This window comes from Sebastes umbrosus, chromosome 24 (assembly GCF_015220745.1).
Source record: "Sebastes umbrosus isolate fSebUmb1 chromosome 24, fSebUmb1.pri, whole genome shotgun sequence".
NCBI classification, from domain to species: domain Eukaryota; kingdom Metazoa; phylum Chordata; class Actinopteri; order Perciformes; family Sebastidae; genus Sebastes; species Sebastes umbrosus.
Window position 1 is genome coordinate 12,296,922 of NC_051292.1, and position 288,358 is coordinate 12,585,279.

Below are 288,358 nucleotides of genomic sequence, written 5' to 3' on the forward strand. Positions count from 1 at the left end.
CTAAAACATGTTAACATGCTTTAATGTTCAAAAAAACACTTTACTTTTCTTATACCGGCTGCAATAACGCGTTAACGCAAGTTAATTTAAACGCCACTAATTTCTTTGACGCATTAATGCAACTTGCAATTTTTAGTTTGTAGCGTTAAAGTTAGAGCAGAGATACTGGCATCATACGAAACTATAAAATCTTACGAATCCATTGGTACCAACCATGTTGGGAAGAAAATAAATGTAGCCAATTAATGAATTGATAAAATGTGACATAAATTGATATTTCTGTTTTAATTTGCTTTTTTATAACGCTCCAAACTTACTCAAAACTTTGGCGAGGAAAAACTCTCATGGGCATTTTCAAAGGGGGTCCCTTGACCTCTGACCTCCAGATATGTGAATGAAAATTGGTTCTACGGGTACCCACGAGTCTCCTCTTTACAGACATGCCCACTTTATGATAATCACATGCAGTTTTTGGGCAAGTCATAGTCAAGTCAGCACACTGACAGCTGTTGTTGCCTGTTGGGCTGCAGTTTGCCATGTTATGATTTGTGCATATTTCTGTGAGGGTTTCTGGATAATATTTGTCTTTTTTTTGTGCTGTTAATTGATTTCCAATAATATATAATATAATATATACACACATTTGCATAAAGCAGCATATTTGCCCACTCCCATGTTGATAAGAGTATTAAATACTTGACAAATCTCCCTTTAAGGTACATTTTGAACAGATAAAAAATATGCAATTATTTGGCGATTAATTGCGACTAAATATTTGAATGGATTGACAGCCCTAATATTTACATATTTATCATGTAATATTTTAAAGTAGATGAAACATTGAAATGTGACTGAAACCAACCTAACAGCAGTAAATCCATCATTAAAGTGAGCAGCGAAAAGCTCTCTGTTTCTGCAGTACGACTCTCAGCAGTTTATTTCCACTGTGTACTGTGTGGATCGTAAGATAATATTACACAGAGACAAAGAATTTCAACGCATAATCCAGGCTAAAAGCAACACAGTTTAAACTGACAAATGCAGAAAAGTCACCGACTCTGTGAATGTGTAAATGAACAGACTTCTAATATCGCCGCCCCGTCTAGAGCACGATAGATCTGACCACACTACTACGCGTGTACTCTGCTGAGTCAATGCGATTACCGGTAGATGTATTGTTATTGAAACAGACATAAATTACATTTACACAACCTCAATAACACAAAATCAGTATATGATCTCTTATCATATATTCATATAGTCACTCATCTGAATCAGCTTCTTGAGCCGTATGTTGCCGTGAGCTCCTACAGTCCCTCAGACTGAATGCATTGCCTTGGTTACTTTGTTACCGATACTTTTATGTATTTATTTTTTACTTTCTACCAAGTCTGTTTCACACCGCCGGGGTTGGAGCTGAAAGAATAAGACATTTACACATTCACACAGTCAGCTGTCCTTCCTGCATCTGGCAGTTTAAACTGTGTTAATTTTAGTCTGGATTATGTGTTTAACTTGTCTAATATGTGTAAAGTATGCCGCTCTGCTGATGAAGGGAGTCTCTGTAAACACTGATTGATGACTGTTGTCTTCTTCTTCTCTCATCAGATGGTAGAAGTAATCTGGTGTTCCTCTGGACCCGACAGAGTGTATCTGTCCTTCTGCACAGTCTCTGCAGACACACTGAGACTCCTCCACTCCTTCTGCTCTACACTCAGCCACCTCCTCCACCTGGACCTGGGTTTCACTTTGTCTTCATTCATTCATATATTCTGAACCCAAAGTGTCTCTGCATATTAGTTCTGTTTATGACAACATAACTATAGATTAACACTATTAAATAGAGGTTTCTGCTTTGCTTTCTGTTGCAGCTCCACCTTGTGCAGTTAATTTCCTCATACTACTTTTTCATATTATAACAGATTCTGCACCAAAGTTAGCACCTTAATATTGTCTTTTGTATGTGATGTTTGATGTAAAACAAAAAAAAATCCTGACTATCTGGGTGTTTGCTGCAAAACAAATGAAATTGTTTTTAGTTTATTACAGATGTATGTGTCACCCTGCTAGTTTTCACATTACATGGCTCAACACAGACACATGAAGTCAACCTGTGGAGCTTTTCTGCCCTACCGTCATTTTGCATATATATATATATATATATATATATATATATATATATATATATATATATATACATATACACACACGTGGACAAAATTGTTGGTACCCTTCCGTTAAAGAAAGAAAAACCCACAATGGTCACTGAAATAACTTGAAACTGACAAAAGTAATAATAAATAAATATTTATAAATAATAATATAATAAATAAGTTCCAGACATTTCATGACATACTATACTGATGAAATTTTTAGGCCTTGCAAAACTATATTTTGATGGCATATGACACTATGACCTTGTTATGGCATACAGTATGCCATAACAAGGTCATAGTGTGGCAACATTTTTATGGCATACTATACTGTGACATTTTTATGACACACTAATGACTTTTTTTATGACATACTAAAAATATATTTCCTTTTACGCGTTTAAAGTAAACTTCCTTCTTATTCTTTTCTGATGCGTGAGTCTGTTCCCATTAATTATTCTGTAGTATTTTACATATTCATTCTAACACACTGCTTTTTAAAAGACTGCAAAATAAACAAAACTTGTGGATATTGTCTCGTTGCTCTTATTGTAACAAGCGAGGATTTTGTCTATTGAATTTCTCAATGATCCGATTTTAACGAGAGACGCTCCCACAGACACCACTATGTAAATGTACTCTATATTCAATGTCATGTCCACAAAGAAAGCGTAATGAAGGTCTATATAAAAATCACTCGTAAATAATACAATACTGCATTGTTTGCTGTAGTCATAATTCCACTTCTTTCTACAACAACCCCATTCCTTGAAAACTCATTGATATCCTCGTGCAAAAAAAAAAAAAAAAAGGCTCAGTTCAAACAGCTGCCAGGCCCTGGTTAAGTAATACAGGAACTAGGCTAATAAACCAATGTCTTTCTGTTTGTATTGATTTGAAGCAGTTTTCAAGGAGAGACGAGTGTCGTTAAAAGAGGATTGCGAAGCCTCGGTGGAATCTGTTCAGTTGAATCCAAGGCTTGTACTGCTAAGGTGCCCCTGAGATTAATAAGTAATGCGTATTTGTACAGGCACAAGTTAATTAATATTTCAATGGTACAGAGCTAAAATGTTTGCCAACCATTGAAAACACTTTTTATATAGACAATGCCCCTTTAATTCTGGGCCCCTTGCAGCTCTCCAGACTGGCTTGAGGTCCGATCGCCACTGAACCACCCCAGGTATTCCAGCCGCCTCCTTTATTAAACTGGGTCCAAGCCAAGGAGCTGTAGTCACAGCAGAGTGGAAACGGGCGACAAACAATTTATTTTACCGACTAAACATTTTAACAATAAATGGAAGTGTTCAGTATCAATACTTGTACATGTGTGTTATTCAAAAATACATTTATGATTGTTGATTGACATATGACATACTATACTATAAATATTTTTTTTACGGCATACTATACTATGATTTTAATTTTTTCAACATACTATACTATTTGTTTTATTTTTTCGACATACTATACTTTGACTTTTTTTTTTTTTTCGGTATACTATACAATAACTTATTTGTTTGACATACTATATTCTGACTTTTTCATTTAAATCATACTATAGTATGTCGAAAAATAAATAATAGTATAGTATGTCGAAAACACATTTTAAAAGTCATAATATAATATGTAAAAAAAAGAATAAATGAAATGTCTACTTCATTTGAGCAGTTTACAGTAGATTAGATGTTATTGCTGGAGGGCGGAACCTTAGATTGGAATCGATTGGTTTGGAGGACCGGAAGTGAGAGGTGTTGAACACAACAGCGCCTCAGTATCACCTGTATCTTCTCCTACCTCCACAACACAACACGTCTGCCGGGAGAAACACCCGACGGCTGGACATGTTGACATTAGAGCGGATTAACTTATGGATTAATGAATCTGCTTCATGAAGACCTCTGGAGGACGTTATGAGGTAAAGTTAGAGGCTGGCTGTGACTGTTGCTAGGTAGCTTAACTGTCCGTTGCTAGGTAGCTTAGCGTCCAGCTAACTTATGCTAAGCTACCTAGCAACTTACCTACCTGTCTACATACCTGCCTGTGTACCTGTCTATTTACCTGCCTGTTTACCTGTCTACATACCTGCCTGTCTACCTGTCTACTTACCTGCCTGTCTACCTGTCTATTTACCTGCCTGTCTACCTGTCTACATACCTACCTGTCTACTTACCTGCTTGTCTACCAGTCTACATACCTGCCTGTCTACCTGTCTATTTACCTGCCTGTCTACCTGTCTATTTACCTGCCTGTCTACCTGTCTATTTACTTGCCTGTCTACCTGTCTACATACCTGCCTGTCTACCTGTCTATTTACCTGCCTGTTTACCTGTCTACCTGTCTATTTACCTGCCTGTCTACCTGTCTACTTACCTGCCTGTCTACTTACCTGCCTGTCTACCTGTCTACATACCTACCTGCTTGTCTACCTGTCTACCTGTCTATTTACCTGCCTGTCTACCTGTCTACATACCTGCCTGTCTACCTGTCTATTTACCTGCCTGTCTACCTGTCTACATACCTACCTGTCTACTTACCTGCCTGTCTACCTGTCTACATACCTGCCTGTCTACCTGTCTATTTACCTGCCTGTCTACCTGTCTACCTATCTGTCTACCTTCCTACTTACCTACTTGTAAGAGCCAAAACATGATGCTGACATACTGAGGTTGGGATGTAATTCACTTTTACGAACACTAGGTGGCACTGCATTAATTGACTGACCCAGTCACGGGTATATAGGTAAGGAGGTGTGTTGTTGGCGTCAGGGTTTAGCCTGGAAGGGTAAAGGGTTTTTGAACGCAGAGACGCTGCTACCTGTCTACTTACCTGCCTGTTTACTTACCTATCCGTCTACCTGTCTACTTACCTATCCAACATTAAAGGGATAGTTTGGGTGTTTTGAAGTGGGGTTGTATGAGGTACTTATCTACAGTCAGTGTATTACCTACAGTAGACGATGGTCAGCACGCCTCCAGTTTGGAGAAGCAGACAGGAGTCGGCATGGGAGCAAAGCAATGTACTGCTGTGGACGGGGGCAGCAAAACCTAAAATCAATATGAGTTTAAGTGTACGCTCTATTAAGAATATTTTAACCTTACCGTCAGACAGCCCTTTCTGATGGGGAACTGAAGCCGTTGTATCCATCTATGCTCTAGTCAAAGCCACCAGAGTCCATAGAAAAAACCTGTAATTTCACCTTGCTGAATACGGGAGCTTCTGGTCTACTGCTGCCTCGATCAATTAGTTTGTTTGTGTTTATTTATTTATTTATTTATTTATTTAAAAAGGATCCCAATTAGCTGATACCAATGGCACCAGGGGTCCGAAATCATGTACATTAATTTATCACATTACTAAATTACAATTTATATACAACATCACATTTGTGTTACACCAATAACACTAAAATTTTCAAACATATATAAATTTGAAATTTGAAATTCATACACAAATCTTCCACAATTTTTGTTTAGCCTCAAGGCCCATCATCAGGGAAAAGGAACAACGAAAACAAAGAAAACCATACATGACCAACACTGGACTATCGATCAGCTGTTTAAGTAATGTAACATTCTTAGATGGTATTTGAATGAGGATTTGTTAGAGGATTGACGGATGTGAAGAGGGCAGCTATTCCAGTGAGTGATGGCGCGGTAAATGACCGTCTTTTTTAAGGCATTAGATTTTGGGTGAGGTAACATGATTTGGCCATCACCTGCTGTTCTAGTGAAATGACTGTGAACGTCCCTGCATCTGGTAATTTGACTGTATAAAAACTCGGGTTTAGTAGAATAAATGCTGTTACTAAAGAACGTCGCTGTGCTTAAGGCAAGTCTTTTCTCTACTGGTAACCATGACAGTTTATGATGCAAGCTGTCTGTGTTCGTTCTCACGGGGCAGTGGAACACAAGTCTTGCAGCTCTGTTTTGGGCAATTTGTAGTTTCCGCAGTATGCTTTTCGGTGCAGAAGACCATACAGGTGAGCAATAGTCCAGGTGGCTTAAACTTAAAGATTTAACTACTTGTCCCAGAACGTGTGCCGGAACATACGGAAGGCATTTTTTTGCCACGGAGATACCATTTCCCATTTTCCTGACAATTGTTTCTATGTGCTCGACCCATGACAGTTGATTAGACAATCAACTGTCATGGGACTATAGTTAGTCCCAGTAATGTGACCTTATCCACCTGCTGTATAGGTTCACTGTCCAAGTAGAGATTCATTGTGGGCATAGATGACAGCTTATGACTAGATCCCAAAATAATGGATTTGGTTTTTGAGATATTTAGTACCAACTTATTTTGTTTTATCCAATCGTAGACCAAGTTTAGGTCTAAAGATAGAACTTGGCCGCTTGTATTTGCTGCGTAATACAGTGTGGAATCATCGCCGTACATTTGTATACTAGCTTTAGGCAAGTCATTTGTGAAGATGGAGTACAGGAGAGGTCCAAGACCACAGTTAAGCCCCTTACTGTTAGACATGCTGCCATTGTAATACACCCTTTGTGTTCTACATAAAAGATAATTCTTCATAAATGTGATGGCACTTGATCTAAATCCATAACGTTGTAGTTTATTAATTAAAAGGTCATGATCTATGACATGAAATGCCGCGCTGAAATCCAGTAACACTGCACCTGTTATCCTAGAATTATCTATCTCTTTTAGCCAGTCGTCTGTCATTTGCGTTAGTGCGGAACAAGTGGAGTAGCGATGTCTGTAAGCATGTTGAAATGTAGTGTACAGGCCATTACAGTCAAAGTAATCTTGTATTTGTGAATGGACTATTCTCTCCATCAGTTTGCTTAGTACAGGGAGAATACAGGGAGTAAATGTTAATCTGCCATCTTTAGGTAAGGGAATTATTTTGCCTTCTTTCCAAATAACCTTCCATTAGACATTTATTTAATATGTGACATATGGGACCAGAAATGTAATCGGCTGAGAGACAAAGTACCTTACTGTCCAGTGCCTACGGAGCCATAATCAGGAAGGGCTTTTAACAACTTCCTTACTTCACTCTCATCCACACTGTTAAACTGAAATGAACAACTTTTGTTAATTATTATATTGTTACTTATAAGTTTGAGAGTATTGGAATCCATGCTGCTCATATTCTGCCTTAGTGCATCGACCTTATTCACAAAGTAATCATTAAAATAATTGGCTATGTCAAATGGTTTAGTCAAAAACCTGCCATCCGACTGAACAAAAGAAGGGCTCCCAGTTTTATTTCTCCCCATTATTTCATTCAAGGTTCTCCAGAGTTCTTTACCATGTAGTTTCACTGCATTTATTTTATTTTTATAATATTCCTTTTTCTTTTTTTCTCACGCTGCCCAAACTCCCCAAACTTTTCTGCTATAAAACCTTTGATCAGACCTCGTTTTAGTCAGTCAAACTTGCAATCAAGCAGAGTAATATCTGCCTGCCTCGCCTATTATAATGCCGACGCGACTCCGCAATTCCAAGCCCAAAGAGACAGCTGACAAACAACAAACAATGGATGACGATGAGACCGCCGCCGCAGGCCAGCTGACAGTGGCCTATCTGGAAGCTACTTTGGAAAAGTTCTGTTCAATCAGGCTGAGAAAAACTCCAAAGGAAGATTCGAACGTCTAGAAACTCAACTGGGAACCATACAAGAGACACTATCCAAACATGCTGAGGATATCAAGGCCCAGCGTACAATCACTGCAACGTTGCAGACACGGATCAAGAACGCTGAAGACACCACATCGCAACACAGCCAAATACTGAACCAGCTTGAGAAAAAATTCGTAGCTCTGGAGGACAGAAGCAGACGAGACAACCTGCGCCTCATCTTCCTGAAAGAGGGAGAGGAGAAGGGAAACGCACTGGCTTACCTGATGTCCAACATCCCCAAGTGGTTCCCGCGGCTCACGGACAATTCACCGGAGCTAATGCGGGCTCATCGCATCGGACCGCCGCGTCCCTTATCGGCTGCTCCAAGAGTCATGATAGTGAGGTGTCTGCGCTTCACAGACAGAGATCGCATCCTGAACGAGTCGAGGAGAACACCTGTGGAAGTCGCCGGCCACACTGCCAGGCTTAGACGTCCCTGCTATCCGCTCATGAACCGGGCTCGCGGTCTGGGCTACGAGGCTTTCCTGCTGTACCCCGCCGTCATCAAACTGGTCCACGGCGCTGAGCAACATCTTTTCAACGAACCGGCAGAGGCAGAGACGTTCCTCAATTCCCTCGAACCCACGAAGAATAGTTCGTAACCGGTGAGACTCAAAATCTGAGCGCTCCACATCAACTCTACTCCACCACTGTACCATGCTGGTTTGTCTACCTCCGCGTCAAGTGACGAGTGACGTTGCATGACGGAGATGACGTTGTATGACTCTCGAACTCATACTGCGGGACTTTCCTGCAAACACTTAAAACTCTACCATCTCTGCTATTTGGTTAATTATTTTCTAATGGGGAAAATGATATCAATTTATGTTGGATGTTTGATATTCAGTACTTAGGTTTTTCTTGATTCATGCCAGACTTTATCTGAGTATAAATATTAATAGCAAAATATTTCTGTTTGAAGCTAGGCAATTTTGTCCCTGTTTGTTTTTGTTAAACTATATTCCACTCAGATAAGGGATCAGCTTAAGGGGAGGGGGTAAGGTGGGTTCTTTAGCCCCTATATTTCCAGACTGTCTTTTTCACAGTCACAATTATTTTTGGGGTGGGTGGGTATGGGTTCTGTTTTTTGTAGGGACACTTCTCTTTTCTCAGAGGAGTACAGGGTTGGGAACAAGAGTAGACCGGGGGACACGGTAGACGTGAATATGGGACTGGACCTGATGAAACAACCTTATTTATCTTTATTAAACAGCTGTATTTTCTTTATTGAGCATACTTTGGTAGCACTGCTGTTTTCTTTACATATTCATGACTAACATTACACTACTATCTTGGAATGGGCGAGGCTTAAATATCCCTCAAAAAAGAATAAGCATTATGGATTTATTAAAAAGGAAAAAAGTAGAAGTGGCCTTTTTACAAGAAACACACTTATTGGAAAAAGATGTTGCCAGAATGCAGAATAGATTCTACCATGTTATTGCATCTTCTTCAAACACAAAAAAGAATAGAGGTGTAATAATCCTCGCCAAACGCACCTTTCAGTATACAGATCTGGGATCTGGGAGAGATACTGAAGGGAGAGTTGCTTATATAAAAACATTAATTAATGGGTTCAAAATAGCATTTATTTCTGTATATGCACCGAATGTATTTGATGCTGAGTTCTACAACTACTTAACTAATACAATACTCGAATTATCAGAATTTTCTCTAATAACAGGGGGTGACTTTAATGCAGTTTGGCTACACTCTTTGGACAGAACTGGGATTACTGAGTCAAGAGAACAACGTCTGGCATCTAGTGCATTAAGGAAATGGGCTATAGATTGTTCGGTTGTAGACGCTTGGCGAATGTCACACTCCTCAGTGAAAGAATTTACCTGTTTTTCTTCACGACATCAATCCTTTTCCCGTATTGACTACATTTTTGTCTCTACACAGCTGTATGATAAGATTTCAGATCTTGAATTACTTCCCATGTCTCTCTCAGATCACAGAGCGGTGACAGGTAAAATAACCATTCTCTCTATCCCTAAACGTGCAGCACGTTGGCGTTTTAACTCTACTCTACTGCAGAATGAAATCTTCCAAAATGAAATGAAAGAACATTTAGATGAATTTATTGCAATTAATAAACCGTCAGTGAATGATCCTGGTATTCTGTGGGAGGCATTGAAGGGATGCATCAGGGATAAAACAATTGGGTTTGCTTCCAATCTAAACAAATCTAGACTGCAGCATATTCAGAAATTAGAAAAAGACATCTCTGAAGTAGAAAATATGATGACCTTGAATGTTACACCGGAGTTGGTACTTAAGAGGGAGCTACTCCGTAAAGACCTCAATCATTTACTTACACATAGAGCAGACTTCCTCATGCATAGAACAAGACAAAATTATTATTTAAACGGTGCACAACCAAGTCACTTACTGGCACTAAAACTTAAAACCAGCGAAAGACTAGCAAATATAACTTCTATTAAATCCGCCACTGGTAAATTGTGTACAGACCCAATAGAAATCAATGATAACTTTAAGGCCTTCTACTCATCTCTATATACATCAGAGATAAATTACGACAGTCGATCCTGCTCTAGCTTTTTAAACCCACTGCAGCTTCCGCAGTTTTCTCAGGAGGATCGTGTTGTTGTTGATGCCCCTTTTATCTTTACCTGAACTCCATAAAGCTCTCCTGTCAATGAACAAAGGCAAGTCACCAGGTTTAGACGGGTTACCTCCAGAATTCTATTTAGCCTTCTGGCCCCAAGTAGGACCTCTCTTACGGGATATGATTCTTTCTGCAATTTCTAAGGGTTCATTTTGCAAAAATAATAACATAGCCATTATCTCTTTACTTTTAAAAAAAGGCAAAGATCCACAGGATTGCTCAAATTATCGACCACTATCACTACTGAATACTGATATCACTGATATGCTTTGGTGAGAGCATAGATAACGGCTTCAGTTCCAATACATAGACTGTATAACTGTCTCACCTCAGGGTAAACTGGCAAAAATATTCTATATGTAGCGCATACTTAAATTGATATAGATTTTTTTCGGCGAACCTAAAATACATTTTGCTGCTGCCCCCGTCCACAGCAGTATATTACTTTGGTTCTGTGCTCCTGTCTGCTTCTCCAAACTGGGGGCGTGCTGGCTGTCATCTACTGTTGGTAATACACTGACTGTGTATCTCATACAAGCCCACTTCAAAACACCCAAACTATCCCTTTAAACACTGGCTTTGTACTGCCGTCCACCACAGTATCTTTTCTGATATCACCAGAGTCAGACACGTTCAAATGCAAGACATTAATTGTTGTGATAAAAGAGAGAATAGTGTCCTGAAATGTGTTTTTCCTTTTTCTGTTAGAGATGGACGCCGGCTCCGTTTGTTCCAGTGGCGGGTCAGGCAGAGTGCAGAGGTGGAGAACCTGGTAAGATATTCCTTTTGACTTTATTTACAACTTGTATTTGTAGCTGAAGGATTTATGAAGCACACTATTTAGTAGGGGTGGGGGAAAAATGGGTACAGTATAGTATTGCGATATTTTGCGTGGCAATATTGTATAAAAAAAACACAGACACCAATATATATATACTTTTATTATATAAACTATTAACCTCTTAACAATCTGATGGCTATTGTGTCTTTCAGAGGTTGTAGCTGCTCAGTTTTAAAGCTAGAGTGATACCGGTATCGTATGAAACTAGAAAACCTAAGGAATCCATTGGTGTCCATGTCATGTTAGATTTTGGGAAGAATTGTAAATAACGCTCCATATTAAAATTTTGGCGAGGAAAAATGGGCATTGCCATTTTCAAAGGGGTCCCTTGACCTAGATACAGTGCCTTCAGAAAGTATTCAGACCCACATTTTGTTATGTTGCAGCCTTATGCTAAAATTGATAAAATTACTTTTTTTCCTTATCAATCTACATGCAAAACACCCTAATAACAAAGTGGAAACAGAATTTTAGAAGTTTTTGCAAATTTATTAAAAAAGAAAAACTGAAATATCACTCTGTCAGGTTGGATGGGAACTGTTGGCGGAGACTCATCTTCAGGTCTCTCCAGAGATGTTTGATTGGGTTCAAGTCGGGGCTCTGGCTGGGCCACTCAAGGACATTCACAGAGTTGTCCCTAAGCCACTCCTGCGTTGTCTCGGCTGTGCGCTTAGGGTCATTGTCCTTCGGTCCAGTCTGAGGTCCCGAGCGCTCTGGACCAGGTTTTCATTAAGAATATCTATGTACTTTGCGCCGTACAGCTTTCCCTCACCAGTCCCTGCCGCTGAAAAACACCCCTAAAGCTGCCACCACCGTGCTTCAGCTAGGATGGTATTGGGCAGGTGATGAGCGGTGCCTGGTTTTCTCCAGACATAACGCTTAGAATTGAGGCCAAACAGTTCAATCTTGGTTTCATCAGACCAGAGAATCTTGTTTCTCACAGTCTGAGTGTCCTTTAGGTGCTTTTTTGCAAACTCCAAGTGGGCTTTAATGTCCGTCTGGCCACTCTGCCATAAAACGGTGAAGTTGGGTGACGGTTGTCCTACTGGAAGTTGCTCCCATCTCCACACAGAATCTCTGGAGCTCAGCCAGAGTTTTTTGAAGCCTTCTGCAGATGTGTGCCTCGAGACAATCCTGAGCCTCACGGTTTGGTTTTTGCTCTGATATGCGTTGTCAGCTGTGACACCTTATGTAGACAGGAGTGTGCCTTTCCAAATCAGGTCCAATCAATTGAATTTACTACGGGTGGACTCCAGTCAAGGTGGAGAAACATCTCAAAGATGATCGAGGGAAATGGGAGGCACCTGAGCTAAATTTCAAGTGTAATAGCAAAGAGTCTGAATACTTATGTAAATGTGATATTTCAGTTTTTCCTTTTTAATACATTTCTAAAATTGTGTTTCCACTTTGTCATCATGGTGTATTGAGTGTAGATTGATGAGGGACAAAAATAATTTTATGGATTTTAGCATAAGGCTGCAACATATCAAAATGTGAAAAAAAGTGAATACTGAATACTTTCTGAAGGCACTGTATGTAAAGCAAAACTCTGAGATGAACAAACTGTATCTTATTAAATAAAACAGATGTTGTCAAACTGTCGACATGTCAGGGCTTTGGTCACATTAGTAACCTGTCTCCCCTTCTTGTCTTCAGTTGACGTCAGCGGAGAGAGCGGTGAAGTACACCGAACTGGAGAGCGAAGCACACTGGGAAACCCAGAAGCGTCCTCCTCCCGATTGGCCCAGCAAAGGCCCGGCGACCTTCGACCCTGTCAGCTTCTCCTACGGCGGCGACGGACCGCCGGTGCTGCAGAACCTGAAAGCAATGTTCCGACCCAAAGAGAAGGTCAGCCGTCTTTAGTCTTCAGAGGACTGAATTCATCACGTTCAACCTAAACTAATACATTAAACCAGATTCTTCTCCCCTGTGCGTCAGGTTGGTATTGTGGGGTGAACCGGTGCTGGGAAAAGCTCTCTGGTCTCAGCTCTGTTCCGCCTGGCAGAACCTCAGGGGAAGATCTACATGGACGGGGTTCTGACCTCTGAGATCGGCCTCCACCAGAAGATGTCCATCAGTCCTCAGGTAAACATCAACTCACCTCCTCTTATTGGCTGTTAAAACGCACACACGCAGAGGAAACAATCTTGGGACGTCCCGATCAAGTTGTTTTGGTTCCGATTCTTATATTTACCTAAAGGTTGATTCAATATGAATCAATCGAGTATTAATATTGATAGGTATCTTTAAATTTTAATGGTACTTACTACTCTTGCCAATACTGCTTATTGATCCGGTACTTTAACGGTACTCTGAACGATTTGTTTTTGTTGTTTTTAGAGAAAAAATGAAACAAATTAATAATAGGATTAACATTGCTTTATTTTGTCATAAATAATGTATATATATTAACATTCGAGTAGCAACTGCAACAGTATTGTTTAGAATAATTAAAATGTAAAATTAAAACATATTTCTAGTATAAGAAGCGGTCATGTTTTGAACAAATCACTATAATGTGAGGGTGAATTGGGCAACTAGGGATGAAGGAAAAAGTCTGTTGAAAATGGTACATTTCTCCACCTGTATCTGATACGCTTTGGCTCGATGTTTTTGACAGATATCTATTATATATATATATTGTTTTTCCGCCCTTACAAGCAAAAAACTTGTCGCTCTTTTGGCAACAATCATTGTGTGCATTGACTAAACTGAAGCAGAACCACACTTTGGACCGGTTTGTTCTCTACGCCACTGCCGCTAAGAGCCGGGTCTCTTTGACGACAGGCCGAAAGAGAGAGATCTCTCCTCTGGATTGGAAAATGCATCATTGACGATTGTTTTAATTTTATAACAAATTACAAACAGAGTTTGCGAGTTCAAAGGCGCAAGATAACGTTAATGTGGCTGAAATAAATAGGAAATACATTTTAGTAATTAAGTAGCGTTCAGTAAAGATCAGATGGGATTTGGCTGTTATGGCACGTCTGTTTCTCCTCTCCGCCACACTGCTTTACTGTGGCCAAAACAATTCACCAATTACAAAGGTTAAAATAGCTGGAGACTCAACTACATTAAAGTCCTCCCTCTCCCCTGTTTTCCAGGACCCAGTGTTGTTTACAGACTCCACGAGGAAGAGCTCCAGCAGCCGGCGCGTCTGTCCACAGCAGTCCTCAAGAAGAACCGCATCCCGGTCATCGACGAGGCCACGGCCAACGCGGACCCCAGGTACAGCTGACACAACTCGCCTCACCGGCAGGGGAAAAATGACGCATACTGCACACATTGTGACCTTTTATTTTTTTCACCATCAAAAGTGTAATGTTCTTATCAAAGTCTTTATTCATTTTACTTGTGGATTTATTTAACATCTACGACGCGTCTCTACAGGACAGAAGATCCAGAGAACGCACCGCACTCATCGTCTCAACACCATCATATACAGCGACAGGATGCCGGTGAGTCCTCCTACTCATAGACTCTAGAAAAGAGTACTTGTTTATCACCATACAAGTCATCGTATAGCATGTTATGAAAAAGACAGCGACGTACATTAAATTTGCCTCGGCGGAGGTCATACAGTATATACTTAATACTTGAACAGTATGTTGAAAAAAGTCGCTTAGATGAAATTCAACTTTATTGTCATTGCACATAGTACAACTGAAGAAGCTATGTTGCTTGCGGTGGCTCATAAAACATTGCATGAGTTTTTTTTTTTTAATCTGTGTAACTCTGAAATGGTAACATCCAATCACAACACTAATCGGGTTAAATGGAACATATGGCTTCAGAATCATCTACACACTAATGTTTTTATCTCAGATCACAGTGAGTGAGGAAGAAAAATGTTTATCTGCTGTACTAAACTGAAATATTAGTATATAGTATTCAAGTTGCATTCAAGAGAAGTAACAGATGTTACATCTTTGTTCAAAAGATGTAAGATCAAGCTCAAGATCAGAACAAGCTGTGAACTAGAGGACAGGAAGGTAAGTCACACCTGCTGTGATTAGCGATTGGCTCGTTGTCAAGTTGAGCAGTGTGTTTGGTTTCTGAGCGCTGCGATTGGCCGGTGTGCAATCTGGAACAAGCGCAGTCAGCTGTTGAGCAATCAGTCTGGGGCGAGTTCAGGTGCAGTTGCCAGTACATAAGCTGGGAGTTTGCGGAGCGACAGCTGGGAAGCGGCAGTCGGGTTGCTCAGACAGATCTATGCAAAGAACTGTCTTAGCAAACTTTGGTCTTTGCAAAATGAGCGTCTGAGGAAAAGGGCGAGGGCACGGGGCTATGCCACAAGTGCTGCAGGATTTTATCCAGGTTTGTCTTTTTTTCCTGCATTCTCTTGATACCATGTGCCTGACGTGCTACAAACATTTGCCTGTCTTTCAGAGTCCTTCAATCCTGAACCAAACCTCACAGCTTCCCTTTGTCTGAATCCTTTCACCCTTGGACCAAAAGAACCACAAGTGACTATCTTTTTTGAAATTCCTGCTTGGCGCAATTTAGTTCTCATGTGCAATGACTAAACCCTTTGTCTGTCTCTTAACCTCTGCACAGAAGAACCTGCTAGAGTTCGACCGAGCTAGGACGCAATATTCTACAAGTTTGTCTGCTTGTATTCTCCTTTGTCTGTATTGTTCTCTTGTTGCATGCCTAACTTGTGCTATACCCGTTTCTCTGAATCCTCACCCTTGGACCAAAAGAACCTGCACAAAGAACTTCTAAGGCTTCAGCCTTAGTTACTATCTTTTTTGAAATTCCTGCTTGGTGCAATTTAGTTTTCATGTGCAATGACTAAACCCTTTGTCTGTCCAATTTCCTACAAGTTTGTATTGTTCTCTTGCTGCATGCCACATGGCTGCCTGAATCTTTCTTGAAATTCCTGCAATGACTAAACCCTTTGTCTGTCTCTTAAGCTCTGCTAGACTGAGCAATATTTGACAAGTTTGTATGCCTAACTTGTGCTAGATTGCATGGCTGCCCTTTATCTGAATCCTTTTTTCTCACCCTTGGACCAAAAGAACCAAGTGACTATCTTTTTTGAAATTCCTGCTTGGCGCAATGACTAAACCCTTTGTCTGTCTCTTAAGGTCTGCAGTTCGACTGAGCTAGGACGCAATATTCTACAAGTTTGTATTCTCCTTTGTCTGTATTGTTCTCTTGTTGCATGCCTAACTTGTGCTATACCCGTTTCTCTGAATCCTCTCTTCTCACCCTTGGACCAAAAGAACCTGCACAAACAACTTCTAAGGCTTCAGCCTTAGTTATGCAAGTGACTATCTTTTTAGAAATTCCTGCTTGGCACAATTTAGTTCTCATGTGAAATGACTAAACCTGTCTTTTCTCTTAACCTCTGCACAGAAGAACCTGCAAGAGTTCAACTGAGCTAGGACAGCAGGATGCTGTGCCCAATTTTCTACAAGTTTGTCTTCTCCTTTGTCTGTATTGTTCTCTTGCCACATGGCTGCCTGAAACCTTTCTTCTCACCCTTGGACCAAAGGAAGCTATCTTTTTTGAAATTCCTGCAATGACTAAACCTCTGCGCAGAAGAACCTGCTAGAGTTCAACTGAGCTAGGATGCAATATTCTACAAGTTTGTATTCTCCTTTGTATGCCTAACTTGTGCTAGACTGCCCTTTATCTGAATCTTTTCACCCTTGGACCAAAAGAACTTCTAAGGCTGAAGACACAGGTGACTATATTTTTTGAAATTCAGTTCTCATGTGCTAGGACTAAACCCTTTGTCTGTCTTTTCTCTGCACAGAAGAACCTGCAAGAGTTCAACTGAGCTAGGATGCTGTTCCCAGTTTGTATTCTCCTTTGTCTGAATCTTCTCACCCTTGGACCATAAGAGGCCATGCAAACAACTTCTAAGGCTGAAGATGTAAGTGACTATCTTTTTTGAAATTCCTGCTTGGCACAATTTAGTTCTCATGTGCCAGGACTAAACACAGAAGAACCTGCAAGAGTTCAACTGAGCTAGGACAGCAGGATGCTATGTCCAATTTTCTACAAGTTTGTATTCTCCTGCTGCCAGATGGCTGCAATTTGTCTGAATCCTTATTAAACGAAATGTGCACTTTATAAATGATTGTCTTTTAATGTGATCATTTGTATAGCTGGATGTTGAAAGCATTATTTCCTGTCTATAGTTCTTGTGATATTCTTCTGGCAGCTTGGATGACATCATCTCCAAATTCAATCTCTCTGTGTTCCAGAAGGATTCTCTGCTGTCCTTCTCCAATGATGAAGACCCTGCAGAAGTGCTGTTACTGACAGATGGACTCAAAGAACTTCTTTTGAGGTAAAAGATGCAAGTGACTTACTTTTTAACCTTCCTACTGCTAACAACTGAAGTTGGTGCCAATCTGTGACCTCTGGAGAAACAAAGGATTGACCCCTAATTGCTTTTCTTCTGTGGACTGGGTAAAGTACCACCTTAGTGAGAGACTGTTTAACATTTGTTGATGTACTTTTACTGATTTCATTAAATGCTCTTTATTGCCTTTTGTGTGTGACTATTTGTACTTAGTGGGACTTTTTTTTTTTCAAGTACTTGCAAGTTAGAGATTACTTTAAGTAAAAAATACTAACTTGCAAAGAAAAAAAACAACTTTTTTCTTTATATATATATATATATTCATATATATTCATATATATTCATATATATATATTCATATATATTCATATATATTCATATATATATATTCATATATATATATATTCATATATATATATATATATATATATTCATATATATATATATTCATATATATATATATATGTGTTATGGCTTTCTTACTACTTGCCAAGAGAATGTTTATGAAAAACAATCTTTGGTATTTTAACTTTGTTCCAATTCTCTCTCTCTCTTATTTATATATATATATATATATATATATATATATATATGAGAGAGAATTGGAACAAAGTTAAAATACCAAAGATTGTTTTTCATAAACATTCTCTTGGCAAGTAGTAAGAAAGCCATAACACAAAAGTGAAGACATTCAGTTTATATATTCTTTACATAAATACAAAACCCATTTAAAACAATTACGCAAACAGTGTTTTATTTTATTCATTAATTCTATTTGTGCTTTTTTTTATAACTTCATATCACATAAACAAACTGAAGTAAGTACTGAAACCTGTCCACAAAACACCACTACCGCACCAGCTGCGCTCTCTTTCTCCTGCAGTTTAAACACTGTTGATCAAAACATCAGTGGCACAACTCATTATTCCAACCTCTAGTCTGCTCCAAACACATTCACCTTACGCTTACCGATAACATTTCAACCGTCGGTAATCTCTTCTCTGAGCCTGACTGACACTGACTCGGCCTGCGGCCGACAGCTAAAAGTACCGATCCTACCTACCGCGTGCTACCTTTCCTGTCGAAAATACTAAAGCGCACAGTCTTTAACCAAGTCTCTGAATTCTACCGTCCGGCTTAGAATATGGCACTTTACTCTTAGTAGAAAACAAACAAACTACTGTAGGGAACAGGTTTGGTTATTAGCTAATTAATAAATAACAATTATCAATAAACAATAATGAACGGGGCACCGCCCTGGAATCGGGGACCGATACCTTAATTCAGTCTCATAAGGGGATTGTTCACTCCAAATGCCAGTATTTAAACACTACTTTACACTTAGGAGATGAAAGGTGAATCTGAGCACTAACTCTCACAACCGGCTGTTACCGCAATACAAATGCACAATAAACACAGCCAACTGCTATTTAAAGTAAGACCATTTATTTAAATATAGTAATATTGATATTACTATACAACAACATCAATCTAAATCAATAGTTATTAAACAGTAGTAATTAATGATTAACAACACTTTCAATAAACAAATGGATATTCTACAAGGCAGCTCTAAGCACTAAACTTGAATCAAGCAAAACACAAAAGCAAGACAATGTGTGTTTGTGATCACGTTTGCCAGCCGTGCACTGGTCTTTTACTAATAAGCTACAGATCTTCACGTTTTGGCAGAAGCTAACATAAGGAGAAGCCCACGGCGTGGAGCGCAAAGCATAACAAATGGACTCAGCGGTCGGTACATTTAGTACAAATCAACAATAGTTATTAACTTATTGGAATACACAATTTCACTAGTCTCTGCCCTCTTACTTCAATCGCTTCTCCAAAGCGATAGTGTCGTCGTTAATTGGTCCGGCGGCGTCGCGCGGGCTCGGACACTGACGGGCCGTTGTGATGCTCGTCGGCTGATCCTCCGTGTGGCGGCGGATGGGAAAGCAGCCAGAAATGAAGGAAAAGGCGGTGCGCACTTTTCCTTGGTGAAGAACGGGGTCCTTAGGCCGCTCTTTATCGCCCAGGACCTGGTGAGGCCCCTACGCTACGAACAAACTACGAACAGGGGAAAAACAAAAAAAAAGAAAGATTAGGAAAAAACTACCATCAGCCATTAAACTACGAATGTCTGATGGTAGTTTATTTAAACTACCACCAAAAGACAGCAAAAAAAACTACCATCAGACATTAAATACGGATAGACTACCATAAAACTATGATAGAGCATACTATACTATGAAACTTAGTTTTTCAACATACTATATGACATTTTTAGAGCATACTATACTATGGTGTGGTGTTTTAATGACTTACCTTCTCCGCCGCCACAGCTCTTGTGATGCCAACCGCTGAGAACCAAGCATTGGGGCAACAGAGCATTCTCCGTAGCTGTCCCGTCGCTCCCCAAACACGGATGTGTACTGCGCCGATCTGTTCAAATCGCAAAACAAACCTCGCATTTTTACAACTGCTTTGTGATTATGTGTGATTAATATAATCTGGCAAAACTGTCATCTCACCAATATACATATTGAATTTTTAGATTGTATTATCTTTTCATTAGCACCTATGGGATTGTCGCAATCTCATTTCGTTGTACTGCGCGATGACAATAAAGGGCTTGAATGTTGTGTTTGAATATTTTTACCCTGTTGTTTGCTATGATCATTTTAACCAGAGTAAAGTGTCATCAAGTACCATGAAAAGCTATGCTATGTACTATGACATATTTGTAGAGCATACTGTACTACATCTTTTTCGACATACTATGACATTTATGCATTTTTTTCTACATACTAGAGCATACTATGACTTTTTATTTTTTTAAACATACATTTCATATGACTTCTTTTTTTCAACATACTATACTGTGACGTATTTTTAGATCATACTATATTATGAATTCTTTTTCAACATGCTATACTATGACTTTTTTTTAACATACTATACTATGCCATTTTTGTCGACATACTATACTATGCCATTTATTTCGATATATGACATTTATGCATTTTTCTCTACATACTATGACTATTTCATTTTTCAAACATACATTTCATATGACTTTCATTTTTTCCCAACATACTATACTATGATGTATTTCTACAACATTCTATACTATGATGTATTTTTAGATCATACTGTACTATGACTACTACTTTGAGCATACTATACTATACTATGACACATTGTTTTCTCTACATACTATACTATGACTATATTACATTTTTTTGACAGTATACATACTATACTATGACGCAAGTTGCCCTATGCCTTTTTCTCTACATACTATAATTTCATTATATTTAATTTTTTCCACATACTATAATATGACTATTTTCGACATACTATACTATGACTTTTTATTTTTTTCAACATATTTTTTCAACATACTATACCATGACATTTTTTTCGACATACTATACTGTATACATTTATGCCTTTTTCTCTACATACGTATATATATATATATATATTACTATTTTATTTTTTCGACATACAATGACTTAATTGTTTTAAACATATTTGAGTATGACTTATTTTTTTCAACATAGCCATTTTTTCGGCATATTATACTATGACGTATTTTTTTAGAGCATACTATACTGTGACATATTTTTTTCAACATACTATACTATGACGTATTTTTCGAGCATACTATACTATGACAGTTTTAGAGCATATTATACTATGACATATTTTTAGAGAATACTATACGTATTTTTTTCGACCTACTATACTATGACATTTATGTCATAGTATAGTAGGTCGAAAAAAATGCGTCATAGTATAGTATGTCGAAAAAAAGTCATAGTATAGTATGTCGAAAAAACGTCATAGTATAGTATGTTGAAAAAACATCACAGTATAGTATGTCAAAAAAAAAAAAAAAAAAAAAAAAAGTCATACTATAGTATGTTGAAAAAATAAAAATGTCATAGTATGGTATGTCGGAAAAAAGTTATAGTATAGTATGTTGAAAAAATAAAAAAACTCATAGTAAATTATGTCGAAAACAATAAAAAGTCATATTATAGTATGTATAAAAAAAGTGTCACGGTATAGTATGTCGAAAAATATAAAAACAGTCAAAGTGTATATATATATTTAGTATATTTCTGCTCGGCTGTTCGAGAGTTAAGTCGAAATGGAAGACGTGAGCGCTACAAATATGTCTGGTTTTAAAAACACACATTCTGGTTACGCCTAAAAGCACTGCCGTGGGGAGTGCGAGTTCACACCGAGTCCTGAATAATGAATATCAAAGCAGCAGACTGAGGTTTGGTCATCCAACGGCTTCAATCCAATAAGTGATGTAAGAACCTGCACAATATGAGCTGTGCAGTGTGGGAAGTTTCAACAGTCTCTAGTTTAAACAGGGAACCGCAATCAGAAAACAAGAGGCGTACGGTCTGAGACCAGCTGCTAGATCGACAAACAAAATAAGACTTTCTCGCTTATATCTAGTGGGATATCTGATATTTCAGTCTCCTTCTCAATACAATGGCATATTGTTTGTTGTGCAGCAATAAGTAATTACATTTAAAATATTCAACAGCTACATCTCTTTACATAACATTACATACACAGAACTACTTTCTTCTATAGAAACTGTGCATGTGTTCTGTGAGTTATTCAGAGTGACGCAAACACTGGTTATGGTATGCCATAAAAGAAAATTAAAAAAAAAAATCATAGTATAGTATGCAATAAAACACCAATCATATAAAAGTCATAATATAGTATGCCATTAAAAAAATCATATAAAAGTCATGGTATAGTATGCCATAAAACACAAATCATAAAAAAAGTCATACTATAGTATGCCAAATGTCATATAAATGTCAGTATAGTATGCCGTTAAATGTCAAAATGTCATATTTTGACATAAAAATGTCAAAGAAAGTGATAAACAATTCACGGTATAGTATGCCGTAAACATGTCATTACAAACTCGTACTGGAATGAAAAAAAAAAAAAGGCGTAGTCGTAAAGTACTACTCCGCTCTACCGCAGAGTGGAGTAGCAGTACTCTGCTCTACCGCAGTGTGCCGATTAGATGCTAACCTCCTCCAGAGCTTCCGCAGGTCCTCGTCAGTGTGAAAGGCTCCAAGTTCTTCTTCGTGGACTTCGTGGAGTCTGTAAACATTGAAATGTGATAATAAAGACAATGGCGATTCGCAATCTTCCCTGGTGCTTCTTAAACTCTCTGCTGCTGAATGGTGCATTAATACCAAAATAAAATTAATTGACAGGCAAACATCAAATTCAATCAGATTTCAGAGTCGCGTTTAATTTCTTTCTGTCCGTAAATGTTCGTCGTTGTATTGACTGTATTCCTTCCTTTGTTCGATTATTTTCTGTTAGTAGTACTGTCGTATAGTCAAACATTTCATTTTTATAGAGAACTTGGTTACTTGATTTTGTGTGTATGTGTAAACAACTCGGATCGCTGTTCGCTAAGCCCGAGAACTCCGTGGCGACCCTGAGATTAACAGACTCGATTGATTGATGTCAAATTCTAAAGTTTTCCCTATTTTTTTCCACATTGGGTGGCATCCTAAATTGAAAATAAGGGTGAATTCTAATAGTGCAACTAATATTGTGGGATATCTGAAGCCGAGTGTCAACTCTCTTTCGCGTTTTACAACTATTTTGACATCGATTCATAAATTATCATTAATCTGCTCTATGCAATAACGCTACATTTTTTGACATACTATATTCATTTTTATGACATAATATAATATTTGTTTTGACATACAATATTATTACCGCGACATCATAATATTATTTTACAACATAATGTGCCGAGTTTTTCTTTTTTACATACTATAATTTAATGGCATTGCTATACTGTGATTAATTTTGACATACTATACTATTATTTCATGACCTCCTATGCTATGAGTTATTTTGACATACCATATTATTTTTTTGACATACTATATGATTTTATGATATATTTTATGACTTCCTATACTATGACTTTTTTGACAATATATTGTTTTATAAAATACTATATTATTATTTTATGACATACTATATTATTATTTAATGGCATACAATGACTTTTTGATATACTATATTATTATTTTATGACATACTGTACTATATTATTATTTTATGATGTAGTATATTATTATTTTATGGCATACTACACTGACATTTTTTGACATACTATTTTATTATTTTATGACATACTATTTTATTATTTTATGACGTACTATATTATTATTTAATGGCAAAGTACACTGAGTTTTTTGATATCCTATATTATGATTTCATGTCATACTATACATTTTTTTGACATACTATATTATTATTTAATGGCATAACATACTATGATTTTTTTTTGACATACTTTATTATTTTATGACATACTATACTATGACTTTTTTTGATATCCTATATTATTTAATGTCCTACTATATTATTTTATAATGACATACTATATTATTATTTTATGACAATGACTTCTTTTATATCCTATATTATTATTTAATGTCCTACTATATTATTATTTAATGACATACTATGCTATGACTTTTTTTTTTTTGACATACTATATTATTATTTAATAAAATATATTATTTTATGACATGCTATACTATGACTTTTTTGACATACTATATTATTTTATAACATACCATTTTATTATTTCGTGACATACTATGCTATGCCTTTTATGATAATAAACAAGTACTCTTTTCTAGAATCTACGAGTAGGAGGACTCGCCAGTGTCCGGTTGCTTTCTGTGACGGTGTTGAGACTGTGAGCTGTAGTGAGCGCAGTGCATTCTCTGAACTTGTCCCGTATGGTTTTCTGGATCTGCTCAGCTGTCCTGTAGAGACACGGTATTCATATTAAAGACACGCATATAACAAGTCATAAAAAAGTAAAACTTGACATACTATATTATTATTTTATGGCATACTACGCCGAATTTTTTTTGACCAAGTATATTATTATTTTATGCAGACTATACTATGTCTTTTTATGCAATACCGTATTATTTCATGGCATGCTATGCTATGGCTTTTTAGTACTCTACTCTACTGCAGAGTGCTGATCAGATACTAACCTCCTCCAGAGCTTCCGCAGGTCCTCGTCAGTGTGCTGGCTGAAAGGCCTCGAGTTCTTCTTCGTGGAGTCTGTAAACGTTGAAATGTGATAATAAAAACAATGGCGATTCGCAATCTTCCCTGGTGCTTCTTAAACTCTCTGCTGCTGAATGGTGCATTAATACCAAAATACATTTAATTGACAGGCAAACATCAAATTCAATCAGATTTCAGAGTGGCATTTAATTTGTTTCTGTCCGTAAATGTTCGTAGTTGTATTAACTGTGTTCCGTTAATTATCCTTTGTTCAAATATTTTCTGTTAGCAGAACAGTCGTGTAGATTGTCAAACATGTAATTTTATGGACAACTTGATTTTGTGTGCGTGTGTGAACAGCTCGGACCGGTGTTCGCCGAGCCCGAGAACTCCGTAGCGACCCTGAGATAAAGAGACTCGATTGATTGATGTCAAATTCTGAAGTTTTCCCTATTTTTTTCCACATTGGGTGGCATCCTAAATCGAAAATAAGGGTGAATTCTAGTAGTGCAACTAATTGTGTGGGATATCTGAAGCCGAGTGTCAACTCTCACATTTTACAACTATTTTGACATTGATTCGTAAATTATCGTTAATCTGCTCTATGCGATTACGCTACAGTTTTTGACATGCTATAACATTTGTTTTGACATCCAATATTATTATCGTATGACATAATATTATTTCTTGACATACTACACTGACATTTTTTTCTGATATGCTATACTATGACATTTGTTTTGACATACTATATTATTATTTTATGGCATACTGCACTATGAACTATTTTGACATACTATACTTTGACTTTTTTGATATCCTATATTATTATTTAATGACATACTACACTATGACATTTTTTGACATACTATTTTATTATTTAATGACATAATATATCATTATTTTATGGCATAACATACTATGACTTTTTTGACATCCTATATTATTATTTAATGTCCTACTGTATTATTATTTAATGACATACTATGCAATGCATTTTTTTTGACATACTTTATTATTATTTTATGACACTCTACTATGACTTTTTTTATATCCTATATTATTATTTAATGTCATGCCATGCCTTTTTTTGACATACTATATTTTTATTTCATGACATACTATATTATTTTATTACATGCTATACTATGATTTGTTTGGCATACTATTTTTTTATGACATACTATACTTTGACTTTTTGTGATATCCTATATTATTATTTAATGACCTACCGTATAATTATTAGGGATGTGAATTCCGAGCAAAAATACGATAATAATATTATCAATAATTATGTAATGTCATACTATTCCATGAATTCTTTTGACATACTATATTATTATTTTATGGCATACTATATTACTTTATGATATGCTATATGACTTTTTTGACATGCTATTTTTTCATTTTATGACATACTATATTATTATAATACATACTATGTTATTATTTAATGACATACTATACTATGACTTTTTTGACAGACTATATTATTTTATGACATACTATATTATTTTATGACATACTATACTACGACTTTTTTTTATATCCTATATTATTATTTAATGTCCTGCTATATTATTATTTAATGACATAGTATTCTATGACATTTTTTGACATACTATTTAATTATTTAATGAAATATTATATCATTATTTTATGGCATAACATACTATGACTTTTTTTGGACATACTATATTATTATTTCATGATATACTATATTATTTAATGTCCTACTAAATTATATTATAATGACATACAATGCTATTAATCTTTTTGACATACTATATTATTATTTTTTGACTTACTACATTATTTTATGACATACTAAACTATGACTTTTTTATATCCTATATTATTATTTAATGTTCTTCTATATTATTATTTAATGAAATATTATATTATTTTATAACGTACTATTTTCGTATTTCGTGACATACTGTGCTATGCCTTTTATGATAATAAACAAGTACTCTTTTCTAGAATCTACGAGTAGGAGGACTCACCAGTGTCCGGGTGCCGTCTGTGACGGTGTTGAGACGATGAGCTGTAGTGAGCGCAGTGCATTCTCTGAACTTGTCCCGTAGAGACACGGTATTTATATTAAAGACACGCATATAACTACCTGAGTCGCAAGTCATAAAAAAAGTCAAAGTATAGTATGTCGAAATAAAAACTCACAGTATAGTATGTCGAAAAAAACCTCCGCATACTATATAACTATTTTTTTGACATACTATATTTTAATTTTATGGCATACTATATTGTTATTTTTTGGCATACTACACTATGACATTTTTTTGACAAAGTATATTATTTTATGCAGACTATGCTATTTTTTTTACGACATGCCATATTATTATTTCATGGCGTACTATGCTATGACTTTTATTTGACATTATATATTATTATTTTATGACATACTATATTATTATTATTTTATGACATACTATACCATGACATTTCTTATGGCAAAATATACCATGACATTTCTTATGACATACTATATTATTATTTTAGGACTTACTATACTATGACATTTTTTGACATACTATATGATTTTATGACATACTATATTATTATTTTATGGCATACTACACTATGACATTTTTTGACATACTATATTATTTTTGATGACATGCTATACTATGATTCTTTTTTGACATACTATATTATTTGTTAATGATATTATGATTTATAATAAACTATACTAGGACATTTTTTTACATACAATATTACAATTTTTTGATATCCTATATTATTATTTAATGTCATATTATATTATGTTTTGTAATATACTATACCATGACATTTCTTGACATACTATTTTATTATTTTATGACATACTATATTATTATTTTTTGACATATCTTTCTGTTTTAATTTTCTTCTTTATTTATTTATCTTTGTATTAATTCCATTATTTATTTACACTTCTGTTTAATTTTCTCTTTTATTTATTTATGCATTTCTTTTTTGTTCCTTGAATTATTTTTTTTAATTTTTGTTATTATATTATTTTTTTTACAATTTAAGTTATCTTTCCTATTCAATTGTGCCTTGTATGTTAGAAGTATCGAGTTTAGATTACAAAGCCTTAATGTTTGTAAATGAATTATCTTCAATTAAAAAAAAAAGATAGTCCGCCATTTTGTGCCCTCCAGTTGCTCATCCACAGGTGTCTTGATTAGCGTTAGCCACCTCTGACAATAAAACTCATAAAACACACCAAAAGCGATATAAAACAACATGTTCTTTCTCACTATAATCTGTACTGTTCGCCTCTCATCATTCGGGTGAATTTGACCAACTGGCTCGTTTGTTGATTCTCTAAACAGTTAAAGTACGACAGTTGTTAGCATAGTTAGCTGTAAGCTACCTAGCAACAGCCGTTAGCATAGTTAGCTGTAAGCTACCTAGCAACGGTTTCCTGTTTGAGCCGTTGAGCCTCTGACTCACCTCATAACTCTACTAATCCAGTAGTTTGTGTTGTTTCCCTCTCGTCCTCTCGTCTCGTCGTTCCGCAGTAGTTTCCACAAAGCAGAAGTTTCCTATTTCCTCTTAAAAAGCCAAAATACTTCCACGAGCTTCAGACTGCGGGTGGAAAGCTCCCGCTCGAGCTGCTCGTCTCGTCCGCCGTGTTGTTTCTCCGCCCTCTGACCTCTGACCTCTGACGTCTCCGTGACCTTTTTGTTTTTCAATAAACTTCATCAATACTTCCCTCAAACAGACAACATCTATTAAAACTGATTAAAAACACATTTAATTTTATCTAAATGTATTTATGTATTTAATTTACTTTACTTAATTTCTATTCTTTGGATTGTTTAAGTATGTGTCCTCCCTTTTCTCTGAATTCAATTGAAATTACAGTTTAAGATGTTTTGTTTTTTGTGTTTTCTGTAAAATGAAAATGCAATAAAAACTAAGTTAAAAAAAAAAAAATGATTTAAAGCTCGTCAGAAAAAAATATAACTGAAAGCATCTATAAATAATATTGTTGCTTAAATAATTAAAATGGGGAAAAATAAACATAAGCTATACATTAACCTCCATCAGTTGGTTAAACATTTTTTTTTTGTGATAAAATAAATGTAAACTTAATTTATATATGTTTCACTTGTTCATTTTATTTTTACGTTCTTTTTCTCTCATTTTCCAGTGGTGGAAAAACTACATTTACACAAGTACTTTACGAAATTAAAGTACTTGTACTTTACTTGGGTATTTCTGCTTTATGCTGCTTTATTGTCCATTAAAATGTCAAATAATGAATGACTTTGTAATTTAGTACATTTATTCGTGAATTAATAAACATATTTGTAAACAAATTTATTAATGCGTATTTTTATTGTACAATTCAATTAAATGCTTTATTACTAAAGACTTTTCCCCATAGACTTACATTAGGAAAGAGACGTCTGTAAATCAGCGGATACGTTTTTTTGAGGTGAATCGACTTCCCAGTCCCAATATACCCCTCTGCTGAGTTTCTTAAGAAGTCGTTTTGGTTTTGATCACAATAATTGCTTGTTCTGTGAAGAACACATTGAAACTACAGAACATTTATTTTATGAATGTAATTATTATTATCATATAATTATTGATTCACCTTTGTATTTATTTTGTTACGATTTTGAAATCCATTTTTTAACGCCAGATTCAATATATATTTGCTTCTGCTCTCTGGGATTATTTGCATTATTGGTTGTCCACTAAATTTGTAATTTTTTCTATTTTTTAATTTTTAATTTTTATTAGCTGGAAACGGGGGAATTTATTTATTTATTTTAACAATATGCAATTTTCTGCCACTAGGGGGCCTCTCAACCCAACCATAACAAAAGACTGAATTTGTTTTTTGTGAAGTAGTGTGGGATCATGGGAGTTTATATTTAATAGAGTGGTTTTCAATTATTAGTGATTATTATTATTATTAATTAGGTGAACAAATCACAGAGACATGTGAAGTTCCATCTCTATTTAATGGTGAATCCATCATGGTAATGACAGAGCCTGGTGCAGCCTCCTCTCCTCTCTACTGTGGGACAGATGAGCTTCACAGTGTCTCATCCCCCCTGAAAGAAGAATAGCTTTACACAAACATCTCTTCCAAGCTTCACAACTAAAAACAGAAGCAAGTAGAAATAATGTGATAAATGACCCTGATTCTAAGCAGCAGTGGAACAGAAAGAGGCTCCATCATTTTCAACCCATTTCAATTTGGCATTTTAATGGCAGATTTTTATAACACCTCATCCATTAGAAAGTCACCACCACTAGCCCCCCCCAAAAATTACAAATATAACAGACAATACTGGCCACAGGAAAATAAAACTGTTAATACACATGATGCACGTTTTCATCGATCTCATGAACCGGGTCGCCTGAAGAGATCCAGACTAGTTGTAGACATGAGCAGCGTGCTGCTGGACCATCAGCCTTTTCTTCTACAAATGTTAGGATCCATCTATCTATCCATCTTATTTTGTAGTTAATTAAATGAGCAGAGAGTTTTAATCACACAGTGAACCCGGAGGCGCTGAGCTCAGAAAGGTTAGCCCTGTTTGATCTACCAGGGTTGGCGGAGCTGGAGCCTTCCCATTAACAGAGCTATATGTTGTTAGAAGCCATTGTAATGTAGCTCCAGACAGACAGACAGACATACAGACAGACAGAGTAGCAACGCTGAAGTAACACCACTAGTTAGAAGTCTTTACAGAAACAACTCCTCATAACATGTGAGTAAGGCGAGCTTTGACTTGACGACACGTCCACAGCGGCAGATGAAGCGGTGACATCATCAAGCTCTCACACGCCAGCTGACTGACTGACTGACTGACGTACGGAGCACCTACAGCAAAAACAATCAGCTTTAAAAATCAAAGGAATCCCTCCTCAATCCGTCCCAAACACACACACACACACACACACACACACATACACAGGACTCGTCAGAACAATGCTGCATTCGTGTCACGTGGGAACAACCGACATCCAGATGACTTTCTCTTGTACACACTTTATTTGCGACCCGACCAGCTTTCATCTCACAAACACACAAACTGAAGGTACATTTTCAGAGAATTTGCAAAAGCGTCAGCACAAACCAAAAAGCCAGCAGTGTCCCGCCATAGTACGACAATGGAAACACCAGTATACGGCATGTCAAAACAACATTTTCCTTCAGTTCTCCAACAGTGTTCTCCACTAGGAAGTTCATATCTCCCATCTTTCCCCACGGGACATGAATGCAGCATTCAGCACCAACTTTTCTCTGTCCGTCTTATGAAATGCTCGTCTACAGGAGATGGCAGCACCCTCGGGTGCATTCCTCGAAAGCTCTGAGAGCGTGTTCGGCTCCGGACCGATCACTTCAGGATGAAACGTTAACGGCCTTCGGCCTCGCCGCCCGCTCACTGCTCCACTTCGGGCGCGTAGTCGGGGCGTCGCGTCTGGACGATCTTCGGCCGCAGGGGGCGGGGCTTGTCGTCTTGGTCGCTGTCGTCGGGGGCCGAGCTGTCGCCGCGCTCGTCATCGCAGACGTGGACGACGACGCTGGGGGTGGTGGGGGTGGCGGTGTGGATCTCGTACTTGTCCCCTGGGAATCACACAGAGAAGAAGTACAGTGGTCACTATGCAGGACTACAGAAGGACCCGGATGTAGGAGGACGAGGTCTCAGTACTCAAAGTAGGGATGCTAATTTTGAAAATTTGTCTTAACCGATAACCTACCCTCGTTAACCAATTATTAACTGACAAGACGGGAGCAAACTTCCTGTATCTGTAACGCCGGCTCAGACTCTCTCAAGGTGGACCAGCTTTTCTCCTTAAAGTGACGAGTTTTTCTCAGCTTTTTAATTAATTATTAACATTTCTTTTTAACCGTTTTAACCGACAGCGTTAATCGGTTAAGATGCTTAATGTCGGTTAACGGTTAAACGGTTCATTATTAACATCCCTAACTCAGAGCAAAGTGAAGAGCAAAGGGAAGTTGAACAGAAAGCACAGGTGTCTCAGCCCAGGTAGGCTGACGACACACTCAAAAGAACACCAGTGTGGTTCTATGACACGTCACCTTGGAGGCTCATTATTGGCTGATTCAGAGCTAGAGGGAGGGCGCTGTGGGCGGTCCTCAGTGGAGTCACCGCTCCTGAGTCACACTGGGTTTCTTTACACAAAGCTCCAGTCCAGCGTTTCACTAAGAATGGTTGGAGTCACAGGTTGGTGTTTGGGACCATTGTGAAGACCATGTCCTCCCTCCAACGGCACTTTAGTGATGCTTACAGTATCAGCTACAACCGAACTATGGCTACTCTTGTTCCACTGGGAAAGGTCAAAGACTCTCCACAAATCAATCCTAATAACTAGCCTGCTAGTTAGCATCCACACACACTGGCAAACAGACAAGGTTGTAGTTCGTGGTGAGTGTGACTGCATCACTGTGGGCGGTCTGGACTGGTTGCCTTGGCGACAGAGACGTATGGGGTTGTTTTGATCAACACTCCTATCATTAAAGAAGTGGAGATTAACCCTTTAATCGTGCTGTTGGCTCAATGCTCCGGAATGAGACCTGCACAGAGACGGAGGGGACCCGTCTCTTCACACTCCAGGATGTCGTGTGTGTGTGTGTGTGTGTGTGTGTGTGTGACGTACCTGGTCCTAGCTTGGAGATGGCGCACAGCAGGTCGTAGTTGACGACCGGCGTGGGGTCCAGAGACTGTGTCCAGCCGACCGGAGGGGAGGCGGGGGGCGAGATCAGGAACTGTTTATCCGGCTTGGGGGGCTCCAGCCGAGGACTCCCTATGTGGACGGACTGCAGACAGACGGACACAAGTGAGTGGACTAAACCTACACTTTGACTCTAGACATAAATAGAACCTGGCGACTCTGTAGAAGGCTGAAAATGTGTGAGGTGATGTTAATAAAGACCCTGTGATGGTCTATAGAGGTGTAGAGGAGGAGTTTTAAAGACGCTACCTGGGCAAAGTAGAGTCTCATCTCTTTGCCGTTGAAGTCGGTCTTGTGGAGCCGGAGTCTGGCCTCGGCTGCAGCCAGAGCATCACTGAAACTGATCCTCACCCGCCGGAAAGACTTGAAGTACTGGAACTGCACCTCCGGGTCGAATGAGCGGAACAAGGCCTCGAAACTAGCCTGAAAAAAGAAAGATGGAGGGAGAGTGGTGAGAAACACGGGGAGGAAGAGGAGGCTTGAAATCAGCTTCTACAGCAGTTCCACTCTATTTGAGCTCTTCTATCTCTTGTTATCTAAAAATAGGAAACCCCACAGAGCCAGAGGCAGCCATGAATACAGTTAGGAGACTTGAAGTCACTATGAATAAAACAGATAAAAATAGCCTCTATTAGCAGATATTAGATCTGTCCCTCCTCCGAGAGTCGGAGAGGAAGAGCCTCAGTTTTACAAAGATGACCAGTCAGTGTTACAGAAGCTGAGGAAGAGAGGAACATAAAGTGGACAAGTGATCGTGAGAGGACTGGTCCATTACAATCCACACACTGAGATTGAACATTTTGGATGCTTGTATGTAGGGATGCACCGATACCACTTTTAAAAAAAAGGCAGGGACTCGTCTCTGCAGAAGACATCGTCATTATGGGGGAATCCTGCTGTCCAGCATCGCTGTGGCTGTCTGCTGTCTGCAGCAGCTCAGCATTTTGTCTTGTACATGTCGGTCAAGTCCCAGATATGTCAGAAAACCAAACGTTGTTGTGTCTGGGTTCATAACGCCACCCGGCGGCGAGCTGTGTTCGCATACAGTCCCGTTGCACTGACTGTATATAGAAGCCACACGTCACTACTGCGGTACGAACCCAAAATAAACAGATTTGTGCTGTGATTTAATATCAATAAACAGATCAAAATGATGCTGAAATACCTACATCATGATGCTGATTAGTAAAAAGTCTGAATTCATGCTTTGTCAGGTCTGTCTGCAAGACGACAAGCAAACAACTGTTAAAATGCTTGTTTTCTGAATGGAGTTTTGGATGGATCAGTGCCAGGCTAAGCAGCTGCTCCATCCAACACTCAACATGCCGTCCTCTAGGAATAAACACGGCAGCGTCTGTGGTTTCTACACAGAGTTTGGTCCGGTCTCTGTACAGAGATGATGGACTATCGTAGCTCTGGGTGACCACAGACACATACAAGATTTATTTATGCTCATGTATTCGTGCAATGAGCATAAATAAATCTCATTTCCATATATGTTTCCCAACCAAGACAAATGAAGAAGGGGTTTGAAATGAACTGTTGCAGTCATCAGCCGTGTTCGAGGAGTCATCGCTGCCTCCTGCAGTGAACAGTCATCTGGACTGCAGTGCAGCACGGCAGCAATCGGTGGCCATGGACTGTGCAGTGAGTCATGATGAAGGAGCACTCAGCCTGTGGCCTTAGGAGCGCTTCATCATCATCATCATCATCATCATCATCAGCAGCAGCATCATCACAACACACTTCAACCCAACCCCTTGTGTGAAACTCAGACAATCCTGTCCGAAACCAGTGGTTTCTATTATCCTGCTAACGACCCCACAGAGGTTAAACTCCTAGGTTCCCCTGCCATTCAGCCAGAACTGAAGGAGCTTCTTGGATGTGCTTCAAGAATCTAAACCACGTCCAGGTGCTGCTGATTCAACCCTTACTCGGATACCATGACCTGGATGACTGAGAACCTTCACAAGCAGACAATCCTGCTATCAACATTTCTCTTCCCAGGATCCTTATTGTAAAGGCTCTCCAGGGATATCTACAGTACACTTAAACATAGTAGAAGTAAAACCCTTAACAGGAAGTAGAGGAACGGCTGTGTAACATCAGTGCAGTGTCCGTTTAATAAACACATATTGATAGATTCCACTGAGAAGAACAGAATGTTCTCTTGGAAACAAACTAGTAAAGAACGGTGGCTTCAATCCAAGAATAAATGTACAGAAGTGAGCTGAAGGGAAGCTGGTTGGACCGCTCTCTTACCTGTGCCTCGGGACGGTTGAACACTTCCTGGTTGGTCACCGAGGCGACCAGGCAGAAGCGGTTACACTTGGTGGTCTTGATGTGCATGATGGGCGATCCGGGGAGCCGAAACCTTTTCCACCAGATACCTGAGGTCAGGGCGCGACGGGACGCCGAGGCGGTCTTCAGCGGTGGCGAGGGCGACGGCGGTGGCGGCGATGGCGATGAAGAGGAAGGGGGAAATCGGGGAGATCGGAGGTGCGTTGACTTCCCCAGGGTGACAGAAGGAAGTGAAACCGGTCCGCTTTTACACGTGGTTCTTCTTCTGTGGTGGGAACGGCAGTAGTTTCTCTTCTTTGGCTTTCGCACTGAACCAGTGCACGATATCAGACACACACTACGTTCAAGTGACCTCGGTCAGCACGTAGCCTCCTAACCCACATTCCAAGGTTATGTAGTCTGGATCTCCTGCAGCAACACTGAACTACAGCTTCTTCTTCTTCTTGTGCTCCTCTTCCTCCTCTTCTCGGCTCTGCAGCAGCTCACTGAAGGAATCTTCCAGAGATTTTGGGTGTGGAGAGCCCAAAATGTCTTCTATAAGCTCACTCTCTCCCCTCTCTCTCTCTCTCCTATTCTGCTCCACAGCCGCTTAAATGAGCTCCTGCCAGCCGATGACGCATTACCCACAATGCCCCTCCCTCTCCCCATCCTGGTCTCATTCATTCGTTCATTCACCGCGAGCCAATCGGCTGCGGGAGAGGGAGGGACAGCCTCTTTCAGTTCTTTCTTCCTATCCCTGTACTGACAGATACTAGCCAATGCTGACTAATCAGACAGAAAGAAGGGCAGTGTGTGCGTGTGTGTGCGTGTGTGCGTGTGTGCGTGCGTGTGTGTGCAGAGAGAGATACTGGAAAATAATGACATCACCGCTCAGCAAACGGTGCATTATCGTGCTTTCTGTTGCCTTTAAACTCCTTTGTTGAGTGGAAAACATGAGACAATGAGCCTGTCACCTCTTGATTTCACTCACATACCAAAGACGGATCAGCTGACTGCTGAGTGCACGGCGTGGAAAACACGTGACAGTCTACGTTAACATGGATGAAGCTGAGACAGAGAGACAGAGAGACAGAGAGGACAGCTGACAGACGAAGAGGGGATACAGGAATAGAAAATAAAAAAGAGTGGAACGAGAGACGTGACCGGTAGAAGAATGCAGGATGGAGGGATGAAGGGATGAAAAGCAAGAGGTGGGAGAGAGGTGGTGCTCATGGAAAGTATGCACTTTGATAACATGCTTTTATGAGGTATTAATAGCAGAGAGCTTGAAGTGGAGGGGAAGTGTGTGTTCAGCCAGCAGCAGGAAAAACACGACCAGGCTGTGCAGCCACTCCACCAACGCTTACACCTGTGTGTGTGTGTGTGCACACTTAAACACTTCTTGGTTGGGAGGAACAGGTTGACACAGTTGAGACAAAGCACAGTCCTGGTTTACTGCGTTCAACCGGCAAATCAGATTTTTAGACACAACAGAGGAAGCAGCACATAATTCCACTGGCTGTCAGACAACGTCCACAGTACCAGGACACCCTGGACCACGCCAGTGTTACAGTCAGACAACGTCCACAGTACCAGGACACCCTGGACCACGCCGGCGTTACAGTCAGACAACGTCCACAATACCAGGACACCCTGGACCACGCCAGCGTTACAGTCAGACAACGTCCACAATACCAGGACACCCTGGACCACGCCAGTGTCACAGATGTCACGTTTTTAGAATTTTGGCATCGACTTGGTACCGAAGTATCGGTTCTCCTGACATCCCGACTTTGGAGAACCCATCCACCTGCTGCTCCATGTATTAGATGTGACTGTGCAGACACAGAGGGCCTCAGCACCTGTTGGTGACAGGTGACACACACACAGCACGGCTGGTGGCCATCATAAACTATTAGACTAACATGTCAACATGGTGTACATCATGCCTGTGGCTCAGGTGTTAATGCACGGTGACATGATTAATAGCACTGTCCTCTGTGCGTGTGTGTGTGTGCGCTGGATGGAAAATAAAGTGGTGTAAAGTTGGTGAAGCTGATGCTCTCATGGAAGTGTTGTTTGTTGATGTTAAACATTACCGTGTGAGTATGTGTGCGTAGGTGCTAATCATCTCCAGACCTCACCCCGCTGTGGCCGCTCTCTCTCTCTGTGTGTGTGTGTGTGTGTGTGTGTGTGTGTGTGTGTGAGAGAGAGTGTGCACGCTCAGCCCTGCATTTTTTCCATCCCTATGTTTTTGTTTCATCTTCCCATTTTTTCCATTCTCTCACTAGACAGATAGGCAGGCAACACGCACGTACACACACACAGACAGACAGACAGACAATTGGCAATCATGTACGGCAATTTCTTCCTACAACACAATCATGTGTTAACTTCGGATAAAGCCCCCTCAGCGCCGTCTGTCTGCATGTCTTCAACCACTGAAAGACGCACTAAAACACTCCGTTGTACTTTTAGGTGGATTCCAGTTCCTTCAAGTCAAATTCCAATGACACATCCTTATTTTAACACCCGCAGCCGTCAACAGCTCTGGGTTTCAGTCCTTTCAGCCAGACTCCACTGACTGGTTGTTTCCTGGTGGCTTTAACACCGTTCCACAGGGCCTGGAGCACGATGACACACGTGTCCCTGTTCCAGCTCTCTCCGCCAGAATACCAGCAGTGTATCTGTCACTCTTCCCTGGAGTTACACTAACCCTGAGTCAGTGCACATCCAGCACAACACAACCGGCTCACATTTTCCATTTGGCCTAGAACTTGTTTGTCTGTACTTCTTATCCATCCATCCACGTCTGACTTGCTGATCCTGTTGTGCTATTCACTGCCATCACACATCTATAGTCTACATTATTTGTGTATTTTTGCATCAGAATAATAACGTGACCCCCAATTTGAATCGGATTATGTCTTAAATCTTGTCAATCTCTTCCACAGCTGCCGCTGGGTGTGTCTCGCTGGAAGACTTGCCTGCCCGTTCAGAGGTTTTCCCTGACCTAAAATCTGTTCTTCCATGCTGCTTTATTAGTGCTGATATTAGTAAGCGGGCTCACAACAGTTTAACTTGCAAAACACACATTGGAAAATACACTGCTTCATTCCTGTAAAGTCACACATCTGAAAAAAGTCCTGTTGTTATGGGCCTGGCTCCAAAAATACACACTCTCCGTGCAACAAACACAAAGCACATGGCTAATCATTATGCAGAATGACATCATTGGACTTTCCCGTCTCCTTACCTTGAATGCCTTAGTTGGTTGGGTCGGTTAGGTTTAGATATGAGGAGTGACAGTTAGGTTTAGGGTAGGAATATCAGGTTTAGCCAACCAGAGGCAGAGTAGGGCGGGTCGAGCCTAGAAAGTAAAGTGGTATCTGTGCCGTTTTGCGAGTACAAGTACATGAGCACAGTATCGGACCCGATACTGGTATCGGTATCGGTGCATCCCTAAAATGTATATAATATAACCAGGAAAGTCAGATGACGTCATTTTGCACTATAATTAGCCATGTGCTTCTGTTCGGGATAACGGGCTGTCGGGACGTTTTTCAGACTGTTGTGGTTTTGGAATAATGGGCCGTCAGAACCATGTCACGGCACCGTTCTCATCATATTCTCAGACTTCCACTGCCATATGCTTTCATTATTAATATAGAACATAACGTGGTGAAATATACTGATGGTAACCAACAGAATCACCAACAAGTTTCCATTACCGCCTGAGATCCAACGACTGCTTCTCTGTAATTGTTGAAACTTGAAACCAGAGGATGTTTACCATCTTTTATTTTTAAAAAAAATGACTGAAATGATTATTTGATTTTCAAAACAGTTGCCAATTCACTTTCTGTGGACTAATCAAACACATAAAAACGTTTTTGATAAAGATCACTTGAATTTTGGTTATCAAAGAATTGTGACCCAGATATGGAGTGGGCGGAACATTTTACAGTGTAAAAATAAACGTGGCTCTCTGGTGGAAAAGCTGTAATAGTGATACTGTACTACTCTGTCATTTCTGTGCTGATAGACCACAAACAAGGGGCCCCTTGTTGGCTTTGCTGTTTTATACAGGTAATGTGTGTAAATGATCCCTTCCTTCTTACTTAACATGAGCTCATTCCACTGAAGTACACTCATCCCTTAACGGAAGCAAGACAACTGAGAGTTCGGAAGAATTCGTGAACCATTACACACACCCTTAGTGGAATATTCTGTCATACGATACGGATCAGCTGACCCCTCAGACCCAAGTGGGAAAGTAGCAGGGTCATGGAAGAAAGGGAAGAAGGGAAAAAACAACAACAAAAGTCATTTTTTCACCAGATGCCCTTTGCCCCGCTCCTCTACTGTTTTTCCTTTTCCATCGACGTCAGCAAGGGCATGGTTTAAAACCTGGCCCTACTGGTTGTCGTTGACGGGTTGACAATATCCTCCTTATTGTAGACATCATCCTGCCCCACAGTCAGTATGAAATTCAGACTGTATGTCTCCATCCTGGAGAAGATGCATCACAAACTGTGGCGAAGGGTTGAGGCTAAAATAAGCTGTGTGTTCAACAAAGGCTTCAGATCCCTATTTGTTTTGTTCTGAGGAAATCTTCAGCATTAATATTCACGTTCCTCCTCTAGTCATCAACACCGAGAAATTTTTTCAACTTCAGCAAACATAAATCAACCTAACCCGGGGGTCAGCAACCTTTAACCAAAAGAGCCATTTTAGGCAAAAAAATTAAAAATTAAAAAATCTGTCTGGAGCCGCAAAACATTTGAGCATTGTGATGAAGGTAACACAGCTTATAGTCTAAGTATATAGTATATAAGTCTAATGCAGTGAGGGCCAAAGAGCAAATGTACTACGGAGCCACATTGAGGGAAAAAACATCTGAGATTTACAGAATAAAGTCAGAATATTATGAGAATTAAGTCATAACTTTACCAGAAAAAAAGTCGTAATATTACGAGAATAAAGTCATAACTTAACGAGAAAAAAATAAAAACACGTAAAATTACTACTTTATAATATTATGACTTTATTCTCAAAATATTACGACTCTTTTTCTGGTAAACCTATGACTTTGATCTTGTAATATTCTGACTTTATTCTCTAAATCTCTGATTTAATTTTTCCTCAATGTGGCCCTAATACTCTGTCGTACCATAGACCTACAACAGTGATAAATAAAAATAAAAAATGTAAACAAAAAACAGTTATTTATTTCCATTTTTTGAAAACCCACAGGGAGCCACTGGAGAGGTGCTACAGAGACGCAGGTAGCTGACCCCTACCCTAACCAATGTCAACAGTCACAAAAACCCTCAAATAGATCCATACTATGTGCACTTTGCACGATTTTAAAAAGGTTAATGATAAAATTAACGTTCACAAAACAAACAACCCGAGCCATTCCTTCCTGGAAGTGTAATTATTTGTCTGGGAGCTGAAATCCCAGTACAAGTTGGCCAATTTCAGTCAAATAATCCTGATAAATATCAGCACTGAACGGATTGTTCTGTCTAAAATTAATGCGGGAATCTTAACTGTCAACAACTATCAATGTGATAACAATGTCATATTTACTTCAAGTTCTACCCAACAAGGCAACGGCACTGACCCTGCTTGGCAAAAACATAGCCAATATGAGTTAATGTCTGTACTTATGGCATAGTGGTTGCTAATAGGATAAGAGGTGCTCTAATCAACAAGAGCATCTGCATCCCAGCAGGAACAGTGATTCAGACAACAAAGCACCTCTCCAAAATATGTGTATATAATAAATATATATATACATGGATCCTAGTTCAAAGAGTACTGCTGTGGTTAGGAGTTACTTTATAGCTTATATATATCTATAGATATATATCTATAGATATACACATATATCTATATAGATATATACACATATATATCTATATATATATAGATATATATTTATATATGCATATATATATACATATATATCTATATATATGTATATATATATAGATATATATACATATATATCTATATATATATACACACACATATATATATATATATATATGTTTATGTGTGTGTATATATATGTTTATGTATGTATATATATATATATATATGCATATATATATATATATATATATATGCATATATATATATATATATATATATATATATATATACATATATATATATATATATATACATATATACATATATATGTATATATATATATATATATACATACACACACATATATATATATATATATGTTTATGTGTGTGTATATATATATGTTTATGTATGTATATATATATATATATGTATATATATATAAATAAGCTATAAAGTAACTCCTAACCACAGCAGTACTCTTTGAACTAGTATCTCCATCTAGTGGTCTAAATCCACTCCAGTGTGCATCTCTAACATCACTCAGAGAGACATTACAGGACAATGTGTGTATGGACATGCAGAGAGAGAGTAGCACCAGACTCCATTCAAAAGTCTGGTGATTCAGCGTTTCCTTGCTTCGTTTGCTGAAATCCACATCTCACAGGACATTACTTTAAACATGTTACACATCCAAAAGCGACACTCTTAAAGTCGGCGGACATCTAAACACCCAACAATGCAGGAATATGCTGAATAAAGTGTTTAGTAAATGGTCCACCACCACCTCTCAGAGAGGATCCTTACCTTCAGACTGCCTTCACTGAACAAGCCCTCCGGTACTTTGCAGGCTATCAGGGCGTTCGGTAAATCGGTAAACTTGACGTCCACCGTCGCCTCCTCTGCTCCACCACCAGCTTCCTCTGCCTGCTGCATCTCTCTGTGATGTCTTCCTCCAGACAGACAGCTGCCTCTTCACTCAGTTAGCTCACAAGCTGCACTAAGCTGGCTAAACTAACCAGGATGTTGCGAAGAAACCGAGATATTTCCGTGAATATCTTCTCCCGGTTGGTTGTGGGTGAACGGTGGTCGGTGACCGAGTTGTTACTGTGATAAATATCAGAACAAAGTGCTATAATATGAACTATAAATGGACCGGTAGGACCGGGATAGGTGTGTTAGCCGCGGTGTTAGTTTAGCTTAGCCTGCCGCAGAGGAGACAGGAGGTGACGTCATTAGAACAGCAGCTTCTTCTCTTCTTCTTCTGTTGGGTTTAATGGTAGCAACTTCTTTTTTTATTCTCTATATTTGATATGTACAAATTAATTTGAGATGAGCCCTGTTTCTCATATTTTATGTGATATATATACATAACAACATATATCAAAAATAACATTCAAAGTGAATAACAATAAAGTAAAACTGGTCAAGGAACAAGTAATAAAAAATAATAAATTAATAAAAAAAATATATATACATATATATTTTTTTCTTAATTTTTCCTTTTTTATATACATATATATATATTTATATAATATATTATATATAAATATTTTTTATTACTTGTTCCTTGACCAGTTTTACTTTATTTTTATTCACTTTGAATGTTATTTTTGTTATATATGTTGTTGCCCATGCTCAACCTATAGGGTTGTCTTTCTTACTGTTGTGATAATTGACAGTGTCTTGTTGTATGTATATTTTTGATAACGAAAAAAAAGCTTCTTCTTCTTCTTCTTCTTCTTCTTCTTCTTCTGTTGGGTTTTCAATCTCATCATCGTTGTTCAAAATTTTACATCCACAAATACAAATTTGCCAGAGTTAAACCTCATTTTAATGCTTTTAAGGAAAAAAAAAATGCTTTATATTAAGGCTATATCTTCTTCAAAAAACAAAAAGGCTACTGAAACGATGACTTTGTGCTCCCATTTTAATGTTTTTACTTAAGTTACTATTATTTCATTTACATTAACCTCTGACATATTTTGTGTTTCGTTATTTTATTTATTTATTTGGGGGTTTTTTGATTGTTTTTTTTTAAATTTATCCCTTAATTTCCTTATGTATTGTTTATCAATGTATTGATTGAACTGTTCTTTGTACTGTTTACAAATATAAAATAAGACTATTGAAAACATTTTTTATCTTCTTCTTCTTCTTCTTCTTCTTGTGTTTAATGGCAGCAGTTTACATCCTGGGTGTTACATTACTGCCCTCTTCTGAAGTTCACTAACTCCTACAGCAGAGCCTCCCAAACTGTGGAGGCCTGATGCTCCTAAACATTCACCTCCCCATCTCCTTTTATCACGGAGAGGTAGAGTACATACAGTACATAATAAACACTGACAAAGTGGATGGTGATTTATTCAATGTGGTTCCAGGAGGACATTCAGTGCTAGACTCATTCCACCACAGAGCGCCACAACGAGTCCTTCCTGCCTGTGGCAATCAAACTTTACAACTCTGAGCAGCTAACGTTATTACCCCGTTATTTATTAAGCTATTATCCTCATGTGCACCACGGATTAAACTGTGCAACAATCCAACTGTGTAATACTCTGTCATTAATACTGCATTTATACTGTACATCGCAATAAATATTCTAATTGAAATTCTTATTTATACTCTTCTTGCATTTATATTTAACACACTTAATAGATGCTCAGCTTTTTGTGTTAATTGAATTACACAGTGGTTATATATATCGTGTGATGTGTTCGATTTGTACATAATTCTTATATTTCTAATTTCTTATTCTCATTTTTATTATTTATTTTTATTCCCTAAGTTGAACCATTTTCAACCGTGAAATGCTGATTTTGCTACATTTGGCAAGAAATGTCAACATGACTCTAACAGCAGCATCGACGTGTTCCATCACAGTTCACAGTCATGTTGAGTTTATAGCTTATAAAAACGTGTGCAGTTTCTCTTTAATGCCTTGCAGAATGTTTACCTACCAGGGATCATTGTTCTGTTTAAGTAAATTCAACTCAAGTGGTGCTGGTCCCTGGGTGGCAGAGGGGTTTAAGCTCCAGGTCATGTGGAGATCAGCCTCCATTTAATCCTCTGGAGAGAGAGAGAGAGAGAGAGAGAGAGAGAGAGAGAGAGAGAGATTGTATTTATTGATGTCTAACTGGGCTTAAGGTGCAGTGCTAATTCGAGTACCATAGCCACAAGCAAAGAGTAAAAAGAGTGTGTACTTGCGAACCTTAAACCTGTGGAGGTAAAATATCAAAATCGGGATTTTCTTTCCTTTGCCTGGGAATTTGGAACTTCCTAGGAATCCTACAGGTCTTTTACGACCTTTAGCCATCTCTGAACTACTCTGGAAACCTGGACTCATACAAAAATCATCCTTCGCATTGGAACTTGGAAGCTATCCCGGGATTTGAGTCCTCTTGGCGACCTTGGTAACAGTTTATTCCTACTCCTAGCCTCTCGTCTTGGATCATCAGAAACACTGGGTGAGATCCATTTTAAATATTTTCTGGAACACTGGGTTTACTTTACGATCTTTGGGACCTCGGCATCCTCAGCGACACACTGAGATTCACTCTGGGACCTCATCGGAAACTGGACCTGTTCTGCATTCTGTTTCTGGAATACTGGGCTCAAACCACAAACTGATCCTGGACACTTGGGTACCAGTTCCTCTTCAGTAAGTGTCCCATCATTTCCTCAAACTTTCCCAATGGCTCAGTCAGGCTCCTGCCCAAACCCAGACCTGTCTAATGGCGCCATTGTCCACAGCCCGATAGGTATTTGTTCAGATCTGGATACCCGGAGAGGAAGACAAGATGAGGAGGGAGAAGAGGAAGACGAGGAGGTGGAACTAGCCGAGGAAGTAGGGGAGGAGGTTTTGATGATGGCCGAAGGCGAAGGAGAGAGCAGAGAGCAGAGTGAAAGGGAGGAAGTGAGGATTATCCAAGTGGCCATGTTACCAAATGAAGTAATACGAAAGGGGGATGGGGGAGGTGAAAGACTGGAGGAAGACAGGGAGGCAAGGGCTGAAGTGGGGGATGAAGAGCACAAAATGATAAGTGAACGGACAAGAGAGAAAGAAGGGATTGAAAATCCACATCTCTTTTCACTCTTAGTAGAGGTCGAGAAAGGTCAAGAGCAGATATCAGACGGCAATGAAGGAAAGGAAGAAGAAGAGAAGGATGACAAAAATAAACAAGAAGCAGTGACGGAGGTAAGGGAGGATGACGGAGACACTGGGTTAGAAGGACAGCAGGTGTGGTCCACTACTGATGATGCAGAGCATGTTCAGGACTCAGAGTCAGGAGAGCAGCTGTTGACAGATGACACAGACAAAACAGAAGTTGGTACTCGACCCACTAACGGTGAGCTAACAGAAACAACGATAGATGTGACCCCTGTTACCATGGGGATAAAAGAACAAGTCAACAACCAAGATCCGTGCCAAACGTCAACTGTTAGCGACAGTATCACACCCTTTGATACAACTGGCACAAAGGAAGCGGTGGCCAATCGGACCGACCGATTAACCGGTGAGAAGAAAGACACTGATGAGAAAGACGACTTCGAATCTGAGAGCGTTAATAATAACATGACACGGCAACAAAAGGACTGCATAGAAGCAAAGGTTGAGGATGAGGAGACCAATGAGTTCACTTCTGATGATGTTCTAGACACAAATCAGACGGTAGAGACGCCAGACTTTGTACCCTCTGAGAAGCAGTCACAGACAGAGGGAGGGGTTGAGGAAACAAGGATGGAAGGGATCAACAAGAGGGAGCAGGTCGGGGTTAATACTCAAACAGTGATGGATGGGAAAGGACAGAGCACGGAAGGGGACGGGAGGACGGGCGATAACGCCATTAGAGAGTCAATGGGGGAGGAAGAGCACCGAGGAAGAGTTGATCTAACGCAAGAAGAGAAGATTGAAAACCAGGCGATGGTAGATCTCCCAGAACCACTGCAGGACCAGGTGGAGGATACACCTTTAGACCAGGTAGAGGATGCACCTTTAGACCAGGTGGAGTATGCACCTTTAGACCTGGTGGAGGAAGCACCTTTAGAGCAGGTGGGGGATGCACCTTTAGACCAGGTAGAGGATGCACCTTTAGACCAGGTAGAGGATGCACCTTTAGACCAGGTAGAGGATGCACCTTTAGACCAGGTAGAGGAAGCCCTTGAACTGGAGGAAGCGGGTGAAGTTGAACCTGATAACTCTGGAGGGGGGGTCACATCAGATGAGAACGTGTCCACAACAGAAGAGCAGGGACATCCTTCGCAGCTCCTCAGAGAAGGAGGGACAGATTGGGGAGAAAGACTGAGAGAACAGCTGAGAGAGCAGGCCCTGGTAGAAGACGAGAAGGGAGGAGGAGGAGGAGCAGAAGAAGAAGAAGAAGAAGAAGAAGAAGAAGAAGAAGCAATGGAGGGAGGGCTGGAGATGATGGAAGAGCCTGTGACTGTTTTAGATGATGAGATTGAAGAGATAGAGGACAGTCCGAGGAGTGGACATGAAGAACAAAAGCTGGCCACCATCACAGCCTCTTCGGAAGACACCACGGTCCAGGCGAAGGATGGAGAGACAAAGGATGGAGGGAATCAAGAACTGCAAGGAGAGACGCTTGAACCTGGTAAGGTGAAGGACGGGAGACAGGAAGATGGGAAAGGAGAGGTAGAGTTGGATGAAAAAGGAGAGGTAGAGAAGGACGAGAAACAGAAGGATGAGAAAGGAGAGGTAGAGTTGGATGAGAAACAGAAAGATGGAAAAGGAGAGGTAGAGAATGGTCGAAAAGGAGAGGTAGAGAAGGATGAAAAAGGAGAGGTAGAGAATGATGAAAGAGGAGAGGTAGAGAAGGATGAAAAAAGAGAGGTAGAGAAGGATAAGAAACAGAAGGATGAAAAAGGAGAGGTAGAGAAGGATGAAAGAGGAGAGGTAGAGAAGGATGAAAGAAGAGAAGTAGAGAAGGATGAAAGAGGAGAAGTAGAGAAGGATATAAATGGAAGAGTTAAAGGACTGAAGCAGGCGATGGAGAATGGGATCTTGTTCCCCGAGTCACAGCCTGTCAGGAAAGAGGAATGGGGGACAGCGACCAGAGTTCTGTCTTCCAGGAGAAAAGACAATGACTGGATTAAACCTGTCCAGCCGGAGGAGGAGAGAGCAGCAGAGATGAAACCCTGGAGGAACGAACTGAGGCCTGTGAAGAAAGAGGTGTGGTTGAAGAAGGAAACATCAGCAGAGGAGAAGGAGGACTGGATAAAGGAGCTGAAGTCAGTCATCAAACATGAATCACTTCCTAAGAAGAGGGATGAGCAGGTGAAGAAGAAGAGAGTGGTGCTGATGGAGGATGGACACTCGTACATCCCCCAGCGGGAGGAGGTGATGGAAGAGAAGAGAGAGGAGGTGAAGTTGATCTCCCATCGGAGGATGGGGAACAGCACAACGCCCCAAGACCAGGACTACAAGATCTCACTCTATGCCAAGGTAAGGAAGACATACTGTACACGTATCATATGTCCACCCTGAGTCCATAACTCTTTGCTGACATGGTTCCGTGGTCAAGGTCAATGGTTGTAATGGTTCTAGAACCGTAAAATGACCTTATAGTCATACATGGGAACTCTACTCTGCAATTACTGTAAGAATTATACATTGCATATTAGTGTTTTTGTGACTGCTTTATGTTTTTCCGACAAGCATACATCCACACAAATATAAAAATTGTGCTTTTTAGTATGTTTTGTTTTCATATGATTTGCCAAAGTATTACAGTCAGTAACATATTTTAACATAAATCAACTTTATCCTTTCAAGTTATAGCCATAAACATCCATCCAGCAGACACATACATACCTACAGCATGTTGGTTATAGCGCCATTATTACACGGCTGTGTTGAATACTCGACTCGGATTGGTCAATCACAGCGTTCTGCGGTCTGTAATTTCTGTATAACAGACCGTTACTATGTATAGCAGACCGTTGCTACGTATAACAGGCCGTTGCTATGTATAACAGACCGTTGCTATGTATAACAGAGCGTTGCTATGTATAACAGGCCGTTGCTATGTATAACAGAGTGTTGCTATGTACAACAGACCGTTGCTATGTATAACAAACCGTCACTATGTATAACAGACTGTTGCTATGTATAACAGACTGTTGCTATGTTTAGCAGACCGTTGCTATGTATAGCAGACCGTTGCTACGTATAACAGACCGTTGCTACGTATAACATACCGTTGCTACGTATAACAAACCGTCACTACGTATAACAGACTGTTGCTACGTATAGCAGACCGTTGCTAAGTATAACAGACCAATGCTATGTATAAGGCCATTGCTACGTATAACAGACCGTTGCTATGTATAACAGACCGTTGTTATGTATAGCAGACCGTTGCTACGTATAGCAGACCGTTGTTATGTATAGCAGACCGTTGCTACGTATAGCAGACCGTTGCTATGTATAACAGACCGTTGCTACGTATAACAGACCGTTGCTATGTATAACAGACTGGGGCTATGTATAACAGACCGTTGCTACGTATAAGGCCGTTGCTACGTATAACAGACCGTTGCTATGTATAACAGACCGTTGCTATGTATAGCAGACCGTTGCTATGTATAGCAGACCGTTGCTATGTATAACAGACCGTCGCTATGGGCGCAGCTCTGATGTCGGACTCTGGAGGACCGTCTTTGTGTCAAAATATTGATTTCTTCAGTAAGCAGCAGTGTAATAAGCAGGATAATGTACAGCCAGCGGGTCATTGTTGTGAAAGAATACCCGACTGTGCGTCGGGGTGCGGCACCGCCCTTACTTATTGTTGTGTTCTGGGGTTTTCTGGGTGAGAAAGAAATAAACCAGCACTCATGTTAGCTGGCCGACACGACTGAAAACATTGGAGACGTACCACTGATAAGATGTACATGTACTATGATGTCTATGTACGTATAGGTAAGTACTGGTATGGGCACAAATATACATTTAACTGCTATATATATCCAGGACTTGTCACAGATCTGTACTGTTTCAGAGGTGCTGTTGATGTCAGGTTGGTGGTGCCATTACAGAGATTGTGGATCATTTCTAGACTCATGGGACTTTAAAGGAACTCCTAATTCATGCAGACAATAGCTGTTTAAATCCAACACTTTAATAATTGTTTTAGAGTGAGAGAGAGAGAGAGAAACCCCATCTTGATCTGCTTACCTTATCTCATTAAGACAGTGATATCCTAATCCACCAGGCATGGCAGCCTACGTCGCTCCATGCATGCGATTCTTAAGGGTGTGGACAAAATAATAGAAACACACATATTATATAATACAGCTTGTTAGGAATGTGAGCTTTGTGAAGCTTCTAATGTTAAACTTGAATCAACCCTGATGTGTGTGTGTGTTTGTGTGTGTGTGTGTGTGTGTCATCTCAAGCTGCACACACACACACACACACACGCACACACACACACACACACACACACACAGAGGTGAGATTTGCTCTCTGAGGTTCAGCAGCACATTCCTGACTGAGGTGAAAATAAAAGAGGCCAGCAGAGAGGTTTAACAGAAAAATGCACTAATATCTAAGAGCTGCTTCACACACACACACACACACACACACACACACACACATCCAGCTTGCTCTCCGTGGGAGCTCACATCCAAACAACGGCGTCCTTTGTCACAGACTCTGTTGGCAGCTCAGACGGAGGTAGATGGAAACATCATGGGGAGGTTCTCTGGACTCAGTAGGGACACAGTTTAGAACTGGCTTTAGAGACATGTCTACGGAGGTAGTTCTTTCAAGATGACATGATAACAATACAGCAGACTGACTATGTACATGGTGTCATGTTTAGGAGCTGGTTGTAGGGCAACCAGAGCGTGAATAGCGGCGCTCTGCAGCCTGCGGGGTTAATCTCTACATTCTCACTCTGTAAGCTGATTAGCCTGCTGTTTGGTGCTGAGAGCTTGTTGGAAGCGACACCTACTCACCTCAGACTAAATACTGCAATGTTTAATAGGAGCAATGATACACAGGGCTGACATTCGTACGAATCACTGCTGACCTTTTGACCTGAGCTGTCCCGTCAGCCTCAGATTTATTCATCTGATCTGGAAGGAAACTAGTGATTTCAATCGTCTTTCTTTCTTCCACTTGTTCCATAAATGTTTTTTGGCGAAGCGTATATGATGTAAGTTTATTCAGGAAAGACAACACGAGTGAAAGAGAATGCCGAAACATTTGACTGATGTTGACCCCGTCAGTCAGAGAGAGATGGAGCCCTAGAGCCAAGAGGACACTAACATGGACAATTAGACCAAGGTTAAACATAACACCTATAATATCAATCAATCAATCAAGATTTACTTATATAGCACCTTTCAAACAAGTCAAATGTAATTCAAAGTGCTGTGTTAAAAATGGATATAGAGACTAATGCACCAAAACAACTAAGATAAAAGTTCACTGAATACGGAAGCAATAAGAGATGGGTATTTAAGATAATAAAAGATAACTAAAATAAATAAAAATAATAATAAAGATAAATAAATAAAAATTATGAAACTATTAAAAAAAAAGCAGATTGTATTAAAATAATAAAACTGAATAAAAGAGATAATAAGGATCAGCAATAAAATGCTGAGTAAAATAAACACTATATTGATGATAAATAAAATAAGTATAAAAAATAAAACCATAAAATTATAAAACACTACATAAAAAACAGACTAAATAGATGTTTTTTTTAAAGTTTATGTTTAAAAATATCAATATTTTCAATTCCTCTCAGTTCCTCTGAACTAAAATTTCTGTAAGGTACTGTAGTCTGGTGTACGGCCATGAAGTGCCTTATTATAAACTAATACCAGAATTTTAAAATCAATACGAAATACTTTAAAATAGGAGTAATGTGGTTGGTTCTAGTCAGCACTCAGCAGCAGAATGTTGAATTAATTGTAGCTGATTTATTGTATTCTTTGGTGAGGAGTGGAGGTAAAGAGCTTCATTGGAACATTAGTGTGAAAATGAATCCAACTGAAGATCCACAAGTGTCAGCTTCATGTAAAGAATCCATATTAGATGTATTTATACATCATGTGATTGGATGTACTCATGGTGGAAATAAAAGTGAGAAAACAAAGAGACGTGTGAGCTGCTGTGTGTGACAAACATCCCTCCGTCTGGGCTGCGACACACACACACACACACACACACACTGGAGACATTGTGAGCAGAGATTCCACGGCAACCCACTCTTACACTGCTCGCTGCCTCCCAACTTCACACAGCCGCTGACCTCATGTCAGATTCTTATGTGTATTATGTAAATGAAAGGGACAGAGGGGCGTAAGGCTTGTAAGGCTGACGTCGCTGTAATGACGTTCGGGGGTTTCGTACAAACAGGACTTCCATCGCTGTTTGTTAAACCAAAATAAACGTTGACGAAAACGCTTGTTACGTAACTTTACGTGAGAAAGTCCTGCTAAGGCCAGTTGTTATTATTACTTCCGCCAAGGCAGAAGGCCTAGGAAGGTGGTTATGTTTTCACCAGCGTTGGTTTGTTGGTTTGTCCGTTTGGAGGATTACTCCAAAAGTCCACGATGGATTTGAATGAAATTTGGGAAGCGACGTACATTAAACCTGCCTTAGCGTAGGTCTGCACTCTCCGATTTTCAAGTTTATATATATTTTTGTTTCCTAAACCTAACCAATGATTTCCCAATAGTTTCAGAAAGGTCAACATAACCGTGGTTTGCAGAAACGTAGCGTGCCAACAGTTGAACCGAACCGCAACCACAACCCTTACCATAACCTCAACCGCTTCTTGTACCAACGACTTTTATTCTCCTACTGGGACCGTGTCAACATATTTTACCCCTACAATGTGATTAATACACACACACATACTTAATATTTGTTCTGACAAAGAGGGATTGTGTGGAGGAGACAGTGGCATACCAGAGAAAGTAGAAAAAAACAAGTCCAAGGATCGGCAGACAGACGTGGTGCTGGTTTGTGGAGATAACAGGATGAACTATACATGGATTATACTATCTAGTTTTGTGTTTCTGGGTTAAGGAGACGTCTGCTTTTAGAGGAGTGTGAGCGTTCACACAACCTTTCTATTGTTCACCATGTCCTGGTGTGACACAGCAGTTAAAAAACTGGGCTTCCCTGTCATTGAGCTGTTTGTAAAGGTAAGTGGGATTATATTCACAAAGCACTGTCAGTGCCTTTCAATTGATTGGTCATACAGTACCCATGGCAGCAACAGTATGGTTGGGAAATGGTTAAGGACTTAATGAACTCTCGTGGTTGTGGTTACAGAAAGGTCGTGGTCCTTTTAAAGATGCATTTATCGTTGTCGACTTACATTCATCAGGTGGACAGAAGTCGGCAGATGTCTAACGCGGTGGTTCTCAAACTATGGTACCACTGGTGCTCTCTCTAGTGGTATGCGGAGGAATCTCGGACTATTGATTCCTCTGTATTGATGCTTAACCACAGTTACGCTGCACAATGACGCATACGCTGTATCATGTTTCAGTTTGTTTGGGACCGGAATCTGTGTTGAAATCAGCAGAAGGACAGTTAGTAACGTTAGCTGTTAGCAGCCGGTGGGCAGCACAGTCCTGCTTGGTTAAATACCGGAGATACGAACGTTAACGGAGGTGCCATTGAGTTGTTATTATGAAGCGTTCAAAGTCAGCTCAGGAAAAATGACCATTGGGTGAAGGTAAATTACAACGTTATCATGATGTGTTCAAATGTAATCTCGTAAAATATAGTTTTTGGTGAGAAACTTGAATAAATCCAGTTGTTAGAAGGAGATGTTATTCAATCAATACATCAATACATCAATATAAAATAGATAATAGAGAGAATTATGACCTGTTTAACTCGTAATAATATGACTTTATTCTCTCGTAATATTACAACTTTTTTCTCGTAAAGTTATGACTTTATTGTCGTAATATTACAACTTTTTTTCTCGTAAAGTTATGACTTTATTCTGTAAATCTCAGATGTTTTTTCCCTCAATCTGGCCCTAATACTCCGTAGTACATTTTCACTTTGGCCCTCACTGCATTAGACTTATATACTATATACTTAGACTATAAGCTGTGTTACCTTCATCACTTCATTCATGGCTCTTTGATAGTAAAGGTTGCTGACCCCTGCTTTAGCTGCTAAATAACTCCACTCTTTCGTTTGTGTGCTGTTTGGTGCTGAGCAGGTTATTAGTGCACCGCGGGTTTATCAGAGCTTTAATACAGCTGCCTGCTGCTGTAACTAAATGATGAAAGGCCAACTATGCAGAGTACGGCGGGGTACTTTTGACCACTTATAGACGTGAAACCAGAACTGAAGACAAGTACTCATTAAAGACCTTTTTTTTGACAAAATAACGTTCACGAACACTCCACTTAGGTGTTTGCTCAGTTGTCATGGAGATGATTCAGTTGTCAACACATGACCTAAGTGTTGAGCGCCGATAACAGATATCCGGTATCAGACGTGAATGTCCCTTGTACACTGACCTTCAATGACCTTTGACCTGATCGTGCTGTGAGAGGTTTTGATGTCTGATGTCTCTCTTGTGTTTAGGCGGGAAGTGATGGGGAGAGCATCGGTAACTGTCCGTTCTCTCAGAGACTCTTTATGATCCTGTGGCTTAAAGGAGTCATCTTCAACGTCACCACTGTCGACCTCAAACGGTAAAACACACACACATAAATACACATATCTTCATCCTTATTACAGTCTTTTTGAGTGTCTACACTATATGTTGTGTGTTTTGTGTTGTCAGGAAGCCGGCTGACCTGCAGGACCTCGCTCCAGGAACCAACCCTCCTTTCGTGACCTTCAATGGCGAGGTCAAGGTCGACGTCAACAAGATCGAGGAGTTCCTGGAGGAGAAACTGGTCCCGCCACGGTACAGAAACACACATATTTTACACACATTGACTGAAGAAAGTCAGTTCAGTTGACTTCTCTAACGTGTCTTTGACATCAGCTACCCCAGACTGGCTCCCAGACATCCTGAAGCCAACACGGCGGGCATCGATGTGTTCGCCAAGTTCTCAGCTTACATCAAAAACCCGAGGAAGGACACCAACGACGGTAAGAGAGAGAGATGTGTGAGGGCTGGCTTCAAATCATTTCACTCTGGATCAGTGTTTTCCTTTCAACCAAAGTGGCCGACCGGCGGATCGCTACTGGCAGCGTGACTAAACCCACCGCACACCGTTAGGGCGTCTTCGCACCTAAACCCACCGCACACCGTTAGGGCATCTTCACACCTAAACCCACCGCACACAGTTAGGGCGTCTTCGCACCTAAACCCACCGCACACCGTTAGGGCATCTTCACACCTAAACCCACCGCACACAGTTAGGGCGTCTTCACACCTAAACCCACCGCACACCGTTAGGGCGTCTTCACACCTAAACCCACTGCACCGTTAGGGCGTCTTCACAACTAAACCCACCGCACACCGTTAGGGCGTCTTCACACCTAAACCCACCGCACACAGTTAGGGCGTCTTCGCACCTAAACCCACCGCACACCGTTAGGGCATCTTCACACCTAAACCCACCGCACACAGTTAGGGCGTCTTCACACCTAAACCCACCGCACACCGTTAGGGCGTCTTTACACCTAAACCCACCGCACACCGTTAGGGCGTCTTCACACCTAAACCCACCGCACACCGTTAGGGCGTCTTCACACCTAAACCCACCGCACACAGTTAGGGCATCTTCACACTTAAACCCACCGCACACCGTTAGGGCATCTTCACACCTAAACCCACCGCACACCGTTAGGGCGTCTTCACACCTAAACCCACCGCACCGCGTTAGGGCGTCTTCACACCTAAACCCACCGCACACCATTAGGGCGTCTTCACACCTAAACCCACCGCACACAGTTAGGGCGTCTTCACACCTAAACCCACCGCACACCGTTAGGGCATCTTCACACCTAAACCCACCGCACACCGTTAGGGCATCTTCACACCTAAACCCACCGCACACAGTTAGGGCATCTTCACACCTAAACCCACCGCACACCGTTAGGGCGTCTTCACACCTAAACCCACCGCACACCGTTAGGGCGTCTTTACACCTAAACCCACCGCACACCGTTAGGGCGTCTTCACACCTAAACCCACCGCACAGTTAGGGCGTCTACACACCTAAACCCACCGCACGGTTAGGGTTTGTCCTTCATATCATCTGATCCATTCTGCTGTCTGTATCTCTATCGGCAGTCTTAGAGAAAGCCTTGCTCAAGTCTCTCCGGCGTCTCGATGACTTCCTGAGGACCCCCCTGCCTGAGGAGATCGATGCCGACGCCTCAGAAGACCTGCCCGAGTCCTCCAGGAGCTTTCTAGACGGGTCGGAGCTCACCTTGGCTGACTGCAACCTGCTGCCTAAACTACACATCCTTAAGGTCCACTCAGCCTGCTGCTCACACTGGATAGGGCAGGGGTCAGCAACCTGCGTCTCTTGAGCCCCTCTCCAGTGGCTTGTTTTGCCTCTTTTGATAGTAAAGGTTGCTGACCCCTGGGGTAGGGAGAAGAAGGATGGTTTTACCTACGATAATGCTTAGATCACCACAACCAGTTCTCCCAACACCCGTCAACTCACTCACATTTTTTTCTGTTTTGCAGGTCGTAGCCAAGAAATACAGAGGCTTTGAGATTCCCGCGGAGATGACGGGGGTGTGGAGGTATTTAAACTGCGCCTATCAGAGGGAGGAGTTCACCAGCACATGCCCCGCGGAGAGGGAGATCCACTTCGCCTATCTGGACGTGGTGAAACAAATCAAATAGGAGGAAGAGGAAGGGGGGTGAATAAAGGAGATAATCTGTAGACGTGAACATATAGAATAAGAACTCCAGGTTATAGACTAGGCCTATCCATACTAAACCATCTATTAACTAAACATCTATTACCTGTTTATGTGTGTGTCTACAGAATGTGTGTGTGTGCTCTCACAGGTTGGGTTGCACCGTCATCTACTCTATCTTTATGCTTATCATTTTATAAATAATGACAACCCAGTAATTAGTGGTCACTTTTCAGATGATGGCAGGTCCAAGTTCACTACAAAGATGGCATGCTAGCTCTAGTATCATACCAAAAATGGCGAACGATTCTTTAAAATGCGTCTCTATAGGTCCTGTTTCAGTCACCGGGATACGTTATGATATCTCAAATGCAAATCTACATTATTGTGGTCATTGCATTAGCCCACTGAACACCATTTTTCTACAGCCTTATCTCAGCATTTCATTCACTTTAGAAGTCCCCCAATTGCATGCTATATAGTATATAATACTAACTATATTTTGAATAATTAGTGAACGGATCAGACCCGTCGCTGGTCGTCTTTCACAGTCTGAAACAAGCAGACAGGTTGGAAACAAACCTACAGGTGTTATTTGGAAGAGAAAATGAAAGCAAGACCGGTCAAAATATTAACATTCGTCACGGTTTACCGATCCGAGCTTTAACTTTAACTTTAACTGTAATAAAGTGGAATGATCCCTGAAGTTTGGCCATTACAAAGTGAGAGAAACAGTGCAGGTGGAAGGTGTAAAATTACATCATCTGGTTCCATGTTCTGTCTTAATGATGATGATGAATCAGCGGTCAGATCAAGATGAAGAGTTAATAGTGGGGCAGCTAAACTGAAATATTCGTAACAACTGTGCATTTTGCGATAAAAGCAACAAATTTGGCACAGATGTAGGTTTATATGTTATGAAAAGATATAGATTTGGACCCTTGGCGCCTATTTGGCAGCCATATAGGCTGCCAAATAGGCGCTAAATATTCCAAAATGATCCAGAAAACTGATTTTATGACTCTTGATGATTTCCAAGATGTTTTCAAGCTGATCAGATCAGACGTCAGAAGATCACGGAAATGTGTTTATTACCTCTTTATTTTGAAAGGGTGCTTTTTAAAAGCTTTTAACCTGAGAAAACAAACGAATAAAAGGAGCTTGGTCACTTCAGTGTCAAACTTCACCCCCTTGCCTTCATGATAGAAATACAGCTAATACAGCATTAGAACGGCAAGATCTTCAGCTTTCCATTGGTGTGTTTATCTTTTCATTAGCAGTAAAACTGACAGAGATATCCCTGGATAAATGTCTTGGTCGCCAGTAACCTCTAGTCACAGTTAAAGCGATACTGAACTTCGGTAGAACTTTGGGTTGTATTACTAACTCGCAACTAGCTTGAAAAATGTGGGGCCAAATTGGCGGCACCCCGATATCTATATCTTTTCATAACATATAAACCTACATCTGTGCCAAATTTGTTGCTTTTATTACAAAATGCACAGTTGTTATGCTTAACCGCCCCGCTATAAAGGCCTAAGAGCCTTTTGTGCTTGTACATTGTGCTGAATGTGTTCTCTCTATATACTGATGCAATGAGACTATTTACTCCTATAGTGATTCTCTTTGACTTGTATATCTAATGCTACTGACTGGCTGAGTGTGGGCAGGCATCGGCGCTGGCTGGTTTAACTGGTGACGATGACTTTTTGATTGACACATTATGTAGTTCAGACCACCTCGCTCCTGCTGTCAGCATCAACAGTCCAACAGAGGCCAAACGTTGCATTCACGTCATACAAGAATCACCTTTATCAGTTAAAAACAGTGCCTCCTGCCAATGTAATTTAAACAAAATTATTTGAGTGTGACATAACAATGTTGTTAGGACACATATGCTCACTTTATTTCATTAAAATCACTTGTTTGATTGTTGGACAGAAGTGGTTTAGTACGTCTTGCAGCCATTCAGTGTTTGGCAGAGATGTGTAATGTGTTCCGGCCTTATATCCTCTCTGGGGACAATCTTTATTAAACTGATTTTATCACTACGTGGACCGTCTTCGATGTCTTTTCTGTTTCTCTGATTATCACTTCATTGGTATTCTAGTCAGTGTGTTAATGCTGGGTTAAAGGGACTGTTTGGAACTTCTTACACGTATAAATCATTGCGGGTCGATGTTTCCCATGCGCACTTGCGTGTGGTAAACAGTGTTGTAATATTAAGAGAATAAAGTCGGAATATTAAGAGAATAAAGTCAGAAGTTTACGAGAAAAAAAAGTTGTAATATTATGAGAATAAAGTCATAATTTTACAAGAAAAAAAGAAAATATGTAAAATTACTACTTTATTCTCATAGTATTATGACTTTATTCTCATTGAAATCTCAGATCTATTTTTTTTTCCTCAATGTGGCCCTAATACTAATACTTTATCAATTATCTGTAATCTCACACTATTTCAGTGGCACACTACAGACTCCGTACATTGGAGGCTATTTATTTGACGTCTTAGTGCTCTCTGTCCCAAAAGCTCGGACAAAAATTGGAGAAAGGGCTTTTGCATATTCTGCACCCTCAGCCTGGAATTTGCTCCAAAATGACCTTAAAATCAAGGAGCTGGTATCATTAAACATTTCTAAATCTCAAATGAAGACTTTAGAAGCAGACTCTATGGCATGCCAATGTTTTACATTCCCTTGTTGTACAGCTGACTCCCAGAAAAGTTCCTTTTTGTCCCCCCATTTGTCTTTAGATAGTTCTCTTTTAATGCAAATTTGAGTGCTTTTAGTGTTTGTGAACTGTATTTTTGTCTCTGTCTGCAACTACTTGCTGCTGACCGTCTTGGCCAGGTCTCCCTTGGAAAAGAGGTTCTTAATCTCAATGGGACTAACCTGGTTAAATAAAGGTTAAATAATACTAATTTCAAAAAATGCTAAAGCCATTTGAAGACTCTTCGTTTCAAAGAATTCTAAATACGTGCAGGACTCGGTGTATTTAACACACACGAAAACCCTCGAGCATGTGCAGACGCACACACCCATCACCGGGGCGACCGTGATGGTGACCTCTGTGGAAACCTCTGAATGTAATGACTTTGTTGAGTTTGCACACCCAGACAGCAAACAAGCTCAGTTACCATGGAAACATCCGGAGGAGGAATGTCCTTCTGTTCTGAACTACTGTAATAACAACTGGGTAAAGTCACACTTCAAATAGTATAATTAGAGAGTTTTAGTATATTTAGTTCTATTCCTGGTTCATGTGTAGTCTGAAACTACTACAGCGACTGATGTGATGATGTGACCTGGAGGTCATTGTTCCAACACAACGTGCAGATCTTTATCTATCTTGGGTCAAATTATGTGAAAATAACACAAATTAGACACAATTTTCACACCTTGAAAATGTTTGTTAAACTCACTCCTAGTATGGAGCTGAAGACGTGTTGCCAGAGCTGAAGAATTATCTCTCTACGGTGGCTCAGAAGTGCAAAACACAACATTTGACAAAAGCAATGAACAAAACCTAGAACCATCAGAAAAATGTAAAAACCCATTTTTTCATTTCTATAGTTTTACAAAAAACAAATTAATAGTGAAACTTAAATTTGGTTTTGTCAGAAACAACAAACCACAACCAACATTTTACAAAACAAATGAACGCTTCCGCTCTCATACAACAAACAAGAAATAATGCTCATTTCATGATTCTTTATGACACCAGGCTGAACAGATCTCTTCAGGTGCAATAATAACTAGAGACCATCTTTACGCTTGTGATGGCGAGCTGAAGCTTCATGAAACATTGAAGCTTTCCAGCAAATTGGTTCGGAAAAGGGTTCGTTTCTCGAGGATTCCTGTGCTCACGAAACCACCTGGTGGCCAAAGAGTGTAAAACAGGCAGATATGATCTTAACTATCTGTGATAAACCGTATTTTGCGCCAGTAAAGGCTGTTGGGAATGACTATAAACAATGAAAAAAATCTATTACCATGTAATCCATTCATATCTATAAAATATATATCTATTTTCTAGCAAGTATATTATGAGTATATAACATACATGTATAATAAACTGTAATTGTTTTGTGAGCAATGCATCTTATGTGTGTAAACCAATCCTTTGGTCAATAATTGTAATTGTAGTGTAGTGTAATATAATAATGGCAGGAGGGGTAATATTAGTGTTCACTTATGGAAAGTGGCATTGGTTCAACCAGTGAAGATCTGAACCACTTCCTGAACCGGTCACGCGGTATGGCTGGGCAGCGAGGCTTCGGACGCCATCGATGACGTCATTGGTCTGAAAACAACACCAAGCCTCGATACGCGCATTGGATTACTCAACACACCTTCCGAAGCCTCGGCACTGCACGTAACATCACTACTTTACGCCAAACGGTTGAGACGCTATCGCGGTGACCCGACAGAAATAAGAATGTAAACACCATGTGTGTGTTCCAAGTCGCATTAAGACTCCCCGGCTCACACAAAGCAAATGTAGAATATCATCGTGGACATGATTCAGCAGAGTGTGAGTCTGTCTGCATAATGAACGACTACAGAGAGAGTGAGATAAAAATAAAATAATCTTTATTGTCACTGTGTTTGTTTTTTTTTTTCCATTCTAGAAATGAACTTTATTTTAAAGTCGGCGCACACATACAACAACGAGGTGTGTCTGTCTTCTAAGGACAACGAAGGGTTAACAGGGATGTTTGTTCATGCGCCCGGGCCACGAGCACACATCGTCTTCTGTGATCGGTCAGTCTTGTTAATTAATGAGTGAATGAAAAGGTCCGAGTCCAGGCTGGCGCCGGTGTGGGGGGATTGGGGGTGGTATGGGGCTTCCTGATGTCACGGCAACAGTCTCCTGGCACGCAGAGGTCCGAGAAGAACCGGAGGAGAGGAGGGGAGACTGGATGGAGGGATGGAGCGATAGATAGATAGATGAAGGAATAAGAGCTTCTGAAGGCCTGCACTGATGCTGATGTTTTAGGTTGGACCTGCTAATAACAAATGTTTTGAACTATTAAGATCTTTAAGTTTAACAGGTTAAACGTTCAGGCTACAGCCGACAGCTGGACTTATCATTCACTGTACGGTTTTAGAGATGTTGTTGTCTAATTCATACTGTACGGTCCGATCATCATCATAATATTCTTTGCTTGCTCGGTCTGGCTGTAACTTCATATATTTCCTGGAAAAAAACAACAACATTTGATTGTCACATGGATTAACCTCTACCAGGGGTCAGCAACCTGCAGCTCTTCAGCCCCTTCAGTATTAGGGCCACATTGAGGAAAAAATAAATAAATCTGAGATTATGAGAATAAAGTCATAATATTACGAGAATAAAGTCATAGGTTTATGAGTAAAAAAGTCGTTATATTATGAGAATTACGTCATAATATTATAAAGTAGTAATTTTACGAGTTAATTTCTTTTTTTCTCGTAAAATTTTGACTTTATTCTCGTAATATTACTACTTTTTTCTGTAAAGTTATGACTTTATTCTCGTAATATTATGACTTTTTTTCCTCGTAAATTTATGACTTTTATTCCCGTAATATTACGACTTCTTTTCTCGTAAAGTTATGACTTTATTCTCGTAATATTACGACCTTTTTTCTTGTAAAGTAATGACTTTATTCTCATTGTACAAGATGTGCACAACAGAGCTTGGATCATATCATGATAATGACCAGAATCATTATGGGAGATTGTATATGAGGGGGTTGATGAATGGATGGATGGATGGATGGATGGATGGATGGATGAATGGATGGGAGAAGGTGATGGGTGGGGCGAGGAGGAAGAAAAGGTGGGAGAGTATGGAGGGAAACCAGCTGTGGAAAGGTCAACACTGGCTGAGAGACGATCAGTTCTGGGAGCAGTACTTCCAGAAACACACTGTTGGAGACAAAGAAGAAGAAGAAGAAGAAGATTCCGTTACAAACAAGCGGCGACCTCTGTTGCTGAGCAGCCAAGGGTTATATAACTCACCTGTTTAAGGCTTAAAGTTATGCATAATTAAGGGCGTGGCCACTTTGAGGGACAGGTGAGTGCCGTCAAAGCCTCTAGCTGTCTGCTAGGTGTCCCCTCAGCTAATTCCAGTCTCTGATCTTAGCCTCTCGGCCGTGTTTGTGATGTTGGTGCCTTTTAGAGACAAATAATACGGCTCGCTGTGCGGTTAATTGTACGACGGGCATCCTGCTGGCGTTGGGCGATGGGCTCCCGCTGGAGGACCTCCGTTTCCAACGGGATATCGGGAACTGTTACGTCCATGAAACTTGACTAAATCCTGGAATACGGACATTCAACCGTGACTCTTTTTCTATCTACCGATCTGACAGAACAGAGGACTCGTGTGCTTTATGGTGAATAACGTTCATGCACAAATTGAAGGATGTGACGGGATCACATTTCACTGGAGTTGTACTATTATCTTGTACGATTTCATGTGACAAACTAGAAAATGCATTTCCTGCTGAAAATGCATGGGAAATGCTGACAGCTGAAATTAATTGCAAAGCATTGCTGAAATTGCAGAAATGTGAAATGACTCGCCTTAAAATGGTAAAGCGCAAATGCATTGCACTGCACTGCTGAAAAACCTAGAAGTTGAAGCTGAACTGCATTAGCTAAAGAAGCTAAGAGCTGAAATACTTTGCTAGAAAAGCTGGAAGCTAAACTGTAATACTGTCAAAAGTAGTAAATTTGAATTTTCCTGAATAGTTGGAAAGAAGAAAGGCTTTGTATGTACATCAGACGGATGAACTGCATTGCTAAACACAAAGAGAGAGCGAGAGATGGAGAGAGAGAGAGAGAGAGAGTAGTATTTGGGTGAAATAAACCTTTAAAACTATAAGTACTTTGACAGAAATAGTATTTTGACCGAATTAACCTTTAAAAACTATAAGTCGTTACACAGAAAGTGGTATTATGGTGGAAAGTAGCAGTAGTACTAGTAGTTGTAGTAGTAGTAGTAGTAGTGGTAGATGTAGAGGCAGTAGGAACAGCAGCAGTAGTAGTAGTAGTAGTAGAGGCAGTAGGAACAGCAGCAGGAGCAGTAGTAATAGTAGCAGTAGTGGTAGCAGTAACATCACTAGTGGTAGTAGTAGCAGCAGTAACAGTAGTAGTAGTAGCGGTAGTATTAGTAGCAATAGCAGCAGCAACAGTAGTAGTATTAGTAGCAGCAGCAGCAACAGTAGTAGTAGTAGTATTAGTAACAGCAGCAGCAACAGTAGTAGTATTAGTAGCAACAGCAGCAACAGTAGTAGTATTAGTAGCAACAGCAGTAACAGTAGTAGTATTAGTAGCAACAGCAGCAACAGTGGTAGTATTAGTAGCAGCAGCAGTAACAGTAGTAGTATTAGTAGCAACAGCAGCAACAGTATTAGTAGTAACAGCAGTAACAGTAGTAGTATTAGTAGCAACAGCAGCAACAGTAGTAGTATTAGTAGCAGCAGCAGTAACAGTAGTAGTATTAGTAGCAACAGCAGCAACAGTAGTAGTATTAGTAGCAGCAGCAGTAACAGTAGTAGTATTAGTAGCAGCAGCAGTAACAGTAGTAGTATTAGTAGTAGAGAATCAGCATTCCCACAATAAAGCTCCATTAATTGATTGATTTGAAGAAGACTCGTTTTTTTGGTGAATGAAGTCCTAATGCTAGTATTATTTTATATATATGTTAGCACCGGTACCAACCGGCCACATGAGCTCACCACAGAGCGTTCTGATGAAGGCTCCGTCTATTCTGATGTGAAATTTAAAGAAACTACAGTTAGGCGAAGACCCGGCCGTCGACTTTCACCTCTTTTGTTGGTCTTCTTGGTCTGCGGTGGGAGGGACTTCTTGAAGTTTCGACCGGTCAGACTGGGGACGTTAACGTCTGCACTCGCTCTGGACACGGTGCTGTCGACTGCTGTCGGGGCCGCGGTGGTGGACTTCACCCCTCCGTCAGCAGCAGGAGCCTTTAACCACAGCAGCAGAAGACAGGATGGAGAATGGAGACAGGATGAGGATTGACACCAAGAATGCTGAACTGCCTGCAACCTTCTAAACCCACAAAATATCCTGAGTAAATGTCCATTCTCCGACCCCTTGGACTCGTTTTGTATTTATATGGTTGATTACATATTTTAGTCACCTTTTCCCCTCTCATGTCTTTCTTTGGAGGGGAAATGTGGTTGTTGCAGCAGCACAAGGACAGAAATACGTAGAGATGCAGAGAAAGTAAAAAATAACTAATAAGAGGTACGTCAAATCTAAAATAAGAATAGAAGTAAAAATAAAAAGTATACAAGAATAAAAAGTTGCAGTTGGGCAAACGAGCTACAGTAAAAGTATAAATATTCTACAGGAACTCACCACTTTATTTTTTCTTCCTGAATTTCTGCCGTTTGCTGAAATGAAAAACAAAACAGTGTACTTCAGTGAAAATGTCCCTGATGAAGTGCAGGACAGTCTCGGTTTACGTGGAGACAAAGAGACACTCCATAGTCAAAAAGACAAACGTGATCATTCCTTCATAAACCTGCCCAGTGCATGCTGGGATAGCTATCCCTGCATGATAGGTTGGTAGACCCTGCTGTAGGGGTCTGCAACCTGCGGCTCCGGAGCCACATGCGGATCTTTAGCTCTCTCCAGTGGAGAAAATGTATCATTGTTGTAGGTCTATGGTACGACTGTACGACGGAGTATTAGGGCCATATTGAGGGAAAAAAAAGAAATCTGAGATTTAGAGAATAAAGTCATAATATTATAAAGTAGTAATTTTCCGTCTTATTTTCTTTTTTTCTCGTAAAGTTATGACTTTATTCTCGTAATATTACAACTTTTTTTCTCGTAAAGTTATGACTTTATTCGTGTAATATTAAGACTTTTTTTCTCGTAAAGTTATGACTTTATTCTCGTAATATTACAACTTTTTTTCTCATAAAGTTATGACTTTATTCTCGTAATATTACGACTTCTTTTCTCGTAAAGTTATGACTTTATTCTCGGAATATTACGACTTTTTTTCTCATAAAGTTATGACTTTATTCTCGTAATATTACGACTTTTTTTCTCATAAAGTTATGACTTTATTCTCGTAATATTACGACTTCTTTTCTCGTAAAGTTATGACTTTATTCTCGTAATATTACGACTTTTTTTCTCATAAAGTTATGACTTTATTCTCGTAATATTACGACTTCTTTTCTCGTAAAGTTATGACTTTATTCTCGTAATATTACGACTTTTTTTATCGTAATGTTATGACTTTATTCTCATAATATTACGACTTTTTTTCCTCGTGAACTTATGACTTTATTCTGTAAATCTCAGATGTTTTTTCCCTCAATGTGGCCCCAATACTCCGTAGTACATTTGCTCTTTGGCCCTCACTGCATTAGACTTACAGTATATACTATATGCTCAGACTATAAGCTAAGTTACCTTCATCACAATGCTCACATGTTTTGCGGCTCCAGACAGTTTTTTTTGCCTAAAAGGGCTCTTTTGATAGTAAAGGTTGCTGACCCCTGGGATAGTAGAAATGTGGGAGTGGAGACGTGACATAATGTCTGCATCTACCTCAGTCAGCTGAAGTGCACATAGCAACTGTGGCCCTGTTCAGACCTGGTGTTAACATGAGTGATCGGATCCCAAATGGACAGCTCTAAGTACAAGTGTGAACCCACTCAAGACGCAATGGGATCCGATCGCTCAGACCTAATTCAGAGGTGGTCTGGGCCACATATGGCCACATTCTTTTAGCAGTGTGTACGTCAATGTGTCCTGGGCCACATTAAGGACCGCCTACTCTACTGGCGTCCCGCTGGGATCCGCGGGGTCTCTGCCGTACGCTTCAAAATACAACGGTGCCTCACTGGAGTCACTTTTGGACGTGTCAGGAACTCTTTCCTAGAGCTTCTAAATACCATTAGAAGTCAACTTTACATGTACACAGTATCACTACCTCGTGGCATGATGGTGATCCGTGAGCTCAGTGTGCTGTTAAATGTCCTGTGCAGCTCCTCCAGCACCGAGATCATCTTCAGCATCTGGGCTCGTTTATCCGGACCGGCGGTCTCAGGGTCGGCCCTCAGCCGCCCCGCCCTGATGGCCGCGGTGATTGTCCTCGTGGTGGTTTTGTCAGTGATTCTTGTAGTTCCGTGCGCTCCGGCCGCTCTGGTACTCAGAAGCCAGTGTTTCAGGTACCGGCTTGGGTTTAGAGCTGAAGACTTCTCCGGTACAGCTGATGCATGAGTGAGGCTGGGCAGCGGTTTCACAAAGCCTAGGGACAAGACAATTATAGGGGGGACTTAATGGTGTTTGATGCCAGCACACAAGACTCTTTTCCTTTTATGATAAGTCATCTCAGTTGTCCTGGAAAAGCTAAGCTACAGTATGATGGGCGTGCTGAACGACAGCCTAAACCTTTCTTCACACCCTTATAGTTTTGATCATTTTAGTTGGGTCCTCTGCCTGTCCGAATCTATTTGAACCTTTTATTTTAAAAAGTGTTGCAACTGTCGCAATATGACATCATACTGCCGGTATGAATAGTTTTGATGCGATAAACCAATAAACTGCCCACCCCCCCGCTGTGTCTTAACTCAGATTAAAGTAGGTTTAGTATGAGAAAGCCGAGTTCAGGTCTTTAATTTGCTTTGATTCTCAGTCTCAGTCTTTTCTTTGTGTAGTATACGCACTTGCAAACACACACACACACACACACACACACAGAATTGGTGGGATTCCACTGCTTCGCTGGTTGCTATGAGAGTTGCTACGGGACCTTCGATGTGACATAAGAGTTGTATGAATTGTGTTTATGTGTGTGCATAATGACGTCTGAGGTTAAGCAACAATGCAGCTCACACGCACACACACACACACACACACACACACACACACACACACACACACACTCACATCGTGTGGATGGTGTAGTTTTGTGAGCAGTAAAGGCCTTTATAGAGGACGGGGAGAGAGACGCAATTACGGACCAGGGGAATCTAAAAGTTAATCCCGCAAGCGATTGAAAGGGAGAGGGGAAACAGCAGATGAGAACGGGCCTAAAAGGAAAGCTCCCTACACTAAAAGTAAAACAGCGCTGCCGAGCAGCTGACTAGAACATAAATGAAACAAAGGAAGCAGCGAAGGCCACACAGACCTAACCCACTCTAAGAGACTCCAGAGAAGAGAAGAAGCTAAATGGTGAGAGAATCCCACAGATAGGTTCACGTGGTACTTCTGAGGATTCACACACCCCCTATACAGATAGAGCAAAAACAGGACAGTACTCTCACTACCTCGGACAAAGAGACAATGCATCTGAGCACTGAAACCAGGGGTAGATATAGGCTTCAACCAGCTGATCCTCATCAGGGACAATTAGGCTCCACAGCTGCCTCAGAGTAGAGATCATGAACCCAACCTGCCTGCTGAGTGGCCCTCACGAGCTCTATATGAAAAGTGTCTTTAGATAATTTCTGTTATGATCTGATTCTATATAAAAATAAAATTGAAATTGAATGAAAGGAATGTCAGGTCCAACAACCGGTTGGTGAAATAGTGACAAAATGTAATTTGATTCATGTACACAGACACAGATTTTCCTTTTTTTTACAACGATCAGCACGACTTTCAACAACGTATTTTTTTCCTATGAATGTCCAGCAACACGTGATGTAAACCCGTTTAGAAATAAAACTACTTAGCTTTAGGAAAAGATGGATGTTTGTGGCGTAACTTAGAGGTTATGTGACAAATAAATCAACTTTGATTTGTGGTTTCACACGGGACACAAACAGCGGTCTCCTGGGTGAAAATCTGGTATTTTTAGACCCGCCCATCCACGACCTCCTCCCGACACGGCGTTCGCCACTTGTGGATTACATACAAATTGATTCCGTGCTGACTGTCACAAAAACAAATTGTGTCTTTGTACACGAATCAATACATTTAATTTGGTGACTATTTCACGAGCTGCTGTGTGACTGGGCCGGTGAAGAGATTTCCTACGATACTATACTTGATAAGCTACTTCAAAAAGCTTGAACCAACATGAGCTTTCACACTTCCAAAAACCTTCCACGGGCTTGATAATAATGGGTTATGCTGGTCCGGTTCTGACCTTAAATATTAGTAAGATCAGGGGTCAGCAACCTTTACTATCAAAAGAGCAATTTTAGGCAAAAGAATAAAACATAATCTGTCTGGAGCCGCAAAACATTTTAGCATTGTGATGAAGGTAACACAGCTTATAGTCTAAGTATATAGTATATAAGTCTAATACAGTGAGGGCCAAAGAGACAATGTACTACGGAGTATTAGGGCCACATTGAGGGAAAAAACATCTGAGATTTACAGAATAAAGTCTGAATATTACGAGAAAAAAAGTTGTAATATAACGAGAATAAAGTCATAAAATAACGAGAAAAAAAAGTCGGAATATTACGAGAATAAAGTCACAATTTAGCGAGAAAAAAAGTTGTAATATGAGAATAAAGTCATAACTTTACGAGAAAAATAACACGTACTACTACTTTATAATATTATGACTTTATTCTCATAATATTACGACTTTATTTTCTAAATCTCAGATTGGTGATCATAAAAATGAAAATGTAAACAGAAAAGTTATTCATTTCCATTTTTAAAAATCCACAGAGAGCCACTGGAGAGGGGCTGAAGAGACACAGGTTGCTGACCCCTGGTTTAGGTGATTACCCGATGATGTATTCTCAGGAAATGATCATCCTGTTTGGTCTGCCCAGCTCAGTATCCTAGAGGTCTTTTCATATTGGACGACAACGTTCTTAACTGTAGTGTTTGCCGTAACACGGACTTCCCCTAACTTTAACCATACCATAGCTCCCACGTGCAGCTACTTCCTGTCATCTCAACAGCTTCCTTACCTCTCTCAGCAGGTGCTGCCTCCAGTCCCGTCCCAAGAAGCATCATCATCATGACTACCTTCATCACGCTGATCAACACCGGCGCTGCACTGTTCATCATGGCTGCTGCTGATACCGAGCACTTAAAGAGTAGCGAGTTATTTATGTAGCGCGGATCTATTATCGCAACTTTCTCCGGAAGTTCGGAAGGTTTTCTGACATACGGGTTCTCAAACTTTGTTGCTTCTTCTCGCGCTCAACTCATTCTCCCGAACCGTCCCACTTCCTGTTGTTCCCGTCGATGTGAACGCTGCCGAGGGCGTAGATATTCGCCGACGCGCTCGCTCTAGATATTCTGATGAGCTTTCTAAGCTACGTTTTTCAACCAGGCGATGGTATTCGTCTACTTCTCAACAACTTTACAGTTAAATATCTTTCTTGTTTTTTTTTTATCTGTATAACAAAGTCAGTTCATGTTCCACGGATGCGCCTCTTGAAGAAGGCTTGTCAAGCGTATACGTTCCTTTTTCCACTGCCGCCTTTATAAACCTGAGTTTGCCCCTGAATGACTGACCGACGCCACAGCGTCAACCAATGACTGGCCCGGAAGGCGCTCTAGCCCCCGCCTCTTCCGCCGTGATGGATCGGTGACATTTGGGCAGTTTGGCGGCGAGCTTTGTGTGTTCGGAGTCAAAGCTATCTTTTTTTGTGAATGTGGTGTGTGTGTGTGTGTTTAGGCTTGTGTTTAACGTGTGTGTGTGTGTGTGTGGCCCTGGCTGTATAAGCAGTGATAAGGTAGTTCTTAATATGTTTGCTCAGGGGCCACAGAGAGAAAAAGGCCCTCTGACGCATGAGGGCCTGGAGCCACACTGACTGCACACACACATACACACACACACACACACAGTCCTGGGGTCAGTTTGAACTTGGAAGAAAGGGCGTAAGATTGTAAAAAGAAGCGTGGGATGCACATCAAAGGGCACAGAAAGGCTGAAAAGTCGTGTCCAAATGACAGAAGACAAAGAGAGGGTTTTCTAATCCCTCAGACAGGAAGTGGACAGAGTGACGGAGGGACGCCACCTCGCCAATAACCACCACAAATACCCAAACCCCCCCCCACCCGACACATGATGGAGGATGAAAGAAAGATGAATGAAGTTGGGAGGTAGGTACAGAGTGACAATGATGTGAGGTGTGTGTGTCAGTTGCTGGGCGAAGAGAATTCAGCTTCAGAACATCCACTCATTACCACTCTGTCTGTAATAAAGAAGCATTTTCTTCTTTCTCATCCATCTTCTCCGAGTCCGTCTCTCTGTCCTTTATACGTCCCGTATTCATCATTCCTCCCTCTATTCATCCTCTGCTTCTACGTACGAGGCAGCAGCGACGTATCCCTTCCAGAAAACAAACGATATCATCAGAAACTGCTGTAATCATTCATTTTTTAAACAACATTTTATTGCTGATTATATTATCTCTTTTGTTCTATTGTATTTGATTAAAATTGTATTATTTTAATACAATCTGCTTGTTTTGTGTAGTTTCGCAATTTGTATTTATTTATTTGTATTGTTATTTCTTATTTCCTTGTATTTTATTATCTTAAATACCCATCTCTTATTGCTTTATTATTCAGTAAACTTTAATCTTGGTTGTTTTGGTGTGCATTAGTCTCTAAATCCAATTTTTAACTCTCTATATTTTTTGTCAATCGTCTGTCCAGCACTTTGAATTGCATTTGACTTGTTTGAAAGGTGCTATATAAATTGGATAATTCATCAAAAGTAAATGATTCCAGAAGAACAGGTCTGTCCATGCAGAGATGGTATCTAATTTGTATTTGATAGGGACGATGCAATTTAACATAGTTCCAATACAGGGCATGTAACTGATGTGCTGCACAGAGAGTTTATAGCTAATTTTCTTGTGTCCCTAGTTGGGCTTTTACATGTACAGAACAATTAAAATATACAGCTATCTATATGACAAAACCACAATACACTGCGAATATGAAAATACAATAAAATACACATCATACATAGCCTACTCCAATACACCAATACACCTACACCACACTGTTGAGAAAGCAGGTTTGCCTTTATGTCACTCTAAAATTAACATTATTATACTGTCGCTGAAATTTACAGCTTTGTACTGTTAATGAAAATCACAGTTTGAACTGGTTGTTTTTTATTAATTTCACAGTATTTTACAGTTCATTTACGGTTTAAAGATACATTATATAGCTGTTTTTCCACCTTTCTTTTACATTATCTTACTGATTTGTTTTAATGCACTATTTAGGTTGTATTTTTTTTACATACATTTTAATAAACATTATTTTTTGCCTAGATGAATAGACTTAGCAGGTTACAGACATAGGAATAGTCACACTAAATACAATTAAAAGCACTTGTTAGGAAAAAGGCTATAATTGACTTGTTGACACTTAGTCAATAGTCTTATAGCTGGCTACAAGCACAGAATGCAAACCAGAACAATATGTGGGTTAGGAACATTACAGAGCTAATTCACTGATTTTTACAATCATGTACAATGTACAAGCCTCACATGAGCAGATCAGGTCCCAGGATTAAAAAAAATACAGCATGAAACTGTTACTGATGATACTTTAGACAGCTGATCAGCAGTAAAGTGCCATTTTTTAAGAATGCATTATAGTTCAGTTAAAAAACGGCCTACGAACGTAATTTAACAGGTTTTTTTTTGTATTGACAGTAAAGCACTGTTTTAAGCAATAACAGGTTAATACTGTTGAAATGGCTTGGTAATTTACAGTAAAATGAGCTAAAAATGGATACAGCTCTGGTTTGCTTTTAGCCAGCACTTAACCTTTGCTGTGAAGGACTTTATATCTGGAATTAATTTTATTTTGGTTGGTAATGTGTTCCAGAGTTGACGGACCTTTATGGAGAAAGCTGATCCAAATGTAGTTCTACGATGTGGTATTTTACAGCTGCTCCGAGTTACTCTACTGCTGTCTTGTCGTTGGATATATCTGGACAGAGGCTCTGGGGCTAGACCAGGGGTCAGCAACCGTTACTATGAAAAGAGACATTTTAGGGGGAGAAAAAAAATCTGTCTGGAGCCGCAAAACATTTAGGCATTGTGATGAAGGTAACACAGTTTATAGTCCAAGTATATAGTATATACTGTAAGCCTAATGCAGTGAGGGCCAAAGAGCAAATGTACTACGGCGTATTAGGGTCACATTGAGGGAAAAAACATCTGGGAAATCCAGAATAAGGTCAGAATATTACGAGAATAAAGTCATAACTTTATGAGAAAAAAAGTTGTAATATTACGAGAATAAAGTGATAACCTTTCGAGAAAAAAGGTCGTAAATTTATGAGAATAAAGTCATAACTTAACGAGAAAAAAAGCTGTAATATTACGAGGATAAAGTGATAACTTTACGAGTAAAAAAAGTTGTAATAATACGAGAATAAAGTCATAACTTAGCAAGAATAAAGTCATAATATGACGAGAATAAAGTCATAACTTAGCAAGAATAAAGTCGTAATATGACGAGAATAGTCATAACTTAACGAGAAAAAAAGTTGTAATATTATGACAATAAAGTCATAACTTTACAAGAAATGTTCATAATATTACAACTTTTTTCTCGTAAACCTATGACTTTATTCTTTAAATCTCAGATTTATTTTTTTCCCTCAATGTGGCCCTAATACTCCGTCGTACCATAGATCTACAACAATGATAAATAAAAATGAAAATGTAAACAAAAAACAGTTATTCATTTCCATTTTTAAAAATACACAGGGAGCCACTGGAGAGGGGCTGAAGAGACGCAGGTTACTGACCCGTGCTCTAGACTATTAACACATTTAAAGACTAATTTGAGAAAACAAAAATGAGTAAAGCTCTCAAAGCTCAGTAGATTGTGTCGTTTTAGTATGTGACAGTGATGCCAGCGGACAGGCTTTTTGTCCACTATTTTCCCCATTAGGTCATTACTCTGGGTCAGTGGTTCCAACCTCTTACAAAGCTGTGTCTACCTGCAAACCTTTAGGATGCATACTGTTCGTCTACAGGGTGTGAGCAGAATGTTTTATTTGAATAGAGGGAAATGATCCAGACATTCACAAGAAAAGAGATGAATGAAAATGGGTAAAAGTAGACAGTGTATCAGAAATGTGTCCTCCAAATGAGACATTTTCTGATATAATGCCATTAAATATGACATGATATGATGCTACTTGTTAAGGTTTGGTTAGGTTAGGGTTCGGGAAAGATGAAGCCTGCATGGAGAGATACCACAAGAGGGAAATATGTCTTTTTGTAATGTGGGTGAATCTACCCTTTAAACATAACATCACCAAATGAGCACACCAGTAGCTCTTCATGTTTGAGCCCATTAACTAGAAATCCCATATACTTTACGTTAAGCATTAAATGATGTGGATTCAGCTCTTTGGATCATCTCATCTCTGCACACATTACATTCTTTGAGATGTAATTCTATGTGTGACCTGCTTTCATCTCTCTGCTTCATCCAGAGAGTGAAAGCAAGGAAAGGTCAGCATGAGCAAACACAGAGCTTTCATTAGCCGCCCCGGTATGGTCAACATATCTGTGGTTGTTTCCCTTCCAACCAGCATTAATGTGCTGCTAGAGCAGCCTCCACTTCCAGGTCCAGGTCCAACACTGATGTTGGGTGATAAGGCCCGACCCAGTCTGAGTTCCAGTTCAACCCAAATGTTGGACGGGCGAACTGGGGAAACTATTTCTTTAAGACCTGGCTTAAGTTGAACCAGGAAAGGGTCTAACTGTTGCCACAAGGTTGGGATTACTTTTAGGGACTCTGGTGCGTGGTCAGTAGGACACATTTTCTCTCAGCTGTTCTTTCCACCAGAAGACAGATAGCCCCTTTACACCCGGCAGATCAGATAGTGATCGACCACATGACACTAAATGCCAAAACGAGTTGAGGACAAATCGTGATCCGATCGGCCGAACCTCCGGAGGTGGTCAGGGACACATAGTGACCACGTTGAACACAAGTGTGAATGCAACGGCGTTTTTAATCCACATACAACAACTACGTGGGTGAAAATACATAATCGTCATTAGACAGTAAGCATGCTGAGCTACTAGCAACAAAGAAGCAAGATGGAGAATAGTCCTGGCTACAATATCAACGAATTATGAAACACATGAAACTGGAACAAGCCAAGGACGACAAGAAAAATGACGAGGGGGCAGGGTAACTTTTTCGGAAACGAGGAGGATGTGATGTTGGGTTGTTTGAGTTGGACAGAACGATCACATCTACATCAGATCTAAATGTGGACACTGGAGACGCTTTATACAGTTTTACAGCAGAGATGTGCTCCAGAGTCCAGTCCAGCTCCCCGATACCTTCTACCTCCATTAAGTCCATTGTGGAAACAGTGAGCATTAAGGTGAACCACTAAGCAAAATATAATTTATACAAAATACAGAACATGAACGGTGGTGATAACGGCGACTCAACATTGATTTCTGAGGGGAAAAGCTCCACAGGTTGACTTCATGTGTCTGTGTTGAGCCATGTAATGTGAAACTAGCAGGGTGACACGTACATCTGTAATAAACTAACAAATATGATTTGTTTTGCAGCAAAAAAACAGATAGTCAGGATTTTTTTTGTTTTGTTTTACATCAAACATCACATACAAAAGACAATATTAAGGAGCTGACTTTCCACCAAAATCCAGACATAATCTGTTTGTAGTTAGTTGAGAAACTGAAACCTCAGGTTCAGGTTTTATCTACTTCTTTCTGTTTGTTACAAGCAAATCTGTTATAATATGAAAAAAGGCTGGCATTGGTATATATATTGTATATGGTATATATATATTTAGTAGTATGAGGAAATTAACTGCAAAACTAAATCGTTCCACAGGGTGGAGCTGCAACAGAAAGCAAAGCAGAAACACCTATTTAAATGTGTTAATCTACAGTTCTGTTGTTATAAACAGAACTGATCTGCAGAGGCACTTTGGCTTCAGAATATATGAATGAATGAAGACAAAGTGAAACCCAGGTCCAGGTGGAGGAGGTGGTTGAGTGTGGAGCAGAAGGAGTGGAGGAGTCTCAGTGTGTCTGCAGAGACTGTGCAGAAGGACAGAGTCCAGATACACTGATGATACTCTGTCAGGTCCAGAGGAACACACAGGGATGATGGTGGTTAGAGATCAATACCTCCACTTCCATCTGATGAGAGAAGAAGAAGACAACAGAAGTCATCCATCAGTGTTTACAGAGACTCCCTTCATCAGCTGTCAGTCAGCATCCAGTATAAAGAGCAGAAGGGACTTCAGTCTGTGTAGTGTAGCCAGCTTCCTTTCAGCTCTCATGTTAACGTATAAACACATAATCCAGACTAAAATGAACACAGTTTAAACTGCCAGATGCAGGAAGGACAGCTGACTGTGTGAATGTGTAAATTAACAGACTTTTAATATCCCGATAGATCTGACTAGAACTAATTACACGTGTGTTCCATTAAATCAATGTGTTGATTAGATGTGTTCTTATATAATAGAATAGAAGATACTTTATTCATCTCCTGGAGGAATCACAATACTTTAGTCTTATTCTTTCAGCTCCAACCCCAGCGGTGTGAAACAGACTTAGGAGAAGGTAAATAATAAATCTATAAACATAATTCACAGCGGTAAGCAGGCTTACTTTCACATCTTCTAATCACCCACAGCATACATAAAAGTATTGGTAGCAAACTAACCAAGGCAACACATTCAGTCTGAGGGACTGTAGGAGCACGACTCTGACGTGTCTCACTGCAACATACGGCTCAAGAAGCTGATTCAGATGAGTGACTATATGAATATCATATATGAATATATGATAAGAGATCATGTACTGATTTTGTGTTATTGTGGTTATATAAATGTCATTTATGTCCGTTTCACACCGCTGGGTTTGCAGCTGAGAGAAGAAGGCTACATTATTGTCATACAGGTCATAACAATACATGTGATCACATTAACTCAGCAGAGTACACAAAGTAGTTCTAGTCAGATCTCTGGTGCTCTAGACGGGGCAGTGATATTACAAGTCTGTTCATTTACACATTCACACAGTCGCTGACCTTTCTGCATGTGTCAGTTTAAACTGTGTTGCTTTTAGCCTGGATTATGTGTTCAAATTCTTTGTCTCTGTGTAATATTATCTTATGATCCACACAGTGGAAATAAACTGCTGAGAGTCCTGAGAGCATCATTACTGCAGAAACAGAGAGCTTTTCACTGCTTACTTTAATGATGGATTTACTGCTGTTGGTTTCAGTCACATTTCAATGTTTCATCTACTTTTAAATATTACATGACAAATATGTAAATATTAGGGCTGTCAATCCAATAAATTATTTAGTCGCGATTGATAGCATGATTGTCCATGATTTATCGTGATTAATCTCAAATTAATCACACATTTTATATCTGTTCAAAATGTACCTTAAAGGGAGTTTGTCAAGTATTTAATACTCTTATCAACATGGGAGTGGACAAATATGCTTGCTTTATGCAAATAAATGTATATATTTATTATTGGAAATCAATTAACAACACAAATCAATGACAGATATTGTCCGGAAACCCTCACAGGTACTGCATTTAGCATAAAATGAATATGCTCAAATCAGAACATGGAAGACTACAGCCCAACAGACAACAGCTGTCAGTGTGTCAGTGTGCTGACTTGACTATGACTTGCCCCAAACTGCATGTGATTATCATAAAGTGGGCATGTCTGTAAAGGGGAGACTCGTGGGTACCCATAGAACCCATTCACATTCACATATCTGGAGGTCAGAGGTCAAGGGACCCCTTTGAAGATGCCCATGACAGTTTTTCCTCGCCAAACTTTAGAGTAAGTTTGGAGCGTTATTTAACCTCCTTCACTACAAGCTAGTATGACATGGTTGGTACCGATGGATTCATCAGGTTTTTCTAGTTTCATATGATACCAGTATCTTCACTCTAGCTTTAAAACTGAGAACTTGAACATTAAAGCATGTAAACATGTTCTAGTAGAAACCTAAAATACAAGTATGCACCTGAACATCAGCCTGATAGGTCCTCTTTAAAGGTCCTACATGTTCATACACAGACTGAACAGTAAAACGTCAGCTGTGATTACTGGACTTCAGCAAAGGTTCTGGTCTGTATAAAGACCACATGGTTACTAAATGTAACCATGGTTCTATGATGGTTCCATCTCTCAATGAGAACACACACTTTCTGATCAGATTTGATGGTACGACAGTTTGATGGATGAGGACCACTGTCTCTATACATGATGTGATGCTGTCAGCTGTAATCCAGCTTTATTTCCTGGAGACATGAACACAACAACATCTTCTTCACATCAACTCTAACACATGATCACAACAAGCATCTGGCTTATCTGATTGGTTAACTGTTCTCTCTCTGTGTGTCAGCGTTCTCCTCTCACAGCTTAACTGAGGAAACACATCACAACAATACTGCTGAAACCAGCATGGACCGACTCCGACCCTCTACTGACCTCAGAGTCTCCAGTCTACAGTGTGGACTCTCCTCAAGATCAGACAGCAGCTTCACGTCTGATTCCTGCAGCTCGTTTCGGGTCAGCTCCAGCTCTCTCAGATGGGAGGGGTTGGACTTCAGAGCTGAGGCCAGAGAAGCACAGCTGATCTCTGACAAACTGCAGACACTCAATCTGAATAAAGAATAAATGATGAAGATAAAAATCACTTTATAATCCAATCAGATGTGTTCAGGTTTTAAATGTGTAGCTCAACATCACTATGTCCTAATCAATGATCTTTTCCCTAAAATGAGTAGAGTGACTTTGTCATTGTGTTATTGTGGATCATCATGTCAGCCTTCTACAGACATCATCCAAATGTCACCACAACATTCATACACCTGTTCATGGCAACACACATCAATAACATGCTGCTGATCTCTGTGTTCATCTATGTGTGTGTGCTGAAGGATCAATATCGATGATCAGACATTATTTGTGGAACACGTTGAAACAATCAGAAACCAGAGAAATATTTCTACTTCATGAAGTAAACTTGATCAATTTCAAACCAATATTAGTTGAGAGGATCTTCTGTATCCAGATGTGACCATTTACCAACAATGATAAAAAATAATTTACTTTAACAACTAACAGTGGACATTTTCTACACTTTCTTTAAGAAACAAGTCTTTTGTGACTGCAGACTAAATTTAGTTCAAGAAACATGAAAATATGAAGAAAAGGACATTAACAACTTTATGGATGTAAGTTATGTTTGTACATAAATCAGGTTCAATTGTTCATTAAACATATAAGATCTTTAACAGTAACAGAGAGTCAGTGAACTGACCTCAGAGTCTCCAGTCTACAGTGTGGACTCTCCAGAAAACCACACAGGACCTTCACTCCTGAATCCTGCAGGTTGTTGTTACTCAGATCCAGCTCTCTCTGATGGGAGGGGTTGGACTTCAGAGCTGAGGCCAGAGAAGCACAGCTGATCTCTAACAAACTGCAGCCACTCAATCTGAATAAAGAATAAATGATGAAGATAAAAATCACTTTATAATCCAGTTAGATGTGTTCAGGTTTTAAATGTGTAGCTCAACATCACTATGTCCTAATCAATGATCTTTTCCCTAAAATGAGTAGAGTGACTTTGTCATTGTGTTATTGTGGATCATCATAATGTCAGCCTTCTACAGACATCATCCAGATGTCACCACAACAGTCATACACGTATTCATGTCAACACACATCAATAACATGCTGCTGATCTCGGTGTTCATCTATGTGTGTGTGCTGAAGGATCAATATATCAATGATCAGACATGATTTGTGGAACATGTTGAAACAATCAGAAACCAGAGAAATATTTCTACTTCATGAAGTAAACTTGATCAATTTCAAACCAATATTAGTTGAGAGGATCTTCTGTATCCAGATGTGACCATTTACCAACAATGATAAAAAATAATTTACTTTAACAACTAACAGTGGACATTTTCTACACTTTCTTTAAGAAACAAGTCTTTTGTGACTGCAGACTAAATTTAGTTCAAGAAACATGAAAATATGAAGAAAAAGGACATTAACAACTTTATGGATGTAAGTTATGTTTGTACATAAATCAGGTTCAATTGTTCATTAAACATATAAGATCTCTAACAGTAACAGAGAGTCAGTGAACTGACCTCAGAGTCTCCAGTCTACAGTGTGGATTCTCCAGAAAACCACACAGGACCTTCACTCCTGAATCCTGCAGCTCGTTGTCATCCAGATCCAGCTCTCTCAGATGGGAGGGGTTGGACTTCAGAGCTGAGACCAGAGAAGCACAGCTGATCTCTGACAAACTGCAGTCCCTCAATCTGAATAAAGAATAAATGATGAAGATAAAAATCACTTTATAATCCAGACATTATTTGTGGAACATGTTGAAACAATCAGAAACCAGATAAATATTTCTACTTCATGAAGTAAACTTGATCAATTTAGAACAAATATTCAGGGTTCCTACACATTTTACATTTTATATTCCAGACTTTTCCTGACTCAAATTTCCAGACTTCTCTGTAGATTTTTCAGACCATATTTGACTTTGTGACTTGGGGTTCAGAGGACGCTGTGACAATACTACAGTGCCCCCTGCTCTAGGTGAAAAACAATGATGCCGCCCCTCTATTAGCACCAGGGACAGACTGGGATACAAACCCATCCCAGGACTTTGAGACGGAGAGGTGTCTTATGTGAGCGGCCGGAGGGCACGAGACAAAACATTTTGGGCAGTAATTTTACCACTAATAGAGTTTTAGGGGTATAAAGGGAATGTGATGATGATGATGAAGACCTTCAAGACCCTTCATCGTGGATGACACCTCCTCAGTTTGTATCAGCACGTCATCACTGAATCAAAACCAGACCGGCCAGCTGGAACACTGGTCACAGTTCATCATGTTCATGATGTAAATGACTGAGTCAATCAGATTTCAGACAATGATGGTACGACAGTTTGATGGATGAGAACCACTGTCTCTATACATGATGTGATGCTGTCAGCTGTAATCCAGCTTTATTTCTTGAAGACATGAACACAACAACATCTTCTTCACATCAACTCTAACACATGATCACAACAAGCATCTGGCTTATCTGATTGGTTAACTGTTCTCTCTCTGTGTGTCACCGTTCTCCTCTCACAGCTTAACGGAGGAAACACATCACAACAATACTGCTGAAACCAGCATGGACCGACTCCGACCCTCTACTGACCTCAGAGTCTCCAGTCTACAGTGTGGACTCTCCAGAAAACCACACAGGACCTTCACTCCTGAATCCTGCAGCTCGTTGTCATCCAGATCCAGCTCTCTCAGATGGGAGGGGTTGGATTTCAGAGCTGAGGCCAGAGAAGCACAGCTGATCTCTGACAAACTGCAGCCATACAATCTGAATAAAGAATAAATGATGAAGATAAAAATCACTTTATAATCCAATCAGATGTGTTCAGGTTTTAATTGTGTAGCTCAACATTACTATGTCCTAATCAATGATCTTTTCCCTAAAATGAGTAGAGTGACTTTGTCATTGTGTTATTGTGGATCATCATAATGTCAGCCTTCTACAGACATCATCCAAATGTCACCACAACAGTCATACACCTATTCATGTCAACACACATCAATAACATGCTGCTGATCTCTGTGTTCATCTATGTGTGTGCTGAATGATCAATATATCAATGATCAGACATGATTTGTGAAATACATTGAAACAATCAGAAACCAGAGAAATATTTCTACTTCATGAAGTAAACTTGATCAATTTAGAACAAATATTCAGGGTTCCTACACATCTTACATTTTATATTCCAGACTTTTCCTGACTCAAATTTCCAGACTCCTCTGTAGATTTTTCAGACCATATTTGACTTTGTGACTCGGGGTTCAGAGGATGCTGTGACAAGACTACAGTTTTTGGATATCCCTAATATCTAGGGTTGTCAAAGTTAATCGTTTTAACGCCACTATTTTTTTTAAAGCATCAACGCAATCGATCTTCCGGAGGTTGAAGCAGCCCAGTTTTAAAGCTAGAGTGAAGATACTGGTATCATATGAACCTAGAAAACCTGATGAATCCATCGGTACCAACCATGTCAAACTAGCTCGTCGGGAAGGAGGTTAAATAACGCTCCAATCTTGCGCTTAAGTTTGGCGAGGAAAAACTGGCATGGCCATCTTCAAAGGGGTCCCTTGACCTCTGACCTCCAGATATGTGAATGTAAATGGGTTCTATGGGTACCCACGAGTCTCCCCTTTACAGACATGCCCACTTTATGATAATCACATGCAGTTTGGGTCAAGTCATAGTCAAGTCAGCACACTGACAGCTGTTGTTGTCTGTTGGGCTGCAGTTTGCCATGTTATGATTGGAGCGTATTTTTTATGCAGTACCTATGAGGGTTTTGTGGACAATATCTGTCATTGTTTTGTGTTGTTAATGTTAAGTGCTTGGTTACCTACTGCGCATGTGTTAAGTGTCTTACTTTAGGTTTTGTTGATGTGCTGGCTGTAGCCGCTGTTGTTGATGTCGAGCTCAAGTTGGAGTAAAGCCTGAATATTCAAAGTTGTCGTTGGAGTTATTTAACTAACAGTTAATTGATTTCTAATAATAAATATATACATATATTTAAATCTCCCTTTAAGGTACATTTTGAACAGATAAAAAATGTGTGAATAATTTGCAATTAATCGTGATTAAATATTTTAATGGATTGACAGCCCTAGTAATATTGTGTTGTGTTGTAAGTGTTGTCTCTTCCTGGTTTTAAAGGCTACATTACAGTAAAGTGATGTCATTCTCTGAACTTACCAGACTGTTCTAGCTGTTCTATTATTGGTCATTTACACAAAAAAATATTGTGATATTTTATTTTCTCCATGTCACCCAGCCCTAATACATCTAACTCAGACTGCTGAAGCCTCCGGTTAGTTTAAGATCAACTTTACAGGTCATTTTACACAGAACAAGACTGTGGATTTAGTCCTCATCTCGTAACACTCGGGTTATACGGGGATTGCTTCACAGACAGAAGGAATGATGACATACATCAATAACTCTTTGAATGTTCATATGAACACGTGAGTATTGTATTCAGATAGACTTGAAAAAAATATGAACCTGCAAAGATGTTTCAGATGCAGAATATTTATTTGGTTTTTGCTTCAAATAATTAGACAATGCTGACATGAAAACAGATCACAGTTAGATCTGCTGTCAAAAAGAACGTGGGAATAACTTAGAACCATAGAAACCTCTGATTAGATGGTGTAGTTCATAATCATCACTAATGTACCTTTAAGTTGGTGCAATAGGTGTTTGTTGAAGAGTGCTGCACCTTTAGACATGTTCAAATAGAGTGCTGCAGGAATGAGTCCTAAAACCCAGAAATGAGTTAGCATTTTAGCACTTCCTGTTCCCTCGTCTGGAAGTCAATGGGTTTTTTGAATGGGTTTTTAGTTAGGTGCCTGAAATAAAGTCTGTGGTTAAATGTCCAGTGTGTAGGATCTGGCGGTATCTAGCGGTGAGGAGATTACAACCAACTGAAGCCTCTCCTGTGTGCCAAGCGTGTTGGAGAGCTACGGTGGCCGACGTAAAAACGTGAATGTCCCTCTCTAGAGCCATCTGGAGGAGAGCCAGTGTGTAGAGAGTGTGTGTACAAACTACATAAACTACAGTCAGTGAACTGACCTCAGAGTCTCCAGTCTACAGTTTGGAGTCTTCAGTCCAGCAGAAAGCAGCTTCACTCCTGAATCCTGCAGCTCGTTGAGGCTCAGGTTCAGCTCTCTCAGATGGGAGGGTTTGGACTTCAGAGCTGAGGCCACAACTTCACAGTGAGTATCTGAGAGTCCACTGCCATAAAGTCTGTGATGACACAAAAATTACAAAATATGTTATGAAAGAGGACAGTTTATATTTACTACATGCATTTGATGACTAAACAGTTTGATATATACTTTTTTGATTAACATTTGCTCCTCACATCAGTGGTTCAGCTAATCTTATCTCACTGTTTGACATGAAACAATAATTTTCATCACTCTTTTATTTTGAAATGAAAGCAGGAAGTGTTGATTTAAAACCCAGACTTTATCAATTCATGGAGCTCTCCAAGTCACTGCAAGTTCCACAGCACTGACTGCTCATATTTCAGAATAAAAGCCTTGTGTTAACATATGAAGGAATTCGGTCCATAGAAAAAACGCCTAAGGGCTTTTTATTTTTAAATGAAGGCAGGAAGTGTTGATTTAAAAATAAGTCTTTACTTTTTTTCATCTCCGTAACATATTCTACAGATAGACCTCGAAACTGTAGTAATCTTGCTGGTATGATGTCAATATACAGTCAATAGATCACCTTCACTGTCTGTGACATATTCTACAGATGTCTAGACATGGAAACTGTATTAATGTAGCAGCTGATATGATGTTAATATAGTCAATAGATCACTTTCACTGTCTGTTGTTGCGCGTCAAAAATAGGCGAGACCTCTATTCTATAAAGCAGACGCGCGTCTCATGCGGGCAGTGTGGCTGCTCTAACCTGTTAACATGGACGCCTAAATAAAAAACAACACGCCACGCAGCCGCCACGCGCTCCTGACGTTGGATGTGTGTCCATGCCGTAATAATACAGTTGATAAAGTTGACCTCTCTTTGCTAGCTACCTGCTGCTGTCAGGTTCACGACCATAAATGGGAAAATTCAGTGACTGCTGCCAAACGATAGAGAAATGAAACAAATCGCGTAATAATATTAGACCTGTACATAATTAGATATGTTGATGACTGCATGGCGTTTTGTCATTAACACTCTTTTCTGAGCATCAAACGTATTCAGCTCACAAACACAATTAATGAACCAATGAGGTTGCATTATTTTCAACATAATGTCATCAGAAAGATGATATCAGTGTATCAGCATTTAAAACAGAATATATAAACTTATATTAAATTATATAAACTTCCCCCTTTACAAATACCTGTTTTTTTCACACAAAAAAAAGTTGTTTAAAGTAGCATGAAAGGGGGAAACAAACTAAAGACTAGAGGAAAACCGTAGCAAAATGTAGAGACAAACGATAAATTACCGAGCGAAAGTGAGGACACAGGCAACGGTGCTAGCTGCAAAGCTGAGCACGAGGAAATGGAGGCTATTCAAGCTAACATTATTGCCGAAATACAGGCGGTCCGTTTGGACGTGAAGAGAGAGTTTATTGAAACTATTGGACAACTCAAAAGGGAACTAGCCGATTTCAGAAGGGAAATTAACCAGAAGTTAAACGTCATTGTTACTGATCTAAAAGAAATAACAGACAGAGTCGAGGAGACGGAGCAGAGACTGGCTGATGTGGAAGAATGGAGTGCCGAGACTAAAGAGTTGCTTTCCCACACATTTGAGCTCCATGAGGACTTTCAAGCCAAATTAACGGACCTGGAAGCGCGTTCACGCAGATACAACATATCCCCGGAGGGGCCGAGGGAGAAATCATTCAGGACTTCCTTGAAAACTTTATTAGAACGGAGCCCCCCTCCGTATACAACGCTGCCACAGGTCCCTCGGAGTCAAACCACCACCAGGTTCAAACCAAAGGTCGATTGTCGTCTATTTTTTGGAATATAAAACTAAGGAACTAGTTCTTCGCACCGCCTGGAAGAAAAGAGATCCACCAAGATGGAAAAAGAGTGTTTTTTGAGCAAGACTATCCGACCGAAATAATCACAAAGAGAAAGGCTTACTCCGCCATCAGAAAGGCACTAAAGGAAAAGGGGCTCCGGTTCCAAACTCTACACCCAGCCAAACTCAGAGTGTTTTTCAACACCGGTCCCGTTTGACTCGTCAAATAGAACAAAAAAGATGCAGCCGGAAGCCTTGTATGTAAAAAAAAAAAAGAAAAAAAGAAATGCTCAAAGAAACAGGCATGACATATGGAGGGATTTATACCCACATGATAAGCGCTTTACTTGTTTCTCCTACCCTCACGGTGTGTATTCCAGAATTGATTATTTTTTATGTTTAATTTAGATAGACACAGGATTTTAAAATGTGATATAGGTGTTAGAGACATTTCTGACCATGCAGGGGTGTATTTGTCAGTACACTTAGACAACAAACCAAAAGAAACTCTATGGAGACTGAACACAAGCCTTTTAAATGATTATAATTGCCAAAAATACATGGAGAAAGAATTTAAAGATTACATGACCTATAATGATAATGGAACTGTGTCTCCCTGCACTCTGTGGGGCGCTGCAAAGGCTGTCTTTAGAGTAAATGGTAAAATGGATAAAATGCTTTTATATAGAGCTTTTCTAGTCTTCTGACCACTCAAAGCGCTTTACACTACATGTCAGCATTCACCCATTCACACACTGATGTCAGAGACTGCTAAGGTGCCAACTTTGCCCATCAGGATCTAATCTAAATACTCATTTACACACCGATGGCTATGTCTTCGGGAGCAATTTGGGGTTAAGTGTCTTGCTCAAGGACACATGGACATGTGACCCGGGGTTTAGCCCGGAAGGGCATAGGGTTTTTGACCGCAGCGACGCTGAATTGTTTGCCGTGTTATTGTTGTTTGCTTGTTGCTATGGTAACCGGACATTCTTCTTTACTACAATATTACGAATAAATGAACTGTTATTGTGAAACCAACGAGCGGCCTGAGGATCAGTTTTGTACAGCACAACATGCAACAGAAGGTAACATCTACAGTCTAGTAGACTTAGCTCCTACACTAGCAAAACGTTTAGAAAATATGATCCCAGATCTAATTGACCCTGATCAGACAGGTTTTGTGAAAAATAGGCAAACCCAGGATAACGTGAGGCGTGCTCTCCACCTCATTGATCACATGAGAAACAGTAATAAGGAATCTGCAGTTATTAGTCTCGATGCCGAAAAGGCCTTTGACTACGTTCGATGGGAATATCTGTATTTAGTTCTGAAACGTTTCGACTTTCATAATCAGGTATTTGGATGTCTGAAGTCTCTATATTGCTCTCCTACAACTGGAATTAAAATAAACGGGAATTTATCAAAAACTGTTCTACTTAATAGAGGATGTCGACAGGGATGTCCCTTTAGTCCCACACTCTTTGCACTCTTTATTGAGCCACAGGCAGTCAGAGAAGATAAAGATATAACAGGTGTATTGATTGGAGATACACAATATAAGATATGCGCTTATGCGGATGACATTTTGTTAACCCTTACCAACCCTAACCCTAGTTTAGAGAAATTACTGTCTATGCTTAAAATATTTGGTTCATATTCTGGCTATTAATTGAACCTACATAAAACTCAACTCTTATTACAGAGCAGCACAACTGCGCTTTCTGATTTGCTGGTGTGACCCTAAGTGTGATGCAAAATGGAAGGACTTAGAACAAAATCAAATGAACATACCTCTCCAATCTATACTGGGGGACAAAACTCTCCTTAAGAAATATTTAGATAAGCCCTCTACACATCTGGCATAAAGAATTTATAGATCAGAAATTTGAAAGAAATGTAAGAATATTACGCTGGGTGGCTTACGACACTGATTTTACACCAGCCAGGCTAGATGGCAGATTTAAACACTGGACAAACAGGAGCATCACCTCATATTGTTTAATATCCTCCAGTAAAGGGTTAAACACTTTCCAACAACTCACAGGAACTTATAACTTGGAGAAGCAAGATTTCTTTAGATATCTTCAATTAACGGCTTACTTTGACAAGAATGTTAGAACCACTGAGGAGAGGAATGTGCCTGATTAATATATTTGTTGATGCATTTAAAAAAAAAAAAAAAAAAAAAATCAGCAGAAAATTCATTTCCATGATCTATTCTTCTTTACAAATGGATAAGGGTCTTTCCACAATGTATGTCAAATTAAGATGGGGGAAAGATGCTAACATAAAGATAACTGAGGACGACTGGATAAACATATGTAGGACACAATCCACCACCTCAAGCTCAAATCTATGGAGGGAATTTACCTGGAAAAACATTTTTTTTTATAATTCCAAAATCAAAGAGTCATAGATTAACAAACCTGAGCTTGGTCAGTGTTGGAGATTGTGTGGTAATATGTCTGCTGGTCATTTTCACATCTTTTGGGAATGCCCTAATATTTCTTCTTACTGGGTAGACGTCGTCTCCGCAATCAGATCAATAATTAGCTCAGAGCTTGATTTTAACTTCAGTGTTATATATTTGGGAAATGTACCAAATGGGCTGAAAAAGCAGGACAGATATTTACTACAGATACTTTTAACTGCTAGTAGAAAAGCAATAACCGGGGAATGGTTGAATAAGGAATCTCCAACAGTCCTTGAATAGAAAGAAATAGTTCAGGGAATTTACAGTATGGAACAACTGACTTCTCTCTGAGACATGCCACCAAAAAAGGTGAAAAATACTGGAAGTGAATTGAGATGAGAAGTGACTTTATTGTATATGTATTTTGTTGTGGAAAACTTTGCTTTCTTTTCCCATGAATGATGTTGGACTAAGGGGACCTCTAAGACTTTAAAGGACATTCTGGGTCTCTAAGGAACCACAGACTTGCATACTGCTATGTAACATAGCTTTTTTTCTTTTCTTCTTTTTTCTTCTCTTATAAATGTATACAATGTCATATGATGTTAAGCATTTCACCTCATTCAGGATGACTCTGTCAGTCTTATGTTGTCTGTATTGTTTGTTTGTTTTTTTGTTATAAAACAACAAAAAATAAAGTATATATATATATATGTATATATATATATATAAAAAAAAGACTGAATGCTACCATTCTGCTGTTATATATTCATCAGACCGCTGTTATTGGTGGAAGCTGTGTATTTCCTGCTACTACTCTTCTCTAAAGCGACAAGAGAGAGAAACACCAGAGTTTCCTTCTGTGAGTAACAGAATAAAAGGAAAGACTTAAAAACAAGATGATGGAACACAACTTGAATTCATTAGCAATAAAATGCACCATTGCTCGATTCAACACACTCAGGGGTTTTACAACGACAAGCTTTGTCTCGTATGACCAGTAGTTCACGGTGGCTAATGCTAGATTTGGTTTTGCCGGTGCGGTCCGGTCCGGTGTACAAGCTTGAACTGGTTTGATTTTATGCTAACCAACGGAACCGACATTTGTCATTCTGACACGTTCTGGCAAATTAAAAAGTAGCCGACATCAACAACCTGTGCCGACAGAGTCACAGTGCTAAATCCAGCCTGTATTGCATTACTAATAAGCAATATGACAACGTGATTAACGTAATATTATGATATTGTGTTGGTTTATAAACAAGAAGAGGTTTGTTTACTAGGAAGTTCATGTGTTTTTTGGGGTGACGAGACGAGACATGGCAGAGCTGGTCTCAAAGAAAACTAAAACTGCAGCAAGATGGCAACGGTTTTGATTTGAAGCCAAGGAAAGAGATGAGCCCAAAAACACACAAGGTAAGGTGTAATGTGGTGCAAGGCCTATTGAAAGCAAACCCCAGTACCAGGGCTCTGATCCCAGGACCGCCCCGACTCCCCGCCGGATCAGCAAACGCTCTGTTGCTGCCGTTACACCGGTTAGACCCAGCACTCCACCAGCCAGCTGATCTTTTGTTTTTTTCATTTGTTTTACCAGGTTCACATGTCGTCTCCATCACCCCAAAACATAAATAAGAAAAAACTGTCAAATGTAACAATTATTAGAAATAAATAGAATAAGTGTTCATTAACTTGACAGCTAGAAACACAAACTACTGAAACATTTTTGAACTCAACATTTCAAACAGCTCAAGAACATCTGTGACAAAACACAAATACATATTTATGTAATAAACACGTGGAACATTTATAAGAATATTATATTTTAAGAATAAGAAGAACTAAACTAGTAATCTACACTGATCTATAAAGTTAATCACATCTGGACTTACAGAGCTTTTCTGCAGTTCCTCACAGCTGGAATCAGTCTCAGTCGTCCCTGGTCTGATGTGTTGTACTTGTTCAGGTCCAACTCATCCAGAACCTCCTCTGACATCTGCAGCATGTAGGCCAGAGCTGAGCAGTGGATCTCTGAGAGTTCCTTCTCTGATCTGTTCTCTGACTTCAGGAACTCTTGGATCTCCTGATGTACCGAGTGGTCGTTCATCTCCGTCAGACAGTGGAAGATGTTGATGCTACTGTCAGGAGAGGTTTCGGTATCATCCATGTCCATCCCCCTCAGGAAGTTGATGCCTATGTCAGGAGAGGTTTTGGTATCATCCATGTTCTTCTCCTTCAGGTTTGTGATGGCTCTCTGGATGATTTCTGGACTGTTGTCTGTCCAACCCAGTAGACCTCCTAAGAGTCTCTGGTTGGACTCCAGAGAGAGGCCATGAAGGAAGCGAACAAACAGGTCCAGGTGGCCTTCTTTACTCCTCAGGGATTTCTCCATGGCTCTCTTCAGGAAGACATCCAGGGTTGAATGAACATATTCTTCTCCCAAGAAGTCCTTCAGTACCTCTATGTTGCTGTCTGTGTAACAGTCGAACATATAGACTGCAGCCAGAAACTCCTGAATGCTCAGGTGAACAAAGCAGTAGACTGTTTTCTGGAAGATCACACAATCTCTTTTGAAGATCTCTGTACAAACTCCTGAGTATACCGAGGCCTCTGTGACATCAAGACCACACCGCTCCAGGTCTTTTTGGTAGAACATGATGTTTCCTTTCTCCAGCTGTTCAAACGCCAGCCTCCCCAGCTTCAGAAGAACGTCCCTGTCAGCCTCCGTCAGCTCCTGTGGACTCGTCTCATGTCCCTCAACATACTTCTGCTTCTTCCTCGTTGTCTGAACCACCAGGAAGTGTGAGTACATGTCAGTCAGGGTCTTGGGCAGCTCTCCTCTCTGGTCTGTAGTCAACATTTGGTCCAGAACTGTAGCAGTGATCCAGCAGAAGACTGGGATTAGACACATGATGTGGAGGCTCCTGGATTTCTTGATGTGTGAGATGATTCTGCTGGACAGCTCTTCATCACTGAATCTCCTCCTGAAGTACTCCTCCTTCTGGGCGTCAGTGAAGCCTCGTACTTCTGTTACCCTGTCAACACATGCAGGAGGGATCTGATTGGCTGCTGTAGGTCGGGAAGTTATCCAGACGAGAGCTGAGGGAAGCAGATTCCCCTCGATGAGGTTTGTCAACAGCACGTTGACTGATGACTTCTGGGTGACATCAGACACAAACTCATTGTTGTGGAAACCCAGTGAAAGTCTGCTTTCATCCAGGCCGTCAAAGATGAACAGAACTTTACAGACAGCGAGCTTCTCTGCTGTGACCTTCTGTAATGTTGGATGGAAAACATGGAGCAGCATGAGAAGACTGTACTGCTCATCTCTGATCAAGTTCAGCACCCTGAATGAAAGCGGAACCACCAGACTGATATCTTGGTTTTCCAAGCCCTCTGCCCAGTCCAGAGTGAACTTCTGCACTGAGAAGGTTTTTCCAACGCCAGCGACGCCGTTCGTCAGAACGACTCTGATGTGTCCCTGTTGGTCAGGTAAGGCTTTAAAGATGTCCTGGCACTTGATTGGAGCGTCATGGAGGCTCTTCTTCTTGGAAGCTGTCTCAAGCTGCATCACCTCATGTTGGGTATTAACCTCTTCACTCTGTCCCTCTGTGATGTAGAGCTCAGTGTAGATCCTGTTGAGGAGGGTTCCACTTCCTGTTTCATCAGTTCCTTCAGTCACACGTTCACATCTCCTCCTCAGACTGATCTTATGTTCATCTACAACCTCCTGCAGACCGCTATCTGCTGAAAGAGAGAGACAAGTTTGAGACAAAACAAAGAAACTTATTATTTTCATTGTCAATATGAAAATGATCAACATAACAACCTATAAAGAAGTAAAGGTTATAAAGTCATCATCCCTTCTTGAAGTCAAAAATAACATCAAAGTGATTTATACATTTATTTTTAATAGTTTTTCAACGTGTCGCTCTGCAGGACAAGATGTGTGTTTGTAAGTTAGAGAAGGAGACTGTAGCACGAAAGCTAATGTGGGCTCCTGTTCAGTTCAATTCAATTCATTTTTATATAGCGTCAAATCATAACAGAAGTTATCTTACTATAGAGCAGGTTTAGACTGTACTCTATAATTTAGAGACCCAACAAGAGCATGAGCATGCATTGTTATGCGACAATGGCAAGGAAAAACTCCCCTTTCGCCAGTGTGACTGTCTGTCTGTGATAGAACTGTGATGTTGTTGCTTCATACAGAGTTTAATAGTTCTCCATCCTCATCTATGCAGATGGAAAACAAACAGCATTCTGATTGGTTAAAGCAAAGATGGAGTGCTATCGTAAAAATATAAATTTATTCCTTTTGGGTTCAGATTTCTCTCTCAAAGGAGAACAAAGGAAGTGATGCAGAGCAGATATGTATGATGGAGAAGATCTTAAACGTTGTCACAACAATAGTCAAAACAACAAGTCCTGTTTTCAGACATGAAGACATCAGCAGACAGATCTACAGTCTTACTTTGTACAGTGCTGGTCTGACTGGCTGTCTGAGGTCCAGGTCTTGTTGTGGATCTGGACATCAGCTCGTCCACAGAAGCAGGACTCCTCTTCTTCTCTCTGTGGAGACATTAATTTAGAACTAAAATGATATGTATGATGGAGAAGATCTTAAATGGATTACTCCGTTCCAGTGGACAGCACCTGCATAAACTATAACTACTGGAAAACTAAAGAAGTCGCAAAGGTCTGACACAGTTTCCCTGTCTTAGAAGTGTTTATTGTTAACACATTAAATACATTCAGGAAGTGACAGCATTTTTAATTATATTGCAAATGTTGAAATACTATACTGCATTCATAACACCACTGACAGGCAGTTACTGTTTACAGTGAGGACGCTGCCACCTTGTGGTTTCCTGGCATGCCCTCTCAATATGAGCATACATGAGCAAGTTGCAGTATTTTTTCCATCATGATATTCAGCCTCCAGAATAATATCAATGTTTTAAAAATGTCCTCTTTAATACAAACTCATCAGTTTCTGCAACTACTTCACAGTAAAGATCCGCCATTAAAGAGAGCTGATTGTGTCCTTTACTGATTCACAGTCACTTTGGGCAGCTTAGCTTGAGTTAGTTAGGTTTGAACTGAGGTTAGAAGTGGTCTAAATATTGAGGTAGACCAGCGGTCTAAGACACACATCATGTAACACTGGTGCCCTGGTGTTCCTTTTTTAATGTCAATATGTTTTCTGCCACTTTCTACTGTCAACTATCAAATGAAGGCATGAATTCAAATATTCTAAAAACTAGAAATGGTACATCTACATTTGACCATTTCATGAATTTTGTTTTGTCAGTAGATAGTTTTAAACCAGAGATGTTTGTTCTTGACCTTCAGAAACAAGATGTGATGCAGAGAATCTAAGCTCAAAGGTCCACTGACAAATAGTCCAAAGCTTTCAACTGAAAGCTCTGAATCAATAGTAAGTGGACGTTTGAGCATATTTTTCTTTCAGCATATTTAACATATGTAGTGAAAGAACAAACTCAAACCATCAACACATAGAATCAAGGGGAGCAAATAGTTTCTACAAATGCTTTTTCACCACATGTTGCACAGTTATGATGTGCACTGATTCAAAAAGACACCCAGTAGGTCATAACAGCTGATTTTAAGAGAAGTCAAATAAACAAAACATTTTGAAGTCTGGAGGAGTCAATATGGACCAGTCACTCTTCATAGACAGACAGCTGGGTACTGGAGACTCTGCTCTCTGTCTGCACTGAACTCTGCAAACACCAAGATGATTTTATTCACATCACATGAATCCTTGGTAAACTCTCTGATGACAAAGACATTTCAGTAGCTCTAAATACACAAACTACTGCTACTGTCAATAATTTGGTTTAAAAGTGTGTATTAGTCCTCTTAGATTACAGCTGTTCTGGGTGACTGACAGCTGTCACAGATACGAAGAGGAAGAATGCACTTATTCATTCTCTTTGTGTCACCAACAGTGTGTTAAACTTCAGTTAGTAAATACATTTTAGTAGAAATTCTATATACAAACACACAATCAACAAAATCATGGCATTGGCATGGCATCATTTTGTTTTTATATCATCCTGTATCTTCCCAGTGGTTTTCCTTATGTATTCAAATCTGAACTCTACGTACGTATGTTCTAGCATCAAAATGCTGTTTCCCCTTCAAGCCCTTCTAAACACTTTCTCCCACGTGACCTGACGTAGGTTTCTACATGATGACACTGCTACATGTACAGTATATAGACATCCTTATAGTCAGTGTATTAATACAGTAACTTAGATGATGATGCTACATGTACAGTATACAGACGTAGGCAAAATTGTTGGTACCCTTCCGTTAAAGAAAGAAAAACCAACAATGGTCACTGAAATAACTTGAAACTGACAAAAGTAATAATAAATAAAAATTCACTGAAAATTAACTAATGAAAATCAGATATTGTTTTTGAATTATGGTTCAACAGAATCATTTTAAAAAACAAACTAATGAAACTGGCCTAGACAAAAATGATGGTACCCTTAACTTAATATTTAGTTGCACAACCTTTTGAGGCAATCACTGCAATCAAGTGATTTCTGTAACTCTCAATGAGACTTCTGCACCTGTCGACAGGTATGTTGGCCCACTCCTCGTGAGCAAACTGCTCCAGCTGTCTCAGGTTTGAAGGGTGCCTTCTCCAGACTGCATGTTTCAGCTCCTTCCACAGATGTTCAATAGGATTTAGATCAGGGCTCATAGAAGGCCACTTCAGAATAGTCCAATATTTTGTTCTTAGCCATTCTTGGGTGTTTTTAGCTGTGTTTTGGGTCATTATCCTGTTTGCGGACCCATGACCTGCAACTGAGACCAAGCTTTCTGACACTGGGCAGCACATTTCACTCCAGAATGCCTTGATAGTCTTGAGATTTCATTGCACCCTGCACAGATTCAAGACACCCTGGGACAGATGCAGCAAAGCAGAAGGTCTATAATTGTCCTTCTAATCTCCTGAGACAACTCTCTCCTTAGCTTTCTGTGGTCCATGTTCAGTGTGATATACACCATGATACCAAACAGCACAGTGACTACTTTTCACCCTTTAAATAGGCAGACTGACTGATTACAAGTTTGAAGATACCTGTGATGCTATTTACAGGACACACCTTAGTTTAACATGTCCCTATGGTCACATTATTTTACATCTTTTCTAGGGGTACCATAATTTTTTGTCCAGGTCAGTTTCATTAGTTTGTTTTTTAAAATGATTCTGTTGAACCACAATTCAAAAACAATGTCTGATTTTCATTAGTTCATTTTCAGTACATTTTTATTTATTATTACTTTTGTCAGTTTCAAGTTATTTCGGTGACCATTGTGGGTTTTTCTCTCTTTAACGGAAGGGTACCAACAACTTTGCCTACGTCTGTATATACATCCTTATAGCCAGTGTATTAATACAGTATATAAACATCCTTATAGTCAGTGTATTAATACAGTAACTTAGATGGTGGTCAGCGTGTTCCAAGTCAGGAGAAGCAGACAGGAGTACCGGCAGGAAGCTAAGCGATGTACTGCTGTGGACGCCACGTTAGTTCAGATCAGAAAGTCACACAATAACACAAACTAACCGATGGATGCATCAGTAGACCAGCAACTCCTGTTTTCTGAGAGGGAAAATTACTGGTTTTGTGAATGGAGTCTGGTGGCTTTGAAGACAGTGATATAATGGCTTCAGTTCCCGTCAGAAAGGGCTGTCTGATGGCGAGGTAAAGTGGAGAATATATTCTAAATATAGTGTACACCTAAACGAATATTTCTTTTTTTTTTTAGGTGGCTAAAATACGTTTTTCTGCTGTTCCCGTCCAACGTCGCTTTACCTCGCCATCAGACAGCCCTTTACCTCGCCGTAAGACAGCCCTTTACCTCGCCGTCAGACAGCCCTTTACCTCGCCGTCAGACAGCCCTTTCTGACGGGGAACTGAAGCTGTTATCTCGCTCTCTTCAAAGCCACCAGACTCCATTCACAAAAGCAGTAATTTTACTTCCCAGAACACGGGAGTATACGTACAACCCCACTTCAAAGAAGCTGTCATAACGGCGGATTTTAGGAGAAGTCAAACCAACAAAGTATCTTGAGGACTAATGTGAGAAAATGAATTACACATTTGAAGCACATTCTTTCACATTTTGAATAGTTGTAAATCTTTACAGCGACTTCAACGTTCAGGCAGATATATGAATATTTTCTTGAAGTGTAAATTGTGAAATGGAGGTTCTCAGGTGTTTTGTTACAGAAATACAATCAGTAGTTTGTGGCTCTAAAACCCAGACTAAGATCCATCTTAGTTTGAAACAGTATCTGCACTAATAGTTCTGCATCAGGAATATAAATCTGTTAGCAGAACATTTAGTCTTCATCCTCAATGCATCATCATCCATCAGGTCAGCTTACAGTACAAACAGTCTCTTACTTTGTGTCTGAGGGTCGAGGGTCGTTACTGAAGAATGGAGGAGTCATTATGAGTGACTGGTCACTCTTCATAGACAGACAGCTGGGTACTGGAGACTCTGCTCTCTGTCTGGACTGAACTCTGCAAACACCAAGATGATTTTATTTACATTACATGACTCCTTGATAAATTCTCTGATGACAAAGCCATTTCAGTAGCTCTAAATACACAAACTACTGCTACTGTCAATAATGTGGTTTAAAGTTTGTATTGGTCCTCTTAGATTACAGCTGTTCTGGGTGACTGACAGCTGTCACAGATATGAAGAGGAAGAATGCACAAATTCATTCTCTTTGTGTCACCAAAAGTGTGTTAAACTTCAGTTAGTAAATACATTTTAGTGAAAATTCAATATACAAACACACAATCAACTAAATCATGGCATTGGCATGGCATAACTTTGTTTTTATATCATCCTGTATCTTCCCAGTGGTTTTCCTTATGTATTCAAATCTGAACTCTACGTACGTATGTTTTAGCATCAAAATCCTGTTTCCCCTTCAAGCCCTTCTAAAGACTTTCTCCCATGTGACCTGACATAGGTTTCTGCATGACACTGCTACATGTACAGTATATATACACATCCTTATAGTCAGCGTATTAATACAGTAACTTAGAGGAGGATGATGATGCTGCTACATGTACAGTATATACTGTATATACATCCTTATAGTCAGTGTATTAATACAGTAACTTAGATGGTGGTCGGCGTGCTCTCAGTCAGGAGAAGCAGACAGGAGTACCGGCAGGAAGCTAAGCGATGTACTGCTGTGGACGCCACGTTAGTTCAGATCAGAAAGTCACACAATAACACAAACTAACTAACCGATGGATGCAGCAGCAGACCAGCTACTCCTGTGTTCTGAGAGGGAAAATGACTGGTTTTGTGAATGGAGTCTGGTGGCTTTGAAGACAGTGATATAACGGCTTCAGTTCCCGTCAGAAAGGGCTGTCTGATGGCGAGGTAAAGTGGAGAAAATATTCTAAATATAGTGTACACCTAAACGAATATTTGTTTCTTTTTTTTTTTAGGTGGCTATAATACGTTTTTCTGCTGCTCCCGTCCGCCGTCGCTTTACCTCGCCATCAGACAGCCCTTTCTGACGGGGAAGTGAAGCTGTTATATCGCTCTCTTCAAAGCCACCAGACTCCATTCACAAAAGCAGTAATCTTACGTCAGAGAACACGGGAGTAAATGTACAACCCCACTTCAAAGAAGCTGATTTTAGGAGAAGTCAAACCAACACAGTTTTTGAGGACAAATGTGAGAAAATGAATAACACATTTAAAGCACAATCAGTAGTTTGTGGCTATAATACCCAGACTAAGATCCATCTTAGTTTGAAACAGTATCTGCACTAATAGTTCTGCATCAGGAATATAAATCTGTTAGCAGAACATTTAGTCTTCATCCTCAATGCATCATCATCCATCAGGTCAGCTTACAGTAAAAACAGTCTCTTACTTTGTGTCTGAGGGTCCAGGTTCATTACTGAAGAATGGAGGAGTCATTATGAGTGACTGGTCACTCTTCATAGACAGACAGCTGGGTACTGGAGACTCTGCTCTCTGTCTGGACTGAACTCTGCAAACACCAAGATGATTTTATTTACATTACATGACTCCTTGATAAATTCTCTGATGACAAAGCCATTCCAGTGGCTCTAAATACACAAACTACTGCTACTGTCAATAATGTGGTTTAAAGTTTGTATTGGTCCTCTTAGATTACAGCTTTTCTGGGTGACTGACAGCTGTCACAGATACGAAGAGGAAGAATGCACTAATTCATTCTCTTTGTGTCACCAAAAGTGTGTTAAACTTCACTTAGTAGATACATTTTAGTGAAAATTCAATATACAAACACACAATCAACTAAATCATGGCATTGGCGTGGCATAACTTTATTTTTATATCATCCTGTATGTTCCCAGTGGGAAACGTGGCTGCATGACAACATCCTTGACACAGCCATACAGCTACAAGGGCTAACATCGTTCCGGGCGGACAGAAACCCCATAACCTCCGGTAAAACCCGCGGTGGCGGGCTATGTGTTTATATAAACAATGACTGGTGTGGAAACTCCACGGTAGCTGCAACCCACTGTTTTATCTGCCCAAGAGAATTCACTGCCATTACTGTAGTAGCGGTGTACATCCCCCCCAGCACTAATGGCAACGAGGCGCTGTGCGAGCTCTATGGTGCCATCAGTGAGCAGCAAACGGCTCACCCCGATGGCTTCTTTATTGTCGCCGGGGACTTCAACCATGCTAACCTAAAGACTGTAGCACCCACGTTTTATCAGCATGTGAACTTTGAAACAAGAGGGGATAGTATGCTGGACTTAATGTACACTAACATTCGTGAGGCATATAAGGCCATTCCCCGCCCACACCTGGGCTGCTCAGATCACCTATCTGTCATGCTTCTCCCAGCATACAGACCACTGCTGAAATGCTCCAAGCCAGCTCAAAAGACCATCAGAATCTGGCCGGAAGGAGCCACCTCAGCCCTGCAGGACTGCTTTGAGAGAACAGACTGGAACATGTTCAGGGAGGCAGCTACCTATGGCCAGCACACAAGTGTAGAGGAATACACTGACTGTGTGACTGGATACATAGAGAAATGCATAGAGGATGTCACTGTAGTGAAGCCCATCACCACACGGGCCAACCAGAAGCCGTGGCTGACGGCAGAGGTACGTGCCCTGCTGAGATCACGGAACACTGCTTTCAGATCCGGCGATGGAGCGGCTCTCAGGTCAGCGAGGGTGGAGCTCTCCCGTGCCATCAGGAAAGCAAAACGTCAATATGCACAGAAGATTCAAAACCACTTCTGTGATACCAATGACACCAGGCGTATTGGCAGGGCATCCAGGCCTTAACGGACTATAAGATCACATTACAGGTCAGTGACAATGACATCCACCTCCCTGACACATTAAATGGCTTCTATGCACATATTGAAGCCCAAAACAACATGCCAGCATTTAAGACCCCCCGGCCCCCGAGGAGCAGGCACTGCGTCTTGATGCTGCTGACGTGAGCAGGACCCTATCCAGAGTCAACCCACGGAAAGCTGCAGGCCCAGACAATATACCCGGGCGGGTGCTCAGAGACTGTGCTTACCAGCTGGCAGACGTCCTCACGGACATCTTTAACATCTCTCTGAGCCAGGCTGTTGTCCCGGCTGGCTTCAAAAAGATCACCATCATACCATTGCCAAAGAAGCCCACTGTGATGTGTCTCAATGACCACCGCCCCGTGGCACTGACTCCCATCATAATGAAGTGTTTCGAGAGGCTGGTCATGAGACACATAAAATCTGCCCTCCCCACCTCTCTGGACCCTCTCCAGTTCGTATACCGCTCCAACCACTCCACCGATGATGCTATTTCACACACCCTGCACTCAGCCCTATCTCACCTGGACACTGGGGGCACTTATGTTAGAATGCTGTTCATTGATTTCAGTTCAGCATTCAACACTATCATCCCCCAGAAGCTGATTGGAAAACTTTCCCTGCTGGGGCTTGACACCTCCCTCTGCAATTGGATCCTGGACTTTCTGACACAGAGACCACAGACTGTACGGATCAGCAGCAGAACATCAGGTACCATCACGCTGAGCACGGATTCCCCCTAGGGCTGCGTGCTCAGTCCACTGCTGTTCACACTGCTGACCCATGACTGTGCTGCCAAGTCCATATCCAAGCACATCATTAAGTTTGCTGATGACACGACAGTAGTGGGCCTCATCAGCAACAATGATGAAACACCTTACAGAGAGGAAGTGGAGCAACTGGTGAGCTGGTGAAAGGACAACAACCTATCTCTTAATGTCGAAAAAACTAAAGAGATGACTGTCGACTTCAGGAGGAGGCCCGCTGACCACTCTCCACTGCTCATCAGTGGTTCCACAGTAGAGAGGGTCAAGAGCACCAAGTTTCTTGGTGTGCACATCTCCGACGACCTCACCTGGCACATGAACATCAGCTCCGTAGCCAAGAAGGATTAGCGACGCCTCCACTTCCTGCGGAGAATGAAGAGAGCCAGCCTACCGCCGCCCATCCTTACCACCTTCTACAGAGGCACTGTGGAAAGCGTCCTCACCAGCTGTATCACTGTGTGGTTTGGGAACTGCAAAGCAGCGGAACACAAGTCCCTACAACGCATAGTGAGGACAGCTGAGAAGATTATAGGGGTTTCTCTCCCCTCCATCCAGGACATCTTCCAGAGGCGCTGTGTAAGCAGAGCCTCTTCCATTGTAAAGGACCCCTCAAACCCCTCACACAAACTGTTTATACCTCTACCATAAGGCAGGAGGTTTCGCAGCATCAGAACCACCACTGCTAGGTTCTGCAACAGCTTCTTCCCCCAAGCTGTCAGATCACTGAACACCCTGCTGCTATCCACCACATAAACACTTCATCCCCCCCACACCCCTCTCCTATCCGTGACCCCTCACTCCCCACGTCTCATGCTGGACATGAAACAGACATTTCAGGACTACTATTTGCACTGACACTATTTGCACTGACACTTCTATTTATCTATTTATTAGGTATTTATACAAGGAAAACTACTGGAGAGTCATTGGGTTTTTATATATATATATAAAATATATATATATATATATATATAGCACTTTTAAAGACCGGATTGCTTTTATACTGCTTTACTCTGTTAATATCCTGTCATCCACTTTTTATTGTGCACCATCGCACTTTGTTCACTGTGTTATGTTTTATGGTTATGACTGTTTTTCTTATCTGTTGTCACAGATACGAAGAGGGAGGAATGCACAAATGAATTCTCTTTGTGTCACCAAGTGTGTTAAACTTCAGTTAGTAAATACATTTTAGTAGAAATTTAATATACAAACACACAATCAACAAAATCATGGCATTGGCCGCGGTCAGGAGGCTGAGGCAGGAAAAGCCAACCCTAGTATCAGCATTGATTCATGGAGAGACCTTTGTGTGGTCAGCTAACATTACTGCCAAGCAGGTGAAAACATAGAGTGATATTGTGGTTTTAGCTGACATGTGTCGCCTCACTGTGTTGAGCGATGCTCGTTCATGTCTATGTAGAGCGAGCACAAGCGCAAGCAACAGGACGCTGACTTTCGTTGACTTAACGGCCACAGGTGTCGCTGTTAACAAGACTTTTCTGATTCTTACAACCCTTTAAATTGTAGTTGGCAAATAAATTTGAGTAGAAATTTGAATATACAAACACAAAATCACCAGAAAACATGGTATTGTCAGAGGTAACTAAAAATGAGTCCTATAAATGAGTTAGTAGCAGCTCTCTTACTTTGACTCTGAGGGTCCAGGTTCATTACTGAAGAATGGAGGATCATCTTTAGACTGGTCATTCTTCATAGACAGACAGCCAGAGACTGGAGGCTCTGCTCTGTCCTCCTCACTATGACTCATCTTCTGATCTGAAGTCAGTCTGAGAGGTAAAACAGGAACACTGACTGTGAACATGTAAAGACACAGGCAAGACTGAGAGAACAGGAAGTAACACACAACCTCTCTCTCTCACACACACAAAACACAAACACACGCACACACAGAGTATACAGTATAATAAAACCACCCAGAACTCCACCTGAGGCCAGTACTACGAAGCGAGTTCAACATACCCAGGGTATCTTCTAGTTATCTGGCTTCACTTACCCTAACAAACGAGATCTCGCTAAACTGTACTACGAAGCTGGTTATCAACTCGGTAAGTCAACCCAGGGTTTCTCAGTCTGGTTATGAGCGCGTTCACATGAACAAGGAGGTGTTTGCAGCACATGACCAATCAGAAACATGGACAAGTTTACTGACAGACAGGCAGAGCGGCACATTTAACAAGGGAAGAGCAAACTATATTAGACAAATACGAAGAAGTCAAACACATAATCCAGACTAAAAGTCACACAGTTGAAGCTGCTAAATGCAGGAAGAACAGCTGGCAAAAGAAAGAACTCCCGATGTGTGTGTCTAAATAGAAATAGCTTTTCAGAATGTAATAGATGAATGGATTACTCATCTTTTAACCCTGCGAGTATGTTGTTGCGTCTATGACTATTTAAACATCCTTTCACCTGCTTCCCCCCTCTGTGGCGGTGTGAAACGGACTCAAGAGCAAGTAAAAAAAAAAAAATGAATATGAAAACATAATTCAAAGCGGTAAACACCCCCAGCATAAAGTCCGCTGTCCTTCCTGTATTTGTCAGTTTAAACTGTGTTGTTTTTAGCCTGAGATATGACTTAAACTTCTTCATATGTGTGTAATATTATCATACGATCACCGCACTGAGCTCTGATTGGTCAGTAGGCGGTGCTTTCATACGAGTTGATCTCTTATCTGGAACACAACCTGCTCCGGAGCAGCATAAATTACCATGGAGATCTACCCCGGTAAGAAGTGAACCAGCTTCGTAGTACGGAAAACTCTGAAGTTACCCTGAAGTTACCCTGAAGTTACCTCGCTAACCCTAAATCCTGCTTCGTAGTACAGGCCTCTGGTCACTTTTCTTTAAATCTCTGCTTGTTTTCTTGGGTTACGGCAGGTTTAATGAGCATTATTCAGCCAATCACGACTTTGTGTTCACAGATGAATCCAACTGTTGAGTTCATTCTAACATTTCTCTCCTCTACAGTCCACAGGGTCAAAACTGACTCAGAGACTTTAACAGTAAACTAATAAAATGTTGGATTAACACTCACCCTGCTTCAGTCTTCAGTCGCCACCTCTCTGTGCCGTTAACACAAAATGGAGTCTGGAATAACTAACTGAACTATTTCCTGTTCTCATGAGCCTGGATCACCTGGATCAGTGTGGCTCCTCCCCTCTCCATTTACAGGAAATCTTTGACCTTTGACCATTTCTGTTGCACAATAAAAACATTTGAGTTGCAAGTCTTTTTCATGATCTAAACATAGTAGACAGAAATGACATATCTTCTTTGCTCAATTAGTACAAGAACCTATATTCTGAAATGTATTATATTATTTTCTTATCAGTTATATTTGTATGTTTCTTCCACTATTTCCGCTTTTTTTATTTTTACAAAAAGAGAAAAGACATAAGTAATATCCAGCAACCTGGATTTTGAAATATAATCCCAAATTCTCTACAAGTCAAATGTTTAAGTTTCAAGTTTATTGAATTTCACCTGTCAGTATTTCAGAATTAGCAGAAGCTTATCGTTAATGAGTAACTTTAACAATAATATATTTTTATTTTCGTGTCACACTATCAAGATTCAGATTGACTAAAGAAACAGTCATGCAGTATAAAGTTTAAATGTTTATGTCTCATTCAAAAAGTAACTATGTTAGGGAAAACTGGCTGATAACAATATCCTCGAGTGTTTCCACCTGCAGCTCCTTTTCCTCCACATCTGGGCTGCTGACAAGAAGACACAGTTATACACCTAAAATTAATTCAGTAAAACATTTTAAAAAGAATTGTGCAAATCCTGAAAAAACTGGCCACTAGTGTAAAATATTAATATCATAACCTGTACTGATCACAGTCTCTACATACACTCAGTTGTGTGGACGGAAATGCCTTGTTGATGTCAGAGTTCAGAGGAGAATGGGCAGATTGGTTCGAGATGATAGAAAGGCAACAGTAACTCAAATAACCACTCATTACAACCAAGGTATGCAGAATACCATCTCTGAACGCACAACACGTCGAACCTTGAAGCAGATGGGTTACAGCAGCAGAAGACCACCCGGTACTAGCAAGGTGTACCTAATAAAGTGGCCGGTGAGTGTATATGTAGTCCAATCACAGAGGAAAATGAACAGACACACATTAGATTTAACATTTGTTCAATGTGATTTTCTTGATAAACCAGTTTCTACTGTCTGTATTCACATAATTGTGTGACTGATATGAGGTCAACTATTCACACCATGAAGCAAAGAAACCCACTGCATTAAAAACACCTCACTGATATTCATTATTAGCATTATACAGGACAACCTGACATTTATTGATCAGAGTCAAACTGTTACAACTAAATATACCATTAAAGCTGAACACAGACTGAGCTGTCTTACCTTAAACAAGCTGATTACTTTAAAAACGGAATATCTTTGATTTATGAAGTAAACCATTAATGTAATATCATATGAATGACAGCTAAAATTATCCTTTTTTTAAAAAAAAACGACCTCATGTTACTCACAAACCAAGTTTGTGATTATTAATAAAAACGTATTGTGTTGACAACTGTGCAGTGTTGGAGGAAGTATTCAGATCTTAAATAAATGCACTAATACCACAATGTAAAAATACTCTGTTACAAGTAAAAGTCGTGTATTGAAAATGTTACTTATGTAAAAGTATTTAAGTATAATCAGGAAAATGTACTTTACGTATTAAAAGAAAGAAAATATCCCCTGTGACTATAATACTATGACATATTATATCATTATATATATATATATATATACATATATACATACATATATATATACACATATATACATACATATATATATACACATATATACATATATATATACACATATATACATATATATATATATATATATATATACATATATATATATACACATATATACATATATATATACACACACACACACATATATATATACATATATATATATATACACATACATATACATACACATACATATACATACATATATATATATATATATATGTATGTATATATATATATATATACATACATATATATATATACATACATATATGTATATATATATATACATGTATATATATACATGTATATATATATATATATATATATATATATATAATAAAATAATTAAAAGGGAAATCGTCACATTTATGGAGCTGGAACCATGAAATGATTTTGCTTAAAAAATGACATAATCAAAAATAGTTGACTATTAATTTCAGTCAATCGATTAATAAGTTAATCGACTAATAGTTTCAGCTGTACATTTTCATATGTTTGTAAAGTAACTAGTAACTAAAGCTGTCAGATAAATGTAGAGCTTAAATGCAGATAAATGGAGTAAAAAGTACAACTTGTCCCTCTGAAATGTACTGGAGTAGAAGTATAAAGTGGCATGAAAGTAAATGTACTTTCTAACACTGTAACTGTGTAACGTTAGATCATCAAATCAGACGAAAAACAGGAGATTGATTAATAGAAAATAATCTATTTAAATCACATTAGTAAGAAAAATCACAGCTTGATATATATTGTTTAAATGTTCAGCCCAACTAGCCAGCTAAAGCCAATCAGATGAATATGTCTAGTTAGCTAAATTTATTCTCTTTATGGGTTAATGTCAGCAAGTTCACTGAAAAGCCGTTAGCTAACGGCTAACGGTTAGCAGTATGTCAGCCTGTTAGCCAGCTAGCTCGTCATAAACCCTCCTGAGTTTGTCCACTTTGTCAAACTTTAGTCAACATTACTGAAATAAAACACCACTTACTCTCCTCCTGTCTTCCTCTTCACACGAAGCTTGACGGTGGTTTAGTTGTCGGTTCATCTCCTGGCGCGGGTCTCATCCGTGGAACGTTCTAGAAGCTTCCAGACAAACAGCGCGCGGAGCCGTTGGCTGCGCGCAGTGCGCCTGCGCAGACAGAGCGGCCGGACGGGCTTCATGGAGCCTATAAATGTAATAAATGTGAAACTACAGAGGGTCAATTCAACAACACATCCAAAATACACTTATATCAGCAGGAAACCACTTCTTTCCATTCATTCATCCAACGCCTCATTTATCATCAATGACTTATTATGTTGGCCTGAATCTGACCCTTTCTGCCTACAGTAGACTTTGATTTTCTCACTCCAATAATAAGAAGAATGAACAAGCAGAATCAGAGCTGATCAAATCTGACCCAACTTAATGTTGACTCCCTATTATGTTCTATTATCAGTGGTGGAATGTAGCTAAGTACATTTACTCAAGTACAATTTTGAGATACTTGTATGTACTTGTGGTATTTCCATTTTCTGCTACTTTCTACTACTCCTCCACTACATCTCAGAGGGGAATATTGTACTTTTTACACCACTACAATTATCTGACAGCTTTAGTTACTTTACAGATTTAGTTCATGAAAACAAAATTGAATAATTAACTAATGAATGCTGATGTATTATTGTAGATTAAACAACCAGCAGTATATAATAATGAGTATGAGACAATATGAGGAAAATAAAGTTTTTTTTTAACATTACAGCATGTAAACATGTTTTATTAGAAACACAAAATACAAGTATGAACCTGAAAATGAGCATGATATGGGACCTTAAAGGTTAATAAACCTCATTTTGGTGAATATCTACCTAATTTTTTATTTAAAAAAAAGCAGAAATCATGAATTATTTTGACTATAGTTATCGGAGGAACATAATGTTGATAGATTATCACAGATGGGTAAAAGTTTAGTTAGACTATTGATTTGAAACCATTTAAATGTTTTTTTTAAATGGCACTACATAATGACACCTGTGGTCCTCCAAAAACTGACCCGGGAGGACTACAGATGCTATAAATTAGAATAAAACACCCAGAATTCAACCAAAGAAGTGGTCATTAATTGTTTTTGCAAAGACCATAGTATAGGGAACAACCAATGTTATTTTGGGGCAATGAGATGAAAGAAATCCATATTTGTGATATCGTGAATTTTATAAACGGGTCAAATTTGACCCGAGAACAACAGGAAGTTTAAAGCAACACGAATTACGTTTTTAATGGTTTCAACCATTCAACCCCCCCCTACAGACTAAATGGTACGGTCCGGTTGCTAGGAGGCGGAGAACGCCTGAAGGATCTAGAAATAGAGCGCAGAGAACAGCTCTACCTCACTTTCCTCCTCAATAACAGGTCTACTTTATTCACTTCTGGAGCGGAGGACAGCTCTGTGGATGTGTCGGTACGGCACGGAACGACCGGGAGAGAGTTTAACACGTTGCTTTGCTTCTCTACCGGTTATTAACACGGTAGAAGCTGCGCGCTATGGCCGCAGAGTGCTCCCAGGAGGCCATCCGGGACTTTGGTGATGACGTAGGAGGTGATATGCTACCTGGATCGGGTTGCGGAAGTGACAGCCAGGTGAGAGTTGTGAGCTCTGCTGCCGTTTCACCGGACAGAACCGGGGACAGCACGGTGGTGGCTTGTGACAACACAGGTGAGGAGGACGCGGACCAGGTGCGTCCAGGTGAGATGGGAAACAGAGCGAGCTTTAAAAGAGACAAGAGGGAGTCCAGGAAGGAGCGTGACATACCTGAGATTATTCTGATAGGAGCTTCGCCTCTCCCTGCGGAGGGATCCATGTTCACCCTGCCTGGGCCTGCACCGACTAGTCCTACAGAGGAAGCAGAGCAGGTGGAGATCAGGAAGGTTGTCCTCAGACACCCGGATGAAGTGGACACACACAGCTTGTCTGGGAGCGAAGGCAGTCCCAAAGGCAGCCGGAAGCACTTCATCCAGGTGATGATGAGCACCTCCCCGCAGGTGAGGCGGAGCTTGGTGCTTCGCCGCTCCGTCCACCTGGCCTCGCCCACCGGAAACGACGACGACTCCGTCTCCCTGGACGAGGACAGGACCCCGTTGGCGCTGGACCCGCTGGAGCACGAGTGGATGATGTGCGCCTCGGACGGCGAGTGGGGCGGCCTGTGCCAGCTGCTGGCCGCCGAGCCCGGCCTGGTCCTGAAGAAGGACTTCGTCACCGGGTTCACCTGCCTGCACTGGGCGGCCAAGCAGGGCAAGCCGGAGCTCATCGCGCGGGTCGTCGACTTCGCCAAGCGGCACGACGTCCCCGTCAGCGTGGACGTGCGCTCCAACACGGGCTACACGCCGCTGCACGTCGCCGCCATGCACGGCCACATGGAGGTGGTGAAGCTGCTGGTGGGGGCGTACGGCGCGGACGTGGAGGTCAGAGATCACAGCGGGAGGAAGGCCTGTCAGTACCTCACCAACAACGTCAGCGTGGACATCCAGGACATCATAGGAGCGTACGAGAGCTCTGACACCCACAACGAAGACTGCAGGGATGGAGGTCGCTGGAGGTTCTCCAAGGTCCTCCAGTCTAACCTGAAGCCCCTCAGGCTCCTCGTCCCCAACGACTGGGACTCTGTGGACGGGGAGGTCCAACCCAGATACAAAGTCCTCAGGAGGAAGTCTTCACTCGGCAGGATGAAGCCCAAGCTGCAGAGGCTCCGCTTGAGAACGTCGCAGATTGTCCACAGCACGACGTTCCGCGACACCGAGGAGCCGGAGGGCTCCGGGACAGGGTCCTTCAAGTCCAGGCCCAAGACCCATTTCTTTGGCTGAGAGGACAGGAAGGGTGGACGGGGATGTCTACAGAATGATTGCAAAAATGTGGCACTGAAAGACTGGGCTAGAGAGCGTGGAGCGGGGGGGTTAATATATCTGGGCTGATGTTTTTATTGCAGGTGGAAGTTGATCTCTAAATGTGATCTTATTATGCCATATAATCAGTGAGTTGATAGGCGGGAACAAATCTGACAATCAAATTGTCCCATTTAGACTCAACCGTGGTAAAGGTCTTCTCATCAACTAGTCTAATACACTCATGTTCATCACATCAGATCACCTTGCAAACAGGCGTTGTCCCACAGTGTATTATATACTTGGGTCCACAGCAGAGCTGTCCAGGCAGCCTCAGGGCTCATCTGATATCTGTCTCTGCTAATAGGACTAGTCAACAGGCGTGAACTCTAAGCCATAACAGCCTTCATAATGTAAAGGATACGGCTGTTGCCTGCACCATCTGACACAGATACACATTGTATTAATGTTAATCAGACTGCAGGTCAGCTGACACTAAAAGCCTCTTGACCTGAGTCTGTAATCTGCAGGCCGGTGGCATTAAGAGACACTTAACTACTGGTCTGCATGGGCTACATTTACTTTCATCATCCGTCCAGAGGAAATATATAAAGCATGCCTTGTTTAACCTGAGCTCTTTGGGTAAAGTATGACCTCAGTCCTCCCTCTCTACATTTAACCCCCCCTGGATGTGCTGAAGCCATCTGGAGAGGGCTAAATCCTCTCAGCACTGAAGTTTACAGAACGGGCATGTAGAAGAATGTACTATAGTTTAGGACAGGGGTCAGTAACCTTTACTATGAAAAGAGACGTTTTAGGCAAAAATTATTATTATATTATAATACTATTATATATATTATTATTTATTATTTATTTATTATTATTATATATATATATATTATTAATTATTATAATATTACAAGAAAAAAAGTCATATGAGAATAAAGTCATAACTTTACGAGAAAAAAAGTCGTAATATTACGGGAATAAAGTCATAACTTTACGAGAAAAAAATCCAAATATTACGAGAATAAAGTCATAACTTTACGAGAAAAAAGTCGTAATATTACGAGAATAAAGTCATAACTTTACGAGAAAAAAGTTGTAATATTACGAGAATAAAGTCATAACTTCACGAGAAAAAAGTTGTAATATTACGAGAATAAAATCATAACGCCAAAAAAAGTCGCAATATTACGAGAATAAAGTCATATTACAAGAAAAAAAGAAAGTAACTAATTAAAGTAAAAAATTACTACTTTATAATATTATGACTTTATTCTCGGAATATTACGACTTTATTTCTCGAAATCCCGGATTTTTTTTTTTTTCCCTCAAAGTGGCCCTAATACTCCGTTGTACCGTCGTGCCATAGACCTACAACAATGATAAATGATGAATGAAAATGTAAACAAAAAAACAGTTATTCATTTCCATTTTTAAAAATCCACAGGGAGCATCTGGAGAGGGGCTACAGAGGTTGCTGACCCCTGATTTAGGGGGTGTTTAATACTTAATAATGTATTTAGTATGATGGATGGAACCAGACTGGACGACATCATCAATAAAGGTTTAGTTTAACACACACCAATTTAATCCACAACATGTCACATCTGGACTCCCAACTGTACGAGCTCTGCGTGTCCAGCTGTGAGGTGGAGGCTCTTGACTACAGGCCATGTGTATGTGTGTCATAGTGATGGTTTATAAGGACAGACTCTTTTTTTAACATGGCTCCAGTGTCTCCATCTCTCTGTCATTACGCTAACCAGCCGTCTGCTGTGCGACCACAGTTGAAACCTCTCTCAGTGTTTAGCAGTATTTATAAACCACTGTCTTTTAGTCATACATTGTTTTCACTGAGGATGTGATCTCTGGTAGGATGCTGGCTACTGTTGTCTCCAGCAGAAGCTGATTGAGAAATTGGCGGGGACCATAACAAGCGTGTCCACTAATGAAATGTCCCACTCCGTCCGCATCTTGGTCACAATTCTATCATTCAATATCATATCTAAATGGTATCAATCGGGCTGTGATTTCCATTTTATAACTTTGAGGGTCACAGCGATATTGTTTACCTGTGTTTTAGCTGGCCTCACTCCCAGGTAGTTCTGGTCCCTGAACCAGAACCTGGTCTTTGTCCTCTCAGGCATGGGAGCCCTGACTGACTGCTGCTTACAGGAAATGTCCTCCAGGTTCTGCTCCAACAGAAACAGACCGGCTGCATCTTAATGTAATAAAGTTATAAATGAACAAATACAGCGGGACACTTTTCTACAGTATTTTTATATATCTCTGTAAATCATTTACTGTATATTCTTTTCTTTTTTACTACAATGGCACCTGTAATCTTTTTTATTACACCTTTGCACATTTGAACAAAAGCAGCTCTTGCACATTATAAACTTTTACTATTTCCTTTGGTTACTTGTACTGGGTTATTGGGCCAGTTTAATGATGTTCTTACTCTTTTACTTTAAATAAATAATACATTGAAGATGTTTAAAGGACTGTGTCTGATTTTAAAATATGAATGATTCTTCAGCTGTCTGTTGTAGAAAAGCAAACGTATGACGGAGTATTAGGGCCACATTGAGGGAAAAAACATCCGAGATTTCCAGAATAAAGTCAGAATATTACCAGAAAAAAGTCATATGAGAAAAAAGTCATAACATTACGAGAACAAAGTTGTAACTTTACGAGAAAAAATTTCGTAAATATTACGAGAATGAAGTCATAACTTTAAGAGAAAAAATTTAAATATTACAAGAATAAAGTCATAACTTAATGAGAAAAAAGTCGTAATATTACGAGAATAAAGTCATAACTTTACGAGAAAAAAAGTCGTAATATTACGATTTTATTTTCTAAATCTCAGATTTTTTCTTTTTTTTCTCAATGTGGCCCTAATACTCCGTCGTACTGTCGTACCATAGACCTACAACAATGATAAATAAAAATGAAAATGTAACCAAAAAATCCACATCAAGCCAATGAAGAGCCGCAGGTTGCAGACCCCTGGACTAAAGGAACATGCAGTTGAAAGCTCCAGAAAAGGCCAGTAAGTGAACCTTGAGTCAGTATTGGTGTGCCAAACTATTGTTCCTTGAATCGAGACTGACATCTCACAGCCAACAAAATAAACGGTTTAGGTTTCCACCACTACATGGTCGCCGGTATGTGGTCACAGACTCCTCCAGCCGTGTGTGACGGTCCTTTTAAAATCAGGCTTTCCACCAGAACCAGAACCTGGCTCCCGTTCAGCTACGAGGAGGTCTGGGTCCAGGTCTGGGCTCTGTAACTGGAGGTTGGGAGTTCACCCACTAGATAGCACTATAACAGAGGAGACATCCTGAGCTTTGAGGGGGGACTAGTATGGGACAGCGTGGTGAGAAGGGCCTGATCACCACTAAGTCCCTTTTCAAGTAGAAAGTTGCTCCTCAGACTCAAATGAACAGGTCCCTCCTGTAGTAGGGGTGTTCTAGAGGGGTTCTGACCCACAACGGGCCGCCTCGGGTCTGAGGGCGGCAAGAAGCAGCACAAAGCAAAGACGAAAGAGGACGAAGAAGGAAGGAAAAACAGAAATTTAAACCACATAAATAGATAAATAAATGTATAAAGCAGTGAGATGAAGTGAGAAAAAATCTAAAATAAGTAAAAAAAAAACATATTTGCTAAAATATACAAGATAAAAAAATAAAGTAATGACATATAAATTAAATATAACAAAATAAAAATAAAGTAATACGAGGCAATTTATTTATTAGTGTTTATTAACATATTGTTAATAAGTGGGACATCTTTCTTAATCTGTATATCATAATAATAATAAATGCAACCTATCACATGACTATACATGAATACACGCTGGAAAAAGGCATACCTCACAGTGATCGTGGTAAACATTTGAGTGCAATATGATCAGTTTGATTGAAATACAGTTTCCAAATGTATACAGCACATTTTACAGGTATTAAAGACACTAGTGTCTTATATCGACTCTTATTTTATACTATTAGTATTTTTAATTTTAATCAAACGTTACTCAAACGGGAGGAAATAGTGCATTTGTTGGGGACTATTTTCAGTGGCGGATTAATCCACATTAGCATCAGTAGTACAGCAGCATGGTGGATGTGGATTCATCATCGTTGGTTCTATTCTCTTCATGGAATTAATGAGATGAATGAGTAGTACCTATAATAGTACCTATAGTATGATAGTACTGATAGTACCTATAGTATGATAGTACCTACAGTATGCAACCACAGGCTCCAGCTGTTTTAACATCTGCACTCTTAGCAAACATGTTGGATTATCACCTGAAGCGTGAGGTGGCTCTTTGATTTCTAGCATATTAAATAATATTATATTACTGTAAATGCAGATTCATAATATGAATGTAAAAATGAATTTTCATCAAGGCTAAAAAATGGGAAATCTGCCCTAAAAGTGAATCCACCGAGTTAGCCCAATGAAGTGCTAGTTATTATTTTCCAACAATTAGATCTGGTACAGTCAGTATTGAAATCTTTTTGGCTGAAAAAAAAAGTATATATATTTATAAGGCATTTATGAATCTCATGTGCTCCGACTGTCTGTGATTATTTAACACAGCTCAGCTGCTCTACTGGGGGAGCTTGGTGGGATATTTACATATTAAAGACTTGGTTGTATTTGGCACATTACTCGACTGATGTTCGAGAAAAACTACACATTTAGTGGCAGAAACAGAAGTATTTCTCTGTGTAATAATACACACGTTTATGTCTAATACTACACAGTACAGCGTGCTACACTAGCGGAGGTAGTGGATAAAGTTTGAGCATTAACGCTAGCTATATGGGCACGACGTGTCTTTGTTTATTTGATGTCAGAAGGGTTATTTGTCAGTGGAACAGCTGTGTAGTTATACTTAAAATAAATACGTTTGTTACGTTATTTAAGTTACAGACGTCAAATAAAATGAGCGAATGTTGACGTGGTTTCACACGGGTCACGCTGTAGCTGTTAAGGCACCAGTGTCAGCAGGTGTGGACGGTCTGTGGCTGTAGATGTTTAGCTGTTGGTTCAGTGGTTCAGCTCCAGGTACCGATGGTCAGGCCTCCTGAAGGCCCACGAGCTCACAGCTCTTCTTCCACAGCTGGGCCTGTAGCTCGGAGTCGTAGGAGCTGTCGGAGGACTGCCTCTTGTGGCTGTTGTACAGGTAACAGGCCCCCACGCCCTCCATCTCTGAGGCAGCTGCAGCATAGACGGATATGGACGCTCCCTCTGCTGGAGTCTGAGAGGGACACGAGCAAAGAATGAGTGGCGGTCCTCACTATTCTATACTGGCAGAGTCCACGTTCCTCATGTTCTTATCCTAGACCAGGGGTCAGCAACCTTTACTATCAAAAGAGCCATTTTACGCAAGACAAAAAAAAAATCTGTCTGGAGCCGCAAAACATTTGAGCATTGTGATGAAGGTAACACAGCTTATAGTCTAAGTATATAGTATATAAGTCTAATGCAGTGAGGGCAAAAGTGCAAATGTACTACGGAGTATTAGGGCCACATTGAGGGGAAAAACATCAGAGATTTACAGAATAAAGTCGTAATATTACGAGAATAAAGTCATAACCTAATGAGAAAAAAAGTCGTAATATTATGAGTATAAAGTCATAACTTTACAAGAAAAAAGTCGTAATATTACGAGAATAAAGTCATAACTTTACGAGAAAAAAAGTCTTAATATTAGGACATTAAAGTCAGAACTTAACGAGAGAAAATTAAATAACACGTAAAATTACTGCTTTATAATATTATGACTTTATTCTCATAATATTATCACTTTATTCTCGTAATATTATGACTTTATTCTCATAATATTATGACTTTATTCTCGTAATATTATCACTTTATTCTCGTAATATTATGACTTTATTCTCATAATATTATGACTTTATTCTCGTAATATTATGACTTTATTCTCGTAATATTATCACTTTATTCTCGTAATATTATGACTTTATTCTCATAATATTATCACTTCATTCTCGTAATATTACGACTTTATTCTCGAAATCTCAGATTTATTATTTTCCCCTCAATGTGGCCCTAATACTCCGTCATGCCGTTGTACCATAGACCTACAACAATGAGAAATAAAAATAAAAATGTAAACAAAAAACAGTTATTCATTTCCATTTTTAAAAATCCACAGGGAACCACTGCAGAGGCGCATGTGGCTCCGGAGCCGCAGGTTGCAGATTCCTGTCCTAAACTCACCACCTCTTTATGAGAAGCACCTTTATAGGATAGGACAAAATCTAAAATCCTAAAATGTCCCCATAGTCGACAACAGAAGAAGAAATCAAGCTTGTAGGATAGATATATAAAGATGTAGATGAGACAGTAAAGATGTACCCTGAACAGTATCTTGGCCACAGGCTTCTTCATCGCCTGAGCGAGGCTCCACAGGTTGTCGTACAGCGCCGTGTCCACCATGCCGGGGTCTACGGCGTTGACGATCACAGGGAAGCCGCCGGCCGTCAGCTGCTCCTGCAGGTAGTAGGTGAAGAGGACCAGAGCCAGTTTGCTTTGGGCGTAGGCCCCGTGGGAGCTGTAGCAGATCCTAGAGACGGGGACGGGGAGAGGGGACACTGTCAGCACTAACACTGGGTTACGGTTCAGTTTGTAAACAGGATATAGATGCAGAGATGTTGCCTTTACACGGACTATCAGGGGAAAACACATCGGAATCTTGTGTGTGTGTGTGTGTTGGCAGAGTAAAGCAGAATAATGGTAATAACATATTCACTTTCCTGTTCAGTTCCAAAGCTTAAACACGTAAACCAGCGTTGAGATGTTGAGAGCCGTGTGGAGGCAATCCCTCGATCATACCTACGGTAACGTACGGTTTTAAAAAATCACCAGTGTTACCTCCTGTTCAAGTCATCCATGTGTATCTCTCCGGCGTAGTGCGTAGCAGAGGACATGTTGATGATCCTGGAGCAGCCGCCCCGTCGTCCCGACGTCTTCAGTGTGTCCAGCAGCAGGTTGGTCAGAAGGAAGTGGCCCAGGTAGTTGAGCACAAAGTGGAACTCGAAGCCCTCCTCCGTCTGTCTCTCAGGAACCATCATAGTTCCAGCTACACCACAGAATGACAGGTAGACAGGTATATATATTATAGTGAATGCAGTGTGATAAAATGAGTGATCTTTGACTGTGATGGCTCTGCAGCTTACCGTTGTTCACCAGGACATGGAGGGGGAGGCGGCGCTCTTTGAATGCCTGAACAAACTGTCGCACTGATTTCAGGGAGGTCAGGTCTATGAAGACAAACTCAGCTGTGGACAGAAAAGAGATGAACAGAAATATGATTTAATATCAGCACTGTAGCATCTTCAGTATGTGATATCTATGTGATATTGTCCTGCAGCGTAAAAAACAACGGTAATAAACAGTAGCGGAAAGTATCAGGAACTGGAAAAGATTGTGAAAGAAACTGAGTTTATTCTGAAGAAAGAACCACACGGACCTGATGGGGGAACTGACTCTTTAGAGGAGGAGATGACTTTTATTATCCTAAAGTTATGATTTTATTCTCGTAATATTACAGCTTTTTTTTATCCTAAAGTTATGACTTTATTCTCGAAATATTACAACTTTTTTTCTCGTTAAGTTATGACTTTATTCTCTTATTACGTTTAAAAAAAAAAAAAATGTATTCAATATTTAGTTTCTTCTTCTCTCCGCTCACATTAATCCGGTGACCCTATGGAGGGGCCCGAGCCATAGGTTGGGAACCACTGGACTAAACTAGCTGTATATAAAGTACTTAAAGTAGCTCCACCTGGATCAGCTACAGCAGTAACATGCTGCACTAACATTGATGCATCAGTATTAACAATATAGTAATACGTATATTTTTGTCGGTAATACTTCTGTACGTTTATTAAAGTAGAATTTTGAATGCAGGACTTTTACTTGTAATGGAGTATTTTAAAATGTTTTCTATGAAATGCAGTATTTTAGGATCTATTTTTTTTTTTTTTATATATATATATATATATATTAGTCCTCAGGGGAAGGTTTAGAAGTACAAAAGAGAACAAATGACTTCAACCATACAAAACCTTGAATTTCCTGGCGTTATTTCACATTACACGTTCATTTATAATCAACCACGCAAAAGACATATTTTCATCTAATGTCCCATAAGTTAGAGGTGTTTAATTCACTCTCAAGTGTGCAATTTAAACTAAAAGTTGAACTACAGTTTGTTTTACATTCTTTTTAATACTGTATTTGTTTGTTTCTTTTGTATTTTGGTATTTAAATACTGAGGTATTTAACTTGAGTATTTTCAGTTCCATGTTTTCATTATTGACCTCAGAAATAGTAGTCTGCACCACCGCGTACTAAGGATTTTTGTCAAACTTGACTCAACTCCATGTATTTGACAGCCATACAATATACTTTGCAGACTTACTTTAAATAGAAAACACATGAGTTTCTAAATTATTGCATTGTTCAAATGAGATTAAACTTGACACGCTACATTTAAATTCTGCTGACATGTTAGTGCACCAGTAACCCAATACTATATATATGTAATTATTATAAGAATAATTTATAAATATATATACGTGTACATAATTTACACATATATATAAATATTTATTATAATATTTTATAAATAATAATAATGATCTATAAATATATATAAATAATTTATATATATATAAGTATTATTATAATGTATAAATTATAATTATTATAATTGTTAAATATATACAAATATTATAATTTTTTAATATATATAAAATTATAATACAAATATATATGTATAAATTATAATAATTTATACATATATATACACGTTCAGATATAACTATCTACTTATCATTTTTTTCTATGTGCTGTTTTTTTTCCCTTTTGTACATTTAATGAATGAATGAATGAATGAATTTATTTATTGAAGGTTTCTACCTTACTACCATGAATTATATTATTGTAGTACTTATTACCTTTCATTTTAACTAATTAATTAAATTATTTTTATTCTATTTTTTCTGTAACTTTACCTCTCGAGGTGGGAGGAAGGCTGGACCTGTCTCTGTGTGGGAGTGGGAAGCGACGTGTATGTGTGTATATACCGTATGAATGCGCATATTAAATGTTAAATGTAAGATATAATTTTTTTGCATTATGACTCTGGTGTTATGTTTTGTTATATTTGTTATGCTATGTTTGAAAAAAAAGTAATAAAAAAAGAATTTTCCCCCCTTAAAAAAGTGAAATCTGTCTCAGTCTGAAGAACTGCAGGCTCCACTTTGAGCACCACTTCACATTTTACACCAGACTGTTTTATAAGAGCTGCTGCTTTGGTTAAAATGACAGATGTGACCAAAGATAGACAGACAGATGATGATGATGATGATGATGATTACCTTTCCCCTCGCAGCCTTCTTCCTGAATCCTCCTGACGGCTGCTCTGCCCTCCTCTCTCTCGTTCCCAGCTGGAGGTGATGGAGATCACAGACACTTGGTGGGCTGATGTCCAGCAGTTTATCTACTTCAACTCAACCAGACTGGCTAACAGCTCAGCTTTCATCAGTCATTCTATCTCAAAGTTATTAACCGAGGCGACTGCTGGATCTTTCACACTCGTACAGGTCTTTTTTTAAATAATCCACACAACGTGCACCAACTATCATGTAAACATTATAAATACATAACATAATGGGGTTCCGTGTGATCCAGATCTCACACTCTCTCTCTGCAGTCCAGCTTTCATTTGCAGGTTTCCTCCTCTTCATATTAGACACAACAACGTTTGAACGTACAGTAGGGCTGCACCATTATGGCCAAATCACTATTATTTATCACGATTACTCATTGATTTTAGCGACAACATTTTTATTATTGCAATTTCACATTAAAAATGGCAACATTGCAAATGAGAGGTGGACTGCAGAGATGTATTAACCTGTGTCATGTGATTGGACAGTATAGCCTACCTATGACAACATGCATGCCAAGGCTTGCCAGGTGTCTCGCTGTCTCATAACCCATTCCTCTGGTACCCCCAGTCACAATGGCAACCCTTCCATTCTGCTTGGGTAAGACTGTGTGGGAGGAGAGAGGGACCACATGAGGAATCAGTATCATTAATGACAGGTAAATGTAGTCACATAAACTATGTGGACTAAATGATCAATCAATTAATACAATTAATTCATAATTGTGATTGTATTCATAAAAATGCATCAATACAAATGGGAAGTTTGGACATCAATCAGTCAGGCAAATGTTGAAAACAAAATCTTTACTTTCATACATGCACAGCAAGACATTTTTATCATCCACAGTTAATGACCTTAAACAGGAGGTACTTACAATCCATCCCACGTTATTAAAAAGTTGAATCATAGAGCCCGATTTTTATTTATTTTTTTAAAGAATTTTAAAATTCTGATTACAGATTAGTTTAATCCAGTATGTATATATTATGGCTGGTTCTGCTGTTATGTTTATTGTACAGATTTTGACAGAATAAATGCTGTGTTGAAGGAAAAATGTGATGCCAAACCACAGCAGTTTCATGATTTTGCAGTAGCAAAATAAGAAAATTGATTTGTATAGTTGATTTATAGGCTTTAATACACTCCCTCCATCTTCAAGTTTTTTCTTAGAGTGAGATGAGAAGATTAATTCCAATCTCCACAGACAAGAGATTGATAATCTTCTCATCTCACTCTGAAAGAATGCAAATAAGCATTTCCCCCCAAAATATTAACAAATCTTTTAAAATGACAGGGTGAGACATAGCTAGGTCAAACTTTTCATACAGATTATAGGCTAAAACTCAAAGAAAGGTTATCAGCGGTTATTACCATTTTCCTACTACTGACCGATACACCTCCATAATAGTTTTAAAGGGCCAGTGTGTAACATATCGGGGATCTATTAGCAAAAATGGAATCTAATATTCATAACTATATTTTCATTAGTGTATAATGACCTGAAACTAATAATCATTGTGTTGTCATTAGCATAGAATGAGCCCTTCGTTTCTATATGGATGGCCTCTTGAGTGAAGCCAACGGAGTTACCACAGTTTTGCACTCTGCGCTTCATGTTACCGCAGTCTTGAAAAGGGAGGAGTGAGCGGAGGGGTATTCAGTTCTACACACTGTACATGTAGGCCACACAGCATGCAGTCATCAACATCACACAGTCATTCAAGTGGCTGGCCCAGACTGCAGTTTCCCTTCCAAACACTGTCCAAATCATCTTCACAGGGTTCAGGCTCATAGTAGCTCCGTGAGTTCTCATACAAGAAGACCTGCTGATCTACTAAAGCTGGAGCTATGCGGTTCCTTTTCCCACACAGAACTGTCCCAGAGGAGCTTAACATCCTGTGACAAGGTACACTCGTGGCGGGAACACACCAGTACTTCTGGAGCACCTTGGGGAGGGTGGGGAACAAGGGTGCATGACTCGACCACCACAGTAAAGGGTCTTCATTCAGACCTAGGACTCTTTGTGATTTGTAGTTGCTCAGCTCCTCTACCACCTGTGCATGCAGCTCCTCCTGGCTCTGGTCTGTATCAGACTGACAGAATATGGCAGCCAAAGGGTTGTCTTGGGTTGCACTGCTGGCAGATTCTCTTTGAGGTGTCTGCTTCTTGCAAGGTGGTTCATCAGATACCAAGGTGAAATCATCTAGGCATGGTGGCTCCGCCATCTGCTTCTCAAGGATTGCTTTTGCCTCCTCTATGATGTTACTCTCAACTTTGGAGCGCTCCTGCGTGGACAGGAAAGGCAACTTCTTGTATCGAGGATCCAAAAACGTGGCAATGTTGAGGAATGTTGAAATTTCTTGCGATAGCTGTGTATTCTGTGAATAGGTGCTTGATAGGACCTTTGAGATGATCTCTTTGGTCATGCTGATCTCCTTGAGGTCCCCTTCCTTGATCTTGAGGGTGGTGTTCAACAGCATATGAAGCACGGGCCTAACCATGCTGATGGTTGGGTACTTGCAAGAGGTGATCATGTTTGCCACAACTTTAAAAGGCTGGAGGACTTCAATCAAGCCCTCTAACAAGGCCCAGACAGGGCCATCGAAACTGAAATGATGACTGCTGGGACTCTCTAGAAGTGTTGCAGTTACAGCAACCTGTTGCTCTTTCAGTCTCTGTAACATTGCCAATGTGGCCAACCAAGACCTCCCCCTGTCTGTGATGAGTGCACACTGAGCGAGGCCATGCTGCTTCTGTTTTTCCCTCAGCAGATACACCGCCGGTTCTCTGAAATGATCAACAAGTTTGCGGCAACATCCCAAAAAGCTGTCGACTCGCGGCATCTGGAAGGCTTCATCCATTGCACGATTGACGGTATGTCCAAGGCAAGGCATTTCCACTGACAGGTCCAGGAGTGAGCACGCTTTCACAATGTCCACCGAACCACTTGTGGTGGCACCGCTGACTTTATGAGTTATCCCCCACTCAACAAATGCTTCATACATCGCTCTGGTGATGTTCTCGGACGTGTTGTCCTCTTGTACTTCAAACGTTTTAAGACACTTGTTGGTCATAGAGAAGCCAGTAGTACTGTTGTAATTAACTGAATGCACAGCAAGTGAAATGTATGTCCTATTCTGGGTTTGGCTTTGCCAAAGGTCTGTAGTAACGCCACAGTTCATAACCCCAGCAAGCTCACTAAAGACCATGTCCCGGGCACGGCAGTACATCTGAGGAAGCATTTTAACCACCAGGTCGCTTTTGCTCGGTGGAGAGTACCCAGGATCGATGGTGTTCATTAAGGTCTTGAAAGTAGGCTCTTCAACTAAAGATACAGGGTATAACCCCTCACAGATGAAGTTGATGACAGCTATCGTCAGATCATTGTGTCGTCTGTTTTCATAGTATAAACTCTGCCTTAAGTTTGTGTCCTGGGAGTGTTGCTGAACATGTACACCTGAAGGCTCGGTCTTTATCCTGGAGAACGCCGTGGCAAACGCCTCGCGCATCTGATCCGTGTTGCTCTTCACAAACTCACTGAACTCTACGGGGTGGTTCTTTTCAAGGTGGTACGAAAGATTGGACGTGTTTCCAGAGTAAGCGATTTGACTCATGCATACGCGACAGTATATCCGTTTCCAGTGCAATATGCAGCCATCTGCATCTGTGTCAAAGCCAAAGTACTTCCAGACTTTGCTTTTTGCCCGTGGGTGTGCGACCAGATTGAGACCGGAGCATGAAGGTCCTGAACTTTTACCCTCCATTGGTTCCTTTGGTAAGCTATCCACTTACTGAGCACCTAACAAGAATAGTGAAATACACATTTGAGCATGTTGATCAAAACATTATAGCCATTTGTGAAACTACACTGGGATAGGATTTAGCTGTGCTTACATGGACACAAGAAACTATCACAGTGAAAAGAAGTCAGTTTGCAGTATTCTGATCTACAAAAACACAGTTTATGTACACTCAGTTTCCAGTTTGTTAGGTGTTGTAAGTGGCGTTGGTTTATTTGTATGGTCATTTTGGCAGCTCCTGTTGAATTATACTGTGTTATACTGACAACGTTTCAAATATTTTGCCCATTATATGATCCAAAATGATCATAAAGTTGAATCAACTCCTCTCTAAAATGGTTTGAACAAAAACTGAACAAGATAACTTTCATGAAGGGAGGATTTATTGTTGTATTAGACCGCTCTGGCTTTAGTCAGGTGTACCTAATAAACTGGCAACTAAGCGTAAACAAATGGTCTTTTAATTAGATCTGTCTCTCTGCCACAATTTCTAACCAAGACTGGCATATTTTAAGTGTATTAGTTTATTGTAAGTAAGGCAAACAACATTTCTATTATTCTGTTCTATATTACCTTATTTTCTATATACTACTCTACTTTCTATTACTCAGAATGCAATATCACACCGAGGACGGAAGAAAAACTGAGCCTGAGTAAGTTCGGCGCAGTTTGAACTTTAAGGTTGGGGGGGTTCATAAAAAAAAATCTAGAGGTAATGTGATGTGTACAACACAGAGAGGTGTACTGTATTGGGATGTGTGTAGCCTACATATTACAAGCGTAGGTGACAAAATCAGTTTGATTGCATTGTTTTCTATTCGAATGTCCGACTCCTAACTGGCCGCGAGCGAGGAGGCGCTGCTTTGAGCTGAACTTTTGTTTGAAAGCGCTGCAACGGACGAGGAACGGCTGAGTGGTAAAGGTGAAATGAGGAGTTATATGATACGATACCTCCTCATTTCACTATAAACACCTAAATAAGGTGACAGCTGGGAGATCACCAGGAAATAAAAGCTCACTTTTGCCTTGTTCTTTATTTCATGGGCTATTTTACTATGACATACTTATATATATATATTTTTTAAAAAGCATTCGAATACTGATTTGGATGTCAATTACCATGGCAACTAGGGATGCACCAAAACCGATACCAGTATCGGGTCCGATACTGTGCTCATGTACTCGTACTCACAAAGCGGCTCCGATACAACGGCACCACTTTGCGGCAGCGTGACGTTACCCTCTCGTCAGCATCTTTCGGGTCCTCACGCTCCACCTCCCCGACGGTGCGGGCGAGACGGGCTGAGGTGGGATCCCGACCCCGCGCACCACCGGCCCTCACTTCCATTGCGCCACGGGGTTTTGCTTGCACCCTCTGACTCGCAGCGCACGTTAGACTCCTTGATTCATGTTTCAAAATGGGTCGGGTGGGTCGCCGACAACGCCGCAGACCCCTGGCGCCTTTTACGTGGGCCGCGGCACGACGCGGTTGGGGCGCACTGAGGACAGTCCGCCCTGGTCAACAGTCGCACTGGGAGCAGGGAGCCCCATCACGGTGCGGCGAGGTGCGGCGAGGTCCGGGCGGGGAGCGCTGTAAAGCTGCGGCCGTGAGCCACTTTCGCCCCGCCTCGTATGCGGGACTCCCCAGCCTGCCGTGTGTCGCTCACACCCTCCAGCTGGCTGTTAACGAGGGTCTTTAGGCACAGAGAAGTACTCGTATCGGTACTCGGTATCAGCGAGTACCCAAATCTAAGTACTTGTACTCAGTCTGAAAAAAAGTGGTATCGGTGCATCCCTAATGGCAACAGTAGTAGTCAGCCCTACTAAAACTATAAAAAAGAAAGAAAGAGCCAGAGCCAGGCTGCAAAACTGGAATTTTTGAATCAGAAATCACGAGCCAGTCAGGCGTTATCTTTTAGTCCCGGTGCGGGATATTCCACATGAATAACAAGAATTTGGGAAATCCTCTTATTACAGCCTGCATTCTTTGTGAGATTAAGAGTGTGTAAACCTCAAGTCCAAACCCACATTTCCCACTGACTGAGACACAGTCGTCCTTTTGTCTTAAAGTGGAGCACATTACCGGAGTCTCACTCTACTATCACATGCTTCCACGCACATTTTCATTTCGGGTTTATGGCTTTAAATTGAGATGAATTTAGATGCAATACAATATCACTTCAGTGTGAGTGTGCATTAAGAGCATTACTACAAGATAGCAGCTGTGAATGTGTTCTTTGTTTTACAGTGTTCTGCTGCTTTCAACATCCGTCTGAGCAGTTTATGTTTGCAAGCGCTACTATATCGATATCAGTAGTAGTATTAGTAGTACATTATTAAATGTACTTAAGGTCAACTTTTTTCTTCATTGCAAATTGGATTAGAAACCCTTTTTGAATGCCAAAATGTCATAAGATGTCATAAGATGTCATCAGATCAGGCGAGGCAAAGTTCATTCCTCACTGATATGAACCTTTTTCCTCTCCTGCCACTGTGGCAGGTCACAGAAAAATTCTACCGGCCACTTAATTTGTTTTTGTTTGCCACTTCTGAAATCTAGCTAGAACGCTTTAAAATTGTAAACACTGAGTCAGTGGTACCAGACCGTAGAATTATGCAATATATCATGTAACCCTAATCCATGACTATATTTGGTAACACTTAATTTTACAGGTCAGCAAATTTCATGGTAATTAGGTGATAATTAGCAAGTAACCTATTCGAAATTTCTGTGGAATTACTGGCAAATTACCCCAATATTTACCTCAGAATGTATCGAAAGTTACTTTATTATAAACATTATTTAATAATTATGTGCTAAAATAGCATCTAATGGTTAAAATAGGGCCCTTAGGATTGAGAAGCGGCTGCTCTTCATCGGAGGTGGAAAACCAAAACTAATAGAAGGACTCTTCTGATCACCTTTGTGACTTATTGTCTCCACAAATGTAACCTGGTAGCTGATGTCATGACTCAGGGAGGTTTTTAAAGAAATTTCAAAGAAGTTATTATGCTAATTATTATATATTTACCAGCAGACATGGAAATAAAGCATATCAATTAACTTTGTATTCTTTAGGTTCTAAATTACCAGCTATTGAGAAATAGCGGAATATAATTATTAAATAATGTTTATAATAAAGTAATTTTAGATACATTTTGAGGTAAATATTGGGGTAATTTGGCAGAAATTTTAAAGAAATTTCAAATAGGTTACTTGCTAATTATCACCTAATTACCATGACATTTGTGGACCTGTAAAATGAATTGTTAATCTATATTTGATTTAGACTTTAGAATTTCTTTTTAAAAATAATATTTCTTAATATAAGGAAAACCTTTTCTGCCATGGTGGCAGGTGACCTGAAATTTACCCTATTATCTGGCAGGTGGCAGATGCTAATTTCATTCCCTGCTTCTATCATAATGTTCTAAGCTGTTACAATCCATTTTAAATCATTATTTCATGTTTATTTCTGATCTATGACTAGATCAACTTGACACACAGTGCTGAGCTGCATCTCATATTAACCTCCAGGTTCCCAGCTTTCAGATGATGTACACCACTTCTATGTGTCATCTACTGCTGACCTGCTATCTCCCCTTAAAGGTCCCATATCATGCTCATTTTCAGGTTCATACTTGTATTTTGTGTTTCTACTAGAACATGTTTACATGCTTTAATGTTCAAAAAAAACATTATTTTCCTCATACTGTCTGTCTGAATATACCTGTATTTACCCTCTGCCTGAAACGCTCTGTTTTGGCGCATTTCAACGGAGTGGCAACGGAATTGCGTTGCTAGGAAACAGCTTGGGTCCATGTTTACATCCTGTCAGCTGATGTCATTCACATACACTGCAACAGGAAATAAACTGGGACACATTTAGAATGTTTAAAACTGTGTAATGGTCTAAATATTGTGTATTTGTGACATCACAAATGGACAGAAATCCTGACGGCTTGTTTCAAACGCAGTTTCTGAATACGGGCTGTGTGGGACCTTTAAATTCCCCCTAAAGAAGACTTAGACTAGACTGGCTCTATTGTGGGTCTCAGAGGGTTAATACAAATCTCAAACTTTATCACATTTATGCCGAATTGACCAGAAGACACCACTATTGAACAATCTCAGCTCAGGCTCCATCAACTTTGTTCATTTGTAGGCAAAATAAGAGAATATATCTTTAAACTATCACTTTTCTAACGCAGTCCGGTGCGGAAACAAGAACACAGATTAATTAGTATTAAGCAGAGTAGAGGACAGTTTAGTGAACAGAAGCTGAGCTCACCTGGTAGAGTAAAAGATGTGTTGAACATCTGGTAGATGAGGACTCGGATCCCGCAGTAGTAGAGCCGGAGGAGAGGCAGCAGCACCGACTGCAGCCACATGTCTTTGTTTCCGGAACCGAGCAGCTTCCTTTCCGAGTGCGTCACTTCAATGAGTCCGGCTGGTGCGCCCTGCATGGTGGGGTTTATCTCTCCACGGTTCCGCCCCCGAGCAAATTGTGTCACAGGATGCAAAAAAACAAAACTGATTAACTGTTAAGACAAAGGAGCCTTTTCAGTTCATCCCTACAACATTTATGAATGCATTAGATTGTAACTTACTGTACTCTGAATAATTGATGTGATGGATGGGGAAACTTTTGGGAAAATCCACTTTAAACTAATGTAGTCTATCACAAGCTAAGCAGCCATATCAAAAAAAGATTGTGGGGTATATAAAATGTTACTTTGCCCAAATACAAATTTATATTGCTTTTTTCAATGTTATTGTGAGGTAAATATAAGGATATTTTACCCAAATACAAATTTATATTGCTTTTTTCAATGTCATTGTGAGGTAAATATAAGGATATTTTACCCAAATACAAATTTATATTGCTTTTTTCAACGTCATTGTGAGGTAAATTTAGGGATAGTTTACCCGCAATTTTAAAAAATGAATGGGAATGAATAACTGTTTTTTTGTTTACATTTTCATTTTTATTTACCATTGTTGTAGGTCTATGGTACGACGATACAACGGAGTATTAGGGCCACATTGAGGAAAAAAAATAAAGAGAGAATAAAGTCATAATATTACGAGAAAAAGTTGTAATATTAGGAGAATAAAGTCATACTTTTCAGAGAATAAAGTCATAATATTATAAAATAGTAATTTTACGTGTTATTTTCTTTTTTTCTCGTAAAGTTATGACTTTATTCTCATAATATTACGACTTTTTTTCTTGTAAAGTTATGACTTTGTTCTCGCAATATTACGACTTCTTTGCTCGTAATATTATGACTTTATTCTCGTAATATTATGACTTTATTCTGTAAATCTCAGATGTTTTTTCCCTCAATGTGGCCCTAATACTCCGTAGTACATTTGCACTTTGGCCCTCACTGCATTAGACTTATATACTATATACTTAGACTATAAACTGTGTTACCTTCATCACAATGCTCAAATGTTTTGCGGCTCCAGACAGATTTTTTTTCGTTTGTTGTTGCCTAACATGGCTCTTTTGATAGTAAAGGTTGCCGACCCCTGCTCTAGTCCAATAATAGTCTCTGAGTAACTGAGAGAAGTGTTGCAACCGTCCCCAGTCTCCCTTAATATAGGATCTCCTGGAGAAAATGAAAGAAAATAGGCTAAAGAAAGGCAGAGCATGGGGAGTTGTTGGGAGCAGTTTCATATTACTGGCTCTTAATATTTCTTGAGACTTATTGTGCTGAGTAAAAAGATCTTTCTATTCAGCCCAGTCGCCAGGAAAATTTGTTGTCATTGTATACGTTTCTGCAAACCATGGATACGTTGAATCTACACCGATCAGCCGTAACATTAAGACCACTTGCCTATTATTGAGTAGGTCCCCCTTTTGCCGCCAAAACAGCCCTGACCCGCCGAGGCATGAACTCCACTAAACCTCTGAAGGTCTGCTGTGATATCTGGCACCAAGCCGTCAGTAGCAGATCCTTTAAGTCCTGTATAAGTTGCGAGGTGGGGCCTCCGTGGATCGGACTTGTTCGTCCAGCACATCCCACAGATGCTCCATCGGATTGAGATCTGGAGAAATTTGCAGGCCGAGTCGACACCTCCAACTCATTGGCATCCACATGATGTAAAAGAAAATTCATCAGACCGGGCCACCTTCTTTCATTGCTCCGTGGTCCAGTTCTGATGCACATTGTAGGCACTTTTGACGCTTTTGGCTCCAAGTTTTGGAGTCACATGATATCAAGTGAGCACTGTATGCAGCCTCAAAATCACAGGCTGACATGCTGTTAAATCATTAATGTAAGGGCACTTTTCATTCAAGCTCATTAACAAAACAACAGCATCATTCTAGCAGCTTATCAGACACCCTCGGGTCAAATGATGATTTGGTTATTCTGACATTCTGACTAGTTCACAGCAAATGTTTCACCCCCATGGGCACAGACCGTCTCACCAAACTAGAGTCTGTTTTCCCCTGTTATACACATGGATAACTACATTTTGAGGTCCAAACCAACCCCACCTCACTCCGAAAATTGTTCTACCCTTCTTTTAATTATCAGAATTTTCCATATTTCACTGGTTAATTATGTTTTCTGTAAATTGCAACACAAAGGTCAACCGCGTGCTAAATTCTGAATCAATTCAGTTCCATAGATTCTATCAGACGTCCTGCAGACATGGGAAGTATAACCCGTGCTTTAATAAGTACTGAACTGAATTATACAAATAAAAGAAGTGATTTAAATAAGGTTAGTGGATGGGCATTGATTGAGATGAATATCAATATTTTAAAATGTGGCCCCAACTCTGCTGGGATATTGTGAAGATATTTTTTTCAATGTAGCTCTTTATTCTAATAAAATATGACCATTTTTAAATGAAATAAAATAAATAAATTATGATTGTGAAATATGTGAAATGCATCAGACACCAGAGGATAGTTTCATGATATTCTGATATTAAAGGAAACACGAGATGTAATTTCACAATAACCCAGAGAAGAGTGAGGGCGTCTCCTCTAGGACTCATTCTAACCAACCACTAATTGTTCTGTTTGTTTTTAACTAATCTGTTTCTGTCAGGTTCAATAACAATATTTTTTTTCGCAATACACCTTTTGTAAGAGCCCCGTGAGACGGCCACACCCTGTCAGTCTGCTGTTTAAAGGTAGCTGGAGTCAGGGCTGCAGCTCATCTACTCTACTCTACTCTACTCTACAGTATACTGAGCTGAGCTGCAGTCAAGATGATGTCTGGTCTGAGAGTTGCTTTCCTTCTACTCCTGGTCACTGGAACAACAGTAAAAGGTAAGATATATCTTTACACTACTATCATGTTATGTTGCTTGTTATAGGTCAGGGGTCAGCAACCTTCACTATCTAAAGAGCCAAAATCTGTCTGGAGCCGCAAAACATTTGAGCATTGTGATGAAGGTAACAGAGCTTACAGTCTAAGTATATAGTATATACTGTAAGTTTAATGCAGTGAGGGCCTAAGTGCAAATGTACTACAGAGTATTAGAGCCACACTGAGGGAAAAAACATCTGAGATTTACAGAATAAAGTCATAATATTACGAGAATAAAGTTATAACTTTACGAGAAAAAAAGTTGTAATATTACGAGAATAAAGTCATAACTTTATCAGAAAGAAAGTCGTAGTATTACGAGAATAAAGTCATAACTTTACGAGACAAAAAGTCATAATATTACGAGAATAAAGTCATAACTTTACGAGAAAAAAAGAAAATAACACACAAAATTACTACTTTCCCTCAATGTGGCCCTAATACTCCGTCGTCGTCGTATCGTTGTACCATAGACCTACAACAATGATAAATAAAAATGAAAAAGTAAACAAAAAACAGTTATTCATTTCCATTTTTAAAGATCCACAGGGAGCCACTGGAGAGGGGCTAAATAGCTGCAAGTTGCTGACCCCTGGTTTAGACTAATAGCCTCATGGTTATGGTATGGATTTAGGTAATGATGAAAAGGTAATGCCTGAGAGGCTTTAGAAAGTAAATCAGCTTTTATTGTCACACAGTGAAATTTACTCTCTGCATTTAACCCATCCTAGTATTAGGAGCAGTGGGCCACTACTATATACTGTAGCTGCCCGGGAGCAGTTTGGGGGTCTGATGCCTTGCTCACGGGCACCCCTCCAGCTACCAGTCCATAGTCTGTACTTGGTCCATGCAGGGACTTGCAGACCCTCCTGTTCCCAGTTTCTAAAGCAGCGACTGTGGGTGTGCCTGATTATCTGGTGTTGTTTTTGTTGGAGGAGGAGGAGGAGGAGGAGGACAGCTCAACACCGCCCACTGCAGCTTTGGGTTTCCCAACATCTCGGTTAAGAGGTGTTGCCATACCGGCTGCTCTGTTGGGAAACAACCTGCTGGTGTCCAAAGAGCCCTAGAAAACGACAGATGTAGACTGTGTGACTCACTGCAGCATCCTAATACTGAACTCATGGTAGTGTCAGGGTTAGGTTGTGCAAGTGCACACCACAGTGAACACAGTTTATACCAGTCAGGACTTGTCACTCCATCTGTTGCTATATTGATGATAACCTGATGTTGAAATGTCTTCCAGGATCTGACCTGTCTGATGCCCGCAATGACAACGGTGAGTGACCTATGTGTGTATATATATATATATATATATATATATATGTAATATTACAACTTTTTTTCTCGTTAAGTTATGACTTTATTCTCACAATATTACAACTTTTTTTTCTTGTAAGGTTATGACTTTATTCTTGTAATATTACAACTTTTTTTTCTTGTAAAGTTATAACTTTATTCTCGTAATATCACGACTTTTTTCTCCTAAAGTTATTACATTATAAATAAAAGAAGTGTTATTATACTTGATGTTTCTGCGATAATAGATCCCGGTCCTGCAGCAGCTGCTCTCCGGCTGAAGCGTTGGAGTGGTGAGTGTGTAAAGGCTTCAGACGCCATCAGTTGCATCTTTTCTATTACAGTATATGCATGGGTAATAAATATATTATATATTAAAGGTCCCATATCGTGCTCATTTTCAGGTTCATACTTGTATTTTGCGTTTCTACTACAACATGTTTACATGTTAAAAAAAAACTTTATTTTCCTCATACTGTCTGCCTGAATATGCCTGTATTCACCCTCTGTCTGAAACACTCAGTTTTAGTGCATTGCAACGGAATTGCAATGGAATTGCGTTGCTAGGCAACAGTTTGGGTCCATGTTTACTTCTTGTCAGCTGATGTTATTCACATACACTGCAATAGGAAATAAACTGGGACACATTTCGAATGTTTAAAACCGTGTAATGGTCTAAATATAGTTTATTTGTGACATCACAAATGGACAGAAATCCTAACGGCTTGTTTCAAACGCGCAATTTCTGAATACGGGCTGTGTGTATTTCTATTGAGCGTTTTGATAGTTTAACAGTATTTATATAGCACTTAAACCTGCTTTATAATATACATGAAAATCTCACTTTTTACAATATGGGACCTTTAAACGTCATACGGGTTTGACAACAGAGGAAGGTACCAACAAGTCAAAGTCATTTACTACATTTTATGTTGTTCAATATTCATACGTGTTTTTAAAGCCATCAACGTCGTGAACCTGAAGCTGTTGGATGTTGTAAGTGAAGCAGGAAGTGATTAATGAGTTTTCATGTCTTTCTCAAACAGGTGTGAGCCTGTTTGATAGCCTTCGTGGCAAAGGTGAGCAGCTTCAGTAGATGTTACCGCTTCATACGGGTATAGCTTTAATATGATCAGGGGTTGATTCCATTTAGACACAGTTAGAACGGCAAGATCTTCAGCTTTCCATCGGTGTATTTATCTTTTCATTAGCAGTAAAACTGACAGAGATATCGCTGGATAAAGTTCTTGATCACCAGTAACTTCTAGTCACAGTTAAAGTGATACTGAACTTTGATATCTATATCTTTTCATAACATATAAACCTACATCTGTGCCAAATTTGTTGCTTTTATCGCAAAATGTCACAGGTGTGCAGTCCCTCTATTTACTGTATTCACCTCTATGTTACAGGAGCCGCTACACAACCCAAACCTGCTAAACCCACTGCTGGAGGAGGTGAAAATAATACATTAATACTGCATGTTATATATATATACATATATATATATATATATATATATATACATATGTGAGGGTGTCATTATTATTAAGTTATGTAATTAAGTTTTTAATTTTTTTTTTCTGCATTTTTTTAGATGGCTTTGGGTTCGACCTGTCAGATGCTCTTCATCCAGGTAATGATTCTCTGATATTAAACTAGAAGAGGTTCTAACAAAGGTTATATACAGCTGATAGCAATAATTTACACCATATTGATTAGAGTTTGGGACCGGGTCAGGTTAATTATAGTCTGATAATATATTGTAGTTTGAATGAATACTTTCTTATCTGTTGATCTATAGATCCCAAACCTTCCAAGCCTGCAGGAGGAGGTGAGTACAACAAAACTTCCTCTTGCTCATCTCTTACCAACTCTCGACAATCACACATGAGAGAACATGAAGAGTTGTATCTGAGTGTGTGTAGCTCCACTGGATAGATGAACAGCATTGTCTTCATTTAGAGATTTAATGATGTCGTATTGATTGAGTTGTATTTGCTCTAATAACAACTGAAATGTATATGATTTTCATTTGGAGATTAAGTGAATTCTAAAATGTTCTTCGTTCCAGGATTCAGCCTGGACGATGCTCTCCGTCCAGGTAAAGTGTTCTAAACTATTCTTTCCTTTTTTGGTTCTTTTATATTATTTATTCCTCTAAATGACTCAGCACCTAATCAGACATGCATCTGAAGTTGTATTTGCACAGAGATAGTGACGATGAAATCAGTCCCTTGAATTTTATACATTATATTATTACATCTTATGTCAGAGCTCATTGAGCCAATTGTAAGATTTCCTGATTGTTATTGGCAGCTTGTTAGAACATGATCAGTGATTATGATGATTATAATTAGTGAAGTGAAGAAGTGATGTTTAAGGTCTGTCTGATCAGCAGGATATCTCACAAAATACACATTTTAATGACATTTGGTGGAAGTGTTTGATGCTGATAGCACCATCGTGCGGCCATGTATGGAAGCACGCCTCAGCCCATAGAACTGCTGTAGAACTACACTTTTCTTGTCCTACACCAACAGATTCTCCACTCTTATTTGCTTTCTATAAATTTAACCTAGTCTCCTCCACAATTTGGCACATACAAGATGTACGACGGAGTATAAGGGCCACATGGAGGAAAAAAAAAATCTGAAATTACGAGAATAAAGTCATATATTTATGAGAATAAAGTCATAGGTTTATGAAAAAAAGTTGTAATATTATGAGATTAAAGTCACACGTTTAAGAGAAAAAAAGTCGTAATATTATGAGAATAAAGTCGTAACTTTACAAGAAAAAAAGTCGTAATATTATGAGAGTAAAGTCAGAAGTTTACAAGAAAAAAAGTCATAATATTACAAGAATAAAGTCAGAATTGATGACTTTATTCTTGTGATCTCAGATTGTTTTCCTTCAATGTGGCCCTAATACTCTGTCGTACATATGTGGACTCAAATGGTAAAATATGTTTTCTCGTGAGTTGGCATCGTTGTATAATTGCAACCAAATTTACACGACAAGTGCACATCCTGCATATAACCTGATGGCATTAGATGGTATAACAGAAATATGACATAAGTCAGTGGTTATGAGTTGATCTAAATGCATCTGTTAAAACAATAAATTCAGATGATCATATCGTCATAACTAATGTGATGTTCTTCTTGTTCCCACAGCTGTAAAACCCACCGTTAACCCCAGTGGAGGAGGTGAGTCTTTTATTACTAGCTCATTTAACTACAACTTCCAAAGATATGTCTCTTTCTAATTAGAAATTAAACTATCTCTTTTTATCTATATATATATATATATATATATATATATATATATAATTTCTTCCTGTGACCCCTGGGTCAGACTGCCAGGGGACTCTGGTCCAGAAACTGAGCGCCGTCATGGAGAACCAGAAGCAGCAGCTCCGCCTGCTGCAGCAGTTGACAGCTCGCTATACATCTCGCTTTGACAGGCCCATGCGCTAAGTGTGGGCATACAGGAAGACATCTGTGAGTCCACTCACATTTTTATAAAATAAACCATATCCTGTTGGCTCTAACAGATAGAGACACACATACTGATGGAAGCTTGCTTGTGTTTTCAGACCTGAAGAGGACGGTTGGATGATCACACCCTCCTGAATATGCCGAATCATTAAACCATATTTTTATCACGGGTTCCTTCTGTCTGTAATCTACTTTAAATGCAAAAGTGTTGAGTCAGCATGCAGAAAGCTGGGTGACCGGTGGAGGAGACTTTATGACCCTTTGGTGAATCAATAAAGACGATCATGCATGGTGAACTTGTGTGTCTATTCATTTGTATTAAACTGTATTATTTGGTTAATGTGTGCCAATGGTTATCTAATTTGTTTATCAATATTAAAAGTGCTCCACAAAAAATATCAACATTCAAGTTTGCGAAAACGTATTCAGAAAGCTAAATAACATGTAAAGTATTGAAAATAAGAACTATTGATGCTCATCAAGCCAACATGTCAAATCCAAAATATGAAGAAGAAGCTGAGCTCGTTGTCAATAGAGAGCCTTCTGGTGGCAAAGTTTAGCTCACAGAAACTAACAAGAGATATGTGATCATAAACATGCTGTCATGTTCTGGTGTTAGACCAGAGGTCAGCAACCTGCGTCTCTTCAGCCCCTCTCCAGTGGCTCCCTGTGGATTTTTAAAAATGGAAATGAATAACTGTTTTTTGTTTACATTTTCATTTTTAGTTATTATTGTTGTAGGTCTATGGTACGACGGAGTATTAGGGCCACATTGAGGAAAAATAAATAAATCTGAGATCTGAGAAAGTTATGACTTTATTCTCGTAATATTACAACTTTTTTTTCTCGTAAAGTTATGACTTCATTCTCATAACATTACGACTTCTTTTCTCCTAAACTTATGACTTTATTCTCATAATATTACGACATTTTTTCTCATAAACTTATGACTTTATTCTCATAATATCCCAACTTTTTTTCTCGTAAACTTATGACTTTATTCTCATAATATCATAACTTCTTTTCTCGTAAACCTATGACTTCATTCTCGAAATCTCAGATTTATTTTTTTCCCCCTCAATGTGGCCCTAATACTCCGTCGTACCGTCGTACCATAGACCTACAACAATGATAAATAAAAATGAAAATGTAAACAAAAAACAGTTATTAATTTCCATTTCAAAAAATCCACAGGAAGCCACTGGAGAGGGGCTGAAGAGACGCAGGTTGCTGACCCCTGACCTAGACCAAACTGTTCTCAGACGCGTTTCTTAATCAATCAAATGCTGCACTTTACTGTCTTTTAATTGTTTTTATTATCCTTTTATTTTTTCGCTTTTAACTTACACTTTTATATTCTTTTATTCGTTTTTATCTCATGCACTTTGTGCTCTTTTTTTTTCTTGCTCTTATATATGTAAAGCACTTTGAACAGCCTTTGTGTATAAAATGTGCTCTATAAATAACCTTGCCTTGCCTAGTCTCCTGACAGTTTTCCATCACCTCCTCTATGTCATTCTGTTTAATATCAGCTCAGCATTTGAGAAAACGGTTCACTAAGTGTGATTTCACTGGCAGAGACGATGTGGGTCTACATATAGAAGATGGAGGGAGGATAAGGGTTGATAATCAGTGTCATGCATGGATGGAGAGCGATGAGTGGTTCCTGTATTCAAACAAGACAGTGATTCAAAGGGAAAGTGGACGGATAAGGTGTGATTAAATGCAGAAGTGGGCTGTTTGAAGCGTGGCCCAGACCACAACTAATAAGTCTAAAAATGAAGTCTATCCACATATACAAGGTGGCACCCACGGTTCTGCAGCAAGTGTTGGTTGGTTCATGTTAGCTGAGCAGCAGCACACACCCATACCCATACATGCATGAAAAGCAGCCACTCCTCCTCCTCCTCCTGTTGATGTGAAAACAGGTTTATTCTCATGTATTATTAAGGCTATATGTCTTTTATGTATTTGGCTCCTCATCAGGTTTCATTTGAATGACTGAATGTGACTTCAATGCTGCATGAAAACGACCCTGAATCATTTTTTAGAAAGGTCTGTGGTTGTTTGAACTTTAAACCAAATCCCATTCAAAAAACTATCAAACCAAGTATACGCAAGGATTCCGCTCAACATTTACTCACGTGTAGCGCTTTTTAACTGCTAGTATTACTGAGAAGGGTCTAGTAGTGAATTCGGCTGCAATTGTTCCATCAAATAGTCACTTTATTTCAACTAAATATCAACTTTTCTACAGCCAAACGCGCTTTTACGCACTTTGGCTCGTAAAAAGTCTATGGAAAAAAGTTGTTATCTAACATTAGAGATGTAATGAGACTCCTGCTGTATGCCGAATAGACTGCAGTGATTTGACTCATAGATTATATACGTTCAAGGGTTAATTTAACATTATTTTCCTATATATGTGTCTTTGGCAACGCCCCTCCTTGCAGGCTGCAGCCACACCCAGCCAGTCTGTCCTTCATAGGCAAAGTTGACTCATAATAACAAACTGTAACAGGACACCTCCAGTCGGGACAAGAGAGAGAGCTGTGTCCACAAATACCTTGCTACAGCTAAAAGAGAGACACGATCAGACGGAGCTATAGGAGAGTTTATATATAAAGCAGCTAGAGAGACTAGACTTAAAGTTAGTCTACAGTCAACATGGGGTTTGGTTTGAGGGTCGGTGTTTTACTTTTTCTACTTGTTGCTGGAACATCACAAGACGGTGAGTTTATTGGAGTTTATTATCAAACATGATGAGGTTGTGTACATGATTACATTGTGGTTATTATGGGATGTGTTGCAGTGTCTTTTTAAAGTAGGCTATTCTTATCTTAAAGTCTTTTTCAACGTTTTTTTGTGGAGCATTAGGGAATTCCCTTATGGGGACATGAGGGGCCTTGTTCCAAACCATGAAACAAACTTATTATGTTAATAATAATGCTCAGACAATTAGTCAATTAATCAATAAGTCAATAGTCAGAAAATTCATTTTATTATTATTCTTTTTATTCCCTGGTTTTGAGCCTCTCAATTAAGATGATTTTTCCATGTTTCCTTGTCCTATGTAATACTAAGTCAATGATCACAGCAGTTTTCATTATTTTCTGGCGGTAAACAGACCAAATGTTTCATTAATTCATCGAGAAAATATGTCTTTGATCCTGCAGATCTGAACTGAACAAGAAAAGTTGGTGTTTTATCCAAAAAACTGAGCAGAAACAGCAAAAACATTTGATTTAATTGTTTTTTCTAATCTTTTGTGGGGTACATTAAGGGACCTGGACTCATGACCTCAGTATTTCTAAGGTCATGACCCAAAAGAACAACTAACTTAGCCTAAGGTTAAATCATGTGGACTCTCTGAGCTGTCTGACCTCCTCTCCAGGACTACACCATTATGTTAATATGTAAAAATGTACATGTATTAATGGCTTTGTATTGCCACTGTGTGAACAGATTGAAATGTAACGTAAAAACTGAGACTTTCCCCGACTTTCTCGGTCGCCTATAACAGCCTGTGGACTGATTTCTATGTAAAGGACTCGGGATGATTTTGCTTCGTAATGTTAGCTGATGAAGTAGTTTGTTAAACGGCGAGCTATTTGGTACCATGGAGATTGGACATTACAGATAGTAACAGTGATATATGATGGAAGGGATAATGTACGGCGAGCCGGTCATTGTTGTGAAAGAATCCCTGACACGCAGTCGGGTATTCTTTCACAACAATGACCCGCTGTACATTATCCCGCTTATTACACGGCTACTTACTGAAGAAATCAATATTTTGACACAAAAACGGTCCTCCAGAGTCCAACATCATAGCTGCGCCCATAGCAACGGACTGTTATACGTAGCAACGGACTGTTATACATAGCAGCGGTCTGTTATACGTAGCAACGGTCTGTTATACATAGCAACGGTCTGTTATAAATAGCAACGGTCTGTTATACGTAGCAACGGTCTGTTATACGTAGCAACGGTCTGCTATACATAGCAATGGTCTGCTATACATAGCATCGGTCTGTTATACATAGCAACGGTCTGTTATACATAGCAACGGTCTGTTATAGAGAAATTACAGACTGCAGAACTCCGTGATTGACCAATCAGAATCGAGTATTCAACAGTGGAATAATGTAATGTCTCGTCACCGTTTTGGCTGATGCCCGGGATGATCGCTCATGCCTACGGAGTGTGAGCATGCACACGAGCAACAGGATGCCGACTGCAGTTCACTTTATGACCAATGGTGTCACTAATAACAAGGATTTTCTGAGAGTTACATATAGCACCTTTAACGTTAGGTAGGCAGCTCTAGAAGGGAAGATCTGGGTCCTTGAGTTAACATCCTACATCAGAAGTTGATATCTTCCATGATGACCATGCCCCCCCCCCCTCCCGGGGTCCAGGTTTTAGTCAGCCTTTATCCTGCTGTGGACAGATAATAGGTGTAGGCTGTGTGGTTCATTGTGTTGGATGATTGGAGTCATACAGTCTTACATCAGTAAGGTGTGGCTGGCTAGTTGTTTGGATAAAACACCAACTTTTCTTGTTCCGTTCAGATCTGCAGGATCAATCCAGTAAACATGTTTTACATTTTACACATTTTCCTCAATGAATTAATGAAACGTTTGGTCTGTTTACTGCCAGAAAATAATGAAAAATGCTGTGATCATTGACTTAGTATTACATAGGACAGGGGTCAGCAACCTTTACTATCAAAAGAGCCATTTTAGGCAAAAAAAAATAAAAATCTGTCTGGAACCGCAAAACATTTGAGCGTTGCGATGAAGGTATCACAGCTTATAGTCTAAGTATATAGTATATAAGTCTAATGCAGTGAGGGCCAAAGAGCAAATGTACTACGGAGTATTAGGGCCACATTGAGGGAAAAAACATCTGAGATTTACAGAATAAAGTCATAATATTACGAGAATAAAAGTCTGAATATTTCAAGAATAAAGTCATAACTTTACGAGAAAAAAAACATACTATTATAGGAATAAATACAGAACTTTTAGAGAAAAAAAATTGTAATATGAGAATAAAGTCATTACTTTATGAGAAAAATAGTCGTAATATTACGAGAATAAAGTCATAACTTTACGAGAAAAAAAGTTGTAATATTTCGGGAATAAAGTCAAAACTTTACAAGAAATAAAGAAAATAACATGTCAAATAATTACTTTATAATATTATGACTTTATTCTCTAAATCACAGATTTATTTTTTTCGTTTATCCTTTTCAGCATTATTATTATTAACACAATACGCTTCTGTTTGTTTCATGGTTTGGACACGGCCCCCTCATGTCCACTTAAGGGAATACCTAATGCTCCACAATACAATAGTTTTCTTCCAAGTGCGTGGCATCAGTTTGCGAAGGCCCTTTTCCTGTTTCAACATGACAATGCCAGGTCGTAAAGAAGTAGTTCCCTGACTTCGACCCCATCCAACCTTTGGGAGGAACTGGAACACACACTGGGCCAGGCCTCGTCACGCAACATCAGTGTGCTCTTGTGTTGCTTAAATCACTGCTGCAGGGACTTTATAACAGTGAAGCATTGAGAACTCATCTAACAGTGTGGAAGAAACACGGTGCACAGATTGAAGGTGAAGAAACTTGAAACCACAGCGAAGAAACAACCGAAAGATGTTCAGTGTGGCCGTGTGACAGAACCCAACTGAAAGACATGGAACCTTGTGGTTCGGTTTATTTTAGAGTCTCAGTGTCGTCTCCTTTGTCTGCCTCGTGCCTCTGCTTCCCCTAGAAAATGAGACTGAGGGCTGGTGGAGGAAACCACAGGCACGCTAATGAGCAGTAGATGGCATGCAGTGTGCTTGAAGTAGGTTAGACCCACAGTTTGCAGCTTAGTTAAGGCTGACGTTGATATTCTGCAGAGATTCCTGAGGAAAGGGAAAGGGAAATCTTTAATAGTATTAGATTTAAAATGACATGTCTGTAGGTAAACTGGTTCTGTGTTGAAGATGAAACAGCAATACTGAATATAAGGTACCCAGCCACCAATCCACATCAGTGTTTAACCAGGCAAAACAACACATGAAGCAGTGGTCACAATTAGATTTGAAATGGAAATACTAGTCGTCACATATTCAGTTCAGGTAGACATTTCTTCACTTCTTGATATACAAAATAATGGAAAGATGTCAAACATGTTATTAGTGATCTTATCAGAGAGAGAGAGGGAGAGCTGTGAGTAACTGCTTTTTTATTAGTGTGAACCTAACACCTAACCACCAAACAAATATTCAAAGTAAAGCCACGGCTGCTGCTGACCCCTCATTCTGTTCAACTATGGTCCTGTTCAGACCTGGTATTAACATGCGTGCTCAGTGATCAGGTCACAAGTGGACAGCTTTAATACGGCACATCTCTGACAGTATCATACTAATGCACTTCCTGTTTCCGGTCTGATAGTCTGTAGATATGTAGCCTATAAACAAGACATATTTTAATAAAATACAGTTGTACCGACAGTATACAGTAGAGCACAGACGCCGTTTCCATGCTGCAAGGCAGACGAGCGCTCGCCTGTAATAATGTGTTAATAATGATGACCGACCCGCAACAAATTTGGCTGACTAATAAAAGGCAGAAGTGGTAAAACGAAGAGCCGTTTGGGAGCGTAAAGAGCCGACTCTTCTTGGCGAGCTGAGCCAAAATGATCTGGCTCGCTAAAAAGAGCCGGAATTCCCATCACTAGTCCTTAATGTGGTCCAGGACACATTCACTACTCACTGCTAAAAGAATGTGGTCATAATGTGGCCCAAACCACCACTGAATGTGGTCTGAAAGATCCGATCTCAATGCGTCCTCAATACACCTGTACTTAAAGCTGTCCACTTGTGATCAGATCACTGAGGATGCATGTTAATACCAGGTGTGAACAGGGCCTAAATCTATTCAACTAACACCTAATGAGGTGTTAGGGTCACCCAAATAAAGCTCTCTTACTTTCCGTTGTCAAAGAAGCAGTAACTAAATATTCAGATTCATTGGTTAAACCAGGGGTCTAGTAGCAACCTGCAGCTCCGGAGCCACATGCGTCTCTTTAGCCGCTGGAGAGCGGCTCCCTGTGGATTTTTAAAAATGGAAATGAATAACTGTTTTTTGTTTACATTTTCATTTTTATTTATCATTGTTGTAGGTCTATGGCACGACGGTACGACGGATTATTAGGGCCACATTGAGGGAAAAAAATAAATCTGAGATTTCGAGAATAAAGTCGTAATATTACGAGATTAAAGTCATAGGTTTACGAGAAAAAAAGACATAATATTACGAGAATAAAGTCATAACTTTACGGGAAAAAAAGTCGTAATATTATGAAAATAAAGTCATATTATAAAGTAGTAATTTTACGTGTTATTTTAATTTTTTCTCGTAAAGTTATGACTTTATTCTCATAATATTACGACTTATTTCTCATAAAGTTATGACTTTATTCTCGTAATATTCTGACTTTTTTTCTCGTAAACTTATGACTTTTATGCTCTTAATATTACGACTTTTTTTCTCGTAAACTTATGACTCTATTCTAGAAATCTCCGACTTTTTTCCCCTCAATGTGGCCCTAATACTCCGTAGTACATTTGCACTTTGGCCCTCACTGCATTAGACTTATATACTACATACTTAGACTATAAACTGTGTTACCTTCATCACAATTCTCAAATGTTTTGCGGCTCCAGACAGATTTTTTTTCGTCAGATTTTTGCCTAAAATGGCTCTTTTGACAGTAAAAGTTGCTCACCCCTGGGTTAAACTAAAACCTGTGACTCCACATTCTTTCACCTGAAAGTATCTGAAAGTTGAGTAAAAGGAGAGAAAACCTTTAGGACCTGAGAGGAATGTGCTTCTCTATAGTCAGAGCTAAATAATCACTGCAGCAGCAGCAACAGCAGCAGCAACAGCAGCAGCAGCATGCTGGTCTGTAGGAAGCTGTCTCTGTTGGCTTCTTTGGTTGTATTGTGTTGTTTTGTTGGAAGTTATTGTAAAAGTACTGAAAGACATTAAATGTAATTTCAGTTTTCCTGCAGCTGCTTTACTGTAAAATCTATCAAAAAGCTGTTTCAGGAAGTGTATACTGTTTAAAAGGGCTCTATTCTTCTCCATGTACCTGCAGGTGTGATACTGATACTGTGAAGCGTGTATCAGGATACATATTAGTCATAGTAGTCTGAATGTACAGTCTGACTCTGTGTGTGTAACTAAGCCCGTCGTAGCCTGTAGTAAGACTTCTCTGTAACTCTGAGCAACATGGGTTGGCTTCTGCTTTCTCAGCAGTGACTCATGCTTCGAAGCGGCTCGGTGTATCAGTCAGCATTGCCATAGCAACGAGTAAACACAACGCATGACTCCCTGCAACACCCCAAACACAGAACACATGTGCTTCCACTATGAAACTGTTGATTTGTAACGGTGTTCCTCATGTCTTCCTCACACAGGATTTGACCTGTCCGATGCTCTCGATGGTCTAGGTGAGTGACTTTCTCTGTAGTACCACATTTCACCATCATGTTAAACTAGAGATAGTTGGGATGTTTCTCAGTGGGGTTGTGTGAGGTCCTTCTCCATAGTCCGTGTATTACCTACAGTAGATGAAAAAATCTGTTTACGCTATATTATAGAATATTTTCATCACTTTTTCTCGTAAAGTTATGAATTTATTCTCGTAATATTACAATTTTTTTCTTGTAAAGTTATGACTTTATTCTAGTAATATTACAACTTTTTACTCGTAAAGTTATGACTTTATTCTAGTAATATTACAACTTTTTACTCGTAAAGTTATGACTTTATTCTCGTAATATTACAACTTTTTTTCTCGTAAAGTTGTGATTTTATTCTCGTATTACAACTTTTTTCTCGTAAAGTTATGATTTTATTCTCGTAATATTACGACTTTTTTTCTCGTAAAGTTATGACTTTATTCTGTAAATCTCAGATGTTTTTTTTCCCTCAATGTGGCCCTAATACATTTGCTCTTTGGCCCTCACTGCATTAGACTTATATACTATATATTTAGACTATAAACTGTGTTACCTTCATCACAATGCTCAAATGATTTGCGGCTCCAGACAGATTTGTATTTATTTTCTTTTGCTTAAAATGGCTCTTTTGATAGTAAAGGTTGCTGACCCCTGACCTAAGGGGACATTTTTAGAGGAACACTGGATAGAAATGTTAACTGTCAGGTAGTAACGCTGCTCAATTATCTTTGTTCCTTAGTGCCGGCGACAACTGCAAAGCCCAAAGAGGTACCAAAGGCCCCAGAGAAGCCTAAAACTGATGGTTAGTATCCTTCCACCTGTCACACAATACCAGCATCTATTATTAGACAATACACTCCCCAAGCCTGTAGGGGGTCAGAGTCTCTAACATGTCCCCTGTGGACCTAGATGCTCTTGGTTATAACAGTACTATCCTGTCCAAAAAAGTATACTCTCTGCAGAAGTCACAATATCACAATAGCACAATATCTGAACATGTTTCTGAGTTTTCAAAGGTTTTCAGTTGTTATAAGTATAAAAATAGTACCGATATACACCGATCAGCCATAACATTAAGACCACTGACAGGTGAAGTGAATAACAGTGACTATCTCGTTACCATGGCACCTGGCGGTGGGGGGGATCTATTAAACAGCAAGTGAACATTTTCAACTTTGTGTTGGAAACAGAAAGAATGGGCCAGCGTAAGGATGTGGGCAACTTTGACAAGGGCCAAATAGTGATGGCCAGGTCTTTTATATTATAAAGCAGGTTTAAGTGCTATATAAATACTGTTAAACTATCAAAACGCTCAATATATGGAGAAATACACACAGCTTGTATTCAGAAATTGCGCGTTTGAAACAAGCCGTCAGGATTTCTGTCCATTTGTGATGTCACAAATATGCAATATTTAGACCATTACTCGGTTTTAAACGTAAACATTCTAAATGTGTCCCAGTTTGTTTCCTGTTGCAGTGTATGTGAATGACATCAGATGACAGGAGGTAAACATGGACCCAAACTGTTGCCTAGCAACGCAATTCCGTTGCAATTCCATTGAAATGCACTAAAATGGAGCGTTTCAGCCAGAGGGTGAATACAGGTATATTCAGGCAGACAGTACGAGGAAAATAATGTGTTTTTTGAACATTACAGCATGTAAACATGTTCTAGTAGAAACACAAAATACAAGTATGAACCTGAAAATGAGCATGATATGGGACCTTTAAAGGATCTGCTACTGACGGCGTAGCACAGCGTACCTTCAGAGGTCAAGTGGAGTCCACGCCTCGACGGGTCAGGGCTGTTTTGGCGGCAAAAGGGGGACCTACTGAATATTAGGCAGGTGGTCATAATGTTATGGTTGATCGGTGTATGTTGTAGTACAGGGGTATACCAATGGCTCGTATTATTTACTCTTAACTCTTTACTTCTATAATACCTCATTCAAACTGCACCAGTCGTACTGTTGATTGCATATTCTGATACACACTGCACTGTGATAACACCATGACTCAGAGGGCGGTAATGGTACCAGTGGTTATCTGGTTCCTCTTAGTGTGCAGGGAAAGTGGCTGTGTGGGAAGAAGAGTCAGCAAAATGTCCTCGATATACTCATCAGATATACTTATCATTACCAGAGGATGTGTTTTTGGTGACCCCTGACCTTCACCAGACTACACACCATTATCAGTATTGGAAATCCAATTGTGAAATTTAGCTTCAGCATTTAACCCATCCTAGTATATCAGGAGCAGGCTGGTACTATACAGCGCCCGGCGAGCAGGTTGAACTAGCGACCCTCCGGTTCCCACGGACCGAGCTACTGCTGCCCCATGTATGGTTGTTGTCTTTATTAATAGAATTGCTGAAACATGACTTGGAGGGCATTTTGACAGTTTTAAACAAGCGGTTTAGATGATCAGGTTAAACCTGTTGGATTACATCATAAACGTCTCAGCTATGAAGATGAGTCAAATACCGTCTAAACAAACTAATCATGAACAAAAGGAATTCTTTTATGTCAGCTGAAACATAAATCCAGCGAGCTGTAGTTTCAGCCGTGGCAGTGAGGGGTTTCATTATAGGCCAATACAGGATGGAACGTTCACATATTTTAATATGGATGTTCCAGGCTTAACGGTGATCGGAATGGTTTCTCCATTTTAAGGCCAACCATTAGCACACTGCACCCTAGAGGCAACTTCATCATGTTTTATCTACCGTAGAGGCATCCAAGAGGGCTCCTCTGCTGTCTCTTTCTAACATGGGGGCATCAAGGGAGGAACGCAATAGCGGACCTGGGGAATCTAAAAGTTAATCTTGAATGATAACCAAAAATATGTGAATGTTAAACAGCATATGAAAAAGGGGCCTAAAAGGAAGGCTCCCTACACTCAGTATATGTTGAAAAGGTGACCCTTAAGACAGGTGACCCTCACAGGTTGTCTTGATTAAAATAACATTGATATTAATATAGTTACATGTAAACAGGTTTTGCCTACTAATACATCAATGTGATAACTTTTAAGTATTTGATCAGTGTTTAAAGTGTGTGTGTTTGTGCATTGTAGGTGGTGACGGCGGACTTGATTTGCTCGATGCTTTCGGTCCAGGTAAGGTCTTTCTGATATGAAATTACAAGGCAAATTACAGGCTACACGACACGCCTCCTAACGTAATGAGTGGCTGTGGCTCAGAGGTAGAGCGGGTCGGCGGTGTGATCCCCGGCTCCTCCGGTCCACATGTAGTAGTGTCCTTGGGCAAGACGCTGAACCCCAAAGTGCTCCCGTTTGTGCCTAACCCCTAACTGAACTGTGACCTGTTTGGAGGGCGTGTCAAGCAGCAGTAACGTTAAACTGTCCTGTCTTGATTAGATTTTCAGAAGTTTACTCTCCAGCAGCCATCTCATTATCTGAGACATACATTCATTACATTACAGCATAAATCAAATGCTTTCTACTTGAATCCAATGTTGGATGCTTGTCCAGTGAGCTCAGCAGCTGAAAAGACACAACAGCAGTAAAATATGAATGGATATATCTCATTACATTAGATTTCTTCTTATAGACAACAAATAATTCAATCCAGTTGTGTTACTTGAACTAAACCGTATTATGGCTGTCATATCGGCAGTGGGTGAGACTGATCAATTATCCAATAATGTAGTTTATTTAAAGCTGCAAGCAGCGAAGATCGGGCCCTCGCACCTTCCCGCATGTCGAAAGTACTGGCGGGACGCCAGTCGACACACCCGTGCATTTCAGTGACCATCGGACACTGCACGCACAAGTTAGATGTTATTTCCTGCGTGGATTAAGTGGCACAGGAAATGACAATTTTTTCACCACTTCCTGTGTCCACTATGTGGCGCTAGAGAACACACGCTAAAAATGCATTATGTTGCTCATTATCAAGTGTAGATCACACAATGTAAATTTCATGTGAATCGGATGATGTTTGTCACATAACGCTGACTTGCTGTTGCCAGAAGTTGGCGCTATGACTATGAGTCAATATTGCCATGTAGATGTCCTCAGGCCTGAACTCTTTTGAAGTAGGTCAAGTTTGGGGCAGATTGGACCAAGAACAGTCGAGTTACAACAGTTTGTCTTTCAATGGCGAATCATTGACGAATCACCACGTCAACGTCGTTTCATAAAACCTCACGATTTTAACAACTTTTCATCACAAAGGTCTTTATATTGCACTGACCAACACTGAAGTTGATCGGGTTAAATCTGTAGGAGGAGTTTGTTAAAATACAGAGCCTGGAAATGGCCAAAAATACACAAAGAAAATCGCACAAAATTAAAAATAGCCGACTTCCTGTTGGGTTTAGAGCATGGCCCCAAGAGACTCTTTAAGAAATTTTGTACATCTAGGTGAAATGTACTGCGAGGGCTGCTTTGTTGAAATTTTGTAGGGGGTGCTATCGAGCTCCCTTGCCACACCCAAGCACAAAAACCATATGTGTTAGCACATTTTAGCACTTTTAATGAGTGTGCCAAGTTTCGTTTGTTTACAAGTATTTCTAGCCCTTGAAAAACAACTTCATGTTTTCATGGCGAATGATGTGTCGCCACGGCAAGTACGTTCAACAAAAGCTAAAATGCTTTGCAGTTTGGCATCAGGAACGTCTCCAGACAGATTTTTATTTTTATTTTTTTGCCTAAAATGGCTCTTTTGATAGTAAAGGTTGCTGACCCCTGTCTTAATGGGACATTTTTAGAGGAACACTGGATAGAAATGTTAACTGCCAGGTAGTAACGCTGCTCAATTATCTTTGTTCCTTAGATCCGACCACACCTGCAAAGCCCAAAGAGGTACCGAAGGTCCCAGAGAAGCCTAAAACTGATGGTTAGTATCCTTCCACCTGTCACACAATACCAACATCTATTATTAGACAATACGCTCCCCAAGCCTGTAGGGGGTCAGAGTCTCTAACATGTCCCCTGTGGACCTAGATGCTCTTGGTTATAACAGTACTATCCTGTCCAACAAAGTATGCTCTCTGCAGAAGTCACAATACACACTATATATGTATATTGTAGCACAATATCTGAACATGTTTTTGAGTTTTCAAAGGTTTTCAGTTGTTATAAGTATAAAAGTAGTACCGATATACCGGCGACAGGGTCAGACCCGAGGCTCATTGATGCACGTGGGGAGTGAAGGCTGGCCCGTGTTGTCTGATCCAATAGAAGAGCTACTGGAGCTCAAACTGCTGAAAAAGTTAATGCTGGTTCCGATAGAAAGGTGTCAGAACACACAGTGCATCGCAGTTTGTTGATCTTGATTCAAATCACATTGATATTGATATAGTAACATGTAAACAAGTTTTGCCTACAAATACATCAATATGATAACTTTTAAGTATTATTTGATGAGTGTCTAAAGTGTGTGTGTTTGTGCATTGTAGGTGGTGACGGATTTGATTTGGGGGATGCTCTCGGTCCAGGTAAAGTCTTTCTGATGTGAAATTACAAATGGTTCTTATTAGGTTCTCACCAGTAGAGATCATGGATGTATTAAGAGAACTGGATCCAGCATTGGAGGCGGGGCCCCGTCATTCCTATGAAAGTGTCTCAGTGGAGAAGGAAGCCTAAATGGCTCGACTTCCGTCTGGAAAAGTACCTGGATCTTGGGCACGCGGAACATGCGCGGTAGCGTCCGCTCGGTCACATGACTCGGTCGCGGGGGTCCCAACGTCACGCTGTCGTCGCGGCTTGCGCTCCAGCCTCGGTCTGGGTGTCACTCACATCAACGGAGGAAGGGAAATAACTCTGGATTCAGCTATTGATGGGTTTTTATAACTTTAAGGGCTATTAGAGTGTTCGTACTGAGAAGTTGATTCACCTAAAAATAAAATGATCCGCTGAGTTACAGACGTCTCTTTCCCAATGTAAGTCTATGGGGAAAAAGTATTTTTGGGTCCAATGGCATCACGCGACAATCACGTAACAATTGTGTATTTGGCAAACAAATTTGGCACAGATGTAGGTTTATATGTTATGAAAAGGTATAGATATCGGGGCGCCGCCAATTTGGCCCCTGGGGGCCGTGGCGGCCATTTTTCAAGCTAGTTGCTAGTTAGCAATACAACCCAAAGTTCTACCGAATCACTTTAACTGTGATTAGAGGTTACTGGTGACCCAGACATTTATCCAGCGATATCTCTGTCAATTTTACTGCTAATGTGAAGATAAACACACCGATGTAAAGCTGAATATCTTGCCTTTCTAACGGTGTATTAGTTGTATTTCTATCATGAAGGCAAGGGGGAGAAGTTTGACCCTGAATGCTCCTTTTATTCGTTTTTTTTCTCAGGTTAAAAGCTTTCAGGGGCCAAATTGGCGGCGCCCCGATATCTATATCTTTTCATAACATATAAACCTACATCTGTGCCAAATTTGTTGCTTTTATCGCAAAATGCACAGTTGTTACAAATATTTCAGTTTAGCTGCCCCACTATAGCTGCATATGTGCTGTGAGAGAAAAATAATGTAGACCGATGGCAGAGTGCTAAAGCTCTCCAGTAACACCCGGGACAAGACTGAGGACAGTAAAAATATGAATGGACATATTTCCTTACATTAGATTTCTTCTTATAGACAAGACTAATTCAGTCCAATTGTTTAACTTGAACTGAACCGTATTGTGGCCATCATATCAGCGGTCGGTGAGGCTGATCAAGTGTCCAATAATATGATATAATAATAATGCATCTGCTTCCTTTCTTCATTATTGATGTGGATAATGTGTTTGTACCCACAGGCCCTGATCCCAAACCTGACAAACCCGCTGTCAACCCAGGAGGAGGAGGAGGAGGAGGAGGAGGAGGAGGTGAGTCCACAAACAACTTCCTTTAAATGGATGTTAAAGGACTTCTTGTCTTGTTGTTAAGCTTTATCAGCTACAGATGTCAGCCTTCCTTGTGAAAGTGGTTACTCATTTACTTGTAAAAATAAATGTGATTTATAGTTATAGTATGTGAGAGTTTTTCTACATTGTGTTAAAGGTGGAGGAGATTTTAGTGACCTCGACTTAGTAGGTGGGAAACTCGACCCTGACACAGGCCACGGAGGAAGAGGTAAGACACCAGCACCACCCGCTGCATTTCTCCATTTAGATTTGGGGTTTGAATCCCTCTGCTGCTGCTGCCCTATTTATCCCTGTTTCACTTGTTGTGCCTAAATACATCCGCCTGTGTTCACACTGCAGGCCTTCATGGTTAAATGTACACGGTCTGATTTATTACAGCACCCCCCACATCCCAGCATTACATCCCAGTGTACTGTTGTTGATGTATTGCAGCACAACACAGCTCACACTGTTGCAGGTTCCAGCAATAAGAAAAAAAAGACACATTTATAGAGAAAATGTCACTTAAATGATTATTATTCTCATTTTTCCAGTTAACGTATTCATCTTTTAGTTTATAAAATGTCTGAAATGAGGTCTTCGAGTGTCTTGTTTTGTCCAAAACCCCCAAAATATTCAGTTTCCGTGATGCAAACAGAGAAAAAGCAACACTGGAGCAAGCTGCAACCAGAGGATGACCTGTGTTTTTAACTGGACTTCAGCTCACATTCTTGGATCAGTGCTTGTGTTTTCTATGGGTTGTCATGGTTTTTATACCCCCGCGACAAAGTGGTCGATTAACGTCGATAACCGATTAACGCTATTGGTTAAAACGGTTAAAAGACACATTAATAATTGATTAAAAAGCTGAGCGGCTCAGAGGAGCGACTCGTCTCTTGAGGTACCTTAAGTGGCGGAGCTGGAGTTGCAGGATACAGGAAGTCGGCTCCAGTCTCTCCAGCTCGCTTGAGCAGAGGAGTTGTAGTTTTGTAGCATTTATTCTCCGACAAATAAACTGTACACACACTGCTACGCCTACGTTCACTGCTATAACGCCACCAACAACCTCACACTCACCGCCAACACACACATGGTCTGTCGGAAACTCGCTAAAGTTACGCAGACTACGTGTGCGGCGGCAAAATGAGCATCCCTAGTTTCCGCAGTAGAACTCGTTCCATTAGTTCCAAAATGGGTGAAACCATTGGCCCTACTTTAGTAGGGGTCAAGCAGTGAGCGGGGGGTATGTGAGCTTGTTCATGGAGAAAGAGGACTAGCGTTGATCATTTTTTTTTCCAAAAATTCCAAAATGTCCTCGCTCAGATGACGACTGAAAACAATTTCCATTGTACATGTAAAGGAATCAGGACGCTGCCTGTTGTTCTTTGTGTCTCTTGAGTCAGAACATGGAAGTGATTAGTTGTTCTTCTACCAGAGAAAGAAAAAGGAATGAAAGCCACAGGCCTTCCAGTGTAATTAGAGCCACATGGTTGGTTTTCACATCTGCAGCTTACTGCAGAGCCTCTACAGATCAACAGTATTACTGCCTTACTACTGCCTCACGTCTAACTGGACTCTTCTCCTTCTGTCTTGTGAACCCAGGTGGACCAGACCCCGGCTACAACCCTCAAGGTACGTTTTTATTCTAATATTTTATTTTTCAAAAGTTTGCTATTAGTTATAGTAGTAGTCAACCTAACACACACATAAACCTCTAGGCCGGGGGTCTCCAACAAGTATAGCTCGCTACCCGTTTCTGAGTGGTTCGCTAAAGATTCAAAAAGAATATGTAGATAAATTTGATACCACAAAGTCACATTAAATTTCTATCCAATCAAATTCACAGACATCCCGTCCACCTTCATTCAGAAATCAGCTGTGAATGAGAGGATTTATGTTTGGATACATCACATCCTAATATCAGGCGATGCTAGCAGACCAGCAAGAGCACAAAAAAGGTTATTAAAGGAACAAAAATAGAGACAGTGATTATGTCTGTTATTGGCGATGTCAGAATTCGGTGCTATCAGGAGCTCTCAGAGGAACCTGCGTCTCTTCAGCTCCTCTCCAGTGGCTCCATGTGGATTTTTAAAAATGGAAATGAATAACTGTTTTTTGTTTACTTTTTCATTTTTATTTATCATTGTTGTAGGTGTATGGTACGACGGAGTATTAGGGCCACATTGAGGAAAAATAAATAAATCTGAGATTTTGAAAATAAGGTCATAATATTATTAGAATAACGTGTTACAGTACTTTCTTTTTTCTCGTAAAGTTATGACTTTATTCTCGTAATATTACGACTTTTTTCTCGTAAAGTTATGACTTTATTTTCGTAATATTACGACTTTTTTTCTCGTAAAGTTATGACTTTATTCTCGTAATATTACGACTTTTTTCTCGTAAAGTTATGACTTTATTCTCGTAATATTACTACTTTTTTATGGTAAAGTTATGACTTTATTCTCGTAATATTACTACTTTTTTATGGTAAACTTATGACTTTATTCTCGTAATATTAAAGCTTTTTTTCTCGTAAAGCTATAACTTTTTTCTCGTAAAGTTATGACTTTATTTTCATAATATTAAGGCTTTTTTTCTTGTAAAGTCATGACTTTTTTCATGTAAAGTTATGACTTTATTCTCTAAATATTACGACTTTTTTTCTCGTAAAGTTATGACTTTATTCTCGTAATATTACGACTTTTTTCTCGTAAAGTTATGACTTTATTCTCGTAATATTACAACTTTTTTCTCGTAAAAAATTATGACTTTATTCTCGTAATATTAAGGCTTTTTTCTCGTAAAGCTATAACTTTTTTCTCGTAAAGTTATGACTTTATTTTAGTAATATTAAGGCTTTTTTTCTCGTAAAGTTATGACTTTTTCACGTAAAGTTATGACTTTATTCTCTTAATATTAGGACTTTTTTCTGTAAATCTCAGATGTTTTTTCCCTCAATGTGGCCCCTAATACTGACAGTATATACTATATACTTAGACTATAAACTGTGTCACTTTCATCACAATGCTCAAATGTTTTGCAGCTCCAGACAGATTGTTTTATTTATTTATTGGCCAAAAATGGCTCTTTCGATAGTAAAGGTTGGAGACCCCCGATCTAGGCCAACAGGATGGAACTAAATTCAGTCTGTACAATATAAATCTCCTGTTATCTTTTATCATTTCAAAACATTATAAAGATTGTAGACTGATTTGCATTGTGTCCTCCTCTCACAGATGGTGCTGACCAGCCTCAAGGTAAATCCATCTCTGATCTTGTTCTGTCCTCTGGACTCTGTCCTCTGGATCTATGTCCTCTCTGTCTGTCAGTATGTCTCCCTGCACCACCACTTCTTGTTGGGTATTTCCTGTTTACCGCCTTAGAGGAAGTTGGCATCACTGCTTGTGCTGATGCAACAGTTGTTGTGTTGGTGTTCTATTCGTTGTACGTGCCACCACCGTCGTATATGTGTGTGTGGCTTTGAGGGTGGCGGCAGCTCATTATCTTGCAGTACATCCGTCAGACTCTATTTATAGGCAATGTCAGCTGATCACTTCAGATATTTGATCATTTCGTTTCATTTCACCACACTAAACTGGTGTGTCTGAGGCTGAATTGACAGTTGTCTTTAGTGTCCTACTGGTATATACTGGCACCCCGGTCTGGTTTCTCTGGCTAAACCCTGCTACGATTGTGTGTCGTTGCAGATCCAGACCTTCCGTGGGGCCAGATCCTGAAGATGCTAAATGCTAACATGCCAGAGGAATTCTATATGTGGATGTCCAACTTAAAGCAAATGTTAGCGCCTCTGTTAGAGCGGGCCATGGATCTGCTGCGAGCGATGCCGTGAGGCGTCGGAACGTTCTCCACCCACGCGTGGATGTGCAGTCAGTGTTGATGTAGTTGAAGCAATAGATTCCTCAGTGCTAATGTATTGATCCAGAAAGTTCTCCTGCTGCGGAGCCGTGCCGGCAGTGCCTACATGTACCAAGGCCTATGGAAGGAGGCTGGGTCACGGGCGGACATGGGTCTTGAGGTCTGGGGTATAAGTGCAGACCAGATTTTACTGCGCATGTGTTATACTATAATATTACATATTTTTTTCCTTGAAAAGTTATGACTTTATTCTCGTAATATTACGACTTTCTTTCTCATTCAATTATGACTTTATTTTCGTAATATTACGACTTTTTTCTTTGTTAAGTTATGACTTTATTCTCGTAATATTACAACTTTCTTTCTCGTTCAATTATGACTTTATTCTCGTAATATTACGACTTTTTTTCTCGTAATGTTATGAGTCTACTCTCGTAATATTATGATATTATTGCTTAAAATGGCTCTTTTGATAGTGAAGCTTACTGACCCCTGACCTAACCTCTCCTTGGCTAATGCAGCCGCAGCTTTGGCGTCCCTCCGCTGCATGTCTCCGGCCGTATACTCCGGCTCCAATTAATACGGCCAAAAACACTGTCAAATATCTCCTCATCTATAAAATCCATTTTCTCTCTGTTTGCAATACAAGCGAAGAGAACAGGTAGTTCTCATTTTGAGCGGCATCTAGAGCAACTGCTGCTCAAAAACTACAAGCTGGATGCAGGACAGATTTTGCATTAGGAGAAGTCTGATTTCTGGGTCAACATAGCAGCACTGATGAACTATTAACACTGACTGGACATCCACATAAAGGTGGAGAATGTTCCCCTTTAAGTTCTGATTGGCTCTCAGGTGTGAGGTCGCCTCGTGGTTTACAAAACGTTTGGCTCAACGTCTGACGGCCTTGAATAAAGAATATAGACGGGTGTTTGAGAAGTCGGGGAATCACATTGTTAAGATGAAGAGAAGATGATCACTTGGATGCTTTTTGAGACTCCGTCATACTCGCAGCTGCAGCTCGGCGCTCAAGAATCTGGAGAATCAGGGTGTTGAACCACCGAAAGCTCGAGGTTAACTCCTGCAGCGCTGCAGGACGTAAAGGGGTGTTGACCTTGACCCTGTTATTCCAGACTTACCAGACACTCTGCATCTTGGCGGTTACATGAATTCACTTTTCTGTCCCTCCCCATGACTCATTCCTAATGTTGTTAACGTTGCAGTGGAGTGTGAACTCATGTTACCTTCTTCTACTGTGTGTGTGTAAGTGGATCAGGTACTTTTTCTGAAAACAGAATATATTAGTTCATGTTGCTTGTTTTGCTCGTTGTCCTGGTGTTTTTATTTAGCTTGAAATCAGCTCATATGACAGGAAATGATGAGTCAGAGATGACTCTCTCTGGAGGAGTTCACTTGAAGCTCTACTTTAAGATATATATAATAATACCAGTAAAACTTGCATCCGTGGAAGTGAAGTTAATGAGTGTTTTGTGGCTGTCAGGACACACCTGGTTCCTCCACAACACATTCTCCACATTACATAGCACAGCATTGAGAGCTCTCTGTGACCGCTCCAACACGTCTTCTCTTCTCGTCGTCTTTGGAGAAACTTCTCTTTTTTACATGTTTGATCGGATGATGGGTGTTCACCTCTGAGCTCTGAGTAATTCTCTGGTGACGGGTCAGCATATTTTTTTTTTTTTGGGTGGGTCTTTTTCTTCCTTTCATGGTAACATTGCTGCAGGGATTGCAATGTAAACTTAATATGAGATGTATAATTAATAATGAATAAAACAAACAGTTCACAAGGTGTTTGATTTGTGTTCCATGGAGGGCTGCTCAGGTCCCTCGCTGACCTTAGATAGTATATTATAATGATCAATAACGGCATTAATAGAGGATGTTTTATGTCATGCATTAATCCAGTTATATTCAGTATCACTAAGACCTTTGTTCTGCTGCCATCAGGTGACTTCAAATGACCCAAAAATACTTTAAAATGTCATCATAAAAATATTATAAAATGTTTTCTAATATCCCCAATCACAGAGGACATTTTTATAAAAACTAAGACTCCCATAAAATATTAATATAAAATATTATTGGTGCAAATAAGTAGTAAAAAATAATAATAGGAGAAGTAAAACGTTAGAATTAAATAGTTGAAAATCGACCAATATACAGTATATGAAGGATTAGGGTTTAGGATTAGGGTTAGGGTTGGGGGGGTAACCCAGCCCTGGATCAGCATTCCCCTTCAGGTGTCCTACATGTGTGTCTGTCCACATGCTCAGCATGTTCCAGCAGTAAGTCATCATGCTTCAGGGCTGTAGGCGGCATCCGCTTTCCATTCTCTAGATTCTTTGCCCAGACAACGCCCTGTTTTAACACTCTGCACCATCATAAGACTCACTGTGGCAGTCTGCAGAGGAGCAGTGTGTGTGTGTGTGCCACACCCTGCCCTGGAGCTCGGGTGTATCCTCCAGTCTTAACTCCAGTCTCTCTGTGAACGGTGTGTTCTGGGAACTTTACACCAGTACAAGACGGTTGAGTCTGTCATCATCAGTCATTGAGCGCCACCTTGTGGAGGACCGAGGTCACGACGGGTCACAGTTTAGGGAACCACGGCCCGACTGAGGCACGCTACACAGATCACTATCATCACTACCAAGTGATCGTATGATTAATTAAGGATAGCAACATCTGCATTGAACAGTTTCTTACAGTTTGTCAGTGATATATCCTGAAAAACAGGATTTTATTATATTTTTTTATTTTATGTGTGGATTCTTTAATATTTCAGTAGCAATTAACGCATAAAATTAACGCTGCTATATTTACACTTTACATATATATGTAATGGAGGATATTGTGTTGCAGGTAGGATTTGTGAAGAGTTTTTTTTCTTGCAAATTTATGATTTTATAATCTCGGAGAATATTCAAGTTTTTTTGTGAATTTGTGAGTTTATAATCTCAGAGAATATTCAATTTATTTTTTTATGTGAGGAGTTTTTTTCTCGCAAATTTATGATTTATAATATCAGAATATCATTTTTTTGTGAATTTCAGATTTTGTTTTCTTGCAAATTTGTGACTTTATAATCTCAGAATATTCTTTCTTTTTTTGTGAATTTCTGAGTTTTTTCTTTCAAATTTATGACTTTATAATCTCAGAGAATATTCAATTTATTTTTTTGTGTGAAGAGTTTTGTTCTCGCAAATTTGTGATTTTAAAATCTCAGAATATTCTTTTTTTTGTTCTCTTAAAAAAGAGTTTCTTACAGTTTTGTCAGTGATATATCCTGAAAAAGCATACATGATTTTATTTTTTTTATGTGTGGATTCTTTAATATCTCAGTAGCAATTAACATGATAGTTGTAACTGAACTGTAAACATGCACAAACTTTGAGTTGCCTGTATGAAAGAAAGCGCCGTTTGCTGTAACAGTGTGTGTGTGTGTGTGTGTTGTCTTGCAGAAGCTGGAGCTGGGAAGATGGCAGGAATCGTCAGCGCCATAGGAGTCGCTCTGCTGGGAGCAGCGTCCAGTTACTTTGCCTACCAGAAGAAGAAGCTCTGCTTCAAGATGCAAGGAGGTCACTACGTTGTTCTTTATCCAACACAATCAATAAAATGAAGTATGAGACTGTTATTATGATACCATGTGCTGTCACACTGATGGGATGTTGTGTGTGCAGGTCAAGATCCAGAGAGGGGTAAAGTCCAGCATGGCCAGCAGAATGATCTTCAAGGTAGGAGTCCATCATGTTACTCCACCCATTTATAGAAGGTGTTCCTTTAACCTAGTACAGGGGTCGGCAACCTTTACTATCAAAAGAGCCATTTTAGGCAAAAAAAAAATCTGTCTGGAGCCGCAAACATTTGCGCTGAGGTAGGGGCCTCATTGAGGGAAAAAAAAATCGTAGATTTCGAGAATAAAGACATAACTTTACGAGAAAAAAAGTCGGAATATAAAGAGAATAAAGTCATAACTTTACGAGAAAAGAAGTCGTAATATTACCAGTATAAAGTCATAACTTTACAAGAAAAAAATAAAATAACATGTAAAATTACTACTATACTACTATACATACATATATATATACTAATATTATGACTTTATTCTCATAATACTGCAACTTTTTTTCTCGTAAACTTCTGACTTTATTCTCGTAATACTACGACTTTTTTTCTCGTATTCTTTTTTTTGTGAATTTCTGAGGATTTTTTTCGTGCAAATTTATGCCTTTATAATATCAGAGAATATTCAATTTATTTTGTTTTGGAAAGAGTTTTTACTTGCAAATTTGTGACTTTATAATCTCAGAATATTCTAATTTTTTCTCATAAATTTTCAACTTTAATCTCTGAATTTTTCCTCAGTCATTTTTTTATTTTATTTTTTACCTACAATGGCCCTAATATGTCTGAATGTAGACACCAAAGTCATTCCTGTGTCCCCAGGAGCTTAACACAGTGTCTATCTACTGTATGAGGAGATCTCATTCAACGTGTCCATGGCAACAGCTGCCTTAGAACTGATGATGTGTGTGCATGCTGACATCTAGTGGACATCTACAGCAGCTCTATTAACATTCATGTTTCTGTTCTTTCTCATGACAGTTTTCAGCAACCTGCTCAAGACATCCTAGACACCTTCTGCACCCAGGACTACGTCAATGTCTCCTCCTCTACACATCCCTACTCCATTCAGCTTTTTGGTCTCTCTATTCAAATCTATTATCCAACTTGGAAAACTATAAACCGAAAACACCGTTAGCTGTGTATCATTTATCTTTCCTTGACTTTGAACCCATCCTAGCTTTTTTAACTCTTATACTATGTCAAACTAAACACGTATTTGTTACTATAGTTGTTCCATGGGTGTGGATCACTGCACTGTAAGACTCTAATAAGGTTTTAGTTAGTTAGTTAGTTAGTTAATTTCTTTCCGTTTAACCACCTACCTAACATTCTCACGTTAAAGGAGGTATTTAATTAAGGAGAAGTAGCGAGGCCAGCCTGAACTCATACTGAAGGCCATACAGTACAACCACTGAGCACAGGTGGACTCACCTGTACTTTTCATCACAACTTCCATTCACTAATTAACCCCATCAAGACCTTTCTCCCAGCAGACATTTAGACCCGTCGTAGTAGGAGCAGCACAGATGTAAGCCTGTAATCTCACATTAAGGATGGCTCAGTTCAAGTTTAATGGGATTAAACACACCTGTGCTTCTCCTACTATGACATAAAAAAAAGGCCGGTCGCTTCTACTTTGCTGTTTAATCAGTCTCTGTTCTGTTCAGTGGTTTGTGTGACATGACGTACATGTTCATGGACAGCGCACAAATGACTAAAACCTGGTACAATATACTCATATAAGGGGTGAAATAAATAAATTACAGTTATCAGGGGTGCAAACTTACGTATACGTCTCATCCAAATCATCCGCGAGTTGGCATAGTAACACATTTTCTGTTGTGTCATCAATTTACGGCGGAGTGTTAAAAAAATCTGAGATTTCCAGAATAAAGTCATAATATTACGAGCAAAAAATGTCGTAATATTACGAGAATAAAGTCATAACTTTAGGATAAAAAAAGTAGTAATATTACGAGAATAAAGTCATAACTTTACGAGAAAAAAAGTCGAGGGAAACTGACTCTTTCGTAAATTTTTGAATTTATTCTCGTAATATTACGACTTTTTTTCTCGTAAATTTATGACTTTATTCTTGTAATATTAGCACTTTTTTCTCCTGAAGTTATGACTTTATTCTCGTAATATTACCATTTTTTCTCTTAAATTTATGAAACTTATTCTCGTAATCTCAGAATTATTTTTTTTCCTCAATGTGGCCTTTGTTTTGGGCCATCACCAGTTTGCACCCCTGGTTGTCCTACAGTATGTACAGCACAACATGAGGACGTTGTATTAACATAATCATCATGTAGCTGGATGGAAGTCCAGCAGAAGGAGCTTTTTGAATATAAAACGCTGATTGTGATGTGAGCTAACGGAGGTTATGGAACCCAAAGGAGAAACATGCAGTTTGGTGGCGTGGCGTTGTGAGCGACATCTTTCCTATCACATACTGTATGTAAATGTAACATGTAATGTATACAGTATAGAAGCATCAGCTCTTTGTCTGTCGTCGTGTTCCAGATTGATCCCAAGTTTGTGCACTGCAAAAATGAATTCAGTCTGAATTTGATTCCTTAAAGTGTTATTTTGTTAAAGCTGCACCGATTGAAATCTATTATATTATAAATGAATGAAATGACGACGTATAATGTGGGAGACAATTCGCCTCTTTTAGCTCATTGTTTTCCTTTTACAGCCAACTGTTTGTGTCAAAGTAAGCAACTAGCTGGTGAACACACAGGAGCATTTAGAAACTAGAGGAAGAAGAAACTTTATTAATTCATTAATTCATCAGGTGACACAAACAATGTCCCCCTATCCCCTTAGGGATCTAAAAGAATGAATGCAGCTTTAAAACAAGCCGTCTTCTTGAAACAAGATGATTTTAGTTGGAACAAGTTGAGATATTTTCTACGACGAGATTTAGGAGGAAAAAAAAACTGAGATTTCGAGAATAAAGTCATAATATTACGAGAATAAAGTCATACTATTACGAGAATAAAGTCAGAAGTTTACGAGAAAAAAATATGTAATATTATGAGAATAAAATCAGGTTTACGAGGAAAAAAAGTCGTAATATTTCGACAATAAAGTCATTATATTACGAGGGAAACTGACTCTTTAGTGCAGGAGGAAATTACTTTTTTCTCATAAATTTATGACTTTATTCTTGTAATATTACAATTTTTTTTATCCTTAAGTTAAGACTTTATTCTCGTAATATTGCGACTTTTTTTCTCGTAAATATATCACTTTATTCTCGAAATCTCCGATTTATTTCCCCTCTCAATGTGGCCCTAGTATTCCGTCGTAATTCTAACACTTGTTTTAAGAAAATACAGTTTTTTTAGGACTCAATGACAGAAATGAGACGACAACATGGAGAGTTTTCTTGGAGAGTCTGTGTATTTTATCAGTAGTATTAGTCAGCTTAGTGCTTGCCTTAGCAGCAGCAGCAGCAGCAGCAGCAGCAGCAGCAGCAGCAGCAGCAGCAGCAGCAGCAGCAGCAGCAGCATGGAACAATGCTGATGCACTGCGGTCCATGTTGATTCCCTCAGACTTGCCCAGGTGTCATCGCTTTATTTGAGGCGCACATATCATAAAATCCGGGGGGATTTATTGTTATGATGCTCAGATAAGAGTTGCACCTTTGTGAGCTGTAAATACTTGATGATAATGATGTGTATAATTGCCTGCTGACTTTAGCTTTAGTTCTTGATGCTGCAGCGTGCTTTGAGCTTTTCAGTATCAAATATCATGATCTCTCTTTTGAAGTGTTTAATTTTTGTCTCAGTTTTACAAGCACAGGTATGTTATTACATCTGACGATTAGACGAATGTTACTGTTGTGTGTGGATTTAAAGTGTGTGTTTTCAATAAAGTGGTGTTGTACAGTTGGTCTGCGTTTTGTCATTGTCTTTATAATTAATTTAAGCTGAGGAGTTTTTGCTCTCTACGTGCACACACGTGTCTTTTCACAGGAAACAACTTGGTGTTTAGGCAACAAAACTACCTGGTTAGGTTTAGGAAAAGATGGTTTGAGTTAAAATAAGTACGTTTGTAGGCTATGTTACGTATGCAACGTAGGTTAACCTAGATAACGTAATGTTACGTAACAGAAGTTCAAAAAAGTCTAACGCTACCTTTTTGGTCCCCTGGGTCAAAGTCCTGTGTTTGTTTGACCCGTCCATCCACCCCGACCTCGTCCCTACGCAGACACTCTGCATCACCTGACCTCCTCCTTTAAGCCCCAGTTTGTGCTTTCTGCACAGACATGAGCTGACAAGGAATCGTGACGAGGATACTTTTGGACCTTTTATACTCCGTTAGGGCGTCTCCTCAGTATCAGCCCGATATTCAATCCAGTATTGGTATCGGTGCATAGGTACAACACATGCAACACATGCATTTTACACGAGTAAAATTTGGTCTTCACTCCAAATTGAGCCAATAGCAACACACTGATGTCAGCAGTATGTTCATGAAATAAGTTCAGAGCCCATCATCCCCATGAGGACACTACTGTAGGCATGGCGGCAGCGGCGGCTGGTGGAACTACGGCCTTTGCACAGTTTCTGAGTTTTATTCTTGCAAATTTATGACTTAATAATCTCAGAATATTCTTTCTTTTGTGAATCTCTGAGTTTTTTTCTTGCAAATTTATGACTTTATAATTTTAGAGAATATTCAATTTATTAATTTTTTGTGAAGAGTTTTTTTCTTGCAAATTTCAAATTTTCTAATATCAGAATATTCTTTCTTTCTGTGAATTTCTGAGTTTTTTTCTTGCATATTTGTGACTTTATAATCTCAGAATATTCTTTTTTTTGTGAATTTCAGATTTTTTGCAAATGTATGACTTTATAATCTCAGAGAATATTCAATTTATTATTTTTGTGAATTTGTGAGTTTTTTTCTCGAAAATTTTAGATTATATAATCTCAAAATATTCTTTTTTTGTGAATTTGTGAGTTTTTTTTCTTGCAAATTTATGATTTTATAAACTCAGAATATCATTTTTTTTGTGAATTTCTGAGTTTTTTTCTTGCAAATGTATGACTTTATAGTCTCAGAGAATATTCAATTAATTTTTTTTGTGGAGATTTTTTTTTCTCGCAAATTTGTGATTTTTATCATTTCAGAATATTTTTTTTTTTTAGCCAAAAATTGAGCCAATAGCAACACGCAGCTCCAGTTACGCTGTGCATGTGTCACACCTCATAGCTTCCAATAGGCCTTGGATGTGCACGGTGACAGGCCGGTGACAACCTGCCCCACAGAGCCGCTGCGAAGGGGACGTGTCTGATGGTGTGACGTCACTTTGGCTGTGCGGATACTCACGGATGCGTCAAGCATAAATTAAACTTTACTCAGTTACTCAGAGTTTAATTCATAGGCCACTATTTAAATCACGACTGTATCCTACGATACGGTAAGATACGTTACCATCTGTGTGTTTATCTGCTTGTTTCCTTTAATGTGTAACAGGAACCGCTCAGTGGGATGACGATTAGTGACTGGACCAAAGGGGCAGGGTCGGGAGGTCAACACCGTTGCACAACACTTGGCAAAGCTCACTGACTACTAGTTGAACGACCAGTTGAACAAACAGATGAGCTGATATTTAAGGTCCCAGTAGCAACAGACTGGCTCCCAGCAGCCTGTATGGGACAGACCAGTCCGGCACAGTCCTCGTCTCCTCTGTGGATACAGGTCCTGGATCTGCAGAAGATTTAAGACATCCAAAATGTCAGGTAGGTGACGTCTCTTCATATAAATGATCTACATGTATCAGGTCAAATTGTACTTGTTGAGTTCTATTGAGGAATAAAAGGGGAAATAAAAGACAAGCTGGACCAGAATTGTGATTCTCTCTGGTCTCCCTCTCAGAGTTGATATCGAGCACACTGTAGTTTGACTTCATATAATAATAATAATACTAGACATAGACAATATAATAAACTGTGTGCTCCTCCACACAGCAAAGAGATGGCTGCAGACTACAGGTTACTACAGGTTACAATGACTACACACTTAATATTCCTCAAGAAACTGGTTTTACTGGTAAAATAAATGGATAAATGCATCAATCAGAGGAACCATAGTGGCCTTTAGTGTGAAAATAATATATAGAGTTCCAGTGGGAACTCATTAAGTCATTTTAGGTTCGTACCTGTGAGGGTTTCTGGACAATATCTGTCATAGTTTTGTGTTGTTAATTGATTTCCAATAATAAATATATACATACATTTACATAAAGCAGCATATTTCTCCACTCCCATGTTGATAAGAGGATTAAATACTTGACAAATCTCCGTTTAAGGTCAGTCAGTCATGGATGTATAGCTGGTGCAGCCCGGTCCACATCAGTTCTATATTCTATATGTAATGACAGTCCCAGCTGATCTCAGTGCATCTGTCATCTGCCCGTTCTCTAGCTGGTGAGGCCTTCGTCACCTTGGCAACCACAGACTCATACTGTAAGGGAGCTACAGTGGTGGCCAGATGTTTACGGCGTCACGGGACGACACGCAGCATCGTCGTCATGGTAACATCAAACGTCTCAGAACAGTCACGGTGGGTGATACATCCCTTTTCTCTCATAATGTATATATACAGTATACACTGTATATATAACTATTGAAATCTTTCTACATGTCACCAGGCTTGCCCTTGAGGACGTGTTCGATGAGGTCATCACAGTGGACCCGATGGACAGCGAGGACCGTGTACACCTGGCCTCGCTGGGACGTCCTGAGCTCGGCATCACCTTCACCAAGATCCACTGCTGGTCTCTGACCCGCTACAGTAAATGTGTCTTCCTGGACGCCGACACACTCGTGAGTCCCGCTCAAACTTTCTCTGTGATTGTTTCAGATTATTCTGAAGGTTTTTAGTGAGAGACAATCCTGGTGCACACGAGTCTACGTGTCACTTTGAGCCCTTCACTGTCCTGATTAGCAGCTTTCAGCAGCTTCTACCTGGATCGTCTTACTTCCATCTCACTCATTTTAGCAGTCCCATATTATAAAAAAGGGAGATTTTAATGTTTATTTATTATAAAGCAGCCTTAAGTCCTATATAAATACTGTGAAAGTATCGAAACGCTCAATCCACAGGGAAATACACACAGCCCGTATTCAGAAACTCTGCATTTGAAACAAGCTGTCAGGATTTCTGTCCATTTGTGATGTCACAAATATACAATATTTAGACCCTTTACACAGATTTAAAGGTAAACATTCTAAACGTGTCCCAGTTTATTCCTGGTTGCAGTGTATGTGAATGTCATCAGCTGACAGGAAGTAGACATGGACCCAAGCTGTTTCCTAGCAACGAAATTCTGTTGCAATTCCGTCAAAATCCGCTAAAACGGAGCGTTTCAGACAGAGGGTAAATACAGGTATATTCAGGCAGACAGTGCGAGGAAAATAAAGTTTTTTTTTAACATTACAGCATGTAAACATGTTCTAGTAGAAACACAAAATACAAGTATGAACTTGAAAATGAGCATAATATGGGACCTTTAAGTCTTAATGCAAACCAAACATTTCATGGTGCAAAACACTTGACTTTTATTGTGAAGGAGCTATGGGAAATGCAATGTATTTGTTACCGACATTTGCGCTGCAGCGGTTCAGTGCAGATATCCAGATGACGTCAACATGCCTGGCATGCTCTCACCCGTCTTACACTAAAATAGATCCATTCATCAAACAGTTAACTATTGACATAATCCCCCCGTCTCTCTCTGGTAAATATAGTAAACTCTAGTGAGTTTTATTCCACGTGGGCAGAACTCATCCACAGCTGGAAGCCAATTTCACATAGTGGCCGAACCGTGTAATGACATCTTCAGGGTCCATTCCACTGGCCACCCCTCGCTCCGCCATTACCATAATAAATAATGATTTATTGACCATTAATAAAGACATTAGTTACGCGTTATAAACCTGTTATAGAAGATAATTTATTTTAAAGGGAACTGCTAATGTTTATGAATGTCTCACTCCAGTAGGAGAATAACAGTCTAAAGAGCCACAATAATACCCACACTGCTCACCTTCAGAGAGGTTATTAGGGCCCGAGCATGAAAGTGCCAGGGACCCAACGGTGTCAGAACTGGCGAAAATTGCAAAGTTCTGTAGTGATTGGGATCGGGCGTTGCCATCGAGCCTCAATGGCTCCTAATGCGTGGAAGGCCATAGATTTTTAACAAAGTTGATCCTATATTCATGAAAATTGGTAGGCACGTCCCGCACATTATTTCAGACATATTCCTCATTTGGTTTCATTAGCTCCGCCCATCAGGAAGTCAGACATTTAGAATTTTGTGCGTTTTTCATGTATTTTATGCATACTTTTACATACTCCTCCTAGAGTGTTTATCGGATTTGCGACAAATTTGGGTGGTATAACCCTCAAACTAATGTGACGCTAAATTGCGAAGGAATTTTTGATCGCTCGAACGGGGATGTCATAGGTCATGTGAGAAGACGCCATTTTGTCCCTTTTCCAGGTATGCAACTTTACGATACTCCTCCTAGAGGATTCAAGAAATCCATCTCAAAGTCGGGCAGCAGAATCTCAACACCTTCACCATGCTAAATTGTGAAGCTTTTGTGTTTTCGCGAAACGGCGTTGTTGTGGTGGCGCGGCGAATTTCGATGCTTCAACATGACACAGGAGGCTGTTGTTACTTGACTTTACATAGTCCGATCTGCCCGATATTTCACAAGCTGGATAAGAGTCCAGGCCTGAAGAGATATACGTGCCATTATTGAGTTATGGCGGTAACGCCATCTACTGGCAACAAGAAATGGTTGTATACGGCCACCCACCCTCATAGAAGTGCCTTTTAAGGATGCCCCACATGTTCTCAACAAGTCATTGGCAGCGCCACGCGCTCCATGCAGAAAATACCCTCTAACTGTTGCTCGCAATGTCCGACTTTTATGGAAATGCATGTCAGCGGGTACCCACAGCTTTGATCCCTCTTCAAAGGACTAGTGTCTGGAAGCAAACACACATGGCTCTGTCTAAATAAAGGGATACTATGAACATCGTTGACCCTACTGTACATCCCTATCTAGTCAGTCAACACATGCCTCTATTCTCTTTAAGGGGTCATGTTGTGAACTGCTGGGCAGTGTTCTCCATGTTGTCGTTGAAATCAATAGTAGCATGTTAACGGACATCCTGGGGCTCTTCCTCTGTTGACTCAGTGTAAACATGTTGTCAAGTTAGCGGGAGCACAAGGTCAGGCCTCAAGGTAACACATGAGCTGACGTACCGACATCTACGTGTGCATCAACCAAATGTCACTTTACCCCTGATCCTCAATTCATGCTTTTATTGTTATTGTTTTACAGTAACAAGTAAATAATGACGGGTCACCTGACCAAGGTTAGTTATGTGAGACTATCAGGGTCGGCGCCATATCATTAGGAACGAACGGGCATTTATTTCACCTCATGTAGCCTTTATTAAGTGTATAATTAACATTATCATGTTTCATGAAAGAAATAAACTATGAAAGAGAGGCTCAGGCTTCCACAACACTAGAGGTTATAATCTCAGATACACAATCTGTTAAATGTTTTGCATTATTAACCCTGTAACACTGGGCCGCTTTCACCAGTTACACAACTAATTAAAGGATAAACAACATCTTTAAAAGGTCCCATTTTGTCTTTTATTTTATAAAGCAGGTTTAAGTTCTATATAAATACTGTGAAAGTATCAAAACGCTCAATCCACAGATAAATACATACAGCCCGTATTCAGAAACTGTAACTTTAAAACAAGCGGTCAGGATTTCTGTCCATTTGTGATGTCACAAATCTACAATATTTAGACCATTTCACAGTTTTAAGCATAAACATTCTAAATGGGTCCCAGTTTATTTCCTGTTGCAGTGTATGTGAATGACATCAGCTGACAGGAAGTAAACATGGACCCAAACTGTTGCCTAGCAACGCAATTCCGTTGAAATGCGCTAAAACAGAGCGTTTCTGACAGAGGGTGAATACAGGTATATTCAGACAGACAATATGAGAAAAATAATGTGTTATTTGAACATTAAAGCATGTAAACATGTTCTAGGAGAAACCCCAAATACAAGTATGAACCTGATGATGAGCATGATATGTCCCCTTTAAAGCTGTAAACGTATGTCAGTTTAGTTTTTTTGTCAGGAGAGAATTCAGCTGAGGGGCACAGTGACCTTTTTGGACAGACCTGGACCCCCAAGGTCCGTCCCTAACGCCGACGCTGGAGAATATGCATGACAAACACGTAGGCCTCAAAGCATGGGTGATGAATATAGGGTTTTTAGTATGAAACCATGTAATTATCAGTATCGGTGTCTCTTCGCAGTGAATCAGCCTTCAGAATGCATTCAACTGCTCTAACACACGCTGTCCGACCTGTTCCTCTCAGGTTCTGTGTAACGTGGACGAGCTGTTTGAGAGAGATGAGCTGTCGGCGGCTCCCGATCCCGGCTGGCCGGACTGCTTCAACTCCGGCGTGTTCGTGTTCAGACCGTCCGTCCACACCCACAGTGCCCTCCTGGATCACGCCCTGCAGCACGGCAGCTTCGATGGTAACCCATGACTACATGTCTCTGAATACTGAAGACTCGACTGAGTGCATTCATACAAAACTAAAATATGATGCCAGAGAATGTGTTGGAGTTTCAGAAGGGTCACGTCAATCCTCTCAGTGGGAATATCCAGACTTCCATTGTGTGTTAAAGGCATCTACTCTGAACCCACATTCAACTTTAGATCAACTCATCTATTATTTACATGTAGACATGGCATTTATTCATATGTTTTCCTCATTTCCATTCTCAGGAGGAGACCAGGGCCTGTTGAACTCCTTCTTCAGTAGCTGGCCGGTGGAAGACATCCGTAAACACCTGCCGTTTGTCTACAACCTCAGTGCCAGCTCCTTCTACAGCTACCTCCCTGCTTTCCAAAAGTGAGTGTGTCCTACTGCGTCTCACAACACAGCTCCACTCTCTTTACACACTCTCTATGTGTGGATTAGAGGTATCCTAATGTGTTTGCATTAGCCCAGGAGTGCCCAGGAGGTGAACTGAACAGTACGCTGTAATAAGCATTAAAACAGGCCTGTAAAGTTAAAGGAAGCTTGTCCTAAAGTGTGCACCTTGCGGCGTTTTTCTTTACAACCTTTCCTTTGTTAGAACCACTGGGCTGTTTGGGTTGACGCACTGCTCAGCACACACGTCCTGGACTTACAGTTGTGTTCCTGCAGGTTTGGCCACGGCGCGAAGATCGTCCATTTCTTAGGAGCGGTGAAACCCTGGAGCTGCAGCAGCCAGAGGGACGACAGCCGCTCGCACACCATGCAACGGTTTGTGTCTCTGTGGTGGAAGGAATACCTCAGTTGCACAACATCGCCTGCACCAGGGAAACCACAACAGGTACCCAACATCTCTGAGATATCTCTGAACCGGCTGCACGCTCGGCCCGATAGGAGAGAATGATCTGGTTTAAATATAGGATACTTCAGAGAATGGAGTCTCTTTGTTAATTTGCTAATGTCTATGTAGAGCGAGCGCGAGCGACAGGACGCTTGCTTTCGTTGACTTAACGGCCACAGGTGTCGCTGTCAACAAGCAATTTCTGATTCTTACATAGAGCCCAACGTAGGTTTACTCAGTTTTTTTAATTTGACTTAAAACTACGTGGTTGAGTTATCAAACACAAACAGGAAACAGTTTGTTGGGGACTAACAAAATCCACATTTGGTGCTCTAGTGAGTATTGGTGGCAGCAAAATCAACTACAGTGTGTGTGTTCATGGTGATGAAAGGAACACGTCTCCCCAGTTTTTTGGACAAAAATGGAGCTCTATGGCACAGAGGAAGAAAATGCACATGGGAGAAAATATAGAATATCACCAGAGTGAGTTATTTATTAATATTATATATTGCTGATTATGTGTTCAGCAGTGCCACTCCATGTTGTTGTGCAGGAAGCCGACCGTGTGCCATGTCTGGCGGATGCTCTGCAGGGTTCCACTCCAAAACACTCGAGCAGAACATTTTCACTGATGACTTCCCCCTCTTTAGTCGGAGGTTTTGGAGTCACAGGAGCTAGCTGCAGAGTTTGGCTGTAAACTTAAACATGCAGACCGACAGCCAAACGCCACACATGGCTGCCCAGCCCTCCCTCCCTCCAAACACTCAACATCCTCCCCTTGTTTCTGCAGATCCAAGAACGAGAAGCCGAGATGCCATTTAGAGAAAACCTGGACGGTTCCGACTCACTGCCCGCCCCCCCTTCTGAGAGGCTTCATTCACCGCCTCAACCAGAGACAGTAAGCTTTACTCTAGCTCTTCTTTTGTGTCACTGTTGGATATTATGTTGTTGTGGCTATATTGTACCTCATCATAATGGAAACCCCCCATAGAGGACATCAGATTTTGAAGCATCTTGCTACACATTTTATAAAGTAAAAGCAGTTTTTGATCTCCAAAGTTATAATCCGTAAAGCTGCACTGATCAATACTTGTGCATTAACTCTGAGTCAAATCGCAATTTTAACTTGTTGTGACAAACTCACAGTGAATTATCACCCCCACCTTTCATCTCGTTTTGGTTTTATGGCCCACAAACTCCTTTATGAAGCTGTTTTCAGTGACAAAGCTCTGATAAAACCCACAGTTCACTACCTGCCCAGCAGCAGACAGCTGGTGAACATATAGTGGAGCATTTAGCAGCTAAAGAGACAGATATTTGGGGGTGGAGACCAAAACAGAGCAAAAAGGAGAGTAACTATTGGACTAACATGACTCCAGATGAATGTTGCTGTGTATGATGTGTAGATAGGAAACCGTTTGCTAACACTATAGTTGTGTTTACAGCTTTTTGTCCCAAAGTGACCAAAAAAATCAACTAATGCTGCTTTAACCCTAAGAGACCCGCGGGGCCAAGGGCAAAGATTTTATGAATTCTTTAGGATTCTAAAATTAGATTTAAAAAATCCCCTTGCTTACGATATCACGATATTGTATCGTGATACGTATCATATCAGAACATACTGGAAAGTGTGCATCCAGTACAGAGCTAGGCATAATAGCCTATCTTAGCACAAAGACTGGAAGCAGGGGGAAACTGCTAGCTCCAAAAAGAAAGAAAAAAAAAATCCCCCTCTTTTTAAACACAGAGTTCATGTAAAGTCACACATCTTCTGCGAAGAAAGGAGTCATTAGAAATATCAATCCGTTAATTAGCTGAATGAATGACCTTATTAGCATAGCCACTCGTGTTTATAATATATCACGGTGATTATTATGGAGGCTTATTAGGCAGCTCGAGTGCCTCTCGTTCGTTCCTGTTAATGTATGAGTGTTTGTGCTTGACTGCGGCGGAACAACAGAACACAGAGTCTATTATCTGTGCGGCCCTCTGAGCTCCTCATTGCCTTTCTGTCATTTAATTCCTTTCAACTTGATGCATTGAACAAGCTTGTACAGACACACTGCCTCCAGTATGACAGCAGCCAGGAACATACATCAACTGCGTTATCAAGCCTCCACTCTGTGGCTGTATTTCACGCTTTTAACAACATCAGTGTGCGGCATGTACTGCAGCGGCTGACATGACTATGGTGTGTGTAGTGTTCCCACGCAGATAACACATTGGAGGAAGAGTCCAGAGCGTCTGAGAGGACGGAGATCCAGGACCCAGCTTGTGAATCAGAGGGGTCGGAGGGCAGCGCTCGCTCCTCAGACTTTCATCCACATCCTGTACGTAACCGTTTCCTTTCTGACCTCTACGCCAACCTCACTCCCACATTAGTTAAAGGCCGTGTAAAGGAAATTCTAAACACATTATAAATGTTGGAAAATAATGACTGAAAACATGTGAAAAGGGTCAGTGTATCTTTTGGTCATTCGATTTTCCTTTCACAAACGGATATGAAAAAACAAAAAAAATTTGTGGTTATTTGATTTTTGTTTTAAAATAGAAAACATAATATTGAAATACAAGACGTTTTTCTTTATCGTGGTCAAAAAAGGGATCAACTAAACTTTAAAAAACGGGTTGTTTTTAATTTTCTATTTCTAAAAACAAAAAATAAAATCACAGAAATGAAAAAAAAACGTTTTATTTTTTTCCATATTCTGCAACCGGAAGTTGTGATTTTCAAAGTAAGAGCGCGTATGAGGACAGTGCTGTGTATGAGAGATAAAGAAGCACGGTGCTGCTGTGTAACTGAAGATGATGGACATGGATCAGTACGTAGGTTTTTGAAACAATAAAAGAGTGTGTCTCAGGGAAGAAGGCATCTCTGTCTGATTAAGAACTATTTATAAGTCAATCAATCAAAAGTCTGCAATTATGTCATTATTTTTAATATTTGTAATATAATCCAAAAGCTGCTCTCTTATTAATGCGTCCTATTAACTCATATTAAGCATGATTTATACCATTAATAAAGCATTCATTTATTATGAATTGGTTTGATCTTGAAACTCTCCACGGATCAGAGCTGAGAGAGATGATATTGCAGGTAATATAAGACACAGGTCGGTTGAACGTGTTCATAAGACGAGCATGAAAGAATAATGACAATCTACTGGTTTGAATGCTCAACTGCACATTCTGTCTGTGTGTAGAGATGAAAACTAGGAGCTGAGAGTCAGCCTGCTGTTTTCCTTTGAAGACTCATTTGTTATTCTCACGGCAGAGGGCTGCAGACACAGAGACGGAGGCAGAGGCGGAGGCAGAGACGGAGGCAGAGCACGAGGCGGAGGCGGAGGCAGAGACAGAGGCGGAGCGGCTGGAGCAGCGCAGGCTGTGGGAGGCCGGGCAGGCCGACTACCTGGGCAGAGACGCCTTCCATAACATCCAGAAGATGCTGGACCGCTTTCTGGATTAACTGAGAAACAACTATGGCACTCTATAGGGATCTGTTGATAATATCGTTTTATCTTTGAAGTTTATATTGAAGAATTGTTTAAACTATATAGTACTGTATGAAGCACATTTGTATGGTGTTAAACATACATTTTTAAAGTACTCCAGGTAAATAGTTGTCGTGTCTACTTTGGCTCCGTGTCAGAATTTCTTATCCACTTTTGTTGTTTACGCTCCGATGCATTCTATAATACCTAATTTATAGCCTCTGATGCAATATCAGGATTTAGATTATCTGTTGCATAAACCTACAGTATCACAAACTGAAACTAAATAAAAACAATATCCTTTAAGACTAAAACTAAACTGAAAAAACTAATAAAATAAAATACAAATCAACATAAATTAATTTCAGTTCTAGTTTTTTTTTCAGCTCTAATATATCACTACCAAAAAAAAAAAGAGATTGCATTGCTTCTTGTTCTTCCCTGTGCAGTAGTTCATATTTAAACAGTGTAATGTCTAATGCTTGTGCTCTGCAGTAATAAATACTGAACGATACCACTGACATGGAAGAAGAAGATATTGAAACATTCAGTAAGGCTTTATTTTACAGGTCCCATGGTTTCCTGGTTGTTTCCTGGAGAGAAACTGACATGTGACAGTACTAAGGAAGGCTCATGGTTATTGGTAATAACGGGGAAAGTGGAGACAGAGCTCGATTAATCGCGAGAGTCTTTTAGTCAGTGACAAACTAACACATATGGAGAACAAGTGAATATTTACTTTAATGAATCTGACACTTTTTCCATCATTAAAGGGTAACTTTTCTTATTTTTCAACCTGTTTCCCATGTGTTTGTGTCTAAGGGCGTATTCACACCTGCCTTGTTTAGTTCGGTTTACTCGAACCATGGAGCGTTTACCCTCTCGGCGCGGTTCGTCTGGATAGGTGTGAACACAGCAATCGCACTCGGGTGCAGCACTAAAACAAGCGAACCGAGACCTCCTTGAAGGGGTGGTCTCGGTTCGCTTCCAAACGAACTGCGGTACGATTTGTTTGTGGTGAGAACACGATCCAGCCCAAATGGAGAAAGCATTGCGCCTTTTTGGACTAAACCTTATGCATTATGGGTAGGATTGTAAGCCTTTCGTTTCTCCAACATGCAGCAAGATGAATAATCGTGGACTTGTGGGGAGGTGCAGTGCCTCATAGAGATTTGGTCAGATGATTGTATAAGCTCGCAACTTTCGACAACACACAAGAATACCAAAATCGACTCACTCTTTAGCAAACGGCTCCGGGAGATGGGGTTTCTGAGGTCGGCTGCACAGTGCTGCATTAAGGCAATAACACTTCGCCAGGAGTGCATAAAAGTGCGCGACGCACTTAATAAAACAGGAAGTTCTGGTATGGAGAAAGAGAAATTTCCTTGGACAAAATAATGGGGACAAAACCGGTAACCCTAACCCTAACCCTAAGTGAGCATCGGTGTAACGTTACGTCCACTCACTATAACAGCTGGTTTTTGCCACTGACAGGCTCAGATTGTTAATATGGTCCAGGTTGAAAAATACCCTTTAATAAGATAAGTTAAAGAACAGTTCTTATAAGAAACTTCTTCTGAAAATATGCTTAGAAACTCATGATTATTACGTCATTATTTCCAATAAACCCTCAAACCGAAATTATGGGATTCCTAAAATAAAGCATTACCAAATATAACTTTTTAATATGCTTCATTACAAAAGCAAAACTTGAAGTTAATGACTCTCCAAGTTGTGAATGTTCCACTCTGTAAAAATGGATCCATGTTGGCAATAAAGCATGTGATATTTTCAATTTCTTTTTCTTTTTCAACTGTTTTTTTTTTTTTGGTGGAACTAAATACATTATTTCCTGGTGTCATTTGAGTTCACATAGATCCCACAGATACAGATGTTGAGTCTTCCACCAGGGGGCACTGTGGCTCTTCTATGAGAACTCTCTCCATCATAGCAGCCAATCAGAGAAGCAGGGAGGCAGATTAATAGATGTCTGACTGCAGTCAACAGTATGCTGTGTGATCCTTATCCACCGGGCACATGGTGCATGTCATTTCATAGGCATTCCTCTCATAATGTTGTGGCACAGTGAAGGAAAGATAGTGTGCTGAATACAGAGTGAATGGCAGGAGGTGAGGCCGGGCCGGGCCGGCGCTGTACTGTGCTGTGCTGTGCCGTGCCTCCAGTGAAAAAAGGCCTTATGATGATTGCTTTGAAAGGCAACCTGGCACATCGCTGCTCTCGGATGAGTGGCTCCCTCTTGACTCCGATTCATCAAGATTAAAGTGCGAGCACCGATCTGGGATAAGCTGCTGGTTTCCCTTGACCGCCTCATTCATTAAGCTCTGAAAAGGCAAAAGGAATCAGAAAGAGCATCAGTCCCTGCAGAACGCTGGTAAAGGCGGCTTCTAAGCCAGGTTAACCAACAACAGAAGGAACGGCAATGTCTGTGTGTGAGGGGGCTGTTTTTCTCAGGTTGGATGTGGATTAATCAGTTCCTGTAATGATGAGCTGGCAGACTGGGGTCTACTCCTGCATTGTGTTGTGTGTGATTTAGCATAACCTGTTAACTGGGATAAGTCCGTCATGTCAGCCCCCCAGTGGTAATTGTGTCAACATTGATATAGACCAGGGGTCAGCGACCTGCGGCTCTTCAGCCCCTCTCCTTTTGTTTACATTTTCATTTATCATTGTTGTAGGTCTTATATTCTCATATTGAGCGTTTGGATAGTTTAACAGTGTTTATATACGTAGCACTTAAACCTGCTTTATAATGTAAAAGGCCTGAAAATCTCACTTTTTACAATATGGGACCTTTAAATCAGCTGTTATAATGATGATTTTATTCTCTCCTTCAATAAGAACTATTCTAACGGAGATAAAAAACACCAGACACCAAATGTTTTATTTAGAGGTGAAATAGTTTCGTCCCCAAAAGAAGAAGAATGAAATGGTTCGAACTTGCATTTAGTGGATGTCCCCACAGTGTTGCATGATGGGAGAACACTGTTGAACTTGCATGTTGAATTAGCAGTTTTAAACCAGGTTTCTGGTAAACTGATGCACATGAATCGACGAGACTGCGGCATGAAGTCTCTGCTGCCATGCTAGAGGCTCTGCGAGGCTGTACGTTGGCTCAGTGGTCACCCACTTTGAATGTTATCAGACGATTGAATGGGCGATATCAACGGTCATCGCTACTATTCTAATACTTCTGACGGGCCAAACTGCACCTACCACGTTGTGAAACTTCACGTTGTGAATTGATAAAAACAAACTTTAGGTTTAGGTAACAAAACTACTTGGTTAGGTTTAGGGAAAGATCATGGTTTGGGTTAAAATAATGGTTGTTAGGTAACGAAAGTATGCTGAAATAAGTCAACGTTGACTTCTCACATGGGACAAGAACAGCAGTCTCCGAGGTTATTTGACTTATCCATCCACCCTAACCTCCTCCCGACATCGGCGTCGTCTTCTTGTGTTCGTATCGGTGATCAACCATGTGAATAAATGACCATACGGCCTTCTGAACCTACTGGTAGGTGTAGCAGGCACCTTCTAACCCATATCTATGACAACCGCTGATTGATGAATCTCACATTCAATCAGCTGGTGCAGTGGTGATTTGAGCTAAATGCTCGCACTGACAATGTTAACATGCTGATGTTTAGCAGGTATCATATTTACTATGTCATTTTAACGTGTTAGCATGCTAACATTTACTAGTTAGCTGAGTCCAGCTGAGGCTGATGGATGTCATTAGTTCTGCAGGTATTTGGTCATAAACCAAAGTATTGGACAAATTGACCTGATGATGGTGCTAGAAGTCAGAGGATCATCCTGAGGGGAACTTCACCACAAAGAAAATCTGCTGTTTGTTTGAATGTAATCTTTAAAACTCAGCGAGAGCCTCAGCCTCCCTTACGTAACCAGCACTGACACCACACTGACCCCATAAAGAATTTCACCGTACTGACCCAGTCTGTTTGTTTTGACAGTGTGGGGCTGACACCCACATGTGCTTCCAAGAAATGCCACCTTTGTGGGGGTACATCAACGCAAATCTCAAGGTAGGATGAAACCATGACCAGGAGCTCAGAGCACCGTTCGGTCTGGATTGGTGGAGCTCCTGGCTTCTATTCCCCATCTCTTCCCCTTCGCTTGTTTATTCTGTATTTTCATCTAAAGTACTTCCCCCTCTCCCACCTCTTCTAGTGAGTTTAGATGAACAAATAGCCTTGATAATGTCCCCATCTGGAACTCCTCTGTGGCTTGATGAGTACACAGCTTTCTGCTTGATGGAGTGCTTGTGATTCGGAGATGATTGTGAATGAGGCTGAGAGAGAAAAGAGGAAAATGTGTGTGTGCAGGTGTAGGCTGCACGTCTATGCAAGTGAGCTGTTATATAAGCTGCCTTCAGATATACGCAGTGGGGACGAGAACGAAATGTGAGCTGTCGGAGAATCCTAAGCACCTCCATATGTTTTTTGGGGTTAACAGCTTTGAACCGCCTCCTCCGCTCATCTTGTGCGGGAGCCGTCGCACGACTATTTTGATTCATGCTCAAAGCCGCTCGGCTAATTTGATCAGCGGTTCAACTTCAGATTCTAATGAACCACAATTTTTTTTTTGCGATCAGGCTAATTGGGGATTTGCGAGAGTAAATGACAGTCAGCTGTGGAGGGTTTCTGGTCTGGTGGGGCGCAGCAGCTGGGTGGAGTTTGTCGTTGCAGTGGCAGGCTGCTGATTGAAACTGGGCCACAAACCAAAAACCAGTTCCCCACAATTAGAAAGTAAGCACTCTATTTAATGGACAGATGCATCATCTGGAACATTCAAGGTCAACTTCCTGACCTCATGACTTGTTAAGATACATTTTTCAGAGAGCTCGTAAAAGAGGATTTCAGTTTGTGTTGCTGCTGCTGACATCCAGAACTTGTAAATTACATACCGATACAGTGAATCCTCTCTATCTATCCAGGCCGAATAAATTAAACAACATTCAGCCGCATGTTGGCCTGCAGACATGTTCACATCTGCTGTAGACTTACACACTAATTCCCAGAGCGGGAGATGATCCAAAAGGTCCAAAGCTTTCTGCACAGCTGCTGGAACCTGAGAGAATCTTTGGATCTGTTATACGGTTCAAGCAAAGCAGCGGGTCAAATGCAGTTCGTTGACATTAACATCGAAGAAACAAACTGTTGTGGGTTGCTTTAAGCCTCTAATAAACATTATCTTTTTACATATGTGACCACGGTTCTTAAAAAGCACGAAACCATGACGCACCGTTCAAAGCACAGCTGGATACGGGAGCTGGTTTAATAAAAAAAAAAAAAAAGGTGCAATGCTTCCTCCAGTTGGGTTGGATCGAGGACCAAGACTGCTTCTTCAACAAGGCCTCGGTCCGGTTGTTTTGGTCCGCACCCGACTGTGATGCTGTATTCACATAACTGGCGTACTTAAAGGCAGGGTTGACGATGTTCTCCGGGCTACACTATTTGATATATTGGTTGAAATGGTCTTTAGACCCCGATAGCGCTCCATTACTGATGAGCTCTGAAAAAGGACCGGAAAAGAGCCATCATCTGTAGCTGCTGTGATCCTGCAAAAACGTCTACCAATCACTGCGTCGAGGTCCGCTTGGAAAGAACCAATCAGATGCCTCCCTGCCTCCCCTGCTCGTACTCTACCCTTAGACGGAGCTCCGCAAGCGCTGCTACTTTCAAATTATGCTAGCTTTCCAACATCGTCGACCCTTTCTTTAACTAATGCCACCTATGTAAGTTACGTACCAAACGTAGGCTACTTATTCTGACCCAAACCATGATCTAATCCTGAACCTAACCAAGTCGTTTTGCTGCCTAAACCCAAAGTTGTTTTGTTTCAATTCACAACGTTAAGTTTACCTTTCACTTTCACAACGTGGTAGCAGGTGCAGTTTGGCCCGTGTGAAGCATTAGAATGGTAGTGATAACCGCTGATAACGCCCATTCAGTCGGCTGATAATAGGGATGCACTGATACCACTATTTTTCAGACCGAGTACAAGTACTTACATTTGGTTACTCACCGATACCGAGTACTGATACGAGTACTTCTCTGTGCCAAAAGACCCTCGTTAACAGCCAGCTGGAGGGTGTGAGCGACACATGGCAGGCTGGGGTGTCCTGCATAGAGGTTAACGTCACGCTTCTGTTAATTGGTATCGGTGCCGTTGTATCGGAGCCGTTTTGTGAGTACGAGTTCATGAGCACAGTATCGGACCCAATACCAGATACTGGTATCGGGTATAGGTGCATCTCTAGCTGATAACATCATTGTATTTGGTGGTGTGAAGATACTTCTTATGTGATTTGCAGAACGTTAGTAGACTGAACTCTCAGCAGTCAGGCTTTACCACAAAATACCATAAAGGCCTCAATACGCTGTGTCACCTCTTTTCAATTTAGCAACTGAGACTGATGATCGTATAATTTATATGAACGCAAGCATTCACAAAGGCAGCAATATATCACATATGCACACTTTAAGTGTTTAAATCTGAGCCTGATGAAAATGTTGTCGACATCGCAGCAGCCACAGAGGAAAAAAGGTGTTAGCTCAGTGCTGCTTTCATTACCGAGGAGTCTGCAGCATGCACTGAAGAAAGAGGCCAACGCCTCCTGATGGAGCACTCCTTTCAACTCTCCTTCAAATTCACTTTCTCTGTTGCTCAGACATGAAGTGCCTTGATGTTCAGATGTATTGATGGTGTTGCTGTAGGACACAAATTCTCCACAGCCAGAGCTCCCTCGCACTGTCTTTGATTTGTCAATCAGCCACAGCGCCATGTGATCAGAGTAGGTTCCCTCGCTGAAGCTTCTCAGCAGAAGATATGCCTTGATTAACACTAATCCCTTAAAAAGTCACTTCTTTTTCAATTTCCTATGATGTCAATTTCCTTAATAGACCATCTTAAGTCAGAGCAGATAAGCACAGGAAAGTGCATGACCGGCGTAAACATCCGAAAGCGTGGCATTACTTAATGCTGATGACTGTCTGTTTCAGTAATGAGAGCAAACTACAGTCACGCATCGAGGGGGAAACAGGTGGGCACAAGATGTGAGGCTTTCCCAAACTGTATTCAAGCAGGTTCTGGGTCACAAGCAAGACAGAGATCGCGGCGACGTGGAGCGCTGTGAGCAATCTGGTTTAGCTGTCAGGGCTGCTTCAGCCGCAGGAGGAAAAACATGCATCACTGCAGCCTAATCAGCTCCCAGAGTGGAAAATGTTGATATCATCAGCAAGGAGGAGAAAAACTAAGGTTAGATGAGGCAGCAGAGTGTAGCGCTGGTTAACCCCAGAGCCCTGACTGGTGGGATTACTGCCAGGCTTAACAAAGACGCCCACGGATACGTAAGACTAGCAGAATACTCTACTCAAGTAGAAGTAACGTTCATATACGTTCATTCTAAAGGCATAATATAACCTCTCTGTCCCACTATAACCAGTCCACTCAGCCTCTCTGTCCCATTATAACCAGTCTACTCAGCCTCTCTGTCCCACTATAACCATTCCACTCAGCCTCTCTGTCCCCACTAGAACCAGTCCACTCAGCCTCTCTGAGAGGTCCTGGGTTCAAATCCCGGACGAGCCCCCAATTGTTACGTTTCCCCGTTTATCGTCCAGGGGATGGAGGGAGTAACAATAAAATGTACCCAGGATAGAGAGAGACGGGCAAACTTAAATTTACTTTCTATAAAAGGAAGCACAACTTTAATTTAAAGCTACAGGTCAGTACTACAACAATAAACACTCTAAATGCACTAGAGCAGGGTTCAGCAACCTGCGACTCCGGAGCCACATGGGGCTCTAAAGCCCCTCTCCAGTGGCTCCCTGTAGACTTTTAAAAATGGAAATGAATGTTGTTTTTTGTTTACATTACCATTTTTAATTATCATTGTTGTAGGTCTGTGGTACGATGGTACAAAGGACTATTAGGGCCACATTGAGGAGAAAAAATAAATCTGAGAGTTTGAGAATAAAGTCATAGGTTTACGAGAAAAAAATCTTAATATTATGAAAATAAAGTCATAAGTTTACCAGAAAAAAAGTCGTAGTATTATGAGAATAAAGTCATAATTTTATAAAGTAGTAATTTTTTTATTGTTTTTTTCTCATAAAGTTATGACTTTAATCTCGTAATATTACGACTTTATTCTCGTAATTGTCAGAATAACTGGGAGAGGGATGCAATTGCGGACCAGGGGAATCTTTAAATTAATCCCGAAGGATAACCACTAAAATCGCAAGCGATTCAAAGGGAGAGGGGAAACAGCAAATGAAAACAGGCCTAAAAGGAAGGCTCCCTATACACTCAATATAACTTTAAAAGACTTAAACTAAAACACCAATGCCGAGCAGCTGACTTGAACATAAATGAAACAAAAGAACCAGCGAAGGCAGGCCACACAGACCTAACCCACTCTAAGAGACTCCAGAGAAGAGAAGAATCTAAATGGTGAGAGAATCCCACAGATAGGTTCACGTGGTACTTCTGCAGATTCACACAGCCCCTATACAGATAGAGCAACAACAGGACAGCACTCTCACTACCTCTGACAAAGAGACAATGATTCAGCATCTGAACACTGACACCAGGGGTAGATATAGGCTTCAACCAGCTGATCCTCATCAGGGACAATTAGGCTCCACAGCTGCCTCTGCTCAGAGATAATGAACCCAACCAGCCTGCTGAGTGGCAGGTGACATTGTGTTTTCAGTACATGAAAGTCAGTTTAGACAGTTTATCAGGACTTTCTTTTATGTGATTTTTACTCTGTAACAGATAGAACAATAATTAAGACATAAAGTGCTTTAGCAAAAGAAAAAAAATACTAATATGTAAAAATATTACACAAAAAACAACAACTTTGTTACAGTAACGAGAATAAAGTTGATTTATTTCTTCCACCGCTGGACATTTGAAGTGTGACCCTTTCAGGCCGAAGCTGCTGAACTAATGGGGGATTTCCTCATGGCTCCAGATGTTTCTTCTTCCTGGAAGACGAGACTGCAGCTGTATTCCCAGAGCGATGATTGCAAGTTTTCTAGTCTTCGATGATAATGGTGACCTACTTCCTTCATCCAAAATACTGAATTGAGTATTTACAGATTTGTATGTGTGCTTTGCTTTTTTAAAGACAGCTGAACAAAAAACTTCTGTATCATTTTGTATTGAATCACAAATATCTGTATGTTTCCTGAAGCTTTTGTTGGGGATGTTCCTATCTCTAAGTTGATTCAAAAGCATTATTCTCAGTTATGAATGTCATTTATTGTACAGTGGCAAACATTCTTGTGTCATCATTTTTCAAATCTTTGCTTTCGCTACCTCAGCAATAAAAAAAAGTTTTTGACTCTGAGCTTAGTAGAAACAGGTGGAAATGTTTTATTAAAATATGGGAAAATTGCTCTGCATCACAGTCTGTCAAAGACAAATAATTTACAAATGAGGACATATAACCGGCATCAGCATTTTTCAGAGGCAGATTCAAATATGATGCCCGCTGTTATTGAAATATGTGCATTTATGGAAACACACACTTAAGATGGACGTTGATTTAAGGCACAAGATACCAACTGACTCAAATTTGGAGTCAAATATAAAAGTTATCTGCCTTAAAAAAGTCTTTATAGCAACATTACACATATTTTCAATTAATTCTGCAATTAAGTTAAACAATATTTCCTAGTTATTAAATGAGAAGTTATGCAATTCTTTACAGCTTGACATCTGTCATTGTCAGAAGCAACTATGTCCATGTACAGCTAAGGATGCTATGGAGAGACATAGTGAAACACCTAGAGTGGAGCTTATAGAGGCACTGTCTGATGGCATTTTGCAGGCTGTTGCAACTTTTTTTCTCATAAAGTTATGTCTTTATTCTTGTAATATTACGACTTTTTTTCTCGTAAAGTTATGTCTTTATTCTCGTAATATTACAACGTTTTTTCTCTTAAAGGTTTGTCTTTATTCTCGTAAATTACGACTTTTTTCTTGTAAAGTTATGTCTTTATTCTCGTAATATTACGACTTTTTTTCTCGTAAAGTTATGACTTTATTGTCGTAATATTACGACTTTTTTCTCCTAAAGTTATGACTTTATTCTCGTAATGTTACTACTTTTTTTCTCCTAAATTTATGACCTGGAAATCTCAGATGTTTTTTCCCTAAATGTGGCCCTAATACTCTGTAGTACATTTACTCTTTGGCCCTCACTGCATTAGACTTACAGTATGTACTATATACTTAGACTATAAGCTGTGTTACCTTCATCACAATGCTCAAATGTTTTGCGGCTCCAGACAGATTTTTTTGCCTAAAATGTCTCTTTTGATAGTACAGGTTGCCGACCCCTGTGGTAGACAAAGAGGACATCTCATATCACATATCAGGACAGAAGAGCAGTAGTAGTCTTTACCTGACTGGTTGGTGTTTTTTGTTCCTAGTATGGTAGGAATATAGAGACACCTGTTGGTCACCTGTGTGCCCCATCTCCCTGAGTAATTTGAAATATACAGAAGTTTAGATTATCTCCATATATTTCAATTAAATACGGCTTTATAATGGTGTTTGGCCTGTGTAGAGCCAATCAGGTAACTACTACTACTCATCAATGCCATTACCTTATAGGATGAGGTGCAAATCATTTTACAGTTATTTATTATTACTGGTAAATCATTCTGTAAAGGGTGATATGCTGCACTGTCAAAAGGGACTATACAAGTCATTAGTCTAAAGATAAACACAACAACTGGTATCCAAAAAATAATGACAGCATCTGTCCATGAGCAATAACTATAAAAATGATGCAATACAACGACATAGGCAAGCTGGAACAGATGATTATGTTAAACCAAGGCATTATTGTAGTCTGCTTTCCCACATGATTAGCATTTCTTTAGCAAACATTGCTATTAAAAGTATTTAAATTCTTATATTGGGAGGCCCAAAATGATAGAAATGGTAAACTATGGTGCACAAAATACCATCAACGTTTTGCCTCTATACAGCACACACTCAAAACTCCACTGCAGGTTTTAATAAACTCATTATTTCATCATTGTGACAGCAGTTTTTACAACATTTGGATCATTAAAAACATTAGTTGCTATTAACTAGGCAGTTGCTTGGGCATACAGTATGGCAATGGACCATTATGAACAGTGAAATTCCTCAGAACACATTGAGAACGGTCGCTTTAGAGTCTACGCCGATGGCGTTCCTCGCCGTGCATCGATAGACGCCGGCGTCTCTTTGTGTCGGGTTCTGAATGATGAGGGAACCTTGTGGATGGAGGTACTTGTTTCCAAAAAGGCGTGGCTGTGCACTGACAGCTAAGCGGGTTTTATCAGGAGTTTCCCACGCTACCTCCACTCTTGGGATCCCAGTTGCTACGCAGTTCAACTGAACGGCAACCCCATGTTTGGCGTAAGTCATAGAGGGAGGGCCGTTGGTAATTCGAGGCGGGTACGCAATCACAATTACTGACACGGGAAGCTGAGAGCTGCCGTACTCGTTTGCAGCTCGGCAAACGTAGGAGCCGCGATCATAGACTGATACTTGTTGGATGGCAAGCGTCCCATTCGGCAGTACAGCGTATCGTCCAGCTCTCTGTGGCCTGTTGAGGACAACCCCACTGGGTAGTGTCCATGTCAGTCTGAGAGGTTCGCCACTGGTTAGACAATGGAGCAAAAGTCTTTCCCCATTCACGACGCTGACTGGAGAGTTGAATCTGTTGTTGATCTCTGGCTTTCTCCCCGGCGACAATGTGACTATACTCTCCACGAGCCCTCGAGAATTACGCCCCAGACAGCGGTACATACCGGCTTCGGCAACAGAGGGGTTGCTGATGACCAAAGAGCCGCCGGGCTGGTGGTAAAACTTGGAGAACCGAGCACCGCTATGCAAAGGTGTGCCGTTGGGTAAGATCCAAGTGACGTGAGGTACTGTGGAGCCCTCAAAGGAGCAATTCAAAGTCATGGCGTTCCCCACAGTCAGCGACAGGCTATCTGTTTTGGGACCGCTAATTTGTAGCCTCTCGACAACCTCCCTCACATCCAAGTTGACCTCCAGCCTAACCTCCCCTCCCTCATTGCGAGCGATACAAGCCAGCCGCCCGGAGTCCGTCCTCTTGGCCGACCGGATTTCCAAGGTACCGTTTTTGTGAACTGTCATTCTGTTGCTGTAGTACGGTGCGGGAAGAATCACGTTTCCTGGGAGAACCCACATGATGCGAGGGGTGGGGGTTCCCTTCGCCACACAGTCCACCAGCCTCCGCTGATCCGGGACTGCGGTCACCTTGATGGCGTTGGCGGTTCCCGTTAAGCCGTTAATCACCGGAGATGTTACGAGGACCTCCAGCCTCATGGCTTTATGGTCTTGTCCTGCGTTGTTTCTGGACATGCAGGTGTAGTTACCTCCATCGAAACGCTGGACCTTCTGAACCACCAATGTCCCGTCATCCAGGATCTGGTATTTGTCCAATGCGGGCGAGATCACTCTGTTCGTCGGGGATATCCACGTGATGACTGGCGTCGGCTCCCCTTTGGCGTTACATCTCAGCGTGACGGTCTCGCCGTAGAAAACCCTGACCATCTTTTGGTCTTTATCCTGGATTCGTGGCGGGGAAGTTGCAGCCTTGACCTTGACTCGAACCTTCATCTCGTCTTTGCCAAGTTGGTTCTCGGCGTAGCAGGTGTAATCGCCTTCTTCTGGCATGCCGACGTGGTTGAAGTACAGCGTTCCGTTGTCAAACACCACATACCTTCGTACAGTTGAGAGAGTGAAGTATCAGTTAAGAGTTATGTGCATTCATGGAAATGTAATATGAGTATATGCAATGGATATTGAGGATATACTCAGGACAAATAATACAAAATGCTTCCTTTATATGGAACTGTACATCCACATGAATGAACTCTGGTAGGGAAGCTCTTTGCATACCAGTAATGTAGATTCTGTATTCATCTTCAAGGCTTTTGAAGCAGATGACAACAAAGGTATTTGATGCTGTGTGAGCCTTTTTTTCCCCTGTGTTCAGGCAGCTATGTGTCAGGAAAAAATACGTTTGGTTGCCCAACCTTAATAGACTGACAAGTGGTATTTACAGCATGCTCCATGTGTCATGGCAGGAAACAATAAATGCTGTTGAAATACAAAGGGGTTTTTGTATTGTAGCAGCTAAAATTGGTTCTTGAAGTCTGTGGTCATCAATCTTAAGGTGTTGAGCTGCCACTGTGGCACAGAATATATTCCAATAATTTATATGGACATTTCTAATTAATATTTACACGTCTTAATTGATTAATTGATGTGGATGTAATAACCATATTTACAGCTAATTCAGAACTTCTCATACATCCTTTTTCATTCATTCCAATGGCCCCAAAACTACAACTTGATTCAGCACCTCTGAATGAACCAGTGGAGGTATTTTTAAGCAGCTCATACCTGCGACTGCGCCCCCCGTTGACGCTATCCCTTTGTTTGACCGGGTTGACCATGGTGCCATCCGGCAGCGCCCAGCTGATCTCGGGGTTGGGGAGACCAGAGGCCACGCAGTCCACCTTCAGGTCCCCGCCGTACACCACCTCCTGACTGGACCTCTGCTGCTTCTGCTCGATCTTGGCCGGCCTGGTCAGCACGTCGACCCGCAGCACGACGTAGTCATCGCCCATCTTGTTGCGCGCCACGCACAGGTAGTCGCCGCTGTCCTTGTCGGTCACGGAATGAACGGTTATGGTGCCATTGGGGAACACCTTGATCCTGGGGTCAAAACTGCAAAGATAATAGAAACCATAGCATTCAGAGGACATTAAATGAATGCATTTATTACAACATTTAATTGATTAATGCATTTGTTACCTGTACTGAGCATCCACCAGCTTCTTAGAGGGTGTCCTCCAGATGACCCGCCCTCCTGTTGCCACACAGTTGAGCAGCAGCCTCCCGCCGTAGATCACATCTGTTCTCTGGGGGGACGACAACGTGATGCTGGCCTTGGCGGAGGACGGATTCCTCCTTACGCTCAAGATCACTGTTCTCGTGCTGGACGCCACTGCGTTACTTGCTGAGCACTCATATCTCCCAGCGTTCCCCAGACCCAGTCCCCGTATGTGCAGGGTCCCGTTGGGGAAGACGCTGAGGTTGCGTCCGGTGACAAACTGAGAAGCGGTGAGCTGTACGCCATCGGGCGTGATCCAGCGGATGACTGGCTGAGGGGCACCTGTGGCGGTGCAGTGGATGTAGGCGGAGCCGCCCTCTGGGAGGGTGGCGTTCTCATGCTGCGTCTGCTGAATCACAGGCGGCAACGCCGAGACATACAGGCGGACTGTGACTGCGTCGGCTCCGGCCGTGCTGCTGCCGATGCACTTATAAATCCCTCCGTCTGTGTACGTGGCCTGGCTGATCCGGAGGGTTCCGTTACTGGAGACGGCCACATGCTGCTGAGTGGCAACGCCAAGTGGGGCGGCAGCCACGTGGACATGGTTAGGGAGCACCCATGTGACTCGAGGCGTAGGGTGCCCCTCCACGTTACACTCCAAACTGACTTTGCCTCCGAGGTGCACGGCGATGTCTCTGTGCCGAGGTTGGAGGACTCGCGGACGCTGAGACAGGACCACGAGGTTGGCCGCCATCTTGTCTGTGCCATACTGGTTCTGGACTGTGCAAAGGTACTGGCCCCCGTCCATGGGCTGTGTGTTCCTGATGATTAATGTACCATTGGGATGGACCTCAAACCTCTGGACCCTGGTGTTCTGAGCAATACTCGCCCCTGCATGAATGGAAAGAGAGAGATTTCAAATGTGTGTAAAGCAGTATTAAATGTAGAAAAGACAATAAACAATATAGTGTAGGTGAAATGGGTGTAGTATATGTGCAAAAATACAATAATTATAACGTAGTCGGGGTGCCCAAGTTTTTAAAATTTTGCCCAAAACCAGATTTTTTTTACTTCAATCTCGTTTACGGAGCAGAACTTGAAAAACTATTTAACTTAGGAACTTCAAATTTGGTATGATGGTTGAAGTTGCCGTGTTATGGGCGTAATGTTCTCCTACTTGTACAGTTTTAAAAAAAATAACACTGGAGTTTGTTATGAATTATCATTTTTGTGTTGTATAACAAATTACGGTACTACTACTACTAAAAATGCTGATGATTTATATTAATAATTGAATAAAACTGTGCTTATTGGACACAATTTTTTTGCTCTTCCGTATGTGAATACACTAATAATTATATCCATTTTTTGTAGTGTTTTTAAAGAAAGAAGTGACAAGCTTGACATGCGTTGTCATGAGGTTGAGTCATACATACCGCTGGCAACTTTAGTCCACGACAGGAAGGGCTTTGGCTCCCCCTCGGCCCCACAGGGAAGCTGAGCATCTGTTTCAGCTTCCACTGTGACAGTCTGGACGTTGCTCTTAGTTATCCTTGGCTTCCCTCTTGGAATAGATCCCTGTCCAGGTAGCTGGTGCTGTCTGGACACATCCTGGGTGCTTGTTGGAAGTCCCTCTCTGGATGGAGTGGTTTGGATTGTCGGGGCAGGGGTGGCCGTCGGCTTGATCGTCTGCCCGCTGCTCAATTTGAGGGCTGGGGAAGTTGGATTTGTACTAATGAACAGTTTTTGGTCAGTTGACTGGGTTGCAGGATGGAAGTCTGGTGTTGACCTAGGCTCTGGTGTTATGATGATGGGTTGGATTTGTTGGCCTTGACTGTAGCTGTCTGGTACGCCGTTGATCCCGGGAGCCTCCGGAGTGGTGGCCCTCATTGAAGGGCCCGTGTCAGCCTCTGTGGAAGACATTTTGGGTAGTGTGACATGTGGGGCCGCTGTAGATGGGATCGCAGTATCGGGCCCCGATGAAGTAGCAGAGGGGGGTGTTGTTATGGTGATAAAAGGAGCATAATTTCCTGTGTTTGCAGTTTCTTTAAGATGCTGATCTACCTCTGAACTATGATAGGGTCTTTCAGGTACTGTTGCGGTGACCAGTTCTGTGTCCGAACTGCCCTCAAAAAGCATGCTCAGTGTCGTAATTAAGCCAATTGAAGCGTATCCAGAGGTCGTTTTGATTTCATGCTCGATCAAGGAAGCAGCTGAGGCGAGCGGGGATGGCAGCGGTGACAAGTCAGTCTCTTTCAAAACCATCTCATCGCCTTTTTCCGTGGGTGTGTATTGATGGTTTGACTGATTCTGCCTGACATCTGTTTGCTCTTGTGTTACGGTGTGAAAACCCCCAGAGGGATTGTCAGAGCGTGGTGTCGGTCCAAGGTCTCCCGTAACGCTTGCCTGTTGCGTCTCCTCTGAGGGTTGAACAGGTGGAAGAGGGCTGCCCGTAAACCCCTGCTGAGTGATTGATGTGAGCACATCCGGGCGCTCTGGAGCAGACGCACTCTCGGAGATTCTCAAGGCTGTTTGAGAACTTGTCTTTCCGTGACCCACTTCTGGAGAGGCTGTTGGAAATGATGGTGATGTGCTTTCGAACAGTGGTTTGGCCAGCGGTGGATGGCTGCGGTTTGTTTGCGAGGGAGAAGTTGGTAGTGAGGAGAGTTTGGTGGCGGCCTCGTCGTCATGCCCCGAGACTGTGCTTTCTTCATGACTCAGTCTGCCTGATGACGCCGCTTGGCTGCCGCTGAATGGAACAGTGGTATTGAATTTGGCTGTTGTAACTTCTAATGGTTCTATTTTTAGCTGTGTGGAGGCGGTGGTCCTGACTGTTGCTAGGGGAGCACCTGCAGGTGTTGTGGTCATAAACTGCTTTTGTTTCCTTTTGTTCGTCTTTCTCCGACGACCCCCGTTCCTCCTCCTGGAGTTGGGTTGCCGTGACGGCGATCGTCCTCCAGACCCCCTCCGTCTTGTAGTTGTCGAAGATACTGTTGTGAGCATTGCTTGAGATCGCAAATCAAGTGTTGTGTCTTCTGGCTGCGACTGCAAAGTCGAGGCAGTCGCTCTGAGATATTTTCCATTTTCCTCTTGGCTCGTCTCCGATTCATTTGGGTCGACCGAAGGGATAATTTGACTTCCCCTCGAAGAGAGTTCTCTGTCATTATTAGAGCTGGCAGCAACATTCGGTCTGTCCGTATCCTCGCTCCTCTCCGATGCCTTGGATACATCAGCTGTTTTGACTCCGTCAACATCTGTATTTGTGCTGTGGTTCTCTCGTAGAGAAAATGTAGTGCTGCTGCTTGCGGTGTTTGTGTTGGCCTGCCAGAAAGTGACAGCGTGTAGAGGAACAGATGTGGTCTGCTGCTGTGGGAGGAAAAATACACTGTTTGAAGTTGTGTGTATATCCAAGTCCATATCCTGGGTTGTGCGCTGTACATTGTATGTAGGCTCTGCTGCAACATGTATGCTGTTTGATGTCATATCGTGTGTAGTATGTGGGGTGTAGCTATCAGATGTCACATCAGTGCCTTGTGTATTGTGTTCATTCATTTGTGTATATTGCGTGTGTGGAGTTGTGAAGTAAGTCGTGCCGTCTGATGATCCCTCTATAGTCTCTTGTGACTGTGTCGTCTGCTCTGTCAGTATCCTCTCCGTTGTGTGCTGGACTGGGAGCGGTGTCGCAGCAGTCTGAGCATTTCGATCCCTAATCTTAGCCAAAATATCCGCCCATTTCTCTGGGTCTATTTTACCCTTTGACACATTAATCTTCCTTCTGCCCTCCACTGTGTTCTTCCTGTCTTCAACGCGTGATCCCGTCGGTTTTCGAAGCACCGGCGGCCTCCGCCAACCACCCCTTGACGGATGGACGCCCCTCCTTCCGGGGGCCACGCCTCCTGGAACTCTTCTTCTCATCGGAGCCTCCACCTGAGTCACCTCACCGCCCCCTGATGCCTCCTCCGTATCCTCTGTGGGGACTTTAATCTGAGTGTTCACCCCGGACGCCGACTGAGGTCTTGCTGGAAACTTCCTCAAAGGCCTTATGAGCCCTTTGCGCCGTGCGAAATTGACTTTCGTGGCCAGCGTATCCACGCCGTGCTGATTAATGGCGATGCATTTATAATGACCACTGTCCGGTAACTGAGGTTGTGGGATATATAGCGTGCCGTTGGAATAGACCAACGCTCTAGAGGAGTTGGCTTGGAAACTAACGATGTTGCTGTTTGGTAGAATCCAGTTGATTTCAGCATCAGGAGAACCGGACGCCGTGCAGGGCAGAGAAATGGCGCTGCCTGCAAATCCCTCGATCGGTGCGATTGAGGCGTCCTCCCCTGGGGGAGGGCTAGAGGATTCCTGCACCGTCAGATGGAATGGCATGACAGCAAGGTCTCCGTGAACCTTAGCAATGCAGTAGTAAATTCCAGTGTCTGTGTGGCTGACAGCTTTAATGACCAGCCGCCCGTCGCTCGACACAGACACCCTATTGTCTAGACTGCTGTGCGGTGCCTCCACCTTAGAGCCGTCTGGCAGCATCCAGTGGATGACCGGTTGGCCGGAACTGAGCACGTTACAGTGCATTTCACTCGGACTTCCCAGGATAGCGCTCAGCGCTTTACGCGTTGCGTTTGTCGACTCGATCATGACCCACGTCCTCCTCTGTCTCCGCACAAGCTCCGTCTCCACCGTCTCTGAGAAGTCCGTGCTCAGGGTCAGTTTTACCATCTTTGCTGATGACTTAAGTCTGTTCAGCTGAAGGTCTGCAGATGTCTGCATCAGCCATTCCGGCTGGGCCATGATATTAACTTTAACACCTGTGAAGTACTGGGCATCCTTCTCTGAGTCCTGTCTGTACACGTAGGTTGGATGAGGCTCTTTTCTGAGCATAGTCCCCCTTTGTAAGTGGGCTGGCACACTGCTGTAGTACGCGATTAGCCTCCACAGTTGCTCATACTTTTCTCTATCAACAGGGCATTCAAGATCCACCGACAAAGTGATGTTGGAGGCCAGCTGGAGCTGGTCGACCTGCTCCCAGTTGATCTTGGTAAGCTCTCTTGGCTCGCCAATACCACACTCCAGATCCACCTGATTCCCATGCTCGTCCGACAGGCCCAGGGAGATGTTTCCAAACGGTTCGCCGAAGTCCTCCGCGGTCATGACCTCACTCTGGACGTCATCGGGTGGGGGTGTCCTGTGAGGAGAGCTGATGACGGGGCTGCTGCAGACCAGGTTCTCCGCAGCCTGGAGCTCCGCCTTCCGGAGGTGCCTGGGGGAGGAGCACATGGGACACAGCTGTCCTCCGGGAAGAGCTCTGTCCTTTTTACACTTCAAGACACCTGGAGACAAAAACAACCGAGCTGTCAAATAAGACCTTGAAGCAAGATAGACAGATCAGGTTACTAGACTAAAGAAAGGTCTAACCTGGAGAGGTTTTATCCCAGTCACGGAGCCACTTCATGTTGCAGTCGCATGTCCACGGGTTCCCGTGGAGGTACAGGTTCTCCAGCTGAGGCATGGCGGCCACCAGCCCCGAGGGCAGCGACGTCAGCCCGTTGTCCGACAGATAGAGGTGCCTCAGAGTGGAGACGTGGAAGTGGCCCATCAGAGTGAAGGTGGCGAAGGAGGCCGGGTGCAGCTGCTGAAGCCGGTTGCCTTCCAGCTGCAGCATGCGCAGGGAGGTGAGGCCCTGGAAGGCGTCAGGGTGGATGAACTCCAGTCGGTTGTGGTCCAGGTGTAACCTGGCCAAGGCCCACAGCCCCTGAAGGGTGTCTCTGTCGATCTCCTTCAGCTTGTTGTAGCTCATCTTCAGCATCTAAACCAGCGAGTCATCAGCAGTAATTATGACATTATGAAGCTCTTTAACCTGCCACGCCACCAAGATAAGATGTTCCTAAGATGAGGTACGTTATGCTGAACAGGACAGACATCTTAAACAACTATTTCATGTAATGATGCAGCCGGATTTTACTCTATATATGAAATTGGTATAACAAAAGTGAAAGTCAGATTTTCATGTAGAAACACGACGGAACCATAGTCACAAAGCTGGACACACCCTGTTTCAAATGTGGTGATGACAGCACTAGTTTAGCATTCTACGTCGTTTCCTACGGTTTAGTAGGTGGACATCCAAAAACAAGGCCATTTGGAGACTCTGAAGGGACATTTAGTAAAGATATTATGGTCCATCTGAGCTGTAATTACCATTATCTGGTAAAAAATTAACAAGAATGGGGCCTTTAAGAAAGTTTCTCATTGGGGTTCAGTGTCTTGCCGGTGTACCTGTAGTGAAGTAAGATCCCTGAACACTCCCTGGGGCAGACTGTGGATGTCGTTCCCGTGGACCATCAGCAGCTCCAGCTTCCTCAGACCAGCCAGCGATCGGTCTGTAATCGTATTAATGCTGTTGAACCTGAAACAACAGCACCAGAATATTTTATATACTGCATTAATCCAAACTAACATGCCAAGTCTTAATGCTGAGGATGGACTGACCCCAGATTCATGCGCTCCACGTGTTTAGACACGGCAGCTGGGATGGTGAGGAGGGAGCGGAAGGTGCAGTGGAGCTCGGCGGGCTGGGGGCAGGAGCAGGGCCGGGGGCAGGAGGGAATCGGGACTACAGGGGGCAAGACCATCAACACCAGCAGGGTCTGGAGGACGCACACGGCGGGGGGGTCCATCTTCATCCAAGGGAGGAGTAGTCACTGCAGCTGCCTGGGTAATAGCTACAATAACAGTAATATTATTATTATGTTATGTTATTATAACAGATCCCGTTTTAAAGGTCCCATATCGTGCTCATTTTCAGGTTCATACTTGTATTTTGTGTTTCTTCTAGAACATGTTTAAATGCTGTAATGTTAAAAAAACAACTTTATTTTCCTCATTCTATCTGCCTGAATATACCCGTATTCATGCTCTGTCTGAAACGCTCCGTTTTAGTGCATTTCAACGGAATTGCGTTGCTAGGCAACAGTTTGGGTCCATGTTTACTTCCTGTCAGCTGATGTCATTCACATACACTGCAGCAGGAAATAAACTGGGACACATTTAGAATGTTTACGTTGAAAACTGTGTAATGGTCTGTATATATTGTATATTTGTGACATCACAAATGGACAGAAATCCAAACGGCACAATTTCTGAATACGGGCTGTGTGTGTTTCTCAATATATTGAGCGTTTTGATAGTTTAACAGTATTTATAAAGCACTTAAACCTGCTTTATAATATAAAAGACATTAAAGTCTCACTTTTTACAATATGGGACCTTTAAGAAACACCTTTCAAGGCAACATGCGATGGAGAATGTATACTAATGTATAAAGTATTTTATTCCCATTCTTGTGTAAATAAAAGTGGAACTGGAATAAAAAACAGTCCGTCAGAGGTGAAGCTTTTGCTGGAGCGCTGATCCGAGTTTGGCTCCAGTTTGGTGGGTGACTCTCTGTCTCCATCACTGTCTCCATGGATGAGCTGTGGCACATTACGCACAGCGCGCTGCAGCGCCAAAGTGCTCTCTAAATATTTCATAACTTCAGCTGAAATCCTTGTAAATAAAAGAAACATAAATGCTCTCACCTCAAAGTGTGGATAGCCTCTCTCTGGGGAACTCCTCATATTCCATTTCAACGTCCAGAAACTTTGGCGCAGCTGAATTAAAACTAGAATAAAAAAAAAAACGGAACAAAGTTTGTGTTGCAAACTGTGAAAACACCGTGATCACAGACTTTAAAAGTGAAGTTTGGGTGTAACTCCTGAAGCCAGTGCGCTCCGTGGACCTCCAGTCAGGAATGAGTGAAGCAGCTTCTGCGCAACAGGAGGAGCCTCGAGATGTAGAGAGAGGACTGGAGAGGTTGGAGAGACTTTCAGTAGTTATATGATACTTTAATACAGCCACACACACACTCTGGTGCTGCTGACAACGCTTGGTTAGTGTTGATATATTAGATGATTCATATAAACCAGGGGTCAGCAACCTGCAGCTCTCTGTAGCCCCTCTCCAGAGGCTCCCTGTGGATCTTTAAAAATGGAAATGAATAACTGTTTTTTGTTTACAGTTTCATTTTTATTTATCATTGTTGTAGGTCTATGATATGACGGAGTATTAGGGCCACATTGAGGAAAAATAAATAAATCTGAGATTTAGAGAATAAAGTCATAATATTATGAAAATATAGTCATAGGTTTAAGAGAAAAAACCCCGACTTTTTTCTTGTTAAGCTATGACTTTATTCTCGTAATATAACGACTTTATTTCTCGTAAAGTTATAACTTTATTCTCGTAATATTACAACTTTTTTTTCTTGTAAAGTTATGACTATATTCTCTTAATATTACGACTTTTTTCTTGTAAAGTTATGACTTTATTCTCGTAATATTACGAGATTACGGTGATTAAAGGAGATTTTCATGTCTTTTATATTATAAAGCAGGTTTAAGTGATATATAAATACTGTCAAACTATCAAAACGCTCAATAGAAACACACACAGCCCGTATTCAGAAATTGCGCGTTTGAAACAAGCCGTTAGGATTTCTGTCCATTTGTGATGTCACAAATATACAATATTTAGACCATTACACGGTTTTAAACATTCTAAATGTGTCCCAGTTTATTTCCTGTTGCAGTGGATGTGAATGACATCAACTGACAGGACGTAAACATGGACCCAAGCTGTTGCCTGGCAACGCAATTCCGTTGCATTCCGTTGCATTCCGTTGAAACGCGCTAAAACGGAGGGTTTCAGACACAGGGTGAATACAGATATATACAGGCAGACAGTATGAGGGAAATAACGTTTTTTTTTCCAACATTACAGCGTGTAAACATGTTCTAGTGGAAACACAAAATACAAGTATAAACCTGAAAATGAGCCCGATATGGGACCTTTAAAGATGTATCTTATCTTCACTAGCACCGTGCCACATAGTTCACCCATAAACTGTTAGCCTAGACAGTGTTGAACTGCTGTTTGCATGCTCTCCGTCTCTGACTGTAAAGAAAAAGGGGGGGGGAGTGCTAAAGGTAAACTTCAAAGCCCTTTCATCAACATTGACTCACAGATGCACAGCATGCAGTCTAGACACACACTCACTGGAAAAAAGCATGCACAGACAAACACACAGGGCATAACAACAACGGGTTAGACACATTAGAACCACAGGACGGCCAGAAGGGAAGGAGGTCGGATACTGAGGCTGACTATCTGTCCTCTATCTGATCCCACAGATGATTTAATGGAACATCCTGCCATGATATCATGTGCTGGAACTTTGGACTCATTTGTGTTGATGTTTCTGCTCGTCCTTCTTGAAACCCTACCTGTGCTGTTAGCTTTGGCTTACCTGAGCCTTCCCCTCCTCTCCGGGCTGCTGAGTCCCGGCTTTGTGACGGTGTTTAAGTTGGAGGAAAGCGTTGGTCAAAGGTGACGGAGAGGGACGGTTAGCGGAGGGGCCTCCCGTTCCCGCTTACTGGAGCCTCCATCCGTCACCATGTCAGTGCGGGGCCTTCTAGCACGCCTGCACCAAAACCACATGGAAGTAAGGTCACTGGAGCTATGTGGCCTGCAGGCAGCACCGAGGACAGCCTCTATGCATCATCTGAGCACCGTGGATCACTTTATCTGAAGAAGGAATACTTTACAGAGCTCCTGAAACAATCTGCACAGAAATATTAAAGGTCCCATATCGTGCTCATTTTCAGAATCATACTTGCATTTTGTGTTTCTACTAGAACATGTTTACATGCGGTAACGTTAAAAAAAAACTTTATTTTCCTCATACTGTCTACCTGAATATACCTGCCTCTGTCTGAAACGCTCCGTTTTAGTGCATTTCAACGGAATTGCGTTGCTAGGCAACAGTTTGGGTCCATGTTTACTTCCTGTCAGCTGATGTTATTTACAAACACTGCAACAGGAGATACACTGGGACATATTTAGAATGTTTAAAACCGTGTAATGGTCCAAATATTGTAGATTTGTGACATCACAAATGGACAGAAATCCTAACGGCTTGTTTCAAACGAGCAATTTCTGAATACGGGCTGTGTTTATTTCTCCGAATATTGAGCGTTTTGATCGTTTAACAGTATTTATAAAGCACTTAAACCTGCTTTATAATATAAAAGACAGGAAAATCTCACTTTTTACAATATGGGACCTTTAAGCTCTAATTCTCTCTCTTATTGATTCAATCATGACTCCGTTACCACCTGGTATCAACATGTGATCTGATACAATGACACCTGATCACAGGCAACACAAGCACTATAGTTAGGTTTAGGAAAAAACAACACGGTTGGGCTTAAAACTACTACGTTTGTACAGTGAAAATGTGACTTGACATTGTGAACACAGGACACGAACCAACAGCTGATTGTAAAGTGAAACTTAACGCCCCCCCCCTCTTTAAACTACATCACCACAGCACTTTCCCTGAGCGTTTACTGTTGCCATGGATGGGTTTACATTGTAGTTAACGTGAAGCCCGGTGTGAAAGGCTGTCTGACTGCATTCCAACTTCAGTGTGTTCTGTGTGCATTAACACACTTTTCCCCTCATTTTCCTGCAAATTGGGTTCATAAATCATCTGTTAGAACAGCCTGGAAACTATGTTTTTATACAACTTGAGTTTTATTTTTGGCTTGTCCGACCACCTGATGATATGATAACAATGTGTTTCACCCTGGGTCCAACAGGTTGGAAACAAACCAACAGTTTACCCCACATGATTGAAACCACTTTATTTGGAGGTCAAACACCTGAAATGTCGCTAATAATCCCACATGACACAAATGAATATGCACAATAAGTGCAGTAGGTCAAATGTAAGTGAGAAGTGGATCTGTAAACCACTGAATGTCTGAACATTTACAGCAGACATTACAAGTTATACTTTAACCTTATAAGTTTGGTTATGTGAGGGGTTTCTCTGACTGCCATGTTGGACCTATTCACTGCGTTCTCAGATCTTAGTCATTACCTTCCTTAGTATGATGTTATCATAAGTGATAGGTCAGCAACCTTTACTATCAAAAGAAAAAAAATAGTCTAAGTCTCTTATAGTCTAAGTATATAGTATATACTGTAAGTCTAATGCAGTGAGGGCCCAAGTGCAAATGTACTAAGGAATATTAGGGCCACATTAAGGGAAAAAAATCTGAGGTTTACAGAATAAAGTCATAACTTTATGAGAAAAAAAGTTGTAATATTATGAGAATAAAGTCAGAACTTGACGAGAAAAAAAGTCGTAATGTTACGAGAATAAATTCATAACTTTGTGAGAAAAAAGTCGTAATATTGCGAGAATAAAGTCATAACTTTACGAGAAAAAAAGGCGTAATATTACGAGAATAAAGTCATGCTTTACGAGAAAAAAAGTCGGAATATTACGAGAATAGAGTCATAACTTTATGAGAAAAAAAGTTGTAATATTACGAGAATAAAGTCATAACTTTCTCAGATCTCAGATCTTTTTTTTTCCTCAATGTGGCCCAAATACTCCGTCGTACCGTCGTACCATAGACCTACAACAATGATAAATAAAAACGAAAATGTAAACAAAAAACAGTTATTCATTTCCATTTTTAAAAATCCACAGTGAGCCACTGGAGAGGGGCTACAGAGACGCAGGTTGCTGACCCCTGACATAGGTGATCAGAACTGGTGGACTCCGTCTACTTCAGCATTTTACAGTTTAGTTCCAGCGGACCGATCCTCATCACGGGGCTGAGTGGTGAGAAAGAGAAAGTTGAAGCACGCTGCAGAAGGTGTGACGTCCTTATTGGATTCCGAGCACAACTGTGCTGCTAGATGCAAAAAAATTCCAAATTAGGATCCAATAAACTAACCATGGAGCGGTTTACAGCCATCAGTTCCAATACAAACTACATTAGTCGACATTTTCCAGCAGCTCTAGTTCCTGGAACTCCTCTCGGTTACTGCCTGAGAAACAGCGGGAGGCTGTTAAATCAGAAGATGAAGACTAACGTGATGGATTGCTCTCTCTGTTGGTGAGGCTTCCAACATTCAATATGTGTGGCTTCCAGTGAGCCAGTAAGGCAACATTAGAAGCAGCCAGGGGACGCCAGCATGTCTCATCCTGCACTGTGGTATTTACTGTCAATCACTCCCATGGTGCTGCTGATGAAGTTTCTCTCTTCTGTTACGTTTAACACACTGGAAACCCTCAAACACATCACTCACTGTGTGACGGAGGCTTGTTCTTCAATTATAATACAAACTTTCTGCTTTCTGAATGGTGTTTTTTTTATAAGGAATGTTCCTAACTGAGTGAAATGACCTGGAATATCTACAGTAAGTGTCAGCCCGATAAGAGCTGGTCGATTTCTCTAAATGCTAAGGAAAGGTGCTTCAATGCTTCCTTCCTTATCTCCTTTAGCATAGGGAACACTGGCCCATCCTTTAACCAAAGGAAAGGAGATAATGCCGTCCCACAATCCCTTGTGGCGGCAACGTTTTAAGTGACACGGCAGACCCAGGTGTCAAGGAAACGGGGAGAATTGTGGACCGGGGGAATCTAAAAGTTAATCCCGAAGGATAACCACAAAGGGAGCAGATGAAAAGAGGCCTAAAAGGAAGGCTCCCTACACTCAATACATGTTGAAAAGACTAAAACAGCGCTGCCGAGCAGCTGACTAGAACATAAAGGAAATAAAGGAACCAGCGAAGGCAGGCCACACAGACCTAACCCACTCTAAGAGCCTCCAGAGAAGAGAAGAACCTAAATGGTAAAATTTGATAAAATAGATATGTTCTTCTTTACTTATTCTTTGATCAGACATTTTCTGATTTACATTTTTTAAATATCAGCAACCAGGAAGCTCTGACTCCTGATTTGCTGTCAGCACAGGAAGTCTGCTGTGCCTACATTTGAGCAAATATCCGGGCAGTTTTATAATACAACGTTCAGCGTGAAGGACTGACGGACATATCGGTGCCTTCAAATGAAACGCGTGAGCTCGTGTTTACAACGTGGGAAGTCGTGTACACAATATGCGTGACGTTCAAGTGGTGAAGTCGTGAAGAACACCGCTGCTAAGCAACGGCAATATTAACGTTACCGTCATATTATAAACGACATGTATAAATAAATAATGTTATAAAATGAAGAGGAAAAACAATATACATCTGAAATTACAATATATTAACTTATCACGCACCGAACTGCCAAGGCCTCCGCCATTTCTGACAACGTCAACAAACACGTGAACTCTGAGCTTTCAGAAACTTTCCATTTACGAGGTTGTGAATACGACAAGAGGAGGGCGTCGATATGGACTCTTCTGGTGAACACGATAAACACGACCCCATCTGGAGGCACCGCTACATCAGTTCTCAGCTGGTTATGTTGCTGCTAGTATAGTCACGGTGACTGTGTTTTATTGTTATACCAGAGCACACCAACAAAGAGGGACCAAACTCTGTCAAGAAGCTTTCATGAACCGAGACATTGAATGACAGCTGTGTTACAACAATCACCGAGTGAGAGCAGCAAATGGACAATTAATTATATCCGAATGTCTCCATGATTATGATGAGGAATCCCTTCTGCTGACACGCTGTCAGTCACAGAGCAGACCGTGCGCAGATGATGGACGTATTGAGTGTTTCTGTCACCCTGCATCATCCCCGCCGTGGAACACTGTTATGACATCTGTACAAAGACTGAACCTGTCGGGGTAAATTACAGCTTTGCAGTCATAATGGACTTGATTTTCACCATAAACAAATCCAAAACATAATTCTGGCTTGATACTTCCTCAGTGCAGTGAGACACAACTTCCATTAAACTTAATAGCCTTTGTTGGCGAGTCATTACATGACGCGATTGGAACACGGTTAGCGTTGCCGAGTTCTCCGTGTTTCATCTTTACAACGAGGGATTCCTTCCGTGAGGTTTGGTCGGTGACGAGAGGCTCACGGACCACAGGAATTTGCTTCGATAGCTAAAAGAACACACGGCCTGAGACCCGATCTATTAAAACCCCAGAGAAAAACGCTGACGTTGGAAGATTCTGTCACCAGTGAATCCATTTCATCAGAGGAAGAGCGGTCACTGTAATGGAAGAAAAGAAAGAACTTTTTATGACTGAACCTTATTCGCAAGTAATGAGTTTAGTTTAACAATTCAATCTGTTTTGAATAAATATCACACATTAGAATAAACAATGCTTTTCAATGAGTTTAAAAATAACACGTCCTGATTCTGTTATAGAAGCCAATAGTGGTCTAATATAAAATGTTTTAAAACTCAACTCTGAAATTAGGAATTTGGTGGTTCTGCTGGGATCTTTAACAAGACCAGAGCTAATCTTTAATTGTTTGTTCTTTAGAAGGTTTCAATCGTTTCTTTGCGGTTTGGTGTGCTGAGGATCTAATCGCTGCCTTTTGCAGATGATGTGGTCCTGTTGTACAGAGTGACGACGACGCTTTAGGTGAGTTCTATTTTGTTTCTGACCACTTCTACTGAAGTCATTTTAAGATGCCCAGCTATGCTTTTCCGCGACGTACAGCTGATCTCAACATAAACAAAAACACATATGGATGATGGCGCAAGCTGAACCTGCCTTGGCGGAGGTCTGCGCTCTCCGAGTGCACTTCTAGTATACTGATAATTTCACTTCATAACATGCTGCAATTTATAAGTTTTAGTTTAGCCTAACTTTCTTTAAACAACCTCTTTGACCGTACATTTACCTTTCGTGGCCATGTGCAGATAATCTGCAGATAACAAGTCTATATTATAACGGAGGATTCTGTAATCTGGATGGTATTTTGCTAAAGATAATAGTGGCATAAGAACATAAAGTGCGGGACATGAGGTTGTGCGGATCGTCTGTATGGGCCTTCCCCATCAGTCCAGTCTCTGTGCCATAAAGTCCTGTGGATGAGTAGGTCCTCTGTACGCCACCAGCTACCGTGACACACCTGAAAATAAGCAGAGTTTCAGAGAGTGTATAAACGTGTCTGAGGCCGACTGAATGAAAAAGGCAATAAAAGAGGGAGGAGTGAAGAGATTCAGCGAGAGTATTGCTGCCTCTGCACACACTATAAATCTCTCTCCGTCAGACATATGGCTTTCGTATGTGCTCGGGGTGACTTTCTGCCATCTAATGACAATCTGCTTGGAGAAAAAAAAGCCCACAGAGGGCCGCGCCAGAGAGCGCTTGGATACAGTTTTGGACGTTACGTAAACACCAAGGGAAGCCTGCAAAGTAAGAAGGTGAAATCCTCCCAACATCTGCAGATGCATGCCGGGCTGCGGCGTTGGGAGGCTGACGAGGCAGCAGAAGGTAAAGGGATTAACGCTCCATCCCTCTCCCCCTCCAGACTTGTTTTCAGAGAGAGAGAGAGAGAGAGGCAGCGCAAGGTGAAGCAGGATCCCTCAAGATTTATTCTCACGCCCACGCCGTTTCAGCCTCCGAGCACCGAGGCAGAAATTGGGGGAAAAGGTTCAGATATAAGAGCTTCGGTGAACTTTAAGTCATTATGGAGTACAGGCAGCTTTACAGTCCGAGAGGAGAGGAGAGGAAAAAGTAACTCATTGCCGGATGGAAAATCCTCCATGACTCTGTCACCCCTGGACACATTCTGGAACGTTAACATGTGTGAGCCTTTACAACACAACCTCGGCCGATTTCCTCCCCCCGTGTACTCCTCGCTGGGATGGTTATGACCTCATGTAAGAGCCTGACCCACAGCAGATGACAGCGGGAGGAGGCTGATGGATGTCACTCAGGATCCAGCAGTGAGATCTCTTTCTACCAAAGACGGGAGTTCAGTTCCAGCAGCCAGACTTATTAGAACCACTGAGCCGGTTGAACATGTTATCCACAGTAAGAGGTGTGTAACATGTTACACTAGTGGTGTTCTACAGGAATTTGAACTAGTTTTAACTCTGGGGTTCCATCAGAGGAGCCACAGATTAGGACTCTAGCACCGGCTTCAGATTTAGTCTCATGCCACTTTCCCGCTGCAGGGTACGGTACGATACGGCTGAACTCGACTCGCTCTTATTCCCGTAACAAAAGTCGTGGATTGCAACCAGTAGCTGGTATCTGGTACTTTTGTTTGGTACTGCCTCGGGTCGAGATTCCAAGCGAGACACGGGACGTCCTAAACAAACCCACCATTTTTACACTATGTACAGTATGGCGTGCACTACGGCGCGCACTACGCCGCGCACTACGCTGCACACTACACCGTACACTACGCCAAACAGTAGGCTACGGCGTACACTATGGCGCACACTATGGCGCACACTATGGCGCACACTACGCCGCACACTACGCCGCACACTACGCCGCACACTACGCCAAACAGTAGGCTACGGCGTAGTCAGTAGGCTATGGCATACACTACATACGCTACGCCGCACACTCCGCTGCACACTCCGCTGCACACTACGCCAAACAGTAGGCTACGGCGTAGTCAGTAAGCTATGGCATACACTACATACACTACGCCACACACTACTCCACACACTACGCCGCACACTACGCCGCACATCACTACGCACATCACTACGCACACTACGGCATACACTAGGCCGCACACTACTCCACACACTACGCCACACACTACGCCGCACATCACTACGCCGCACATCACTACGCACATCACTACGCACACTACAGCATACACTAGGCCGCAGAATAGGCCGCACACTAGGCCGAACACTACGGCGTACAATACGGCGTACAATACGGCGTACACTATGACGTACACTACACTACGCCGCACATCACTACACACATCACTACGCACACCACGGCATACACTAGGCCGCACAGTAAGCCGCACACTAGGCCGCACACTAGGCCCAGACTAGGCTGAACACTATACCAAACAGTATGCAGTACACTTCGGTGATCAGCTGAGAATGCAGTCTACTCTTAGGGGGAACTATCTGCAGTGGAAAATGAAGTAGAGAAAAGGACCTGGTACCAAAAGGTGAGTTGATCGAGTCGATGGAACCGTGCGGTAGAAACAGTAGTAGTAGTTTTTACTTGGGTTTGTTTCATTTTGCTTCTGATATCAGTGAGGTCATTTCTGTCTCCAAGAGAGCTACAAAAATTCAAATGTACTGTACCGATCTATGTAATGTTCCCCTTCAGACGGAGGAGAAGCAGACCTGTCCTCTGGTTGGAGAATAGTCTGAAGGTATAATCTCATTCCCTGCTCTGCCTCTCACACTCAACATGCTCTTGATCTTAGCTCCAGCTAGAAATCACTGAAGTTTCCATACTCTGTGATGTAGTCAGCCAGACCCTCCAGGACCAGGACGAACATCTGTTCTTCACACACACCTAGCAGGCACACTCCCTCACAACCACACAGGACCAAACACAAGCACTCACGTCCCAAATGGACCAAATATACACTGCATTAATATGTCAGAACCATAACACGTGTTTATTTTCCAGAAAGAACAAAAGCATCACTTTAACAGAAAGAATCCATGGGTTTGCGAGCTTACTGCTGACCAAGAAATATGTATTCTTGCATGATTTTATAAGGTTGGCGTCATTCTGTATTTCTCTTATTGTCAACAAAATCCCATGAAACCAGCAAACGTGTTGGTCCGGGGGTTCTCAGAGTTCTTATGACTGAGTGCCCGTTTTGGGGAGCCAGCATGTGATTGAGGGCCGACACAGGAGAAATGCACGAAAAAACGAAATAATTCCAAGAGCGATCATTTATTGATGAAGCCAGACAGCTTCCCCAGCAGCTCAGGAGAACCAGCAGAGAGAGAGAGAGAGATAAATAGCACACATTTCTGGAATCAGATTTAAACACTCTCCGTTTCCTCCGAAGCGCTCTGCTGCCAGGAGACGAACCCGGAGGAACCCGACCGCTAACATCATCACACCACGACCACCTCGGCTGCAACACACTCCAGCAATTAGACCTAACCAAGTTATGATGAGGGAAAAATGTAGATTTGACAGAACTAACAAGATGGAGACCTATCTGACCCCTAAACAAGCAGAACTACAGTACAGGCATCAGACTGACTGGTTTCTGCTCATGCATCACGTCACACTTGTAATAAAGCAGAATGGTTCTTTAACGTGGCCACATACGTTCAGTAAACGTCCATCGGTAGCCCCCGAGGAAGCTGCTGTTCTCCCTCCTCGTGTCTCTGTGTGCTCAGTCACAGGTTTCTAGGTCACTTCCTCCATTCAAGGCGAGCCTTTCTCACCGTTTTGTATTCTGCTGGCTTGCAGCCTCACTTGAGAGAATCAGCAGCCCCCACCCCACCCTCCTGCCTGCTGTGCTGCAGCTGTGCTCAGACCTACAGATGCCTTGTGTCGACTGGCTGGTGGGCAGAAAAATAAAAAGGAAAGGGGTCTGGTGGCCGCCATCGTAAAGCACATGCAGCGCCGCCTGAGACGGAGGAGCAGCAGGTCACGTCGGAGGCCCTGCACACCGGCTGCCAGGTGTACATACACAACATGCACACTAATTACAGCAATGTGAAAGGGTTCATACCCATTAAACACACATATATGCCAACAGTCATGTTCAAGGATGCTGACATGTCAAATAACACACACACGTGGACCAGGGGGGGAAATTCAGAGGAGTTCCTGTCCTGTCCTACCGATCCAATGATTCCTAAAACCACATATATGACCTGCTGGAGACCGGCGACAGGCGCATGTATTTTGTCGCTTTTTATACCACGTCACCTGACTTCCTCCTTTGCTCCCGTCATAATTACTACGGACACAAGAGGTCGCCGCCTAACAATAAACATAAATATGCCTTGTGTAAGGGATAATGTACAGCAAGCCGGTCTTTGTTGTGAAAGAATCCCCGACAGGGCGATGCTGCACCGTCTGTAAGCGCCCGCTAGCTGTACATTATCCCGCTTATTACACGGCTACTTACTGAAGAAATCAATATTTTGACACAAAAACGGTCCTCCAGAGTCCGACATCTGACCTGCGCCCATAGCAACGGTCTGTTATACGTAGCAACGGTCTGTTATACATAGCAACAGGCTGTTATACTTAGCAACGGTCTGCTATACATAACAAAGGTCTGTTATATGTAACAATGGCCTGTTATACTTAGCAACGGTCTGTTATACATAGCAACGGTCTGTTAGCAACAGTCCGCTATACATAGCAACGGTCTGTTATACGTAGCAACGGTCTGCTATACATAGCAACGGTCTGTTATACTTAGCAACGGTCTGTTATACATAGCGACGGTCTGTTATACGTAGCAACGGTCTGCTATACATAGCAACGGTCTGTTATACTTAGCAACGGTCTGTTATACATAGCGACGGTCTGTTATACTTAGCAACGGTGTGTTATACTTAGCAACGGTCTGTTATACATAGAAATGGTCTGTTATACATAGCAACGGTCTGTTATACATAGCAACGGTCTGTTACACTTAGCAATGGCCTGTTATACTTAGCAACGGTCTGTTATACATAGCAACGGTCTGTTAGCAACAGTCCGCTATACATAGCAACGGTCTGTTATACGTAGCAACGGTCTGCTATACATAGCAAAGGTCTGCTATACATAGCAACGGTCTGTTATACTTAGCAATGGCCTGTTATACTTAGCAACGGTCTGTTATACTTAGCAACGGTCTGTTATACATAGCAATGGTCTGTTATACATAGCAACGGTCTGTTATACTTAGCAATGGCCTGTTATACTTAGCAACGGTCTGTTATACATAGCAACGGTCTGTTAGCAACAGTCTGCTATACATAGCAACGGTCTGTTATACGTAACAATGGCCTGTTATACTTAGCAACGGTCTGTTATACATAGCAACGGTCTGTTAGCAACAGTCCGCTATACATAGCAACGGTCTGTTATACGTAGCAACGGTCTGCTATACATAGCAACGGTCTGTTATACTTAGCAACGGTCTGTTATACATAGCGACGGTCTGTTATACGTAGCAACGGTCTGCTATACATAGCAACGGTCTGTTATACTTAGCAACGGTCTGTTATACATAGCGACGGTCTGTTATACTTAGCAACGGTGTGTTATACTTAGCAACGGTCTGTTATACATAGAAATGGTCTGTTATACATAGCAACGGTCTGTTATACATAGCAACGGTCTGTTACACTTAGCAATGGCCTGTTATACTTAGCAACGGTCTGTTATACATAGCAACGGTCTGTTAGCAACAGTCCGCTATACATAGCAACGGTCTGTTATACGTAGCAACGGTCTGCTATACATAGCAAAGGTCTGTTATACATAGCAATGGTCTTTTATAGTTAGCAACGGTCTGTTATACATAGCAGCCGTGTAATAAAATTAAATAATAATAATATAAGCTTTTTTGGGGGGAGGACGGTCTGCTTTAGTGCTTTTCATGATAATTCCATTAAAGTTAATGAAATATTATGTTTGTATTTCACATTTGGAAACAAAATGGTAGGCTACATATAAAACTTGAATTTGCTCTTTTACTGATAATGACTGATGCAATCATTAGAACTTTTTCGAGCGCTCCAGGCTGTGCGATTAGTTCTGATCACAAAGCTCCATTTTCTCCGGTAGACGTACCGTAGGAGACTAAACGAATAAATGATGAAAGGGTAAAACACAAAGCACATGTAAAACTAATCTGACCTATATTTATGAACTCTGAAGGACTCTTTAATCTACAGCTGGATTTCACTTATTTTAATTCATTTCATAAGCCTGCACAGCCTGATATTCTCTTCCTTTGTGATATGAATCTTCTTTTCAGTTGATACCTTGAACGATGTGAGATCCTGGTTCTATCTAGACATACAGCATACATCAGCTGAAGTCATACTGGGAGGTCTCAACTTGATCAGCTGTAGATGACTCCCTTGTCTGGCATTTCCACAAACACAAAGATGAGTCTGGCAGCTGAATCATGAGAAAGCTATGCGGGGGAATGATGATGTGCACGCTAGAGTTTCATGAGAGAGCGCGGCTGCTTGGTGACCACCTGTTATTGAGCACTCTGTATTGTTTAGCTGTTAGCTTGACAACCGTAGTTCACAGTGTGATTTTCTCATCATGTCATCGAGAAGTTGACCTCAGTCATCGGTCCTTGAGGTGCACGTGGAGCCAGATCACGGAGATAAAGCATGCTCCCAGTGCTTCCCACGGGAGCTATCAGTGCCAGGGAGCATCGTTTCAAATCTAAAGCACGTCTGCTCATTCGGCAAATCTCCTCTTCCATCGAGTGTCTCCCTCTCGGCAGCGTCCGCTCCCTCCCTGGGCACGAGCCAGCTGCTCTGTTTCCTCAGCTGGGGGACGGGGGGATATTCAGCCAGGCCCATTTGTCTCCATCAGCGGCGAGATCCGTCTCCAGAGAGTTAACGCTCAACGATCCGGAGCGGCTCGGAGTTTTGCAAAAAATAACAGACGTTGCAGAGCTGCTGACTGTTTTAAAGCTGCTGGTGTTTAGTTCAATTATAACTAGAGTGAAGGGTTGAGGGTTCGCTGTGTGAACAGGAAGCAGCGCTGATGCAATCGTGTGTCATTTTGACAATATTGGTGCTTCAATAAGAATTGGATATCAGCCAGAAACCTGTTCTAATGGAAGTGATGGTTGGACTCTCAGGATGAACTGGTGTCAGTTTTAGTGAATAAAGCGAAGTAGGGATGCACCGATACCACTTTTTTTCAGACCGAGTACTTACATTTAGGTACTCGCCGATACGAGTACCGATACGAGTACTTCTCTGTGCCAAAAGACCGTCGTTGACAGCCAGCTCGAGCGCGTCATTCGGGTGCGAAATGACCCGAAAGATGGTGACGAGAGGTCTACGTCACGCTGCCGTAAAGTGGTATCGGCGCCGTTTTGCGAGTACGAGTACATGAGCACAGTATCGGACCCGATACCCGATACCAGATACTGGTATACCAGATACTGGTATCGGTGCATTCCTAAAGTGAAACCATTGATCTAAATTCCCTTCCTCTTTCCACAAAGCCAGAGCCGTGGCTGCTCAAACAGGAAGTGCTCTGCAGAAGATCAGGTGTCGTGTTCATGTGTTGCTGATAGAGGTTGATAAGTCAGAGGTTGCTCCAGGCTCGTATAATGCTGTCCTATAGCCCATTTTGTAATATCTGTGTGCATCAGTGAGAGTAGCACCTCTCTCTCTGCTAACGGACCAACAGCACCGAGGTGAGGTGAGTCACACCTACGCAGTAAAAACTACCAGGAGCTGATGGAAAACATCTGTCAACACAACTCCGATCCCCAGGTTCCTCATCCGACGAGGGGGTGAGCGGCAGGGCCCTCATTAGCACAAGATGGAAGCGGCAAAAAAAACAAATGTGGACGTTATAAAGAAAGCAAGAGGACTGCCAATGAGATCCCACAGTGGACGAAAAAGAAAGGAAAGAGATGCTGTTAGGGACCTCTCTGCAGAGAGTCAAGAGAGAGAGAAGAGAGGATGAAATCATACTTAACTGGTTACAGCTGCTGGAAACACCCATTTATTATATCAAAGACAGGATGTATAGACGTTCACCCTGGACGTGGATCAGAAATCAGACTCTACTGTAATGTCTCATGACCTCGCATGACCTGACCATGAACAAAAGTGTTTCTCCTACAGGTCAATGAAGAGAGACAGATATGGGAATCCACTCCTACTAACTGCAGCGGCCAACTGTGAGACTGTCACTGACAATCCATGTGATGATAGCAGCCTGTTTGTGTTATCACGCCCCCCCCCCTCTTTCCGCCGGGTAATGAAATGATAGTTGTATTCATGCTGGGCTGGGTTTGCCTATCGCACTGAGCCACTGCTGTCGGTCAAAGATTGGATCATATAGTCTATGTTGGGTCTCTTATATGATGCAACTCAATGATTATGACGGCATTTTCTACTTTACTCTGAAGCTGTACCCTCGCAACATTTTTAGATCAACACCGATTATGTGTAATGTGAGATAGTGAAGAACCGACGGAGAATTCCCACCAACTCTGCAGTTCCCAAGTGACCGAAAAATCCATTAATGTTAATCAATGTATCTCCAAATTTGGTGAAATATTGAGAAAATTCTCCTACTTAATAAGATAAAAACAAATATTGGATCAGCTGGAAAATTCATAATAAATAAATCCGTAAAGTTACAGAAAAAATTAAATAAAAATAACTTTAAAAATAATTTAATTAATTAGTTAAAATGAAAGGTAATAATCGCTACAATAATATAATTCATGGTAGTGAGATAGAAACCTTAAATTAATGAATTAATGAATTAATTAAAAGTAAAAAAATAAATAAAACAGCACATGGAACATAATAATTAGTAATTAAATAAATACCATAGAAAGGTTAGGTTAAATAGATTCTAAGAGCTTTCTGATCCTCCAACACAACAAACACTGCGGTTTTTCCACCATGGATGTGTTCCTCTATTCCACCGCTGTCTTCTGGCAACACGTCACCTCACAGAGATTTCCCCTTGAGCGAGACTCTTTCCATAATGTCAGACACTTCTAATATCAATCAGAACCGGTCATGGCAATAACAAGCCCTTTTAGTGGATGTAATAGCATCATATTACAGCCTGTGAGCAGCTACAGCGCTCTCCCTGTGTCATAAAGTTAAAGGAAACACGTCACATGCTTTGTCAGTCCACCATTAGTCCATCATTCTAGACCAGTCCACATCATTACATTGCATTTGACACATTTAGCCACGTCCAATCAGTCCCAACGTCTCTCTACTCCTGCCTTTGCTCCTGATTGACTATAGTCATACGGTCCACGTCCTCTAGAGGTTTAAGAAACAATCAGGTTTTACCTGATAGACACTGAGCTTGGCCTCCTACTGCAACATTGAACACACAATGGGGAAGCTCACTGTAGAGATGAATCAACTCTTCACTCCGTGATCATCTCACGCTCGGTAAACTGAGACAGACGGAGCCAAACACAAGGCTACCCCTCCTCCTCCTCCTCCTCCTCCCAGGTGAAACATAAAAGATTACAGAGGACACACACTTATATAATTGCAAACAAAAACGGATACGGGGTAGTGTATCGTAAAACTATGGGATGCTCAGCAGGAGGCAGATGGGACAGCAGGCCTCCGAGTGCTGCTGGGAGTTTAGGCGGATGCATCTCTGGAACAGAAACACGTGGACGAAGGCTGGATGAGCATATGGAGAGGGGGGATCGCAGGGACCATCGCCAAATAGACACATGGAGACAGAACGGCTCAGGAAGAGGAGAAATATGGTCCCACAACTCAGTAACACCTGCTTCACACACATACAGATATACAGTATCACAATCGGTCTTTATTAGGGATGCACCATCACCGATATCCAATATGTCGATATTTTCCAACTCATTTTGTCCGATACCGATATACACACAGAGAGCATCAAGTCTCTCCTGTAGTAGAATTAAAGGTCCCATATTATAAAAAGTGAGATTTTCAGGCCTTTTACATTATAAAGTAGGTTTAAGTGCTTTATATACTATATAATACTGTTAAACTATAAAAACGCTCAATATACGGAGAAATACTCACAGCCTGTATTCAGTAATTGTGCATTTGAAACAAGCCGTTAGGATTTTTTGTCCATTTGTGATGTCACAAATGTACAATATTTAGACCATTACACGGTTTTAAACGTAAACATTCCAAATGTGTCCCGGTTTATTTCCTGTTGCAGTGTATGTGGATAACATCAGCTGACAGGAAGTAAACATGGACCCAAACTGTTGCCTAGCAACGCAATTCCATTGCAATTCCATTGCAATTCCGTTGAAACGCACTAAAACGGAGAGTTTCAGAGAGAGGGTAATTACATGTAAATTCAGGCAGACAGTACGAGGAAAATAATGTGTTTTTTGAACATTACAGCATGTAAACATGTTTTAGGAGAAACACAAAATATATAATATGAACCTGAAAAAGAGCACGCTATGGGACCTTTAAAGGATCTGCTACTGACAGCGTACCACAGCGTACCTTCAGAGGTCTAGTGGAGTCCATGCCTCGACGGGTCAGGGCTGTTTTGGTGGCAAAAAGGGGGACCTACTGAATATTAGGCAGGTGGTCGTAATGTAATGGCTGATCGGTGTATGTTGTAGTACAGGAGTATACCAATGGCTCGTATTATTTACTCTTAACTCTTTACTTCTATAACACCTCATTCAAACTGCACCAGTCATACTGTTGGTTGCATATAGTGATACACACTGCACTGTGATAACACCATGACTCAGAGGGCGGTAATGGTACCAGTGGTTGTCTGGTTCTTCTTAGTGTGCAGGCAAAGTGGCTGTGTGGGCAGAAGAGTCAGCAAAATGTCCTCGATATACTCATCAGATATACTCATCATTACCAGAGGATGTGTTTTTGGTGACCTCTGACCTTCAACAGACTACACACCATTATCAGTAATGGAAATCCAATTTTATTGGCACACATTGTACGTAGCACAGCAGCCGGTGAAATTTAGCTTCAGCATTTAACCCATCCTAGTATATCAGGATTTTTGTCCATTTGTGATGTCACAAATGTACAATATTTAGACCATTACACGGTTTTAAATGTAAACATTCCAAATGTGTCCCGGTTTATTTCCTGTTGCAGTGTATGTGGATAACATCAGCTGACAGGAAGTAAACATGGACCCAAACTGTTGCCTAGCAACGCAATTCCATTGCAATTGCGTTGAAACGCACTAAAACGGAGCGTTTCAGAGAGAGGGTAATTACATGTATAGTCAGGCAGACAGTACGAGGAAAATAACGTTGTTTTTTTTTCAACATTACAGCATGTAAACATGTTTTAGTAGAAACACAAAATACAAGTATGAACCTGAAAATGAGCACGATATGGGACCTTTAACCTATTATTATGCATTGGTCAAAGTCTCCCGTCATGGGCTAGATTTTCTAAAGCCTGAAAACAGAGCCATGAGGAGGTGCAGAAGTCTCTCTCAGAACACTTGAATTACAATATGCTGAAAGGTTACTATGGGATTTTGCCCAATGATTCCAAAAATATACTGCCTACTGAAGCTTTAACTTGTCAAAAAAAAAATAATTAAAACTAGGCACTGCACTTTTCTATGAGCTACAAACAACCACGTAATAGTCCGGTAATGTGCAAACAAAACACGTTGTACCAAAGTGTAAAGTGTCACCTAATTTGGACTGTTATCAGGCCATTAAATAGGCATTATCAGCCGCTTTGAGCACCATAGTTGTGGGCCAGTAGGGGCCTACTGAGGTACTTGTCGTAGTGTAATACAGTACATAAGTATTATCAGCTAAATGTACTTCAAGGAAAAGTTTGGCTTTTTGAAAAATAGGCTTTCTGACGGAGAGTTCGATGACACCACGATGAATACGAAGCCACCGCGTGCATTCGGTTAGCTTAGCTTAGCATAAAGACTGGAAAACAAGGGGGAAACAGCTAGCCTGGCTCCGTCCAAAGGAAACAACCCTCAAAACAGGCCTGTGAAGCATACTCTAGATGTACAAGTACACACAGAGGGAGCAGTAATAAGTGGGTGTTGAGGGGCAGATGATTAAAACAGGATCACTGTGCATTTCAACAGCGGAGTCTGAGGTAACCAGATTTCCATGCTTACACGTTAGCGATGTGTCTGGACACTCTCAGTGAGTTATCCGTGATTCATAGAGGGGTAGATGGGCGACTGGCGTGAGTTTCTTTCCTTCCTGGAGCTTTCACGGAGCAAATATGAAAACACTCCCGGGCAGTGTGGCGGCTGTTCTTCTGCTGAATTAGGCCAGCTGGTCGCCGTGCACACTATCTAACACGGCCACAGATACGCAGCTTTGTAAAGAAGACACATTATCCATCAGGAATTAGGATGATTCATTGAGTTGCGGCGGGGCCAACTGAGCGAGGCAGCAGCGTTTTGGATGTGGTCCTGGCCAGCCGGGATGATGAATCTCTCTCTTGTCTTACAGCCATCAGCCTGTGTTTAATGTTTCCTTCCTCCGGTGCCAAGAAGACGTCTCCAAATAGCGGCGAATCCCACATTGTGCTTCGACAGCGGAGCGTCCGCCGAGCGCCAGGGAAACGCCGCAACACTTACTCTGTGTCAAAAGGTCGCGAGGCTAAGTGGGCTTAATGTGCAAACAAGCATGGCCGAACAGCTAAGTAGCAGCAAGAGGGGAAAGCTAATATGAAAATCCATCAATGAAATGATTTCTAGGGAGCTGGGAGAGAAATGTCAAGCGTACATTGGAAACACATGGGCGCTATTTGAGGGGAAGCCTGGATGATTGAGCTCCTACTGGTGCCTTCTCCAGCGGGTTGGTTAGACGAGAGAGACAGCGAGACTAGACTGTGTGTGTGTGTGCGTGTCGCCGTCTCCGGAGGACTTAAGGACGGGAGCGGAGGAAGGTTCAATCACATCCAGCTGTTGAGCTGACGGATGGGGAGCACCGGGGCATGTGTGTCCGTTTACCGAGAGAGGAGTTCCACCGTGACGTGCACGCGAAGAGACAAGCAAACACAAGCTGGCAAAAATAAGAAATATGGAGTGGAAATGAAAAAAAAAAAAAAGTTTCTGCGCTCACTTTGCAGCAGCTCAGATGTGATGCCAAATGTGTTTCTGGTGGTGTTGAGTCACCATGATGTGATAAACTGGTGGCTTTCAGATATTTGATTTACAAGCAATACTTTTTGACATTAAAGGGGTTGGTTCACCCAAATAACAAAAACATATTTTCGCAGCTTCCCACAGTGGTATCCATCACGCAGATGGTTTTCAAAATCTCTGAAAGTTCAGCATCCTCTCCGGTACGATGGAGGGGAATGGTTTGTGGCGCTCGCAACAATGAGAAATTACATATTAAAAGGGACTGTTTACGTGTTACAAACAGTCGGTTGCGGGTCGGTGTCCCGTGCTGCGATCGCGTGTAGCTACGCTGTTTCAGACTAAGACTCCAACACAAACTACACGGAAGAACCAAAACCGTAAAGTTCTATCTATGGGAGCCCCGTCTTGCAAAACAGAGGACCCCGATGTCTCCGGTGACCCAGGGTTTATTGTCGGGGAAACAGCAGAAGGTGATGGACGCTGTGATGAATCCCATGAGCTCATCATTGTCCTCTAAGTGTGAATTACGGAGAACATCCCGGTCTGATGCTTCACAGCAGCCAATGTTACAAACGTGGCGAGAAGTAGAAAGTGAATTAAAGCCACAAGCAGCGACGAGCGGGCCCTCGGCTTCCTGTTGTCAGTAGGTGACTCTATGACAATAACACAATATGGCTGTGTGGATGTCTTCAGGCCTGGACTCTTGGATTGGACGACGTAAAGTCCAGTTACAACCGCTTCCTCTGTAATGGCGAAACATGCAAATTGCCCGCCTCGCCACGGAAACGCCGTTCCAGGGAAACTGAAAAGCTTGTGACAGAAAGTAGACCTCTGGGGAACCAAAAAAAAGGATGTTTTGGATGATATTGTATTGTTGATCATTGAATTGATAAATTATGTTGACTGTTGCCATACAATAAGAGGTGCTGCAAGCTCCGAACATGTTTCTGATTGACTACTTCTGTAAAATAATGTATATTTAAAATGCATTTGATATCTTGTGAAATGTAATTATTCATTACTTAGCTTTGGCAATAATGGAACCTGAACATTCATGCCAATGAAGCATATTTGAATTTGATCCAGATCGATGGAAGGTTACACCCCCTAGCAGCTGCTGTAGCTCCTCACAGGACGCTGACTGCTCCGTGGTCTGGCTCTTATCAAATTAAGCTACCCTCCAGAAATAAAAAAATAAATCATTCACACTTGTAACCCTCAAAAATAACTTTGAAAAACATTTCTTTTGAAAACCAACCTTAAATTTATATTAGCATTGTTCCATAATTTGACCCCAACAAAAGAAAAACATCTCCTTTTAATATCTGTTTTTATCTTTTTGTACAGTATATTTACAAATACTTTTCAGATCATATTTGCTCTCCCGTAGTGAAAAAAACTTTGGGAGTGACTTTGATTTGGCTCTGAACATTATTTGCATTATTTTATAATACACCAAATCATTAGATTTCATAGCATGGGAACCGGCTCGTTTCTGTACGATTGAATCTAGAGTCGTTTTAAAGGTCGACCCCCCATGATTCTGCATGGTAAGAAACATAAGGAAGTATAAGTGAGCAATAAATTATATGCAAAGCCTTGTAATTTCATATATCCCCAGATCTATACGGGATTGCTACTGTGATCTTCATTATTTTGTCTCTTACATTTCATATTCAAAAGGCAACTGAGGACGAGAGGATGAAGCAGCAATCTGTTCTGTTTGCGGTGCTCAAAGCATGAAACAAATACACGCTTTAGTTATTCCAGATAATTAATGAAGCTCTGATGAAGGACGGTGATGAAGACTACCAGTGGAGAGCTCAGTGACCGTCCAGCAGCTACAATCAACCGCCTCTCAAATCAAACCGCACTTTGTTCCAACACCTGGTCCCCTCTAATTAAACCAGATGAAGGTAGAACCTCCTCTCAGCAACACTCGGCAACACTGAAGCACCTGTAGAACCGCAATGACCATGTTTCTCTTTATGAATTATGTTCAATTTACATTTCTTCCTGATTCACGTTTTAAAACCTCAACACAGGTCACAGCGTCAGTGATAGCGTTGGGGGGGAATTAATGTATCGAAGCAGGAAAAGTGGTCCAAGTGTAACAGGGGTGCCTTTAGGACCTTTGGGAGTGAGGGAAGATTATTTAGGGATACCGGTAGCGAGCGCTTTCTCTCTTTCTCTCTCTACTACCGATCCTGCCGACAACGCCAATTATGTAGTATTGAAAATTATATTTAAGACTGTAACTATCAATTTCCAATCTAGTTCACCTCATCACTCCCCAGCGTCAGTGATACGGAAATGAATGTATTGAAGCATGAAATTGTCACTGAAAAAAGCATAAGGAAATTTAATAAATATGAATTCAGATATTCGGAGAAAACAAGTGAGAGTTATGGGAATAAAGTCAGAACTATGAGAAACATCTGAGACTAAAGTTCCACAATTCTTGCAGATGAAGACCATGATTTTTTTTTTTTATTATGGGTCTTCTGAACTCATCTTCCTCAGAATTCAGAGATCAATTTCTGAATTATTTTTTTCTGTCTGAACTATTTTTTTTTGCACATGGCGTTAATAACCTCCCAGTGGTGCCTGCAGAGTTCTGGTCCTACTCAGGTGAGCCTGAGGAGCCTAGGCGGGTGGGTGTTTGTCACCCAGCAGGGTGTGGTGGTGCGTTCACAACCTCTGCTGATGACAGGAATCCCCCAGTTGACCGCTGCGTGCTGACGTGACCTGAGTGCTGACTTGTTATTAGAGCGATATCACAGGGCACGTAAACAAGCGCACCCTGTTGTTAGGTTGGGTGGAGCTTCACAGGGACAATAAGACACTAAGAAGACTCCACAAGACCGATGATTTACAGTGTATATATTACCTCAGATACATCACATGAGCTGCTCACTCATCTAAAGGACCTCCATTAGTGTGCCTCTCCAGACCTTAGTCATTCACTAACAAAGATATGCAAACGTTGTACTCATAGAACTCAACTGGTATAAAATCATGTAGATGATCTACAGTCTGGTTCTATTTGGTGGAATAATGCAGCCATAAAAAAAACAAAAAAACTTCATATTTGATTTCATATAAAAGCACTTCAAGGTGCTTTACATGCTAATAAAAGAATAAATCAAAAAAAGGCAAACTGAAGGGGAATATTCAGGGTGTACATACGTTTGAGTATGAGGCCTCAAATATTAATCTATCCGTGGTAGAAATCTCTCTCTTGTGGGATCAGAGCTGGTGCCAGACAGCTCTGATTTCTACGGGGGTTTAAAGTGTTCATTATTCATTCATCTGAAGCTTTTTTTTTTCCCACTTGATTTCAATTTCACCGCTGGACGACATTCAGCCACCGACTAATGAATCCATTCGCCGTCGGCTGAAGCATCAGAATCATTGTCACGTCTGCTCGTATAGCCTCTCTAAAGTTGGTGTTATAACCTGTCCGCGCACGAGCTGTGGTCCAGGAGAGTAAAACTATACCATCCACATAATAATATAAAATAAAATGCCTCCTTAATAATAATAATAATAATGAACAAATGTCTCTACAATAAACAATAAAGGAAACTGAAATATTGTTTTTAATTTTCCTTTTACCCTCCTTTAAAGTTTCCCCAAATGAAATAGACTAAAAGAAATGGGTATAAAGGGTTTCAGTGAAAATCAACACACTGAATAACCCTCCAATCACTCAGCACTCAGCTGAAATGAAGCTTTTGCTTGTTGACTGGTTGACGTGATCTCTGCAGGTGGATGTCAGCTTTATAATTACACCAAATTATCCTTAGTTGAACAAAAGTGATCCAATCTGTATCTACCTCCTCTGGAAGCTCCGTCATGTTTTTACAGAACAGAGTGTGAAAAGCTTGTTTTCCTCTTCTCAGAGAAACACTTAAAGATGCACTTTCCCTCTTAAATCCCAGCTATGCTCGGCTGTGATATCATCTACTCTGTGAACGAGCTTATAGAACTCCATCACATCCCCTCTGTGTCTCCTGTATACGAGAGGAGGTCGTCTCCTTGTGTGACGTCTCTCTACCATACTGGTAGCTCTTCTTTGAACCTTCTTTCTATATATTTTATTTAATATAACACCCTCTAGCTGGCTGTTAACGAGGGTCTTTTGGCACAGAGAAGTACTCGTATCGGTACTCGAGTTCCCAAATGTAAGTACTTGTACTCGGTCTGAAAAAAAGTGTCATCGGTGCATCCCTAGTAGAAATATTTCCTCGCTTAAGTTTTGAGAAGTTCTCCTGATTATCTCCAGTTTAGAGCTGGCATGACGTTCTCCGTGATGGATTATCTTCCTCCACATCCTGTTTGGGATCGTCCTCTGGGGAAATGTAGCAGGCCAGTTTGCATGACGCACTAAATTCACGACATAGTAAGATGGTTAATTCAGTGTACACGTTGCAGTTTTTTTAGTGTCTGATACGGGATACTGAGCATTTCCAGTCACAGAGGCCTTCTGGGAAGTTATATCCCCGTGCACTCCTGCAGCCTCTGCCATCACTCCAGCAAATCCACCCAGAAAGCCCCTCATAAGGGATTCATTAGCGGACTATTAGGAGGCGTGCAGCTCCACAGTCCTGACTGTCACCACTCACAGCGAGACTCCAGACCAAACATGACTCACTGTTCCACTGTAAACACACAATAAGGCTCCGTGATAGTTCAGCACATTAACGGCAGTCCTACCTTTGGGTTTCAGAGATTAAAGCTCACCATAATCCGAGTCAAATACCGAGTTAAATAGTGATTAGATTTAAGGAGATACAGATGGAGTACAGTCACACCTCTGTTGGAAAAACACATAGTACTAGTTGGGGAACGCCACGTCAGCGGTTTCCTCATGAGGGAAGAAAAACCACCTTGCTGGCTCTCAGAGAGCTTAATGATCACCAAGCATTCATAATATCCACCATCTGAGCATCAACAGTAGGACTCCACGTGGCAGGGAGAGGAACTGCAGCCGCCTCTGTGATGGTTATAATGTCTCTGAGGAATCAGGGCTAATTCATAGTTACTCATCATTTCCCATCATGCAGAGCAGATGCATCCTGTGGTGAAATAATTCCTCCTTAGTCACAGTGGAGAGAAAAAACATCGACCTCCTGGAGTTGTCAGTCTAGACTCCCACTAACAGGGAAATTCATTGCAAAATTGCTCATACATTTTTTTCCTTTCTACAGACATTTCTTTAAAGGTATAAAGGTAGTTTCATAATTTGTATTTATTTATTTTTATTATTATTTGTATTTATTTTATTTCTCTTTTATTATCTCAAATACCCATGTCTTATTGCTTTCTTATTCAATTAACTTTTATCTTAGTAGTTTTGGTGCATTAGTGTCAGGGAAAACGGGGGGGAGGGACGCAATTGCGGACCAGGGGAATTTTTAATTTAATCCTGAAGGATAACCACTAAAATCGCAAGCGATTCAAAGGGAGAGGGGAAACACCAAATAAAAACAGGCCTAAAAGGAAGGCTCCCTATACACAATGAAACTTGAAAAGACTAGGTTAATGTGGTACTTCTGCAGATTCAAACACCCCCTATACAGATAGAGCAAGAACAGAACAGCACTCTCACTACCTCTGACAAAGAGACAATGAGTCAACACCTGAGCACTGAAACCAGGGGTAGATATAGGCTTCAACCAGCTGATCCTCATCAGAGACAATTAGGCTCCACAGCTGCCTCTGCTCAGAGATAATGAACCCAACCAGCCTGCTGAATGGCAACTGACCCTCACACATTAGTCTCTAAATCCATTTTTAACTCCCTATATTGTTGTCAATCGTCTGTACCTCTGAGATTTACAAAATAAAGTCGTGATATTACGAGAATAAAGTTGTGATATTACGAGAAAAAAGTCCTAATGTTACGAGAATAAAGTCATAACTTTACGAGAAAAAAAGTCGCAATATTACGTGAATAATGCCATAACTTCACGAGAAAGAAAGTCGTAATATTACGAGATTAAAGTCATAACTTTAAGAGAAAAAAAGTCGGAATATCACAATAATAAAGACATAACTTTACGAGAAAAAAAGTCGTAATATTGCGAGAATAGTCATAACTTTACGAGAAAAACGTCGTAATATTATAAGAATAAAGTCATAACTTTACGAGAAAGAAGTTGTAATAATACGAGAATATAGTCAGAACTTTACGAGTAAAAAAGTCTTAACATTACGAGAATAAAGTCATAACTTTATTTTTTTCCCTGAGAAAAAAGTATTAATATTGATTCATCATAGCTTTCTCAGATCTCAGATTTATTATTTTTCCTCAATACTGCGTCGTACCATAGACCTACAACAATGATAAATACAAATTAAAATTATTTTAATATTTCAGTCTTGTAATGCAATATGTTTGCCGTTCATTTCAGACCAGAGAACAGAACAGATGTTTACCTCTGCATGATGCTGAAGGTCTGTAGATGACAGCACCATGTGTATAGTGATGCTCTCCTCTCTTACAGCCACTCAGAGCTGTGAGCCGAGAGAGAGAGTCGCTGCATTTCTGTCTATCTTTAAACACATCACTGAAATGAAGAGTTCATTTCCCAAATGTCAGATTTCCATTTTATGAATATGAAAGCGTTACTGCCTGACTACACGGCTGACCTTCAGAGCGCCGCTCGACAGCGGCGGCGGCTGAGTGATGGGAGGATGAAGAGTGAGAGAGAGAGAGAGAGAGAGAGAGAGGAGGAGGAGGACAGGAAGGACCAGGCAGGACACGAGGAGAAGAGAATGTTTCTTTCTTATCACATTTCCTTAAGTCTTCATACAAACTTGTGCCATTTGCTTAAAGTTCCACAATGAAAGGTAGAAAAGAAGCTACTGTATACATAGATTTAGAGGTGCTGATCCTCATCCGGGCTGCTTCACACTCCGAACCGATCCAGTTAGTGATGGAGGTCACGGACCGATTGATGCCAACAGGACCACATCATCTGCAAAAAGCAGATCCTCAGCACACCGAACTGCATTTGTTGTTATTGATACTAATTTAATTGCCAGTAAAATCCTGTACTATTATAATTGCTATATGTGTCGTTAGATAGACAGTTTATTTTTCAACCTTTCAGTACATATCTTTAACTTACAGGATCCTTTTTCAAAAATCTTTACTTTGTGTTAAAGTGGAAACAGACAACTTTTCGACACCCGTGTGGTTCCCAGTGGTATTATTGTTGGCGCCGCTGTCGTAAAGACAGAATTGCATAGTGAAAGTGCAGACGGTGTCATTATTCTACAGCCAGTACACTGTACAATCAGCATTTATTTCACAAGTTAAAAAAACTGGTCTATTGCCACTTTAAGACGACAGAAGAAGAAGAATGCTCTACAACAGTTTATCTGCGATGTGAAAGCAACTAAATCATGGGAGTGATTCAGTTTTTTTGTTTTTACTGGACGGTGGTGAGCGTGGCAGCAGCAGCACATGGATGTGTGTGGATGAGTGAAAGCGTGGCGAGGTGAGGATGTCAGCTGCCTGATAAATATCTGGTCTAACACGCCGTCTTCTGAGAAAACACAAAAAACACTTCAGAGTGTTTACTACGTACGTAACTTTGAGTTAAAGTCCCTGCACGTTCAAAAATGACGCCAAAGGAGTCCCGATGTGACGAGTTGGGAGTGAGGACTCGATTTTTCGCCTCCTTGTCTCCTCTGGCTTGTGACCCGGAAATCAATTTCAGCGTTCCGTCTCGGAGGACGTCCCTATTCCTAAAATGCATCTGGAGGAGTGAGGAGGCTTGCCGGAGGAGCCATAAGCGAGGATACACCGGTGTATCCTTCACGGAAGTTTTTTAACGACCGACACGTCCCAGCTCCCCCTTATTGGATATCGGTCACTGATTGGATGCTGCCGCCGACCGGACTGATCTGATACACGTCAACATCGCTGAGTTTTATACCGGAGTAGGGATGCTAAAAAAAAATTATTAACCGATAACTCGTTAACCGATTACTAACCGTTAACCGACAACATTTGTGCCTCGAGCACAACAGATATTGGTTGACGGGAGTCCCCAGTTCACCTGACCGGGAGCGTTAACTTAGCAGCTACGATGCTGCGTGTAGTGTCGCGGACATGCAGCCACTTTCCCAGTAAAAGTCTCCACCGCACATTTAGTTTAGTTTAGCAGGTTGTCAGCTGTGTGTCTGCGCGGCGTAACGATAGCGAGTGTCCGACAAACAGTGTCTGTGTTTGTGCTACGTTAGCAAATCTAGCATTGCCGGAGGCTTCGTGCTCGCCGCCGCCGCACACGTAGTCTGCGTAACTTTAGCTAAGATTCCGACAGTGTGAGGTTGTTGGTGGCGTTACAGCTGTGAACGTAGGTGTAGCAGTGTTTGTACAGTTTATTTGTCGGTGAATAAATGCTACGAAACTACAACTCCGGAGCGCTCAAGCGAGCCGGAGACAGGTGCCGACTTCCTGTATCCTGCAACTCCGGCTCCGCCTCTTAAGGTGGGCTGTTAAGGTGGACCTCCTTAAAAAGACGAGCCGCTCCTCTGAGCCGCTCAGCTTTTGAATTAATTATTAACGTTTCTTTTAACCGTTTTAATTGATAGCGTTAATCGGTTAAAACGCTTAATGTCGATTAAACGGTTAATGATTAACATCTCTATACCGGAGTGAAGACAGATCACAGATTAAACGTTTTATAGTTAAAAACCTAAAAAAATATTTCCTCGCTTCATCTCCCCTCGCTTCCTATTCCGTGGGCGGGGACTAAGACGCGAGGAGAGGAGTCGAGGAGAGGAATCGAACCGTGCAAATGCGTAAATGGGAAAGGACTTATGGTGTCAGCCCGGTCCGAACACCAGTAAGATCCTTCTAGTTGACTTAGCAGCAGCTCTGTAATGAAGCGTGAGGCACAAAATAAATCACATCATCACTTGGATTTTAATGGCAGCGAACATAAAATCAAGTTTTATGAAACTTTAAAAGGCCAATATTGTCCCCCCAAATAGCAGACGAAGCCTTCTGCAGAGTAGTAAGTGATGAATACTGTAACGTAGCTCACATCCCCAGCACCTCTCATGAGCTTTAAAAGCATGACAACAATGATGATGATGATGATGATGATGATGATGATGATGATGATGATAAGTGAAGTGTGTAGACCAGCTGGACGGTAATAACCGCTGACTGTGAATAAAGCTGGAGATAACAGAGCAGGGAGAGTTTACAGTGGGAGGACACGGGAGTGCGTTCGGCAGCTCGCGTGCACGGAGTGTTCATCAGTTCTGCACGCGACGCCGACGGCCGAGAGAAAAAAAAAAGCACTATTTCAGGTGTAACTGCGAGACATCATGCCCATCACACTGTGATGTAAGGCACCTTTCTTTTAGTGCTACGCATTACCAAGTAAAGTGACTCGTGACTACAGAGAGTCGTCTACTGGCCAGCTGACGGGCTACAGCACCGGTCTAGGAGTCACATTTAATACGACTTGCATGAACACATTTTTTAAAAACATATAAAAACATGAGAATATAAAAAAAGACCTGATTGTTCTCTGTGTTTTAAACCTAGAAATTAACAGTCTTTAGTTTTGCATATGAGCAGGCTCAGAGAGAAAAACAAAAAAAATAAAAAATTGAAAAAAAACAGCAAAAGACTTTTTAGTCAGATAAATAAAAATATAAAAAAAAAGCATCTCTGTGGTATGATATTGGAGTTTTGTCTTCAGGGAGGCCGTTATTAGAGGATAGATAAGGGTCTCATCCCGCGACGGTACCTGGAACAGTTGCTATTCTACATGTGGTGGACGTTCCGTTAATAAATATAAAGCAGGCTCAGTGGTCAGAAGTTCTTGAAGATCTCTAAGTCCTTCGGAGGCACGGGAGGGTCTTTCTTCCAGTCGTCCTCTGGGTAAACGTCGAAGTTGGACGTGTCCCCCTCGTGGGACACTTTGGGAACTATTGGAGGCTGTGGAGACAACGAGTACAGGTCTGAGAATTCTCCTCCACAACACACCTTCCTGCTCCTCTCTGCCGACTGCGTTGCTGTATTTATGGCAGATTTTTTCAGTGTACCAAGGTCTTCATCAGAACCTGAGATGAAGAGTTTAGACCTCTCACCTTCATCTTCCTCAGAGGAACGGCATCCCAGTCGACGGTCTTGAACCACCGGTGCTTCCTCACGTCGTCCGCTCCGTTCTGAAACACACAACACACGGCTGGATGCACACGTACTGTACAACAATACCGCTCATATTAAACTAATTATTTGAATCAAATAATTAAAATGGACCACTTAATATTTAAGTCCATCCCAGCAGCAGCAGCAGCAGCAGCAGCAGCAGCAGCAGGAGCTCTGATAGGCCAGACTCCTCGCTGACACATCACAGCTGGCCAATCAGAGCTCCTGCTGCTCTGTGGCATGAACTTCATTTCAATGTAATTTTCATTAACTGATCTGAGCTCTGTCTGTGTGTGTTGACGAGGTATCATGTCTGGTAATGAGAGGTCCCTCCAGATGTATCCAGCTGTGAGCTGATGTCTCTCTGCATGAGCTCAGGCTCAGCAGTGAGGGGGACGTGTTGGATAACCTGTAGGGTTTATTATTAAGAGTACTAAGTCGTCTGCCAGACTTCAACACATGGTTAACGTTACGTTACGTATGTGATATAACGTTACGTACGTGATGTAACTTTACGTATGTTACGTTACTACTGGGTCAGGTTTAGGAAAAGGGGATACAATTTGGGGTAAAATAAGCACGTTTGTATGTAAAATAAGTCAACGTTGACTTTTGGTTTCACACGGGACACAAACAGGGTGAAAGTCCTGTGTTTGTTGGACCCGTCCGTCCACCCCGACCTCATCCCTCCGACGACTTTGTCGCTCTTTATTACACGGCTGTGTTGAATACTCTATTCTGATTGGTCAATTACAGCGTTTTAAGGTCTGTTATCTCATTATAGCAGACTGTTGCTATGTATAACAGACGGTCGCTATGCATAACAGACCGTTGCTATGTATAACAGACTGTTGCTATGTATAGCAGACCGTTGCTATGTATAACAGACCGTTGCTACGTATAACAGACCGTTGCTACGTATAACAGACCGTTGCTATGTATAACAGACCGTTGCTACGTATAACAGACCGTTGCTACATGTAACAGACCGTTGCTGTGTATAACAGATCGTTGCTATGTATAGCAGACCGTTGCTATGTATAACAGACCGTTGCTACGTATAACAGACCGTTGCTACGTATAACAGACCGTTGCTGTGTATAATAGACCGTTACTATGTATAGCAGACTGTTGCTATGTATAGCAGACCGTTGCTATGTATAACAGACCGTGTGTCAATTCATCATTGAAAGGAAGAGGAAAATAATTATAAATTACAGATATTTTTTTTAATAATATATCATTTTATAATCCATGTGTAAAAGCTGTTTATGAAGTATATGATTCTTATAGTGTGTTGGTCCAGCCAGCCGGTGACTCACAGCAGCGTCAGTGTTGTGCTCTCCTAGGAGGAATATTGGCAGCCTCCGATCAATAGCATCTTGTCTGGGATTATGTGGAGTTAATCACCGGGCTTAGACTAGTATTTGTTTTATTGAGAGCGGCTCTCAGTCTCCGCTCCTTTCACTAATGTTAACTGAAACGCTCCAGTCCTCCAGTGTGAATGGGGAATCTACACAGCTTCCCCATTGATGCGTGATGAAGTGGCAGGCTCCCAGTAAAAAAACGTACACACCATTTTCCACTCTGTAATTCTTCCAAGAGATCAACCCTCTCTCACATTCCTGAGGCTGTACGCAGAGAACCGACTCTGAATGCTTTTTTTTTTTCTCTCCTCCACATTTCAGACGCGCTCATGTTGTAGCTGTGCAGTGGAGCTGTTTTAAGAGGTTTGAGAGGAGCCAAATGGAGCACATTCATGTGTGATTTTAATCCTCCTGTCATAATCAGGGCCACACTGGATCGGAGGGAGAAAAGAACAACCTCTCTCTGCAGACTCGAACACTATGGGATGGTTATTTATGTGTATTCTAACTCCCTCAGACCTGGGTAACTTCCTGTCCAGCCCTGTTTCAGGTACTTCAACTCAACTATCAAGAGAGAGCATCGCAGTCAGATCAGTCTATAAAGCTGCACATTTATCCTGTGAAACCCTACTTAAAGGTCCCATATAGTAAAAAGGGAGATTTTCACGTCTTTTATATTATAAAGCAGTTTTGAGTGCTATATAAATACTGTTAAAGTATCAAAACGCTCAATCCACGGAGAAACACACACAGCCCGTATTCAGAAAATTGCGCGTTTGAAACAAGCCGTCAGGATTTCTGTCCATTTGTGATGTCACAAATCTACAATATTTAGTGTTTAGTTTTAAACGTAAACATACTAAATTTGTCCCAGTTTATTTCCTGGTTGCAGTGTATGTAAATAACATCAGCTGACAGGAAGTAAACATGTACCAAAGCTGTTTCCTAGCAACGCAATTCCGTCGCCATTCCGTTGAAATGCACTAAAACGGAGCGTTTCAGACAGAGGTCAAATACAGAAATTTTCAGGCAGACAGGATGAGAAAAATAACGTGTTTTTTTAACATTAAAGCATGTAAACATGTTCTAGTAGAAACCCGAAATACAAGTATGAACCTGAAAATGAGCACGATATGGGACCTTTAATGCATTAATGCAATCAATCTTTCGGAGACTGACAGCTGCTGATTTTGCCATGTTGTGATTTGAGTATATTGTTTTATGCTAAATGCAGTACCTGTGAGGGTTTCTGGACAATATTTGTCATTGTTTTGTGTTGTTAATTGATTTCCAATAATAAATATATACACACATTTGCATAAAGCAGCATATTTGTCCACTCCCATGTTGATAAGAGGATTAAATACTTGACAAATCTCCCTTTAAGGTACATTTTGAACATTAAAAATGTGCGATTATCGCCATTGAATATGTTAATTGATGGACAGCCCTAATTCTAATATCTAAAGGCGTTTCTACCCACATTGATTAAAGGGTCTATTGTAGTAGACTATCACATAGAGTTGGAGTCTTGTGAGGACAGGTATTGGGTTCTGCTCTACGTCTGTGTTCTCTCTAACTCTGCCTCCACACTGGTCAACACTTGGAACTGTTGTGACGAGTGTGTGTCCGGGTAGTTTCGCTTGTCCTGTCCCGTCGTCCTCAGGCTGCTGACGGCTAAGTGAAACCACCTCCTGAAATGGTATGAAACATGGGGGAGCTGCCATGTGGTTCAGGGAGAACAGGAAGTCTAACCAACTCACCTTCATGTTGCCTAGCCGCCTGGCTCGGTCAATGACCAGAAACTTCTTGATGAGGTCTCTGGGGGGGAAGAAAGGAAACAGTCAGTGAGTCCAAAGCTGTACAGTCTCTCTCTCACACTCTCTCTCTCTCTCACACTGTCAGAATGACAGATGCATCCACACAAAAGGTAGCCGACAGCCTGTGAAAGGTGACGAGGGGCTGGCTAAGTGAGTTGTGTCCCTATCACAATCTTTTAATTGAAGAAAGTGAGGCTGCAGACGGGAACTTTTTTCTGAGCCGACTGTAACCTTGTGGCTGCGATGGAGACATCCGTGTGAGGGGAATGAGGATGATTCACAGGGCTGTTGTAATGGCAGAGAGGAGCAGATAGAGAGATGGAGAGATAGAGGTTGCCGTATCTCACATCCGACGAGCTGCTGACAGACTCATAAATACAGAGACTGGATGTCGGCAACTCAGCTATTTCTCAGGTTTTTTTGTCTAAATCCTTCCGATGCTTCGGAGTGAGATGTCACGGAGAAATATTGTAATCAGCTCCGGGGGGAAATATTTGTATTTATGGATTTTCATGACGGAGAATCCGTCTGGAGATGATGGGAACAAGACGTGAAGCAGGGCGAGAGGCGATCACATAGCTACAGGAAAGGGCTACCTTATATCGTGTTTCTTAAAGATGTTTCCCTTCACTCTGAGGTTTCCCCCTCTGAGCTGCACTAATCACTTTTTATATCAACTCTCAGGGATGCACCGATAACGATACCAGTATCTGGTCCGATACTGTGCTAGAAGGAACAGGAGGAGCACTGCCAGAGCCCTACAAAATGACCACCAGCAGGCTACTGGTGTGCATGTTTCTGACCGAACTGTCAAGAAACAGACTCCACAAGGGTGGCATGAGGGCCCGACGTCCTTTAGTGGGACCAGCCCAGCATAGTGCAGCTCCATCGGCATTCGCCAGAGAACGCCAGAATTGGTGCCCTGTTCTCATGCCGGAAGATGCTACAGGCAGCATAACGTTCACCGCGGGGTCTCCAGGCTCTTTCACTGTCATTTTTCAAAATATAATTTATACTTTCTTTCTTGTCCTCAAAAGACTTGGAGAGTTGTGTAACAAGTGGCTGAGCTCCTCGAACACAGTCTTCATCTGAGGCAATACAAGCTCTCCACTATGTAATGTAGACACGGAGGTGGTGCAGAGGGCGAAGGTCAGGTCAACACAATGTCCAGAACTAATCCTAAACTCATTTAATGACTGATGAGGAGACGTTTTTCCTGCAGGGTTCACCCTGGGACGGCTCTCCCGTCCGTCTCGTTGTCTCTGCTCGGCAGCAGCTGCAGTCTGCCTGCAGTGCTCTTGCAAGGCCTTCCGCTTCTTGATGGATGGGAGTGTGTGTGTGAACTGTGTAAGAGTGATATAAATGGTGGAAATATTTTAAAAAATCCTTCTGTCTGCTGGCTGCAAGATAGATGGCTTAACAGTGGGAAGCTGCCGAATTATCAGGGGAAGCAGTGTGTGCCTGGTCTCTCCGGGGCCACTGTGTCAGCACTTGATTGAGTGAGTGCATGCACACTCACACACTCACACCCAAAGTGCGCCGAGCCTGTAATCTTGCACATTCCTGCAGCCTCCAGCTGGTGTAATGGGTGGTGTGAGCTGGGTGTGTCATTAGTGACTGCAGGTCCGACTGAAGCTCCTCCGTAGCTCCAGGGAGCTCATTGACCTCCGTGTTAAAAGGGACGCTGCGGTACTTAGAGACCCCCGTCCACGGCCGATATGACCCACACAATCGTTTGAAGTATGAGGCTTTAAATAGTCATTTGAATGGTTGGTGGGATGGCTAGACTATCGTTTCCTGAATGGCCACAGATTAGGTCCCCCTCCAGGCCAGGGTTAGACTCTAGATGAGCCCCAGTGAGGCTCAACAGATAATAGAGCTGGCCCTGGGGCTGCAGCTACAGCTGAGGACACTTAGGGCAGGTTCTTGGTGTATTTTCAGGTGGGTTTTTTTACATTCTCGAGTTAAAAGGTTGATTCGAGTACTTGTAGACTCGGTACACTTAAAATAGATTACTATTTCAAGGTCAATGAGGACCGTTATGTTGAGAAATAAAAGGGGTTTACGGGTCTGTAATTCTTCCTAATCATTTCCTGGAAAGAATGTAATGCCATTTCGTACTACAGTAATAATCATACCTATGTAATATTACGATTTTTTTCTCATAAAGTTATGACTTTATTCTCGTAATATTACGATTTTTTTTCTCGTAATATTATGACTTCATTCTCGTAATATTACGACTTTATTCTCGTAATATTACGACTTTATTCTCCAAATATTACAACTTTTTTCTTGTAAAGTTATGAATTTATTCTCGTAATATTCCGAGTTTTTTCTCGTAATATTATGACTTTATTCTCGTAATATTACGACTTTTTTCTCGTAATATATCGATTTTTTTCTCATAAAGTTATGACTTTATTCTCGTAATATTATGACTTTATTCTCGTAATATTATGACTTTATTCTCGTAATATTACGACTTTTTTCTCGTAATATATCGATTTTTTTCTCATAAAGTTATGACTTTATTCTCGTAATATTATGATTTTATTCTCGTAATATTATGACTTTATTCTCGTAATATTACGACTTTTTTCTCATAATATTACAACTTTTTTTCTTGTAAAGTTATGAATTTATTCTCTAGACAGGAAGTGCCCACTAAACAAGAAAGCCCGGTGTGTCCTGGGCTTAGGCTCGAGTTTGTCAGGCGCAATGGAACAAACCACAGGATGATTGAGGAGGGGGGCACCATAATTAATTTTATTATTTCGAGCAAATATGTATATCTTTGTATTGCCTATAATCTATCTAATGATGCCAGCTGTAGTTGCGCACTTGTGCTTCGTCTTAAATTTAAATAATTCATCATTATGATTGTTATGATGACGCACAGCGTGTGTAATATATGTAATATAGACTATACTGAGGGTAAAACACAGACATTATGCTACTGCGTTAAAATTAATTAAAACAATTTCAAATCAAAGCCTTCGCATTTGATTGGACCGCTAAAAAGTGGGCGGGCTTACAGTGTAGCGTGATACGGAGCTACAGGTCCTCTGTGTGCTAAAAGTTGCAGATTGATTGATGGATGTTATGATATTATTGGTTGAAACTGGTTGTTTTCTAGCTAACGTAACGAGAAAAGGTCATTGGATTTTGATATAAAAATACAAAGAAAATGATTTTTTGTATTTATATTATTAGATAGAGGCACAATATGACCTGGGGATGTGATCTGAAAACACACACAGTTCCTGGTCGGTGTAACTCGGGGTGTCTTACTTGACGTAGAAGTCCAGGTGGCGTGGGAATTCCAGTTTTCCGGCCAGAATCTTCTGATAGATTCCAAACGGATTGTCATCAAAGAACGGCGGGTACCTGTGGGGAGAGCGAGAGAGAGAGACACATGTTCATCTTCCGGCTGCCCCTCTCTTGAAGCTGAACACACACCGTCACATTGAGCAGAAACAGCCTGATGCAAGGTGCAGGTAACGGAAGGTAAGAGCTGGCGCACCTGGATCAGTCCGAACAACACGGGGAGAGGTCACCATTTAGAGTGTGTGTGTGTGTGGGGGGCTATGATAACTGGAGACAGAGCTGCCTTTGTGTTTTGTGTTTCAACCGCTCCACTGAATGCCTTCCCCAGCTCTCCTGTTCTTCCCTCCGCTCTGCTCTGCTCTGGACAAGTCATTACCCACAAATTACATAATGGGACCGGCCTCTAAACGCATTACGCACGGAGCAGACAGGCGCATAATCGCACCGGTTTGTCACACGCCGCTTGCCTTCCCAGTGAAAAGCTCCGGAGGCAGGAGACTGTGGGATGGGGGTGTCTGGGAGCTGGCGCTGCACCACAGACTACCACAGAATACTGGTGCTGTCATAGGAAGAGAATCTGGGTCACTGTGGAGGACCATATGATATGACCATTTACTGGTCTAACAGTGGATGATGTCACATATGACAAACACATTATACATCCCATCTGAATTTGTTATTGTATGGATCATAAAAGTAAAACAATGTGATGTTAAAACATCACAATCTGTTGAAGAGGGTGTATTATACATTTACACTACAAAAAGATGTCATTTACGAGCTGTTTGATGAGTCGTGTCTGCTCCGCTGTGACGTAGAGATGTGGTATGAGAAGGTAAACATGAAGGCACAGACGGAGCACCTGTGGAACGTAATGCATAACGCTTTAAATAGTTCTTTTCAGGACAGTGTGGAGACTTCTGGTGAAGGCAAAACAGCTTTAAAAAAATCTTTAAACTAACTCCCAAAAAAAAATCCCTGAATACAATATCGCAGTCTTTTGCGATGTGTTTGTTGCGCAAGTTGACGTTGCGATGACAATAAAATAACGATACATTGTGCAGCCCTAATTTCCATCTCCTGTAGAGAACATTTATCCCACAGCCAATCAGCTAGCCTCGCTCATATCTTAGAGACACAACTTTTAATCTGCTTTTTGATTGGCCAAAGTCCATTTTCCACCTATTCTTTTCAATTCTATTAGGTGTGCTGAAGAGGCATTCAAGCCACTATGCGTCAGGCCCCCTCGTTTAATTCCTATATTCCCACACGCTGTACGTTACCTATTTGAAATGTATAACTTTGCAGGTTTAAACCTGTATTCTTCGCTGCGATTTATGTTAAAAGGTGCCACAGGTGTGTATCTATACATATTTATATAAAGTGTTGAAGTTAAAGTGACGATCTGCCTGTGTGGGTGACGGCTGGTGTTTCTCCAGCTCTAATCAGAAGACTGACGCTCCGCTGAACCGAGGTGGACGAGGACCGACCGGGGAACAGGTGAGAGACGGGAAGGGGGTCAATTTCATTTTTTATGCACTCAATCCGGAAAATTGAGTCCGAGGAATAGACATAATTAAATTGGGATTCATATTTTTGCATTAAAATACTTTTTGATTCAATAATTAACATGAAAATGACCCTGAGCCTGGTCTAAGTCTTAGTCTGGGGGAGGCAGATTTGTAGTGTGAGGGAGTCAGTTTTCCAGAAATGTGGCCCTGGAGGCAGGATTATGGGAAGGAAGACTCATTCCTTATGTTTTTCTCTCCCTTGGGGGGCCCTGACCCTTCACTGAATGCTTTCTCAACTCCCGGAGGATGACGGTCCACCACCTCCACCGCCGCTAACTTTTTCAGAAGCAGTTGCCACATTCTTGGATCGGGACCTCTGACGGACAGCTATACACAATACCGCCAGATGAAGGGAGCTCTTTGTCTGAAGGGATGTTACAGTAGAGCCCCTTCCTGGACACGTCTGGCTGGTGATGTGTAGGACAGCACAGCGTCCTAGTCTGCCAGGGCTACACACTTCAAAGTCTGCCCTGATGAATGCTGGGAGAAGGTTGCATTCTTTCTACAAAGTCAAAGCCAGGTAGCTTTTCCTAGCAGGATATGAAGAAGGTGGATGTAGGGGGTGTGGCTAGCTGACCTCTCAGTAGGACTGGAGGAAGGTGCTCCATATGTGGGAGTTAAAGCAGTAAGGTCCGATCTAGGGATGCACCGATACTGTGCTCATGTACTTGCAAAACGGCTTTACAACGGCAATGATACCACTTTATGGTCATTTGGGTGTGCTGACCCTTTAAAGAGGACATATCGTGCTCATTTTCAGGTTCATGTTTGTATATGGGGTTTTTACTAGAACATGTTTACATGCTTTAATGTTCAAAAAACACATTATTTTTCACATACTGTCTGCTTGAATATGCCTGTATTTACCCTCTGTCTGAAACGCTCAGTTTTTCGTGAATTTCAACAGAATTGCAACGGAATTGGGAATTGAACAGTTTGGGTCCATGTTTACTTCCTGTCAGCTGATGTCATTCACATACACTGCAACAGGAAATAAACTGGGACGCATTGGAGACGTTTACGTTTAAAACCGTGAAATGGTCTAAATATTGTAGATTTGTGACATCACAAATGGACAGAAATCCTGACGGCTTGTTTCAAACGCACAGTTTCTGAATACGGGCTGTGTTTGTTTCTCCGCGGATTGAGTGTTTTGATACTTTCACAGTATTTATATATCACTTAAACCTGAACAGGGAAAATCTCACTTTTTACAATATGGGACCTTTAAGTAAGGTTTCACAGGATAAAGGTACTAAACACTGTCAGAATACAGAATACTCACGTTTAATTGTTATTCTGTGTATGAAAAGAATCAAATATGAAAATAAAATCGATTAAATATTGGCAAAAAATACCAGCCAATATTCAGGTAGGGCCTTGCTTATTGAACTGGTTCAATCCCTTAACTGCTGGATTACAGAATATCAACTGGTGTGTCTGTGAAAACAAAGTCTCAATCAATGTTGAAGTTGATCTCAACCTTCACACCAAGACACACATGATTATCATTCACAGTGAACGACAGAGAACAAACCAGAGCTCTTTCTAAAAGGGGATCGTTGTTCTTCAGTGATCCCCATTCACACGCTCATTTGTCGCACTGAGCACGGAGAGAATGGAGATAATAACAGCAGTACAATTAATAGAATAATTCCTTTGTTCGGTGTACACAGGCTCCTCCGGCTCTGCTCTCTCACTCGCCGACTCTTGCAGGGCCCTTCTGTCGGATTGCATCACTCGTGTACAGGTGTTCGTGTTATTGTGTCCGCCCTCTATCCAGTTGTTTTGAGAGATGATTGTTGATCAGTGCTGCTCTGCCTCCGGTGCTCTGGTGGAGGAGAGCGCCCCCCGGTGTTTAAATGGGTGGAGTGTGTGTGTGTGTGTGTATACTACACTTACCCAGCCAGCATTTCAAAGATGAGGATGCCCAGAGCCCACCAGTCCACCGCCCGGCCGTGACCTTTGCTTTGGATGACTTCGGGGGCCAGGTACTCGGGAGTGCCGCACAGAGTCCAGGTCCTGATCACACAGAGAGAGAGGGGGGTCTGTTATTTATGAGCCGACTTTACTGTCTTCCAGAGGTTCAGTTCTAGGGCTAGAGTGAAGCCACGGATATCATATGAAACTAGAACACCTAAGGAATCCATCGGTACCAACCATGTCATGCTGACATGTCAGGAAGGAGGCTAAATAACGCTCCAAATTTTGCACAAAATTTTAGCGAGGAAAAACTGACCATTTTCAAAAGGGGTCCCTTGACCTCTGACCTCCAGATATGGGAATGTAAATGGGTTCTATGGGTACCCACGAGTCTCCCCTTTACAGATATAACCACTTTATGATAATCACATGCAGTTTGAGGCAATTTTTTACGGTATTCCTCGAGGTTTTGGTGTCTTAATGTGGGATTATTGATCATTTTTATCAATTCTCCAGTGGTAAAAAATGCTTCAATTTAGCACCAAATCTGTGTTACAAATGGTATCAACCCAAAAATTGCTACTTATGAGACATAACAGAGCATTATATCATAATGTTTTAAACCCTTATACACTTTTACAATTCATTTTAAATCATTATTTCATGCTTATTTCTGATTTATGACTAGAAGAACTTGACACACAATGCTGCATCTCAAATGAATCTTCAGGTTCCCAGCTTTCAGATGATGTACACCACTTCTATGTGACATCTACTGTTGACCTGCTATCTCCCCCTAAAGACCCCCCTAAAAGAAAAGTTGCATGGAAACAGCAACTCTCAATAAAGAAAGTTTTTACGCTCACTTGAGGTGTTTTTTTTTTGTCGAAAAAGAGTTGATGCTCTAAATTGATCATAGAAACACCTTCGCTGAATAAATTCTGAGCTAGCGGATATTTAGCTCACATGACCGATCAGCTGGTCTCTGCAGTTGGCGTCTTCCCGGATATTCCCTGCCAGTCTGGCTCTTTTAACTGCTCCAAAGTCCAGGTTAAAGACAAAGGCTGACCCTGCAGGCATCGTACGGTACCGTCCGTACTGTAGAAAACGAGTACCGTCACGTTTTTAGAATTTTGGCATCGACTTGGTACCGAAGTATCGGTTCTCGTGACATCCCTAGTCTCTTTCATGCACAGTATATGCATATGTAATTGTGTGAATATGTATATGCAAGTTTCTTTATTTACCTATTCCACTGTTTTTATTTCATTATCTATGTTTCATATCTATGTTGTCTGCCGTCTTTGGGCTTGAAAAGTGCTCTACGAATAAAATAATAATTATTATATTCCCATATTCACTTGACAACACGACCTTGTCTATGTTGTCTGCTTTTTATGTTTCTTGTGTTTGGTGAGACAAAGACACATTTGGACATGACAGACTAATTCTAATTATTTTTTTTCATCATCGGTTAATTCTAAATTCCAATTCTTCTCTAAAAATGAATCGATTCATATTTTTTAATAGTTCACTACAACATCAGACAAGGACAAGTTGTCACATTTGCTGGAAATCATGACGTGTTGTGAAAAAATGAAAACTATTAAATGGTTTTATCAAATTGTGGCTTCCCCACCGATCAAGTTTCAGCTCTAGAAGGAAAAAAAGTGTAATTGTCTTTTTAGTGCGGCGGCATATCTTATTCTCTCCTGTGTTCAGGTTACAGACACTCATTTCAACATTTAGGAAAAACACTGCCGGGGAATAAAGTGCAATTAATCTTTAAATGACTCGGTTAGACGGGGCTTCGCCGTAATGTTTCGACCTTCCCTTCTACCTTGTGTGAAGATATTCCACATAGTTGCTTGAGCGTGTTGAGCGACCGCTGCTCTCTGACAGGTGAGAAGTGATAGCCTCTGTGTGTAAACAGACAGACTCCAGTTGCATGGGGAAGACAAACAGCCGCAGGTAAAGTGATCCGGCCGTGCCACCTGACCCCGGCCGTGTCATCCTCCATAGTACTACGAGGATAAGGAGCTCTGTGTGGATACAGGAAGGTAATAGATCCTGAAGTGTCAGTCACATACAGGCCTGGCAGACCTCGGGGATCAAAGTGTCACGAGGAGGCCAGAGTCCAGATATCAGTGTGAACAATGACAGGAAGTCTAAAGCAGATTATGTGCGCGGCTGACAGAGCGGCTGATTGACACCAACATGCGCGCCATCTCTGTGAAAAAGCCACTTGTCCTCTGATGAAGAGCACTTGGCCCGGCGCCAGCCTTTCATCGTCTGTCACCGATATCACCTGGGTAATGACCTCTTTCGGCCAGTTGCCATGGCGACGGTAATTTGTATGGAAATGATGTCGGTCCCGGCAGGAGGATGAGGAGGCTGCTGATGTCGGGGGTGGGGAATAGAGCGAAGGGGGTACGGAGGAGACGCCGTCCGCCCAGCAGGGGACACTGTGGCAGCGCGGGACGTCCCCGATCCATCACGTCCTCGAACATGGGAAGTACAAGAGAGCTGGAGGCAATGAGGCAGTTGTCTTTCTATCCGAGGCAATTCTGCTGCCCTCCATTTATATAAGTGGGTCACTTGCAACATCAGAGAGGTATCTACTCCTCCATCTGTTTTGCTCTCCCAGTCTGGGAGGAAAATGTAATCTTACTCCATTATGTTTACATGTCAGCGGGGGTCAACGCAGCCCTGGGTGAAACGCTCGGGAGAAACACTGCAGTGTAGCGAAGGCTGCGGTGCAGATAGATAAATATATATATATATATAAAGCCATCTCTTTCTCCTCTTCAGCGCATCTTTTCAATTGTGCCGAGGTCGCCGGGAGGGCCTCGCTTCGCTGTATCTAATTCGGACAAAATGACATCGGTTGGGGGGGGGGGAAGTTTGTCCTTCAGTGGCACTGCTGTGGCTTTCCCGTTGGGAGGATTCCCCTCAAACTCCCGGAAGAAAACATGAGCTTTTCAAGGACACAAGCAAGATGCTCATTCCTCTGCTGTCAAATAGGGATGTAGATACATTGATGTAGCGCGGCTTGTCCCACGTGCGGTGTTTTAAAATGACTATATCGCGAACATCGACTACAAATTGTAATGTTTTTAAGCCACATGAGACTTAAGCGGCATGAGACTGGTTTTGGCATTTCCTTCTCTCCCTCTCAGACACACACACACCCCATCCAGACCACCTCTCTCCTGGGCGAGTGTGTGAGACGAATGCGGCCGGCGTGTTTTTGTATTCGGAGGGACGCAGCGGAGAGAGAAGGAAACCCGGAGAAAGCGGAAGAACTGAAGCGGCAAAGCGAGTACGGTAGAGAGAACACGACCAAAGCAACCAGAACCAGCCCAGAGGCAAATGACTCTGGCTTCCTCGCTTTCCAAAACAATCCCATATGACAAAAGAAAAGTGCAAAATGGAAAGAAATCACGGCCGCTGTAAACAACTACACCGCAACGCCGGTTAGCGTTGTTGAAAAGCCCGGATTCAAAACACTCATTAAGACACTTGATCCAAAATATGAACTGCCTGGTCGCAAATTTTTTGCGGAGAAAGCTCTACCGGAGTTATACATATCAGTGAGAGAAAAGTTGGCCAACCAGCCAACAGAGGTGACCCACTTCTCTACAACTACCAATCTGAACGTCCAGCTAACAGATCCAAAGCTGTGAGCCTGAATAAGTGGACAAGACTGAAGTTTTGGCCACAGGCTACACCTCGCGATTGGAGAGTCTTTCTACACTAGTGGGAAAATAAGAATTAACAAAATACAATAAAACCTCTTATTAAAAATGTGATTTTTATACATCTGTAGTGTTGTGAAATAAATAAATGCATTATAATCGTGGAACCGGGACTATAATGGTACCATCAAAATCTAGAACCGTTGCAGTGTGTCAAACACTGTATTTCCCTACAGTAGTTTAATGTCTACATCTACTATTTACAAAGTTAATCATGTCAAGAGGTAATGGGCCAATGCTGATGAAAAGAAGAGATAAAATGTGGCTAATACCCCATCCAGCAAGCGGCAAGAGATTCAGGGTTAAGTGTGCTTGAAACAAACGGGTCCATAAAACATGTTTGTTATCTACCTGCTCTGAGCGTCCTCGCACTTCAGTCGCAGCCTCCTCCTTCTCAAACACCTCGGTGTCTTTTTAGTGTCCTGTAGTCTCGAAACCACATGATGAGTTGGACAAAAGTCTCCTAAATAGAAACATACGCAGCCCCCAAACCAACACGTGACCTGCAGACTACACCGACACGGTCTTAGATGGGTTTCTTCCGTCAGCAACTTCCACCAAAACAAGCTAAATCTAAGTGTATTCTGCTCAGCACAGCCTGTGAGGGAACATACAGTACCAGCTCAGTCCTACATTGAGGAAGTGACAGCTGCTTTGTCATTCACTTTCTACTGACAATCAATCACGCATCAAACATCACGAGCCGAGAGCCGAGGATCAACAGCTGTCATTCAGCGGCAGCCACACACTCACTGCAGGCAGGGAGAGAGAGAGAGACTGTAACCGCAACAGCAAACAACACGAGATGGATGAAGAGGAAAAAACATCTGAGAAGAAACCTGGAAGCCAGCAGGAGCAGCACATCAGCCGTGTGCTTCATTACTGAACTGTGCTGGGGAGTCTTCCATGGTGGTGTCATGTCTGAATAAATGTCACATCGGCCCTCTGATGAGGTCATGTTAACAGATTCTCTCTCCTCTTCCCTCTCCTCTTCCATCTCCTCTTCCCTCTCCCCTCTCCTCTTCTCTATCCTCTTCCCTCTCCTCTTCCCTTTCCTCTTCCCTCTCCTCTTCTCTCTCTTCTTCCCTCTCCTCTTCTCTCTCCTCTTCCTCTTCCCTCTCCTCTTCTCTCTCTTCTTCCCTCTCCTCTTCCCTCGCCTCTTCCCTCTCCTCTCCTCTTCCTCTTCCCTCGCCTCTTCTCTCGCCTCTTCTCTCTCTTCCCTCTCCTCTTCTCTCTCCTCTTCCCTCTCCTCTTCTCTTCTCTCTCCTCTTCCCTCTCCTCTACTCTCTCCTCTTCCCTCTCCTCTTCTCTTCTCTCTCATTTTCCCTTTCCTCTTCTCTCTCCTCTTCCCTCTCCTCTTCCCTCTCCTCTTCTCTTCTCTCTCATTTTCCCTTTCCTGTTCCCTCTCCTCTTCTCTCTCCTCTTCCCTTTCCTGTTCCCTCTCCTCTTCTCTCTCCTCTTCCCTCTACTCATCCTTCTAAAGCTTCTAAACTCCGAAAACGTCGGATGAGGTGGTACTACTAGTATAGTATGAGGTGGTACTACTAGTATAGTATGAGGTGGTACTACTGGTATAGTATGAGGTTGTACTACTAGTATAGTATGAGGTGGTACTACTAGTATAGTATGAGGTGGTACTACTAGTATAGTATGAGGTGGTACTACTAGTATAGTATGAGGTTGTACTACTAGTATAGTATGAGGTGGTACTACTAGTATAGTATGAGGTGGTACTACTAGTATAGTATGAGGTTGTACTACTAGTATAGTATGAGGTGGTACTGCTAGTATAGTATGAGGTGGTACTACTAGTATAGTATGAGGTGGTACTACTAGTATAGTATGAGGTGGTACTGCTAGTATAGTATGAGGTGGTACTACTAGTATAGTATGAGGTGGTACTACTAGTATAGTATGAGGTGGTACTACTAGTATAGTATGAGGTGGTACTACTAGTATAGTATGAGGTTGTACTGCTAGTATAGTATGAGGTTGTACTACTAGTATAGTATGAGGTGGTACTACTAGTATAGTATGAGGTGGTACTGCTAGTATAGTATGAGGTGGTACTACTAGTATAGTATGAGGTGGTACTACTAGTATAGTATGCAGTTTCGAATACAGCTAATCTCTAATGCAGGACAAGAAGTAAAAACAGGATCTAGAGCGAGTTTTACAAACAGCATGAGAGCAGAGAGGACTGTCGATGCTTGTCAGACTTTATTCTATCTAATAAATGATGTCCTGTCAGATGTGAACAGACGATGACGCCACATGGGACATTTATGTAACGGACACCTCTGTCTGAATGAATGCAGGCCGTCACTTTTAGAGTCTAAAGGATATTTTTAAAAATGAGGCTTTTTTTGATCTGTAAAGCATGTAAGAGATCTCTGATAGTCCCGTCTGTAGGAGACAGCAGCTCAGAATAAAGACATCACAACCAACGCCGTCTCAACATCTTACCGGTTAGGATCGCCATTAGCTTTGACTATGGCTTGATTCAGGGCTGTAACTATAGAGTTACTGTAGCAGCCACGATGCTGCGTTCACTGTCTCCAGTTCACCCGTCCAGGAGAGTTACTGTAGCAGCTATGGTGCTGCGTTCACTGTCTCCAGTTCACCGTTAGGAGAGTTACTGTAGCAGCCACGGTGCTGCGTTCACTGTCTCCAGTTCACCCGTCCAGGAGCGTTACTGTGGCAGCCACGGTGCTGCGTTCACTGCCATTGTCGATTTCGTTAACTAGGGTTAATCGGTTAAAATGCTTAATGTCGGTTAACGGTTAAACGGTTAATTATTAACATCCCTAATCCATTATCAAAATTGTTACCAATTAATTGTTTTCCATCAACTTCAGCTCAGGTTAGATCACGACCCGGTGTCCACGAACAAACTACTCGGGTGTCGATGCTAAACAAATTGCTCCTATTGGCTGCTACCAAGTCTAGATTCTAAACAAGTAGTTGTAATTGGCTCCTAACAGATGGTTCACATTGGCTCCTTCAAGTCGGGATTTAAAACTAAAGCTGATCACTACTTTCCCATCAGGCCTCTCAGACTTGGCCGACCTGTCTGAGCTCCGACTGAATATCAATATCATCTTTAAATCACCTCTTAAACTCCGTGGTTTAGATGATTCATTCACTGATTTGATGTCCCTTTGTTCTCTCTTACCTCGCCTGTACTACATTCACTGTCAATTTCAAACTCCTTTCTTTATTTATCGCTCTGCTACCATCAAAATGAACAAGGGTTGTTATTTCTGTCACCTGTCGGAGAGCTTCTTAGCGAAGCCGAAGTCGGTCAGGCGGATGTGTCCTTCGCTGTCCAGCAGGATGTTCTCGGGCTTCAGGTCGCGGTACACGATTTCTTTGGAGTGGAGGTACTCGATGGCGCACACGATCTCGGAGGTGTAGAAGAGGCCCGTGGCGTTGCTGAAGCGCCCGCGGCTGCGTAGGTAGCTGAACAGCTCGCCGCCCGGCACGTAGTCCATCAGCATGTAGAGGAAGCGCTCGTCGTGGTGGGTCCAGAACCTGCGGAAGGAACGGAAAGGACATTTGAATTAATACCGAACACTAAATAACTTCTTCCTCCGTCCGCAGTCGTCCTCTGTGTCCGCCGGAGGGTAACAGTGTTAAAGTGGTCTCTGATGAGTTGAGGAAATCAGATAAAATAAGAGGCTGTATCAGTCTCAGGCTGTTATCCCCAGTGTGGTTTGCAGCACTGTGCTACGACTATTTCAGCTGGAAGGGCACTTCAGAGGAATAAAACGCAGAGAGCTCTGTCACTGATGAAGATGGAGGAGGCTCCAGTGTTTCCCATAAGTGCTGGCTGCCGGCCACCGAGACGATTACTGGCTCTATCTCCACACTTCCTTTTTAGCTTTCTCTGTTTTCTGAAGCCATAGTTACCTCCATCTACAGTCACGTTTATTTTCGAAGGGCGCTCCGATGCATCGCCCGCCGATCGCTATCGGACGATATTCGTTGTGAATAGTTTGATCGGTCGGCTCTATAATCAGAGGAGCCGATCAGGTGACGCATTACTTACATACATAAAGTTTACATTACGGGTCTCACAAGACCAAGTACAGTGTAAAACCTGGAGTCTACTTATTGATTATGGATTCATCGTCTCCGACCAAAACTCCGGTGTCTGAAAACATTTGTCACAGATGTAGGTTTGTGACTTTTATCGCAAAATGCACAATTGTTATGAATATTTCAGTTTAGCCGCTCCACTAATGAGCTTTTTTCTGTGTGCGTTCTGTTTTCATATATATATATTTAATGCTACTTTCATGAATAAATATTGTTCAAATGATCACTTCCCAGGGAATATATCAGTCTCTTTCCAGGGAGAATGTATCGCCATGAATAAAGTTTGATTTTAAACACAGGACTGTACATAAATACTGTTTAGAAAACCACTATAATTTAACCAGAAACTATTTATGAAGTACAAAGTTATATTCTCAGACACTGGTACATTTGCTGTTATGAAACTATATCAGTGTACGACACTGAAACTGCAGCGAAACAGAAATGGGAGAGCATTTTTGAAATTGTTATTCACAGTCTGCTCCTTAAGTCTTCACATTATATTGGATTTGTATCAGTGGGGAGATCTATTGTATTATGGAAATTCCTCTCAGAATAGCGCTAGGATTTAATTTATTATGCATAATATCTACTGAGACGGTGGACAGAAAAGGTGGATATTGAATTAGATTAAAAAACACAGGTGTTTTAACTCTTGTGCCTCACTTTAAAAAGTTACTCTGATGTGCTTAGAGCAGGGGTCAGCAACCTTTAGTATCAAAAGAGACATTTTAGGCAAAATAAGAAAATCAAAAAAATCTGTTTGGAGCCGCAAAACATTTGAGCATTGTGATGAAGTTAACACAGCTTATAGTCTTAGTATATAGTATATACTGTAAGGAAAAAAAGTTGTAATATTGCGAGAATAAAGTCAGAACTTCATGAGAAAAAACATTGTAATATTATGAGAATAGAGTCATAACTTAATGAGAAAAAAAGTTGTATTATTACGAGAATAAATTCATAACTTAATGAAAAAAAAGTTCTAATATTACAAGAATAAAGTCAGAATTTATGAGAAAAAATAAAACACATAAAATTGCTACTTCATAATATTATGATTTTATTTTCATAATATTACGACTTTTTTATCATAAACCTATGACTTTATTCTCATAATATGACGACTTTATTTCTCGTAAACCTATGACTTTATTCTCACAATATTATGACTTTATTCTCGAAATCTCAGATTAATTAAGCTTAAATGTAATACATATCTGTAATCATATACATATCTGTATATATAGGGGCATATACAGCGGGTAAAATAAGTATTGAACACGTCACCATTTTTCTCAGTAAATATATTTCCAAAAGCGCTATTGACATGAAATTTTCACCAGATGTTGGTAACAACCCAAGTAATCTATACATACAAAGAAACCAAAACAAATAAATTCAGAAATTAAGTTATGTGTAATAATGTGAAATGACACAGGGAAAAAGTATTGAACACGCTTACTGATATTTATTTAATACTTTGTACAAAAGCCTTTGTTGGTATTGACAGCTTCAAGACGCCTCCTGTATGGAGAAACTAGTCGTATGCATTGCTCAGGTGTGATTTTGGCCCATTCTTCCACACAAACAGTCTTCAAATCTTGAAGGTTCCGTGGGCCTCTTCTATGAACTCTGATCTTCAGTTCTTTCCATAGATTTTCAAGTGGATTCAAGTCAGGTGAATGGCTGGGCCATTCTAGCAGCTTTATTTTCTTTCTCTGAAACCAATTGAGAGTTTCCTTGGCTGTGCGTTTGGGATCATTGTCTTGCTGAATTGTCCACCCTCGTTTCATCTTCATCATCCTGGTAGATGGCAGCAGATTTTTATCAAGAATGTCTCGGTACATTTTTCCATTCATCCTTCCTTCAATTATGTGAAGTTTGCCAGTACCGTATGCTGAAAAGCAGCCCCACACCATGATGTTCCCACCTCCAAACTTCACTGTTGGTATGGTGTTTTTAGGGTGATGTGCAGTGCCATTTGTCCTCCAAACATGGTGTGTATTATGGCATCCAAAGAGTTAAACTTTGCTCTCATCTGACCAGACTATATTCTCCCAGTATTTCACAAGTTTGTCCAAATTTTGTGCAGCAAACTTTAAACGAGCTTCAACATGCTTTTTCTTCAGCAATGGTGTCTTGCGTGGTGAGCGTGCATACAGGCCATGGCGGTTGAGTGCATTACTTATTGATTTCTTTGAAACAATTGTACCTGCTAATTCCAGGTCTTTCTGAAGCTCTCCACAAGTGGTCCTTGGCTCTTGGACAACTCTTCTGATAATTCTTTCACTCCTCTGTCAGAAATCTTGCGAGGAGCACCTGGTCATGGCCAGTTAATGATGAAATGATGTTCTTTCCACTTCCGGATTATGGCCCCAACAGTGCTCACTGGAACATTCAGAAGTTTAGAAATGCGTCTGTAACCAATGTCATCAGTATGTTTTGCAACAATAAGGTTGCGAAGGTCTTGAGACAGCTCTTTGCTTTTACCCATCATGAGATGTTTCTTGTGTGACACCTTGGTAATAAGACACCTTTTTATAGGCCATCAGTTGGGACTGAAACAGTTGATATTAATTTGCACTGACAAGGGCTCGGATTAATTTCTAATTACTGATAGATTTCAGCTGTTGTCTTGGCTTTCCATGCCTTTTTGCATCTCCCTTTCTTCATGTGTTCAATACTTTTTCCCTGTGTCATTTCACATTATTACACATAACTTAATTTCTGAATTTATTTGTTTTGGTTTCTTTGTATGTATAGATTACTTGGGTTGTTACCAACATCTGGTGAAAATGTCATGTCAATAGCACCTTTGGAAATATATTTACTGAGAAAAATGGTGACGTGTTCAATACTTATTTTACCCGCTGTATATTGCCATATTTACCAAATAACATCATTGTCTATTGTCTTTTATTATATTCATTTGTTTTTAGCCGTATCAAGTAGTGCACCACAACTGTACAACATCTAATATGACATCAGTAAGTAGCATCTTCGTGCATGTGATGAACAGTAAAGTCATTGTGACGCCACTATAATAGTACTGAATTGAACTGGGACTTTTGTGAATCCCTGCTACACAAATACTACAATATCAGTGCACGTGGTGAGACTGGGGAGAGCGGACTCACAGTCGGATGAGGAAGGGGTGGTTGACCTCCGCCAGCACCTCCTTCTCGTTGTGGACGTGCTGCTCCTGCTTCAGTCGGATCACGTCCGGGATCTTCATCTGCTTCAGGGCATGGAAGGCCCTGCTCTTCTTGTCCTTGACCAGGAAGACTCGGCCAAAAGTCCCCGTGCCTGAGAGACAGGAAGGGGTAAGGGGGGGGGTGAGGATTAATCACCGTGACAGGAATCCACAGCACACAGAGGGGGAACTAGACCATGACAAATAACTGCTTAGCTAACATGCCGCGCGTATTGATTATGTTTGGGCGCTACGCTTGGTGTTCAGACCTGTCGTTTATCATCAATGCGTGCAGACAAATATTCAGTGATGTCAAGCAGAGACGGAAGGATGCTCTTCACATCATCAATGGCTCAATCAAAAGGTCTGAAAAATTGCTATAATAAAAACACGCATATCTACGGCAGCAACTATAATGATTATTTTCATTATGAATTAATTCATGAATTCATTAGTGGATCAAAAGAGAATTAAAAGAAAACCAATTTAATCCATTAACCGCATTTTTCAAGCAAAGTGCAAAAGTGTAGCCTCTGAATTGTAAGAATTCACCGTCTATGTTTGTATTAAAAAGCAAAAGAATCATCAATATCAGTCGATATGTTGTTATCTGATTTTTTTTGTTATGCTCAGATGTCGATATTGGCATCAGGCTCATAAATCCAGTCTCAGTCAGACTCTGATGGATTCGTGACAGGCTGTTATTATCAGTCTTAACCATGCATGTCAGAGCGCTGACTGACGGTAAGCTGTCTGCCTCCAGGGCACCACACGGAGGTATGGTTTCAGTTTTAGTCTCCCTCTGTGTAGTTGTGTCAGTTACATGCCTTTTGTGTACGTGTCTATAATATTCAATGAGACTGCTATCTTTAATCATGTGAAAATAATAATTTCTCTGTGGGATGGGGCAGATAACAGAGACAGTGTTTGGGCAGTAGGAGTGATCAGTGGTCAGTGGACCCCGGGTTAGGGTGGACAGTAGCGGATGGGAACCCTGCCGGAGCAGCCAGATTCAGGAGAGAAAAAGCAGCCCAATGACTTCCCCTTGTCTGGCCTCACGTCGCCCTGAGCTCTGAGCTGTTGTTTTCTTCCTCAAGACGAGGAGAGACATTTCATTCCTACGGTGCTGATGAGCATTGAGGGGCACAATAAATGGCCGATGACAGTTTTGTGATATAACAGCCACTCTCAGACGGTCGGACATGGAACTCACTGCTGCAACTTTCCTAATGAAACGCTGCTGTCTCGCTCCTCTGCTTTACCAACAATGAACCCTTTGTCTCAGGTGTATCGGTGTTTCCATAGCAACAAAGAAACAGCAGCGCACCTATGCTGTCAGACAAAAAAACACCTTGTATCTCTATGATGACAAACTTTTCAAGCAATGCACCGGTTATAAAGCCATGGCTGGGTTAGATAAGGGCGTTTATTAGAGCGATAACTGTGAAAATGAAATTATCAGTGACTTTAGTTTAGCACTGATATATACCAATAAATCAGCCAAGTTATCCGTCAGATTCTAATTGATTGATTGGTCGTTATCGGCCGATAATCGTTCCAAATAGTTGGAAGTCACAGAACCGAAAGGTTTGAAAGTTTGAGTGTGGAAAAAAGGATACAAATCGTTGCAGCAGATCATGTTTTTAAGCCACGCATTCCTCTTCCTTGTCATAACATGGCATCTACAGTACCCACGATGCAACTTGACCGCCGACAGTAAGGTCGGAGATTGAGGTGCTAGGAGCGGCTAACCTTGAGCCTCCAGTGGAGATGAGGAGCGGGCTTTAGAGGTACAAATGTAGTTACGTGAAGCATGAAAAAGGTGAGCTAAATGCCCGGTTTGGACTACACGATATCAGCCGGATTATAGCCCAACGCGGCCGTCGTAGGGTGTCGACTCGGATCGGGAACGATAAATGGGTGTCGTGTGCAAAAATCGATTGCTTTTTATCTTGTGTAGTGTGTCACAGTACAACCGACGCCTCACGACGTCCAGGAAGTGGGCGGGACTAAATGTTAGACTTCGACAGGAAGTATTGCATGTAAGATTTCTGGTTTTGTTTTCCACGACGTGTTCCGTCACGGACGTGAATTTGACCGGCTGAGCACAGACGCGCATGGCTGTAAACAGAAGGCTACTTATTATGCAGAATGATATCATCGGGCCTTTAATTATGTTTTCAGTTTGTGAGTCCGTCTGTCCGTCCGTCCGTCCGTCCGGTTCTTGTGAACGTGATATCTCAGGAACGCCTTGAGGGAATTTCTTCAAATTTGACTCAAACCTCCGCTTGGACTCCAGGATGAACTGATCAGATTTTGGTGGTCAAAGGTCAAATTCACTGTGACCTCATGTCCGTTCCATTCTTGTGAACATGATATCTCAGGATCACCTCGAGGGAATTTCTTCAAATTTGGCACAAAATGTCTAGATTGTCTAAATTCTAGTTAATTATGAGATTACGTTTACGTAAAACTATTACTATTTACATTAACTAGATATTCAATCTAGGTTGTGTCGGGGTAAAAAACACCACCGCCGTTGCGTCTTCGTGGATGGAGCATCCGGTTGTGCGCTAATTATTTTCCCCTGGAGCCGGGTGGGCCCCTTTACATGGTCGGGCCCGGGGGGGGAGCTTGAGCCCCGGTAAGCCTGTATATTTAAAGCGGTGCCGGGAGAGTGTGAATTGTCGGAACAGGGGACCGATGTGTAGTTTGTCATGTGGCGCGGCTGAGTCACGACAAGAATTTATGACTCTCAATCGTCTAGTCTGACATAGTGACCATCGTAACCGTCAAAAAATATTGTGTAGTCTGATCCTGGCATTAGAGAGAAGTTCAGACTCTCCTAGACGATCTGACAACAGCTGCTTTTGAAGCATACTGACTACTGAGGCCTTTAGTTTCCTGTTTCCTCCAGTCACGTCAAAATAATGCATGAAAATGACCTAAAACTGGAGAATCCACAACAAGAAAACAGAAGGAGGAGACGTCGGGCGTTTGATGCTGAGATATAGGAGGAGCTGTCGGGGTATCTAACCCTCTGCCTCTCTGCATAACAACGTGCTAAATCGGTGTAACGTTACACCTTGCTGAACAAGGACCTGCACTGTGTGAGTGTGTTTGAACGCTGGAAGGGGAGAGAAAAACAAGACGACGACGATGCAGTGATGGTATAAATCTTTGGGATTCTCTGAGCCAGGCTTGTTATCAGAAACCAAGCAGGGGGAAAAAAGGCAACTGACTATTAGACTCAACCAAGAACTGGCCGGTGTATTTCCACTGTACTGTCACTGATAGTTACCACTGAGGAAACTGGGTCATCCCTGACTCCTCTTCCACCTGCTCTGAAAACAAATGCACTGCACGCAACTTTTAGGAGATTCACAGATCAACAAAGATCATGTTGGGATATTTTTGCTGCCGACTGGCGTCGCCTTTGGGACTGATATTCTCCGGGTCACCGAGGCCACCGCGGCATGTGACGGCAGCAAATATATCTAATGGCACCAGAGAGTTGCCTCATGATTTCAATGACAATTAAAACAACAGCAGGCAGATAAAGAGCTTTAGCTGATTTGTTTTAGGGCAGCAAATCCCTCTCATCAGACAAAATGGCTTGTGCAAATTGGATTTTTTTTTTCGCGCGGCGGATCGTAAGCTCAGAGCTTTCTCCCCAACAGCGCCGGATGAGCGGCGCTCGCTGCTGCTGCTCACCTCCCTGACGGGCGTTAAGCTCGCATGTAGCTTTTTAATGCATATTATTGAGCTAGATGTGTTCCGTAAATACGCAGCGTGGGCTCATAAATCACAATGTATGTTAAATCAAACTATTAATGAGAAAGGTTTGAGGGATGCGGTGTCATCACTATCAATTCCTCCGCCATCTGGCCTTTTTATGATCAGCCTGCACTACTGTTACACTGTCAACTGTAACACGCTGCACGCTGAACAGACGGGTCTGCATTGTGCATGCGCAGAAATCATTTTTGTTTGTATTTATTATGTATTGTTTTACTTTCAAAACTCTATCGCTGACAGCAGCTTCACCAATAAATTGGACTTCATTGAAACACAGCAAAATACAGATACATATGACTTTATTTAAAACCCACTGCTTCTCTTTTCTTCGGCTTTTTTAATAGTCATCATGAAGATATGATTATTATTCATTACTTCTCTGTGCAATACTCAAAATAAGAAACATCTGCTGGTATTCCAGGCGTAGTAATAAGGTCTCTTGGGCTTTTTGTAGTCAAATATTATTCATTATTATTTACATGTTGATATTCAGATATGTTTGCTTCTATTCTAAATATATAATGTTTAATCCAGGTCTATATGATTTGTGTAATAATGCTCAAATGGAAACGTGGCTTTGTGTTTCCTCGACGCAATGTTAACTTTTGAAAATAATATCATCCTTCTAAATGAACTGAATTCAACATGCATATTTGACTCTTTTAACCCTCGGAGACACGCAGGATCGCCGGCAATTCGCCACCACTTTCTATTTATGAATTCAGATTTATCTATAAAACGTTGCAACATTCGTATATAGCATGTTTTAGTTTCATTGAAGTGTTCTTAACCACTGATTTTCTGCATACTGGTCAGCACAAAGAATGAATAAGAATCTTGTGTGCAGGCAATAAGATATAATTTATCATTGTTCCACTTAATATTGATATTAATTGTAGGTGATATTGCCCAGCCCTGCTCCACGCCTCTAGTTTGGAGGCTTTCAGCCAGGGAATGAAATCAACACCTGCCAAATAGGCTGCAGGGTGAATGTTGGCTGTGGCAGGTATAATGTCAGGACACCTGGAAGGTACGAAAGTATGAAAAATAGAGCCATATTGCCACTTTAATAGTTTGCGTTAACTCTCTAAAGAAGTCCAGTTTGAGAACATATTATTGTTAACTGACTACCTACACCAGTTTAGCCCGTAATCTTGTGATTTATGGGTGGCGTGTGTCGTCATTTTGGATATTTTATTGATTCATTCATTAAGAATGTAGGCCTGTTGCTCTTGCCTTGGGGCAGATGTATTCTTTAAATGAAGAGTCATAAAAAGGGGAGTTCTTGTGTAATCCCATGATGACTCAAACGGTGATGACTAACTTCCTGAAAGGGCAGGCCGTTGCCTGAACATTGACAAGCCTAATCTCGGCATCTGAGCTTCTCCAGCGTACAACGCCTCTGATTTATGGAGCGTTCGGAATATCTAATGACTGATCTACCGTGAACTGGCTCGCTGCTGCTGGTTGATGCAGGTTGGCGTCCCGTCGCCACTCTGCATTATGATGAAAACAGCACAAAAATAGAACATATACACAGCTGTGCTTGAAGGGTCATTACGTGGTTTAAGGTTTGAACTCTCTCCATACTGTCACTCCCACAGCATGAAGAAACATTAAACATGTTTGATTTCTTGAAAAACGTGAGAAATTATTCTTTTAGCCCCTCAAAAATTGAATATTATGTGCTCTGTATGCTATCAAATTACTATACCATATACAATTAACATGACTGATACATGAAATGTGTAGTACTTTAAACAGAGAGTAAAGATGGAAGAGTTCAAATGTGATCTAAAATGTGTTTTGTTGAACGCAACACTTCATGGGAAAGACAATAACTACTAGGGATGCACCGATACCGATACCAGTATCGAGTATTGGGTCCGATACTGTGCTCATACTCGCAAAACGGCTCTGATACAACGGCACCGATACCACTTTACGGCAGCGTGACGTTAACCTCTCGTCACCAATCTATGGGACGATTAAATGTACAGATGTTGGTGGACCAACCCTCAGCCAGCTTTATACAAACTAAATGTACAAAGAAGACAACAAGATAAAGTAGGTCAGCTGTGACGGGGTGACAGTGATAAACAACTGATATCCTGATATGAGACCAGTTCAGTTCAGATGACGTCACGTAAAATCTTTATCAGAAGGAGCTGTCACATTTATCTCAATATCAACACGTAAGCAAATGTGTCTGTACATGATGTCTGAATTCATTACAGTATGACCCAGTTTAAAGTTCTGGACTACACTTTGGGCTGATTGGTCAAATGTCACTGGTTGTTGTAGCTTTTGGGATTCACACTACTGATAACAGCAGATTTAAGTCGGTAAGAGATTATAGATGTGTGAACGCTCCGCTCATGTACAAGGTTGGGTATGTAGAGTGATGCAGGGATGAGTCCTAAAACCTGGAAATGAGTCTGCATTTCTGCACTTCCTGTTCCGTCGTCTGGAAGTCAATGGGTTTTTAGTTAGATGTCTGAAGTAAGGTCTGTGGTTAACACAAGCTGAAGAGATTTTAACGTTTTGCTCTACGATGTAAAATACGTCAGTAAATATCCCACTGGTGAATTATGAAGCCTTTACGTGGCTTAAAAAAGGCGGTTTCTAACAAGTCATCATTGTTGTAGGTCTATGGTACGGTGGTACGATGGAGTATTAGGGCCACATTGAGGGAAAATAATAAATCTGAGATCTGAGAAAGTTATGACTTTATTCTTGTAATATTACGACTTTTTTCTCGTAAACTTCTGACTTTATTCTTGAAATATTGAGACTTTTTTCTAATAAAGTTACGACTTTATTCTCGTAATATTACGACTTTTTTTCTCTTAAAGTTATGACTTAATTCTCGTAATATTACGACTTTCTTTCTTGTAAACTTCTGACTTTATTCTCGTAATATTACAACTTTTTTTCTCGTAAACTTCTGACTTTATTCTCGTAATATTACGACTTTTTTTCTCTTAAAGTTATGACTTAATTCTCGTAATATTACGACTTTCTTTCTCGTAAACTTCTGACTTTATTCTCGTAATATTACGACTTTTTTTCTCGTAAACTTCTGACTTTATTCTCGTAATATTACGACTTTATTCTCGTAATATTATGACTTTTATTCTCGTAATATTACGACTTTATTCTCAGAAAGTTATGACTTTATTCTTGAAATATTGAGACTTTTTTCTAATAAAGTTACGACTTTATTCTCGTAATATTACGACTTTTTTTCTCTTAAAGTTATGACTTAATTCTCGTAATATTACGACTTTTTTTCTCTTAAAGTTATGACTTAATTCTCGTAATATTATGACTTTCTTTCTCGTAAACTTCTGACTTTATTCTCGTAATATTACGACTTTTTTTCTCGTAAACTTCTGACTTAATTCTCGTAATATTATGACTTTGTTTCTCGTAAACTTCTGACTTTATTCTCGTAATATTACGACTTTATTCTCGTAATATTATGACTTTTATTCTCGTAATATTACGACTTTTTTGACATTCCCTTTAATACTCAACCCTACTGTATTACCTTGTACAACATTGCATTACTAAATGATCTATTTACATTCTCTTCTGTCCATCCTGGAGTTTGGACACTACTGGATGTTGCACTGGAGACACTTGAGTCCTGAGTCCAGTACAGGACATGTCCAGGTCCATGTGTGAGACATGTCTGTGTGTAAAACTCACCCACTGTGGCGACGGTCTCCAGCTCATCGAGGCTATACATCCGGTTATTTGGAGCAGCTTCTCCAGCTGAACAGCTGGCGTTGCCTCTCGTCTCTTTCAGGGAGTTGTTGCTCTCAGCTCCCACCTTTGCTTTGGAGGACGCCATGTCTGTCTTCTTCTTCTTCTTTGGGGAAGGGGGACGAGCTGACTTATTTGGGGTTCAGAAGTATCCAGGTGGGACGCAGACAGAGTCCTTCTCATACATGTCTGGGACAGGAAATGAAGCCACCAGAGAGACAAAGAGGCTGGAGACAGGTGCACTGGTATGTAGCGTTAGCACCTAGCAGCCCACAGTGAGCTAATGCACCGCAACACTGGAGCTAAACTGGGATAAACGCCTGTTAGTCCGGGTTAAAAAGCGAGTTTTAAATCTAACTCGACGACTGCCGGTGCTTCTCTGACTCCCGTTTACTGCTTTCCTCCATTATTTACTCCAACAACAGACCTCACCCAGCAGCTCCACATCAACCAGGAAGCGAATCTCCCAATGATATCCGGTCAGGACTTTCAAAATAAAATACATCGACCAGCATGTGCGACGTTTACTGAGTGAAATCAAATTTTGCGAGAGAATGTCAGCGTTTTATTTGAGCATAAATGTGTCCTAGATGAAAATAAATCAAAACTGTAGCTGTAGTAAAGAAAGCGAAGAAGCATTTATTTTTAGTTGACACGTCTGTGTTGTGCTGGACTCTCCTACTTCCTGTATGTTCATGTGCCTTGACACAGCTGGAAGACAGCCGCTGAGTGTTGACAACATGCAGCCAATCAGAACGAAGCTGCCTCGGGACGTCAGCCAATCATGTGTGAGGAAGGGTGTGGTGATACAGACAGGTATGATTAACTCCATGCTCCCATAGAGTACAACAAAAATCATCCAAATCAAGGACAGTTGAAAATGAAATTTAGTACAACAATATTTTTTTATTATATTTATTAATTTATTATTTTTTTATTTTTCGATAATTTTTTGTATTAATTTTCTCCATTCTCATGTGCAAACAATATGGTCATTGTTTGCAATATTATTGTCCATCCTGTGCAATATTACTTCTTTTCTCATAATATGCAATATTATTATTATATTTTGTTTTAGCTTTCTTTACCTTTTTCATTTGACTTATCTTATTTACTCATTTTACAAAACGTATCTTATATAATTGTTATTCTATTGGGCACTGGTGCTAGAAATAGTACGTTTTTTTTATTGTATTTACTTGACTTGTTGTAATTTTGAGCAATCTCTGGCACAAGACTTTCCTACGGGATTAATAAAGTTCTATCTTATCTTATATAATACAAATTTAAAATTTTAGTGTATTAGTTATAAATAAGTTGAATAATGTCTTTAAAATCTACAAAATTCACGAGGAGCGTTTCATTTAGAATATAACTGTATTAAAAGCTACTACCAAAGATGACTCCACATGTGATTTCTATAAATTGATAAATAAAAATGAAAATTTAGTCCATTCAACACATCAATCTGGAGAAACACATCTTACAATGAAGTAGCCAACCATGACATTACCACACACACAATAATCCCCTTTATTTGGTGACCCCTTTGACCTTTCACTCAGCCCACATCAGGTCAAACAATCCCTCCCATCAACATATAAGGTCTATTACGGCAACCTGAAACCTAATGTGGGAGCCATAATGTTCTGGTAACCCTATAGGCTTTTTCATCTCAGTCACAAATATTACAAGGGATATCAAAATCAAATGGGCAGGCTGCCATAAAATGTCCTGATCGCATCAAACCTTCCCAGAGGATTAACCCTTTCAAGCCTAAAATGTCAACGTTGCACTCAAGATATTTCATAATCCAATTCATGGCAGATTGCCCTGCAGGAGATTTGCAGAACACCCAGAAAAAAAACCCAGAGATGATCTGCACCATGTCATCAGTATAGCTAATAGATGGTGCTTTTAAAGATACACTGGGATTATTTATCAATCACCAGCTAGTCTTAAAAAACGACAGTCTGTGTTTACCAAACTGACGAAGAAGGCCAATGAAGCAAAGAGCCTTTGTTTAGTGGCGCACATCCTAATGAAACACAAAAAGCCCTTCACCTATGGAAGAATTGTAATATCGGCGATGACTGCGGTGGCTGAAACGTTATTAAATGACCATGAAAGTCGTAATACTCAGGAATAAAGTCATACTTTAACAAGAAAAAAAGTCGTAATATTACGAGAGTAAAGTCATAACTTTACGAGAAAAAATGTCTTAATATTACGAGAATAAAGTCATAACTCTACGAGAAAAAAGTTGTAATATTACAAGAATAAAGTCATAACTTTAAAAGAAAAAAATTGTAATATTACGAGAATAAAGTCTGAACTTTGCGAGAAAAAAGTCGTAACATTACGAAAATAAAGTCATAACTTTACAAGAAAAAAGTTGTAATATTACCAGAAAAAAAGTCATAACTTTACGAGAAAAAAGTCGGAATATTACAAGAGTAAAGTCATAACTTTACGAGAAAAAAGTCGTAAAATTACGAGAATAAAGTCAGAACTTTTCAAGAAAAAAGTCGTAATATTACAAGAATAAAGTCATAACTTAACGAGAAAAAAGTCGTAATATTACGAGAATAAAGTCATAACTTTACGAGAAAAAAGTCGGAATATTACAAGAGTAAAGTCATAACTTTACGAGAAAAAAGTCGTAAAATTACGAGAATAAAGTCAGAACTTTTCAAGAAAAAAAGTCGTAATATTACGAAAATAAAGTCATAACTTTACAAGAAAAAAGTCGTAATATTACAAGAATAAAGTCATAACTTAACGAGAAAAAAGTCGTAATATTACGAGAATAAAGTCATAACTTTACAAGAAAAAAGTCGTAATATTACGAGAATAAAGTTATATCCCGTAATATTAGTAAGTAAGTAAAGGAGCCAAAAACAACGCTATAGGAGCAGCGTGCCCTTCCACTATACACTTCAACACTGTTCAGATACTGTACATGTCCTTTAAATAGCCTGGCTGTAAAGGCTATACTTGGGTTAAAGGTGTCATGGGGGGAGAAGGAGAAACTTAAGACACGTGTCCCACTAACATAAACTTAAAATACTCCATAGTGAGTCAGCTGCCCTCAGTGTTCACACTTGGCAAGCAGAGAGTCCTGGCTGGATGCTGGGACTACTTTTGGGACTCCTTCATTTAAATAATGTCTGCAGGTGGAGCAGCTCTGCTCGCTTTGAAGTCCTGTCTGTCCTGCACATTTTCGTATTTCGCCCTGACATAGTTCTCCTTCAGCGTGGCTTTTATCCTCCTCTGGACTAAATAAATCAGCACAATTCTGCATATCAGAAGCTATTTAAAAGACACAGAATGTGTAATACAAGCACATTAATTTGAATCAGACATAACTTGCACATTCAGTGATTTCCTAGTTTGAAAGTTTTTCCTGACCACATTAGCAATGCAGAGCAGAGCGGCTGCTATTAGTATTCATGCTGAGGCCTTGTGTTCTTTTTTTCAGACTGTCTGCTGCATGGATGGAATAAAGATGCGTTTGATTTAGACAGAGGTGGCCTAACATTTGCACTTGCGTCCTCAAGCTGTGAAACTATTTGGCGCTCCACCGTGATACCGGCTCTCCTCTGAAGCTGTCTGTCAGACACACAGAGAGGGGCTTTAAACAGGATTTCAGTCAGACAGATAAGGTATGTGGAGTGCTTCTGATGATTCACCTGATGGGATTCGAGGAGTTATCTTGATGAGTGAGACTTTAAGTAATTATGTTAACAAAGAATGTGTTCAGAGATATCAGCTGATGATCTGCTATCGTGGACTAAGTTTATTAAAATGACTTCAGTGATCAGTAGAAAAGGAGAGATTCCCCACACTTAATTCTGGTATGACACTTTATTCACCCGGAAAGCTCTCCAGATTTTAAAATTTCAGGAATGCATCTATTATCTATATATATATTTCTGCTTTAGGATTCCCTTTCCTTTAGTGCAGGGGTCAGCAACCTGCGTTTCTTCAGCCCCTCTCCAGTGGCTCCCTGTGGATTTTTAAAAACGGAAATGAATGACTGTGTTTTTTTTTACAATATTATGAAAATAAAGCCAGAAGTTTACGAGAAAAAAAGTCGTAGTATTATGAAAATAAAGGCCTAATAATATAAAGTAGTAATTTTACATGTCACTGACTTTTTTTCTCGTAAAGTCATTACTTTATTCTCGTAATATTACGACTTATTTTCTCATAAAGTTATGACTTTATTCTCATAATATTACAACTTTTTTTCTCTTAAAGTCATGACTTTATTCTCGTAATATTACGACTTTTTTTCTCGTTAAGTCATGACTTTATTCTTGTAATATTAGGACTTTTTTTCTCGTTAAGTCATGACTTTATTCTCGTAATATTACGACTTATTTTCTCATAAAGTTATGACTTTATTCTCATAATATTACAACTTTTTTTCTTGTAAAGTCATGACTTTATTCCCGTAATATTACGACTTTTTTTCTCGTTAAGTTATGACTTTATTCTGGAAATTTCAGATGTTTTTTCCCTCAATACGGCCCTAATACTTTGTAGTGCATTTGCTGTTTGGCCCTCACTGCATTAGACTTACAGTATATACTATATTCTTAGACTATAAACTGTGTTACCTTCATCACAATGCTCAAATGTTTTGTGGCTCCAGACAGATTTTGTTTGCCTAAAATGTCTGTTTTGATAGTAATGGTTGCTGACCCCGGACTAGGGGAAAGATCATAAGGTCACCAAAATCATCAAGAATCATCTTGAGGTGATTATAAATATCATACCATGACTGATGCCTCTGCCTGTGTGCACTGATATCCTGAAGCATGATGAGCAACTGTAGCTTTAACATGATTTCTTTCTTGACTAGAAACTACATAAGTCATGTGATGCACGGATGGGACTCCCGTCTGTGGGTGTTTTTAGTGTGCTGCGCCACCATTCCCTGTCTCATAAATGCTTCTCCCATCTGCTGAAGTCAGCCATACTGTAATATGGTCATCCAACTATGTAATTTGCCTTTGCAAACTGAACCCCCCCCCCCCCCCCCCCCCCCCCCCCCCCCTCCGACCACCACCACATTTCATGTCTAACCCTCCTTCTCTAGAAGTTCTCCTCCTGCTCTTAATGTTGCCTCCTGGCCGGTGTTTGAGCAGCTGCAGTGCTATCAGGATGATGATGATGATGATGATGATGATGGGGGGCAATGAGAAGTGAAGATGGTGTTGGTGGGGAGCGTGAGCTGCTTGATATTATTATGGTCTACCCAGTGGGGAGAACTCCTGTCGGGTTTTTTAATATCTCTTTGTCCTTCCTTGACCTTTCCCCTGTATATTCAGGGAGGAATCAGAGAGAGGACGGGGACATAAGAAGGACATTAAATATGTTTTTTACTGCTGCATAATTTAATCTTTAAGTAGAGGAAGAGTATATCAATGGGGATTAGGAGCTCTTAATATGAAGACAGTAGGGGTCTAACTCTGACTTGACGGACACGACTATGTTCCCCGTCATCAGTTAAATGTTACAAAAGATAACAAGCTCTTAATAATACTGGGAACACTGGGAATGTTTGGTTTTGTAAAAATGAATCTGGAATTATGAGAATGAATTTGAGAATTAAATATGAAGTGGTTGCTAAAAGATGATGGAGAGAAAATGGCAAGAGGATATATTTGATATAAAACCACCTATCTGATGAATATTTATATCTGAAAGAATGTGCAAAAAACTTGACACCGTAGCATAATCCTTAAAATACCTCCTGCCCCGTCCTGCAGATATGATGAAATGTGACATTTGATGAGAGCTTATTGAGCTAAAACCATCTTCCAACTCTCGCCGTTTCCTCATTGGTATTTTTGGCTGGACCACAGCAAAGCAGAGCCAGCTCTTTAAAGGTCCCATATTGTAAAAAGTGTCTAGTCTTTTACATTATAAAACAACTTTAAGTGCTATATAAATACTGTTAAACTATCAAAACGCTCAATATACGGAGAAATACACACAGCCTGTATTCATTAATAGTGCGTTTGAAACAAGCCGTTAGGATTTCCGTCCATTTGTGATGTCAAATATACAATATTTAGACCATTACACGGTTTTAAACGTAAACATTCCAAATGTGTCCCGGTTTATTTCCTGTGCCAGTGTATGTAAATAACATCAGCTGACAGGAAGTAAACATGGACCCAAACTGTTGCCTAGCAACGCAATTCCATTGCAATTCCATTGCAATTCCATTGAAATACACTAAAACGGAGAATTTCAGACAGAGGGTAAATACAGGCATATTCAGACAGACAGTATGAGGAAAATATTTTTTTTTTAACATTACAGCATAATACACAAAATAACACAAAATACAAGCATGAACCTGAATATGTGCACGATATGGGACCTTTAAAGTCTGTCCCTCAGTGAGGGGGTGATGAAGTCACACCGTCGGTCGGTGAAGTGTTTGGGTTTCTTTATCGGCCGTTGCTCTTTCAAAATGAAGAAACATTATGAGGAGAAAATGGAAATAAGACACCGATGATTTCAGTAAAACAACTTCATCTAGTTGCAGTGGATCAATGGTGTCTTACAGGGATATGGTGCTCTAAGAAATAGAAAAGACTAAGCAAAGCATTATCAACTTCATTAGAAAGAAAAGCTCCCACAAGTGAAAAAGAAATTCAGACAAATGTTTCTGTGTGTGATCTATTTTCTAAATCGGATCTTAATTGTTTTCTCTTCTGTGTTTACGACTTAAGAGCAGCTGAAAAAAATGTCTTGCCGGAGGCGAATAATTTTTCTAAGTTAAGATAAAGTTTTGCAAGGTTAAAAATTCAGGACCATTTTGGTGCACATCCAACGAATGTTTGTTGTTGTAATACTCATTTCGGCCACACGAGACTTATAGTGCACTACTACTCCTTGTTCTAAATAGGACTAAAAAGCATTCATATTTTCTTTCAATTCAATTAAATTCAATTTATTTTTATGTAGCGTCAAATCATAACAGAAATTATCTCGAGACGCTTTTAATGTAGAGCAGGTCTTAGACTGTACTCTATAATCTAGAGACCCAACAAAGTATTTTGTTTACAGTATTATCTGGTGTGTGGCTCAGTGATAGAACAGCATCAGTGATGTGAACTATGAGGTTAGAGTGAATTAGATTAATAACTGCTTTCTGCCATTACTGTTTCATTAGATAATAATGACTATATTTGGATCATCATTAAAAACTAATGGTGAATTACTTTCTATGAATGCTTACTCACTTGCGTGCTTTCATTAGATAATTACTGACTCATTTGGCATCCTTGCATGACTTTACTGAGGGGGCGCAGAACTAGTAATTCAGCATCAAGTAGCGGAGTGCTTAATTATTGTTCACTGAGGCCTGCTCGTGTATGCAGAGCGTATGAGGCAGAATAACATTTGAATGTGTAACACTGGCAGCATATCCAAACGCACGCTGTATGCTGCAGAGAGCTGGAGGATATGAAATATAAAATGGAGCAAATGAACCTGAAAGAGCATGTCCGTTCTCTGGAGCTGCACAATGAGCCTGCATTGACTCTCCTCAATGGGAGTCTGCATGTGTGGGGATCAGGGTCTGAAATGAACTTTTTTCACTTCCTGCCACTCAGAAATTTTACCTGCCACTTTATGAAATCTCTGCGCTACATGAAGGAATAACATTTTAGATCTGATGTCATTCAATGTTCGATATATTTAACATAAAAAAACATTATGTACATTCAGACAGACTTTGAACGCCTCATAATAATAACTCAATGGCACCTCCGTTAACGTTCGTATCGCCTCTATTTATCCAATCAGGACTGTGCTGCCCACCGGCTGCCACCAGGTAACGTTACTAATGGTGGGTTTCCACCAGGGTGTTTTTTTATCACGAGGGGACGCCCCGCTTCCCAGCATTCGACGCTTGGTGGGCTGCCACTAGACCAGGGGTCAGCAACCTGCGGCTCCGGAGCCACATGTGGCTCTTTAGCCCCTCTCCAGTGGCTTCCTGTGGATTTTTAAAAATGGCCTCAACTTTATGCAAATGAGGAACGGGCTTTGTGACGCTCCGTCTCTCGAATCGCGCCGCTACGCTACCAGAGTGCATTGCACGGATGCTTACATAAACAATGAATGGGAAGCGTGGAAAGGATGGAGCCTGTGGACGCATACCATAACTCTCCTCTTGTTGATTTAAACACGGGTTTTCCCTGCCTGCCAAAGTGGCGGATGTCCTGATAATTTCAGACCCTGGTTGGGACGTTCTTTTACAGCTGAAAGGTCCTTATGGACAAGTATAAATAACATTCTGGTTTGAATGTTTCGGATAACATTTGATAATGTTTGAAATGAATTAATTCACCACCTCCCCATCTGTGGACCGTACATCTATCCCCTCCTGAGTGTAATTTAGTTCCAGGACCCGTTCAGAATGAGTTCTGTTTGATCAAGTTGCTGCAGTGGTAAAGGGCTATTAGACAGCCTTGAAACGCTCATTAAGCTCCACTGATTCACTCTCTACTGAAAGAGTCAGGTTAAGTGTTGGGAAATGTTTTTCATCTCCATATGTAGAATAAAAAGTCTTTCTTTGAGCCTTCATTACTGTGAAAAACACCCACGGTAATAGGTTAACATGGAGGTAAAGCAAAGAGACAAACATTCACACAGACTCTGAGGGTCTTTCAGTGAGGCTAATCAAGCCAGGGTTGACTTTATGTTTGCTGTGACCCATGTTGTTGACTTTATAACCTCTGATAAGATGTGGAGAAATGAGGCCTCCAGTATTAGAGGATGAAAGCATCCACTGAGCATTTACCTGTTACAGAAACATATCTTCTATGAACACAACAAAATGTAGATTTATGAGGCTACTTTTAACTGCATGGTTTCCGTGCTTTCAGTGCCATCTAAAGCACAACACTAGCTGGTACCCTGAGTTGTCTTGAATCGGACAGACCGTGTTTGATCTCCGACAAAACCGATTTGATCTTTTCTTGCTCTCATCTCCACCAGCAAACACAGCAGGACGGGGCTGCAGTCCTGACAGCTGAGGGATCCAGACTGACGGGAGCCCCGAGGCCAGCCAGCTCTATTCTCATTATCCATCTGCCTCAATTTGCCCCAAAAAAACAACAACATTTCCGTTCCCCTTTTTTTTACAAGCAGAAAGGAAATAAGAGATGTGATCTAATGGAGGCAAAGTACTACTTTGAAAGTGAAATCGCTCCCCTTTCAAAATTGGTCCCAGAAGTAATACGCAACCTTTTTTTTTTTAGCATTATGATAATAATAGATGCGAGTCTGTCTGACTCACTGCGTTAAACTTTCAGTGACAGCTAAAATATGTTAAAGGATTCCAGTTCATCACAGCTTCCGTTATATTGTTTAGTAGTTTTGGACATTTTATAGTTTGCATCAAAACTGTACTTAAATCTTCTGTTCATAACTATAAATACATGCTCATGTAATCCCAATATAATAACCAAAGAGAGGCATCCAAACCGAGGTCTGCTGCGCCCCGTTCTGATCTAAAGGTCACACTATGGACAGCTCCTGCTGCTCAAATCAAGTCCACACAACTTAATTCGATTAATGATAGAATCTGCTTCATTTAAACATAATAATAAGCACCTCTTAAATTCAAAGAAGAGCGACAGCAAAAAAAAAAAAAGCATTATTGTTTCAGCAAATCACCAAAATTACATTCAAGTGATGAAGCCCTCTATAGGTAGTAATTATCACTCATGTCCATCTGGAGCAGAGGAGGAAGTCAGGTGATTTTTTTTTTTTTCTTTATTTCTCATGCAGATTATCATCTAACTGACATTTTATATATTTACTGAACTTTATTGACTGTTTCAAAATACAGTACAGTTGTTTCAAACACAAATTACATTACCGTGCTGTGTTCAAAAACACTATAATACATTACAGTGCTGTATATAAAGAATAGTTTACTGTAGGCCCGGTCAACCGGGGCATCATCAATCTACTTGACGAGGGCGGCGTCAACCACAAGTGCTGTCTCCATCTCTATAGCAACCATGACTGTTTCTCAAAGTATCCTGAGGAACGCCCCAGTTCAGGCTCATATTTGCCAGTTTGTCATAAGCTTGGAGGGAGAAACTGATTCTTTTTCCCGTCATGATTTCAGCGTGCAAGCAGCACCAGAACTCCGTGATCACTATATAGCGGTTTCCACTGTGTGTGGTCAATGATATCACCACTTTGATGCAGACTGAAATATGTCAACTGCAGGAATGACGTATTTTTGTAGGCCAACCAGGAAGTGATCATCCATTGGGGTTCTGGATTATTGCAGAAAATCAGTTCACTTTTATGATTCTTACACGTTTTCTAGTGTAAATGCATTGATTTCCAGAAGGAAAGGCAGTCAGGTGTCACCGCTCTTTGCTTAATGTGAAGCTGATGTACTGAAAAACATAATAACAACAGCATATTTCTGGAGGATTTATGCACCATTGTGTTAATAACAAAGTTGTGTTTCAGTATTGAACAGTTAAACCTGCAGTCCTAGCTCTTATCTCTGAGGGAAACAATCTGGCCCCAAACTGCTTCACTAAACTCTTCTGTTACAAACAAACAACCGTAGACTGAACGTACACACTATAAGGACAGTTTGTACATGACGTGCGGCGATACGGTGGATGCAGATAAAATCCGTCTTCCCGGAACGTTCTCTTATCAAATCGACAGAGATAAGAAGGAGGAGATGTAAATAAAGAGACTGTGTGATACAGCTGGAGGTGGATTGTCCAAAAGAGCAGCTCAATATCAGCAAAATGTCCCTTAAATACAGAGAACAGAGCTGTTTCTCTGTGAAGTTCACCCTGAAGCTGATTCAACCAGAACACAGTCTGTCTCTGAGGAGAGCACTGCAGAACATTCTCATCGACAAATCCTGATAGAGACTGCAAAATGCTTCCGCTTCAGTTTTCTGCGGCAGTTTGTGGGTGCAAAAACACACACAGGCTGGACAACTGAAACCCAAGTTGTTTAAAGGTTCCAGTGTGAAGTTGCAGATTGAAGAAGCATACTTACATACAGTATTAATTGAGGCACGTAACCTCCTTTACAGGCAGAAAACATATTGATCAAACTGTCTGAAGTGAACCAGCAGACAAAGCAAATTAGCCTGTACACCGATGGACTACTCCAAGGAACTGCTTGGCTGCTGACATGCTTGTATGCATGCTGTCCAATGGATACTAGAGGGGGAGCTACTGTGCCTGAAATGTATGTGTGTATTTATGTGTACCGGTCTGGCTTTCATGCAGGAGACCGGAGTTTTCCTCCTGTCACAAACCTGCAATTTACGTTCACTATTTGACTATAGTCATGATATTTCCCTTTTCACAGATATTATAGAAAGGGAGAGTATTACAAACGTTGGCACTGAACATAATTTAGGGTTTGTGGCAAAAAATCAATCGTCTAACTGACTCAGTGACACCTGCACTGAGCCTACAGTTACCTACTGCTGCATATTAAGGCACAGTAGCCCGGCTTCACACAACGAGGGCATTCGATGTCATTTTAAGGGCAATTTGAGTCGGCGTATTTTTTCTGACGAGCACCACTCGGTCGCTCTGCCTGCAAAGTGGCCCTTGTTTCAGCGACGCACTGATTGTCTGGCCATCTGTCGCTGTAGCAGCAGAGCCAGCGTCTAAGGCGTCACCCCTGATGTTTAATGAATAAGCGCTGCTCTCCAGCAGCAGCCGTACTGAATGCATCTCCCCCTCTCCTGAACAGTCAAACAGCCAGGACGGCTCTGGGGCCAGACGTGCTCTTCAGAGCGTACCCACCGCTACCCAACCGCCTCTCTCTCTCTTGAGAGAGAGATGAGCGTCTCAGATAAGCCCTGAGTGTTTGATGGGGAAAAACTGTCTCCCCTTCCTCTATCAATCTCAAACAGAGAGCCTTTTTTTTGCACCATTATTCTGTGCTCTAACTGATAAGGTGTGGAGAGCCCAGGGTGGCGTGAAAGACATATTGTGAAGGCCTGCGGTTTGCGAAGATAAAATGAGACCGAACCACAAAGGTCAAAGGCATCCTAGAACACGCTGAATGAGACTGTCCTCCATACAACGTTCATGGATCATGTTTCATTCTAAACCTTTGTCAGTGAAATGTCTTGCGTTCTGTGGGAACATGTTGCTGAGGAATACGTCACGGCAGAGAATATGATCTCAGTTTCAGTAGTAACAGTGGACATCAAGAAATAATGGGAAAGTACGGAGCCTCCCTAGACCCCTAGGAGAGAATTTTATTAATTTGTAACCTCAAATTAGTTACTTGTTCCCTCAAATTAGTAATTTATTCCCTCAAATTAGTTACTTGTTCCCTCAAATGAGTTACTTCTTCCCTCAAACTAGTAATTTATTCCCTCAAATTAGTTACTTGTTCCCTCAAATTAGTAACTTGTTCACTCAAATTAGTAACTTGTTCCCTCAAATTAGTAATTTGTTCCCTCAATTTAGTAACTTGTTCACTCAAATTAGTTACTTGTTCACTCAAATTAGTTACTTGTACCCTCAAATTAGTAATTTATTCCCTCAAATTATTTACTTGTTCCCTCAAATAAGTAATTTGTTCCCTCAAATTAGTTACTTGTTCCCTCAAATTAGTAACTTCTTCCCTCAAATTAGTAACTTGTTCCCTCAAATTAGTAACTTATTCCCTCAAATTAGTAACTTGTTCCCTCAAATTAGTAACTTGTTCCCTCAAAATAGTAACTTATTCCCTCAAATTAGTTACTTTTTCCCTCAAATTAGTAACTTGTTCCCTAAAATTAGTATATTATTCCCTCAAATTAGTAACTTGTTCCCTCAAATTAGTAACACACAGCTCAGCTGGACCGGTACCGGGTTCATCGGGTTAAAGAAGTTAATATGTAACATCTTATAAAGGCACCAGAGTGATGGTAGGCAACTTTAAAATAGAAATCTGTGGTGGCCCAATCTGGACCTTTGGGACGTAGCAAAAGGAAACAACACAGAGCTTCAACGATATGGAATGACCACCCACAATGCACGGAGTAGTGGCTGAAGGTAAAGCTTAAAGCAGAGCTGACAGTGCATCACTGTGAATATCACTGCAGTCACCTGTAAATATGAGAGGGGAGCTGCAGTAGCATCAGGTCTGTCTGAGGTGAAGCTCTGACTGATGTGGGTGTTGACATGAGGCAGAGCAGCGGTGCTAAACAAGCTTTACTCATTTACAGTGTCTACCCAGGAGAGCAGAGGGGCTGCCGGCTGCCTGACCTGAATCTGCCGTCGGATGCCCCCAGCTACATTGAGGGGGGAACACAACGTGTCAGAAAGGGTTGCCTGTTTTTAGAAGAGCTGTTTTTAAAAATCTGCTCCTGTCTGGCATCTGGAGGTGTAGCTTCTCTGGTCAGAATAATGTCTGCTCAGACGGCAGGTTTCAGCCTGATCTGCTTCACCCGGTGGCATCACCTCTGATATGGACATGACTGTCTACATAGTGATTGAAAAAGTTTATTCTAATGCGCTTTCTCGGTGGGAAAACCTTAACCTGATGTTATTTCAATAAGACATTTTCATCTGGATGTAACACTGAAGTGTTGTATTAATATTTATTAAAAATGACCATCTGTCTATCAGTTACTCAACCCGGTAAAACTGTTTTTCTCTCATTCCTTCATGATGAGCAGAGAATCCAAAAACAGGACTTTATTCTCGTAATATTACGACTTTTTTTCTCGTAAAGTTACGATTTTATTCTCGTAATATTACGACTTTTTTCTCCTAATATTCTGACTTTATTCTCGTAATATTACGACTTTATTCTGGAAGTCTCAGATATTTTTTCCCTCAATGTGGCCGTAATACTCCGTAGTACATTTGCATTTTGGCCAACACTGCATTAGACTTACAGTATATACTATATACTTAGACTATAAGCTGTGTTACCTTCATCACAATGCTCAAATGTTTGCTCCAGACAGCAGAGTCGACCAACAATCTGGCCCTGCATCTATTTCAGGCTGTAAAGCCACAGCACATGAAAGCTCCCTGCAGCTGATTTGTACTTTGGGCTTTTAGGCACTTTGACGGCTCGACATCTGAACCACCTGCGGCCAAGTCCTGCTAATGATGCAAATATTTTCGCACATTTTTTCTCGCTGCCTCTGTACAACGTGTCTCCAAATAAAGAGACACGAAAGGAGCTACCCGTTGAGAGCGGGGGGATGAAGACATCCAAGTGTTCTCTTAGAGAAAACGAGTTAATCCGCCGCGGCGCTGCTCGATACAGGAAGCTGTCAGAGGCCTCCGCCAGATGATTAAGATAGGGAGCTGTTGCTCGGATGTGTTTTATCCACTTTTCTGCGGCTGCTGCTGCACAACAACAGTATTTAGGAAGCATGTTCAGCTCAGTGGTTGGGGTTTCACATTAACAGCACTGAACGGCATTCCAATGCAATTACAAGAGTTCCACAGTTTATTTACAATTATAATATAATCCTACACTACACACAGCATCCTTTGTGGTGGTGCTACACATAAGCTGTAGTGTTGATCAGGTTACACTATGTAATAAACATGTGATTTATGTTTATACAGGGTGTTAGAGGTGATCCACAGATTACCCCCCTGACCCCTAAACTGTGGTGCTTTTATTGCTCCCGTTAACTACCTTCAGTAAATAATTCTGAGCCTCAGGTAATAAACTGTAAAGGCGTCTGCTGCTGTATGTTACAGGATTTTCCAGCTCTCATCATGTGTTCAGCCTATGCAAACACTTGGGGTCAGTCTTTATAGTGAACATGCATTTATTGAACCAGGTCGGTCCCACTGAGATAAAGGCCAGCAGCAGTACACTGTGAGTAAACCTGCAGCCGGTCGGAGTGAATACAAATATTCTCACTGTGCTTTCAGAGTGTGTTGAAGAAGCTGCCAGATGAAGGAGTACCGGAGACCATTTTGCAAGGAAAAGAAAAGCAAAAAGAGAGTTTGTATAATTCAGTGGAAGCAAACTTAAAATGTGTACCATCTGATGGTGGTGGTGTGTTGCAGAGCAGTTAGCGAGACTATCCCGGACGAGCCCCCAATTGTTACGCCCCACCCTTGGGCAGCCCTATTGGGACGAACAACACTCCAACACTGACCCAAACCAACCGTGGAAGACACCTTTAAAACTCTCAAATCCATAGGATTTATTAACAAAGACATATGAAAAAGACCATACAAAAATCACAAGCTGAGAGGCAGCAGAACCAGCAGTCCACACACCAGAAGCCTCTCCTTTCTGCTGCTGCTGGTAGAGGCGCTTTTAAGCACTTCCCTTCCCGACCTCGTTGAGCAAATGCAGCACACCTGGGCACCTCGTTGAGCAGTGCAGCACACCTGGGCAGAGCTAGAGAGAGGAAAGGGACAACAGCACAGAAAACATACTGCCGTAACAGTTAGGGGAAGATGGCAGTTTGGGAAAAGGTGAACTTATCTGGTGCATGAGGCCAGTTTTCACCTATAACAGGGCCATACCACTGTGTTAACAATGCTTATCTCATTAACTACACATCATGTATGCTTTACATTTGTTGCCGTCCATTTTCAAAAGCAGCCTTTGCAGTATTTGATTTTTTAAAATGTATTTGTCCATGACATCTTTCCATGTCAGTGGGATATGAAAACCAGTGAGCAGCCTCTTGGAAGGTGCTTGAGTTGTGTAATCCATCACAGTACACACCAAGTCTACATTAGTTTGGCCATGTTGCAATCATTTTATTGATTCTTTTTACTAGTCAGCACTGCATTACTTCATAATAATAATAATAATTTAACTTTGGAAAATTTTAAGAAGAAGAAACCTTTATTTGTCATAGTACATTCAGGTACATACATGAAATGTGACCTCTGCATTTAACCCATCCTAAGTATTTTAGGAGCAGTGGGCTGCTGCAAACGCCCGGGGAGCAACTCAGGGTTTAGTGTCTCGCTCACCGACACTTCGACATGCAGTCTGTAGGAGCCGGGGATTGAACCGCCAACCTTGTGATTAAAGGACGACCCGCTCTACCCACTTGTCGCCCCCACCAGTTTAACTCTGACTGACAGATCCCACCTCAGCCGGCGCGCACTGGCCCTCACTTTCATTGCGCCACGGGGGTTTTGCTTGCACCCTCTGACTCGCGCGTGCGTTAGACTCCTTGGCCCGTGTTTCAAGACGGGTCGGGTGGGTTGCCGACATCGCCGCAGACCCCTGGCGCCTTTTACGTGGGCCGAGCCCCGCCCTGGCTGCACTGAGAACAATCCGCCCCGGTCGACAGTCGCACCGGGAGCAAGGGGTCCCATCCCTCCCTGGCGGGGAGAGAGGGCGCAGCGAGCCCTTTGTCCACGTTGCGGCTAGGTCCAGGCGGGGACCGCTGTAAAGTTGCGGCCGCGAGCCACCTTCGCCCCGAGCCTTTCCAAGCCGACCTAGAGCCGGCCGCGGCGCGCCGGTCCCTCATAATTATAAATGACAGCATCAACTGAGAATCCCTGTCGGCCTTGGCCTTCACTACAGAGGCTTCATATCTGTCTGCGCAGCAGGGATGTCTAAAATCATACCTGTGATGTGACGCCCTCCCTCCCCTTCTCCTCTCTCCTCTTCCCTCTGTACACACTCAGGCCAGCTGTCTATCACAGGAGAAGAGAGGTTTGGGGAGGGGGGTGGATTGGTGAGGACGTAATGACAACTTACAGAATGGCTTCCTGACTAAACATAGCAAAGCCCCTCTGGCGATGGCTGAACTGTGCCTGCTGCGCCGTACAGCTCCTTAGCAAACAGGAGGCTTGTCTCTCCTCCATGTCTGGCCTTTTTGGGGGGGTTGGGTTGGGGGGAAGGGTGGAGGGGACATCCCCTTCACGGCCATGTGGGGGCGCTGTGGAACTTCGTCTGCTGCAGGTGGCACACACTGTTGTTGATTCTGCTCTGCACTGGAGGTTTAAATTAAACATTAAACACTGAGGAAAATGAGAAGAGAGGAGCGGGAGGACGACAGGATGGAGGGAGGAAGAGAGAGAGAGAGAGAGAGAGTGATTCTATTCATGAAATGTCTACTTTCTTTCTTTGCAAAAAATCTGACATAACACGGTGGGTGGATGATTCATTGCTCATGAGGGACGATCTATTTCGGCAAAAGGATGAATATTTTGGCGCCGCGAGACCTTTTACTAACAGCCCCTGTTGTGTTGTAAATATACGAGGTCCCAAGGGAGGTTATCAAGTCATAAAGAACCTGCCATTAACCAATCAGTGAAACAGGGGTCTCTCTGGAAGACTGGTTCGGGATCAAGGTTAGGATTTGTAATGATTTTATGAAGGTTTGATGGGTAATTTATGAGTTATATATGTAAGGTTTTGTGAAAGGGTTAATGTTAAATGAGAAATGCCTTCCTTTCCCGCCGTTCCAGGGCCAGATGTGATGTAATCGAGTGGCTGAAATGTCAGAAGTGGGCTCAGGCAGGCGGAGTGAGAGGATTAATGCGGTGGCTCTGAGCCATGCAGCCAGTTTTGCTATCGTGACCTTGTCGACTAACTGCCAGTCAACTCAGACCTCCGAGGGGTTTCTGCTTCCTTAGCCGAGGCCGACGCAGTGTAAAAAATCCTCCTTCCTCGCGGCCCCCCCCCCCAGGAGACGCCACATGGCAGGTAGGCAGAGTGTTTTTCCCCCCACCCTCTCAAAGCAGAAAGAGATTAGAGACCCAACTCAATCAACCTTGGCTTGAATTTTCCCTCTGAATTAAGAAATCAGCCGGGGACAATTGGAGGACTTAGTCAAAGACGCGCACAAAAAAAGTGATTTTCTCATTGTGTAGCCGGGGGTTTTGTGTCTAGAAGAAAGTGAATAAATTAAATCACATTAGATAGCGCCTAAGTACTTGACACCGGTGCCCAATTAAGATGTGTAAGGCCCGGGGCACAGAGCACTGAAGGAGCCTATAGCTTTTTTAATAGCAAATATATGACAAAAGTGCTACTTTCGACTTTGATAACCTTGTTTTAATTACGCAATTACATGGCCGTCTTCTAACCCTGCTCTCTCTCTGGTGCATTTAAAAAGCAGCCAGGGCCATTTGTTCAGCATAACGACAGCTTTGAACTTGCGGGAAATAATATGCAAAAATCTCTCCTTTGATGCAGAGCAAAGTGCGCTTATTAAACAATTAGCATAGTTATTCTGGTGGTAATCACCCAGAGAGGCTGCAAATTGGCAGGAGAGTTTAAAAATAGTCTTGTTTGAAAAATGCGGTGCAGTGTTTAGTACCTGACTGCATGCCCCGCGGCGAAACATTGCTGCTCTGTCTCCAGTGTAGAGTGCAGATATACATTCATAAAGGCAACAATACAATGTACATCTTCATAGTTTCATCCCTTTTGAATGTGTCTTCTGTGAGAAAGTCTTATTAATGTTGCATAGAAACATGTTTTCCAGCGATGAGAGGAGGAAGACATGACAGCAGCAGCTCTTCCTCACCCGGTTATGGATACAATACTGATGAGGAGCTTTTATTACCTGGAGATGATCGGAGTGTTTTAGCCGACATCACACATGCACCACATTAAAGTGCTAGTCCTTGAGATCACTTGTTTTTTCCTCTCAGTGCGTCTCCATCTGCGGCTGCTTTGGTGTTTTCCGACACTGCACATCGCAGAGATCACCTGTCAGTTCGTGCAGTACCTGAGGTGCAAACTCCAAATGGGTGAGAAAGCTGACAGGTTTGCTATGTTTTTCATTTGCTTCAAGAAGAGGTAGTGATGTGATGCACAGGAAGGAGAAACATTTCTGTAAATCTTGTGAAACAATGACTAAATAAGGGAGTATACACTATAGGGCCAAACATCCTTGTCTTAATACTACATCATGCAATGGTATTTTAGCCAACAGTGTGCTTCCAGCTGTCACAGATGTGTGTGCGAGGCATTAGGGTTGAGGACCCAACTGCAGACGCAGAGGCAGAACAAGTCGATGAAAGAGGACATTATTAAATCAATGTTCAAAAATACCAAAGCCAATAAACCTGAGGACTAGTTAACTAGTTAGTTACTCAAAGGCCACAAGATACACACGAAGCCTACATTTGCCTCACCTCATGGACGTTCTATCCCGGACGAGCCCCCAAGCGGCGATTCCAGGTTCAAACTTTTTGATGGTCAGCAGAGCCAAGAAGTTCTAATGACCCAAAATTAAAGCCGCAAGCGCAGTGAGCCGGTTTCATTGTGTTTAAAGACGGAGTTAAGACCACTCCCATGCTTGTTATTATATAGTATTTCTCTTACATGTATCCTGAATACTTGTTGTAATTACTTTTGAGTGTTTTGTCATTTACTTGTCAAATCTTAATGTAATTAAAATAACAACCTTGTGTTTCATACAGTATATTGAGGCACTGTTTGATGAAAAGTCTGCCTATTTGCATATTGAGATTGATCACAAAGTGGGCAGAGTGAAGATAACGTGAACACTTAGAAATACCACACGTATCAGATGTCATTATAAACGCTATCAAGGTTAATAATAACGCACACACACAATCGATCTTTCAGAGGTTGAAGCGGGCATTTTTAAATCTAGAGTGAGGATACTGGTATGATATGAAACTATAAAACCTGATGAATCCATCGATACCAACCATGTCATACTAGCTTGTCATGAAGGAGGTTAAATAACGCTTCAAAATTTGCACTCAACTTTGGTGAGGAAAAATTGTCATGGACATTTTAAAAGGGGTCCCTTGACCCCTGACCTCCAGATATGTGAATATGTGAGGGCTTTTGTCCAAAAAAATGTCTGAAAAATATCCACTAAAAAGTCCCAAAAATGTCTGAAAAATGCCTGAAACAAGTCTGAAAAATGTCTAAAGATGTCAGAAAAAAGTCTGAAAAATGTCCATAAAAAGTCCAGCAAATGCCTGAAAGAAAGGCAGAAGAAAAGTATGATACTGGTATCATATGAAACTAGAAAACCTAATGAATCCATTAAAAATAAAAAATTAACAATAAAAATAAATAAATACAAATTATGAAACTACACAAAATAAGGACTCAGTAATAAAGACAATTCTAATTTGGGTAATTCAGGACCCCTTGCATTTAATCCAGTATATTTTATAAGAATCTTATTATGCCTGAGTTGTTTACGTGGTCATTTGGATTCTGCAGTGCTGCGTCGTGTCTCCGCCTGTCACCCTGATTTTCTTATTTTCATCTGAAGATCTTTCTACAGCCCCATTGTTGCTTTTTTAATTTCACTCGCTCAGATGATCGATTGCATCTTTTTCTCCATCTTGTTTTTCCGCTATCACATTTTATCAACTGTATTTTTCTTTATTGCCACTCAGCTGCTGTTTTATCGCCGCAACAAATAAACTCAAACTTGTTTTGTTTGTGCAGCTAATTCACTTTTTTTTTCTGCCACCACATCTTAGGAGAACTATAAATCCTTTGGCTTATTTTTCTTTAACATCGTAACCCATTTGAGTCAGATGGGAGAATTAACCACCTGTCACACACACACACACACACACACACACACACACACACACACACACAGACACAGAGAGAATGACTGAATGTTCAGACAGAAGCTGTGGATGAACATTTAGATGTGAATGCTATAAAGACGTTTACTCAGCTGGTGGAAATGTAAATGGTTGCATGCAGTTAAAAAGACGAGCAGGCAGCAGGGAGGGACAAATGGACGACTGAGCTGCATTATGGGAAAAGTAGGATCCACTAGTAGGGAGTAACAAAAGTTACGATATTGTAACAATAATTCTGTAAGCACAGGCGGAGCCCTCTAGTGGATTCTATGGGTAATACTCTCCTCCAATCACATGCACTTGTTCGCCCACTGAGATTGGCATAAACGTAGCCGACCAATCAGGACGTGCCTACTGAATACGTGCAGTATATAAAGCAGCGTCCGTCGCTATCTGCATCCTACACCCTCCGCGGCGCCGGAGCGGCAGGGCCCCACTTTCGTAGAGGGCTCCGCCTCTGCTTATAGAACTAGGGTTACAATATCGTAACTTTCGCTCTATCTCACACAAGCTCCGCCTTCTACTGGTACAGTGGGTGGAGCCTGATGGATGCACGCCCTGCCGTGACACTATCTCAACCCAACCACGCTGATCCAGACCGGCTTAGGATTAGACACTGCTAACAAAGGTTATGATATTGTAACGATAGTTCTGTAAGCACAGGCGGAGCCCTCTTATAGACTCTATGGGTAATACTCTCAAGTTTATGTATGTATCTCCATCTTTACACATTTGTTCAGTTATTCACCATAAATGTGCAGACAGTTAAAAGGCATACAATGAATAATTCAGAGTTAAGACAGCATGAAGGCAATTATTAAGTTGCAGTAATGGAAGAAATGATAGTTTCTGATACATTTTTTTTTGTAAGATTTGCACATTATGTAGCTCACATGTGCTTGAGGACCTCGCAGTTCTTGCTCAGTCATCGTTGCGATTATCGGTGTCATCAGCCAGCGTTTCAGTGGCTACTAGTCATTGTCACCAAGGAGCAGCTCATTCATTCCTCCACCCTTGAAGTCCTGGTATAACACACTCTCCCGAGGATGCGTGCGTTGTTGTGTTACAAGCCGTAGCCTAGTTACTTTAAGTCACTAATATTGAAACAGCCTAGATGTTGTCTTTTTGCCTGCTCCTGACTAGGCGTAAGATTTAGCTGGATGGTGCAACCGGCGTAACTATTAGGTCGGACTTAGAACGGCAAGTTACGTAACGATATCAGCATTACAGCGTACCTTTTGTTTGCATTTAATGGGCCATCGATGTGTCATCCACAGGTCTCCCTGCCTCCCCTCCGCATAAAGCTGGGGACACACCAACCCGACATCAGAGAACTAGCGGCAACGAAGGCCGCCTTTTGTTTCGCCTCACGTCGCCTCTGTTTTGGCCAACGAGCTGCACCCGAACACACCGCAAAGACTACAGCCGACGGCCAGTTAGCACGTACGTTCTGCTCCTTGCGTGAGAAGGAATAACTCTGACTAACTCTCTCGTGATCAGATGAGATGAAGATGAAAAAATGAGACCGTGTGTGTCCTCTTGACTTTACTTGTTGGCTTGCTTTCCTCACTTCAGCTTCTCTTCTCGTGCACTGATTAGTTTAAGCTGCCAATCAGAGTGATTTCTCTCACCGAAGGGCTCCGCCGCTGATTCAATGTGCTGAATCGGCCAAAAAAAACTCCAACACGGGCAGACTAGGGATGACAGCTTGGTGCGTAAGGACTTCTAGGACCTTTGTAACACACACAGACAACACAGACCTACAGGTTCGAGCCCTTTTTAACACTAAAACCGCCAAGATGGTCTTCAGACTTTTACCACTTCATGACTATTTAACAGTGAAAGAGTTCACAGAGAAGAGTTGGTGGACATACTTTGGTAGAAAACAGTTCTCCCTCAGTGGAAGCTGTTCACACACAGCGAGGACTGTGGGTAACGTCAGGATGATGCATTAGCTCTCTGCACAGAGAGAAAACCATGCATGTCTAATTATTATTTTTAGTGGCTAAACTGCTGTTTCAGAGGCCTCGCATCATGCACCCCATGCAAAACACTTCACACCTTACCTCTCATTGTGTCATTTATTATAGCGTGCTGCAGCGTGACGTCACCTGTGAGGCATTAAAAACAAGTAAGCAACTGTTTATAGTGGTGGTTTTATGTCTGGAGATCTACGTCTAAAAGCAAAGGGTGTTTAAATCTTTTCAGCCACACATCACACATAACATATATGTGTACATATACAACCACGAGGTGGTGATTCTAGTTTATTTATCCATGTGAGAGCAACTGTATTACATGTGGGTCCAAACTGTGTTTGTCTCCTTTAGGGACGTATGGACGACTGAGCTGCATTATGGGAAAAGCAGGATCCTCTAGTAGGGACTAACAAAGGTTACGATATTGTAACGATAGTTCTGTAAGCACAGGCGGAGCCCTCTACTGGAATCTATGGGTAATACTCTCCTCCAATCACATGCACTCAATCGCCCACTGAGATTTGCATAAAAGTAGCCGGCCAATCAGGACGTGCCTAACGAATACGTGCAGTATATAAAGCAGCGTTTATTGCGTAGAGGGCTCCGCCTGTGCCTATAGAACTAGGGTTACAATATTGTAACCTTCGCTCTATCTCACACAAGCTCCGCCTTCTACAGGTACAGTGGGTGGAGCCTGATGGATGCATCCATGTGAGAGCAACTGTATTACATGTGGGTTAAAACTGTGTTTGTCTCCTTTATTACATGATCGAAAAAAATATCAGGTAGATTTAAAAATGTATTTTTTTCTCTCTCCAATAACCTGCCAAATATTGTCTTCATCTGAGGTTTGTTTGTTGTCTGAGTGTGTCTTCTGTATCAGAGGCCGCAGCTACAGCAAAAAAAAAATCATGGAAAATATTGAATCTCTGGGATGTGAATTCAAGCGTTTCTACCTACTTCCTGTGTAGCAGGTCGTAAACAATGCAGCAGCAGCAGCGGAGTCATGTTGTGTGCCTCTGAGTTGGGACTTTCACACTGACACACAGAGACACATCAGTTATTGATTGCAGCCATTACCAAACCTCAAATGGGTTATTTCTGAAATCAACATGGGATAAAGAGGCTCCAGAAGAGGCCTTGAAGAGCGGCTGCCTTTGTTTTCTGAGGCTCCGGCTCTGCAGATGGAGCCCCAGGGTGCAGCCAACACCTGTCTGCTGATGGATTAGCACCTTTAAACAACAGTCTGCTTTAAATAACCTGATTGTGATGCCGTTCACTCGGCGTGTCTCTAAAATGCTCCTTCATGACACCCGGGTGTCATCTCAATATCACATTTACTTCAGCTAACTTATTTTTCTTTGTGTGTTAACAGTGCAAGTGCAATACATCTTAACTCAAGGTCCTCTTACTGGCTTTTTATTGGAGCTTTCAAACCATCTCATGGTCTTGCCACATCGACCTAACCACACTGATCCAGGATTAGACACCTAAGCCCACCTACTTCTTTAAAACCTAAGCTACCACAGCGGAGAAGTAGGAGACCCTAACCAACGCAGTTAGTACACAACTGATCTGGGTAAAGCCATGGTCTAACCCTGCAGGGGTCAAAAAGACAGCAAGCAACTGGGGTGAACCGACAGGACGGTCAGTTCAAACACTCTTAGCTGAGGTCAGTGCAAGCAGCAAAGCTGTCTTGAATGACCTTTAAAGGGACTGCATGTAAGTTTTTATACTTATAAATCGTTTTTTTTTTTTATTGCCAATGTGTGAATAGGTTGTAACCTAAAAAATTAGACCTTGCGCGACTTTCTGGGTTCCCTCTATCAGCCTGTAGAGTGCTATTAATGTGATGAACCCGGGCCGGTTATACCGGGAAAGTCCAACGAATGTGACGTCATGCACGCTTGCGAGTGCCTTTATTTTCAGCTCCGCTTACAAGGATAACCGTCAGAAACCATAGCTAATGTCCAGTTAGAAATGGAGTCCATTAACGGCAATAAATGACCAGCCCCTACTACAACTCAGACTCCAACACAAACTCCACGGAAGCACAAGTTATATCTGGTGAAGGCCGTGTTGCAAAACAGGAATGTGACCGACGTCGGGAGGAAACTAAAATTAACATCGGCCGGCCCTTCGATTCATGGAGAGACCTTCGTTTACGAGCATAGGCGCGAGCAACAGGACGCTGACTGTCTTTGACTTAACGGCCACAGGTGTCACTGTTAACAAGCAATTTCTGATTCTTACATAGAGCCCCTTTAAAGAGGAACGTTCTAGAGGCTCAAAGGGGTCCTTCGCCAAAGCCTGGAGCACCAATGGCAGTTCCCACTGTGGGGAGCAGGCACGCATCAGTGCACCTTGAATTTAGATTTGTTTTCAAACTACTATTTCCAAGCTGAGAAAATTTTCAACTGAGAAAAAATGACCACAAGGTCTATTTAGTGTATTCCATTTAGCTGGAGCTAAAGTTTGACCAGTTGTCCGTTAATTGCAGATATTCAGATATCCATTTTTTTCTAAGCACTTCTCGTCCATGTCGGCGTTGCATCTACAATTTCATGACAACTACTGGTTTTACTTTGAAACAGTGATCTAAATAATACATCTTTATAATAACCGCTGCGTGCAGCGTAATGCATTTCTGAATCTCGTCGTTTGGTTCCGTCTCAGCAGGCAGCAGATGTGATGTGTTTCAGTCGTGTTTTCAGGTGCGCTGTCTCCTCCAAAATCCCTTTTAAATACTAATTTGCAGCAGGAAATACAATTTGAAAGGAACGCAATGCTGCAATGTTTTCTTCTCAACATAATTAGAAAAATGAAATAAAAAAATGGTGCTGCTTAACATCTGTTGATACTGAGAGTAACCGCCAAATGTTCACTGAGCAGCAACGGGAGCAGGGTTGTATTTTATGGTTATGTTGGTCAATCTTTCACCAAAATACCAACAACTCTATTTGAGCTGGCTAATTGGAATCAAACTCCCACCTGTTTGCACCTCTCACTGTGCACCGTGCGTGACAGACCGATGGATTTCATGGTCAGGAAAACACCGAAGCACCAGAGTGCTGCTCGTGCTGACCACCACAATAATAGAGCCCTTCATTTAGGCCTGATTATGATAGAGTTATAAAAATAGTTTACAATGTTGAGCCATTATGTAACAGCGTCTACTCAGTTGGCCTTTATGTGAACACTGTGTGCTTTAAATGATTGTACCGAAGCACACATTAAAATGCTGCTTTAAATAGCCTAGACTGATCATTCTGTCACACACACACACACGCCGATCTGCTTCACACTGCTTTAGAAAAGAAAGTTGATTAAATAAGCCATAAATTGGTGTGAGATTTTACACTTGACTTTAATGTAACTCAAGACAGTGGGATGCTTCGTATTAGTATTCAGCGGAGCTCAGGCTTGTGATTATAGTGATCCTTACTGCATGACTACAGATAAAGCTGGAAAAATCATTTCTCAGCATGACTACACATGAGGGAATGTCACTCAGCGGCACGTCTGTACAGAGCGCTCACTACTCTACATCATTATTTACAGGCCACCACTGTAACATGCTAACATTTGGAATCTTAACACTCATTCATTTGCGCCCACGGAGACGTCCATTAGTGGACCGTCAGCCAGCAGGAATGCCATTATTCTGGATGGACGGCAGGATTAGGGGGGGGAATAGTTCAGCGGGGACTCTTTACTACGGTGGCCCTGAGAGCACATTAAGGAAACATCTTTACTTATTTGACAAGAGAAAACACAACCAAACACACTTTTTACTGTCCCCTGGAAACAGTTGCTGTTTTCTGTATTTGCAGCATTTTGTCTTGTAATGGAAATTGTCATATCTGCAGTAGACACTCCAAGACCCCCGAGGAGTAGACCAGAGTTAACCATGTACCTTTAGAGAATCTCAGGGCTTCACATATAGCAGACCTTGCTCTGTTGTCTGTAAAGATGTTGCTATGCCCAATATCACAAATCACAATTCACCGCAAGGGGCTAGAGTCTTTGTGCATTGTCTTTGTTATTACTAAATGGTTACTGCATCCTTATTTACCTAATTTATATTTATATATGATTTAGAATAATGTGCCAAAATAGTGCATATCAATATTTTCAACTGTAAAATATCTTATATAAGCTTTCTTCTTGTAATATATTGAAGCATACATTGTATATGTTGGATACAATGAATGCTCATGACAAGGCGTGAAGCTGTGATTCATTGCTGGAGGAAGGTCATACAGTGGGGAGACATGACTTTATTTTCTAACAATGAGGAGTCACTGCACACACTGAGATGTTGCTAAACTTTACTTATTTTTAGTGTCTTTATTCCGAGTCCTACTTTTTTACTAAGAATGTTTTGACTCGTGAGTAAGAAATAAGAACCATTCCATTTCTTAGATGTTTCAAATTGTTTTAAAGTGTCTCCTGAGACGCAGGTGATACAGCACTGTTGGGAGCAGTCTCAGCTGGGGTTAACTTTAGGCTTGGGGATAGGATAAGCTTTAGTAAATAATGATAAGCTGCATTAGGACATGTGCTCTACACAGGTGTTCAGTCTCTGTTTCCCATAATATACCTGTGTTATGGAACTATGTCTATTTTCAGATGCGACCACAGTAGACTGGACCACACCAGCTGAGAGGTCTCCTGGGCCATGTGGCCCCATCTGCTCCGGTACCAAGCATTTATCATGCGGCCAAGTACTACATCAGGCTGTGTGTTAAAGTGCCTTGTATGATAGAGATGTACATGATGGATAAATGGAAAGTTAACTGCTTAACATCATTCGTTGCAACGCCAGTGTGCAAGGTATAAGAAACATGAACAAAACATGAAAAATAAAATGTATAGAAAACAAGCTGCCTCCTAAATTTTTTTCAAAATTTTTATCACAATATGTTCTTATCGCAACTCGTCACATACTGCCGCGTTGTCACGCCCCCTTGGTCGGCGTCAACGCCCCCTTGGCTTGGTCGGCGTCAATGCCCCCTTGGTTGGCGTCAACGCCCCCTTGGCTTGGTCGGCGTCAATGCCCCCTTGGTTGGCGTCAACGCCCCCTTGGCTGGCGTCAACGCCCCCCTGGCTTTGCTGGAGTCAATGCCCCCCTTGGTCAACTTGGTCAGCGTCAACGCCCCCTTAGCCAGCGTCAACACCCCCTTGGCCGGCGTAAACTACCCCTTGGCCAAGGGGTTACCTAGTATTTACCTAGTATTACTGTGAATAGATCAGTTGATTTTTGTATTATTGGCTGTTAACTTGTATGAGGTACTCGCTTTGTGGTTTGTTTTTAGTAGAGTTTAGTTGTCAGTTGTCTGTTTGTTAGTGAATATTCAGGACTAGGGTGTGTGCTTTTGTTTTACCTCTTTCGCGCCACCCGAAACCTTCACTTTTTGTTGTTATATCCTAAGTATTGTACCCTTTATTTTCCTGTAATTTCATCCACGACAATAAAATTGAAGCCTGATAACACCGGCTGTGTGTTACTTCTTTTACCCCTACACCACCTCTGGGTTGCAACATAAATGGGGGCTCGTCCGGGATGTAAACTATTCCCGTGAATCATGTGACATGGGACACAAACAGTGGTCTCCTGGGTGAAAGCCTTGTGTTTGTTGGACCTATCCAACTCCCCTTCCACCCACCCGGTGTGTCTCTTTTCGGTCTTTAAACTACGTCATCAAACTTGCGGTGCACTTTATCAGAGCGTTTCCTGTTGCATTGAATATTCTGTCCCCAAAGAGGGCATTTCCTACAGTCCCTCTGTCGTTTGTCTCTTATTCTGTCCATAATGTATAAGGTCAGTTTTCCAAAGTTTTTTTTAGTACCACATGTCCATGCCTAGCCTTCTTTAATCATATTAACCAATCATATTATTAAGTTCCCCATACCGTGTTATGACTTGCTACTGCTGGCTATTATTACCATGTATGCTATTACCTCTATATTATGTTGTCATTCCCATTATATCACCTTATAACTGAGCTCTGATGTACCTACATTTCCTTAGATTTTTTACTCTTAAACCAACCTTTTATCGTCCCTTTTCTGGTATGATGAGGAGATTAAGAACCCTGAAGTTGACCGACAGGCTAATCTTCCCAAACCCTCCACTGTATGTGTTTGATCTCCTGTTCCCTGGGTGATGCTGGTATTTCGGGGCTATTGTCAAATCTTTCGCAATAGATTACCGGCCTGTTGCTTTTTTCCCCTCTGAAGTGAGCACAGTGTTTCCCCTCTCAGTCTCCTTTCTCTCAGTAATGACCTAGTGTCCTGGAAGAAGAAAAGGCTGGATCCTCAGAGTGTGAGCAGCCTGAGGCGCCGTCGCTCCGCTCCTCTCACCTCACTAAATGATTGATATCATGATCCTGAGAGATAGAAGAGTCCCTTCAGCTTCAGCTCCGTCACACACTGCTCTCAGGGAGACAGTGACCAGCAACCAGCAGCAGTGGAGGCTCATTCAAATCTGACATTTCTCTAGGGAAAATTACATCCTTATTGGACGATTCTGCACCTCACGATTTACGTCCTAGTCACCGTTCAGTGCCAACGCAATAAATAACATGCCCTATACCCAGTGAGCACATACAGTATACGTCGCTGCGATGTCTTTGCCATCTACAGTTGATCGCGGGTTATTTTGAAGCATTGTCTATTGAGCATCTTAAAGGTCCCATATTGTAAAAAGTGAGATTTTTATGTCTTTTATATTATAAAGCAGGTTTAAGTGCTTCATAAATACTGTTAAACTATCAAAACACTCAATATACGGAGGAATACACACAGCCCGTATTCAGAAATATGTGTTTGAAACAAGCCGTTTGGATTTCTGTCCATTTGTGATTTCACAAATATACAATATTTAGACCATTACGCGGTTTTAAACGTAAACATTCTAAATGTGTCCCAGTTTATTTCCTGTTGCAGTGTAGGTGAATGACATCAGCTGACAGGAAGTAAACATGGACCCAAGCTGTTGCCTAGCAACACAATTCCATTGCAATTCCATTGAAATGTACTAAAATGGAGTGTTTCCGGCAGAGTACAGGTATATTCAAGCAGGAAAATAAAGTTTTTTTTAACATTAAAGTATGTAAACATGTTCTAGTAAAACTCAAAATACAAATATGAACCTGAAAATGAGCATGATATGTCTCCTTTAACATACTATTACAATACAATCTAGCAAGGAAGGGCTAGAAATAGATATAAATTATATACTATATTTGAGCCCTATGTACTTTGTCATATTCACCAGATAAATATGCCAATATTACTTTCATCCTTCCCATCTTGTAACAGTATTTTGGGCAGCAATGGTCTTCCATATTTGTTTCCAGTGAAGACAACAGAAGTGAAACCATGTGTTGTTGGCTTTATCAGCCACGAGGTGGACCCTGGGCTTCCTCTGTGATGCCTCCAGGAAGGTGTCGGTGAAGCAGGCGCCCACTAATGAAGCTCTCCGAGAGGCGTTTTGTGGTTGAATGTGTCTAGAGTAATTTCTCTGATCCATTACCCTTCACTCCCCTGTGTCTGCTTGGACCTGACGTCTGGCGGCTTGCTCTTAATCTGTTGGATGTGAAACATTAACTCACGCAGTACCCCCCCCACACCCCCCAAGGGTGCTTCTGATCCTCTCACCCCTGACCAGGAAACACAAGTAAACACTAAACTGATACTCCCAACCGCTCCATCAGCCCCAGGCATTCTCTGTTAACGTGTGTGTTTATGTGGGTGCGAGTTGCTGGTGTGTCACATTGACCGTTAACTGCAAGTGTATACCATAAAGTGAATGTGTAGATAACTTTGGTTTCTTCTATTTCTATATATATGAGGACCAAACGCCCTCTGAAGCTGAGAAATGTGAGGAATATTTTTGCTTCTCTACTTTAAAAAAAACAACAATCCATTTAAGATGAAGGCTAGAACTGTGGACTCAGCCTCTTTAGTAGAATTAATGTGAATGTAAAGATGACAAGCGATGCTCAGCTCGGCTGCATTTTGCACATTAAGACGAACTGACCAGCAACACAAGACTTAGTAAATCATTTATAGACTGTTTTCAGTGTTTCTTGACATTTAGATTTGACTACTTTAGGGCAACAGAAAAATAAATGAATAAAGGATTTAGCATTTGCCCGTCAGAATATTATTTCTGGTATGAAACTACATCTATAAGCTTTTTTCGTTTTATGAAATAGATTGTGCATACGATATAATTTAGCATTACTTGATAAATAAAATATGAACAATTCAATTAATGAATAAAATACACAGACTCCAACTCTAGTAGCAATGTCTCTGGCCTGTGAGGGATCAGGTCTGGGGTGAAAATCATGAACCTCCCCATGCATTATGCCACCCTTAGGATGGGACAATGAGTGCATAATACATGGGGAATGTGCCATTCCATATTGTGAGAAAAAGAGGGAAAATGCTGTATGCATATCACCCAATATGTTTTTCCATGAAACATGCAGAGGGGCACCAATAGGTTTACAATATTAGATCAAATATGAGACCTTTTTTTTCTCCAAATTACATTTGAAAAGTAGGGGTTGTACTATACTCAGGGATTAGACTTTTGCAGCAGATTGTGTAGTTAATGAAGCAAGTACCAGTTCTAAAATGAGCCTTACTTTTGTTGAATTATGGGTTGTTTGCAGCAGAGTTTATACTTGACCATCTTCAGTGTGTTGGTTATAATCAGTAACAAGTTGTCCAGTTGTCCAGTTGACCTTTTGCTGGCTCATGTTCCACTATTCAAAAACAGGGTGCTGTCATATAATTAGTGTGGTTTTATATGTTGGTCAGTGCATTAGTTTGGGGAATGAACTTACAGGTATGTGATACAAATATTATGAGTGTTCATATATGTGCACAAGTGTGTATTGTCAGGTGTAAGGGACTACTTAACAGCTGCAGACTGCTGCCTCCAGTTCACTGTTAGCCATGTTAAAGATGCGATGTGTAAGATCAGTCCAGAATTTTAGTTCAAAACATTCAAAGAATTAACTAACATTATCAGCAGAAGATATAACAGGATTGAGGTTTTATGTCAAAGACGTCTATGTATGTGTGTTGCAGAGATATCTACCCCAGCCCGTACTGAGACGGACCTTCGATTTAGCTGCCAGATGTGTTATCTTTCTTTTGCTGCCGTTACACACCACCTTTTCAAGTAATCTCGGTTCAGTAGTTTGGTCCGCACCAGGGTTTGATTAACAGCTTGTACACCAGCCCAAATGAACTGTATTAACCGGGCACACGGACCTGGGTGAAAGCACCCTGAAGTAACTTCAAAATAACTCAACAACACTTTAGGACACAGACACCAGTCTCCTTGTTGAACGTCCTGTGTTTGTTGGACCCATCCAGCTCAACCTCTCACCTGCCCCTTGGCGTCGCTCTGCGTCCGGCACTCCTTGCTTGGCGTCACGCTCCTTGGCGTCATGGCGTCACGCTCCTTGGCGTCACTTTAGACCATTTAGTTTAGGACCTAGGTTAAGGAAAAAAAAACGATATGGTTGGGCTAAAAACAATTATGTTTGCACAGTGAAAATGACACTGAACACTGTGAACATTGGACATCTACAAACAGCTAATTGTTACGTGAAAGTGAAACTTAACACACGAGACACGAACAGCGGTCTCCTGGATGAAAGTCCTTTGTTTATTGGACCCATCCATCTCCCTTTTCGCTCTCAAAACACGCCTCGGTATTTGACGCCCTGTGAACAAGAACAGGCGGGTAGTTAGTGTCCTCACTCAGTGTCCAAATTGCAAAGAAAGTTTTTGTACTCATCCTTTCATAACAACATGCTGGAGGGAAGAGAACTAATGGTAGCCTATAATGGGAGTACTTAAAGGAAACAACACTGTCACAGCCACTCGTGTGAGACGAGATGAAGATCTAAGTTGTTTATATCAACTAAACAAAGGTAGCACAATTAATTTGACAAAGATTATTTGATGTTTTAAAGCTCAACAGGTAGCAGCTTTAACATTCATCAGCCTGTCATCATATCTGTGTTTGATGCTGGAGAGAAATCTGCTGTTGCCAACTATTTTGTCACTAGACTTGGCAGCTTTTCAGCCCTCTTAATGACTTGATTTCCATAAAGGGCCTGCAGCGACTCGAGGCTCTCCTGGCAGTGGAGAAAAAAAATAGTGCACAACAAAAACCAGAAAATTACACAATTTGATATAATGTGCTATTTCACAGTTAAACACAGGTAATAATCTGCCTGAGCACATACCTGTTTCTCCTCAACCTGCTGGATGTGCTCTCAGTTTGGGTAGCTATGATTTGTGAGCAAGACAATTTTACCAAATTGTTCAGCTGCTTTCATGTTTGCTAATCAGAAAGATGCTTGAGATCCTCCTGTAATATCACAAGTTCTCAGAACCCAAAGTTACAACTTCACAGTGCTTGCTTCATCCATTTCTGCTCCAGTCTTACTTGGTCTGTTATGACCGGTACCTTCTGGTGACTATTCTTAGCTAATGTGAGCCAGCTAATTTTGGAAAACTGTCTAAGTGACATTCCTAATTCCCTTCTCCGACTTGTGTCTCTACGTGTGGTATTGTCACACTACATTTGACCATTCAACATTATCCTGTTTTTTTTGGCCACTTGTGGCACCAGTGGCTGAAACAGTTAAATAATGTGGCTTTAAAGCTGCATTCATTGTTTTTTTTTTGGCCACCTGTGGGTAGTATGCAGCTGTGAACACATCACTGGTTTATCTGTTTAAACAGCTATAATGTGCTTAACTACACATCCAGAAGACAGAGCAACATTATCATTCATTTTGTAAATGCGAGTGCAATATTCTTTCTCTTTTAGCTCTGTTTTTGGTCTCCACCAACTCCTGAGAAAACTATGTGTCTCTTTAGCTGCTAAATGCTCCACTATGTTCACCAGCTGGTGTCTGTCTGCAGGTGTTCAGTGAGTTTATCAGAGCTTTTTCACCGAAAACAGCTTAAGACTGAACCAGAACAGTAAAGTTGTGGGCCATAAAACCAAAACAATGAGCTAAAAGACGCAACAAAAGACCGCCACATACCACGTAACGTACTTTTATTGGGTTACATTTTAACTAGGGATGCACCGATACCACTTTTTTGAGACCGAGTACAAATTAAACATAAACTAAATGCATGGATACGACTGGAGATGAGAGGCTGTAAAAGAATCTCCAACCCCCCCCCCCGTCTGCTGTTAGGCACAATGGTGCACAATGGTGCAGTGAGGCTCCTCGGTGTCCTTCATGCAGGCGGCGGCGGCAGCGGCCTGTGATTCAGAGCTTTAATAGCCCAAATAAAGTTTTCATGTTCACAGTATTCCTGTCAGCCCCGCCTGCTTCCTGGTTGTCAGCTCGTTTTCAGCTGGCCTCTTTTGACACCGCTAAAGAAAGCGAGGAATAATGTCGACTTATCAGCGCGGCACGGCGGCAAAGAAATCAAAATGTCACAAGGAGCTTTCAAGGCTGTTTCCACCCCGACCGCCCGTCTCCCGTTTCCTTCCTGCAATAAGCGGCCTCAGACCGTGTGATAGCAGTGATGAGCCACCTCCCGTGCACTCCTGACTGCAGCTTCTGATCAACTTCTGTTGGTCAAAAGGTCAATTTGTCTCCGAACAATCGGCGTTGCTTGGCAACATTCCGACAATACTCACTAATTAAAGTGAGCTGACACAGATTTAAATGTCAGAAATATTTCATTATCTGAGCTTTACAACAATAACGGCCCTCCGGTGTTTTGTTAAATCAAACTGAAGTATGTGTGGCTCATTTTGACTGTGACATAAAAATCTGTTTTTTGCACCGTTATTGTGCACTCCGCTCACTAATGAATCCAATTTATAGAGCTTAATTAAAGGAGACATATCGTGCTCATTTTCAGGTTCATATTTGTATTTTGGGTTTCTACTAGAACACGTTGACATACTTGCCAAATGCCATGGAAATGTCACTTTTTATAATATGGGACCTTTAAGTTCAATTGGATCTGCTTACTGTTTGCCAGAATTGATTAAAGTCTGTGTGACTTCAGGCCACTTTCCTGAAGAGGATTTTAATGAATCTCCCATTATGATGATAGTGCTTATTTAAGTGCATGATCTGCCTACCTTTAAAAGCATGACAAGGAAAGCCACATGTGGCAAATAATATAAAAAATATCCTTAAAATTAGGACTTTTTAAAGGGGATTTTGCTGCCGAGCCTGGACTGTTTTCTCCATTTTCGTTCAAACTAGGAGAAAGTTCATTATTGGCTTTAAACGCCCGATTAGACTGTTATCAGGCCATCAAATAGCCGTTATCAGTCACTATAAGCACCATAGATGTGGGTCATTAGGGGCCTACTACGCCTACAATGTTGTAAAAGTGAAAGTGAAACTTAAAAGCAACATGTTATAACGCTTAAAACTGAATGAAACGTCATGTTTTGAACACAAACAAAAAGATTTCTTTAGGTTTAGGCAAAAAACTACAACTACTTTAGATTTAGGCAACAAAAACAGTTAGGTTTAGGCAACAAAACTACAACTTCTTTAGGTTTAGGCAACAAAACTACAACTTCTTTAAGTTTAGGCAACAAAACTACAACTTCTTTAAGTTTAGGCAACAAAACTAAAACTTCTTTAGGTTTAGGCAACAAAACTACAACTTCTTTAGGTTTAGACAACAAAACTACAAATTCTTTAGGTTTAGGCAACAAAACTAAAACTTCTTTAGGTTTAGGCAACAAAACTACAACTTATTTAGGTTTAGACAACAAAACTACAACTTCTTTAGGTTTAGACAAAATAAAACAGTTAAGTCTAGGGAAAAAAACTGGCTTGGGCTAAAATAACTACGGACACAAAGACAACTACGGATTGTCATAATTACTATGGTCGCTTAAGGTCACTGTTGTGTTCTTTTATACCCTCTTTTGGTGATCTGCGATGTTAATAGAGGGTTAAACCTACTAGTGGGTGCAGTAGGCCCCTATTGACCCACATCTATAGGGCTTATAGCGACTGATAACATCTATTTAATAGCCTGACAACAGTCTAATCGGCTGCTTTGAAAGTCATCAAAATTGCTCTTAAATTCATAAAAATGTAGCTGGAATTACAAACGTATATTGCAGAGATAGAGGAAAGATGGCTTCCAGTATTCTGCACTGATACAGATGCAAATGTATCAGACAAATGTTGCCTTATTTCGTCTGTATTCGGAGGACACAATCAGTGCATCCTTTGTATCCCACAATCTATTTGAAATGGAGTCAACGCTGCATTCAAGAGCTCCCTGACAATTTGTACTTGCAGAATAAATACCGCATGCATATATTCAGCAGGTATTTGCCCTGCAGGTCTTCATCAGTCGCTGAGACTGTCCTCAAACAACATCTGTTTACGTTCAAGCTACACATCCCTCCAGCGACCATAATAATTATGATGGAAGAGGTGAGGTGACGGTATTATAGAGGGAGGAGGTCAGTGTAAACATTATGACAAAGGTCTCCTAACATTATCAAAGTAGTACCCAAATATCTGAGTGATTTAATAACCCGCCCACACTGATCTGAGCTCTAAGATTAACATAGATTCATGGAAGGTTTCCCTGATGGGAGTAAATCTAAAGAAGGAGCCACAGAGCCAGCAGGGGACCTGTTGGAATCACTCATACAGGACTGTCTCAGAGAATTAGAATATTGTGATAAAGTTCTTTATTTTCTGTAATGCAATTAAAAAAACAAAAATGTCATGCATTCTGGATTCATTACAAATCAACTGAAATATTGCAAGCCTTTTATTCTTTTAATATTGCTGATTATGGCTTACAGCTTAAGAAAACACAAATATCCTATCTCTAAATATTAGAATATTTCCTCAGACCAAGTAAAAAAAAAGATTGATAACAGTAAAACAAAATCAAACATTTGAAAATGTCCATTAATGCACTCAGTACTTGGTTGGGAATCCTTTTGCACGGATTACAGCATCAATGCGGCGTGGCATGGAGGCAATCAGCCTGTGGCATTGCTGAGGTGTTATGGATGCCCATGATGCTTCAATAGCGGCCTTTAGCTCATTTGCATTGTTGGGTCTGGTGTCTTTCAGCTTCCTCTTCACAATACCCCACAAATTCTCTATGGGGTTCAGGTCAGGGGAATTGGCAGGCCAATCGAGGACAGTAATGCCATGGGCAGTACACCAGTTACTGGTGGTTCTGGCACTGTGGGCAGGTGCCAGATCATGCTGGAAAATGAAATCCTCATCTCCATAGAGCTTTCCAGCATGATCTGGCACCTGCCCACAGTGCCAGAACCACCAGTAACTGGTGTACTGCCCATGGCATTACTGTCCTCGATTGGCCTGCCAATTCCCCTGACCTGAACCCCATAGAGAATTTGTGGGGTATTGTGAAGAGGAAGCTGAAAGACACCAGACCCAACAATGCAAATGAGCTAAAGGCCGCTATTGAAGCATCATGGGCATCCATAACACCTCAGCAATGCCACAGGCTGATTGCCTCCATGCCACGCCGCATTGATGCTGTAATCCGTGCAAAAGGATTCCCAACCAAGTACTGAGTGCATTAATGGACATTTTCAAATGTTTGATTTTGTTTTACTGTTATCAATCTTTTTTTTTACTTGGTCTGAGGAAATATTCTAATATTTAGAGATAGGATATTTGTGTTTTCTTAAGCTGTAAGCCATAATCAGCAATATTAAAAGAATAAAAGGCTTGCAATATTTCAGTTGATTTGTAATGAATCCAGAATG

General features: G+C 41.1%; 12 protein-coding genes, 2 long non-coding RNA genes and 1 pseudogene across 24 annotated transcripts in view; 6 read left to right on the top strand and 9 right to left on the bottom strand.

Moving 5' to 3' along the window:
• LOC119483770 (NACHT, LRR and PYD domains-containing protein 12-like) overlaps positions 1 to 1,981 on the top strand; it is a 15,763-nt gene extending 13,782 nt beyond the window's left edge. For all 3 annotated transcript variants that reach the window (XM_037762233.1, XM_037762237.1, XM_037762227.1), the window contains one exon: positions 1,609 to 1,981. In XM_037762233.1, the coding sequence (XP_037618161.1) occupies positions 1,609 to 1,615 (7 nt within the window). In that variant the 3' untranslated portion in view covers positions 1,616 to 1,981. The remainder of the gene's footprint in view (positions 1 to 1,608) is intronic.
• LOC119483852 overlaps positions 1 to 2,591 on the bottom strand; it is a 13,633-nt gene extending 11,042 nt beyond the window's left edge. The window contains exon 1 of the long non-coding RNA XR_005205811.1: positions 2,465 to 2,591. This is a non-coding gene — a long non-coding RNA (uncharacterized LOC119483852). The remainder of the gene's footprint in view (positions 1 to 2,464) is intronic.
• LOC119483875 overlaps positions 1 to 13,594 on the bottom strand; it is a 28,611-nt gene extending 15,017 nt beyond the window's left edge. The window contains exons 1-2 of the long non-coding RNA XR_005205833.1: positions 13,543 to 13,594; positions 13,377 to 13,469 (exon numbers count right to left, since the gene is read on the bottom strand). This is a non-coding gene — a long non-coding RNA (uncharacterized LOC119483875). The remainder of the gene's footprint in view (positions 1 to 13,376; positions 13,470 to 13,542) is intronic.
• Positions 1 to 15,082, top strand: part of LOC119483819 — a 32,712-nt pseudogene extending 17,630 nt beyond the window's left edge.
• Positions 15,083 to 29,673: 14,591 nt separating this feature from the next.
• LOC119483830 (calcipressin-1-like) lies at positions 29,674 to 41,852 on the bottom strand. 2 transcript variants are annotated; one of them, XM_037762335.1, is made up of 4 exons: positions 41,409 to 41,852; positions 32,688 to 32,861; positions 32,364 to 32,523; positions 29,674 to 31,308 (listed from the first exon to the last, which is right to left on the bottom strand). In XM_037762335.1, exons 1-4 carry the CDS (start codon positions 41,535 to 41,537, stop codon positions 31,124 to 31,126), a joined length of 648 nt encoding a protein of 215 aa, XP_037618263.1. In that variant the 5' UTR covers positions 41,538 to 41,852; the 3' UTR covers positions 29,674 to 31,123. The 2 variants fall into 2 exon arrangements, with proteins under 2 accessions (XP_037618263.1, XP_037618264.1); XM_037762336.1 differs by lacking the exon at positions 41,409 to 41,852 and adding an exon at positions 34,701 to 35,324.
• A 1,850-nt stretch (positions 41,853 to 43,702) lies between these two features.
• LOC119483769 (chloride intracellular channel protein 4) lies at positions 43,703 to 57,497 on the top strand. Of its 3 annotated transcripts, none has more exons than XM_037762221.1 (7): positions 43,703 to 46,404; positions 46,453 to 47,064; positions 53,200 to 53,309; positions 53,402 to 53,527; positions 53,609 to 53,715; positions 54,866 to 55,047; positions 55,268 to 57,497. In XM_037762221.1, the coding sequence occupies exons 1-7, from the start codon at positions 44,296 to 44,298 to the stop codon at positions 55,427 to 55,429; spliced, it is 3,408 nt and encodes a 1,135-aa protein (XP_037618149.1). In that variant the 5' UTR covers positions 43,703 to 44,295; the 3' UTR covers positions 55,430 to 57,497. The 3 variants fall into 3 exon arrangements, with proteins under 3 accessions (XP_037618149.1, XP_037618150.1, XP_037618151.1); XM_037762222.1 differs by having other exon boundaries at positions 43,703 to 46,356; positions 46,429 to 47,064; XM_037762223.1 differs by lacking the exons at positions 43,703 to 46,404; positions 46,453 to 47,064 and adding an exon at positions 51,578 to 51,788.
• Positions 57,498 to 61,221: 3,724 nt separating this feature from the next.
• On the bottom strand, positions 61,222 to 66,747 carry urp2 (urotensin II-related peptide). Its single transcript, XM_037762351.1, has 5 exons — positions 66,616 to 66,747; positions 65,416 to 65,733; positions 63,822 to 63,856; positions 63,265 to 63,424; positions 61,222 to 61,361 (listed from the first exon to the last, which is right to left on the bottom strand). Exons 2-5 carry the CDS (start codon positions 65,498 to 65,500, stop codon positions 61,330 to 61,332), a joined length of 312 nt encoding a protein of 103 aa, XP_037618279.1. The 5' UTR covers positions 65,501 to 65,733; positions 66,616 to 66,747; the 3' UTR covers positions 61,222 to 61,329.
• Positions 66,748 to 73,387: 6,640 nt separating this feature from the next.
• LOC119483773 (NACHT, LRR and PYD domains-containing protein 12-like) lies at positions 73,388 to 101,792 on the bottom strand. Its single transcript, XM_037762241.1, has 12 exons — positions 101,702 to 101,792; positions 100,293 to 100,458; positions 96,440 to 96,559; positions 94,936 to 95,055; positions 90,954 to 91,051; positions 88,372 to 90,226; positions 82,142 to 82,315; positions 79,667 to 79,840; positions 78,592 to 78,765; positions 77,751 to 77,924; positions 76,916 to 77,089; positions 73,388 to 74,574 (listed from the first exon to the last, which is right to left on the bottom strand). The coding sequence occupies exons 2-12, from the start codon at positions 100,412 to 100,414 to the stop codon at positions 74,556 to 74,558; spliced, it is 3,204 nt and encodes a 1,067-aa protein (XP_037618169.1). The 5' UTR covers positions 100,415 to 100,458; positions 101,702 to 101,792; the 3' UTR covers positions 73,388 to 74,555.
• A 4,003-nt stretch (positions 101,793 to 105,795) lies between these two features.
• On the top strand, positions 105,796 to 108,145 carry LOC119483797 (ankyrin repeat domain-containing protein SOWAHC-like). Its single transcript, XM_037762281.1, has one exon. The coding sequence runs from the start codon at positions 105,986 to 105,988 to the stop codon at positions 107,300 to 107,302; it is 1,317 nt and encodes a 438-aa protein (XP_037618209.1). The 5' UTR covers positions 105,796 to 105,985; the 3' UTR covers positions 107,303 to 108,145.
• A 2,930-nt stretch (positions 108,146 to 111,075) lies between these two features.
• Positions 111,076 to 125,115, bottom strand: dhrsx (dehydrogenase/reductase (SDR family) X-linked). Its single transcript, XM_037762297.1, has 7 exons — positions 124,922 to 125,115; positions 117,325 to 117,432; positions 116,755 to 116,823; positions 114,547 to 114,648; positions 114,242 to 114,449; positions 113,726 to 113,933; positions 111,076 to 112,601 (listed from the first exon to the last, which is right to left on the bottom strand). Exons 1-7 carry the CDS (start codon positions 125,094 to 125,096, stop codon positions 112,419 to 112,421), a joined length of 1,053 nt encoding a protein of 350 aa, XP_037618225.1. The 5' UTR covers positions 125,097 to 125,115; the 3' UTR covers positions 111,076 to 112,418.
• On the bottom strand, positions 118,085 to 125,056 carry LOC119483783 (E3 SUMO-protein ligase ZBED1-like). Its single transcript, XM_037762256.1, has 2 exons — positions 124,922 to 125,056; positions 118,085 to 120,628 (listed from the first exon to the last, which is right to left on the bottom strand). Exon 2 carries the CDS (start codon positions 120,591 to 120,593, stop codon positions 118,545 to 118,547), a length of 2,049 nt encoding a protein of 682 aa, XP_037618184.1. The 5' UTR covers positions 120,594 to 120,628; positions 124,922 to 125,056; the 3' UTR covers positions 118,085 to 118,544.
• A 9,880-nt stretch (positions 125,116 to 134,995) lies between the features above and the next one.
• Positions 134,996 to 158,625, top strand: cd99 (CD99 molecule). Of its 6 annotated transcripts, none has more exons than XM_037762324.1 (14): positions 135,214 to 135,497; positions 138,634 to 138,637; positions 141,249 to 141,280; positions 142,032 to 142,094; positions 144,370 to 144,411; positions 146,093 to 146,155; positions 146,718 to 146,756; positions 148,073 to 148,141; positions 148,317 to 148,388; positions 149,762 to 149,791; positions 151,399 to 151,419; positions 155,515 to 155,631; positions 155,734 to 155,787; positions 156,659 to 158,625. In XM_037762324.1, exons 1-14 carry the CDS (start codon positions 135,434 to 135,436, stop codon positions 156,685 to 156,687), a joined length of 699 nt encoding a protein of 232 aa, XP_037618252.1. In that variant the 5' UTR covers positions 135,214 to 135,433; the 3' UTR covers positions 156,688 to 158,625. The 6 variants fall into 6 exon arrangements, with proteins under 6 accessions (XP_037618257.1, XP_037618252.1, XP_037618255.1 ...); XM_037762327.1 differs by having other exon boundaries at positions 148,073 to 148,138; XM_037762325.1 differs by lacking the exon at positions 138,634 to 138,637 and adding an exon at positions 139,109 to 139,113 and having other exon boundaries at positions 141,250 to 141,280.
• A 2,667-nt stretch (positions 158,626 to 161,292) lies between these two features.
• On the top strand, positions 161,293 to 171,421 carry gyg2 (glycogenin 2). The gene is made up of 9 exons (XM_037762291.1): positions 161,293 to 161,439; positions 162,124 to 162,262; positions 162,351 to 162,525; positions 166,127 to 166,289; positions 166,543 to 166,669; positions 166,967 to 167,135; positions 167,926 to 168,033; positions 169,337 to 169,465; positions 170,410 to 171,421. The coding sequence occupies exons 1-9, from the start codon at positions 161,433 to 161,435 to the stop codon at positions 170,599 to 170,601; spliced, it is 1,209 nt and encodes a 402-aa protein (XP_037618219.1). The 5' UTR covers positions 161,293 to 161,432; the 3' UTR covers positions 170,602 to 171,421.
• Positions 171,422 to 181,693: 10,272 nt separating this feature from the next.
• Positions 181,694 to 192,467, bottom strand: mxra5a (matrix-remodelling associated 5a). Its single transcript, XM_037762179.1, has 8 exons — positions 192,134 to 192,467; positions 191,046 to 191,278; positions 190,833 to 190,962; positions 189,972 to 190,362; positions 185,990 to 189,886; positions 184,535 to 185,444; positions 184,121 to 184,447; positions 181,694 to 183,434 (listed from the first exon to the last, which is right to left on the bottom strand). Exons 2-8 carry the CDS (start codon positions 191,237 to 191,239, stop codon positions 181,844 to 181,846), a joined length of 7,440 nt encoding a protein of 2,479 aa, XP_037618107.1. The 5' UTR covers positions 191,240 to 191,278; positions 192,134 to 192,467; the 3' UTR covers positions 181,694 to 181,843.
• Positions 192,468 to 221,092: 28,625 nt separating this feature from the next.
• Positions 221,093 to 251,459, bottom strand: prkx (protein kinase X-linked). Its single transcript, XM_037762298.1, has 8 exons — positions 250,932 to 251,459; positions 243,364 to 243,532; positions 239,393 to 239,656; positions 232,344 to 232,463; positions 228,835 to 228,930; positions 225,484 to 225,541; positions 222,293 to 222,370; positions 221,093 to 222,140 (listed from the first exon to the last, which is right to left on the bottom strand). The coding sequence occupies exons 1-8, from the start codon at positions 251,074 to 251,076 to the stop codon at positions 222,015 to 222,017; spliced, it is 1,056 nt and encodes a 351-aa protein (XP_037618226.1). The 5' UTR covers positions 251,077 to 251,459; the 3' UTR covers positions 221,093 to 222,014.
• Positions 251,460 to 288,358: the final 36,899 nt, after the last annotated feature.

What these genes read in the sequence shown, in the direction of transcription:
- LOC119483830 (XM_037762335.1), bottom strand. Translation starts at nt 41,537, where the DNA reads ATGCAGCAGGCAGAGGAAGCTGGTGGTGGAGCAGAGGAGGCGACGGTG. An exon ending in TGAGACTCTACTTTGCCCAG is followed by an intron (nt 32,524 to 32,687) that starts GTAGCGTCTTTA and finishes GTCTGTCTGCAG; the next exon opens with TCCGTCCACATAGGGAGTCC. An exon ending in CATCTCCAAGCTAGGACCAG is followed by an intron (nt 31,309 to 32,363) that starts GTACGTCACACA and finishes TGTGATTCCCAG; the next exon opens with GGGACAAGTACGAGATCCAC.
- LOC119483769 (XM_037762221.1), top strand. Translation starts at nt 44,296, where the DNA reads ATGGCTCAGTCAGGCTCCTGCCCAAACCCAGACCTGTCTAATGGCGCC. An exon ending in GAGGAAGGACACCAACGACG is followed by an intron (nt 53,716 to 54,865) that starts GTAAGAGAGAGA and finishes CTCTATCGGCAG; the next exon opens with TCTTAGAGAAAGCCTTGCTC. An exon ending in CTAAACTACACATCCTTAAG is followed by an intron (nt 55,048 to 55,267) that starts GTCCACTCAGCC and finishes TCTGTTTTGCAG; the next exon opens with GTCGTAGCCAAGAAATACAG.
- urp2 (XM_037762351.1), bottom strand. Translation starts at nt 65,500, where the DNA reads ATGCTGAAGATGATCTCGGTGCTGGAGGAGCTGCACAGGACATTTAAC. An exon ending in GATCACCATCATGCCACGAG is followed by an intron (nt 63,857 to 65,415) that starts GTAGTGATACTG and finishes TTTTCATTTCAG; the next exon opens with CAAACGGCAGAAATTCAGGA. An exon ending in CAAGAAGACCAACAAAAGAG is followed by an intron (nt 61,362 to 63,264) that starts GTGAAAGTCGAC and finishes TGTCTCCAACAG; the next exon opens with TGTGTTTCTGGAAGTACTGC.
- LOC119483773 (XM_037762241.1), bottom strand. Translation starts at nt 100,414, where the DNA reads ATGAGTCATAGTGAGGAGGACAGAGCAGAGCCTCCAGTCTCTGGCTGT. An exon ending in TGTAGACTGGAGACTCTGAG is followed by an intron (nt 79,841 to 82,141) that starts GTCAGTTCACTG and finishes TTCTTTATTCAG; the next exon opens with ATTGTATGGCTGCAGTTTGT. An exon ending in TGTAGACTGGAGACTCTGAG is followed by an intron (nt 78,766 to 79,666) that starts GTCAGTAGAGGG and finishes TTCTTTATTCAG; the next exon opens with ATTGAGGGACTGCAGTTTGT.
- LOC119483797 (XM_037762281.1), top strand. Translation starts at nt 105,986, where the DNA reads ATGGCCGCAGAGTGCTCCCAGGAGGCCATCCGGGACTTTGGTGATGAC.
- LOC119483783 (XM_037762256.1), bottom strand. Translation starts at nt 120,593, where the DNA reads ATGGAGGGTAAAAGTTCAGGACCTTCATGCTCCGGTCTCAATCTGGTC.
- dhrsx (XM_037762297.1), bottom strand. Translation starts at nt 125,096, where the DNA reads ATGCAGGGCGCACCAGCCGGACTCATTGAAGTGACGCACTCGGAAAGG. An exon ending in TGGCATGCATGTTGTCATAG is followed by an intron (nt 116,824 to 117,324) that starts GTAGGCTATACT and finishes CATCACCTCCAG; the next exon opens with CTGGGAACGAGAGAGAGGAG. An exon ending in TGGCCAAGATACTGTTCAGG is followed by an intron (nt 112,602 to 113,725) that starts GTACATCTTTAC and finishes TGTCCCTCTCAG; the next exon opens with ACTCCAGCAGAGGGAGCGTC.
- cd99 (XM_037762324.1), top strand. Translation starts at nt 135,434, where the DNA reads ATGGGGTTTGGTTTGAGGGTCGGTGTTTTACTTTTTCTACTTGTTGCT. An exon ending in CCCCGGCTACAACCCTCAAG is followed by an intron (nt 149,792 to 151,398) that starts GTACGTTTTTAT and finishes CTCCTCTCACAG; the next exon opens with ATGGTGCTGACCAGCCTCAA. An exon ending in CCAGCAGAATGATCTTCAAG is followed by an intron (nt 155,788 to 156,658) that starts GTAGGAGTCCAT and finishes TTCTCATGACAG; the next exon opens with TTTTCAGCAACCTGCTCAAG.
- gyg2 (XM_037762291.1), top strand. An exon ending in TACCTCCCTGCTTTCCAAAA is followed by an intron (nt 166,670 to 166,966) that starts GTGAGTGTGTCC and finishes GTGTTCCTGCAG; the next exon opens with GTTTGGCCACGGCGCGAAGA. An exon ending in CAGACTTTCATCCACATCCT is followed by an intron (nt 169,466 to 170,409) that starts GTACGTAACCGT and finishes TTCTCACGGCAG; the next exon opens with AGGGCTGCAGACACAGAGAC.
- mxra5a (XM_037762179.1), bottom strand. Translation starts at nt 191,239, where the DNA reads ATGAAGATGGACCCCCCCGCCGTGTGCGTCCTCCAGACCCTGCTGGTG. An exon ending in GTGGAGCGCATGAATCTGGG is followed by an intron (nt 190,963 to 191,045) that starts GTCAGTCCATCC and finishes CTGTTGTTTCAG; the next exon opens with GTTCAACAGCATTAATACGA. An exon ending in CTGGTGGATGCTCAGTACAG is followed by an intron (nt 184,448 to 184,534) that starts GTAACAAATGCA and finishes TTATCTTTGCAG; the next exon opens with TTTTGACCCCAGGATCAAGG.
- prkx (XM_037762298.1), bottom strand. Translation starts at nt 251,076, where the DNA reads ATGGCGTCCTCCAAAGCAAAGGTGGGAGCTGAGAGCAACAACTCCCTG. An exon ending in GGAGACCGTCGCCACAGTGG is followed by an intron (nt 243,533 to 250,931) that starts GTGAGTTTTACA and finishes CCTGTCTCTCAG; the next exon opens with GCACGGGGACTTTTGGCCGA. An exon ending in GCTAAGAAGCTCTCCGACAG is followed by an intron (nt 232,464 to 239,392) that starts GTGACAGAAATA and finishes CTGTGTGATCAG; the next exon opens with GACCTGGACTCTGTGCGGCA.